The sequence below is a fragment of the Acipenser ruthenus genome, chromosome 27, assembly GCF_902713425.1.
Source record: "Acipenser ruthenus chromosome 27, fAciRut3.2 maternal haplotype, whole genome shotgun sequence".
NCBI lineage: Eukaryota > Metazoa > Chordata > Actinopteri > Acipenseriformes > Acipenseridae > Acipenser > Acipenser ruthenus.
The window spans coordinates 25405080-25693437 of NC_081215.1; the positions used below are offsets into that span (position 1 = coordinate 25405080).

Consider the following 288358-nt stretch of genomic DNA (forward strand, 5'->3'; position numbering starts at 1 on the left):
TACCATAATAAACATTGTAAAAATATATGGGGTATCAGGGCATAAAAACTGCATCTAAAAGAGATTATATATGTATGTATGAAACTACATTCTTTTTAAAACCCTTTGGATTTTACTTTGCTAATTGCCGCAAACAAAATCAGCTAATGAATACAGTATTAGTTTTTTTTTTTTTTTTTGTCTGAGCACGGCTTTTAAATGTTAAGGCAATTCAAAATGTTATGGGACCTGTCATGCAAGTCAACAAATGAACTTCAGAGAATCACGATAAAAGCATAGAAAAGTATAGTGAAGATTAGTTCATCGTGGTACAAAATAGATAACCAGAAAAGCACACTTAACCTATGGGAAATGGACTGTACTGTACATGGAAAGAAAACGTTGTTTTGTTTTTTAGTTATTTTTTTTATACTAAATTTATAGTAAAGAAAAATAATGTTAGTGTTTCTTTTGAGATATCTGTACACTTTATTAATTCTGCCTTTTTTTTTTCCTAAAGATCAGAACTGTTTTAAAGAATGTTTATGTTTTGATGTTCATAGAAAACTTTTACCGTTTATAAAAAAAAAAAAAAAAGCTTTTTCAGCAGAGAAGGTCTATTAGTTTCTTCTCATTTTTAAAGCACTTGAAACACTCCTTAAATCAGTCCTTTGTGGTTTGTGAACAGGGCCCATTATATTTAATGTACAGTAGAGAGCATCATGCAAAAGGATTAATCGCAACTTTTAAACTATCCATACATTGGTCATGCACACAGTACTGGGCCAAAATTAGTTAGATGTTCATAGACAATAAAACATTCAAACCAATATATTAATTCAGTACATTATGTGTCCAGTATAGTGTACACTATGTTCAGAGGTACAATGGAAAAATCAGCCACCTTTAGCTAGAAATGCCTGATTCATTCCTGAGACACAGACTAATTTGATTGGCTGGGTTGTGATGTCACATTTCTTGTCTGATATAGTGCTTCACTATCTCCATCTGACACACACTCAAATCAGGAACTTTCTAAAAAACAAAACACCACAGAACTTCATAGGCCACCTTCGGGCTGACAAAACTCCAGCAGATTTCTATTTACTCTATTAATTAAAGATCAGCTTCTATATTCCTGTGCAGATAGACAAGTGATGTAAAGGGGGAGTCGCTCAAGCCTCTCTTTTTATTTGGAAAGGTTTATTTAAAAAACAAGATCGTCTGCTGAGAAAAAAAGTCTGCATTGAGTTGCATGACATGACTCCCTGAGCTTCGCAGAGACACTAGAACAGCCCCTTAGAGAATATCCGAACTGAGAACGTACTTCATGCGGCAAGCCTATAGAATGGAGGGGTATATCTTAGCACCTGTAAGTATAACTCTTTACTTTTCTGCTTCTTTCAGTAGACACTGAGTGTACTTCTCTGCATCAGCACTGCAGGGACTCCAAAAACTATGACCAGCAATGTGGGTGGAATTCGAAGATGCATGTCAATAAGTTGCAATTGTTTTCTATCAAATATAAATGTACATTGCAAAAAAATAAATCCTTTCTCTTCCCATCTTTACCAAAATATTGGAATGAGTTTCCAAAATGTGAGATATCAGTGTATTTTAAATGTGTCAAACTTTTCCTTCAAATGCTATTTCAGTGCACTACGTTATCTAAATGAATATACTATTCACATACTGTCATTGCACAGTTAAACACAATCTTTCAAATGTTATCTTTTATTATATATGTTTTTAGTGCACTTAATATAGAAATATTTTGTTTTATTATCTGTAGTTCTTTCTTTTATAGAGGGATGTTTGGCATTTAAGTAAGTACTTCTTTGGAAGTAATACACATGTTAATCTGAGGTTTAACATTATGCAAATAGGACTGTTTTGTAATTTTATATAAACACATTTCTAAGTGTAGTTTAGAAGCATGCACATGTTATTATCTACAATGTATTCCATGTTGTACTAAGACTGTTACTCTACTGCAGTTACAGTACAGTAGTTCCAAATATAACATTTTCGTTTTTTAAAAAAAGTATTTCCTATCTATAGAAAGGATATTAATAGCAATTCACTTCTTCTACAACGGGTTGTTTTGAAGTCGTTTCGTCGTTTGAATAAGTTTACAATATAGTTATACAGTTTGCACCTGTTAGCTAAGTTATCAGTGTGCAAAACCAGACTTCATACAGTATTTAATTTGACTCAATTGGATGCATTTAGACAAGAGTTTTTTTCTTTTTTTTACAGCCTGCAGAAGAAATGATTTCGTATGATCCTGAAATTTACAGACAACCCCATGAATATTATCCCTATCTGAGCAGCGACGGAGAAAGCCATGGAGGTAAGCTGCAAAACTGAATATTATATTATTGTAAATATTAGTTTACTACTAAGCTACTTGGCTTCGTCGTCCATGTAAATTAAAATATGTTCTCAATTGGATTTTAAAGAAAGAGATAATTGATTTATTACATTTTTTTTTTTACAATGCCAGACTTATTTTAGAAAAGAAGAATCTAAGAAATAACTTAAAAGGACAATTTTTAACATATATTCAGTCTAAGAATGAATAACAGCTGGGCTATAGCCTAATAATAATAATAATAATAATAATAATAATAATAATAATAATAATAATAACAACGTATCCATGTAATTAAAACGTGCAAATAACTGGTTTTCTAAAAATGTCCATTACTTACAGCAGAAACTGAGGGACATATTCATAGAGAATTATTTTCCATCCTGTTTTTAAAGTTGTTTTTTTTTTAAGCGAAACAAAACATCGAATTAATAAACAAATAGGAGGCTAATTTAAAAGCTCGTGGCAGCACCTTGGTTGTTCCTTTCTAGTTCTGCAAAATTAGTAATTAATATTGACGCACGGTTTTAAAATGAACCACGTTCAGCTTAAATGGTAATACATGAAAAAAAACCAGTCCAGTTAAAAAAATAAAAAATAATAAAATGTTGGCGTTGACAAAGAAAGTACTAATTAAAATACCTGTGCATACTCACATGTATTCCGGAAAGTCTATACGATCAATACAACACTAACTAAAACTATCCAAAACCCGAAACTACTCGAGTGTGCAGAGACACAGAAATTGATAAAGCATACGATAAAACACAAAGTGCTACAACTGCTCTTCCGTTGCATTCACCGATCGGCTCTATATAAAATAAATATTGATTGATTGATTTTAATGGCGTCGTGACAATAAGGCCGATGAATGCATACTTAACCCCAAAACGGCGCAGAGGAAGCGAAGTAAAAGTGTACAACTGCAAGCTAATTATTTTTTCGAAGTAACTGAAAGTATATATATATATTTATTTTTTTTTACAAACTGACACGATGCCACGATGGTTGATAACGGGAAGGAACAGAAAGAAATGTAAAGACAGGGACTTGGAAATACAGAAGATTACTGAACAAAACCAAAACACTCATCACGCACCCGTCAGGAAAAAAAAAGAAATAACTCATTAAAAAAAAAAAAAAAAAGTAAACCGTTGCATGCTGCTAAAGCCGAGAAATACTGTTATAATAATCAGGGCGGGGTCCTTCTTGTGATGCTAATCAGCGGCCTGGATGATGAAACACATTGTTACGGATGGACTGACACGGTGTTGCTGCAATACTTGATAGAAAAAAGAAAAAAAAAGTCAACTGTAACAACGAGAACTTACTTTGGCCACGCTATTGATCTGTTAACTGTATCTATCACTAGTTTTGTGACATATGCTTGGTTTAGCTACCCTTACCAATCTAATGGGCCCTGTTCACAAAACCTAGCCTACTGTAAGTACAGTACTAGTGTACAGGAGTGGGTAGATTGATCATTTTGTATTAAGGTGTATGACTGTTTTATAGTAAATCTATGCAGCAGATTTTAAGCATCTGCTTTAGCCTTTAACTACGTCTATTTGTGAAAAGCCAAAAAATCTAGAACTAAAAAAAGTAAAAAACTGTAATATTATAGGGTTTGGGATTTTCGTTGCTTTTTGTTTTAACCAATAAACAGAAAAAATACAAAAAAGAAAGAAAGAAAGAAAGAAAGAAAGAAAGAAAGAAAGAAAGAAAGAAAGGTGTTTAACTATAAGTACCCAAAGATGCTTCTTGTGCTAACTCAAGCAGTTTACTGCACAGTCTTTAGGTCCCTTGGGGATGGAAACACACTCTACAGTATGCTTTACACATGCCTCATTTATATATATATACTGTGATTGTGTTTTGGCAAGTACCTCTGCAGATAAGTTGTTTTTAAAAATAAACAGTATCTATTTTATTTTTAATTTTTTTGGGCTTTATATCAGGTTTGTGTTCCTCTGACTGTATTACACTGTAATAACAAATGACCTACACGCATGCATGTGTAATCAACAGCTGCTAACACCTGTTCGTAGTGCCACTGTTTTCTAATTGCTGTGTTCTTTACAACGAGATCATGTAAAGAAAGCGTTTTTGGTTTCTGTTGTCTCTGTCTGTGTTGGTAAAGCCTTGGCTCTCTCCCTCTCCCAGATCACTGTTGGGATTACCACCCGCACCACATCCACAGCAGTGACTTCGAGACTTTCCATGAGAATAACTTCACTGAGTTACAGAGCGTCCAGCCTCTGCATCTGCAGCAGCTTCACCGTTACACTGAAATCGACCCCCTGCACACCATTGACCCCTCTCTGGGGGCCACACACGTTGGACTATCCCCACCGGTAAAACACGTTAGCTATAACACCTGCCACTAGGGGCGCTAGGAACCCCTGTCCATGTTTCCAGGTTTAATCAATTGCTATGTTTGGACCGTGTATGAGGTTTAATAAGGTTCAGGGCCTTTTCACATGTGGTTACTTTCTAGAATTCCACACCATTTGAAGCTCAAGCCTATATTACAGAACCTTCTGTGAAGCCAATTCTAAAACAAAAAAATGCTAAAAACTAAAAAGTCAGATGAAGTAGTTTTCACACAGGAAAATGAACAGTTTCCATCTGTCCCCATGCTCTTATTTCAGTCCTGTGTGTCTCAATCATCTTGTGAAAGATGTCCGTGTTGCAATAGGTAGGAACAGTTGTTTAGAGTTGTTCCTTGCAAAATTACAGGAACATTTCAAAGTACAGGTACATTAAGTGCACAGTAGATACACTTTTATCACATCACTTAATACACCCCATTATTTCATGTACATATACATTTCCTAAATACATTGCGTTCACTGGGTTCCTTCCTCCCAATGGCAGAATCGTGTTCTCAGTGCATGTAGTAAATATTAGTCAATTTGCACTCACTTCAGATAGGGCCTGCAAGAGAGAGAGAGAGAATGGTGTAACTATGAAAGGTCCTCTCATACTGAAACTTCCCACAATTCCACCCATGACCCTGCTGGTTGGCTTGCACAATGAATGTTACCTATTTCATACCAGTAGACAAGTGGATCCCAAATGGATTCATCCCTAAAGAGAGCAGACCTGAGACCAAGCTCTCATCTCTTCTTCTTTACAGTCTCTTTAGTGGCTCACCACTATCAAACTGTTCCACTGTGGTCTGAATTTCGTAATTCATTTAAAAATACTCCCAAGTAAGAAGATGCGTACGGTATGTGTCTAAATATCCGGCTGTTAACTCAATGCAAGGGGGCACACAATGCATTCTTTAGCTTACCTTTCAATCTTATTCTCTCTGTCATTTTCTTTACTATACAGAATTAGCACTAACGCTTTTAAACATTATACAAATAAAATATCAAATACAAAAAAACAATTGCACATAGCAAACCAACATCTATTAACATCCTAGAATAAGCAGACTATTTGCAATACAAGCTGTAAGCAGCTGAAGCTACCATACAGTATGTTGTCCAAAGAATATTTGCATTTATTTTATCCGACGCAAAGACAAATGTAGAGTACAGTATATTAGTTATACTGTTTATAGAAGCTAAATATCCTTATAAGGTTTCTGTTGTGCAGTGTCTTTGGTATATGAGCTCTGATACAAAAAAACAAACCATTGGCTATACTGAGCAGTGCTTTACAATGTGTAAAAAAGTACACATTTAAAGTACATCAGATTTTGTATGGTGTTTTGGTGGATGACATCTATAGTAAAGCTATAAATCCTATTCATAATAGAAAATAACTGGTTCCTGCTGTGTGTAATTTCCTATTATGGTTATTATAGGATTCACAATGCAAAATAGAAATGTACCCTCAAAATCTGTCAGAATTTGTAAGTACCATGTGCCAGATAATGTACTTGCTGCCTGAACTTTTGAACCTGTTTTTGTTTAATCACTGACCTTTAAGCAACTTATGCCTGCGGTTCCAATAAAATAACCCCTTTTTGTGCAACATAATCTCCGTTTGGTGTTAACGATGAAGCAATGTTCCCAGCAGAATGGAATGGTCTCAGTCTAGCGCGTGTTCTGTTGTCTGTGCATTGGGGACACAGCATGCTGTGAAGGTGTTGCTGTATTACCCAACTCTGGATCTTTCTGACTGAGTTTCTGTCTGTGTGTGACAGCCCTGAGGGCAGCAGGGGATTCTGCTAACTCATTAACCGCTGGCTTGTGGATTTGTGCCTCTTTACTACCCAGTTTAGCTGTCTGTTATTGGGACCTGCTCCCCTGAGTTTTAGTTCCAGAAGATATCACCTCCCCTCTCCAGGGGCCTTATTAACAAGAATAAAAATAACTTTTGCAGTGTTTATAAACATTCTCAGGTTAAACTGAGAATACACCCCTAACCATCTCGAATACAGGGCACACCTTAAACTGAGAATACACCCCTAACCATCTCGAATACAGGGCACACCTTAAACTGAGAATACACCCCTAACCATCTCGAATACAGGGCACACCTTAAACTGAGAATACATCTCTAACCATCTCGAATACAGGGCACACCTTAAACTGAGAATACACCCCTAACCATCTCGAATACAGGGCACACCTTAAACTGAGAATACATCTCTAACCATCTCGAATACAGGGCACACCTTAAACTGAGAATACACCCCTAACCATCTCGAATACAGGGCACACCTTAAACTGAGAATACACCCCTAACCATCTCGAATACAGGGCACACCTTAAACTGAGAATACATCTCTAACCATCTCTAATACAGGGCACACCTCCTGGTTTCAAGTGCGCTATTTTTTAATGATGTAATTTACCAGATCAAGACTCAAAATGAATGATCTGATAATAATTTTTGTATAGTTATAATTGGTAAGGATTCTTTTTAACACAATGTTATTAGCTGTTATGCTGTATAAGTTTTATTTTACCATGCTATAGAAGTGCTATGACATTAAATAAATTAATAATATACTGTACCTACCCCAAAACAAAGAACAAAAAGCACTTTGATAATATGTGTTTTATTGGTTTAGTACCTTATCCTCCAAATGTTTGCCCAGAATTTCTAGTAATTCGACTTTGTGTGTCTTCAGTTTGTTGCTGGCACCTGGAAACCTGAATGGAAGTTGGTTTCACCAAATATGCAGACTATACCTGAAAATAAAACTCACGGCAAGGTATTGTGTGATTTATTTATTAATGATTTATTTCACTGTCTGTCTGCCTGTCTATTTATAAACATACTCTCCGGTTCGAAAAAGTGCTTTGAAAAAAAGCGGTTTCACAAACTGTAAACTTGATTTGATTAATCTGAACAGACTTTACAGAAACAGTCCTTCACCAAACATTCCTTCAAATAGTCTTTGAAGTGCTGAGAAGAATATAGTCCATACATAGCCACGTTTCCTAAGTGGTAATAACGTCAGCGTGGATTCGAGAATTTAGCTTCGAAGAGATTCGAGGGTGTCAATACTTTTTATAAAGAAATGTTTTTTTTTTTTCACACAATGTGGTATATATATATGACAAGTGCATTAGTTACTGTGCTGATAAATTATGCTAATCACATGTATAAGGCATGCCTTCATGCATGATTTAACACCTCACAGTCCCCTGGTGGGTGAGAATGCATGCCTTATACATGTGAGCAGCATCATTTGATACAAAAGAACATGGAATGAATACAGGTAGCTACATTAAAATGAATAACGAATCTGCTGCCATTATTTTAAAGTGTTACCGTATTTATGAATCATTTAGTTCCCAGCCTCTGTCCGTGGGAATATTGTTCGGACAGTGTTGTCTGATCCGGGTTGCAAAACTGGACTTCAAGAGATGGAAACCCCCATGCATTCTGCTTGCTTCCTCTTTCATACAATCACTTCTCTCCAACTCCTCTTAAGGAGATCATTTTGAGGTTCTTATAAATGACCCGAACTTAAAAGAAAAGTTGGATTTAAAATAAGGAGAGGGGCAGAGAGAGAGAGACATAGATAGTTAGATAGATAAATAGATAGATAGATAGATAGATAGATAGATAGATAGATAGATAGATCTTGTTATATATCTGTATATCTTATTACTAACCTATTAACAAATGTGATTGTTTTGTTAAAGAATCTCAGCTCGGGCGTATCAGTGTAATGGGTTTAAATTTGGGCCGTGCATCAGTTTAAGGAGCTCTATAAAGTATATAAATGTGTTTATAGATGCATTACTGACTGTTTGAACTTGAAAGTGTTGTTACAGACGTTTTTAAAGGCGTACTTTAATAGTTTCAAAACAGCTTACTACATGTTAACTAACAACAGTTAATAAACAAACAAACAAAAAAAGTGCTTATTAAAATGTAGTATGCCCAAACTTCCCACCAGTTCAACGCCTGGTCATGCTGCCTCTCAAAAGCCGCCCCCACACAGTTTTGAGACCATGCAAAGCTGCTGTCTTAACTTCCTCTTTCAAGACGTCTGCGTGGTCTCAAAGGGTCATTCAGGGTATACATCGCTGAATAGTGAAGCAAAGAAACAAACATGTTGCACAAGCGTTATTTTGTATATAGTTTGAGGAGCAAATGGTGTTATAAATAATGAATAACGCATCTCCAAATGTGTTATAAGTGATGCTATAAACCATAGTAGTTGGTTAATAATGATCATACTAGGCAATGCAGTTAGAACATGTAATTAAAGCATTCATTATCAGGTATAGGTACAATTATTTTACAACATGACATGAAGCTTTTCAATTGTACTGTGTCATTAAGGTTATTGTTCATAATTGTCTTTAATAAACCATCCGTAGGTATTATTTTTTAATTTACTGACACAGCATTTCAACAGTTTTAGTGACTGTAAGACACGAGACCCGCTCATTTTTGGTGCCGTTCGGTTGAATGTATTTCTCTTTCCTGTATCGGCGTGTTTTAGGTCCAGTATTTGCAGCGAGTTTTTCCTTTCCAGTCTCCAGCCCAGCGCAGTTCGGATGATGATGACTTGGAGAGACGGAGCCCTCCCTTCGAGGTGTCTGACGGAGAGACAGACCCTGCGGGCAGTATTTCTTATGCTGCCGCTGGAGAATCAGGTGTGTACAGGTGAACAGTTTCAATAACCACGGTCAGACAGAACGGCAGAAGGCTGTAAGTGACGAGTCTCTCCTTGCAGGAAGTAAGAAGAAGATCCGCTTGTTCCAGTTCCTGCTGGACCTGCTGCGCAACGGGGACCTGAAGGACAGCATCTGGTGGGTGGACAAAGAGAAGGGGACCTTCCAGTTCTCCTCCAAACACAAGGAAGTCCTGGCCCACCGCTGGGGGTTGCAGAAGGGCAACCGCAAGAAAATGACCTACCAGAAGATGGCCCGGGCACTCAGAAACTACGGCAAGACCGGCGAGGTGAAGAAAGTGAAGAAAAAGCTGACGTACCAGTTCAGTGGCGAGGTGCTGGGGAGAAGCAATGACAGAAAGATGTACTCACACTGATACAACTTCAGAGCTGAGGGAAAACCCACAGCAAAGCCTTAAAGACTGCAGCCAAAAAAAAACTCTTTCGCTTTCATAGAGTGCATTGAAATATCGAATTTACAGGCACATAAAAACAGAACAAAACAGGTAGTCAATTTGCTAACAGTTTACATTCAGTGTCTCTAATTACTGTTCATTTACATAGTCGTTACTTAATAAGTAAATGTGTACTGACACAGAAGTACAATGTTATTATGCATAGTTACAATGTGCTTAATGTGTAAATGTTTCTGCACAATATATGTAAGTACACAATTGTATCAAAAAAGGGTTAGGGTAATATCGCGCAAAAAATGTCCACATTAAAGACATTGTAACTATGCATTGTAATTGTGTGTAATTACACATGTATTTACTAGGTAGCGACTAGGTAAATACACAGTCGTTAGTGACACTTAATCACTAGACGAGTGCAATGCACTGAAGGAGTTTAGCTTATACATACTGGTGACTGGCTGAGAGGAGCCTTTCTAATTAAAACAAGATGTGCATTGGTTCTGATAATACTGTTAGCTCATTTAGATGTATAGCTTTCCACTGGCAAAACTGTTTGCATTGTACATAGCATGTATGTGGCCATAATCTCAGCTCCAAACCCGCTGCCTCGCGTCCAAAGGAAGCATGTACTGTACAGTTGCTTTCATAGCAATGGCCAATCATGCCGTTTCCATTGCTGTCGGATCTAGAAGGCTATGTCAATTGTGTTCATCAGAGGTCGAACAGACCTTAAACATCTGCACTGCCACGAATGCAATGTTAAAAGACCCCGAGACAGAATGAGTGAAAATGCTTTTTTTTTTAACAGTCAGTTGCAAGCTCTTACACCTGCCAGGACATTGAATTCAAGGGAGATGCTGCATTTTTTTGTACACTTTGATAACTGCACATGCCATACTTTTGCACTGATAAATATCAATCTGGGGATTATCTCACCTTTTCCGATGACGTAAGCATTAAAACCGGGAAAAAAACTCACGAACAGAATTGCAAAAGCAGGAGTGATAAAAGCTCTTCATATTCCCACTGTTGTTATGTTACTTTGATGTTGTTTTATTTCAACTGGGAATGTAGCTTGATTTGCAAACCACTGGACAATTAATACAAACATGAAAGAGAAGTAGTAAATATATTTTAAACCAGCTGAATGTATCCATTAGAAAAAAATATTGTCGACTGTATCAAACAATGCACTGCAATAAAAACGGATTAAATATGTTTTTTTTTTCATACAGTAAAGATCAACGATCGAAAGGCAACACAGAGTAGCGGGAGCTGTTTCAATATGGGGAACTGCACGTTATAAAAAGCAGGAACTGATACAGAAAAACACGGTGCACGTAGAAAGGAGCATTGTTCCTAAAGTCTGGAGCCACACCTCACATGATGCAGCACTTTCTGTGCTCTCGAAATTGAGCTGGCTATATCAAACAATCACAGAGCCCACAGCATTACGTGACATTCTCCTGCATTGTTTGCATTTTGTTAGGCATTTAGGAAAGAATTCTGATACCATTCTGTTATAGGCAATGTCAGTTTTGATCAATTGAATGAAGTCTGGCCTGCGTGAAACGTGTCTAGGCTGCTGTTAACAGCTAGAATATTACACTTTATTTCGTTCTTCAAAACAGGCTAAACATGAGGTATACACAGGGTATAGCTCTTTTGTATATACAAAAATGTAAAATGGCATTAATAATCATGATTTTTTTGTTCTTTTTTTTGGAAATGTAATTTCCATCATTTATTCGTTGCTGTCATGGATGAGCAAATAGATCCAAGTCAGAAATATTTAACGTGATACGTGATACCACTTTGTATTCACAGTCACATGCTTTAGCAATTTCCAATAAACTCAACATTAGACATTAGCGATGAAGGACAATCATATTATACGGTACGTTTCACAATTGGCATCCATTTGCTGAATGAATAAAAATTGGTGGACATATAATATGTGTTAATATAAAATAAATTATTTTTAAATAACTCAAACACCTGGTTTTGAAATATCCTTCTTTGTAAGTTTTTTTTAACACTTTGGTTCAGCTCTAACACAAACACTAACATAAGTGATCTCTCTATTTTAATGGGGACACACTATGCCACAGCTCACCATAATGTATCCAAACACTTCTAAAGCATGATACTTGATTACTACCTATTATTATTATTTGTTTATTTAGCAGACACCTTTATCCAAGGCAACATACAGAGACTAGGGTGTGTGAACTATGCATCAGCTGCAGAGTCACTTACAATTACGTCTCACCCGAAAGACGGAGCATAAGGAGGTTAAGTGACTTGCTCAGGGTCTGTCACAAAGACGGCCAGAGTGGGTTGCGTCAGACCAGAAAGGAATCCAAACAAAGAGACGGTGGTTGTGATGAGCTGAGTGCAATGGCTGCACTCAGCGTTTAATAACAAAATAAAAGGTTTAAACAACGGAATACAAAACAGGACACGGCACTTGACGCCAAAATAAACACACAGACAAAACGACTGACACTTAACAAACGGTGCACGGAGACAAACAAACACGGTGAGTACACACACTTATCTTCACTTTTACGATCTTTAACTTAACTCTCCTCTCTCTCTCTCTCTCCCGTTCTCCTCTTCCGAACACCTAACCCTGACTGACTAAAAATGTGCCTATTTATACTGTTGTGCTGGGATTCAATTACTAATTAATTATTCACTTGAATCCCAGCACGTGAATTAATTCTGTGCAACCCCGTGCTCGCATATTATATTTAACCAGCACGTGAAGTGATTTGTGCTCTCCTCGTGCCTAAATACAAATCTACACTTTTTAAATATACGTGAAACACAGACCCGTTTATATCCCGTGTACTAATCTATACACCAACATTAACATACGCACGCATACATACATACACAGAACACACAAATGCACACAGGGGCGGGGCACTTTGCCACATATACCCCCCCTTGTGCGCAGCACACATGGCCTCAACGGCCACCTCCCCCCTTAAATACCCAGCAGTCCAGGCCAAAGTCTCGGGCTGGGAAGGGAGGCTTCAGTGGGCCCATGGCTGGAAATGCTGTCAGCTCCCCTGCCGGTAGTGGCACGGCTGACAGCATGCTGGTCCCGTCCTGCAGCGAAAAAGCTGCGGGGGCAGGTGGTCCCCCGACCTCCCCCTTCTTCATAGCCGGCAGCTCCCTCCTGTGGGGCTCCGGCCTCAAGAACTCCTGCAGCGAAACTGCTGCTGGGGAAAGTGGTCTCCAGACCTCCTCCCCCTTCTTCGTGGCCGGCAGCTCCCCTTTCTGGGGCTCCGGCCACCGTACTCCCTGCGGAGGTACGGGCAGCAGAGGCAGCTCCTGCTCCTCTGCTCCGGGCGGTGGTGGAGGCAGAGGCAGCTCCAGCTCCTCTGCTCCTGGCGGTGGTGGAGGCAGAGGCAGCTCCAGCTCCTCTGCTCCTGGCGGTGGTGGTGGCGGAGGCAGAGGCAGCTCCTGCTCCTCTGCTCCTGGAGGTGGTGGAGGCAGAGGCAGCTCCTGCTCCTCTGCTCCTTGCGGTGGTGGTGGCGGAGGCAGAGGCAGCTCCTGCTCCTCTGCTCCTTGCGGTGGTGGTGGCAGAGGCAGCTCCTGCTCCTCTGCTCCTGGAGGTGGTGGATCCCTCTGCTGTGGCGGCTGGGCATGTGCGCGCCGTGCTGCCTTCAGCAGCATAGCGAGAGGCTGCTGGGGAACACCAGCATCCTGCCCTTCTCCCCCCCAAAAATTTTCAGGGGGTTGAGCCTGTAACTCCTCCCCTTCTGGCTCTTGGGACTGAACCAGCAGGCATTTTCCCTCTGCTGGTGGCTTGGGTCCCAGGGCTGTGGAAGCCCCGACTTGCCTCCCTTTGGGCTGTGGACGCCCCGACTCCTCCATGTTGGGCTGTGGACGCACCGACTCCCCCCTCTTGGGCTGTGGACGTTCGGGCTCCCCCCACTCGGGCTGTGGACGTTCGGGCTCCCCCCACTCAGGCGTAGGACGTTCGGGCTCCCCCCACTCAGGCGTAGGACGTTCGGGCTCCTCCCACTCAGGCGTAGGACGTTCGGGCTCCTCCCACTCAGGCGTAGGACGTTCGGGCTCCTCCCACTCAGGCGTAGGACGTTCGGGCTCCTCCCACTCAGGCGTAGGACGTTCGGGCTCCTCCCACTCAGGCGTAGGACGTTCGGGCTCCTCCCACTCAGGCGTAGGACGTTCGGGCTCCTCCCACTCAGGCGTAGGACGTTCGGGCTCCTCCCACTCAGGCGTAGGACGTTCGGGCTCCTCCCACTCAGGCGTAGGACGTTCGGGCTCCTCCCACTCAGGCGTAGGACGTTCGGGCTCCTCCCACTCAGGCGTAGGACGTTCGGGCTCCTCCCACTCAGGCGTAGGATGTTCGGGCTCCTTCCGCTTGGGCTGCGGACGCTCAGGCTCCTCCCATTTGGGCTGTGGACGCTCAGGCTCCTCCCATTTGGGCTGTGGAGGCAAAACCAGCAGGCATTCACCCTCTGCTGGTGGAGATGGGGACAGCAGGCATTCACCCTCTGCTGGTGGGCCTGCTACCTGGGCTGCTGTTCCGTTGATGGTTGCCTCCAGGTAGCTGAGGACAAACTCCACACCTTCCTCCAAGGTGTTTGGGGTGTGTTCCTCCTGAAAGGCCTCCCATCTCTCACTGTCCATCATCCACAGGGCCCGGACGACCATGGGCAGAGACTGGGCCTCCAGCCCAGCATTCTCCAGGAACCAGCCCCGCAGTTTGATGGCGTCTTCTGCCATTGATTTTTTGTTTTGTTTTGTTTTTTTCCCCCAAAACAATATTTGTAATTTTTTTTTTTTTTTTTTTTTTTTTTAATCCATACCCCTCCTGGTCTGACGCTTGGAGGCGCGGCTATCCCACGAAGACACCACGTGTCACAAAGACGGCCAGAGTGGGTTGCGTCAGACCAGAAAGGAATCCAAACAAAGAGACGGTGGTTGTGATGAGCTGAGTGCAATGGCTGCACTCAGCGTTTAATAACAAAATAAAAGGTTTAAACAACGGAATACAAAACAGGACACGGCACTTGACGCCAAAATAAACACACAGACAAAACGACTGACACTTAACAAACGGTGCACGGAGACAAACAAACACGGTGAGTACACACACTTATCTTCACTTTTACGATCTTTAACTTAACTCTCCTCTCTCTCTCTCTCTCCCGTTCTCCTCTTCCGAACACCTAACCCTGACTGACTAAAAATGTGCCTATTTATACTGTTGTGCTGGGATTCAATTACTAATTAATTATTCACTTGAATCCCAGCACGTGAATTAATTCTGTGCAACCCCGTGCTCGCATATTATATTTAACCAGCACGTGAAGTGATTTGTGCTCTCCTCGTGCCTAAATACAAATCTACACTTTTTAAATATACGTGAAACACAGACCCGTTTATATCCCGTGTACTAATCTATACACCAACATTAACATACGCACGCATACATACATACACAGAACACACAAATGCACACAGGGGCGGGGCACTTTGCCACAGGGTCACACAGTGATTGAGTGGCTGAGGTGGGATTTGAACCGGGGACCTCATGGTTACAAGCCCTTTGCTTTAACCACTGGACCACACAGCCTCCTATAAGTTGGTATACCTACATGCTAGTATCACACATTTTTGGTTGTTGACATGCCTTATTCAGTGTTTTTTTTAATTTTTATACCGTACCTAATTCTTCAATAAATGAAGTTGATTTACAACCCCTAAACTAGAGTGTTTCAAGAGAACAGAACATCACACTTCAAAATGAGGTAACCCATTAAACATGCCGGAAGGGTCTATGCAGTACCTGCAAATAGGCCACATGCCACTAGAGGTCAGTAGTGACACATGCTTTATATTGTGTGTTGACCTAAAAGAATAGCTTCCTTTGAACAGTGGAATATTGTTGCACATTAATTTCTCTAACTGGGGAGGGGCAGCTATCCTGGCCCCCGGCCCATGGCTTCCCTAAGGTCAGCCTCTCCACTTATCTGTGAGATCCTTTAAAGGCAGGGGTACCTAGAAAGGTGAGGCCAAAGGCCAACGAATGTAGTGTAAAATATGTATAAACTTTAGTCTAAGCTTTAATGGATAATCTGTCATATGAGTTTCCTAACTGAAATGGTGTAAACTAGTCTTCAGATATCTGTAAACTAACTTATAAGGCTATCTGGTATATAGTAATTAATTAGTTCTGCGCTGTGCAGGGAAACACACCTAGATAGAAAAGGCTGCAAATCTAAAAGTACTCTCAGGAACTGTGGATCGGCCCAGTTTGCTAAGTTTTCACATATGAGATATTTTTTAAAAAAATCCTCATTTACTATTGGGACTCTACATGAATAAATAAATATGAAAAAGTTCTAAAAGTCAGTAACAATAGCAATATGTTCATGAAGGACCGATTTCCTCAATTCTCAGAGTGATTTACTCTAATTCGTCATTACCCCCAATTTTTTTCCTAATGGAGAAACATAAAGTTAAAGTTAGCAACCCAGAAATAAACAACTAAGACTTTTAATTCAGGGGCTTGAATGAAGTATTGAGTTGTTTCTTAATTGTTTTTGATGTTTAATGGGTGTTTTTACATTTAGAATATTCAGAGTAAATAGGTTTGAGAATCTAGCCCTTCATTTTTACACACATTCCTATTGGTCAGGTAACTTGCTAGAATGATTAAGCAGCCTGATCACATTTTTTCCAACCCTTCTCCGTATCTCTGTTCAGCAGAATCATTTTTCACACAGCAGACAACTCCAGAAATGACAAACACGTACTGAACACAGAAGTTCTCTTTGTCCCCGACCTCAGTGTATGTAAATATAGACCAGAGTGAAGGTGCAGACTCCAGAAGACAGGCAGGCTTGGTATGGGCCCCCCTTGCAGCCTAGTAACCAGCATACTGCAACACACCACATAACAAAGCTTAGCAAAACCCTCCAGACAGCCAGTCTGGGAGAGAGCTGGGCGAGATATATCTGTGAAGAGGGCAGGCCGGTTTATCCACAGATGCATTCTGGGAAATGTCAATTGGCTGTAAGGTCATTGGAAAGATATGCCAGGTCCCTAACTACCCTATGTGGCTTCACTGTGGACCCCTGTGGAAAGGCAGCAAATCTCCAAATTGACATTTTATTCACTAGAATCATGATACTGTAAAAGGCATTAGCTGAGGCGTTTGCCTACTTGACTAACTGGACCCTATTCACGAAACTTTCACTCCTGTGTTATTTTAAGCGTGTTTCTATATTAACCACCAGTCTAGAACAGTTGCAGGCATTCCAAACAGACATCATGTTCATCACACCAGAATGAGGGGTTTCTTCCAATTGATCTTCTCTGGAAAATGTAGCGTTTTGTTTTTACACCCATTTGTTGTGGCCCTTGGCTCTCTGAATTAGTTGGCAGTTCCTAGAAAGGCGAGGTACGTGCTTGCTGCTTTTTAAGGTTGTCCTAGCTGAGCCAACTGTTAAGATTTCCTGTGGGAATGCTTCCCCAAGTTATCTCTACAGCATTGCACAGTACACAAGAACAGGAGGAACGATCTGGGAATGTGTGAGTGACTTCACTGTAGTCGTGGTCTAAATTTAGGATGAGGATTCTGTCATGTGCATCATGGAGTTGGGTGGGGATTGATGGAATAATCTCTTTTTATTGGTGGAGGGGGATGTTTGGTGTCCCATTGTTGGGGAGGGGGGTCTGCTGTTTCAGCCTCACTCTGGATAAGCGCTCAGCAGATCTTTAAAGGCACTGTTTGTAGTGTCTCAAGTTTGTCTGCTGGGACTCCTATCCAAGGACACTCTCTTCCGAGATGCCAGAACCTGCCAAGAAAGCCGGTAAGGGAATGTACCAGAATTATTATTCGCAAACAATCAAATCTAAATGACGCATATATCATGGTTTTAATGTATATAGAATTGCTACAAAAGAAAGTGTTACAGAATCTATAATGGAAAACAGGTCAAGGAATCTGTAGGTGCTTTATAATGTCATGAGGCCCGGAGGAATTCTAATTTCACTATTAGAATGTATTTATTTATTTACTTATTAATGTGTTTATTTACGTATTTATTCAGTTATTTATTATTGTCATTTTTTCCTAAATCTCAAGAACACATTATACTTGTTCTTTATTTATCCTTCTTATTGTGTGGCAGAGTATATTTCATTCAAAAAGGTTTTGAGGTTCTTTTAGATATTGCTGATCCCATATTTGCCATAATGATCCAGATTTTGAAATGTTCTACATTAATTAACCAGGCTAAACATTCCTCTCCAGGTGTCTGAGCTCATAAAACAAACTGTTAAGCTGCGATGTCATCGTTATTTGGTTAACTAATTTACTCTTCCATAGAAAAAAACATTTTACCTTCCTGATTGATAAAAACAACACCTGACAGTGCCATATGTTAAACAAATGTTATGAACTATTATATTCAAGTGCTTATACACAATAGAATTTCACTTGAATTGAATGTGTATTTTCATGTTCTACATGTATTGTTTCAGCCAGAGGCTGTTTGGCTATTTGGGGATTCTCTGCATGAAGTGACAGGTAGCAGGAGTTAAAAACAAAAATCTGTATAAGCCAAAAACAAAACAAGCAAAGTACCAACAGTCTTATCACAATGGGTTTAATCAACAGCCACACCATCAACAGGGTTTTACTGCACATGCAAGCCTGCCTCTGGAAAGCTTGCCTTCATGAATCTGTTAGCACTTTCCATCCACATTGCAAACTTCCTTTGTTATGCAGATTAACAAATTACACAGTTTTAGATCTCACTGATATTCTGCTCGATTATCAACTAAGCATTGAAATACCAGCGCTAATTCTTTCCACCATTCTGGGCATGCCGCAGCTTCATGGCGTGTGCATTGTGGAAATGGAAATGGTCCGGCATCAGTTTCTGGTAACGTCAGACCAGCTGGCGATGCAGTGCGCTTGCTGATTTGATCGGACAGATGGAAGCTATTTAATTGCTTTCTTGGGCTGCTTTACAAAAAGCAACGGAATCAAGAATGTGTTTATTATTAAGTGCAAGGGGATACTTATTCCAGAGATTCTTTCATGGGCCCGCGTTAAGTGGCATAGCACAAATGTTAGAATTTGCGTCACAGCTGTTGGGTAGCATACCCAGTCACCTTGCAGATCCTTAATCCGCGGGTATTCTCTAGACTCTAGTAGCTTGGAGAAATCTGAAGGTGAATAAACTGAACATCGAGTCCAATTGGCTTATTAGTTGCAACGCTTCTACTGTATTTACACTGTGACACTAGAGCGTTTGACTGAATGGCACCATACAACAGGCCTACAATGCGGGAGCAATGCATCAGTATTATGTCTTTACTCACAGGGCACATAACAATCAAAAGTAAAAAGGTGCTAGTGCGAAGCCCTGCCGTTAACAGTATTACTGACCCTTGCAGGATGGTACAGGTAATGGCACGGCTGCTTGTCCAGGCTCAATCATTTTGTACCTTTTTATGCAAGGTGACAGTATATGTCAATCCATGTAAATATACCAGAAGCTAAATGAGAAATACTAGCTTGGGAAATTGAGGAAAGTGAACCATGTTCATACAGACTGGCAAGTCCCAAGATTGGGCAGATATTAATCTTCTCTTGAATTGTGATCCGTTCAGATGTGACAAGGCAACGGGAGGAAGTTAGTGCCTTTCCTGTATGTTATAGTGTGGCTTAAAAGCTGATATACAGCATACTGAAAATCTGTTAAAATTACCTGAGAAAAACTCATTCAACTTTTAGCGTCCGCCTTCACCAAGAAGCCCAAGAGTTCAGAAGCTGTGGCCGGCGGGACGGTTGTTTTTGAAGCTGAGACTGAGAAGAAGGACACCAAGGTGAAATGGCAACGGGACTCGGCCGACATCGTGGCGAGTGAGAAATACCTGATCACTGCGGACGGAAACAAACACTCTCTAACCATCAACAGCATCAGCAAGGAGGACGACGTCGTCTACTCAGTAATTGCAGGGAGCTCCAAGGTCAAATTTGAACTCAAAGTGAAAGAACAGCAAGGTAGGTCTCAGACCAATCATCACCCAGTCTTTTAAACTTACTGTACGCCACCTTTACCAGTCACCATTATATCATAAAACCACTAAATGTGCAATGATGTATGAAGATAACAGTTCAGAAGCCTTGGCCCCTGTTTCAATACAAGTGTTTATTCTGGAGAGATGACAGATGTACTTGTTGCATGCCGACTCATATCTCGAGGGATGACCTTCATTTTAACATTGAGGCATTCATTACCATTTGTGTCTCTGTTAGGGACGCCGTCATGCAAACTGATAATTATAATACAGGAACGTGATTGGCAAGCTCATGCATTACCTAAAATAAATCACAGAAATACAGTAATTAATATGCACACCTATTTCACTACATGAAAGTAATGGGGGTTTATTGTCAAACATAATAAACTATTAACTGCTGTGTCTGTAAAGGGGCTTGAGGGATTTTAAATAAAGGACTCAAATGTATCTTGTCGTTAACCCTAATACTGTCAGATCTCACACGCTAAACCCTCGTCAGAAAACTGAATTCCGTGCAGTATTATCAGTGCAATATTATTTCTTACCCAATAGGGGGCAGTCTCCCCTCAGAACTCAGTCATTGCCCCACAGAGGTGTCATAGGAGACAATAGAAGAGTTTTCATATAAGATTTTAAACCTCCATCTATGCAGTGGAAATGTTAGATTCCTTATTTTTTTGTTTAACTTCAAATGTCAATATAGTGCATGCCAACAGAAGCAGTGCTGCCAAATGTCTTTTGTTTATTTTATATGAAGGCCAGTTACTTAGGCAGTTTGGATTAGATACACAGATAGGAAACTTAACATGGTACAATTGTGCACACAAGAGCTGAAGGGGCTATTGTAATAAAGCAGTTTGAAGCTTGAAGCCTTGTGTGACTAGCAGTACTGTAATGTAAAGGATACCAGACTGCAGTAAGCACTGAACATGTTTTCCTGTTGTTTCCAGTAGCTCAGACTCGGTATCATAAAGACTGCTCGCAGGGTTTGAGACTGTACCTTGACACCATATCTTTAAATTTGTATTGACATTTTACAGAGAAAACGGAAAATGCGGCTGCCAGCTCCTCTGCCTCTGCTGAAGGACAACCTCAAGCAAGCCACGAGCAAGAAGGTGAGGAGGAGTGAGAATGAGACGACAGCGACATCGTAACATGAAAAGCTTCATCGGGGTGTAAATTCAGGGCTGTTGTAGTACATGTAACACACACGTCCAGCCCTTGCCTCTCCGTTCCATTCAATGGGCTGAGATTCATTGTAGTGGCTATGATAGAATATGAAAGGCTGAGTACATTGCTTTCCACAGCTCCTGCTGAGAGCCAGCAACCAGACACGAGACAGGACCTGACTGGGTTATTCCTGGAGAAGCCCCAGAGTGGAGAGGTGACAATGGGTAAGAGAGAATGAGCTGATATTAACTCTTCACCTAGAGGTGCGCTGTCAGATAAGAAATGCAATGTTTGTATACTTGTTTTAGATCCTTCTGGTTAAAGTCCAGGGCTTGTAACCTGAAGGTCACCAGTTTAAATCCCACCTCTGCCACTGAATGACTCACTGTGTGACCCTGAGCAGGTCACTTAACCTCCTTGTGCTCCATCCTGTTGATGAGATGTTAAATCAATGCCCTATTGCAAGTGACTCTGAATATATTGCGCTTTGTGATGGTGGTCCACTATGAAAGGCGCTATATAAAAATAAAGATATTATTATTATTATTATTATTATTATTATTATTATTATTATTATTATTATTATTATTAATAAATTTTTATTATTTTAATTGAATTTTCAGGTGCCAACATTACTTTCATTGCAAAGGTTGGATCCGCCAACCTAATAAAGAAACCAGCAGTGAAGTGGTTTAAAGGCAAGTGGATGGACCTGGCCAGCAAAGCAGGCAAGCACCTGCAGCTGAAGGAGCTGTACGACAGGAATACCAAGGTGAGAGCAGCCCGCTTCAGAACCGGACTCCATTCCACACTGTGTCAGGAAACATTCAGACATGAACAGGTGCCGGGCAGTGCTCCAGGGGGAGTTTGACCACATGATCAACTGTGGAGCATATAAGGGCTAGAGTTGTTACCTGGTAGCTAATTGGCAGAACAATGGACTGCAGTTCAACCAAGGTTTACATTAAGTGTCTCTGATTACTGTGTATTTGTATAGTAGTTACGTAGTAAATATATGTGTACTTACATATAATTATAATGTTATTATGCATGGTTACAATGTACTTAATGTGCAAATTGTTTTACACAATATAACCCTAATCCCAGCCTTAACTCTTTTCTGATACAATCGTGTACTTACATACACACATTAAGTACATTGTAACTATATACAGTATAATAACATTGTAATTATGTGTAAGTACACATGTATTTACTAAGTAACTACTATGTAAATACACAGTGATTAGACACTTAATGTAAAGTGTTACTGAAATCAAGAACCACTGTGGCACATGTTGAAAGGAAAGGGAGTACGGTCTAGAAAACTGCTACTGATCAACTTATCTGTGGTTGGAAAATATTGGATGAGATTAGAGAGATTGCAATTACTATACCTGGACCCTAAGTGTAGATACTGAGCAAGCATTGACTGTGTTCAACAAAGTGATATATAAAGGTAGGCTTATTATTATTATTATTATTATTATTATTATTATTATTATTATTATTATTATTATTATTACAGAAAAAATGTCACTTTTGTAATGCAAAGAAAGGCATGATAATTTTGCATACGCACAAAACTGCTGCTGTCCAATATCATTCCACAATACAGATGCCTGCAATGGTTCTTTGTAACCGCGCTGAGCTGAACTGAGCTGTGCTGGTCGTTTGCAGGTGTACACCTTTGAGATGCAAATCATTGGAGCCAAGGCCAACTACTCTGGTGCGTACAGATGTGAAGTCTCCTCCAAGGACAAGTTTGACAGCTGCAACTTTGATCTCATTGTGCACGGTATGTCATCCTCCACCACTCAACACCTCTGATTAAATGACTTTTAAAATGTCACATTTACACCGGTTGTGTGGCTCATACTGGAAAATCAGCACAAAAAAAGAGCTTGGCTTGTGAATATTTAATAGATTATGAAAGAGATCCCAAAGACACAGAGGTCAGGAACGTCAGCATTGGGTCAGTTTTAAACTAACTTGAGTCAGCTAACTCACTTGTGCTAAAGAGACAGTGCTGACAAGCCACAAGCCTTCTATTGCATATGAGTGCACGTGCAGTAACTACACAACAGTCACATCGGAGTTACACATTACACTAAGCATGAGGAGAAGAACTGTGTTAAATTCATGTTGCTAATGTATGTGTTCTTATAATTAGGTTCAATGCGTGCTAAATACATGTAGTAAACATTACAAAATACCAAATAAAGTGCATAGAGGGAGATGCATGTACAGTACTTGTATTACAAAGAAACTTTTTGTTACCTAAATTGTGATTTTGAGACTCGTTTTTTTGCAATTCATTTTTGCAGAGGCACATGTAGAAGAAATTGATATCCGTGCAGCTTTCAGACGCACGTAAGTACTGGAGCTTTTCAATTATGAACTTGATTTAAATGTTTAAATTTACATTTGTAACAGTAATACACAATGTCACTGTTATTAGAATGTTTGGAAGTTCATTAATGCTGATATATGCTGTTCCTCTAGAGTTACTGCTCACTGTAGATTACCATTGATTTCAGTTTGAAAATTGAGGAGGGTATACAAAGCTAATTAAAGCACTTCTAGATGGTATAGGTTAATATATCTCTTAAACGTCATTATACGTTTAGAAAAATCTGCTTTCACTTGCTTTAAAATCTTTGATGCAATTACAATTCTTTCCCACCTGGTGGCACTGTGTCCTAAGATAAAAATCCCAATTATAGAATCTATTAGGTAAGACCCCATTAAAATGAAGGTATTAATATGAGCCCCCCTCCCCATTATCAGACGTTATTTTTTTTATTCACATCAGCACTAAAACTAAGTATTGGACTCATCGGTTTAGCGCAAAAAAAGTCTAGTTTCGCAATTGTCTCTAGTACAATGCTGTTCTTTATCAGGATTAATGACTGAATTACATAGAGCGCCGCTGAGCCATTATGGCGCTGTATTGGCATGTCATTCAATGGTACTATAGAAGGTCTCTGAATGCAGCCCAGCCGTAGTCTGCATACAGTAGCTACTGGTAATTGTGCTCAATGCATTCTGGGTCAGCTTCATGTACATGTGTCTGTTGATGTCTGCTGCTTTTGTGTAACAATGAAGTCAGTTTAAACCTTGTCCTGCAATGTAATGATCACTTAATGGAAATGACCGTTCATTAGGAGCCTCATACCGGGAGGTAAACGGAAGAGTACAGCAGGTGGAAGGTAGTAAAACAAACATTTGTTGCAGACTTTTGTCTCCAGGCTTTCTGGCAGGGTGGTCGTGGGATGAGAGATAATAAAAAATAAAAAAAAAAACATAATAAGGAAAAAAAAGTCCTCCTTGTTTATTTGTGCAAATACAATCCATTAACCACCAATACAAAAATGTGTACATGGTCAATTATAGTAATACAACAACATTGGTCGTCTTAAATAAATAATTGGAGATACATAGCAAACTTTTTTCTCTCTCTTGCTCTGCACCACAACCTATCCCTTTAAGAAACAGTGAGACTAGCTGCACAAATTAGAATCTCCCAGAATCCCTTGTGCTAATGATTGACTACAAAGCTACGAATGTTACTGTGCATCGTACTTTTAGTGCAACAGAATTCTGGGCTGGATAAGCGTGATCACCCGTACACTGTGTGTTTTGTTCTGTTTTAGGAATTCATTGAAAACAGGCTTTGTTTTTAATCCCAGTGCTGTAACACTAGCACCAGATTACTGGAACCAAAGGGCATGTGCCAGTGTGGCATAAGATTAAAACAAAAGCCCTCTGTCTCCATTGTCTAGTTCATTTCATGTCTAAATATCTCCCCTCCATTCATTACCCACACCTTTAGCACTGAAAAAATAACCGTATGGAGCTTTCTGGTTATTTTGTTCTTGTTAGAAATTAAGCCAATCAATATATCTCCCTATAGTGACATGTTTGATCACGAACCTTTTTGATCCATCAGGGTCACTTTGTACTTGATCTATTCATTTCATCAAACTAACACCAAGCCTTTGTCTTCATTCACAACATATCTTCCGCTATAATGTATGACAGCCCAATCCCTTTCATACATGTCTTGTACCCTCGGTAATTACTGATAGCTGTGCGGTGGTGTTGATAAAACCTAATACTGACTCCTCAACCAACGTGTGGAAAGAAAACCATAGGAGGCACTGATACAGTATGTGGGTGCATCCTTACAGTATAACCCATACTGTTGTAGTAACTGCAGTGGTCAATATAGAAATAGTTTACCATGCATGGATTATAAAATACACAATTATTAGGCATAATTTAACACCTTTTGTTTGCCTGTTACACACTTTAAGTCTTGCAGTGTAAGCTGTTTGCTTTAAGTTCATAAAATCAGAGACCAACTACAGCATCACTTGCAATTTCTATTCAGATGCCTCTTTGATTGTATATGTGAAATTTAACTCATGTGTTCTGTAGTTTTTTTTGTGCTTTTCAACTTTACTACTGTTTTAACATGTGCGTTTTGAGACAAAAACTTCAGTTCTGTATGCTTTACTGAATCAGCAAAATTAAACAAGAAGATAATTTTGAGAACTTGAACTCTAGTTATTTTATATGGTGAATTTTCTAATAAACAGTATCAAATCTTCAGATCTATCTGAAAGCCGAAAAGTTGTAGGTAATTCTAAACAGCGAGTTATCAGTTTATCAGTGACTTTTCTTTCTTCATTATAGTTGGGTGTCCTGGAAAATCTTGATGCACCATCATTTCAGATTCACCTCATTAAAATGACCTGCAAAAAATATTTTCTGTAAATAAAAAAGAAAGATATGTAGGAAAACCCCACAGGCATTTTCTTTTTTTCTATTAGGTTGGTAACAGGAACCAAGGACAGGTTATCTAAAAAAAAAACATTTTAAATGAAATTGTGGCTTATCAAGTTTTTGCAGGACACCCCTCCTTGAGTAGCCACTTGGCGCAGTCGGAGCTGTAGAGTAGATGAGGGTTCCAAGCAGGGGTTCCAGACCATGCTGATTGGATGACCTGTTCTCATTGTCCTGTACAGTAGCTGTGATGGAGGCGAGGAGGCGGGAGAGCTGGATTTCAGTGCTTTGCTGAGAAAGAGGTACAGTAAACATATTCAACTGACCAAACACTGATCGAGCCATTATTTAATATCGCTGTGCCTTACATATTGTTCAGTATATCTTTCTACCCATGAAGCTGTTTAACAGTAACAGTCTTTAGTTACTTGCTATGGAATAGTGCTGGCATCAGGTCTATAATCAATCAAACTGCAATCATTTTTCAGCTTGAAAATATCAACATTTCATATAATATGGACCTGCACAGTGCATTGAAGTGTATTACTGTACTTGATATATTATATGCATTGGAAAGTTGTATGCTCTTCTAATGCATTTTCCCTTTTGTCCTTTTGCCTCTTTTCCTGTCGTCCTGTTCCTTCACTGATATACGGGTTCCCCCTACCCCAATTCTCAGAGAGTAAGGATCTCAGTGTGTGCAGCTCAAACTAGACTAATGCATGGGACCCGTTGTGCATGGATTGCAGCCATTAACACACTGCTGCTAAATATTGCACTGCAGACATGCATGGCTGCAGGTTGGTACCTCCACCACACACTGCTTGAAGATAAGAAATGGGGAAAGGCTTGGGCAGTAGTTGTCTGAGTGGTGTATGCTTAAAGAGCCACTTGGTACAGCTATGAAATAGCAGAGTTATATTAGCTAATGCCTTCTTCATTTGTTATAATCACTTTGTACGATTTTCTGTTTCAGTCATCACTCCCTGGTGACTTTTAAAAATGTTGAATTTTAAAGCCCCTGCATGGCCTCAATAGAGCCCCAAGAATCATGTCTAACCTCTGGTACACCAGAGTGTGACTGTTAGACTGTCCCTCTGCTGCACTCTAGTGGATGCAATAAATACCACATTTGTTCTATGTGGTATTTGTTACTGATGTATTTTCTACTAGTTATCATACTCTTTTAATAGGAAAGTCAATAGAAACATTACTCCTGGATCAAGGGTCCATTAAAGCTACATATAACTGCAGAACTGTAGTCTTCGGCTCGTTTAATGAATCACACTTGTACGATGGAAAGAAATTACCCGTTGACTCAAGAGAATGAGAATGCTTCCAACTGCTTCATTTCAATAACAATAAAAAATAGAGCCAGAAGGAAATGCGGTGTAGCTGAAAATGAGTCTGCCTCTTGAAATCATGGAATACATTTTTAGTGGCCATGAGAGAATTCTCAGACATTTTAATGTGAGTTAAAACGAACCTTTTTTAAGCTCAAACCACGAGGCAGCACCCACAGCAGACTGTGGCGTTTTATTCCTGTGCTTGTTTGTCTTGGTAAGTACATCCCCTTATTAGAAACGAGTTGTAAATGGAGCTTTATTATTCAAACCCTTCTCACCTTACACACAACTGGGGTCAAATATATGACAGCAGGGCTGCATAAGGTCCTTGAAGTCAGGGGCACTGCTCTTTGCTCCCCCTCTACTCCCAAATGACCTCAGTCCAAGTCTTAATCACTTCATGATTTAATGATACCTGTAAAACCCGGAGGACTCAGAATCTCAAAAACCTGTATTAAAACGTCTTCTCATTTCTAATGCATTTTAAAAGAAAAAAATCCACTTTGCACACATTTCAATATCACCTTTATTTACCAAGCACCCCACAGATTTTGTTTAATATCACTTGTATGTGCACGCTCCAGTAGTAGAAATGTTTACAAACAATCTCGCTAGTTTCTGACATATATAAATATTTGCTGTTTTTGAATGCATTCTGTCCCCCACACATGATAACCCTGAAACCATAAATCTGTATTTGTATATCCTGCTGACTTATTTCATTTGCAAACAGACATTCAAACTCTGACGCTCAGGCTAATGCTCAGCTGAGGTAATGGTACAGCCTTGTTATTCTGACAAGTCTTTACCACACATACTGGCCGCTCAGATATCTCCAATGCACTCTTTCCCCTTGCATTATCACATGAATGTCAAGGTCAAGTACCATTGTAAAAGTGTGAGCTTGAAACAGATTATCTGATGGTCAGGGAGAGCATTTTTATACAAAACAACAAATAAAACCAGCGAGATACAAACAAAAGTCGCCTCTCTTCTTAACAAAACCTGGCTCCCTTGATAGCAGTGCTACATGAGTTCCAGGTGCATCTATTCAACAATTTAGCCTGAGTTGTGGTTGTTCACCCTGTCTCAGCCAAATCAACGAAACAGCCTACAGTCTTTCACCCTGCCACAGCGTTATGTGTGTTTTTGTGTGTGGATCATTTGCCTGCTGTTTTTTTTTTTTTTTAAGATCCTTACTTTAATTGCACTTTATTGATAGCTAAAAGCAGTTACAATGATTTACTTGAGTGTATTTATTGAGGGAGGGGGCAGAATTTGTATTGCTGAGACCTGCTGTAACAGGTTGCTCTTGCAAACAAGATGCAGAACCACAGCAAACTTTTCCAGTGTTTTCATCAATAAAACACTGGACTTCAATGGGTTAATCATAGGCTTCCTTTAATTTAAGATATTAAATTAAAATCGAGAGATCTACAGATACTTTCTTGGCTGATACATGTACGGTTTACAGACAAACACAGTGTATTTTTTTAAGTTTCTGAATCTCAAACGCCTTTTCGTAATGGTGCTTGGCCTCAGGCATTTCTGTTCGACACGCCCTTCCCAACACATTCCGTTTTCCACTCAAAAACCTGGTCCAGGGATGGAAAAAAAGACTCCCAAGTACTTATTGTAGCAGTGTGATCCATTCCTGGTTTTACTGTTGCGTTTAAAAAGACACACCTGAGCTTGTTACCTTTACGCTGTGGCTAATCAAGCTCGTAGTAAAACCTGGAATGGGTGAAACTGCTATGCAATAGGAGTCTTATTTCCATCCCTGTGGTCTACTCTCTATGATGTTTGACAATCAACACACTGTATGTGGACCCACAGGAAGAATATCGAAGAACACAAAACACCTACACTATGAATGACAGTAACTGCCCAACCAGGGGCAGCACCACAAACCCTTTCCTTTCCACTGTAACTGTTAATTGGGTGTACAGAACGTGCAGGTGTTCAGCATCTGCATATGAGTTAGCAAATACCAAATTGTCACATTGTGATCCGTGTTACTCTCCTGGTTACACAGTTGAAATTCAGAATCACAGAAAAGGAATCTGCATTGTATTTTTTCACCAAAGCACTGGGCATGAGTTATTTATTTTTATGAATTTCATCAAACTGTTCTCGACCGTGGTTAAAGAAGCCATCGACTGTCTGGAACTGCTTCAGGAATACATAACATTATTTTATTCACAAAGAAACCCTTTGGTTATCACGCGATTATTGCAGATATTTTTGCAATGCATGAAATATGGATGGAACTTTAGTTTAAGGATCCGCTATAAAGTACTATACATATACACGTGTTAAACAACACCACAGTGTTGTTAACAATATCGATAATATATCAACAGGCCAAAGCAACACACTGTTAGAAGACATGCATTGTAAGAAAATATTTACACTGTAATAAATAGTTATCTCTTATTAATAATCTTTACCGTGTATTAATGGATCATTAAACTAGTGTGGCCAAAATGTAGCTGAAAAAGTACCGTCATGCTTTGCAGCAGTTTGTACATGTTAGAAATTGTATTTTTGTTCTTACTGGATAGTACTCCTAGCAGTGCACTTCTAAGTGATTCATTTTATATTATCATTTGTCAATCTTCCTTATACAGTGATATTTGAAAAATATGCATTGCAAAATGAAAAAGGGAGTTTTTGCTCAATGATAATTGAAAGTCTGACTGGCCGCTGAATATGCAGTAAATTGCAAAGTGGTGCAAAGCATCTGACAGTAGAAGTGCAGTACTGTTTATCCTGCAATGCGATGTGTGCCCTGTGTTAACAAGTTTCGCTTTGCTTTGCCATGGGGGTGACTTTCCGTTTCTGCTGATGCTGTGCATCTTTCTGAGTGCAGCAGTTTTATAAAAGCATCAAATCGGTAAGAAAATGATCAAATCATTCTGTTTCAACAGCGGTTTTAGTTGCATGATTGTTCAGTTTGTTTTTGTTAATTTGCTTAACTCATCTGTCAGTGATCGAGCATGGTGAATTCGTCCGACTGGAACGTGCATTTCTGTGTTTTCTCTTAAATCAGAATAGAAAGCAGAAATTAATGACATTTTTTTTAAGGGAAATATCGTTACTTATTTCTATAAGTGCAAACATTGACATCATGTTAAATATATGTAAATATTTGTAAATATTACAGTGATCATGTGAATCATGGGTAGCAGTGTGGAGTAGTGGTTAGGGCTCTGGACTCTTGACCGGAGGGTCATGGGTTCAATCCCCAGTGGGGGACACTGCTGCTGTACCCTTGAGCAAGGTACTTTACCTAGATTGCTCCAGTCAAAACCCAACTGTAGAAATGGGTAATTGTATGTAAAAAATAATGTGATATCTTGTAACAATTGTAAGTCGCCCTGGATAAGGGCGTCTGCTAAGAAATAAAATAATAATAATAATCATACGTTTGTACCAAGATACAAGTATTATTGAGCAATGTTTAAAAGAAACATCGCAACATCTGTTTGCACAAGAGAAAATGGGCCCAGTTTCCCAGGTCATGTTTAAGTTGATTAGCTGCAAAATGACTGTGGCAATTTGCTGTGTTTTAGTTTTCTGGGCAAGTTAAAAATCTTTTAATCGTTCCATCTGTTTAATGAGCTTAGTTAGCCCGGTCCCTTATCTTGCTCTGTGGAGCTTTCTTGACACATTGCATGTTGTTGCTCCAGGGCCACCCAGGTGAGCAATGAGCCAGAGGTGGACGTGTGGGATATCCTAAAGAAAGCCCCGGCGTCCGAGTACGAGAAGATCGCCTTCCAGTACGGCATCACCGACCTGCGCGGCATGCTGAAGAGACTGAAGAGGATGAAGAAAGAGGAAAAGAAGAGTGAAGGTTTGTGGTCAGGCCGGTCAAGTGCAACCTGTCACAAGAAACTCAGAAACGTCCTTTAAGGATGAGCAGTTGCCCTGGTTATGAAAACAGATCACTCTACGGTGTGCCTTGATAAATCTGGGTGGGATCTATTTTATTGATCTAACGGTGGCCTATTGCTGCCCTACACTATCGCAGACCACTTTTTTGTATTGAATTTCAAATACACAGATACAGCGTATGCACATACTTTTTTTTCAAAAGGAGTCAAGACTTGGAGAAGCACTATTTTTCTGCTATTGCTATCCTTTGGTACTCATCACTGCTGCGTGTATTAAAAACATCGCAGAGAGCAGCAGTAGCCAAAGTGGTTGTCAATATGACTTTCCTAAAGATTTTACTGTACCTTGCAACTGGGCATTTTGAAGTTACAGAACATGTTTCTTCTTATTCTAGCATTCCTTAAGAAGCTTGACCCAGCCTACCAGGTGGACAAAGGTCACAAAATGAAGATTGTGGTTGAGGTGGCCGATCCTGATGGGGAGGTGAAGTGGCTGAAGAATGGGCAGGAAATCCAAATGAGTGGCAGGTACGAGCAAAGCAAGGACATGCATGCAGTACAGAGTACAGATGTATTGCTGCTGTTCATTGAAATAAACGTGCATCAGAGATTGAAAAGAAAGTAAAGGTTTCACACTCACAATAAATCCCTGGTCATTGGGCATAACCTTGGTAGCTGACCTTGTCTGTACTCTTACCTGGCCAACGTGGTCTACCATGCATTAGCACCCTCGAATCAGGTTTCTATCTTCACGTCAAGTCTCAGAGACTATATTCTAAGTATTTGCAGTACATGTTTCTAAAACCTTGTTTGCAAAAAAGTATTCAGTGATGAAAATTATGTGATAAAAATGTCTTTGGAATATTATTGTATGTGGTTTATCATTAGTTTATCGTTTATCAATATTTTTTGCTCCCTTCTGAATTGCTTCTTCTTTTCTTTCATCTCGCGTTCTGACTACCGCGCGGGACTGTTTTGACGTCGCTTGTAGCAAGTAAGTTCATTTGTAATTTACACATGTATACAGTTTTAACAATGCTTTCACTGAGCATGGGGGAAGGTGAACTTAAAAAGGGGATGTTTGGGGACCTTGTACACATGCTCATGTTTTGCGTTCATCTCAAACTGTCTCTCCTGCCCTTTGTTAAACCAGGTACATCTTTGAGAATATTGGAAACAAAAGGATTCTGACCATCAACAACTGCTCTCTGGCCGATGACGCTGCCTACCAGTGTGTCATTGGAGAGGAGAAGTGCTTCACTGAGCTCTTCGTCAAAGGTAGGCTTCAGAGAAGGGAGATCCCAAGGAAAATCATTCTCCAATGGAAGTACTGTCCATTTTGTGAACTATTATTGTACCATATGCAATTACTTAATGCTAAGGCTGCATAACATGCCAAAAAAAATCACTTACCTATGATATAATATTATAATTTGTTTGGCTCTTTTTAAAAGCTGCTATAAGGATTAGTGAGATCATTGTCTTTTTTGGTTCTTGCAATCAAACACAATAAACAGCACTGCATATTTGATGTCAATGATGCGACGGGTAGTCTGTGTTTGCTCCCTCTGTGTGTCTCTAGAGCCCCCGGTACTCATCGTACAATCCCTTGAGGATCAGATGGCGATGAAGGGAGAGAGAGTGGAGTTTGAGTGTGAGGTCTCCGAGGAGGGAGCCCTGGTCAAATGGTGAGTGATTGAAGGGTTAAAGGGCTACTTTATATCATCTACATATTTGATAATATTGAATCTCTTTCCTCTGTTGCTTTTACTTGGGTTTAACATGGGGCCTGCTCCTGAAAAGACTCCTTAAAGCTGGATTTCTATTGCTCGTTTATATTGCTGATATAAGAACATAAGAAATTCTAGAACGAGAAAAGGCCATTCGGCACACCTATGCTATATGACTTGTCCCCATTGACAGACAGGTCAGTAAGAGAGTTTGCAGAGGCACTAATCCCACCTCCTCCAGCAGGTGTCTCTATTAGGCAGAGGGTGGAAGTGATGCCATTTCAAAAGGCTGAAAAAACGTGACCTATAGATGACATGTGAGCAACTTCACTGGCAATATCCACCAAAAAAACAACTACTGTGCTTCATGTAAAGATATTGGTGACGAGCACAGACGTACGTCAATGCCCTGTTTTTACTCGTAACAAGTGAATGGCAGTTTGAAGGTCGTAAGGATCTCTTTACATCTTGTTTAATGTGATCTTTATATGAACATGTGCAAAGCAAACGTGGAAGTGAACGAAGCACACATTGTAAAGTTATCACTGGAGTTGGAGACGACCACAAAAAACATAAGAGTAAAATCTTATGGACAAAAGCATATTGTAATCGTGACAAGTGACAATGTTGTGGTATCACAGAATACCGTGTGGTTACATTTATATACATTATAAATGTTGTTTGTAACAATAGTCATTATTAATTTCAGTATCAAAGAAACAAATAAAATGCTGTTTGACAACACTGTATAGTATTTGTAATTAAGATGTAATTACATAGGAGCACGAATGTGCATGGTTTACTGTTAAGTTTATACTCAACCCTGATGTTAAATAATCAGGAAAAAGCAACAACGCTCTGTAATACCTTCTCAATACATTCACAGAGTCTGTTTAAAAAAGTTTGGAGGGTTGTATGGTAATCCTAGCAACACCACTGTGTCTGTCTGTCTGTCTGTCTATCTGTCTGCCTGTCTGTCTATCTGTCTGTTTGTCTGTCTGTCTCTTGCCCTGCACATTGAATTCCCTCTTTGCCCCCCACTCTTGTCGCTGGCACTCTGGTTTGAGAAGTCAGCACTTATCGCTTGACCTTGTAGGGAAAAGGATGGTGTGGAGCTGACCCGTGAGGAGACGTTCAAGTATCGCTTCAAGAAAGACGGCAGGAAGCACTACCTGATCATCAACGAAGCTACCAAGGAAGACTGCGGCCACTACATGGTCAAGACCAATGGCGGGGAATCCGTAGCTGAGCTCATGGTCCAAGGTGTGTTTCGAAGCACTAATGATATAAGTGCTTACAGCACAGTAACAACAGTAGCAGAGGATTCTGTCTCTGAACCTGCTGGATTCGATAAGCTGAACTGTCAGTAGAGAAGGCAGTTTTGTGCAATTAAAACTTTCAGTCCTGAATTATTGTTGTCAAGCTGAAGAATGGAACACCTTTAATGAGTGTACATGAGGACAGGACAACATTTTTTTTTTACATATATTTGCACACTACCTCAGACTGGGACCTGTGAGCTTCCAACGTGATTTCCGACGGCATGTGCTAAGATAAGACGGGACCTTGAGGTCCCTCCAGGACTGAAAGGCTTAGCTCTAATTCCATATGCGCTACTTCTCTGCTGTTTTCCTTCCTGAAATTCGATCAACGAGTCTCCATCTGGCTGTCAAGGTTATTACTCAAATAAAATGTAAATGCTGCTATACTTAGAAAACATCCACGCTTTGTTTTCTTTGGGTCATACCCAACAAGGTCTTGGCAGAACTCAATAGACCTTGTACTAAAGTGCTCCATCTGTTTCCTTTTTTCCCCTGAAGTTTCACTTCCTGGGTTAACACATTTCTCTTCATAACATAACAGAGAAGCAGGTGTGGGCCAGCTCACTGCTTATAAGCCAGAATTGCAAGGAACAGCAGCTGCACTGTGGAAATAATATTACAACAGAGATAAAACTACAACTAAACCAAAATAAACGAATGCCCTGTCTCCACTGCCTGGCATTCCTGGCTATGGCTGCCCATGGTATCTCATACTCGATGTAGCGAAACTGGCTACAAAGAAAGTGTGTTATGACACATATGACACTCTCTTTATTGTTTTTCTTTAAGCTTTATTGTATTCACCTTTATTGCATGAAGTTATGGATTTCATTGCAGATAACATGGTAGTCCACCAAAGCTTCATGGAAGCTGAGCTGTACACTCTGAAGCACCATCCTAGGGTCCACTACAGTGTTGGGATCTGCATTCTCTCACGGCACTTCTGACACACATTTTGTTCTCCTCTGCCTGACAGAAAAAGACTTGGAAGTGTACCAGAGCATTGCTGACCTGACAGTGAAGGCCAGAGACCAAGCTGTGTTTAAATGCGAGGTCTCCGATGAGAATGTGAAAGGAATCTGGTACAAGAATGGCATGGAGGTGAAAGCCAGCGACAGAGTCCACATCACACACATCGGCAGGTGAGAATTCACAGTGTAACTCCCGAGGCACAGTATCATGCACTGCCATCCCTTACTGTGCCATCCCTCACGCTGTAATCTCTCTTATAAAGGTAGTAAAAGCTTAGCAAAGTGTAAGAAATATAGTAAAAGCACAGTACAGCACGGGTAAGCATTGCAAAAACATAGCGAGGTATGGTGAAGCATGTTAACCCTTTCAGTCCTTGTCTTAGCGTCTTATGTTAACAAAGTTTATTCTTGAGCTCGACACAAATAATTCCGGACTATTGAACATGCATAGTATAACCATGGGAAAACTGCAAAAATACCATTATGACAGAGAATACTAAGATGCTTCAAACACTTTATTTCCTGCAATGATAAAATAGTCATTTCTCTCTAGGAATCATAAATTGACAATTGATGACGTGAAGCCAGAAGATGAAGGCGATTACACTTTTGTCCCCGAAGGATACGCTTTTAATCTCTCTGCCAAACTGAACTTCCTAGGTATTCATCATACATTCCTTCCAACAACACACCCAATATATTTTACCCCAAGAAATAGCCTAATTTCTATTAATGTGGAATGACAGATTGATATCCACTTGAGTGACGTTTGAAACAAGAGAGGCAGATCCCACAGTTAAAGAAAAGTGTGCAATTTTCAAACTGAAAAACTCATGCATTTGGTTTTAAAAGTACATTGTATTGCTCTCAAGAATATATAAAACAATCCAAATATATTTGTTAAGTTTGTTTTTTCCCCCCTCCTACAGAGGTCAAGATTGACTATGTGCCTAGACAAGGTATGTTTTTGTACTCTCTTTTGAATAGTTATTACGCTAGCATTTTCCATTTGTCTTTCAAATTAATCTGAGCCCCAGACCCCTTTCGGTATGTTTTTTGGATTGGTTCTTTGGCTTCATGCACTCCCCCTACTGTAAAACCTTGTTAGTTAATGCATCATGGTGTGTTTCTAGCAGTGAATTTGCGTGATATATTGTTCATGATTCATTGTACTAAATGCAGTAACATGTGTGTGTGATGATTGATTTTGACAGATCCACCCAAAATTCACCTGGACTGTGTTGGCCACACCCCTGAGACCACTATTATTGTGGTGGCTGGAAACAAACTGAGACTGGACGTGCCCATTACTGGAGACCCTGCTCCCACTGTGGTGTGGACCAAAGCTGACAAGGTATTCATCCATCATTCCTAACACATTCCCCAGGATTTATCAGCCTATATACACTACTAACATAGAGATACTTTGAAATAAAGCTAATATATAAGTATCATTCATTTACCTCTAGTACACTATAGTAACGTGACTGCTATTTATTGAGAAATTAAGTTATGCAGTACAAGTTATGTACAGTATACTTACCTAAGAAAAGATTTAGATTTTAAATAAACATTATTACGCTATTAGGTGTCAGTTAAGAAAGAAAGAAAGAAAGAAAGAAAGAAAGAAATGTAACTTGTCTTTTGCGACTGTATATTGTTACTCAAAAAATGTCAATCAGGAGATAATAAGGAAGGATGTCTGGTGTTTTCAACTGGATGTAAAGCTGAGGGAACACAGCGCCACTTTTTCAGGAACAGTAGCTTGAAACCTGGTTCCAGGAGACCTAGTTTGAGGCAACTTGGCTGTATCAGGGCAGCAGTGTGGAGTAGTGGTTAGGACTTTGGACTCTTGACTGGGGGGTTGTGGGTTCAATCCCAGGTGGGGGACATTGCTGCTGTACCCTTGAGCAAGGTACTTTACCTAGATTGCTCCAGTAAAAACCCAACTGTCTAAATGGGTAATTGTATGTAAAAATAATGTGATATCTTGTAACAATTGTAAGTCGCCCTGGATAAGGGCGTCTGCTAAGAAAATAATAATAATAATAATAATAATATCAAACCCCAAGTCTGCCGCCCGGTGTGCCATGTAGTTGCCTGTAACCTAGTCTCCTGAAACCAAGTTCCAAGCCACAAAGTGGGTCTGTGTTTACTCAGCTTAAAAATACACTGGTTAAGAAAGTCGGGTTTCAACAGCTTGGGAAAGACCTGCAGGTAAGTTCATGTCCCATTATATTTTAGAAGCGTATTGTACCATAAAGGGGTTTCTAAGTGAGGAGATTTAAAAAAAAAAAAAAATTTTAGATGAAAACCAAGCTTTTAAAAATATGTCTATAGTTGGGTTTCTTGTTAAGTATAGATATTCTGATATCATCTTGGTTGCCATCCCACTTGGGTGTTATAATCTCATCAGAGCGAATAAACTGGGGAAGATTGGACCTGTTCAATAATTGAATGGGGAACCCCCACCCCAAATGTTCATGCTTAACATGTCAAATGTTCTGAGGTTATGTGCTGAGTAGCAGGCTAAACAGCTAAGCTTTTCCGTCCATTGGTGGTGTTATTACTGCACTGCTTCTACTTTGAGAGTTGTATGATTTTCTTTAGTGAAAGCTTAACCCAACATAGTGCAAACAGCAAGGACGGCAGAGGGTGAGGTTTACACATGAGAAGGACATTGGATTTGTAAAACATTGCTTCCCGAGGTATTTGACAAACTGAGAACCAGAAGCAGCACTAGAAAAAGGATACAGTTCTCAAAGGTGTAAGGTCTGCAGTGTCTGAGCTGTGGAGTTTTTCTTCTCATCCCTGTGTTTGTTTTCCTGTAACTTCTGCTTCTGTTTACTTGTTTTCTCTTTCTTATTTCTTACATTTCTAGCAAGAAAGTCAACATACCCCATAATATCCCCCACGATTGTTTTACACTGTTTACCATTCAGCCCCCAAATATATAAGAATGATATTTAGAAACACATTGATCTTATCCTCTAGACCACTGATCAGGCTATGCCAGTTAGGGAAATAACACTTCACAGCCTGAAGCTCTAGAAGCACTACCAAATGGAGACGATAAATTATTTGAACTCATGGACACACACAAAGTTTGTTCTTCCCCCACCTTGTTGTCCTCCTACCCTGACCCTTGCTCTGTCTGTGAATCTCCTTCTCTACCTTGCTTTGGTGTCGCTGCTTTTTCCTACTGCTTCACAGCTATGCTTTGCTCATGTAGGGTAAAACTAGACCACCGAAGAGCGAGGAATCCTCAGACATGGAGTTCAGTGCTGATTTGATGAAAGATGGCAAAGTAAGTTCATAAATACAGACTCTGCATGCTTATCAGGACTCCAGAACTACAGTAAGAGCCTGAGAGGCCCAGTTCAGCAGCAACAGTTGGTCCTGCGTGTCTCTGTGGTGTAAGAGGTACAGCGATGCTTCTCGGCTGCCTTTTCTGTCTTTCTGCGCTTTGTTTTTTCTTTAAATCGTGAATAGCTTTAAATGTCATTTTAATGTTCTTCATTTTACATTCATTTATTATTAAGTTACAATGTTTGTAATCTGACATTCTGGATTGAAGAAAATCAGTCAGATAGCAGTCCACAGTTCAAAGCTAGTTATAGACTACTTTCATTGGGTTGTCATTTCTGATAGGAGCAGGAGAAATATAAAAGCTTTCAAATGTTATTTGGATAAAGGGAAAAACATTTTGACACAAGGCCTTTTACAGAACGATCTCCATTATGTTTGTTCAGCCTTTGCATATGTAACAGGACGGATGGCTGAGTGTGAAACTGCCACAACACTTTTGCATTTGTGGTTTTAGAGCTTTTAACTTCATCTCACCAACAGGGGGCAGAATCTGTAACTGCATCCCACAACACTGCCCTTTACACATAGCAGCAAAAAATACAAACATTACTTTACATCCAGTGGTGCCAGCGTTATGAAAAATCAGGTACTCCATTACACTGACATTACATTTTAAAATCAACATTTTTTTTTACACACTTTTGGTACTTTGGCAAAAGAAATTTCTTATTTTGATTAAAAAAAAAAGACAAGTGAAAATAATTCTTATTTAAGAGTAGCAAACAAATAAAAAAAAAGTTGCGATTTAAAAATTAAAAATAGGAAACGATGGAGATGGAGACACTACAGACAAGTGGGCATGCCTGTTTGAAAAGTTACAAATCTCTTTAAAAGTACCACACACATACTGTGGAGTTAATGAAGGCTCGGAGTTGTTGTTCCATTTGGAGTTTCTTGTAACTCAGTAGGTTGGCTCCTGGTATGCCTCCTGACTGGAGGGTTCACAGCTCATAAAACTGTTTTCTCTATCTATACCCTCGGAAGTTCCATTGATAGGCATATGGTATGCTTAAATGAAATATTATATCACGCTCCCTGACGTGTGGTATATAGATTGATCGCTCTGCACGTGTTGGACAAACAGGAAACATATTGACCCCATGGCCCTTGAATGAGAGCTTTGCATACCCAGCAAAGGACAGCTCTGAAAATGACCATGAGAGCCGTGGACTTCTTTGTATATACCTGCACATGCTTTAACAAGGTAACAGGTACAGTATGCTTGGCGTGTTTGTGAGTGCTTTTAATATCTTACCCAAAGACAACACGAAAATTCTGGAAAGAATGGGCAGTAGCGTGCCAAGGTAATACAAATGGTTCCTACAGCAGAGTAAGTGCTAATATTTAAAATACATACTGCTTCTGAACCTGCAAGTGCTGCATTAAGATGAAACGGGAGTGATTCAGATGATCTGAATGACTGGCTGCTGACATTGTAAGTGGTATAGATTAGTATCCTATCGACGTTACCTAAATAATATGTGATCCATGGCATTCAATTAAACGCATTTCATCACACTTTTTATAGTAACGTGGTGTTTGAGACATCATTAAAACATGATTAATTTTGAGCGCTCTACAAAAGCAAAACACAGCAAAACGTACTTATAATCTCATGGGGCAGAAAATGGCATCTCATTAAATAAAACCCTAGCGGTGGGTTTCACAATCCCCAATTAGCTCTAGTCTTGGACTGCCTTACCTAAAATAACATCAGTTAGTCCAAGATTAGTGATAATGGGGGGGGTCTGTGAAACCAGCCACAGAAGATGTTCTTTAGCAGCTGAATTTCAGGGAAGAAATAAAGCTCTTCCAGTTAACCAACTGGACAGCAAACTGTATCAGACGCCAAATGCGCGACTTTGACGTGATGAGCGTGGAGATAGGAACTGCCGTGGTGTAGGTCCGGTGTGACTCTTGAACATGCCATGGTGTTGGTCCGGTGTGACTCTTGAACATGCCGTGGTGTTGGTCCGGTGTGACTCTTGCTCCTCATGTTCACTCAGGTGATCTCTGACACAGACGGCCGTGTGCATGTGGAGACCCTGAAGGATCACTGCGTCTTCACTATAGAGGGGGCAGAGAGAGAGGACGAGGGGGTCTACACAGTGGTGGTGAAGAACCCGGCTGGAGAGGATACCGCCGACATTACTGTGAAAGTCGTGGGTGAGTATCTGATGCTCATCTGCTGGCCTGCAGATACTACCTTAAGAAACGTCTTTCGACACAGTGAATTCAGGCTGGGCAGACACACAGGCACATGCACGCACAACGTGTCACATACAGAGCCAAATATTTTATTCTTTTTCATTTTAAATGAAATTGATTATTTAGCAATTAGAGTAAATTACCTACTTTCATTTTTGTTTTCTTTCAATAAAAATGGATTTGTACTTCATAAATCCATTTTCTTTTTTAGAACACATGCTAGAAAGCAAGACTTTGTTTTGTGTTATAAAAATTTGACCGGCCTATAATTATTTGCCTAATGCATAATAGGTGTCTGGCCCAGAAAAATAAAAAAACAAAGGCAGAAAATGAGAAACCTGAAGTCTACACATTTGTATAACCTTTACAGCCATTTGGATTAAACAGTCCCTCAAATAAACCCATTGGTAACATTTATAACAGTCATTTTTTTTAATTGGCAGTACTAACCTGTTCTCTGCATTAGCCATCCTGTGATCTTCGAAAGCAAGCTAACCTAGAGAATCAATTTGCACTAGTGACATGTTCTTCCATAAATAATGAACTGAAAATTGAACTAAATTGCATTGGCATGGCAGGGGCCATCAGCATATTCTGTCCATGTTCAAATCTCTCCTACGCCATGGCCAGCACTGATTCTCTCTAGCACTGTTTTTATAAGGGTCTCTAACCATTGCAAATGACGTGCAGATGACATTCCCAAGTCTATTGTGTTGTCAACCACGTTTGAAATGTCCCCCCTGTACCTTTGATCCTATAATGTGACCCACGCACGCTCTCGTTTTAAAAGCTGCTCACGCTGCACATTTATGGAGAGAATATTATGCAAGCACCTGCCATCTGCTAAATGTCAGGGTATTGTTTTAGTGGGCAGGAGTATTTCAACTCTCCTGACAAGTGGAAGCAATGGGAGGCTATTGAAGGGAGGGTTATACATCCCAATTAAGGACACACATGCAGTGGAGTTCTGCAGTAAATACCATCGCCGAGGTCGGTATGCCCAGCCATGCTGTTCTCTCTAATTATAATTTTTTTTTTTTAATAGGTTCTAATAAATCTTAAAAATGGTACGTGGCTTAGCATATTTAAAAATCGTTACCCCAATTAACCAGATAGACACTTTTTATTAGTGCAGAGAGGAAGTGCTTCACAATCAAAATCTGACAAAAACCTGGAGTGTCTTATATCCCTGTACTGCAGCTCTTCTACTATTTTGAGGGATGTCCGAATTCTAACCGTAATTAACTTAATGGTAATATTCAGAAATGTGCTGATGCAAGGGAGCTTTCTCAATATGAGCAACCATTAACTTTGCACATTGAAGTGCGTACTGACACGCTAGTGTTTTTCTAATTATATATATATATAGAGAGAGAAAGAGAGAGAGAGAGACAGAGAGAGAAAGAGAGAGAGACAGAGAGAGAAAGAGAGAGAGCGAGAGACCTTAGATAGAAATTGGTAGGTTAAAAATAAAAACAGGTGTGTTTTTTATTGCAAATATATTTAGATATTAATGAGAGAGAGAGACAGAGAGAGCACTTGTTTTATTAGTCACTCAGTAGGTTCTGATGACTTTCCAACCAACCAGTGTGAAGTTAAAACCTCATACAGTAATTCCCATGGTGGTGTTATTCTGTATACCGCATGGCTTTCTTTCTACTCCATTGTATCCACGGTGCATTGACTTGTTTTATCCAGATGTCCCCGACCCCCCCCAAGCCCCTAAGATTGTCAGCCTGGGTGAGGACTGGTGCAATGTCCAGTGGGAACCACCCGCGTTCAACGGAGGCCAGCCAATTCTGGGTAAGGACATGGAAATAGAACAGTAAAGCTACCAATTTTAGAGTTCGGAGCATTGCTTCCTTTAACCTACAACTCTGCAGTAATGCAGAGTGCCCATAATTCAACCGTACTCAACCAGCATTATGGGATAAAACTATATGAAACTGAATACTAATGCAGGCGTAAGTCGGTTTGACATAGTGTTCATATATTTACAAGCAGTCATTACGCATCGTACAGCAATAAAAAATGCCCAACATTGAACTGCTGTTTATTGGTGTCACAATGAAGTCAGTTTTGTCAGATGGCATTGTATAGGGTAAGGCTAATTTTATAGGGGGGTGAGAGATGCTCTGACTGACAGACTGAATATCCCTTTCAGGGTACGTACTGGAGAGAAAGAAGAAGAAAAGCTACCGATGGATGAGGCTCAACTTTGACCCCCACAAGGGTCTGACCTATGAGGCGAAGAGGATGATAGAGGGCATGGCTTATGAGATGAGGATCTACGCTGTGAATGCCATCGGCATGTCCCGGCCTAGCGCCCCTTCACAGCCCTTCGTGCCGATCGGTAAGCATGTTAATCCTCATTGCCGCCTCGGAAAAGAGCTCCCATTGGAAGAGGACTTTAATCAAAACATTAGGAGTTTGCAAAGGCAAATGGCACATTTACTGACAAAAGAAAAGAATGATTTTAACCGTGCAATGCGCTAAAAAAAACAAGCTGCACATGTAGTCACAGTTAAGAGCCCTTCATGTCTTATTCTGAGTCTTATTTAAAAAATGTGGTAACATTACCAAGCAATTGTCTCCTTTAGGAAATGTGCTGCAAATTTTGAAGCAACAATGAGCTTTTACAAAGGATATCAGTTAACTCTTCATGGTGGGGGTGGAGGGATTAGGGTGAAGCAGATGGGACATCAGTTATAGATGTCGCCCAAAAGCTGGTCACTTCCACAGGACAGTGCCCTGATGAACCTCTGTCAGTAACACACTTGGGTTTCTCCCGAACGTGATTTATCCCTGTGACACTTTGACTGGAAGTTTAAATGTCATCAAAATATATTATATTCAAGGTTCAAACTGTGCTTATCCTTCACTAAACCAATACTCAAGCCGTTCTTAACTCTTTTAGAACTAAGGGTTTTTCAGTGGGATGCTCCCCTAGGAGTTTTTTTTGTCTGTAGTTGACTCTCTTCCTATAAAAATTCACTAAAAATCTATTTTTTACAGTAGCATCTTGGAAATGGTGTCCTTGTTTTCAAAACACTCTGGGGAACATTATACAAACTTACAAACTTTTCGCTTTTTTTTTCAATACAATATTTATTTTTTTATGTTAAATATTTGTTTTATTATTATGTATTCTGCTTAGAGATACATGCATGACCTTACAATACCTCCTGAAAGTTTTGTTGAAAAATATTGATGTTTGGGCAAATGGACACTACTCTCGATTATTTTCCAAAAAATAAATCTTTATAAATAAAATAATAGTTATTCATTCCGTTATTATCGGTAATAAGGAAGAAAAAAAAACTTACGTGATAAATTTAGTTCATGAAATAGTATCTGCTTATATCCACTTGTTTCTTGATATTTATAAATGTTGTAAAGACATGTATCTGTTAAAACACGAGACAGAATAAATGTTCTAATATAATTATGTCAAATACATCAGATAATAAAAAATAAGTGCGTTCTAGAACCCCATTGATTACTGAATTCTAAAAGAAACGTAGAACAGATATAATAATCCGATGATGCAGTAAGTAAATCAACCTATTTACAGTAAAATACTACATGACATGTGCAAGGTTTCAGTTATCATATACATATTACTGTAAAGTCTGGCATAATATGCATGGATGTTTTTCAATATTTTTGCTTGGTGGTATTCCTGATGATTTGGCTGTTGCTATGTATAGAAGCCGGGCTGCTTTTGGGTTTGAGGTGGAAGCTGTGAGGCACATAGCCAGCTGCTTTACACTGCTCAGTTTTCACCTGCTGTTTTGAAACCCATTGGGTGCAGATATTGAAATATCTGAACCAGCTCCTGTCTAATCCAGCAGTCCGGAGTGTCACAAAGACAGCTGATTAGGAAAGTATCCCTAGCGTTTCTCTCTATAAATAATCACATATGAAGAGGCGGGAGGCTTTGCTAGGTCCAGCTGGAGGTTAGTGACTGTCAGTCTTTGGGACACAAGTCTTGCTGGTGCAGCCTCACTGCATAACCAGATTGTAATATTCAAGAAAGCATTTTACAACAACGATGACGAAACCCAAGCTTCCGAAAACTGCCGAAAAGAAACCCGTGCAGGCAGAAGAACCAGCGGCGGCTGTCCCAAACGAGCCCCCAAAGGAGAAGGAATCAGAACCAGCTGCTGCACAGCCGGAGGAGGCTGCAGGATCAGGAGAGCCCCCTGCTCAGGGAGAGGCCTCCACTCCAGAGGAATCTCCGACAGAACCAGAGAAACCAGCAGAACCGGAACCAGAACCGGAACCGGAACCTGAACCGGAACCGGAACCCATAGGCAGTAGGATTTCCTTTTATGCACTTGTTTGATCTTGAGATGCTGCTCTGTTTAAAGAGGAATAACTTGAACTATCCCAAATAACCAATAAAAATAGTACAGTATATTCATATTATTTACTATATGGGATTCTTTAAAAGCTTTTTGGGTGGATTTATTTAGCTTTGGCGTACGTGCAAAGTTTGTAAATAAAACCGGTTACTGTTTCTGGTAATGCAAAATGTGAATTTGCTTCTAGATGCACTTACATTGTTAGCATAGTTATCGTGTTACAACAAACTCTTATTAAATCTGATCTCTGCTGCAGTGAATCGTGTGCATTACATTGTGAAGAGTTATGCATTATGATCTGGATGTTTAAGTTGCTTTATTTGCAGATTCAGATTGTATGGCATCTTTAGCTTACTCTACATATAGGTATAGAATGCATATTGATTTATCGTGTCTGTTTGTAATAATGCTATAGCGGGCTTTAGCCTAGAACAGTTAGCCGTCTAAAGATAGACACCACATACATTGCCTCCATTGTTCAAATTCACAGAAGCTCATAAGGTTGAGTACAGCCATATAATATTTAAAGTATACCCGGGCCCACATGTACTGGAAATATTAGGAATGTATTTTTTTAAAGATAATATGTAATAGGCTGGCTCTGTATTTTGAATCACTTAGCTTATGTGAATGATTAAATTCCATTATAATGAATACTTCAGCTTTCAGAATACATTTTTACACTTGTGAATGCTGCATATGCAGAATAACCTGCTGTTGCTTGTCTTTCCACATGTGTAACACTTTTGGGCTAGTACTCTAAATACTGTGCTTCTAATGTAAATACAGGATCAAGATGGGATATTACATTGACAGATTATTCTGAACATGCATTTGGAATACTCAAACTCAAAATACCTTACGTGCAAGCATAATGCCAAGCCCTCAACAGTGATGTAAAACCCACACATGGTTTATTCATTAAGATCTTAAGCTGTTGTGCAGTACAGGTGGAGGGCTCTCTCATGACAACATGGACTGTGATTTATGCAGAGGTGTGAAATATACCTGCATGGTTCTCCTTTGGTAAGTCAGAAGCAAACCAAAACAAAAACCAAATCTGGACTTCGTCCCATGTTGGTCACTTGTACCCCTTTCAGGACCTGGGGCCACAAATAATATCTGCATTCAGATTATCTGTAACCTGTCTCGTCTCTGTGGAAACAGACTCCTGCCCCCATAAGGAATAAGTAAGGAAAAGAGGCTCCCAGGGTGCCCCCTGCTGGTCAGCAGTTTGTTACGCAGTCTTCCAAATGAGAGAAAATCAAGTGGTTACTGGAGGGGTCTTCGGTTACCAGCTAAAAATAAATTTTGATCTGCAGGAAAAATAGGACTGGGACCTTGACTCCTAACTATTTGCCGCAATGAGAGATTTTTTAAAATAGCGCCATAATGAGCAGGGCTGCCATGTAAAAACCCTCCAGCCCTGAGGAAACCTCTCTCCTGGTTATGTAAGGCAGAGTACAAATGAACTAAACTGGTTTTGTGCATTAGAGATAGGGTTAGGGTTAGAGTTCTGCTGGTTAGGTTTAGGGTTATGGGGTTTAATCTGTCTTGCACTTAGCTATTGCTTTTTATCAAGCAATACACATTTAAAATCCATTCATTGTTTCAGCAAGATGGTTTAAAACAAGCCTCTGCATTCTGGTGACAATGTCCTCTTTTTCCAGGCAAAATAAAGTCGGTTTCTCCTCTCTGTTCACCTGTGTTTCTCCTTGGCTCCTTAGCTCCCACCAGCGAGCCCCATTGCCTGACTGTTGATGACATTACTGACACCTCCATCTCCCTGAAATGGAGACCTCCGGAGAGGGTCGGAGCAGCAGGGCTGGACGGCTACACTGTCGAGTACTGCAAGGAGGGCAGTAAGTGTTCCAGGCTGAGCACAAACACAACGTAAAGGGTTAGCTGAAAGCCTGGGTCCTCAGAGCAGCCACGGTTCTGGCCCAGTTATTTATAATAATAAATTAGATTTGTTGCTTTTTTATGATCAATATAATATTGCTGCAATGTAATTGGATTACTCTATTTAAATCGCACTTGATCCGTCCAAGTTTGTTAGCTTATAAACCATCTGAAATGTCACCGCCTGTCTGCTATTACACCAATGTCATCTTTATTTTACGACTTGGGTATAAAATGTAATCCTGTATCGCAATTTACACTCTAAGCCATGTTTAGATGTTTTAATATATTTATTTTTATGGATGTTGTTAAGATTTATTGTACTATTCCAAACCAGGCTTGATATTCAGAGCCATGTTTATTCTGTGCTGTATATAGAAAGACTATATAAAGAATAAGAAATAAGTTAAGCAAAGAAGACGTTTAAAAAGACTTCTAGTCGAAACATTTGTCTTTGTTTTTCTTTCAGTATTTTTTCCATGCCAGAATGGCTCCAGTCCTAAGGAGTTTAAATGAGGCAGAGCAAAGACATTTTTTAAAGGAAAAAGCAGGTGGTTTTGTGAGGGTCAGGGTTCATTGCTTTATATTTATGGATGAATCAAAGGTATAAAAATGTATTTAAAACCTTACTGCACTTACCGGGCGCTCCTCTTGCGTGAGTTTTTAACACATGGATGTTTTCGGTGACTCATCCTCACTTTGTGTTTCTCTTCCCTGCCTGCCTCCCTAGCGGATGAGTGGGTGCCTGCCTTCGAGGGCATGACTGAGCGCACCTCCGTCAACATCAAAAACCTCCCGACAGGAGAGAAGATGCAGTTCCGCGTGCGAGCCGTCAACGTGGCTGGAGCGAGCGCCCCGGCGACCCTGACCCAGCCTGTGACAATCCGCGAGATCATGCGTATGTACTGAGCTTTACACAAGTGCAGTAAAAGCAGACACGATGCATAAGTAAGGAATGTAAAAGCCATAAAGGTATGATAAAGCATATTTAAAAACATGGCAAACCATGTTAAACGTACAGATTACAGTGGGGAAGTTTTCCAAGGGTTTAATCACGTTTGCGTAATGTACAGGGTGTATGAATTATTTACTTGATCGCAATGAGAATCCAGTTGAACATCTTTTGTTTTGAGTCATTTACAGCCATGTGAAGCGAATCCCATTCTTCTTTAAAATGTTTGACACCTTCAAAACTGATTTTTAAAGGGATGGTCAAAATTAATTTGGACTTTTAATATAAAGTATTATTGATGGTACTGGTGCTACACTAGACACCTCTTCTGTTCAAGATTAGTCATACTAATGTCATGCAGTCAATTATTTATAAAGTCCTTACACTTTGAAAGCTGATCATGTCAGTCAAGAACAGGACATACACGATTGACAGATTGAAGCTGGTGTCTTTGCTTTTGCCCTGTGAGCTAAGCGTTGAAGATTGACAGGAGAAAAGCAGGTGTTGATAGATGATAGGACAACAAGACCCTGTCTGCGACAAGCAGACTTCAAGCAACTTTGCTTTTGCTGAGGAGACACATAGGAACCAAGTCAGGCAGACAAAAAGAAAAAGCTGGGCTGGGAAGGTACAGAAACATATATCACCTACTGTAAGGGCATACTATTGGCATTGGGAGCTGAACAGGCATTGACAGCTTAAATGCTCATTCCTGCAACTGAAAATTGTGAGGAAGCATATTTCATTTGTGCACTGAAGCCTGTGCAACGCTAATATCCTTCCCATCTCGCTTCCCCACAGTCATCATTGAGGAGTCTTTTCACAAGCTGGAATAGTTAGCAAGCAAATCTAAACAGGCTCATACAGAACACACATAATAGGTAATACGTTATGTTGGAAAACATGGATCGAGAATTGATTAGCAGTTTGCTACGCATGTGGACTGGCAGAGCTATACTGGTGTTCTTTTCTGAAAAGAGACTAATATTGCAGATAGCAGACTGTTTGGTTCAAATTGCATGTACTGCTAACAATTGATAAGAGACCTTGCGTCTACAAGCTTCTTGTCCAACATTGACTGCAAGCTAACAAGATAACAATGCTGTGGACCAGAAGGGGCCAGGCTCTAAGACCTTTGGAATACAAAGCATAAAGGAGCTAAAAGGCTCCCAGGGACTGCCGTTGGACCCAAAGGTTCACAGGGAGAATAAGAGATAATGCCACTGGACTCAAAGGGTCTCAGGCAAAATGGAGAGATAGGAACAAGGAAGATGACAAAAACTAGATGTATGGACCTTTTTGAGGCACCACCAGGGGTCTGAAGAATGCACTGAGTTCAGAGGTCGTCACACTAGACTACACACACAGACACACACACATCACACACTCACACTAAATGAAATATATGGTAACAGGATAATGTGTTGTACCTTTTCTATTGGTTAAGTGTTAGAGAAAGAGGAGGTGGACCATCTATACAGAAGGGTATTTAATGTCATGCAACAATTGTAAGAACGAGTATTCTGTTTGTCCTGTACCTGGGACCAGACTCCCTGCATATTTCAATAAACCTAACAACTGATTGAAGAAAAGGACTCTGCAGTTTCTTGAATCTACTTACTCACCATCCTTTTCTTAAGTTACATCACGTTAAATATGAGAACAAATATTTTAAAAAAAGTTGCCATTAATAACAGAATCACCTGGCACTTGTTATTCCTCGCTTGACCTGAAAAGCAATCTAAGCATGTGTTCTTGTGCAGTTTATTATTTTGTATAAGGCACAAATACTCCATTAGGATCAGTGAACTATATGTCCAAAATCGACGGGGTTTAAAAACAGGTCACAGTTCTCGGTGGGGGATGGAATCCACGGGGGAATAAGAAAGCTGCTGTTCGGCACATTCTCAGTTTGTCAAGTCACTTCTCCCACCTGTTGCTCTGATTCCACAGGGTTCAACGGAACACCAAGGAGCTCGGAATGGGGGAAATGGATACTCAGCTAATTAGTAAAAATTCAGCGACTCACCAGAGCCTGGGCAAGCGTGGACGGGCACACAGCTAGATGACAAACAGAAGCTTCCCACTTTTCATGCTTTTGCCATGAATGTGTTTATTCAAGCTCAGAATGGCTGTCCAGTCCCTAATTAAATGCGGCAGCACTCATTGAAAATTGAAATTGAAAACCCTTTTAGTGGGGGTCCCACTCCCCTGCCTTCAGTTCCACAGGCAGTATCACATGCTTGCTACCCTAATAAAAAGGTTAATCATTTTAGTTTTTATTGCTGAACTATCTGAGACAGCTATATAGATATTAAGCTCATATTCCATACCTATTTTATTTTATCACTAAGACTACACTGACTATAACGATGCCTTTGCTGTTTATACATTGCTGAGTTGTATGCGAAGCACCAAGGACTCTTGTCAGTTTGGCAAAGGTGGCATCACTTATATTTAACAACACATGCAATTAAATTCAAATGTAAGTCCATAGTTCTCTGCTGAATTGTTTAAACTGTAATTTCTGTCTTTGTGTCTTAGAGCGCCCCAAAATCTGGATTCCTCGCAACCTCCGCCAGACTGTGGTTAAAAGAGTAGGCGAGACAATAAACATTGTCCTTCCTTTCCAGGTAAGTTGTCATTCAGTCACGTATGTTATAAAGATCACTATTTGAGATTGTTCAGGATACTTGATATAAGTCATGAATTCTTTTTGAGATGAAGGCGTTAGCTGCAACGTTTATCTTCTTGACGTCTTTTTTGTCAGTAAGTATTAGTGTTTACACTGATGGATCGTCTTGTGGAGACACTGCACACACACATCTCAACATACCGCAGCTCCATAACAGATTGAGATGTCGAAAAATCCACTGAAAGACGTGTAAAAGAAAAATACTAATCCTAGCAGCATATTGTCAGTAGAAGAAAACTGTCAACACACTGGCAATAAAAATGTTCACCTACTATCAATGTCAATTACATAAAGTAATGGTAATCCAGTGGTGTTTTCTACAGGCCATATACAGACATAGGCCAACCCACTGGCAATGTAATGATTAAAGAGGTGGTAATCACTTCGTTTTAAATGTCTTTGAAGTGTCTCCTTCCTTTTTAGCTTATACCCTCAATGTACAAAATCTAGTGTTGTTGAAAGTACTGTATTATATGTTGTCCTGTGCAGAAATTGAATCTTCAGGGATCTGTTGACATGAGTTAGTACTGTATGTGCTTTATATATGGTTTCGTGCTTTCTGCCAGCTATATATAAAGGAGGCCTCACACCCTGAAATAATATCCTTGTAACACATGTAGGGCTGTATTCATTACCGGCACTAGCATCTCTCTTGACTCCTAATGAAATCTCATCTAGAGCTGCTGAAGGGCTGGTATTCATAACAGCCATCAGAAATGACAGATTTACTGCAAAACTACCATCATACGGGACATACCTTCCAAAACATTAGCTTAACATCTTACCAGCAAATGCATGTGCTTTTATATTACTGCCTGTTCCAAGGAAAAGGCTCTAAAAACCCATGAACACTGGAGGCTTTCTGTGATCAAAACTAGATTCAGGACATTGAGGACCGCTGGGAATACATCTGCATAAAACAATGCGATCTGAACTATTGCATTTAGTTTACTAGTAAGTCATTAGTTAATGAGTTCGTTTTGATACTGTCCAGGCCTCACCTGCAAGTAAAGGCTGTATGTCCATGTTTATCAATGCTGGGTGTTGTCAGAAAACAGAGGTATCCAATATACACATATCCTTTTTTATATTATATCTTCAATGCAAATCACTATTAAAAGGGGAAATGGCTAATGTTAAAACTCTAGACCTGTATGACAACATTTTTATTAATGAGTTTTAAAGCCCAAACAAAAGGGGAGGCGTGTGACTTACTGTTTAACTCTAATATTAGTCCCTGATCAGTCAGTTGCTGAAGATAAATCACCAAAGACTATAAAGGACATGCATTTGCTTTAAGGACATTTCAAATGCTGTACCAACTTGGCAGCTATTGGAGAAATCAGCCCTTGCCTCACCATGAGCCCCATTCTTTTGCAGCAATAAAAAAGACAGCACCATGGGGTGACCACAACCCATCAGCGAGTGTCAGGTTCTTAATTTACCACAGCTATTTGAATTGCTGAACTGAAATCTTGCCATGGGTGGCTGACGTGTTTCACAGTGTTTTCAAAGGAACTGTAATCATTGTATGTGGCCTTTCATATATGTATAGGTATATATGCATATTGCATATAATCTGTGTATATGTATATCAGTGGGAGATTCAATTGAAATATCAGTTGGACTTTATGAGCCTCCAGTTGACACTATTCTGTCACACGCCGCAAATACAAAGATGTCTGTGTAAAAATGACACAAGCATTTGGCATTGTATAATATATTATTTCAAACACTCTGTACAGCCCTTTATATCTGCAGGGTCTTTTGTTAGTGATTTGTTAGAAATCAGTTTTTCATTGCGTGAAATGCAGTAACCTGCTGCCTTTTACAGATTAAATAAATGGTCATGACTTAATTAACCCAGATTATTACCCTGCAATTTAAAGGCGGGGTTTGCAAAACAGGTCAACAGTGATGCTGGTGCTGATTTCATTTTATTGTTGAAATCGACCCTCTCCCATTTTAATTGTGACTAAAACTGTCTTACTAGAGAACTGATGCTATACAGTGGATGGAGATCTTCAAATGAACCTTTGAATTGAAAGGGACTGACACAATTAGAGAGATGTACTGTAGGAGCCTGATACGGTGGCAGGAGTGTTTTCTGTGTCTTATTTTCTTTTTTCCACGCAGGGGAAGCCCAGGCCCAAAGTGACTTGGACAAAAGACGGAGAGGCTCTGGACCCCAAACAAGTGGGCGTCCGCAACAGCGACTTCGACACAATCCTCTTCATCCGCCGGTCGGAGCGCAAGGACTCTGGGAAGTACGATGTGGCCGTGCAGATCGAGAACATGGAGGACAAGGCCAGCCTCCACATTCAGGTCGTCGGTGGGTGTTTTCGTATAGAACTGCAGGCTGCTTTGTAGTGCACTCTACTGTATGTGGTAATAGGCCTTTGCTGACACAGGTGGTTCTGGCTATAGTGTCTGCTGCATGACCTGAAAGTATTCAAGCAGTTCGGTTTAGTTCCATTCAGTGTCTGTTATTCTCAGTGATCCTTAAGTTTAATGTGATACTGCACGGTAGGTTACAATATACAGGTATGCTTAGTGCTTGGAACCATCTCGTTTTACTGTGTTTGTAGACTGATTGCAAATATCTATCTATCTATCTATCTATCTATCTATCTATCTATCTATCTATCTATCTATCTATCTATCTATCTCTGCAGAGTTAAAAATGGTTAACAGCAATGACATATAAGCCATGTATAGTTTGCGCGATGATGCTCGTAGAGACAAGGTTGGTCGCACACTCAGAATTCTCTTCTTCTTTTAGACTTGACCGCTGATAATTATATGCGTCTGATTCCTCTTGCATTTAGTTTAAAAACGTTTTATTATTTATTAAAACAAAACATGAAACAGACACAACACAACATGTTTCGACACATTGTGGATGAATATATATATATATATATATATATATATTATTACAGACTCCAATTAGTTTGTCTTGGACTTCCAAAGGTAACATTTAGATTGGGATCCGTGAAAACAGCTGCTATTGCTTTTAATGGTAATGAATTCCCGTAGAGTTGCATTCTGCAAGATGGTTTCTCTCTGGAAAATGTCAAAGCAATATATAACAGGAAAAAAATGGTTAAACATGCACATTTACTGTATAATGTTTTTTTGTTTGTTTGTCTGCTTGATTATTATTATAATTTTTTTTTAGACAAGCCCGGACCACCCCAGAACTTGAAGATCACAGACGTGTGGGGCTTCAACGTGGCTCTGGAATGGAAACCCCCGAAGGACAATGGCAACTGCGAGATTACAGGCTACACCATCCAGAAAGCAGACAAAAAGACAATGGCAAGTACAGTTTAAACCCCAGCCATCTGCAATTAGAATGTACAAACACCGCAGCAGTCCCCTGATAACCTTCCTCTGTGAGGCTGTTCTGCCAAGTCGTTCTAAAGAAAACGTGCTGATCGCATGAAACTCTCTGTCTCAAGGTTTTTAATAGAGGTGTCACTCTGCACAGGCTCTGAATTTATTTTTATCGTTTTGTCGGTGAGGGACAGTATTCTACCTTGTAACCATCCCTATAAAACCCAGAAGTAGTATGGCAACTGAACATTTACGACCATATTTTGAAGCATGGGCAAGGTCAGATTTTCAAACATGTGTAAATCAATTGTAATGGAATAAAGGTAGCAAGAAGCAACCTTTGTTGCTGGAAAAGAGCAGTTAAATCATTGAGAGTTGAGTAGTTTGCCTTTGCTTCACCAAGATATTTTACACAATGAAACGTGAACCCCCAGTGGAATTTTCCACAGTAGCAGAGATTGTTTCATTTCTGTATGCATTCAACTTGAACAATTTGTTTTGGATCATGCAGCTGACATTCTAGCAGAGCCCAGCTGTGCCACACGCACAGCAGAGCACTCCAGGAACATCAGCAGACAACAGCACGCTAATCTTAGCTACTGGCCTTGGGCAGATTTATTATTTGTCTGGATACGTGATTATAATTTTAAGCTTGAAGGTTAGCACCTCGGTGAACTTGCCCATGTTACTGAGTTCAATTTAAACTCAAATATTGGAAACGCTGGTTCGATTATTTTCTGCACAGTGGAATGTCCACCCCTTAGATCCAAGATGATCACAATTGAAAAAGCCATTTGTCAATTTTAAAAAGGACACTTTTGGCTTAGCTATAACTGGGATTTGTCCTCCTGTGCGTGCAAATACACATCTGAATACGCACTGGAAAAATTGTACCACTGCAATGTCAACGTTACAAAACCTAGTAACAAAAACACACACCTTTAACAGTAAAGTAATATAACATATTGTCAAAAAAGTCTACTTATTTTAATGTAACTATTGCCATGTAAATAGCAATGTAATTGTGATGTTCAGTAGCATTTACAGGAAAGCTGATGGCCACTATGTGTGGCAGTAAGAGAAGCCCTTTCCAGTGAAAGGAGGAACGAGTCTGTATTGACGGAGTCTCCTCATATCCTCCAGGAATGGTTCAATGTGTATGAACACTACCGCCGCACCAACTGCGTGGCGTCAGACCTCATCATGGGAAATGAGTACATATTCCGGGTCTTCGCTGTGAACATGTGTGGCCTGAGTGAAGAGCCTTGCACCTCCAAAGACAGCGCCTACATCCAGAAAACAGGTGAGCTTCACAGCTTCTTCTCAAGCCAAACGTACAAAACATACAGCACGATCACAAAGGTGGAGGAGTATCCAGCAGTGTGACAGATTCACACGACAGAGATCAGCATGCTGTAATGACCAGCCATGGAATCGGTTGCCAAGGGAACATTTACCAAGGTAGATAGGAAGTCACACTGAAGAACGCACTAGCCTTCTTGTTTGTCTACTTGACTTAGTTTCTTGTAGTTTTACCTGAGACCAGAAGTTTGTGATGCATCTTATATAACGGTAACCATTCAGTACCCTTGAATGTGACGTGAGTGTAGAAGCACTAGGTTTGCCAGCCTGCGTGGCCGTCTCCTATTAGTTTTTAACAACAGCTCTGAATCTTTGCAGGTATTGTGTACAAGCCACCAACCTACAAAGAACATGACTTTTCTGAAGCACCCAAGTTCACACATCCCCTGGTGAACCGCTCTGTAATATCAGGCTACAACGCCACCCTGAGCTGTGCCCTGAGGGGATGGCCTAAGGTAAAATATACAGTTTTAGTGTGTGAAGATGAAGAGTGAATGGGGGGCTGTATTTAATCTAGCACGTAACCTTTTTTAAGTTAAACCCTTTTACTTTTTTTTTTTTTTTTAATCCACAGCCTAAAGTGGTCTGGTACAAGAACAAAATGGACATCTCGAACGAGCCCAAGTTCCGCATGTTCAGTAAGCAGGGAGTGCTGACCCTGGAGATCAGGAAACCCTGCCCCTTCGACGGGGGCACGTACACCTGCAAGGCTATCAACGACCATGGAGAGGCTGAGGTGGAGTGCAGACTGGAGGTCAGAGGTAAGTAATCCTCACCGCAATAAGAAAACAGGAACATGGGAACGGGAAGAGGCCAGTCCCTCAAGCCTTGTACTCCTTCTAAAGGGGGGGGGGGCTGATTTAATAGGACAGAATCGAATTGTTTTTTAATGCTTCTCATGTCTCAGATGCATCTACTTGTCATATCTCTGAGTAGCAATAGGGAGATATGCAGTAGTACTAAAAAATAAACTGTCTTGTTGAAGTGATTGTCTAGTTGTGTCGCTAGCTTTCTTTTTCTTTTGGTATTACACTGTGGATTTTATAATATGTATGATAAGGGCCTAGTTGGCAAGATGGATTGGGATAATATACAGTATACTGGAGGAAAGGAAGTCATTTATCCTATTGCTTTAGAGCAAGACTGTATTGTTATTACAAGGCCTACTCTTCAGTAACTCATTTCAAAAGCGTGAATATTCCTAGGAAACAGAAAAGAAATGTGAGATTGATAAAAAAAAACAAAAAACAAATAAGCCCCCACATTATCACAATATTCAATTCAGCATGTAAACATTTTAAATGTGTTGCTTTGCTAAGCTTATATCTGTCATTTGCATTGTGATGTATTAACCACACATGGATCATGCTTTCACTGTCTGATTTCAACCTCCAGTCCATGTCAACCCGCTGTCTTTGTGTCTCATTGTCTATAACATCCATCACATTATATTTCTTTTGTTTTCATAGTTCGTCTGTAATTATCTACATCTCATTGAACATTACCCCGAGGTAAGCTCTTCCACATTGTGTAAATGTACAATACATTCATACCCAGGTACGAGAAAGACAGAACTTTAATCATTAAGGAGCAAGATCGTCTAAGTGTCGACCTTTCCCACTACCAATAAAATACTACAATGGCCCTAAGACCTTAGGGTGAACATATGAGTTCCCGTTCACTGGGTCAGTTTGGGTTCTTCAGGGTTTTTAACTGAAAAAGCAGTGCATTCTGGTACTTGTTCATTTTCCCCACAGACAATAGTATTTCTAGATATATGACGGTAATGAACGCTGAATTCGGAATGCACAGGACATTCTAAATTCTGAAACAAGTAAAAGCTGGCGGGGGGGGGGGGACGGGGGGGGGGGGACTTGACAATGCAAATCAATGTGAAGTCCAGTATTAGTTGAATGTTATCTCTCCTCAAGAGGGGCGATGACAGAACTAGACAGTTAATGACTCGCTGTGCCCTGGTCATTCAGCCTCACTTCCCATTGTCTGGTGCCCACACCTGCCAGGTTTATAGCTGCCATGTAGAATGCTCACTGTAAATCACTGGTTTTGTAGCACTTTATAAGTTTATAAAGTACATAACCATTTAACACATTGGTAATAACTGTGTGGGTTTAGCTCTTACATGGTTGAATAGGGTATAGTTATATGGAAATTACCTGTGCTTATAGCATGTTATTACCATACAATTACACAATGGCACATCCTTACCAAGTAAGAGCAGCAATCATTGGTATTGACCCAGTTATTACAATGTAATTGCATGGCTGAATTACATTGTAATGTTATGCCCTGTAACATAAAGTGCTAATTAATGTTTTATACATTGGGATACATCAGCTATAGCAGTATAATATAGCAGGTCCTCCTTTACTCTAGCTGCTTTAAGTTCATTCAGAAGTGCAGCAGACCAGAGAATCAGTTACAGTTTATAATACAATAGTTTTTATGTAACAATTTATTTTATTATTGCATTTCAGCATACGTGGCCAAGGAGGCTTCGCAAGAGAAATGAAGTGTCCCTAATCAGCGCAACTTTTGTATTTAGCGTAATCTTTCACAACATGAACTACTTAACAAACAGATTTTACTGCATTTCAGTCACCTGCCTTCCCACTATTTCTGTGCTTGCTTTGTGTTTGGAAAAACACTGTGTGCCACGCCGAAGAAGATAAGTCAAAATGTGATACTGGAGTTTGTGAAGTTGAAGATGGATTTCTTTCTTATAATTGGTCAATGCATGTGATTGGATTCTGGGTGTATTGTGCAGAGGGAAGAGGTGTATGGTCAGATTGCACAGCTAAGCAGCTAATCTCATTGTGCAAACTATTAGAGAGTTCATTGATTTAAAAAAGCAATAACTCGTGCTGTGTTGTACTGTTCTTGTTTTCTCACTCTCCTTTGGGCACCATGGAATGTATGCATTCTTGTTTATAATTTGAAAATAAAATGTGTTAAATCTTGATTACTAAGAGTTTGTTGTTATTGTGTCTTTCTTCAAAAGAACTGAAATACATGCCTCTAGATATTTGCCAATACTATAGTAGACTGTACACATGCAGTGTAAGTTTGTGTCTTCATAAAAAAAAAAAAAAAAAAAAACTTTTTTATAATCCCAGTATAAACAAAAAATTGAACATTAATTTGGATAGTTGATGAAATGTAGTCACAAAGATTTAGCTATTTTCTTTATACAATTAATAAAAACAAGTAAATAAAAATATGCCACATTTTCGGTTTGCATGAACATTCATTTCTTTGCTCATTCATACAGGGTCCACGCATGCACATGTCCTATTCTGAAGAAGCTCAATAAATGCTCAGCTCCACAGAGCACTTGGGATCTCAGTTCACAGCATTCACTTGGGGTGCTTTGCTCAAAGAGTAACATTACGGGTTACAAGAAGACGACCAGCACTCACTTCACATCTTTAATAAAAAGATGACTTCATTTTTTAAACGGTGATCTATTTGATGTAAACAGCTTATTTAATTTGTAACAGTTCATGTTTTTATTCACTCTACAGAATAAATGTGCATACCTGTAATTATTCCTACATCAATACCAGTATTATCTTTATATTCCTATTTAAATGTGTTCCCTTTATTTCTTGTATAAATGTTGTTTTTTGTTGTGAAATGAGTATTGTAACTGAACCCAGGAAAGGGTTACATTTGAGTCTTGATTTGAGAATGTGGATGGAGAAGACGGTGGGCTTGATTGGTGGTTCAGTTCATTCCTTATTCAGTTTGGTTTTAAATGCTGCAGGGCATGTATACAAGGCTGCACCTCCTAGGATGTATGTTCATATAGAGAGGCTGGGGCTTAGGATGTGGTTTGCTGTCAAAAAGCAGCCAAAATGTAGAATTGTTTATTATTTGGTTTAAAAATCATTGTTTTGCTTTATTTTTGTTTAATAAAAGTAGTCAATAGCATTTTTATTTCAACGGATGCCAGATTCCTGCCTTTTCCACAGGCAGAATAATCATTTTAAACAGAGATGTTACCAAAACATACACCTCGCCCCTTAGCAACCCATACAGATAGCATCCATTGAGAGGTTGCCGTGTAGGGCAAGCAAGTTCCCAGCTGCCTACAAGAACAGCCCAATCTTTAGGGGTTTTCCTTGTTTGATGGACACTCTGAGACCTAACATTCCTAATAACACACAATTTAACCCCCCTGCTGAAAGTTAGTAGGTCCGTAGCCTCTGCTATAGCAGCATGGAACCTGCTATTTAGAATAATTAACAGTAAAAGAGAAACTGTCTGAAGCTGCACAGATACACTGCCAACACAGTCTTAGGATCTGTCCATACTTTGTCCAAAACGCTCAATCAGAATTCTACGGTTAAACGTACCTTTGTAAAAGTTTCCCATGCTTTTCTCCATGGTTATGCATGTACAATAGTTCATGCTTTTTCACCATAGCGCACTATCCTTTACAATGCTTTCCTATGCTTTACCATGCTTTCACTATGCTTTCTTTTACACTTTGATATGCTTTTAGTCAGGTTTCTTTAAAGGCATTGGAGGAAGAAAGACAAGGAGGGCTCCGGACCAGAATTGTGCACCTGATATTCGTTTTTCATTCACTCCCAGATAGCGTTTGTGTTCAGCATATTTGGAACAGAACATCGGTTGAGAACCTTGAAGAGGGGGTCAGCTTCAAGGAGAATGTAGAAAAGCGAGTCTATTGAAATGGCTTTTGGAAGTGGTTTAAGGTTAAGTATTTTAAAAGGTTTGGCATCCTGTTCCCTGTGTGCGTTCCAAGCGGTCCATGCCTGCAATGCCGTCAGACAAGCACAGCTAGAGCAGGTGGTGGCAGACAGCAGGGTGCTGCAGCAGTGTCAGGGTGAGACATAGTTACGACATGGTGTCTACATCTCTGCTACACCCCAGGGACCCCACCCTGGTCACTGACATTTCACTTGGATCTATGTGGAAGGATTGTGGTATGAGGCATGTGTTTGGAATGGCATAAAGTGGGAATAAAGCATTCCATATGAACAGTTTAGGTCTTTCTGTCATTGGCTGCAAGCCTCTACTGTCATGTAGTCCTCGCAAAAACAGCAGCTAGGTAAAGATTATAATCCGTCATGAACAAACATGGGTGATTTTCCCTCATGGGACTCAAACTGCGTTGAAATTATTTTTTAAATCCAGTCCGGGTATGTGAACGTTTACGGATCTTCAGATAAACAATGAGGACAAATGTATTAAAAAAGACAGAAAATACTTGATCACTTTCAAACAGAATATCCATCTCAATGTATTTTAAAGACATTTCATAATTCTGTCCATCTGATTGTTTTCTTTGGTGTGTGTGTGTACTGTAGATACAATCTTAAGATAAAAATCACTATGGATTGAAGGTTCCAGTCCAGTTATACAGTTACATCACAGGTGTGGAGTACTCCACTCAACTTCTTTTCAAGTCCTGCTAGATATCTATGAGACTCCTCACTACTGTCAGACTGTGTGAGGTAGTAGAGATTGTAAAACTTATAACCAGAACAATCCATTGTAAAAAATAAAAAAAAACAGCTTCTTGTCGGTGCCTCTAGAAGACCTTGGGAAGATACTTGCATATGGCATTCAGGATCAAGTGTTTCTATTTAATTGCAAATGAGGTCATCTCTCAAACGACTCCTGGAGTAACTGATCCAGATATGATGTACCCTTCGAAGAATGTTGTACTATCATCAACACCGCTAACCTTCTTGGAGTGTCAGAGACCATATAACCCTGCTGTGAAAGGCCAAGGCATCATGTGCTGTAAAATCATCAAAAAAAATGCATGCTCAGTTCAAAATAAAACTTGCTAACTCTAGAATTTTACAGTGCACTGTGTACTGTTTAGTTGTATCAAGTTCTATATAAAACTGCCTGTTGCACAAATAAAGGATATCGCCGCGCTTATTAAATGATCCTCCATACCCGGGGGTTGCACAACGACAGCATCACAAGCAGACCGGAATCTCAAGCATCACATGAACCAATCTAATATCTTTCTTTTGATCAATAAATACACATACAGTAAATTGCTTCTGGGTTGTATTTTTGCATTTGGTTTCCACACAGGGTTTGCAACGCTGTTTGATAGATGTTCACATTGTTTGGTAATAGTGGCATGGCTTATGAATAAGCAGATTAAGAAAAAGTTACATACATTTACTGTTAATACTCCTGTTGCTTGGTTCTGGCTGTACTCCAGGAAATTCTCACGATGAAAGACATGTTAATGTTTTCTTTATTGATGCAGTTTGAAAAGTCCCGTCAGCAGTGCACGTGTTGCATTTGGCTGGTGGATGTCACACAACAGAAGGGGTGGTCTTGAATGGATGTTAAGTAACTAAGGCTGTAAGCTGAACTGAGCTGTAAATACTCCAGTGCTGACAGCTGTCAGAACTGGACCAGCATAGTGTCATAGCCTTAATAGGTTAGAATAAATGATTAGAAAAGAGGAATTCAGGCTTAAGAAAAATCTGTCTACATATCATATAACACCTGTGCTCTGTTTTAAAGAAGACTATGGTCCTCTTCATGGAACTAAGGAATGTTTTCTTAAATAAACAAATACAATAAAATAAAAAGTCAGAAAATAAAAAAAAACCTATAAATACCTCCAATGTTTTGATTCAAACACATGCTCCCTTGAGAAAGTACAATGTATCGAACAGTTGGGCAACTGGCTCTTTGAGCTAATATATATATATATATATATATATATATATATATATATACACACAGACACACACACACTCACATCAACACTAGTATTCGTATCTCCTCAGATTACATCGCTGCTTCTTCCTAAGGCTGTAGAGGCATCTATTTTGCACAAACATACTTTAAGAGCTGTCGTGTTCAATTTAAAATAACAGTTTGGTGAGTGCTTATAATACCATGTTACACAAAACATTCATTGTCTGTGTATTCCGCATTTTGACTTTTTTCAGCCGCAGCGATACTAGCTTCCTAAGTCCTTGAAACATATTAGCCTTTCTGCTACTCTGTGATCTAACAAGACATGGCCCTGCCATGACCATACAGACACTTTTTCTCTGTTATAGAAATTTAAAAAAGGGGACAACTTTACACTGATTTATCAGACATACCAATGTGGATACTGATAAAACATGCGATCTTTGTTTGTCATCGCACCTTGACCTTCATTGCATGCACAGTGATTGCCTGACTCATGACGTTTGAGTTGCATCTGTCCTGCTCTCCTTCTAATTGGAAGGCTTGTCTTCGAGGGGGGACGCCTGCTAGAGGACATGTTACTCCAGATCCTTCATTAATCAGCCAGTGGATGACACAGTGCAAACAAGCAATCGGCAGGTTGAGCTTTCACAATTTATAGGGAGGGTAGGGTTGCTTTGATTGAAGATGTTTTGAACGGCGCTCCATTAGGACCAGTCTCTGTCAGTACCATTTCAATGAAGAGGCAACTTTATCTTTGTTAGGACCAAAAGCATTTTACCCTTTGCTGTCCACTAAAATGACTTCAACAATTAATCATTTTGTTTGAACTTTTTCTGGCATGAATTCCATGTTCTTGCTTGGCAGAAGTGCTGTATCAAACATGAAAGCATTTGTATTTCCCAATGCTGATTGGTAACTTTTTAGTTTAGTTTAGTTTTGTTTTGTTTTACAAGAGCTACAATTTTGCAAATGATCACTTGTTTTTAGTTTATTAACTTTTAACAACCAGTTTACTGACACATTCATACCTCTTGTGTTAATAGTCAATTCATTTGATCAAAATTACTAAAGACAATCCCAAAGTAGGGGTCTGATATTAGCTGGACAGTTTTAACTGACCCCTTATAAATAAATTACTTTTTATTTACTAACCAGTAACAAAAAAAAATATTATTTGTAGTCAATAACCACACACAAAAAAAACTTGATGCACCAGTATTATATATATACGATTATGAATACAGTGCCGTACATGCCACGACTGGCCTGTCTCTGTGGTTTTGCATTACTCAGAGCTCCACAACTGTCATATGATGGACACAGGAAGGGCATGGGCTGGTTATTAATATAACACAAGGGGTGTAATTAAAGGTATATATATACACTGTATATATATATGGAAGTTTCGCGCATGGTTTTGTGCTGATTGATGTATAAGGTGGGTGAAAGAGCACTTGGGTTATTGGCACCAGTTTTCAAAACGATTTACACCCCTGCAAAAGACAGATGTTTTCGTGTTAATACTGCAGCACACTATTAGAACACAGTTTGAGTTACACTGGCGTGGAAGTTAGAAGCTGCATTTTTGAGAATTTATAAATTGCAAATCCTTGTTGCTTCTGAACCTGAAAAAACAAAAACAATACATCAGCTCGATCTAGAAGTAGTTTTAAAATCAATATTTCATTGCACAGCATCAGAAGCAGTGCTGCTGCATACATTGACTATCCCATGTTACCCCGTTCTGTCCTGGGATATATTTACAGACTCCTTAACATTAAGGCATGTTTACTTGCTTGCTGTGGGATTATTATTTTTTTTTAGAAAAGAATGGAAAAAAAAGATCTGTAAGGATATTTTTAGCTGTGCGCAGTATTCCTTTACCAAGAACAAGGCCCCCTGCTGAGTGAGCCGAAGTGTGCTCTGATAACGTCGTGCCTGCTAATCATATCAGGGTTGAGCTCCAATCAGCAGCAGCTGCAGTCACAGAGGCGCTCTGTGGACAGCAGCGTGGAGTGCATGTGTGCCTCAGATCTGTTCTGCATTTATTCTCGGCTCATTCATAAAAGACACATTGGATTATACTAAGTGTGTCCAAAGTTGTCTCTTCCGCTCCTGATCTTTGTTCAAACCCTGTTCTAAATTGTTAAACCTTCATCCAGACCCTGAAGTAGTTCATTATCTCATGTTACCTGTTAAACCTGGAGTGGAATCGCTCACCAGGACCGGGATTGGACACCTCTGGATTATACTGTGTCACAATTAAACCATGCTACTCCTTGCATACGTCACATTTAGTTTCTCATTCTATAGCTGCCCATTTGTTTGAACTAACGTCAGTGAAATTGCTTAAATAAGGTCTGAATACTGCATTTAGTATACAGCCCATTATTAGGCATGAAACTACAGAATGCATGTTATTTTTAAATCCACTAATTGCTCAACAATCCTGCAATTATTTAAAACCCAAGAGGTGTAGCTTATATTGCAGTTAGCTGGATGTTTCATGAAAAGGGGGCATTTGTTCTCAATAGTCTTTTCTTGGGGAGTTTATTGTTCAAGTCTAAATAAAATGCTGATTTAAAAAAACTGTTATTTTACTGCTGCAGATGTCTGCTCTTGTTCACACTCTTGTGGTAAAATCCACAAAGCTCTGTCACAGAAAGATTTTATCAGCGTTACTTTTTCGGCTCTGCCACACCACAGTACGTGTTTTGAAAGCAGTGAACGATGTGACTACGTGCTGGGTGTCTTAGCGGGCCAGGCTGATACATTTCACATGAAAGATCAATGCATTGCGCAGCCACCTCACTACATGTCTTTGCATCCCTATTACTAGAAGCATTTTAGTGCATCTCAAACTATTTTTGGACAGCAATGTTGAAAGTTTACAGGGACGCAGTCAGTTGCTTTAAAAAAGATCATTCAAATAACACCTTTTGTGTAAGCGTGGCTGTCCCTCAATTAATCACAAAGTGAATCTGTTCTGCAAACACTGCCAACATGCATATCATCTAAAAAAAGCTGCAGTTTCCTGCTGTTAAACAGTTTGATCAGACAAGATATGAAAGACTTTGACAGAGGGTTGCAATAGGCATCAAAGACCAAAGTACTAATGTTTTGCAAAGCAACATAAACTACTGTTATATATTTAACACACTAATGACAGTCTTGCTAATACAAATATAATTACATTATCACTACCTTGGTAATTGCAATTTCATTTATGTTAGGCCAACATTAATGCATCCACTCCCAAACCTAAAATGAGTTCACTATAAACACACATGGAATGTTAATATGAATTGTTTAATATCAGATTAATTAGTGTGTGTGTGTGTGTGTGTGTGTATCTGCTGCTCTGCACTCTCTCAGAAGGGACTTTGCTTTGCCTGGCACTCTGTGCTGCTGACAGGCAGGGGCTGGCTATCAGGGCTGTGTCTCTACCTCACCATGGATAACCAGCACTGAACCCATTATCATGCATCTGGGGGGAGGCTCTCCTCCAGGAATGAGCCAGGTCACAGTGAGGTCATGATCCAGGTCATTACACCCAAGTACCTATTTTTGAACCGTTCATTGTGCTGCTATTTCAACACTAGTCTGTAAGCTTCAGTGGTGCTCGTTTCTAGTTTAGTTCAATTTCTTTTCCTTTCAGAAAAGGTAACTGCTTTTAGGACTGAAATCTTCATGTCTGTATGATAATGTTAAGCTGGGAGGAGGGGGTGGGGGTGAAGGTGACTGTTTTTCCATAGTGATTTAAAATCTTTTGTCAGACAGCAGCTCAACACAATTTCCCCATGATAAGATGTGACTGACCATCAGCCTGGCCTGATAAGTGTCATAGACAGAACCCAGCCAGTGCAATAGCTAGAACAAGAAAAACAGACCTCTGCACCCAACACCTATTCTACTATTATGGCTGACTCTGCCGGAGTGAAATGTAAATGTTAAATGACCTATTTCTCACTTTGTCATTCTCTCTCCCTCATTGACACTTGCTGGGAGTCTGAAAGACTTATCTGAGACTGGCTAATCACAAGAGCTTTATGTTTAGGCTTTGTGCTTCCTCTGTGAAATCAACCACACTTCTGATAGTGCATTAATGTTTCCTTTGTGTTTAAAAACGACTCCAAAAACACACCTCTCTCCGGGTTTCAATAGGGTTAAAGTTACACACTTCTTTTTTTTAACAATTGCTTTAGATATTATACATTGTAGATGTACAGCAGCTGTTTTTTATTTGCCTTCGATTACTCTTAATTGTTCAAGTGGGTGGTGTTTGAACCTGTTTTTATACAGAGTACCACAGGTTTCAATTGGTATTTGGAAGGCATTTTAAACAATGCTGCTGCCGTTCAGTTAAAAAATAATAATAGTAATAAAATGGGACCATTAGCACGTGATACTAAATGCAAGCTCTTCAAATCTGTTACCAGTCTGGCTGAGCATTCATTTTTGGAGCTCACAGTACTGTAGTTGTCGTCGGTTTGAATCCTGTTTCAAAACGTGCTCACACTTCTTAGAGCAATCTGCTATGGTATCTTACCTAACGTATTCTTGTTATAAACCCAAACATGTCTCACTTACAGCTGCTACACCAGGTTTGTAGCCATTAACCTGTGCCTTTGCAATGCTCTTCCATTGAGGAAGCAAGAAATACCGCAGCAGTTAACTCTGATATTCCATACCCATACCAAGTCACTCTTTAATAAAAGGGGTGAGCTGGGGTCTGGTGGCAGCGTCCTCATTAATTAGGCAGGCCTTCGAGACAGACCCAGCAGCATGTTCTCACAACAGATAGTCTATTACCACTGCTAAGTAATCCCATGGCAGATGTGTCAGAAAGCTCATTTGTCTAATAATATCCTTCTATCAGATCGAATGATATTTGTTCCATGTTGTAGCTATACACTATTTTAGAGTCTGACTGCACGCTGGTTTATAATTATAAGCATTACCGGCCAGGCATGCCTCGCCATAAAATTAAACACACTCACTGTGCTTAACCATTTACATTTAATTTAAATGCAGGTTCTTGGGTCTCAATTTAAAGGGGCACAGAAAGGTTGGCTTGGCACATATATTTATATCTTGGCTCAGTCACAACTTTTTAGCAATACTAAAAAGCTGCAATCTATTGTATTGTACAGCGCTTTGCCTTGAACATGTGCATGGTAGTGTTGTTTAAATGCTGTTTATCTCACCCACCCTTTCGGGAGCTATGATTCTATCTTTCCTAACACCCAAGGTTTGTCAGCAAACCGGTTCTCATTGTAAGCAACACAGCTGAATTTCCATTTTGTATGGTGTAACCGCTCCCCCTGGTGGATGACTGCATGCACAGTTCAGTCTTTTAGTTCCTGGATCAAAACACATGCAGTGGGTGTGTTAAGTCAAGGTTTTCCTGGTCCTGGGGGACCCGTGTCTGCTGATTTTCATTCCAACCGAGTTCTCAATGACTTAATTGAACCCTTAATTGAACTATTAATTAGCTTAATTGGACCTTTTTAATTGTTTTAAGCTTTTAAGCAGTTGGGGATTTAAAGTTAACACTACAATTTTATAAGTAACTTGAAAATCTGCAACTTTTTAGGAGCTGAGAACAATTAAAAAGGTCTAATTAAGCACATTATTAGTTCAAATAAGGGTTTGATTAAATAACTGAGAACTCAGCTGGAATGAAAACCAGACGCCACAGGGGTTCCCCAGGACCAGGATTGGGAAACCCTGTGTTCAGTAGCGGCTCAGAGCGTTTCCGCTCACTCGGATCGCAGATGAAATCTCCTCTGTAGGGCTCTGAGCTGCTCCAAGGGAGTGGAACAGCATGCCGTTGAGTGGATCCTTTCACTGAGCTGCTCTGAGCAGCAGGGGACCACAATCTTAAACCAGAACACGTGTGACACACACACACACACACACACACACACACACAGCCTGCTTAGCGTTCTCTTTAATAGCACAACATTAACACAAAGGTTTCAATTCACAAATTCCGGGTTGGACACATGATTTTTTATTCTCACATTCCCAAAGCTGTACATTTTCTATAAATATTCTTAATACTGAAATATTTACACCAGTCATCCCTGTTTTTTTTTTTTTTTTTTCCTTTCTACAGCAGCAAACTCTGGAATGAAAACATTTCCAGTGAAACAGACCACGTCACATATTGTATCTGCATCAATGACAGCAGTAGGAGATGCAACCCTCTCACCCCACCCCTCTCTGTCTGCCCCACCCCTCTCTGTCTGCCCCACCCCTCTCTGTCTGCCCCACCCCTCTCTGTCTGCCCCAGCATTACACATCTATCTTCCTTTAATATTATTCACATTCAGAACATTTAGTATCGAGTCTTGGGGACTCTTTAAAATCGGAAGTAATAACATTGTGCAAGTCTTTAACCTTGAATATGTACTCAGTAGTTAATTTTAAAAATAAACAAGGAAAGTACCCTTATGGCTACATGTATCCACACATAAATACATCTTAAGAACATCATCACAGCACAAACACAACGTCCTGACTTGCAGGTAGCAGGAAAATCTGTTCCACCCTTTAAAAATGGACACATTACAGTAGGAAACTTGTCAGGTCAGCAGTAGCACAGTTTTATCCAAGTATAGATTTCAGGATTTCTAAAATCACAGTTAGTGCTTAATTCTAAGATTTTTATTTATGTATTTATTTCTGTATGTATAACATTTTCTACAGCAGCTTACTTCAGACAAGTGGAAAATAATGCTACAAACTCCTACATCCACAAAGCACTGTATATAAATCAAATCTAGCGGAGCGTGGTAGAATTGAACAGGATTTCCTTTTTTTTACAGTGATAATTTGAAGAGATACATGCCCCGACAGCGAGTAAGTACAGAGATTCACCATTCGTTGGGAGGACTCTTAAGTGCTGTTCTGAAAGCGCTCCTCAGATTTCAAATGTAATAAAACATTTAGAAAGGCATGCAAGGGTGTTTGCAAGCTGGAGGTCATTACTGCAGCTTCCAACTTATTGGTGGATTGACAGCATGAGAGAATAAAGCTCCTTTTACACAAGACTGTCAACACTGTCCCATGGGGAACCTGTGACAGGCCTTTAGAACTCTACTCGCACTGCCCCCTTCAGTTCTGAAGCTGCTGCTTGTTCTCTTCCAGAATGGACTGGAATGAGTTCTCATGCTTTAGAAATATTTCATTAAACCAGTATATAAGGCAATTGATTCTCATTCTAATTAATATATTTTGCTGTATGCATTTTCTTTTCATTATAAACTACATTTAACATTAACCACACAGCCAACATATATTCAGGATTACAGCGATTCTGCACAGTTGAAGTTGTCTATTTCCCCTGCTTTGCTGCTCACAGTAAAATGTTGCTGTGCTGAACAGTCGTTGTGCCCTGGGTTTTGTAGCCAAGCGAGCTTTACTCTGCCGGCGCCACTAACGTCTCGAGTAATACAACGAGAAAGAGAGTGCAAAGCTAAAACCTTAAGATGTCTCGGAAAGGAAAAATCAATAAAGTGCAATGAGGCTCACTTCTAACTGGAAGCTGCGTAGGCATTTTATGCAAAGTGTGCATCGTTTTGAATTGTATTTGTTTATTTATTAACCTAAAAATGAACACATAAATAAAAAGCCTTACCAACCAGCCACAGCCAGTAAAATACATTCAGAATCCCACATAAAACAGTGCTTGGAAATTAAAACAGGAAAACGCACAACAAAATGACCACGAAGGGATTTGCAGCAGTAAAAAGACATACATAATTTAACAAGACAACAACGTTCTGTGCACTAAACATGACACGACATGGTCAGGAATGTGAATGAGAGTCTTCTGTGGTGTACAGTGAGCGAGCAACCCTTCTGCTTGGGGAGGGGAGGCGAGGGGAGACAGGGAGGGGAGGGGAGACAGGAGCTAGCTGGGGATGAGCCTCGGAGACAGTGCCTTTGCTTTGCCCTCTGCTTCCTTCCCTCTCACTGCAGCCATGTAGGAGAAGAGACACAGCACTGAGTAGCAGATCTGGTGGGCCTGTTGCAAAACAGAAGAGCCAGCATTAAGAATCCAAAATCATGGAGCTTTTTCTCCTGCGCTCGGTGAATAGAAGAAAAGCGGACAGGCAAGTTTCATTCAGTTCGGTCAAGTGGTTCTCAAGATAGGGATTTAAATTAGCCAACCAATCAAATTACCCGGAAGCGGGTATAATACGTCCATACCAAGCTCCACCCCAACGGGTTGAGCAATCTCAAGATACAGCTCAGTGTGACATTTACAGGTTATATATATAGGTTACACTTCTCTCCAGAGTCTTGTTCTCTAACCACTGAGCTGCTGCTTAAAGCAGAGGGAAGACAGAGCCACTTTTTCAGGAACAGTGGCTTGGTTCCATTCTCCGCTGGTGTGCCATTCAGTGGCCTGAAACCTAGTCTCCTGCAGTGGATTTGTGTTCCCGCAACTTAAGAGAACAGCATGCAAACAACAGCATGAAACCTTTAGGAACAGAGACAGCTTGGTCCACTCACCATCGGAGTCTTGTACTTGTGGATCACCACTTCTTTAGTTTCAGGAACTAAAACCGGACGGGCGAGAGACAAAACAAACAGTTCAACACAGGAGGAAAAGCCAGTGAAAAGCATGCAGTCAACAGATGGGATGTGCACATAGCATAGGGAATTCAGATCACAAGGAATGCACAGGTCTGATTGAAGTCTAGCACAAGGGAGCTGAGCTTCAGAATCATACACCCCACAATGTAATTTCCAATACATTTCGGGTAGAATTTAAATGTAATTTGTGTCCTTGCAATGTATGAAATATATACGACATATTTATATATTTCACATATCTGATATATTTTACTTTTTAATATCAAAAGTGGCCCAAAATATATATTGAGATACATTTCAGAAATATAAGATTTGATACACATGTATGATTGATATATATATATATATATATATATATATATAGGCAGAACATGCCAGATCTAAGAGCTTCTTTTCATTTCCTATGTAAGTCTTGCACTAGTTGTTAGCGGCACAAACAGGCAGGGTAGTAGATACACTTCGTAAACAGATTCACTATTTTTCTGGAATATCGTCAACAGTCTCCGACAAGGATTGTGACGTCTCAGAGCAAGAAGTGTATGGAGGCACATCACAAGGAGGAATAAATAATTTAGTCTTGGAAGGGCTGCATGCAGTATTTTAAAAAGGGGGACCAAGCAGAAGAAATACATTGAATAAGATGATGAATATCCTAACGCAAGACGAATATTATTCCTTATGTACTGTCTGTGTTGAATCACTGTGACAGGTGCCTGTGCAAGGGTCTACACCTGGGGGGTCCGTCAATACATACCTACTGCATTCCATCTGACTCCCTGACACAGGAACATCAGCACCAGCTTTACAGCTTTTAATAATCCTAGAACATACAGTACTGCACCTCGTTTCAAATGGAGGTTTTAACTACAATTAGCTGGCTTGCATCCATAAGCATTAACCTATCAAAGCATTAAAAAAATGAAAAGGTTTCTCCCTAGATGGACATAACCTACTACTGAGGAGTCTAAATAAACACATACACGTAGGAGGAGATACATCCATTAGTCACAGCTTATTGTGAGCAGGCTAAGGCCAGTCTAGTATTTCTGGTTCATGATCACCGGACTTCTGTGATCTGAATTTGTAAACCGACTACAGTGCACAGAACCCTCTGCTGAAAGCAACAAGGTGAAATGTATGCACTTGCAAAAACAAAAACGTGAAAAAGAAGACAGTGTTTCATGAGCAAAAGCATATCGGTTCAAAATCCCAATAATCCAGGAAGGTGACCAATGTGAGAATGAAACACCGCAATATTGCAAGCCACATCATAATGATAGCAGACAAACAGTTACCATGAAGAAAAAATAATAATAATAATAATAATAATAATAATAATTGAAAGCTGTGTCCTGTAAAATAAGCATATCGACTTTTCATTAGTAAGTGTAAAACATTATAAATCATTCAATGCAGACAACACTCCTTTTACTTACTGGTGATGAGAGCATCATGAAGCCAAGCCAGTAACTTGCAGCTTCCCTCTAGATATAAAAAGCAACTTCTTACCAAGAAACCGGAGGTGGGCAGCTCCGATATTCATTGGGGAGTAGGCAGCTGCTGCTTACTGACAGATTTGATCATTTAAAAGACCATTTGAAGTTGGCTAACTAGAATATGGAAAAGGAATGCTGTCCAGCTGGCAATGGTTTTGAAATGCTACATCTAATGAAAATGGATCAATGGTTCGCAACAGAGATCTGATACGTGGAAGACAGGAAGAGATATGTGACACCACTTTACCTGCAGGAGAATGAAGGTTTTCATAGCAGCGAAGGTGAGGGTACGAATTACAAAAGAAGCACAGAAACACAGCAGTAACTCAAACCAGCACAAGCGGAGCCTGATCGGACTACTGTCATCATCTAGCTGCCTGCAAGAGAGACTCCCATTGCGTAGCAGTGTGAGCCATTCCGGGTTTTATTATGAGCTTAGTTAGCCAGTGTATAGGCAGCAGGTAAAACAGCAAATCCTACAACGACTCAATTTACTAAGCAATAGGAGTTATCTGCGTACATCCCTGTGTAGTCTGACAGATGCACCTGTTTCTCTCACTCGCATGTTTGCTAACAGTATAAACCAGGTGATTTTACGCTGTCAGTGGCCTTCACAGTTACATAAACACCAAATATTACATAAAAAATGCATCTGTCTATTTCTTCGTTATTACAGGGTCCTGCTGTAATACTGTCTATTTTCTCTGTGTATGCAGTTCACAGCTAAGAGAAGATGGATGCTCAATTCCCTGTTTTATCCCCAGCAATGCCCACGTATTTTTGTATGGAAAAGCCATTGGACTATATTGATGCTGTTTCTTCCAGAAATGATAGGTCTATCGATAAATACATAATGCATTGCAAGTGAAAATGTTGGACTTTGAGACTGAACTGTAAGCACAATTTTGTTATGGAAGGTGCTCAATTACTGTAGCAGATAGCTACAGCAATGGCGTAACGCGGTTTAAATCTCTTTACTTAATAGTAACAAACCATCAAGAGTAACTGTCAAGAAATGACTTGGTCTCATGCACCAACAAGACACAATTCACCTGCCTCTCTTTCAACTCATAACTAAGCCTAACTAATCTTTCATTAGATTTAGAGCCAATATCAAGGTTGATGTCAGTAAAACAAGTAGAACAGTATTTTGTTTTTACGCTATGATATCATTTATCTTCCCCACCACAGCAAGAACTTTGTAACCGTGACACTGAAACATTGAGCCCTCATGAGAAACACAACCGGACAGCGATAACGCTTTGAGGGTTAAAAAACGATGACCACCAGAACAAAATACTAATGAAAAGTGAACCGATCCAACATTTTATTTTGATCCCTGCAAAGGACTTGTGGATTTTACTGCACAGAACATCATTTTAAAAATGAATTCTGCTTTTAGAAGGTTTAACATCTTAATGAGCATGTTGCAAAATATCTTGCTTCCAGTTCTTGAAGTCTTGTTTCTATAAATTGCCAAGGCACTTCTTTAGTAAAACTAGTCTAACACCCTGTTCACAATTGGTTCATTTTTAAACTAACCAAACTTGGAAACTAACTCTGGAGGAAAAGTTCCTTTTGTATTCACATACAGTATTCACTCTGAAAGCACACATATACTTCCAAAACGGAACCACACTCTGTTCGAAAGAATCAGCCCAAACTAACCAATGAGACATAAAGCAGGGGCTACTGCACCTCCATGCTGTGCAATGTCTGCTCTGAATCCGAGTTACTGCCGTGTAGCGTACAAACCTAGTATCAAAATAATGTAATTACCAAATTCCTCCAGGACAAAGACTCCTTTGACAGTATTGCACTTTTTAATGTGCTTCAGCTCTATGAAAACCTAAAACAAAAAGGAAAAAAGAAACAGAAAAAAAACATTAGCATAATTCCATAATTCAATATTAAAATCAAGCAAAAATAAAAACAGAATCATAACAGAACATAAAGACTAAAACAGACATCACAATATGCAAACAAATTATCTTTAATGCTCTAGCAAAGAATGCTACAAATCAGGAAAGAACAATTCAAAAAGAAAAAGGATGCATGCCACAAATACAAACTCACAATCCGCCACACAGCTAAAATAAAAACGAAATCAAAAAATCACAGCTAAGAAGCAAAGATAGCAGAAGATCAGTACCTTCCGCTCCTTGCAGGGGGAGAAGCATGGAAGAGAAATGGTTTGGATTAATACTGGACACAGAGAGCACGTACACCCACTGAAGATACTTAGAAACAGTGTATTCTAGTATTGTAGTAGAAGTAGGCTTTTCAGAATGGCATCAGTAATTACAAAAAAAAAAGTATAAAAAATATAAAATAATGATAATAAACAAATATATATTATAAAAAAAGATCCCCAATTTTACACATCTACCACTCCCAAAATGAACCACCCACCTCCATGCATCCTCCACCAGCAATGAGGGCAGGCGATTGGCGCCGCTGTGAGTCTACAGTAACACGTCTCCCGTGCCAATGCACCTTCCCCGACTGCCCAGCAGGTGGCGCCCCTGTGGCTTGGTGAAATAGCTAGGGCTGCGCTCCTGAGCTGAGAGCACGGTGCAGGAAGGTTTGCAAGCATGACTAAATATTGAAGTGTTTATATCCTTTTCCTTTACTGTTTTATGATGTGTTCATTCATGTTGAGTGTGAGTTTTATTGCTCCAGCATTGGAGTACATGTTTCCTTAAATCTGCCTTAAACTTCCTTTTAGCTTGTCTGGAGAACCAAAGGTGCCGGGACTCAACTGACATCACGTGACAATGTGACCGTTCCGCTCTGACAACCCCATCTACTCTCTGTCTATATAAAAAGAGTAGGTTGGGCTGTCAAAGATCACACTGAGGGAGGCTGTTCAGTCCCGGCTCTTCGGATTCAGATTTAAAGAAAAGATTAGAATAACACTGGAGCAAGCACAAAGAATGGCTTGACCAAATCACTGTAAATTATAACGAGATGCTGCCCCTCTGCTGGGGCTTGGGAGCAGACAACACTGCCCAGAACCAGACTGCCAGTACGTTGCAGTGTGGCTCCTGGCCTGGGTGTGATACACATTTCTATTAGCGATTTAAATCATGCGCATTCATTTCCACTTCAAAAGGGCGCTACGAATGTTCAATGGACCATTTTCTGTTCTGCAAAGTTCTGCATCTGTTCTATGAGGCTTCTAAATGAATGTTTGGTAAGTTCCTGTAGCTGACCCGCTGTATTGTAAGACACGGTACAATCCCAAACCTCAAGAGGTACAAGAAAAAGGATCACGCCAGCTCGACCCCTTACTTCAAATCCCCAAGTCATTATTCTATTATTAAGTGGAACGCTCTTGAAACCACCTTTCAAAGGGTATGCTATTTGCCAGGTCCACACAGAGAGATATTCGGGCGGCTCCACAGCTCTTCTACTGCACACACAAGAGCTACCCTGGGACCTGTTTCTCAGTCACACGTGGTTTATGTCTCATCAACCACAAACGGTGGGAACACCTCCCTAGAATCTGGTTCGTTTAACTGGAATGACTCAAAACGACAGTTCCTGTTTGTAGCTACTGAATGAGTAAAGTACACAACACCAAATACCTGCATAAAAACAGTGTTTCCAACATAATACAACACGCTTGAATAGTGCATAACTGCCTGTTCTTGAGCACTGCACACAATTATTAGGAAAGTGGATTAGGCCATTAACTGCATAATACTTGACCAAAGCTCCCTGCTTTTTGCAACAGGAGTAGTTTTGTCTATTACACCTCTTTGGAAAGTGATTTTGAAATCTCTTAAAACCAAATGCTGTTTAAGCTTTGATGCCTTATTTCATGTGTATTCAACTGAAAAACGGTTAGATATTTTGACTTTGCTGTTTCGCAACCTGAACAAGTTTAAGCCCTGTAATGTCTCTGCTACATATTGCAATGTACAGCATTATCTACATGACAACTACAACTAGATCAGACCAACTGGAAAAAAAAAAAAGACACATAACTGTTCACTAGCTTGCAACATTATGTTAACTGTTAAACCATCTGCTCCCTTTTAATCATTTTACACCCCATATACTACATACATTCTAGATATCATTTTCAAAATGTAATACAAATAGCCAGTTTTACCTCCTTCTATCGCTCATTTCACTGCAATACTAGTTACACAAACGGAGTATAGCGACCCCTGCTGGTAAACACTGATCTAGAGGGGCTGTGATGAATCATTTGTGGACTGTTTCACCCATGGTTTACATGTTCCTACTTTCATGTTTTAAAATAACCAAAACTTAGAATACAAGTAATTAGAAGTGAAGTATTATCGAAATGAGCCGTATCCTCACACCCGCCTACCAGCAACACATTGCACACCAACAGCCAGGCTGCTCCATTTCTCAAAAGTCAGGTTAGTGAACAGTCTCATTAACCCTTCTGTTCTGGATCTCCCTCACAAAAAATGAATATTGAACTGTTCAAAACCACCAAGGATGACCTGAAAAGATTACACAATGGCAGGAAAATGTACAAACACCACAGAAGTGGCCTTTAAAGACTGCGATTGAATCCCTTAATTGCTGGGGGGGGGGGGGGGGGTTAAAGCACACAAGCATTTCAGTGCTCCGAGCTCCTGGGAAAAGTCAAACACACACGAGTTATGAACAAAAAGTCTTTGTACTAAACAGGATCACTTCTGAGATTTCACTTAACCAGAATAGTGCACATGAGCACTGAGTCAGAAGACAAATGAATAAGTCACTTACGACAAAAACAAGACATCCACACTTACTGGGAGAACAAGTTGAGGCCCAACAGAAAAAAATATATTATACAGAAACATGTGGTTACTTGTGTAAATCGATTCAGCAAAGAAAAGAGAACACCTAGCAAATGAAACAAAGTTACAACACAACACTGATGTTTCCTCTAAGGTACCGTTAACACATTATTTTGGTAGCGATGCTTTTAAATCACAGAATGTTTTGTTTCTCGTTATATTAACCCCAGCAGGTGTCCAACATATATATATATATGTGCTAGCTCAAAATAACAATATAATCTCATATCTAACCATACGACCCCCTTATAAAATGAGAATCATATCTCAAGGGTTCTATCCTGGTTAAATATCTCAATTTTGAATTTGAACTTTATCACGGATTCTGACATTGTGGTGATCCGAAACTGAAACCACAAACCATTTCAAAATGAGCAACTGCAGAGTTCGCAGAGTTGTGAGAAAAAAAATACTACAATTTGAAGCATTGGAAAGACACTGCCAGGGTTAGCATGTGTTTGTAATATTGCACGGTATTGTTCTGTATTTATTTGTAGCCACCACTCAGAGGAAACAGCCCGCTGACTGTAGAGGAGGCGTCCCATGTAACACAGAAGCATGCCCATGCAACACAGCAAGGCAGACTGGCCCTCCTACCTGACTGTGCATGAACTTGAGGTTGATGCCCTCCAGAGTGACCTGCAGCAGCCCCCCCTCTCCCGTCTTCATGTCCTGCACAGGGAACTCACCGCCCAGCTCAGGCCCTGAGGAGACAAGGGAGCAAGAGAGTGGATATCCCCTTCACTCCCCGCGTGTAGAACTGGACCATGCGACATGTACGTTCCTTATCCATGCATCATTTTTATAATGCATCTGTAATGATTATTTTTCCATTTTTTGTAAGTTTTGGCAGGGCAACTTCTCGTACCCCATAGAGTTCACACAAACTGTTTTAAAATGTCTAAATATTAAAATATAAAATCAGGAGTGATGAAGATATAGCATGAGGTTGTGGGGTACAAATAAAAAAAAAAAATCTAATATATTGCTAGTAAAGTATTATTAAATGCTCTATACTGTCTCCATTTCAAACCCCACAGTACATTTACTCAAACGTGACCCCCCACAATACAAACAGCTATTACAGTACACCGAGATGCAACTCAAAGTATAGTATAGACAAAGACATTAATTTCATGCATTTCTAAAACTGCTGTTTTCAAGAATGCTGAAGACCTTGTGGAAAGTGTACTGCTCTGTACTAATATTTACCAAGGAGGTTCCTAAATACAGAATACTCTGAAACCACTGTGGGTACGGCACAGCCGGGATGGTGGAGAGTATTTCATGCACATGGTTAGAGCTCTTACCTGGTTTAACACACGGTTCTCTTGCAGAGCTCTTACCTGGTTTAATGCTCTGTTGCCTTGCAGCAGCACGCTCCATGCTGTCCTTCACACAGTAATACAGCTCCCGACACTGAGAAAGAGAAGAGCGACAGCTTTAATACTGAAACACTCCAGTGGTTATTAACATTGGAAAACATAGCCCTCAGGAGGCAATGCACATTACACCAGCCTTAAAGTGCGGCACTGAATAGCACTAAAGAACACTTGGGTCTGTACATTACATGCCTCCTACGGTGTCGTCCCACAGTCCCCTTCCACTCTTCTGTATTTAGGGTTATTTTTGCTGTCGGGACCCACCTTCTTTGTATAGAACTTGTTGAGCTGCGTCTCCTGCCCATTCCTCCTCCACAGACACAGCACTTTGGTTTTGGGACAGTAAGTCATGTTGATGAGCTTCTCGTACCACCAGCGCTCGTAAACCGTGCCGATGTTGCTCCTCAGCACGATGCAATCGTCACAAACCTGCAGGGAGACCAGGCGAGACGGTAAGAACATGCAGACCCCCAGCCGCAGGGAAGAGGCTCATACAGAGCAGCACTGGCTGATCTGGAGTGACACAGGTACCAGGAGAGTGTGAACACTCAAGAGCCACATAGCTGAGTTTACATTTAACAATCCTAAATGATATTTGAGGACCTCCTCTACACTCATGTTGGTTTTTACAACACTATTGACTGGTTTCGTAGACCGCAATCGTCACAATTCCTGGCCTATCTAATGTTAACCTTTGACAAGATCGTTTAAGATTTGTGGTTATCAGGGTGTGTGGGAAACCAGTCACAGTTTTAAAAGCCGATTACACTACACACTGTTTACAAAAAGGGTCAAATTACTGTAGGCCTATTGTTTTACATTTTAAAGAAAGTTTGTCTGGTTTCAAGAAAGACAATGCAGTCTGTACCTCCATAAAGAATATGTCTCCTGTGGTATCCGTCCCAGCATGCACCACAAAGGTTTGCTTCTTAATGTGCCGGCTGCCGCTCTGTCTGATTAGGAGCTCCCGACCGTTCTGAACACAACAACACATTTATTAATATGACCGCACCCTCCACCAATCAAACTGTCCCGTTCAATACACAAATAAATCATTTAGGACTGTATCGCCGAGAGAAAAATGACTGATGCAGCAATTTCAGTGATTTACTTCCAAGATGGGCTATAAAAATGACAATTAGCAGTTCGTTACTGTTGAAGGCATTAGCTAAAATATTTACTACTTGATTGTTTTTTTGTTTTTTTTTAATAATTTTTTATATTTAAATGAAGTTTTAGTGTTTAACCCTTTGACAGGTTAAATGAGTAAGTCGTAGCTAAAGTTCTAGATTGTAACCCTAAAGATATATATACACACACACGTGCTGTGTTAAAACATTGTAGAAGTTAAAGGGCTCACCAGCTCTGCTAAGCGATCCAGGGCTTCGTTGACCTCCTGACTGTAAGCAAGACCAATGTGGGATTTTCCCATCAGCCGTCGGACCTTCTTTCTGACGTCATTCTTATTCACCTGGGAACCAGAGTCTGGGTTTAAGGGTTGTGCCCTGACTGAAGTACCACCACGACAATCATAGTCACTGTCCCTCGCTGTACACAATGCTACGAGAAGCACTGTAAACTGCATACAGGACATAACCATCCAACAAACACATTCAATCAGGGGCTTTGTTCCAACCCACTTCTAAGTTGTTTAACTGAACCAATTAAACCTCCACCCAGACCCTGAAGTAGTTCATCATTTCATTTTACCTGTTAAATCTGGAGTGGAATGGCCCTCCAGGACCGTGATTGGACACTCTTGCATTAAATATCTTCTTCATAAACCAAAGAGTCTAACATGTAACATTTTCTCTTTAAACCCCATTGCTCAGCTGCAACCCCTCCTCTGTAAATAATCTCATTCCCACACTTTGGGTAAACAAAACAGTATTCTTCATGTTAGCTGTCTTCCTTTCATTACGTGTAGCCCAGTACAACAGCAGAGACGCCAACCTTCATCATAAGCATGTAGGCAATCATGTTGTGCAAGAGGGTCGCTAACAATTTGTCTTCGTCATCCTCCAAACGCTTACGATCGTGGTCTCCCAATGAAAGATACCTTTGCAAAATAAGGACAACAGGACACTACATCAGCAGAAGTTTGTAAAATAACCTAAAGTGTATAATGAACCAGATTCCTATCTGAGTTGTCTCTCAAGATATTAAACTTTCAGCAAAAATGCTGCTAATGAGTAAAAAGCTTTGGGTATTCTCCCCCTTTGAAAAAGGAAACCGATATGGTTGTAACATTATTTAAACTAACGTTCTGAATGCTTTACGCATGGTAATTAAGGAAAACGTACAGAAATCTTGCCTTTTGAAAATAACGTACATTTCTGAGGGCAAAACAAGGCCATGCAGCTCCTGCAATGCAGTTCTGCTGGCCTGTAAGACCTTGCAATGTAAACAGACCTGCCCCACCATTCAAGTCTGTTAGTTTTTCTCTATAGCTGTGTACGGACAGCAGACGAATGCCATTGCAATGCCCTTCTCTACTTGTGTTAGTAAAGATTTCAGGCATCCATTCAGTAGAAATAAGTTTCTGGAAGACAATACCTGTCAATCATTTCCTGAGGTCCCTGGTCCATGCCCATCCCCTCCCTCTCCAGCATCACCGCGTCCAGGTAAGCATCTTCCCAGAACTGCACCTGATCCCACAGTGTGGAGCGCTCCTTACCTGCAGCGAGTCAACAGACACAGCTCAGACACGCAGGTCTAACCACAGCCTCCCTTACACAGCCTGATGTTCCATGCAAACAAATGATGGAATGCAGTGGAAGTGCTGGGCAATTTTCCCACTGGTGATAGGGTGAAACCCCAAAAGAAAGATATGTTTGGAAGATTCAGAGCAAAGGTTTTGCACATTAAACTATTTCTTCATGATAGCATACAGTTAAATAACTATAATGCAAGCTTTTAAATGACCCTGTACAAAAACAACAATCATAAATGAAAACCCAGTGTTACTAATGTACCTAAGTAAACATACAAGGTATATAATAGGGTCAGAAACCCAAACTTGAACATTCTCATAAGCTGCCTTTGACAGGGCATGCTCTGTCGCAGGTTCCTCAGCGTTGCCAAACAACTGATTGAGCAGGGAGGACCCTGAAGAGCGGCCAACCATTCATAAGAGGCTACGCTGCCGGGAGATGCGTGCGGTGAGACGGGTCAGCAGAGGCGCTGCCCAGCCTAAACCGTCGGAGAGAGGAGCAAACCAGCGAAACTACAAACCAGGAAGTGTGTGCGAACCCTGACAGTCTGTGCAACGAAACGGTTGCTGTGTGAGTAACCAGGACTAGTTATTGTTTGAGATGAGGGTGAGTTTAGGGGATTTTAGGAATCCTCCCAAAGCATACCGAGGGTGTAGCGCATGGACTCTGTAGTGGGACCCTCCTTGTAGTGGGGGTAGTGCTAGCCGTATTGACGGCACCTTTTATTTATTAGCTGTGTTTTCATTGTGACTGTTTTTGTACCTGCTTCGCACCGCACTAGGTTACCACTGTTGGTATCCTAGTGGTGGCACCATTTAACTGCAATCACTGCAATTGCGTTTGAATAAAACCTGTGCGCCTGTGAGGCGTGTCAAAACGCAATGTTCTGTGTCCTGACTTTTAAACCAGTGCTCACCCACACACGTAACACTTCCCCCGGTTGCACTGCTCTGAAAAATTGTTCAAAGACAGAGAACTAGGCCACTTAAAGCACTCCATTTCTATCTAAATAAACTGGAATGAAACTGAAATGATGAGTTCCCCATCAATAAAAAAAATATCTGTAAAAAATCCTTATCAAGAAAAAGTAGAAAAACACAAACTTAAAAAGAGAGTAACGGTACTAACATTTTACTGAAACCATGTCATATTTTTCAAACAAAAACAAAACAGCTGAACTATTAAAACACAAAAAAACCACAAAAACACACACAATTAAAAGTGAAGCCAAACCCCAGGTTTAAAAGCAAAAAAAAAAAAAGTACAAAAAAAAGTGCATGCAACCACACGGCACAGCACACAAACAACACCGGCAAAGCCATAGGCGCCCAGAGGGTGAAGGGTGAAAGGTCATCATTACTCAGAGAGAACGTTTCCATTGCAGCATCCTCCAGCTGATCCCAGACTGAGCTCTTGTCTCTCCCTGAGTGCGATCCAGGCAGAGCAGGCAGGGGGTGAGAGAACAGAGGTCTCAGGTTGTAAGTGAAGCAACAAAGCAGACAGGTTTCATTCTTTAGAGCAGGGATTCCCAACTCCCAACTAAACACATTATTCCATTACCATTGATAATCAGTTTAGAGACAAAGGTGAACACGGTTCAGGTATTGAAACTGCTGACACTGTATATTAAAACACACCCCGTTCAGCACAGATCAAGAGTCTTTTCATTGCTTTCACTGAGTGATGTTTGGTTATGAAAATAAAAGCTATAGGTTTTGCATTAGCCAGTAATTACAAAGTAATTTATCATCAAACAGAAAAATAAATATTTGAGAATGGATAGGCTGAACATGACAAAAAAAAAAAAAAACTTCCCAAGGCCAGAAGAAACTCCTGATCCTTAACATGAGCTGGTGTCTGTGCCAAGTACGCTATGCAGGGATGGCAATATGACTTCCATTAATTAGCAGTTTGATCCATTCCTGGTTTTACTACCATTTTAACAAGACACTATGCACAGAGCAGCAGATATATAGTGGGCTCCAGGTATGGTACATCGCATGTGCTGCAGTATATACTTTTCCCAAGCATACACACGCATGTCTGTGTATAGTTTCTAGTTCTGACAGTGAGCGTTTTGAAGTTACGGCTCATTTCTACTGCAGTCTTGATGATCTGTACATAAGTGGTGGCTGCGGCGCTCCAGAGTGCATGGTCTTACCCAGCAGCCCCTCACACAGGTACACCCTCATGCTGATGTCCTCCTGGGGCACCAGGGCCGATGCCTTCGCAGGGAGGCTCCCCCTGCTGCCCTTCAACCCCGGTGTCAGCATGTGGGTTTTACCCTGCAGAGACGGAGGGGAAATACAAGGGTTAGAGCAACATCGCAGGGCTCCTTCCAAACACAATCACCGGGTCTGATATCCTTCTAGATCTGGAACACTAAATGATTACCGTGATATTGCCGATATTGTATTAGTTCATCTTGATTACTTAGTGAAATATGATTATCGGTAAATCGTGTTTCAGACAGTCATCTGAAGCTAGAAAAGACGAGTGCTTTGTGCTACCAAGAGGTTTTGTATAATTAAACTGAGCAGTGGTAAATCACTTCAATTCAGACAGTGCATGGCTTGAGAAGTATGCTATAAAATCGATAACTGAAGATTATCTTCCAAACCTGCACCCTTCCTAATCCTTAACTCTCAAGAACATGAACTCAAATCATTGGATCTTTCTGACAAAGTGCCAACCAGTTCCATATATCAGTTAACAATCACTGCCTGCCATAAAACCCATACAAAAAAAACAGCTTGCAAAATCAGCACAGCAGTTTTTTAGCCTGTCGAGCGTAATGGTCCCCCATTGGTTACCAGGCAACCATTATCATCACTGGACAGCCCTGACGTGAGCCATTATCATCACTGGACAGCCCTGACGTGAGCCATTATCATCACTGGACAGCCCTGACGTGAGCCATTATCATCACTGGACAGCCCTGACGTGAGCCATTATCATCACTGGACAGCCCTGACGTGAGCCATTATCATCACTGGACAGCCCTGACGTGAGCCATTTTCTGATTCCGTGCCATCAGGGGAAAATCATGTTCCCGTCCGAGATGCCATTACTTTGATGTGAATTCATCAAAGACCATTTAGGATGACAGTGAAGCAGTCAGAGGTACTTCAAATTAATACAATAAATAAAACATAAATAAAAAGTAGCAAAGCACTCAGCTGGCTACTCACGAATATGGAGCTTGTGGCGGAGTTGGTCTCTATCTCGCTGTCTGACAGAGTTCCTCTGGACACAGTTAAGTGGGGCGCGGTTTTCCCTAGGGGTCCGTCCTCTGCGTTGCTGCTCATGTCACTGTCGGCCCCCATGGTCTCCCCTGAGCTGTTGCTCACCTTGGACAAGGAGAGTAGAAAGCAGCGTCAAAAACAGACTTCTACAGCAATGCAGGTGAGCTGGGCAACATTGGGAAAGTGTTGTCTGAAACTGAAACCTATACAAGAACATCTCTGATATGAACTGCACTGTAATAGAACTTACCACTGGAAGGAAAGTGTTCCGGAACAATTACATTTTATTATTATTATATTACATTTTCATGGGTGCAAAAAAAGAAGCACTTGAGTCAACGTTTCAAGTTGTTTATAGCTAGCTCGGGAAATAAGAGCAGGTTCTTTCTGGCTTGCTTTCAGGGTAATACATTTCCCTCTGGTGCAAAACCCTCGTCTATCGTTTTATTTTCTTCTATTTAATATGAATCTCATGTGTCTTGTACTGAGAGTGGTTGAGGCAGCTTCTTCCAGGGTAAAATGATTCATTGTTTTTACACTTGAGAGGAAAACTCAATTGCAACATTGAATTTGTGTTCGTTTGAATGTCTCCCTTCTGCAGAGAGTCCTATTAATTACAAAGGCTGCCAGATGACTGACATTATATATATATATATATATATATATATATATATATATATATATGACACACACACACACACACACACACACACAAAATAATGTAAATTTATTTAGAAGACATAGATTTATGAATGGGTTCAAGTCCACTTTGGTTGCTGGTGAAGTTATTGATAATCGGTGTAATATACACCCCCAGGTCCACTAGGGACAGAACTACCTGTGCTGGGAAGATAACACAAACATGACCGACTTATTCTTGAAATTTTAATGAACTAAAAAGCATGTTCCATCTTGGCCGTGCCCTACCACTGTGCTGGCCTCCGAATCCTGACTGGTGCTCCGTGTCAGTGCTGGCGGCTTGGAGCTGGCGATGGAATCTGTGTCACTCTTCTGTGTGAGGAGAGAGAGAGGCGATCAGTGGTGGCGTGACTTTGCTTTCTCACTAGCAGCAATATTAGTAATCTCAGTGGCAGCAGAGAGACACACCTGAGAGCCTGAAGTGATGCTCAGCCCACTGTCCGCGCTGATCTGAGACTTCTTCTCATCTGTTTCCACCAGGTCAAAGAACTGCTTTACTCCTTCAGTTCCTGCAGGAAGAACAGCGTTACCAAGGAAACCGGGGGCGAGAAAACGAGAATACAGTGTTCCAGGAATGAGTCACATGACCAGCAGCCACTTGAGCATGCACCAAGGAAGATAACCATCATTATTATGTAATCCATTAGACTTGAGAAATGTACTGGACTTTTGATGATGTATCCAAGCCTTAAGGATCAATTCAAGGCTTTTTAAAGAAAATACCCAAAATGCAGGTTTACATTTAAAATATGTTTTGCTTCTATAATATAAATCCTTTGCCATATTGACATCTTTTCACCAAAAATAATATGTTTTTTTTACAACTTACAAAGTTAACAGACTTCCAAAACCAAGGTCTTGTAAATCTATGCTAGAGAAAGGGTTCTATATATTTATCAGAAAAACCTGTCAACCTGTCTGTACTGGTATCTGCTTCTGTCCCTGGTGATCATGTACTTTGTCATTTCTTTAAGAAAACCAAGCTTTCAAAGTTTAGTACAGCTTGTGTCGATTAGAGGGGCCAGTGGGAGTTGATTTGTATTTGTCTTCACACGCACACTGCGATCTACCATCTGCCAACTCCAAACTGTAAAGAACCCAAACTCACAGCTAGCAACCAGCAGCTACTTCTAAACCTGATGCAAGCTGTGTTCAAAGGAGTCCTCGTCCTACATGGATCTCCATGGGCTGGGTCCCCAGGACAACCTTCTACCAAAACCTCGGAGTGCATTTTTAAGCAATATGGCAAGCTCTCCTTTAGCAGCCAGGCTGGACAGATGCTAGGCTTCATATCCCACACAAATCAACCCACAAGCAACTTTAGAATTTGACCACGCAACAAGTGAAATAAGCACAGCTACACAGGGTTTGCATACTGCACTGGACTTACAATTATCCAGGTGACCCTTAAAAAATATAAGCATTGTAATTTAACAATGCAGTGTGCCTGAAATTACAGCAGGACCTTCTCTTTCATTCGTCGGCTCATGTTCCTTCACATTTACCAATGGAGAGCACTTAATGAGGTCTAGAACTGGAACCTGCGCATAGTACAGTAAATGAGAGTGCTATAGTAAACACAGTGATGATTCACACAGACATGTGTAAAGTATGTTAGTGGTACAGTTACTGATAAAACCACTCGAGTCAGGCAAGGGATGCTTGTATTTCATATTTATTAATACTGGCTTTACTGTATTTGGTCGTTTTAGTTAACGATTGCCCAATCCATTTGGTGATTCTTCCTCAGACAGTACAAGTTATTGTTTCAACCTTGCCCTGAGAGGCTTTACTTGCACTGGAAGGTGGTTTAGATTGAAATTCAAACATTGAAATCCGAGTTAAAACAAAACCTGGATCGTTACTTGCTCAAGAACTAGGGTTGGTACGATGTAGTCGATGAAGCATTTAGAAGAATCACCATGCCCTAGCCTTACATACAGCTAAGACAGTTGTCTTACAGCATCCCATTTAAAATGAAATGTAAATGTGAAGAAATAATAGGAGATTTTGTCTGAAACATGAAACACATTCAAGAATTGTAGCACTATATTAAATTTGGGATGGGCATCACCCTAACCAAGCAAAATGCCTTCTAATTCCAATACAAATCGCCCCCTGTATCGATATTTTACTTGATACACGGATTTAGGAACGTACATTTTGTAAAAGGATTTGTCCAGCCTGGCTTTTATCGACTGTGTTCTGCACGAGGAATGTTGATCTGAGAATCCAGCCCTTAGATTGCCATCTCTTCCCAGCAGGGGGTGCTAGTGCTGTGCTAGCGACTGGGTGAGCAACACAGATGGAATGAGAGAGATAGAGAGAGACACACGATGGGCTGTCTGTAAAGACTGTTTAGACTGTCTTCTGAAGACAGCATGGGAAGAATACAAATTCTGCATTCGCTAACCCGGGGGGCGGGGGGGGGGGGGGGGGGGGGGGGGAATGTATATCTTTCAGGCTTGTAGTTTTCCATATACTTAATGAAAAACTGACAAATTGAAAAATGTGACATTTAGAAATCTAACATAAGATATTGTACGACTACTATAGCTTCCGGTAGACACTTGCGATACCATTTTGTAGTTTTGCGTTCATATAGCTTTTTTTTTTTTAGTCCCAAATCATAAAATTCTAGCTGTAGAAGGCTCTTATCGGATCGGGTTATGAATTGCTGTGCCTCTCACTGCTTTATATTAGTAAATATTTGCTCAGCTCACACAGTGGCCAGCACCTAGGGAGGAGTGGGTAGGGGTGGGGTCGAGACTGGAGGGAGGCTCAAAGTTGGCAGTTATGAGAAACCTCAACCTTTTTTTCTTACTCTGTTTTTCCATAGCTTTTTGCTTTCTGATATCCTGGTGCTTGTTCCATAATTCTACCCAAGATGCATTGCAAGCGAGGAGAGAAAGACAGAGACCGTCAGAGAGCTGGTTGGACAGGCAGAAATGTAGGATGGTGAAAAAAAAAAAAGACAGAGATGAAAAATACAACCAGGCAACGAGAATGAAAGACAAAATAAATAAATTAAAAAGCTGCACTTTGTAAAAATGTTCCTTATAAAGCAGTAACAAATGCTTTGCTGAAAATTATTTCAAACATAATTTTAAATTCTCACTACAAAAGGCAGAATGCTTATTACTGGGATTAGAATTAAACAATTAGGCGCATTCAAAACCAATGAATATATTATAATGTACAGAATTAGGAAATAGAACATACTGCATGTTATATGTATTCAACTTCAGCTTTACCTAGTGTCGTCTAAGTTTTACCTTATATAAATGTTAACCAAATGTTACCAAATATACATTAAATACACCATAATCTACCTGAAAATGTTGAGCTATGGTTGCTTAAGTAAGTTGTATACAAAGCATTTTGTAACAATTTGCTGAGTAGCAACCTTAAAAAGTACAACCTTCAAATAAAACGTATGGAGGACAAAATGCCCAGCCTGTCAGCTGTTAGAATGAGTCTCAGCTAAAGCAGTGGAATCATGACGTGATGAGTGTCAAGAAACTTGGAGGTGCTTCAACAGGGCAAAGGCCAACCCCAGCCCGGTGTATACACAGCTCAGACAATGAGCTGCCTGCGCCTGGCTTAGAGCTTCTGTACTGCAAGAATGCTTGAGCCAATGAGCCATGCTGCACCTCTGCTAGGATCAAGAGAAATGTCCTGGAGAAAATTCATCTGAGCCAGGCACAGTGCAGTGCATGGGCTGACTGGACAGCTGTTAAATAACAACACTTCGATTGCATTAAATCAGGCCAGTTAACAAAGGTACCAGGGATTGCCTTCTGCTCTGGATGAGGGATGCTAGCATGCTATACCACCCCTGCCAGAAAACTGCAGTAGCTACTAAGAGTTTCCAGTATTTTGCAAGCTATGTTATTCCCCCTCTAATTATTTATTTTTTTGCCTGCATATTATTGTTTGAGGTTTTGTTGTGTGTGCAAATGTCCTTTACTTGTTTAATCAGTTACTGCAGATTTCACTTGGGGGAAAAAAACAAACATGCGTCTGCTCTTACTTAAACAAATATACAAAAATGTGCTTTAAGATGTTCCCTCGCCTTTCTGGCACGTAAATGAGAATCCTCCTATAACTTTGTAAATAAAATAAATAACTGTGCGAGTCGCCACAGAGACATGTGAAAACCATTCTGTGCAGCATGCCCCTCCTGAAGACGAGTATTCCCTACCAGCACATGCAGGTTGGTACACACCAATAGATGCTACAAAGTTTTCCTCGTTGAGACTCCTCGTGTCAAACTCTTTGGCCCCTTTCCCCCCAGAGGAAGAGACAGGAGGCTGGAGCTTGAGCTTGGGTACCAGCAAGGTGCCGAGGGGCTTAGCTGTCTCCCCTTTGGGAGTTAAACTGTCCTTACTGCCCGGGCTCATCCCTCCTCCATCTGTAGGGCTCCGCTTGCGCTTGTCAATTTCTTGAGAGGAAGAAGAGGGGAGGGGGAGTGAAGGGGAGAGAGAGAGAGAGAGAGAGCGAGAGAGAGAGAGAGAGAGAGGAGAGTTACATGTTGTTGCACTGTTACATAATTAAAAGCTGCTCTCTCTCAGGAAATGGGAAAGGCAGAGAACACACACTTCAGAATGATAATTCTTTGATTTCTAATTACTATAATGCATTTCTATTCTACAAGTGCTATCGACCTGGCTTATGATTATTCCACTTCAGTTTTAAACTGCATACTTTCTCCAACGCGAAAACGCAAATGGCAAAGTTAAATTGTGACATTTACCAAGAAGTCAGCGAGAACTCATTAGGGATTTTATTTATTTATTTTTTTAAATGTATTTTTTAATTAAGGGTTATAGTCAAGGTTCACTGTTCTCAGTAAAAGTTTTAGCACATACAAATGCTGCCACAAGATATGTTCACAACAGCCTCATTTTTAAAGTGGCCCAGAAAAAAGAAACTCAAACAAACTATGTATCCAATAAGTTAACTGGTGAGCGGATTTAATGTCAAGATTGACAAATGTTTCTGAGATCATATTTTCAGTCATAAACCCTCTCCACAAAAACAAACAAAGCACTGTGTTAGCCTGCCAATATATTCTACATGTACAGAAATATAGTGAATGAGTGCATACTGTTTGCACACTGTACAAGCTCACATTGCATTGTGCTATATGCATGATCTCAATATCTACATCATGTATAGTACCTTCCTAAAACCACAACGATTAGAACACATGAATAACATACAATTTACGAGCAACAGAAAGCGAGTCTGCCTGTCAATGCTCACCTGGTTCCTATAGGCTGGTTAACCTCAAAACCTTGTCAAGCCTTAAAGGATCCCAATCGTTCAGAATCAACACAATGGCTCTGTAACCCATTCCAAACCCTCGCCAGTCTCAGTGTTAGCAAGTACCCCCTACCCTCTTGTCCTGGTTTCTGTCTCTGAGCTGCCTGTCCTGGGTTCCTACCTTTGGTGTAGTAGTGAGTGCGGGCGATCTCCAGCAGGCTGAAGACGCTGGCCATGCCCCCGAGCCCTGCGTTGGTGTACGAGTGCTCCAGGCTGGACACCGCACACTTCAGCAGGTCCAGCATCCCCTTGTACACTTTCCGATTGATCTCCTGCAACCACACAGACACACAGATTGGGGATCAATGCCTTTCTTATTCATAACCCTCTGGCACATGCAAAGACACATTTTCTGAATGGAGGAAGATGCAATATAGTCAGAAGCAGTTCAATTACTGTAAAGAGTAGTTTCATGATAAAACACATATTTTGTCCTTTGCACTTTCTGCAAAATAGCATTTATGCATGGATTTGGTTTGGCTTTTCATTCTGCACCTGTTCTTGTGGAATTTCACTGCGTGCCACTCAATGCCTGAAATGAGACAATTGAGCGAAGATCACCCTTGCCATCTGAATAGCTGGTTAAGCGTGGCGGTTCACCCAGGTATAATAGATGTGTAAATTCAGACGCCCTACAGACGCACACAGTCTGGCCACTCACCACATCGTGAATGACCTCCTGCCGAGCGTCCTCCTCTGATTGGATGGCCCGGTTCAGCTTGCTCAGCACGAAGACGCGCAGCTGCTCGTTCTCTAGCAGGCGACGCACTCTCTTCATGTTCAGCCAGCCCACGCCCTGCCCGTCCAGAACGTTCTGGACCACCTCCTTCAGGAACTGCTGGTTCTCACTGTCAGGTAAACAGAACTCAACTGAAAGACCTGTATGTGCTTCATTATCAGGCCCAGCCAGGATCCATATATATGAAATTCAGCACCTGTTTTTTGTTCCCCACAGTTACAGCACAGCAAAGAGTAATAATAAAGCATAATGCAAGCATGGTTAAGCATAGGGAAGCATTGTGCAGAATAGCGAGGTATGGTAAAGCATATTAATAAACATGGAAAAACCGTGGGAAAACTATGGTAAATGCATATCATAACCACGGAAAATATTGGTAAAGCTGCAAGAAAAACACACAAAAGCACAGTGCTAAACTTTTATAAGGGATATTATTAATATTAGTGGTCTCTATTTGTGAAATGTCTTTAAGCAAAGTGAGCCTATCATATTGAACACATTCTGTAAATACAATGCATTATATATATATATATATAACAAAAGGCTAAGACTTATGGGACACGCAGTGTTTTACATACAGCCATTATATATTCTTCTGACCCAGATATATCTGAAATGTACAAGGTGGTTCATAAACAGCACTGCATAGGAATGACAGGACAAGATTAGAATCTAGATCACGAAAGTGCTGTCTTACCTGGTATTGTTTGCTCTGCCCTGTGGAGAGGGAGACTCCTTCTTGATGGTCGGACTGTGTTTTATGACTGAAGATTTCTGGTCGACCAGCGCTCTTCTGTTCCCTGCAAGAGCCACACAACCTGCGTCAGCTATTTTTGCAAGACGTTCTCTACGGTAAAAATTCAAAGGTTTTAAAACTAGTAAAACGTTAAAAATGACACTTCACCACCAAAAAAAAAAAAAAAAAAAAACACATTCTAGCATCACACACTGGCAGAAAACAGGTGCGGGTTAGAAATTTGTGTTGATTAAAAGAAAAATGTCTGTTAAAAAAAAAAAAAAAAAAAAAAATCATGCAGCACCTGTAAAAGAGACAACTATGAAATAATGATAGCATTGTCACGCGAGCACAAAGGGTTAATGGGAGAGCCAGGTAGTGGACATCATGTGACATTTACTGGCCAATGAGAGTGCAGCCTGATGAGGCAGGCATGGATGATGTCGGGAGTTTTTTTTTGTTTGTTTTTTTCACTTGTAACATGCAGCCCATGCAAGAAAAGACCCACCTTCACTGCTCACTGTGCCAGCTTCAGTTATTATCTCCATTATAGTATTTAACCCAAATACTGGGACACAAAATCCACAATTAGTGCAGTAAAATCTCACTGAAGCCATCACAAAATATTGAAAACCAAAATATTATAAAAACAGCAAGCCAGAAAGAAAAGCAAAAAACACACAACAAGCGTACATTGAGCAAAACACATTTCCAGTCAGGTGGATTAGCAACGCATTTCAAATTTGACAGCAGTAAGGACCCAATTACTGTGTTGAACTGAATTTCATATACAGTACTGCAGCTGGGGGTTTTACAAAGCTAATCCAGACATCTGCTGCCCTCGGAATATCAATCTTTTCTATAATCTCTTCTATAAGGCTGTTTCTTCTTCTGTCAAACATAACCCTCATTCTAAATTAATAGTTACAAAGAGTAGATACTGGATATATTTAGATTAACTGTATACGTCTTGTTCAAAGAATGTCATTCAAATAAACCAAAATGTTATTTTCTTATACTGTCAAGGAAATTCTCATTAGAGACACATTTAAAGAAAAAAACATAACAGGCACTAAGAGGCTGATCAGAGCAGCCTGTGGCCAGCTGGACTTTAGGCCTGTATCAAGCACTCGTTTTTAGGGGTAATCCAGGGATAACCACAAATGGAAGGTTGATGCAATCCAGTTTGAGTTGTCAGTGCTGTAAAATGCTCTAAAATCCCTCTAAATAGTGCCGGACTGGAAAACTGTTTACGTGATAAAAAAGTTAAGAATGGCAGCAAACAAAACAATGAAACCTGGCTTGACAACAAGCAAGAGTTAAAAGTAAGACAAAAAATAAGGCAAAATAAAACAAAGGATGATAAAAGCTGCACAAGTTTTCTTCAAATGTGTATGTTAGTTATTGTGTTTTTGGCTGTCCATCCAAAACACTAGTCTAGAATACAGTCTGGTTGGGCAAAAGCACTATAAATCAAGGGAGAATGTTAAAGTGCTCTATAGGGAGGAAGGGTAGGTAGTACATTCTAAGAGGCACAGCATACGAGCACACTAAGAACACTACTAAAACCAGTGGACATACCAGGACTCTCCGCCTCAGCTGAACGATAATGTCACGTCATCTAAAAAGCTGTTATTTCATTTGAACTTGACCTTTAAACAAGGTCGAAGCAGAGCAAGTAAAAAATAAAAAGCCTTTAATACCAACCTTCACCCCCATCCTTTTCTACTTCAACAGTACAGTAATCTTTATTGGGGAAAATGTGTAGCGGAATACAAGAAAAAGGAAAAGAAAAAGAAAAGAGAACACAAAAATAAAATAAAAATAGCCATGTATTGAAATCAAAACAGAACAACAAACTTAAAAAACATGATTTGTGTAGAAAGGCAGCAAAACAGCGTGGCTTGAACACTGAGCTGCAACAAATCTGAAGACACACACAGCAGGGTAAAATCAATATTTTGCAATTACAAGGCGCCAGAAACAAGGCTAACTTGTTATACCGGTACAATATTATTCAATAGAGCAAGGTCCAATAGAAAATACTTGTTTATCTGCCTGGCAGTAAGTTGTCTCAGAGCCAATATCTGATATGAATTGGGTTGAATACACAGGATCTGCTAGTTTAGATAGAATAAAACCCTTAGATAATATGAACCTTACCAGCCTCTGTACTATAACTTACTATATCATTACTGGCAAGGTTGGACTTTTTCAGACAGTTAAGGACCTCTAACACTTTTTTTTTTTTAAAACAATTATTTTGTATTCATTTTTCAATTTTCTCCCAATTTTGGAATGTCCAATTATTATTCAATCTGGCTCACAGCTGCAACCTCTGAACTAACTCGGGAGAGACGAAGACGAGCACTCCGAAACGAGTGCCGTCAGCTGTCTGCTTTTATTCACTCTGCAAGCCCGCTGTGCAGCCATATCCAGAACTTACAGGGGTCGCTGGTGTACGGTGAGCCAAGCCCTCCCCAGCTAACCCCTACCCTGCCAGGGCAGCGCTTGACCAATTGTGCGCCGCCTCCTGGGCACTCCCGTCCACGGTCGGCAGTGGCATAGCCTGGAATCGAACCGGCGATCTCCAGGGCGCATCCTGCGCTCCGGGAAGAGTGCCTTTACTGGAATGCGCCACTTGAGAGCCCCTCTCTAACACTCTTAAGAAATACTAAAACATATTACAAATGTAATGACAAAGTCTTTTTTTTATGACTTCAAAAGATATTAAAAAGAAAGGAGAAAGCAGTATCTAACTTCAATCCAACACATTTCTCACGTGACAGTATATGATTACAGTTTACTCTGTTCAAACAACATCAAACAAAGACCTAAAGCCTTGGATTGCTTTGAAAAAGTCACATGACAAAATGTTAAAAAATAAATAAATAAATAAAGTTTCAGAATGTTTTTGGGGTGGGGCGTGGGGGAGTTTAGGAGATGGTGTATGCATCCCGGTGACAGGCAGGAACAGCAATGTGAAGAAGCACTTGCAAATCAGGGGACCAGGGAGCGGACGGTACCTTTGAGGCTGGGGAAAGGGGTGGTTTTATCCCTCGCTGCCTTTGTGGGCAACGCCAAATTGGAGAGACTGAAGCTGGTACTATGGTTCTTGTACAAGTTACCTTGGGAAGAAACAACAGCACAGAAGGATAGTTTAAGGACTGTACTTTTTCCAATAAACAATACAACCCTTTCATGCATTACATTTTGATATATTTTTCATTGAATTTCGTTTGATTTATACGGGGGAAAAAATGGCATCCTCATATCAGGTCATCTTGCATAAAAGGGTTAACATCTAAATGTATAATTGGTGCTGGATTAGGTCAGCAGTTCAAGCTTTGAACGTTCTTTTACAACATTAAAGCCAGATTTTCAAAGCGTTCACTCCAGTCTTTCACTCCTCTTTGTTAATACGACAGACCTAGAACCAAAGAGCATGGTAAAATCTAACACAAAGTCTTCCAAGCACACTCAAGCTGTTTGCTTCTCATTTGGCAACATTTCTCTGTTCAAACAAACAGGAGTCAATTAAAGAACAGAGCAATGGCTTTGTAAATAAGGCTCACTGCCCTGCAATGCGTTGTGGTGTGTGGGCTGTGTAGACTCACTGGCGAAGGACATGATTCCTCCGAAGCCCTCGTTGCTGGTGTTGGAGATGGTGGAGTTGGGAGAGCTGGCTCGGGAGTCGGAGTCAGCGTCAGAGTCGTTCGGCAGCTTCAGGCTGTTGGGGCGCAGGGGCTTCTGGGATCTGGGGGGTGTGGGGATCATGGAAGAGAATGTCAGAGCTGGATAAACTGTTCTGGGACTTGAATTACAGTTTCACTGTACACTCAACGTTCCAAAGAGAAAGATAGAAGAGTCAAAAAAATAATCAAAACGATCATGGCAGCAACCTCCCCCACCACGGCTACGAATAACTAGATATGTGATCAAATGAATGTGTAAAACAAAAAAGTACATTTAAGGACCGGTTGAATTCATTCACAGTTTGAAATCACGTATAAGAAATCAATTTCACACAGTTACAAGGTTTAATAGCAGTTTCTGAGTACGAGCTTTTGTGATGCGTCTGTTAAGTGTCCATTATGTGATTTTTTCTTTTGTCACAATCGCACAGCTTCTAGCCTAAACTGTGAGCGACGACATCTTTTACACGGCAATACAAACATCATATTTACTTCCGGCCCTCGTTTCCTTGACACTCAAAGGAAGTGCCCCCTGCCCCCACTCGCTTGTTTCCGTTGATGTTCTGGTTGAACCTGGGTGTGTAGCTCTCCTCCTGCTCCCCGGCTGTGTCCTCATCCTCCTCCTCTGTGGGGAAGCCGTACTGCGGTTCGAAGTAGGGGTTGTCGTACTCGCGCTTCTTCACCAGCCCGTCAGCAGGGGGTGCCCCCTCGCCCTCCCGGCGCTCCAGGCTCAGCTTGGGGAACTGCTGCTGCATCCCCATGACTGGGAGGTGGTTCTGGAACCCAGGCCCGGACTTGTCCTCCACGTCTACAGAGTCGGAAGACTCCTAGCAGACAGCAAGCAGCACAGATCAACAAAAATATATAAATGCATCAATCAAAATAAATCAATTACAAAAAAAAAAAAAAAAAAAAAAAAAATCAAGCCAGTTTATTGATAAATGCAATAAATATTGTTCTGATATCTATTCTACGGTATATTTTTTTACCAGGTATTTTTTCAGGTATTTGCTGTTAGCCAAGGATGTGCCTGTAGAAAAGGGGTAATAGTGTATAGGAGAAGTTACTTCTACTAGGTGAGGCACTAAGTGAGGGGGAAGGACTCACATGGTTCACCCCCTGGATGACTGTGCTTGTGCTGGGGCTGGAGCTGGCCGTGGTGCTGGAGCTGGAGTGGGGTTGGATGTTGTTCTCCGGGGAGTTCTCGCTGTCCGGAGCCTGCTCCTCGGGGTCAACCCGATACTCCTGGAAATCCTGAAACTCCACCTCGCTGGCGTCTCCCAGGGCGGCGTGGGTCAGGGAGTCCACATCTGCAACAAACAGGACCCCCTTTCAAACACAGCTACCGAGAGCTGCAAGCCCTGAGCCCTGTCCCGTTTCAGAAAACATTTACCAGTACAAACATACGCCTGAATTATTGAAAAAAAAAATCATAGAGGGGGCAATTAACCAAATAACATAGATGCTTATTTCAATGGGGTTCTTGCATTGCAAACAGTGCCACCAGTGTCTACATTTTGTAACTGATGTTTCTGCGATTTTCATTTGGCGTCAATTAAAAACACAATGCGGTTCACTTTTCTAAATAACTTGGATTAATAGACAGCTGCTTAAAAACAGTATTTCTGGCTTGAAAAATGCTTGTCGTTTGCAACTGAATCGCACTAGTGGTTCAGAAAAACTAGGCCACTGTCAGGTGGGCTTGGATCCTGTCTGGAGAAGCTGGCGGTTGTAATTCAGAGCGTAAATGCTCTGAAAATCTGCCTGTACTTACTGGGGGTGTCCCCTTTGATGTCACACTTCATCAATTCACTGACAAAGTCCCCAAGCGAGGAGTAAGAAGAGCTGGAGTCATCATAGTCGACACTGTCACTCCCACTGTAAAGAAAGCAAACTGTATGAATAAGAGTTAGTCTGCAGGAACTAAACACAGCTCTGCCTGTCCACTCTGAGAGGGTACAGATCCATCTACACACATTGCGCAGCCTGTGAGCTGCGTGTCCACTCTGAGAGGGTACAGATCCATCCACACACATTGCGCAGCCTGTGAGCTGCCTGTTCACTCCAAGCTCACCTGTCATCAGTGGGGTCCGAGTCGTTGTCAGCCTCCCTCTCCAGGGGTGCGTTCATGGCCTCTGCGAGCTGGGAGTTCCCATCATACACGCGATAGTATATGGGATGGAGCTGGTGCGCATACCATTTGGGCTTGTCCCCAATGAGGGATGGGTCGTACACATCTGCAACAAAACAGGTGAACAGCCTGAACAACCACTGAGAATCAATACTATATCTTACTGATTTACAAAGGTGCTCTCTCATGTATAATACAATAACCATTAATACTTTTAGGAACAAAATTGTCAGTTAGTCATCGTGCATGCTAGCCTTGCCCTACTTGCAAGAGGGTGGATAGATAATATGTTCTGAGTGCAACGGTGTGCTTTCCCAATACTCTGTGGCTGTTTTATGCATGGCTAACATCATGTAGTGTTTATAGAAACTTGGCAAGCTGAAATGGCAGGAAAATAACACATCTACTTTAATGCTCTCAACAGTGTAATACTGTAATTGCAAACCTAAAATAAAATAATTTAAAAAGCTGTTAGTTATATTGCTATCTGGTACTGGATTGCAATGCGAGTTTAAAATCCTGAACTGTCCCAACCTGTCCTAGTGTACACAGAGTCATATGGTAACACTAATTGCACAGTATATAGATAGAGCACTGGTTATGGATTCTATCGCTGGCACAGGGCTGGGCAAACGCATTCGCCTAGCAGCCAGACAAAGGGCTGTGTTTAGGGGTGTCTTACTGTTATGGATCCTCTGGAATGCATAGTTAGTGGGATTGAGGGACCACTCTCCGAAGTACTCCACTGCCTGGGTGTGGGACAGCTTCTCTGCGAAGACTGACTGCTTGGGTCTGGAGGCCAGGAAGGAGTTGGCCTGGAAAGCCACGACTGGTCGGGGGAAGAGGCGGAGGGTGCGAGTGTGCATCTGGAACCCCTGGAGCACGTTGGGAGAGTTGAAGAACCTCACCATGGCAATCCTGACAACACACAGAGATAGAGAGATTGAGAGGTTAGACTTGTTTATACAGCCTGACTGACTGACTGACTGACTGAACTGCATATTCCTTGGCAGGCTATCAGACTTGGGATTTGCATACCATGTAAAACAAATATTGATATATTCTAAATAAACCAGTTTTTACTTTCGTTTTACAGGATTATGTACAGGTTAGCTCATGTGCTATAATACACTGCAATAGACACAGCAAGCAGGAGAATGTAGGGGCACTCGTGGAGCAAGGGAGTCAGTTTATAAAGGCTATATGCAAAATCTCACCACCAACTGGTCTGTCAGAAGTCCAGAAGACAATTCCAAGTGCAAGGGGAGCTGTTTGCTATTTAGAAGCACTAGTTAGGAGTCCTGTTTACAGAAATATGATATTCTCCAAAATCAGTGATCCAGTATCAAACTAAATACAGAAATAAATGAGCAAACATCAGGTCATGCCCTTGCCTCGTGGCCACGTCAACGGAGTCCACGTCGTTGCCGTAGATCAGGGGGTTGAAGTCGTTGGAGGGGGTGGAGGCCCCATCGTCCCGGGCTCGGGCAGCGAGGAGTGGCAGGTCCTGCCCCTCGTGGAACTTCTCCAGGTTCAGGATGGGCTGAGTGTTGAGACTCATGCTGGCCAAGGCCTTGGAGAACAGGAGGGATGGGGGGGGTGGGGGGGGGGGTGACATTCAGCATTAGGACATCGCCGCTAATGTTCATTTTACATACATGAAGTCTGGATCACGCTTCAAATCGTGAGACCGGCGCGGAGGGCTGTTTCTAGTCTCTCTAGTAATGCGAACGGTCTGTCTGTTGAGTTCTTCTCAACTCTAGCTGGTCGCAGGAATGAAGTATTAACTAGCCTTGAAACTGTGTCAACCTGTTCCACTAACATTCTACATCATTGTTTCAACCAGGGCCAATAAGAATTACTGTCAGTGTCAAGAAATGGAAACTCACTCCTGCGATCCCCACACATAGTTTTAATTTAGATCCTGGTTGAAACAGTTCCCTCAGTACTCAGAGCTGGGAGCCACAGAATATCTTCCATTCAGTGCATTTAATTAGGAAAGCCCCCCTTCTCCTCTGAGTACTAAAGCCAAGTACTGCAGAATGATTTTGTGATACTATTACTGATTGATAAGCAAAGAGGCGTGACAAATGAGGGAGCTAGTTAAAAAGGCAGATGAGACGAGGTGTAAAAAGAAAAAAAAAACAAAAAAAAACCAACAGCAGACATTTGCATGTGAATGTAAAGGAAGCAACACCCCGCCAACGACAAACAAAATGTCACATTGCGTGCCGCCTCCAGATTTCTATTCCTTTCTAATACTGTAACCCCCTGTAAGAACACAAGAACTCAAGTTGTCTTCAATATTTACTCTCTGTCAACCTCCACCCGCCCAATTTCCAGACAGGTATTTAATACATTTTCACCAACCTGATCCATTATACGTTAATTCATTCCAAGGGAGTGGTTTGATTTACCTCTTGGATAATTACTGCTCTACATGGAAACCCAACTGACTGAGACCATCGCCAAGGTTTATAACCTACAATAAAGATCCGATGGCTTTCAAAGAGCTTAGTGCCCTGGATAAATCCTAAAACAGGTGTATGCAATTCAAGTCTGGAGAAGCCCCCCTACCCTGGCTAATGCTCACTGAATTAAAGAGAAACAGAAGAAACAGGCGGATAAGCTTACTGCTAAAGTTACAACAAAGCAAGCAATCGAGATTTCAATAAGAAATAAGAACCTTGTTCTCGGAAGCGAAGAGCTGCCTTTGCATGAGAGCGGTCATGCTAACCAGACACTGAAGGAGAGAGAAAGATGGAAGATCACATGACAGCACCAGCAGCGGGCCAACCAGAGCAGACAGGTCGGACACATGATCAGACACAGATGGTGGGGAGGGGGAGAGGTCTCTGACTGACGGACAAGGCGAGAGAAACACAAAACAACACAGAACACACAGGAGACACAGCTGCACAGACAAAAGTGGATTGCATAAAAAAAGTACAAGACATTTCACCAGCTTCTTATAGATCCTAAGATGTTGTGCACTGAATGTCCAGCAGGTGGCGATGGTGTATATATACTTATGGTTTAGTCAAGTGTCGAGAGTGGAAGATTAGGAAGAACCCTGGTTTTTAATCTAAGCTCGACAACAGGTGTCTTTATTAAGACAAGCAGTATAGAACTTGTAGGAGAAGAGACATCTGCTCTCTCTATCACAACTCTAGACCTCTATATAGACACATATAGTTCTGGAGACAGCAATTCTTCCTCAGACCAGGTAAGAAATGGCCTCGAACAGAGGAAAAATGGCTGCTTCCTTACATCTAAACTGCAGCAGTACCCAATCCTTCTTTCTCTGCAATGCAATCAATCCCAGCTAGTGCTGCTTCTACAAAGCGCATCAATTTGAACACTTCTGTCTGGTGCTGCTAGATAGGAGCCACAAGCCAATTAGATCACCCCCAGACACTCCAGATTAATGGACCATGAGTACTGCTAGAGTTTACAGTATCGAAACCAAGATGATAAAGAACTAAGAGGGGTTGAGCATCTGAGATGCTGCTTCACAGGGGGACGTTTACATAGAAAACTTAACTAGGTGAAGCACAGGGAGAAACCTGAATACTACTGTGTGTGTGAGAGGTACATCACATGTCTGTCTAGTTAGGGGAGAAGTGCATGTGTTTGTAGTGGAGAAGTTACTGAATACAGCGAAAGGAAGAGCCCAAATCACTGTCAGTAACAGAGTTACCTTTTGAATCTGGGAAAAGCAAAGTGGGGAAAAAAGAAAGAAAAAAGCAGAAGACTTGGAAGTGAGACAAGCATGTTAAATCAAAGTTCTGATAAACAGTAAATCAAGGACATACTGCACAGGGCTCGGTTCACAGAGCCTGCTTAGCCTGGTAGGAGACACTTCTTTATACAGAGGTTATGGAATCGACTACCAAGCAATGTTCCTGATGCAGAATCAGCGAGATACTTTAGACCAGACCCGAGAATCGGAACCGGACTAGCACTAACAGGCTGAATGGTCTCTTTGTTCTTATCAATGCTAATTAGGGTCTGTGAAACCAGTCAACAGTAGCAAACTGTGCTTTACCTGAATTATTACTGATGTATAGAAAACAAGAATTGTGGGTCATGGTATTGCACTAGACACACCTGCATCCACACCAGGAGCTATGCAGGACAGGCTTTGGCAGCAGGTCACCACATTTCTAGCCAGTCAGTCTACTTTGGACTACATCGGAGTGATCACTATAGACACAACAGGTTCTGTGTGTGTAGGTCTGAATGTTCTTCAGTTGTTACTGTTGTTTTTAATTTCTCTCTGTACCTGTTTCAAGTGTTTCTTCAGTTCGGAGGCTTCTGGCTCCGGGAACACTGGCAGGAATTCGGCGTTACTGGGAACGGTCACCTGGAGGCATGGAATAAACACGACCCTTTAAACAAATATGTCTGCATATATACCCTGCTTGCATATTCACTTCTTATTGCCTGAATTTCATTTAACATTCTAGCAACTCCCAACAAGGACCAGCTTGCATCACGCACGGTTACATTTAAAAACAAACCATCGATTTGTGCCATAATCACCAAAAGTTGTTTACCAATGTCTCAATATGGTCAGCTAACCACACTTCGTACTGTATAGAATGCTGAATTACTGTCATATTACATCATTTTCTGATGTAACCCTTTCAGTCCTGCTCATCTTAGTTCCATATGCTGCTCTTAAAGTACTTACAAGACTTTAAAGTCCCATTTACCAAAATATATGTTAAAAAAAAAAAAAGTTCTATCCAGTTCTCATGTATACTCAATAAAAAGCGTTCCTTTTGAAATTATGTAAATAAATTTCACCGTCTTCAGTTTGACAGAAATAACTGACAGGGTGAAAACAATATTGTGTTTCTTTCTGTGTATCTTAAACTGATTAAACTGCTGAGCACACTACTTCCTCGTGTATGGATCTGCTGGCCAAGCAGTCTGACCCTGGAGCGCAGTCTGACCAGCAGCGCAGTAATTATCAGCAGGACTAACCTTGTTAGTGTCAAGGTCCACCAGCCACACATCATCTGGCATCCGGAAATCGGATTTGTACAGGAAGAAACTGGAGGGGACTCCGATGATATAGGGAGTGGGAGCTAAGAGAAGCTGGAAGTAAAGAAAGTGTGCTGGTCAGGGAAACAGAGAAACACCTGGAGAGAGGTTCTTGTCAACTGTGTGCTAACAGTAAATAAACTAATACTGTAGCTAATTCTAGCCTTGTTTCTGATGGTTCCTGTGCACGGCACCTGTTCTGCAGAGGCCATGCAGGTGGGAAGCAGAGGGATCACAGGGAACATGTACTCCAGTGGGTAGATCATTGTGACGAAGGCCATGACGCTCATAGACAGGGCGTTGTAGTCTCGGGACTGAAGCACCACCTGTGTGAAAACAGACAAACAACTTCAACTCCGCTGTAATGAGTGGAAAAGGGAAAACAGGTGCAAGAATTCAAAATGCAAATGACTTTCTCCTTTCAGGATTCCAGTTAAACCAAGTTGAAATCTGCTCCCTGTTGCATAATAAAAAAAATAACTTAGAACAAGCAACATGTAAATGTTTGCGCATGACAATAATTAGCTGTTTGGTTTACTTGTTTACTTTTATATGCTGGTGACTGCAGCACTGCCTGAAGGAATACATTACATATACACTGTTTGTGCTGTAAGTGTTTTAACACACCGCAAAACAGCCCACTTAAAAGGGCAGACTGCTAGTGCAGTCTAGGATAAATAACTCCACTCCTATACTTTCATATAAGACACAGAGACTAGTACTTAAGGTATAGTAGGATTCTTTCTGCAAAGTGACAGTGCCATCCAGAAAACCTTGTGACAGCTGCCATGAAGGATAATTTCTCAAATGAAATGAATATTTCTGAATACTGCTGTGAAAACACATTTATTATGCCGGTTCTCAAAGCAATAGCTCAGAAATTCAAGGAATTATTTACTTTGAGTTACTGTACTTAGAAACGGTATCAGTGTATTGAATTTACTAAGTGTTGACAGAGTTAAGATGACTGCAATCACAGCAGTACTCTTACAGTATCTGGCCACAGGGATGCTCTCTCTGACCTTGTGCTCCAGCAGGATGCAGCATAGGACCTGCAGACATGCGTCAACACCCAGCAGCTCGAGGGGCAGGTGTAGGGGGAAGTCGACCAGCGAGAAGCGGGAGGGGTCAGGGAGGGCGAAGGTCAGGGCTGGCTGCAGCTCGGGGGGCAGCACCTCCACGTCGACGCGCTTCTGCCCGGAGAGGGGCACCGGCGAGCGTAGCAGCCGATACACCCAGGATTCGATCTCCCGCAGGTCCTGCAGCAGCACACTGCTCTTCTCCTCGACAGACAGCGCACCCGTGAACACGCGCCACATCGTGTCCCTGCGAGACAACGTGGAGAGGGGGAGCGAGATCTCAGCTCACTGCACCGAACACAGCACCTTCCAGAATGACTGGACACTCACTCGTACCCAAATACGAAATGGTAAAGGAAACTAAAATTGAACGACACAGTCTTTTCCAACGTCAATGTCGAAAACATTGATAAAAGGCTTCCAGTCGAAATGAATTTCAGTTTCTTCTTATTTCTTAATTTTGGGGTTAAGTTTGGGGTTCACAATGGATAATTCCAGTTATTTAGGAGTATCTTTCCTTTATGTGTCCACCAATCAATGTTACATATGTAAAAAAATATTCTCAAAACACAAACCGCATGTGTATGCACACTGTAGTGCACTGAATTAGCACAAGGTTTTACCAGAGCCACTGCAGAGCTTCTTATGGTTTCCTTTACCATTCAACCTCAACATTGGAATTTAAAAGCGGAAGCGATTTTAGCCATAAGCACCCAAAATAACTTCAAAAGGTCAATGATCAACTGATGTTGAAAATGTACAAAAGAAGGGGGACCACTCCACTGACTCATTACTCTGGGGGGTGGGGGCGGGAGCAGGGGGGAGGGGGGGGTGTCTAATCTGATCAGCTCTCTGAGTAACTAGTACAGTGAGGCCACCTAGATTCAGCATCTGCTTGAAGAAATACAGGCATGACACTTCCTGCCTTCCAGCCTACTGATCCCAGAACCGCAGGAGCAGCTGTGAGGGGGAGGAAGAGGAGGAGGAGGGGGAGGAGGACTGCACAAAGCACACGCTGGGTCATTCTCCATCAATGGGAATGCTTATGGAATTGGAGAATCTCTGTGATGCATGTTCATCACAACTCTCCAAGCTGAGCATTTTACAGCAAACCTTTCATCACCAGTCTTCCACACATCCATCTTATCCAAGCATGACCATCTTCAAAAACGTTTTTTTTTTTTTACTTTATCGTTTGTTGATCACATGTCGTACAGTGGCTTTCTGAAAGCTTTCTGGTAGATTTGCATACTATATAGAGAAAGCTTCTAAACGTACAGTATTTAACCCCTTCACCCCTTTGTAGCTGCAGGAATAGGCTGCTTCTCGTGTACCGGACTCTTTAAGCCAGTGCAGCTAATTCACACTGTCATCAATCTGTGCAGTAGTGCGGTGTAGGTGAAAGAGGTTTTTTTTTGTTTTTTTTTCAGATTGACAACCTTGTAATGATGCTGCCTGGTTCAGGACAGGCTGATCTGCCAATGTCAGCTTCTATTACACTGGGAGTACAAAACGGTCTCAACATTTCACATTTTTAAAAGGCACTGGATTTGAAAATACCAGTAATCTTAATTTGCTCCCTCGATACACAGTGACTATCACAGTGCTGCATGACTTCTACGATACAATGAAAATGATGCACCCCACTAGGTGCCCTCCCAAGCTCCCCATTAATTCGTTTTATTGATCAATTTATAATTTTTCTTTTTTTAAACATGCTACTATAAATAGACTGAACAGATTGAAATATATAAAGCTGGGCTTATAGTGGCTAGGAATCCATGGTGATTGTATCCAGAGATCGCTTCCCATGTTTAACGTCTGTGCCCAGATGGCTCTGAAGGAGGCAATTCAAGGTCCAATATTCAATTTCCAAAACTGAGCTGTCATCCGAAATTACATTTGGGATTCGGTCGGCAAGGGTGTCCTCGGCTCACAGCGCACCAGCGACCCCTGTAGACTGCGGGCCTGCCTGCAAGCAGCCCAGAGCTGCGTGGTCCTCCGACGCTGTAGCTCTGAGGTGGCTGCAGGGCGGGCCTGCAGAGTGAAAAGTTGCAGCGGTGAGACAGACTTAAAATTGGGCATTTCAAATTGGGAAGAAAATGGGGTAAAAAAAAATAAATTGGTGATTCTACTACATGGACTAGGTATGGGGGTAGCAGCAGCTCCTGTTAAGAAACCCAGACATGACAACATTTGACTAATCTGACTAGTAATATTCTCTGCTTTTGACATCGTACTGTACCTACCAACAGGTATGATCTACAGTAATTTGTTTTGCTCGTCCAGTACTGTGTGTATAAATATTACCGGTCTTTCCCCACCTTTGCAATATTGCAAGGATTCATTCACTCAGACTGATAAAGTGGTTCAAAAGCATCGCAGCTCTAATTTCAGCAGCAGAAGAACAAAAAAAAAGACCTTTACCCCAGTCAGGGGGTCTATTACTAAAACCAAACTGACGATTGCACCCCCCGCCCCAGCCCCCTGAGGGTCTTCAGTCACTCTGTGCAGGGCAATGAGGCGTAAAAATGAAAACATCCTGCACCTGATCCCACCGTGAACACACTACAATTTATTACAGACAGGACAGCTTCATCTGCAGGTTCCTGTAAGAGCTCTGACAAAAAAGGAAGGAAAAAAAAATATGCAATCTAACAGGCTCTCTTAATAATAGCCACCGCTTTATAAAAATTAGCATTGGTAGTTAACTAGTCTGGACAAAAAAGGTAGGTGACTACAATGGATTTAATTGTCATTTAAAAAGATAGATATTTTAAGATAAGCGTACCTTGATAATTTCCTTTGTCCTTTCTACAGTAGCACATGGCGCCTCTTTATAAAATGGCAAATGTGAATTTTCAAGTAATGGACACACACACACACACACACACTTATTTCAGTAAACCTAAGAATCTTTTTGAAATAACCACAGCACGTCACACCGATTTCAAAGCATTCTCTTGGCCCATTGTACTGCAGATGCGCTGGAGACACATTCTAAAAGCTTTTCGAGCCTAGATGTGCCGTTTTAGCTGCATTGTGACTGACACTGTAATCTTGAGGGTTCAATAAGCACAAAGCCCTGGGCCAAATGTTTTAACTGTGCTTTCTCAGTCTCTGAGTCAATATATTGTGACTTGTGGAACTTCAGAATAAAAGCTTGCCTTGCATTAGCACACTATTCAAAACCACAGAACAGCACAGTTACAGATGCTGATTTTATTGACTCTGTAGTGTTCGTTTACACACTGTACAGATCGATGTACCATTGGATGATTTTTTCCATTACTGTTTAGGATAAAAATGCCCAGGTGACATCAAACAAACAATGATACTGCAAATCCTCAGGATACACACCACTCTCGATGCAATTCAGCTACTATTAAGTGTTCATTTGCTTTGTTTGTGTGTTCTAGTACCAGGTTCACCACAAGCTGTGCATTCCCCCAAGCAGTCTAACCTGAGATCTCTGTTAACCTGGTGCTTAGCTTGGTTAACAGTGGGAGTGCAACATTGCACAAGCAATGTCAAACCTAACAACCAGTGCCCAAGCTCTCCAGACAGGGGGCCTCTTACCTTTGTACTCCTTTCGGGATGCCCGCTTTCTTGGTCAGCCTCTCGCTGCAGGAGTCGACCATCCTCTTCAGGATGTTGAGACATTCCCGGAAGGTTGAGAAGAAGGGGTACTGGCTCAGAATGCACAGGGAGGTCAGGGTGCTGTTCCGGTTCCTCTGGGCGAGTTTGGCACAGCGTTTGCCCCGAGGTGACTTGTTAACGTCTGGGGTGGAGTCTGCGCTGGTCGGCTGGAGTGAGGAGCCGCTCTCTGAGCTCTCGTTGCCGGTCTCCTCGCTGGAGGCAGCATTAGCGGTGGCTGCGGTGGCTTTGCCCTTCTCCCGGCTCCGGTGGCGCTTCTGGAAGGAGCGGTAGAAGTTGACGCAGATGCCATAGTGCACCACGCCCGAGTCCTTGTCGGTGAGGGTGAAGACGAAGGAGGTGTCGTCCCGCAGGCTCATGCGTTTCTGCCGCACGCTCAGGCATCCCTCTGGCTGGCAGAAGAAGACCACATCGGGGGGCAGCGGGAATTCATGGTGGTCCTCGAGGGGGTAGCGGCGCAGTAGCTCCGGGGTCTGGACAACGCTGTCGCTGCTTGGCTGCCTGCAGAACCCCCCCAGGAGGGAGACGGAGAACAGAGGAAGAACAATAAAGAGGTGGCATCAGTACCTGATTTAAAAATCACAAGACTAGACTAGCTGTGACACTGTAATTTACTGATTGGGCTTTGGGAATATTCGCCCCTCTTATTTTATACATGCTGCAATCGCGACTGCCTGACCGAAAAGGCTCAGGCTGGATCACACAGCAAGCTTTTACTCACCTGACTCCAACTACGATCAGGTAGTCCAGTAATCGAGGACACTCTTTCCTTTTCAGCATTTTCAGACAGCATCCACTAGGTCATCGCAGCTTCGGCAAAACCACAGCTCATTGGCCAGCAGTCGTCCAATCCCTTAAGTGCAGTCTTAACTATGCGGCGTGGCTTGAAACAGGATTGCGCAGTGCATTCTGGGTTCCGGATGAAGGTGTGAGGGTGGGGTGATGGGCTGTCAAACTGTAAACGTCTGAAAGAGATGGAGCGAGTCACAAATATGATATGTAATCAGTTCTTAAGATTATCAACAATCTTTATAAAAAAAAAGACAGCACAACATTAATTGACATAGATGCAGTTTGCTCTCAGTCCGCCGTATGCACTAATGTTTAGGCATGCACAGTTTTAAATGACAACTGCTGTGTCACACAGAACAGTGTACAGAGAAACCTGCATAGCACTATTGTATTATATGGTGGGTAAACCTGGTGCCACTGCTATATATTATCCCATAAAAAGTGTTTCAATCAACTGCCATAAACTGCTGCTGTAAGACTTGCGGATCAATCCCCAGCCAGTAAATTCCCAATCATCTTTTAATACTGAATTATTTTACTACTGTATAAAGGCTACCTAGGTCGATCCTCATTTGCAGGGGTGAAAGCGTGCTCCATTGATCATAGTTCTGTACTTTCCAGTAGTTATTAAACTGAGCTGCACTGCAAGCACGAATCCATTCGGCTTCTACTGCTGGAGCTTTCCAAGGTAGACGCATAATCAATAGCAGACCCCAGTTAATGAAGGCGAAGGACTGCACTATGAAGACTTTATATACGAGGGGGCAGAGGTATTTCTCATGGAATTCAGTCCTCGGGTAATGAAAATATGTATGCAAACAGTGAATGAGAATCAGTATAAAGTGTATTGTAGTGTATTAGCACTGATCACCCAGCCGGTAAATAGGACTGCGGTGCTAATGCAAGTTGGATTTAGTTATGTCCATGAAGGAGTTAAAGCCAGGCAGTATTCAGATCCAGCGTTCACATTAAAATAGACCCAGATAAGAAGCTGTAGATTAGACACACTTACAATAGGCTTCCCAGTCTTTTACTGCACTGTAATACTGAACAAGTCTGAAAATAAACCCTCCCTCCCTCCCTCGTTAAGGTAAGAAGCTCAGCTGACCTGACCAATCCCATTGCCAGGCTGTTGTAATTGGAAACTAGATGTTTTTAGCCAGTCCACTGTCAAGCTGCACTATTATTATTATTATTATTATTATTATTATTATTATTATTATTATTATTATTATTATTATTATTATTATTATTATTAATAATAATAATAATAATAATAATAATAATAATAATAACGAGCTCTGAGTTTGCATTAGCAATGACGCCCATCCGCCAAACTGCAGCCAAAACCAACACCACAGCTAACAAAAAAACCAAAACAAACATTGACACAAGCACATTTTCTATATTGGCTCAAAAGACCAAGATAGCCCAAAGCATCCTGTCACCTGTGACACAGGAAGTGAAATGAATTGGTTTCCTGGAGGTAAACATCATATAGGGGCTGATGAGAACTCTGTTATTAATATAACTTTAGGAAGATGCTACATAAACACAAAGCCTAATTAAACCAGCAACCCTAATCTACATTTCTTACATTAATCCTAAAAAAGGGGCAGATAACAAGTTGTTACCCTGATAAAAGATAATCGCAGGAAAAGCATCACAAAGTGTAATAAAGCCCAGTAAAAGCATGGTAAAGCACAGGCAAGGATTGTAAAGAACAGAGAGCTATGGTAAAGCACATTAATAAACATGGCTAACCAAGGTAAACTATGGTACAAACAAGGGAAAACTGCACACATACCCTTTTATAAGGGGAAGGTTGTTAATGTGGTCTGACATACAAACAGTTACCATGTCACTAGGGTTTGTGTCAGATTTTGAACATTTTATTTACACGTTTCTCATATGAATTCATGGTCTCTACAGCACTCAAGTTAAACCAGCTCTCTTACACAACACAAAGTTATCACAGCAGTGGACTGTTCTGAGATGGGAACATCATTTAAACACGCAGCTGGTAAAATCCAAAGCACACTTTTTCTAAGTGGCCTGCCTTCGTCCTTCAGTTTTCACGGCTCTCTCTGCGTCAGTGTGTGGGCAAATACTGCAGCGTGGACTGTGAGGGGGGATAAAAAGAAACACAACAGGCACGCTTCAAAGGGCGATCATTCGTCACTGAATTCGTCACACGGATATGAAAATAAAAAGCATAGAAATACGACATGACACTTCAATGACTGCTGCTACTGTACCGATGAAAATACACTAGCGTGATCCATTCATAACTAATGCATCATTCTTTGCAATAAGCAGACACTCAAGATCAGACAGCAAGCAACCCCTTGAAAGAGGTACTGGATAATTACAGTACAGTACCAAGTCATTTTCCTAAAGGTATCCCAGTATACAGCATAGTGGCGTCTATATTGTATATAATTACTGTTCACTCAACACCCGCCCCCCGCCCCAATGTAACATGTACAGGAACACACATGAATCATTTGTTGTGCAAATGGCATTAATGACATGCATTCAGTAATATATAAAATTTGCATCTCCCTGCAGCAGGTGGTTTCAGTTACTATGGGCAATATCAGAGATCTTTCACACATTATTGAGGGATATGTTTGGTTGGCAGGTACTTACTTATTCAAGAACGTCCAACTTACTGAGGTTCCAAACGTAACATTGTGTAAACGGATGACTCTGGGCTGCTCTAGAGAACTGCGCATTTCCACCCCCAAATTCCCTGAAAGAATAAGCCTCTGTAATCACAAGTCCCATTTCCCTGCCCTGCTCTTTAATATTCAGTCGTTCTCTTGTATTACTGTGGTCATGTCCCAGTGTCACTAGAGGGGAATTACTCTCTCTCTCTCACCGCATCACATGACCCCTCCCCTCCAGGTAATACCATTCAGCTGTGTCTCCATAGCAACCCAATCTCGTTTCTTCAGACAATAGGCAGCGACAGCTATTTACTCAACGCCAATCCCCTGACCCAAACAAAATAGAAAGAAAAAAAACCACAGAGAACCTCTAATGATGTTACAGACCTACAGGCCAGCTTATATAATCATCTGTTTATCAGCCTATTCATACTGTACTCAAGCGGCCTGCAGTCCAAGCTGCGTGGCACAGGCCTGTCTCCAGTGTTGTGTAACCTCAAAGCGGCCAAAGGAGACTTCAATGAAACGTTTTAGCACAATCTATTTCCACTTTCTAAAATCTGGATGCGATTGCTGCAGTTGTGCTTGTTTGAGCTCAGGCTGGTTAACCGGCCTTGTATAAACAATCCCTTTATCGTACAAATTCTCCTCCATTTCATTGTTTCTACTTGATGGTAGAACTAACCAGCATGCATAGTCTACAGTCACTTAATACCAACAGTTTCTACATGTAAACTCACTCTATGCGGTACTGTTCATGAGCACTCAATAGCAAACAAGTGAACTGAAGGTCAATGCATATGCGCCAAAAGCACATTATTCTATAGTTGTTCCTATTTGACATTTACTGTAGACCAGCATGGCTGTGCAATATTAGAAATGCAATAAAAAAACGTGCTTGACGTCTTTATCGAGTACAGCCTCTGACTGAAGAGCTTCTTGTCTCCTTCACAATAAAATTGTATTTATTAGTGTATATGTACGTATTCGTGTGTATGTATGTATGTATGTATGTATGTATGTATATTAAGCTGATCCAATTATAAGATGTCACCAAAAAAAACTTCTCATACAGTATATGGAAAAGCACATATTATCTTACTCCATAGACCTTAAATGCAGTCATTTTAAAAACAAACCAGTATGAACAAGATGCTGTCTTGAAGGATCTAGAGTAAAAAAATACCTTTCTGTAAATGCTGATCAGGTTTAGCAATGGAACAATGCATTGAAAGAGGAAGAAAGAAACCCAGAAGGGACATAAAATGCTTCAAAAAAAAAAGGGCCAGGCTTAAATAAAGGCTCACAACCAAAATAGCTCTTTCCTGTTATTTGTTCTTCAGGCAGCCATTCAGACTGTGCATGACAATTAGACAAGGCATGACTGCAGATTGCCAGGGATTAAAGAAAGTAATGCATCTTGATTAGGTTATAAATATGCATTGCAGATGAAGACTTTCTGCATTACCTAACGAGTCAAATAAATTAACATGATTTCCTAAATGTCTGCCTCAGTGCACAGTACAGTACAGGAGTCCAAATAAGGGTTCTCTGTTTATCGTTTAAAGAGACACGGGTCTTTCATCGGTGACTCAAGCTAGCAAGGTGGTATGACTTAGAAGAGGATTTGATTCATTTACAGCTGGATTTTATTAGAGCATGTTACAGTGCTAGTAAATCACAGTGGACTACATCACGCACTTATGTGTGGTTCCCCCTAAAAATAAAGTGATTGATGCAATCCATGGGTACAGGTGCAGTAAAATAAAAAAATAAAAAATCGTGAAAATGTTTCTCATTCCACATGGGTCTACTGTAGAGCAGGGGTCTCCAACTCGGGTCCTGGAGAGCTACGGGGGACTCGGGTCCTGGAGAGCCCAGGGGGACTCGGGTCCTGGAGAGCCCAGGGGGACTCGGGTCCTGGAGAGCCCAGGGGGACTCGGGTCCTGGAGAGCCCAGGGGGACTCGGGTCCAGGAGAGCCCAGGGGGACTCGGGTCCTGGAGAGCCCAGGGGGACTCGGGTCCTGGAGAGCCCAGGGGGACTCGGGTTTTCATATCAACCGAGCTCTCAGTTACTTATTGAACCAATTATTGGCTTCATTAATCAAGATTAGCATGTCCCAGAGCTTTAGCCACTGATGATGTAAAGACACCTAGAAAACCTGCAGGATAGGGGCTCTTCAGAAGCAGGGTTGGAGGCCCCTGCTGTAGAGGGATGGAAATAAGACTCACATTGCATAGCAGTTTCACCCATTCCAGGTTTTACTACAGGCCTGATTAGCTCCAGTGTACAGTTAGCAAGCTCAGGTGTGTCTTACTAATCCAACAGTAAAACCAAGAATGAATCAAAACGCTATGCAATGGGAGTCCTATTTGTAGCTGCTGTAGGTACAGTAGATCAACCTCTTACTGTTTTCTCAGATAACAAAGTTGGAGACCTAACTATATTTTAGACTTTCATTTTAACTCCGGAACAGCATGCGGAAATGTGCTACAGATTCTATTTCAGCTCGAAACTGCGACTCTTTCATCTTTTCACACTTCCATTAGGCTGACAGAAGCGTCAGAGGTTTTTAAACGATGCACAGCAGATCCAACTCCACAGATGATAAATGAAATAAAATGTCAAAAACAACAGTTAAGCCTTACAGTAAGTCTTACGTTTCTATTCTAATCATGTCATCTGCAAAATACTCTTTGGGAAATACTTGACTTGAAGAGTGCTATGTATTTCAGAATCACATACAGTAACATGCAAAATACCCAACATACCACAGACACATACATTAGGTAGACAAACAATATATATATATATATATATATATATATATATATATATATATATATATATATATATATATATGGGAGATTATTGTTGTCAACATAATAATAATAATAATAATAATAATAATAATAATAATAATAATAATAATAATAATAATAATAATAATAATAAAGCTCCTAGGTTTGGTTGCTATAGCAGGCATGTCAAGATTTGGATATTACCATAAATCAATTCTTCAGAAGGACAGGACAAATTGCCCAGCAGTTTCGAAATGACTTGGTTTTCATGCAGTGATGAGCGAGTACGACATGTATGACCGGCCCTGGGGAAACATTACCATTTCATCTGAACACCGCCCTGCTAGTGAAATATCAGACGTGTGAACAGCAGCCACCAAATTGGACATGGATATACAGTATGTAGATCAACCCTTGCTTAGATTAAAATAAGCTCCCATGCCGCTTATTTATGTACCTACTTATTAACTTTAAATACAATGAAATGAGTATGTTGCCATAAATGTTGCCATTCTCGGCGACTCTGCTGGGAGCGGAATTCGTTTTTAACTACAGAACAATCCATTCCTCCCCCGGCGGCCCTCTGAACAACCTGAACTGCAATCGGACTTCCTTACAATGCATGTCAGGATTTTTAAAACCGCTGTTTTACTCGAGGAGGATAAACCGGGGCGATCCAAACCCCAGCCCACCAGTCCCTGTTGCCATGGAGAGAAGCTCTCTGCTTTTTATTCTCTTTGATGCAGAGGTGCAGGACCTGTTGGAGAAGGTGGCTTCGGAAATACTGCAGAGTGTTAGATTACATGTTCTGCTTTAACTGTTTCAGTACGATACTAGTTAACCACTGAATCAGACGAATACTTACTAATAGGGCTGTGATGACACTCGCACCCGGAATTGCCTTTAAGAAGTATTTAATGTGTTGATTTCCAAAGAAGAAAAGCTTTTAAAACCCTCAATGTGGAAGTTAATTGCCAATCGATAGGAACTCAGTTGTAAAGGTGAGAGAAATCGAGACATTAACGAATGGGTTTATTCAATACCTGCTGATAAATACTTCTTAAAAGGCAATTACGAGAACGAGTATCCGCACACACCTACTTGCTAATGATATTGTGGTGTGGTACCACCCTTCCCTTAAGACGCTTCAGCTAGCCCAGGGGTGGGCAATTCCGGTCCTGGAGGGCCACTGTCTCTTCTGATTTTTGTGCCAACTGTACCCTAAATTACTTAATTGGACCAATGAAGTGCTTATTAGAAGCTTAATTGGTCGGTTGGAACAAACACCAGGAGGGAAACCAGCCCTCCAGGACCGGAATTGCCCACCCCTGAGTTAATCACTGCTCCTCTCCAATCTACAGACCTGCTCTTGGGATCTTAAATAGTTAACGATCTGGTGATCTGAATGCGAATGAACAAACTCACACTGTGCCGAGAAAAAAAATATTTACACATCATCTTGCATAGTAAGGCTATAACAAAATCACTTCAAAGCAGATGCATTCTCAGCACACTGTACTGACCGAAACAACACACAGTATCATCCCAAAAACCCATTAAAGCAACCCGCCTGATAATAACGGCTCTATCGCGTGAGCAAGCAAGGCTTGACTGAGAAACTGGATCATTTATAGAGCTTTAAAAAACAAAAAAAACAACAACTCTACAACAGAGTTAGTTTGGGAGGGTGGGGGTTGGTCCATTAGGATGTCAACTCAATCCCCATTACAGAACAGTACTGCAATTCACATCCATGAGCCAAACTGAAAGTTACCTAACATATCTATTATAACTAAAAAGCTTCATTTAGCACGCATGTTAAATTTCTAAAGCCTTTAAAGCACTTAAAGGATTTGTCACTGCTGAATTATATAAAATGGCTAATTTGTGTGTGTTTGAGAGAGAGAGAGAGAGCGAGAGAGAGAGAGAGAGAGCTTTCACTTCTTATACTACCATCATCACAAAAAGCACTTACTTTCTTTTTAGCACCTAATATCGGAGAGATCCAAGGTCTAATTCCACCGACTAGGCAACACTCTTGACATGAAAGTTAAGTCAGCACCAAATATCTCAGACACGGCTATAAATACCAGATTAGAGGGACAAAAGAAAAGGTCATCTTGACCTACAGCATGTATATAACAGCTTATCAAAACAAATGAAAACCAAGCAAGCCTTCAACAGCTTCAGTAGTGTGAAAATTTAGCCGAGGGCCTCTGATGTTACGCCGAGCCAAAATCAATTTCCGTAACTGTTCTAAGAGAAACCAAACACTGTCGATAAGCAGTTTCTAAATTTAGTTTGAGCAGATTGCTAAATATTTTATGAACCAACTGATGCTTGCTCATGCCCCAGGCCTTTCATCTGCTGCTCTCAGGGTCCGGTTTTATTTGCTGTTCTTGTGGGACAGTATCATCCACGCCTGGGATGGCAAGAAGGACACCTCGGACAAATAACAAGGTCTGGAAAGAGCCACCGTTAACTAAAAAAAAAAAAAAGAGGTTTGTGAAGAGAAGTGTTCACATGGCTTGCAATGTCATGACTCATCATGCAAATGGACATTCAGTTCAAGTGGACCAAGGCGAAGGGGGTTACTCTATTCCTTACATCAATTCATGTTTTATTTGTATTGGAAAGCTCAGGTGTGCCTTATTAAACTCATAGTAAAACCAGGAATGGATCAAACTCCTATGCAATGGGAGTCTTATTTCCATCCCTGTAAGTCGTCCCCCAGATGGAGAGAAAAGGAGGTCAAATCTCAATATGCACCACTCTTCTTTTCTATCCAAGAGCTCCTGTAACTGTACTACTGTAGCAATAAGCACTGCATGGCTACTTTACTGGGACCTGTCTACCCGACTGGACTGGGCATCGCCCCGGTGTGGGGCATGTTCTCCTCGTATACCGGGGCCATTGCATGACCGCCACATTCCCCGGCTCTCAGTCTGATTGAACAAGTTTGGGATGAACTTGAACCGTGCAATCCCCAGAACAAAACTCTGCCTACCACTCTGCTCAAATGAAATCAACATTAATGGACTTACATAACTTCAGACACCTGCCAGCACCTTGTGGAGTCTATGTGTCGAGGCTGTGGTGAGGTCAAACAGTGCCCAACTTGATATTTGCGTAAAGTAGCCTGGCAGTGTACAGTAAGTGGAATAAGTGACATTACAGCATTGTGTACTGTAGAATCAATCATAGGCCTTAGGAAAGACAGGCCGCAATTAGTCTGCTTGGTAACAGCAGAGTGTTTGGGTTTGGGGTGTGCACACCTAGTACTAGATAGAGATCACATTACTGTCCTCAAGCTACTGAAAGCTACTTGCAGCAGAGGGAGGTTATAAACAACATCTTCCAGCTCTGTTACAGACATTAAAACAATTATACAGGCAACACCGACTCAGTTTCAACCTTCATGGATATGTACATACAAAAATTAAAAACATACATACACACACATAAGCAGTGTAAAATACACCTTTATACTGTATGACAAATTAAATCAGGATTATTTTATGCCCCATCATTCCCTTTTCATAAACCACCTACAATCCCTGCAGGGTTTGTCAGCAAATACCAACCTGGGAATATTATTAAGCAAACACATGTGCAAATTATTCTACCCCTCCAGTGTTGTTTGTTTTATTGATTTATTTTTAATTATTATAAACATAATTTTTTTCCTCCACTACAGTAACTGTTTATGAAATACACAGAACAAAATGCAGTTCTCTGTCTGTTTTCAACTTGTTGGCCACTTACTGTAAGGAACTGTCTTGAAATGATCTTTACAGGCAGGTTTGACTTATTTTATCAGGGTGAGTGCTGACCTTTATATTTTTGGTGATCTTTAATACAGGTTTAAAAGGTTAGGCTCAACAATACATAGTAACCGCACATGTGCCTGTAATTTAGTATGGATAAAAAAACAAATACTCCACTGCATATTAACAATGCTGGCTGATCTGATTACTTTAACAGTAGCTGTTATTAGCACATTCAACAGACACACAGGCGGCCCATGACGTCAATGCAGAACCCCTACATCCACAAAGACCCTCGCCATCAAGGCCTTCAATTACAACCTACTGTATTATCTGGAATCCTTGTCATGAAAGAAGCTTGAGCAAACAAGAGATCGTTCTGAATATTGCATTATAGTGTAGTGTTTCTAAAGAGTGGGGCTTAGTATGGTTTCAGACTAGGTTTCAGGCCACTGCATGGCACAGCAGGAGATACTTGGGGTTTGTTACAGCCAAGCTGCCTCATACTAGGTCTCCCGGTCTCTTGTAACCAGGATTCAAGCCGCTGTTCTTATGAAAATGGCTTTGTGTTCCCTCAACTTTATGTTCCTCATCTCCCAGGTCCTCAGTGCATCACAGAACCTCATATTCAGACTTCAAAAATACATTCCTAAATGAATACCACTATAATCATTTCTAAAGACGAACTATTTTGATTTAGCCCAATTCATAAAGTGTTAATTTTTACAATAAAAAAATAATAATACTATGTACACATAACTGTGTGTTTAAGGATGCACATACTGTTGAAGATATAATATGTACCATGGTGACAGCATATTGACAGATAGCATAATAACCTGAAGTTCCAGTAAAACATGCAAATTTGCTCAGTCGTAGCAACAAAAAAATAAAAAGACGAGCAAACAGTCCTGACACGACTGCACTTCAAAACGATTGAAGTGTCCTGTGGAGCATAGAAAGAAGTACGAATCTGACCCCTCAAAACGAACCAGCAGACAAGCTCTTAAACATGATACTAGATAACCATGTAGCAGTGTAACACCTGATAAAGCAACAGCATGCCAAGTGCCGTACAGCAAGACTCACCGAAATGCTGTCCCCACCCAGGTCTGTCTAATCTTTAGCAATAAAGTAAATGACTCCACTCCCAGCTAGATCCGAGCTGTTAAAACCACCACTCGCCACATCTCTGCTCACACAGAACAGGTTCCCTGGCGAGTGTGTCACTGCAGTGTCTTCACACCCGTTATTATTATTATTATTATTATTATTATTATTATTACTGTATTATTACTGGGAGTCTTTCAAGAAATCCTTACTTTTTGTTTTGTTTTTGTGGATATATGTGTACCGAGTCTACAGCTGCACTGTAATAGCAACTGTAGGTATAATTATGCATGGGGTGGAGGTCAAGAGCACAGAATGTTTACAGGAGTCTGTTTGGAATATCCCAGTGCCAGCGAGCAGTTTAAAACCACTTGGCACACAGCTTTTAGAATGCTGCTGTATGGTCCAGTGGTACGGTCCAGCGGTGTGGTCCAGCGGTTAAAGAAAAGGGCTTGTAACCAGGAGGTGCCCGGTTCAAATCCCACCTCAGCCACTGACTCACTGTGTGACCCTGAGCAAGTCACTTCACCTCCTTGTGCTCCGTCTTTCGGGTGAGACGTAGTTGTAAGTGACTCTGCAGCTCATGCATAGTTCACACACCCTAGTCTCTGTAAGTCGCCTTGGATAAAGGCCTCTGCTAAAATAAACAAATAATAATAATTCTCTCTGCTAAAATAAACAAATAATAATGCCTTCTCAAACAACAAGAACAAAAAGTACTTAGCAGCGATGTCTGACTTCCAACCCACACAGCAGGAAACCCTGGGAGGACATTATGAAAAAGAATACAAGAAATATCCAGCTCCTCAAACAGACTGCTATTAGAAATGAACAGTTCAAAGCAGATGGCCCTTTAAATGCATTCCTGGAATATAATATCAGTTCCACATGCAGGCAGAAAGGGAAATACATATCTCTTGAGTGAAGTCTAAATGAAGCATCAAGCACACATGACACATCGCCTGAGGAGGCTACTGCCTGATTGACAAGCAGATAAAAGAAAGACAGACAAAATGAAGATAGGACAGCAGACTTGCCAATAGGCAGTATCTAGTAAGACAGAATTAACAATGACAGACTGCATCAGAGGAATGCACACAAACTCACCTTTCACTGCAGCACAAGTTCTGTATACCATGTACCTTGCTGTTATGTGCCAGCAAAATAAATAAATAAATAATGGAGTCGTTCATTTTGAGACAGGCATTCATTTTAGATTGGCTTTTGGGGTGTGCTGAATATACACAGTGCGGTAAGTCACGTCACGTGATGTGCTTTCATATGAGCCCACTGTAAGCAGTCATTTAAATGGGGCTATCACAATGCTCCCAAGTGCAGGCCAATTTAATTAAGAATAAATCAGAAAAAACACCCCGATCAGGTCAATGAATTCATTTAGAATGTGTACATACTGTCGAGGGATGATTCATCAGAAAGATTGTATTTTACTTATTAACACTTCACCCAATCTTCTGTCAGCTGCGAGTACACTGTTTAGGTGGACAATTGTACTTAAAGCCAACATCACCAGTTACAGAGAACTCTGGGGACCAGTGGACTGGTGCAGCTACTTCTGTGCTTGTTACTTTAACACCCTGACTTATTCAGTACAGAATGTATACCCACTGCAGCAACTCACCAGCATATCCTGGAGGCTGGCTGCACCTGTGGGCAGGTAAAGTGCTGAAACAGCACAACTGACACGTTGCATTTTTGTTTTTCCTTCCTGAAAATGACACCACTAATTTACCATGGAAGCTTGCCAGATAGGAGCTGGTAAAGTATAGTGTCTTGAGTGTAACAATAGACACACACTCACAATGCGGACAGTACATGCTTTCTGTGTTTCTTTCTTTGGAATTTAAAATATTTAAAGCTTGCAAAACAATGCAGCTCATTCAAAAGCATGTTTTTGTAAACTACGGTCACCTGCAAGCATCATTTTGCCAGAGATGCACAGAGAATTAAAGACCACAGAATGATAAGGTTACATACAATCGCTGGCAACACTCCAGGAAAAAAAAAAAGTCTACAAGGTGACAAAGTTAATTAAATATGGTGCTATTTTGATGCTGCAGGCAGCGCGGGGTACTAGATTATTCTGCATCTGTCCGTCCACCTGCCAGCCGGTTTAATCCAGGCATCCGTCTTGTTCTCTCCTATCTATCTATCTATCTATCTATCACACAGCTCAATGCAATCCCCCGATGAATTGTGCCACTTAGTACAGCAGATGAGGCAGAATACATCAATGGCGTGTTGAATGTCATACACTCTCAGTGCCCTCCAAATTATGCAGGTCATCGCTGTTTTTTTTGTATTAATAATATATTTCTGTTTTGCTGAATGGTGTAACGTTGCAACACACAGAACACAGGTTTACTACAACATATCATGCTGTACAAAACAAAGTACTACCCTAACACATATTCAGCCGTCTCTTGTCACACACACGTATATATATATAAAGAACGAACAACACTAACAAGACAAGACGAAGCAGGATTTTTTGGAAAATGTGACTGCATACGAGCGACATCTCGATGAAACAACTCGAGCTGTGCTGTTATATTTGCTACCTGATCCGGGCAATGCGAATAAAAAGGTGCAATTGCGTATACACAGTATACCGCAAGCGCACTGACATACATTTAACTGGCTTAACAATGAATCTAATCCATCTCCAATATATGCCCCATCCTTCCTGATCCATTCCCGTGTAAGGCGAGCGATCCTGTGACTCTCTCTATTTATTTAGCACAGACCCAATGGTCCTGCACTAGTACATAGTGGTATACACCCCTTAATAACCTAAATAAATTCATCAGGGCTTACCCGTTGCAGCACACAATGATCCCCCGTGGTCAAAAGAAAGAAAGAACAGAAACGTCTGCCTTTCAGAAAGTAAGCAGTGTCGTTTTGATCATGGGTCTCTGCATATATTATTCTGGATGCATTCGCTGCACCCGATTACTCGTCTCATCCTTTCAATAACGCTGCATTACCTGCACCGCCAGCCTCATTTCAATTCAACTGAGCAACTGCAAGGAGTTCCGCATTACTCGCGCAGGGTGGGGGGGAAGGAATCTACCAAATCCACAAGCGAGTGAGCCAGTTAAAATAATAAGGTTTGACTAGGTTTTTATTTTTATTATTAATCTGTACATCAACCCGCAACCTGATTCAATACAGACTTCGACACAGTAAAAAGCGAAATATTTTACAGTACATCCCTAACAAAGCGCAAATTAAATGCTAGAATAAACCATTTAGTCCCCGAAAAAAAAAAACAAAAAAAAAAAACGTGACGGGGTGGATTAGCAGATTGGGTAACTCCAATAACAGGAGAGGTTGAATTCATACCAGGTTACTTCTCTTTTCTAATCCATCTATACAGATTAAGAGTTTTCATAGGACAAAATGGTTCCGGTTTTGAGAGACACCCGCCCCTGGTTGTTCTCGAATGGTACTTTCTATAAAGACAGCTCGCTGTGTTACATTTTCAATTCGCACCGTGGTGTTGAGAATCTTGGTTAACCATTGAGAAGCGAGTCATATATGTATACGCGAGCTTCTCAACACACTGAACTACAGTTCGTTCTCAAAGCCTCAATTGCATCGTTTGAAAATACATACGGGAGATATGGCTCGCCTTTTTTTATGTTTGCACTGCACCAGCAACGTTCATTTATAACTGCACTGATGCATTGAGGCAGAGATGAAGTGCTGTTGAATAATATCCATTATGATTGATCTCAGCCCTTGATGAATGCACCTCACTGAGCTGTGCAGTTACTGTGCATTACTCCTTGGAAAGTAAGAATTTAATTCCAACAACAGCAACATCAATGAGCATTACACAATTACCAAAGCATGTAACAGAGCTATAAAACACATTATATTACTAAAAGGCCACCCATAATCATGGTCACTTTTTATAGGCACAATTTATTTTATTTAGATTAAAAGCTGAAACAGTAAAAGTTATAGATACCCCCCCCCCCCCCCCATGTAAAGCCATATCTTTTTTTTTTTTTTAAATGCAATTATGCTTAATGTATTATACTTTTCTTAAACTATTCTGAACAAATCAATTGTCTTTTAACCCTAAAAGTCTATCTGCAATCCCACAGATCCCACCTCTTCCTCCCACCAGAAAGGGATTGTGACCAGACTGACTGGTGTACAATTTCTTTTTGGTCTTATTTTGGAGAATCATTGGTATTTGTTCTTTTTTGCATGGGGTACGAGTGAACCACAAAAGTATTGTTTTGGGTTAAGCTGAAATGGTGTACCGTTTCAATGAATGAACCCATGCACCCTGGCCAAAAAAAATAGCCTTTTTTAATTAGTTAATTCAGTTTGCATTTTTTAAATCACTGCTGAATCGCTGCTGAATTAGATACAAAACAAACAAACAAAAAACATACTTACAAGTGGTTTAAGATCTTAAAAGATGTTATTGCATTTATGTTTGTGCAAAAAAAAAAATTAGGTAAAGATCGAAATTAAAAGTCCAAAAATGATCTTTTGGCTAGACTTTATTTATTTTTTAAGCATCATTAAACATTATACAGTTAAACAAGCAGAACGTAGAAGGATTGAAGGCGTTTCAAACAAAAATATTAAATATATACTTTTTTCTATTTCAACATCTATTGCAGTTTCACTAAAGAAGTCAGACAAGATATAAATTAATGACAAATGTAGAGAACAACATTAAAACACTACAGGGTTATTTATAGTTTACAGCCTTCTGTGTCTTATTTCCCCTTAGCTTGTGGTATTTCAGTAGTATCTCCAATACAATGTATGCCCATAGGTTTGCACTTTACAAGGGAAAACCTTAAGATATAATCCCCCTCAAGTAGTTGTAACCAGTGCTTTGAAAGCCCCCCCCCCCCCTTTTGGTGTGATACTAGTCTCAAAAGGACTCCTTATTATTTATATCTATTCATATTCCAAAAGTTATTTTTGCGTTGGCTTTGTAATTTGTTACAGCACTACAAAGGCCATTCTGGCTTCCTGTGTTGCAGCTATATGGGTCCCACCTGCACCCCACACTCATGCTATAGGCTTAATGCACTCTACACAAACAGACAACCAAAAATAACTTCTTGTAAATGAACAAGTGTGCTGTAGACAACGAGGGAGACTCATACTACGATAATGAGGGTTTTAAAGCATTGCTTACTACTACAGTACCTTAGGAGTTTCCTGCTGAAACAAAAACACAGGCAGATACTTTCTCTTGTTCCTCCTTGCAGCCAGCTGCAATTGAACTGCAAAGGGTGTACAGGAACTGTCACTCAAACATCTTGCATTATTCTTCTAAGATATGGAAATAAATATCTTGTCATCCTTCAGTGGAACTGTGCCTGAGAAACCTATAATTTTTGCAATTCTTTCCTTGAAATTATAGCAGCTGTAACACAATGTTCAGGACAACCTGAACGAGGAAACATTTGAAAAGACAAGTACTGTACAAACTGTACTGTGGAATATATGCCTATGATTTATAAGAATATATATATGCTGTTTTTCTTCTACTTAGTTGAAGAGAACTAAGAGCAACTTGCAGTTTAGAAGCATACATTTGTGCTCTGATGTATTTCTTCCCTGCACCAGGGGGACAAGTTAATGGTTACACCAGGGGGACAAGTTAATGGTTACACCAGGGTTGGGGTCAATTCCTGTTTTTCAATTACCAATACCATTTCCAATTCCTTTTTTAAAATCAATTCCCAATTCCAATTATGTCAATTTTAGAGACATAATAATTCTTGTGATTGTTCAACTGCCTTCATATGAAGCCAATTTAAATGGACAAACACTGACTTCAGTAATTTGTTGTTTAGAAGAGACAGAGTGGTTTTACTACAGTGGTTTTGAACTGCTATTGCATAACTAACTGCTATTCTGTGCAATTTATTAATGCTAAAAGTTGCCTTGAGGGGAGACATGTGTTTGTCAACTTGTAGAAGTGGCACTAATGAATCACCCCTCTTTGATTTGCAATGTCAGTCTGCGGGCATACTGCTGGCTGGACTGCGGGCCCTATTCGCAGGTTAAATGTGTTTAAAAACATTATCTTACATTAACCATCGTTAAAAAAAACTGAAAACTTGAATTAATGAATCAAAACGGACTTTGAAAATAAACATTCCTTTACCAAGTTCAGTGACTGGAGCCCTGTTTACTAAATATCAGAATCCCCTGGTTAAAACAGACTAAAAAAAGTGCAAGACAACAACAACCCTTCCATATGTTAACACACTGAAGAAAAACAATATTTTGCATTGATAAATGTTGGCCATAGCCCACTGTAACCCGTTGTGTTCAGTGTTCCCTTTTATTTCATTCCTTAGTTTGTTTTTTACATGGAGTTTCACGTTCTTTGATGGCAGACAACACCTGCACAGCTCCTCTTAAGTCCTAGTGCACTGTCGAAGGCAATACCCAACCAAGGAGCCGCAGCTGGTAGGGTTATGTTTTGGGAAGAAGACATGGACTGCAGGTTGGTGTGTAACAAAAAGTGTCCACGCCAACGAACAATAATGTATTCACTCCTACTGAATTCCTAAAAAGCAAATGCTCAGGAAAAATCTTTGGGCAGCGCTCCTAACTTGAACTTGCTGTCCTTCCTCCAACACATTATACAGTGTAGAGCGATCAGAATCCCCAATCGGCACATGATACGAGCAATGGCTTCTTAACGGCTTGCTTAAGCATTCCTAATAAAAGAGCAAGCAGCTTCAAATGCCATTCTGTTTCCTTGTTCCACGTGTCCCTTGTATTTTTATGATGTGTGGTCCTGGGTTCTGTTGCTCCTTCATTTAGTAATCGTAATGTTTTGCTGAATCTACCTTTCCCTGGATTCGAACTTGCCTCCTGCTTGTCTGGATAAACTGCTTAGTACTGAGCAGACCTCGAAAAGGCACTTTTGTTACATGATCTGAGTTGAGTGAGGAAGTCTGTGGAGTACGAGGCAGTTGGAATACCTAAGTATTGGATCAACAGAACCCAAAAGCACTCATCAGGATTGCAAACATCAGAAAAAGGCAAAGGAAAGGTAGGAAATGCAATCAAATGAAATCAAACGACTTGCTCTAAAGAACACCATGTCATTTCTATGACGCAGCCTGGTCTTGTTGGAGCAGCTGCAGACTGGAAAGGATTTTGAATGGCTTTTTTTGGCTTTGTCCTGACAGACTGCACTGAAGCCCAGAAACCCAGGAAGCCTTCCTGTAGCCTCCACCCACACGATTTACCACTGGGTTCCAGCGCCATGTCACCGTATTTCTGTCTCCTGTACGTCTTGAGTGGATACCAGTGGTGAACAAATAAGCAAAACGTCACAATATTGCAGTCTCCTGCAACTTTATTTTTCTTTAGTGTCACAGTAATAGTAAGGAAATACTTGCTCTCAAGCAAAATGGTGCTGGCCTGCTTTTTTCAATGTATTTTATTTATTTATTTACTTTAACAAAAAAAGGCCTGCTTGCACATATGTGTAAGCATGTGTAAATCTATACTGCATTAACAGTCTTTGAAAGGTCTCCATAAGGTTGTACACACTATTAATTCCACAAAGTGTGATGACCTACACAGTCTCTGAATTAGTGTGTGGGTTTTTTGCCTTGACCAGGGCTAACTCATCCAAGAGTTTTTATTTATAAAATAAATACTCTGGAGTAGTGAAAATCCTGCTTGAAAACGAACTCCTCAGAGATAAGCTGTAGTTGCTCAACCCCACAGCTCCCGCTAGAGACAGGTGGCAAGCCCGTGGAACAAGCAGCATGCAATGAAGCGAATCTCCTGTGCCACCACAGGCTCCGAGTGAGAAGGACCAGGAATCAACTCTTTCCTGTCTCTCCGGATCAAGCAACACCTGACTGTGTCTACATCCAATGGTGGAAAACGCAGCAGTGAGGGGTGCGGTACGCAAGGTTAGTATGTATCTGGAACTGGAAGGTGAAGGCAAGGGAATATAAAATAACTGAGTGCAGCCAGAACTGCGATGTCCTTGCTTTGCCTTGCTGTACATGTGCCTGCTTTCTTTGTGTCTGTTGTTACAGTTGTGGTCTGGCTTTGCCCAGGGTTTAAGACAATGTTTCTTGAGATCTGGGGCTATGGAGAGTAACCGCATGGCATCGCACAGCCTCATTCCACTCCAAGGAAACAGAAGAAAAAGAGGCACACCCAGCTGCTGCAGTTCTTGTCAGTTTTCTGGGGGGAGGCTCCAGGGATGCAGTGCGGAGGCAAGGAGGTGCCGTTGGTCATTCGTGGACGTCCCAGATTTCAGACAGGAGAGGCGGCAGCTTCTTGTCCTGGAGCCGCAGAGCGAAGACCTGCTCCGAGTGGACACTGCTGAGGGTGCGAAGGCTCACCAGCTTCATCAACATGCGGGGGAACATCAGGTGATCCTGGGGAGAGAGGGGGAAAGAGATGAGAGTCGAGCTGGAAAGAGGGGCTGGCTAGCAAGACTAAAACTGCCAGTGCTTTTAAAAAGGTAAAAGTCAAGTCGATGGCAGGACTCACATTTGGCCTCTTGATCTTGGTGTAGGAATGAAGTGCATCGACGTACGGCTGCTGCAACCGTTCCACCAAATCGTGGTCTTGCACGTTCGGGCGGTCTGGAAAGAGATTCAAACATATGCTTCAGAAAGGGTGGAAATCAAGAATTCCTGCACATCTTGCACATAATTAAAAATGACTAAATGCACACTGTCGAGTACGGCTGCCTTTCTCTGTTTGAAATGTGGTAGCAGGAAGCCGCAGGAAGCAGCAGCACACTGGAAAGGTTGTACCTGCAGAGAAGATGTTGATTGCGATCAGAAGAGCGAACTCTGCTTCATCTAAATGCAGGTCGTTCATCCCCTTGGAGAACTCAAAGATGGGGTTGATAAACTCCAACTGCAGACCTGAAATACGCAGAGAAAGAGGGTTAAATCGCCAAAATCACTATAAACACTTATAAAAGTTTACCATGGTAATCTAGCTGTGGTTATACTACTCATTTACCCTGGTTAACCATGTTTAACCCTTTGCGGTCCATTTATTCAGCGCGTCTCAGGTCCAATTTATTTTCACACGCGCAGTTTATTTTAGACGTGCTGTTTAAAAGTATTTTTTTCCACAGTAAAACAGGTTTAAAAGGCATTGCATATCAACAGGACACTCAGTACTGCATCTCCAGCCCTGCCCCACCCCTTGTTCGCTATATATTTTTTACATACCTCGTAATAGTAGTACATACCGATAAATCATCTCCTGATCACTCGTTTTATCACCAAACTCCTCAATAATGCGATCCAAGTCATTATTTTATTACTATAACATCTAAACAAAGCTCTGCAAATGTCTGTGATATTCTCTGAGCGCTGGATGCGGAAGCAGCATCTTGTTTGTTTATGTCCGTGTTATCTACGTGGTGTCAGGGTTATCTGTATTCATGAGATACGCCCCTTTTTTTTCAGCTTCTCTCGGCTCCTATCGGTCTCACTCGGCCATGGAATGGTTTTCTCTGCTTTTTCCAAAGAAAAAACGACTAGAGACCTGTTTTTTACGTCTTTTTGATGATGTCGGACAGGGTCCGACATTGGACCACAAAGGGTTAACAAGCTTTACCAAACCTCTCTGAGCTTTTACAATGTTTTCACTATGTTTTATTACACTTTGTTATGATTTTACTATGGGAAACTTTTATAAGGGAAAGCAAGACCAGAGAAGGGAACTAAAAACAAGAAATTTGAGTAAAAAGAAAGTTCTGTCCAGAAGCACGGTACAGATCTGTTTTGAATGAAGGGATTGTAGAATTCTAACACTACTTTGTGACACTTGGGATCAGGCTGCATCCTTCTGTCGAGAAGTTTGACTGAACAGCATCTTAAAACGCACATTTCATGATCGATTTTAAGATCATGAAAACAGTCAATATAACAGAATACAATAAGTCAGACTCGTTATTTGCAGACGGCTTTGTAATGAAGCTCGACAAGGACCTGCTTTTGCAAAGTCTTCCTTGTTGTAGCTGAAGTCCTTGAGGAAGGTGATGCACTCCATGGCTGGGTTGTATCTCCTGGATGATTCCACCAGCATAATCTAGGAATCAAAGAATTACATTACATGGGTGAAGGGAGAAAAAAAAAACATTTAGAAACTAGACTTGCCTATGCTTTCAGCCTCAATGGAGGTCTTGAGCAGCACAATCTGTTCCCTTAAACTCCCTCCTGCGCCCCCCTGTGGTTACCTCGATGGTGGAGGTCTTGAGCAGTGCGATCTGATCCTCGCGGGTGAGCTCCAGGAAGCCAGGCAGCTGCTTGGCGAAGTCCACGATCTCCTGCACAGACATGATGGCCAGCTCTGTGAAGTGAGCAAAGCGCTGCTGCCGCACCTCCCGGTTCAGCGGGTCCTGGCTCTGGGGCCATGGCTGTCAGGGGACAAAAACCAACAGGGCTGCTGAGGGAGGAGGGGGAGGAGGAGGAGGAGGAGGAGGAGGAGGGGGAGGAGGAGGAGGAGGGGGAGGGGGTGTGGGAATAGATTGCGTGTGGCTAAAAAAATATTAATTAAAAAATAGGGTCGCTTTTAAGAATCTAAACAGAGGCAACTCTTAATGCAGCTTCTGTAAAATGAATACACGTGTACTATCAATAACCTTTTTCCACTGTTTTAAAGTAACTCTATTTCGTGATCAGGGATTAGTTAGGTTCAATAAATCACCCCTAGCAGGGTTAATATAAACATGAATCGGAGGGCTGTATTTAAATCTATTACTGCCAGCAAACACATTTTTTCCCCTGGATTGGTTTACATTGCAGTGCATTAAGAGTCAGCCCTTTATTTTCACCCTTGCCCATGTTTGAAGAGCCAAGGAGGTGGGAGGCAGTGTTCATGGTTGGGGTCAATTCCTTTTTTTTAAAAATCCAATTCCAAGTCCTTACTGTAGTTGGGTACAGCAAGTAAGGCTGATACCTCCGGTGGTAGACAGTAGCCCTGTTTCTGCTTACCGTTACTTTGAGGCGGTCAATGAAAGAGCTCTTATTACACTGCTTCTGAACTGCCACCAGCTTCTCGATCATCTCCAACTGCTCAGGTGTGAGCTTCGGTGCTTCTGCCCCTGGAAAGTGATTCTGAGGCAGGGTCGACGTCCTGGCTGTTTCATCTTCCTGCCTCTTCATCTTCTTTAACCGGATCTGCTCTTCCGATAACACGCCTAAACATGGGGGGAAAATAAACAAGCAGGTAAATCAGGCTCACTGGCCACATGTAAAAGACTGAAGCTAGCTTTTAACCCTTTAAGGTACAAGGGACATATCTGTCCCACAAATAAAACTGATGCTAACTTTCTTGTTTTTTTGCAATGAGGTACATGAAACAGGGTTTAACATGTACTGATTGGCACCTGAAAACATCTATGCACCTGAAAACATCTATGGTAGCTTGTTGTTCAACTCGAATAATGATCCAAAGCTGCACATACAGTACAAAGTGAACGCACAGGTAAGGTCTATCGAATTCTTTCATTATCTAAAGTATATAACCGCTTTAATTTTTCTTGAACAGGAAATTCCCCCCTAACTCACACTGCCCCAGCCCGTGTCTCGGGCACTCACACTGCTCCATCATGCCCTCCCCCCAGCCCCTGTGTCTCCGGCACTCCCACTGCTGCATCATGCCCGCCCCCCAGCCCCTGTGTCTCGGGCACTCACACTGCTCCATCATGCCCTCCCCCCAGCCCGTGTCTCCAGCACTCACACTGCTCCAGCATGCCCTCCCCCCAGCCCCTGTGTCTCCGGCACTCACACTGCTCCAGCATGCCCTCCCCCCCGCCCCTGTGTCTCCGGCACTCACACTGCTCCAGCATGCCCTCCCCCCAGCCCCTGTGTCTCGGGCACTCGCACTGCTCCAGTATGCCCTCCACCCAGCCCCTGTGTCTCGGGCACTCACATTGCTGCATCATGCCCTTCCCCCAGCCCGTGTCTCGGGCACTCACACTGCTGCATCATGCCCTTCCACCAGCCCCTGCGTCTCCGGCACTCACATTGCTGCATCATGCCCTCCCCCCAGCCCCTGTGTCTCGGGCACTCACATTGCTGCATCATGCCCTCCCCCCAGCCCCTGTGTCTCGGGCACTCACATTGCTGCATCATGCCCTCCCCCCAGCCCCTGTGTCTCGGGCACTCACATTGCTGCATCATGCCCTCCCCCCAGCCCCTGTGTCTCGGGCACTCACATTGCTGCATCATGCCCTCCCCCCAGCCCCTGTGTCTCGGGCACTCACATTGCTGCATCATGCCCTCCCCCCAGCCCCTGTGTCTCGGGCACTCACATTGCTGCATCATGCCCTCCCCCCAGCCCCTGTGTCTCGGGCACTTACACTGCTGCATCATGCCCTCCCCCAGCCCCTGTGTCTCGGGCACTCACATTGCTGCATCATGCCCTCCCCCCAGCCCCTGTGTCTCGGGCACTCACATTGCTGCATCATGCCCTCCCCCCAGCCCCTGTGTCTCGGGCACTCACACTGCTGCATCATGCCCTCCCCCCAGCCCCTGTGTCTCGGGCACTCACACTGCTGCATCATGCCCTCCCCCCAGCCCCTGTGTCTCCGGCACTCACATTGCTGCATCATGCCCTCCCCCCAGCCCCTGTGTCTCGGGCACTCACACTGCTCCAGCATGCCCGCCTCCCTGCACTTGCGGAGCCGGCACTCCTGGCACTTGCGGCGCATGTACATGTCCATCTCGCACTGGCTGCCGTTCTTGCAGGCGTACTGCGCGCTCTTGATGACGCTGCGGCGGAAGAAGCCCTTGCAGCCCTCACAGCTCAGCACGTTGTAGTGGAAGCCCGAGGCCTTGTCCCCGCACACGCTGCACACCTCGTTCCCCAGCATCTTCGGGGCCGGGCCCTTCTTGCGCTTCACGGGCTGACATCCTGCCGGGGAGATGGGGGACGGGGGACGGGGCAGTACTGTTAACGGGGCAAGAACAGGAGCTGGAGCTCTATTAGAAGCTTATAGATAAGTCTCTAAATGGTTTAAAAGAAAAAAAAGCATGTTTTCCATTATTATGTGGTATTATTATTATTATTATTATTATTCGCAGTAAGTGTGTGTAATTGTTATTTTTAGTCAACAAAGAGCAAAGTCTAAGCTCTTGGAGTGATACTTATAAAAAATACATGTTTTACATTATGAAGTTATTTTATTATTATTATTATTATTATTAGTAGTAGTAGTAGTAGTAGTAGTGGTAGTAGCAGTAGTTGTAGTAGTAGTAGTACCAGTAAGCGTGTATATTTATTTATTTGCTTGTAATCTTTATCCCAAGTAGTCATTACTTTTACTAGGAGTAAGTGCTTATCAGATATTGGGGGTACCTGTGTTAGCAGCCAGGGTGTCGGCAGTCACTTGGTCATTCATCCTGTCAGCAGGGTCCATGGCCAGGGCACAGTTCAGAGGGCTGGCGGAGAGATCCTGCAAGGGGAGGTCAGTACCATGGTCCTGTGCGGGGCCGAGCGCTGTCCCGTTGAATCTGGAGGGGTGGGAGGAGTCATGCCTGCCCTCGATCAGCAGGCTGCTGCTTGAGTCCTCTGTGCTGGAGTCCAGCTGCAGCTCACGGGCTGACACAAACACTTTGCTTTCTCCTGTGAACAACAGAAGCACACTTTGAAAAAAGAAACATATATTTTACCACATGGGGGTGCACTGTTTTTGTCTCAGCCAAAATCCTAAAATGTAGCCCTCCATTTGACCCTGTTGTTTACCAAACACTAGTTAATGCAGCTTTAGAGCCGACTCACAGTCACATGGACCTTCCTGTGAGGAGGGAGCACCAAACACAAGCAGCACTGGGGAAAAGGTCAGCGCCAACACTACAGCTTGAACTGCAAACAGTCTTCCTTACAGTACTGCTGTATCTGATCCTAAAGCTACACTGTGACTCTTGGATGTCATTTCTGTCCCTATGGTAAGTGGGATTTTGTATAGCAGTTTCCATTTGATAACTCACACTTGCCTGGTAAATGTACAGTGGTCTTTGATTATTTGTTTTCTGACTTTTCCACATCAAAGCAATGGTAAAATATAGAAGTGCATTAGTAAAGCCTCTATGCACTATATAGCACATGGAACACTCCCATTTCCCTGGCTGAACTGTGATGGGAAAAAAAGGATTGCTATACAGTCCTTATAAAAGTGCACCGCAGTAAACTATAGTTAAAACAAAGTGTAGTAAAGCACAGGCAAGAATGACACACCACAGGGAACTGTTTTAAAGCAGGGTAAAAAAAATGAACCCTCATTTGCTCCGGTACAGTATAGGCTTTAATAAGGACTGTACCGATATGCTTTATGCTACATGAGCTTCTGGCTGTTCTTAGAGCCACTCAAAACCAAACAAAAACTAACACATGAAGAGTCATGTGAAGCTCCACTGCCATTCATACACAGATCTGAGCTCTACCAACACACTCAACAAAGAGTGAATCAAAAACACAGGGTTTCAAATGAACCACGATAATAAAGAAAACATCTGCAAATGAAGTGAATTTCCTATTCAGAGGATGTGAACAATTCAATAACAGAAACTGGGACCGGAATGTTTTTATAAACCATGGGTTCCCAATGTGTTCTGCCAACAGCACACAGAACACTCTCTCCCAAAGGACGGGTCCCATGAATGGACATCTGTTGTGAATGAGTCCTTAGCAGTCTAAAGGTTGAAGTGCAGAGAGGTGGAAGCAACAACACTGTTGCAGTGTGTTAACAAACACACAAGCTGACCAAAAACAGACATTAGGCAAGAGGCCACCAACGTATTAGCAATCCACAGAGAATCCACTACGACCCCGCTGCCCACTATGCACCACGCACTCTGGATCTGCAGTACCTACATGCAGCCAGTAGATGGCAGCAGAAGTGATGACCCTGGTAACTGGCCCCAGGTGTTTGCAATCTCCTGCAGCTTGTATTTACATTGTAAATTTACCAATGTATTAAACGTTTCACGTGTGAATGGATTTTGCAAATGGAATAAGTCATCATGTACAGTAAAAGTTGCATCTCAGTGTTGTAAGACGGTTTCAGTCACAATGGGCAAGACAGCAGAAGTGATGGATGTTGAAAGACGGCAGATAGTAAAGGCACTTTGTTGGCAGGTGCTTCCGAAAAAACTGGAAGCTGAAAACAAAACATCAGTAACGTGAAAAAACACAGACCTGGTTACAGCATGTATTCCCAGATTCTGTTCCTCTCTAACTTGAATCACAATTGCATCATGTGGCAAAAGGCATAGGATACAGGGTGTACCTTGCACTGCAGTGTGGAAAAGGACAGAACAATGAGCCTTTCAATAACAGGGAACTGGAGGAAAGGGCAGTAGTGCTGTTTGCAAGAGCGATCAACAGACCCCTTGCCCTGCTTCTCGAGGAGCACTGACCCTCACTCACACAGGTCACCCTCAGCCTCACTTCATCACATCTAGCCTCTGGCGGCAAAGCCCCTTTGGGGCTGCTATCTAGAAATCTCTTACTCAGTTCAGCAGGCTATGTTTGGCAGGGGGAAGTGTTTTTCATTGTGTACATCTGTTGTTACCGAGCTGGGTTTGCTCAGTGGAAAATGTTTTGCTCACGTCACCGGTCTTTCCTTTTTGACTTGTGGTTTAAATCCGTCCCCTCTTTCCCTGGCCCCAACACTCTCAGATCCTCCTCCCTTATATACAAGGTATTTAATCACCAATTTTGTAAATAACGAAACAGAAGCAGGTTTGTAGTTTTAAACATTTTGCATCTCAATATAACTCCTTGCTGTTTTCCTTCATCCACAGTCTTTTGTGCACTACTTTACCAGAAAGCAGACACTGCTTGCAGTCCGGTTGGTTTACATTTCTCAGACTGCAGTAGGGACACAAGCTTTGAAAATCCCAGGACAAAAGAAAAAAGGGTGTGTGAACTATGCATCAGCTGCAGAGTCACTTACAACAACGTCTCACCTGAAAGACGGAGCACAAGGAGGTTAAGTGACTTGCTCAGGGTCACACAATGAGACAGTGGCTGAGCCGGGATTTGAACCGGGGACCTCCTGGTTACAAGCCCCTTTCTTTAACCACTGGATCACACAGCCTCCTATAACATGTCTCAGTACACAATTGCAAATACAGCATCTATTCCTAAGAAGGGGATCCAGCATACTGTAGTCAGAAAACCACGGTAAAAGCAAACTGGCTGCTTTTCTCCTTACCATGACCAACATTATTCATACCAGTCGCAGACAATGTGGACATCTTCTACACAGCAGCTTGTCATAACGGAAGCACTTTGCAACCTGGAAGAGACAAAACAGGGAACACAGAAATCCTGCACATGAGTGTCGCTGGTAGTGTAACATACTGTAGAGTGCATATATCTGTGCTATGATCAAGCATTAATACGCCAACCGGTGAGAATTCTGTGACGATGTGACGTCACAGCGGCCAGGCCTATCGGGTCAGTCCCACTTTGGGTCAGGGGTCAGAGTAATGTGAACAGCTGTTGTTAACCCTTTGGCACTCGCATCAGTTCCTCTTTTGCTGTTTTTTGTTTAAAGCAGGGATCAGCAAAAAGGCTCTGGGTTTAGCGACGCTGCGTCTCTCTCACGTACAGCGGAAGGCAGGGATGGCACCCTGCCTTGCATCCGCTGCAGTACTGAAAGTGATGAACGGTGCATTCTGCTTCTGTGCAGGGCACGGTTCACTTCAGGAGGGGAGTCCTTCTGCTTTTTTTACCCCACTCTTCTGCTGATGAATGAAAAGTGCTGTCGCCATCCAGGCGCCGACCAAAAAAATTTAAAAATAACAAGACAGAGGCTAGTTTCTCAACACTGCAAAATTCTAAGATATGCACAAAACGACTTTCAGTAGCCCCGTTACCAAATTAAAGCAGTCATGTAAAGTATCATGAAAAGGTAGGTCCCCATGAGATACACACATGTACAAACGGAAGTGTGACATACAATGCAGTTACAAAAGTACAATTATCTGGTAGTTGACTACGTTTTATTACTGTTAGCGAATTCATGAAAATGGGACCCTGCTTTAATCCATTTGCATCTTTGTATTGGCTAAAAATCAAATACAGCATTTTCAAGTCATTCTTTGCATTTATTTACCAAGTGTAGTACCGGATATTGTGTTTTAAAATACATGTTTACAATAATATTTATTGTGCATTTCCGACCTAGATAATGAATGTTCGTGCACACCAGTTTTCTGGAATTGATACTTTCTTAGCTACAATCAGATGCTGCCTATCCCTGCTTTCATGAGCACTGAATTGTGCACATCCCGCGATCGTACCCGTGGTTCACACAGACGTTACTGGCAGACAAACTCCAAGGTCGTTTGTTTGCTTTTTTACACAACCCTCGCCCCCCTCCCCCCACATATCCCATTGCATTATATCCCACTGCACACACAAAAAAAACTCTCTCTTTATTGATCCAGACAGCACTGTGTGTAGTTGGGAGTCCAAAGGTTTGGGTCATATTTGAATGACTTTATTTTAACCTTCATAGCTTATGTCATTAAGTCCTGAGATCAGCCTAGTTGCCCTTCTCTGTACCTTCTTGAGTGCAATTATGCCATTTTTTTGAAGAGAGGTGACCAAAACTGCACACAGTATTCTAGGTGGGGGTCTAACTAGAGCATTGTATAATTGTATGTGGTCAGTGGAAAATCTTTTTCAAAGGCATGCAGCACATTGCAGCGATATACAGAACTGGAATCCTTATGAGAGTCAATGGCAGAGAGGTTCCATTGGTTATATAATTGAGGATATCCATATTTTTCCAGCCCAACCCCCAGTGCAGCTTTTCCAAACAGCACAATAGGAAATAAACATGCAGCTGACCAGCGACCACAGACAGGATATGCAATGATTCACTAAAGGACAACAAACCAAGGCACAGGAAAGAATGAACAGACAAAGGACTGTATCTTCAAAGCTTCTCCTTCATTCTTTAATTGAAAAGGAGATAAAATCACACTGATGCGACAAATAAAATAATTTAAAAAAACCCTTGAGAGCTTTTAAGAGAACTTGAAATATATAAACTTAGTTGTTTAGTTCTAGTTTTAAAGCTTTAAACCGTAACACAGATAATACAGGTCTTGAGAAAGCGAGAGAGTGAGTGAGTGAGTGAGTGAGTGAGTGAGAGAGAGAGAGAGGTTATTATCGGTCGTTCACACCGCATTCAAACCCCTGCAGGGCCAGATCAGGCTTTTCCCTGTTTGACTGTCACTGGTAAATAGTCACTCCTTATTATTTTGTATATACATAAATACTCTGCTGCACTGCAAGCTTTGACTCTTTATAATAATGCTTTCATTGTTTTTTTTTTCACAGTACAAAACCATTCGAACTGTACAACAGCAATGTTACAAAGCAACTTAAAGCAAGGTTAGATTTTTTTATAATGTTCCATTTGTTGTAAAAACCTTCTGTTTAAAGGCGTGAAGACTTGTAGCAAGAGGTACCGTTAAGTAGCAAAAAAAAAAAAAAAATACAATACTAATTACGTTCAGAATGTGCCCTCTTAAACTGCTGGCACTTGAGGTACATCATCACCTTAAAACAATAAAATACATTAAAAAATAAACAGGAAAGAGAATATGAAACGAGAACAAAAAGGTGAGCTCTCCTGCCTGTCTGTCTGTCTAGACGGATGATCCCGTGAGGATTTTCAGAGTGACAAATCATGCTGATGAATGCCCAGAAGTGATCAATGACCATTTCAAGGAACAAAACAACAAGTTGGTCAGCTATATTAATAATGCATTCACTATTTAGCATAAAGGAACCGCAACAACTGTTACGTGCAGGATCGGCCAACATTTTACAGGATTGCACCACTTATTTGAGGGGTTATCCACTGGCAGAGGGGTCACTCAACCCCAGTGCTGTAATGTAAAGTCCCAGCAGGATACATGACAAGTAAATCAACTCCTTAGTGTCCTGTCAAGTGCATGGGCAAGTTAAATCAGCTTCTTGATCTAAATGTGTATACCAATGGACTGGAACAAACAGTAGCAAAGAAACTGGACTAGCCCAGAGACATTTTCAGGAACAGTAGAAGTGTCAAGTACCGGGCCACTAGATACTTTAGAATACATATCTATTTTGAAGAGATAACCATAGCATTATAAGATACTCCATACTTCTGTGTTTTCAGCATGTTGTTGCAGTGGTTTTGAGGGATAGCCTAATTGGGTATGTACTGAAATATAAAAGTAGATTGTAAATCGCGAATTAACAATAAAACTTGGCTGATGACTTCAACCGAAAGTTACCCTTTCTTTTTGGCTCTTTCCCAAGTCCAACGTTCTGTACAGTTCGCGCCTAGCTTATCTTTCCAACATTACCTTTGTACACAGAATTCGAGTTTTTAAAAAAAGTAAGTTCTACAACTGGGCAGTGTTTTTTTTCAGTTAACTAAAATGAAAATGCCCAAAAAAAAACCAAAATAGTAATAGAGACTGGAAAATGTTTTAAAATTAAATGAACATAAAACATAAATATTCTGAGTTGTGAGAATATTGCTTCACGAAAATGCTATATAAATAGCACAGCCAAGCTGCATGTTTTCTTGCTCAGTTTGGTTTTCTTCTCTCATGGCAGGCAACCGCTCTTCCCTTCACAAAGGTCAAAGACTCCCCTCCAACTTGTGTGATTGATCAGAGCCCCTGGATTTAGCAGCATGTTCTCCTTGTGACTTAAAAGGAACACTCCAGTCTAACCGAGCCATGCAGTTTGGTTGCATCGCTTCTCCTTTAAAAGCACAGAGCTACTGTAGGTTAATACTGTTTTTGTTGTGGCGGGGGTTGGGTGAAAAAAGCTGATCCAATGACAGTAACTTAAGTGATTCCTTCACAGCATTTACTAAAAAGCAAAGTCAATTTGCACATTTCTTTCCCCTACTGAAGACATTCAGCCAATGCAGGAAGAGGAACATCTTTATAAAATAACGTTTAACACTGCCATGTAGCAATTCCTAATGACAGAAAAAAAATATTCCAAATACTAGAGCTAATACATGCACGTGCTATAAACGCATACATATATAACAATAAATTTTGTTTATTTTTTTACTGGATTTCATTTTGCAATCTTGTATTCATATAAAAATCAACATAACAGCTAAAGGAGATTCCCTGACTTCAGTTGTCTTAAATTTAGATTTTCCACAGATCTTTTGTGCATGTAAACAGATTACTCAGATTAAACAGACTGTCGTGGTTGTTTTCACTTTTGTAGGTCCTATCCCGCTACAGTATTTATTTCTGTATTAATATGCACGGATTACCAGGCTCAGTAGCACTCGAGCTGAGCATACTGTACTGAACGGAAAGTGAAGAAACTGTGCTATTCATTTCTGTTTGGCTTCGAGTGTGCCACCATCACGGCTAATAAAAGACTCTTTCTAAACAGAAGCCTAAAGCATCAGAAACAAGCAGTGCCAGCCATGCAGCAGTGCCAGCACATGCGGATCACTTGTGTTAATGAAAGAACCACATGCCATTCCCTCACACTGACACACTCCTGGAAGCCAGAGTTTTTACATGTCTAATATAAAATAAAATAAAAAAGAACCAGCGTCCAGGGGAATTCATTTTATGCTGCCCCTCTCCTAGTAGGTGTCACTGTGGTGCCAACTGTAGAAGTGGCATTTATGTAGAAGGCTACTGATGAATTGGTACCACTTTCGATGGCAGCCCATGAATTGCAATAGCTACAGGTGGCTCTTACTCTGTTAACTTCATGGTAACAAAACAACATCTTGGTATAGACCACTTCCGTGTAATTCACGCTTACTGCACCAGTAATTACCGTGCAAGAGCAGAAAACATTGGCAGTAAAAACCAAATGCTATTCCATGTTCATCTAAAGTGCTACTGTTCAAGTACAGTCCTCCCTACTCTTAAGTGTATGAACATACAGTTAGTTTTCTGTCCCAGCTAATTTATTCTCATTACAAATCTTATACAAAGTGGGGATTTGTGTGCTGATCAAGGTTTAATTGTTAAGAACATTCTGGAAGTTTTGTCACATTTGTATTTATCTGTTTGCAGGAACCGTAAACCGTGCTCAACCTTATGTAAATATTAATTTCAGCAACACCAGTATTTCAGGAATCCAATCCAGTTTGGATAAACGGCACTCCTTACTGATCGTGGTAAAAAAAGTGAATGCCCCCCCACTATAATTTATTAAAGAAGAACTCCAGTGGATGTGGACTGCTACACTGTCATCTGTTTCAACTCAAACACCGTCAGCCAGGGTCCCATGCTACCAGTTCCACTAACTACCATTATAACACTTACCTCACCACAGTGTACAGAGTCAGACAGAGTGGGAATGTACTCTTTAAAGAGCTTTAAAAGGGCTGCACGCTAAATCTCAGTAAATTGTCAACACACACACTTGCTGGCCAAGTCATTTGAAATGCCCACCACAGAGAGTTGGAACACCTTTCCCTCTAGGGTATGGCCCACAAGCATATCACTTGCTGCAAGTCAATAAGAGACTAGGATGTTTTTTTCATTGTAGAAATGAGTCTCTCAATCTAACTCTGTCCTGTATGAACACAATTCAGTGCATTGTTGTTTCATGACACTTTACAGAAGGTCACGGAACAGAACTGAGGTTTTGAGAGGCTGTGACACATTTCTGCCTCATTCTCCTTACTAAATAACATTCTCTGCTGTATTGTGCAGCTCAACAAGCACTTCGCACAAGACTAAGAACCAATACATGGCTGAGTGGACTGAGTAACAAGGACCTGGCAAGCGGTGCCACCTCCAAGCAACTGGTAACAATATTTTAATTCATTGCTGCCTACGATGGCAATCCCTGCTCCTTAGCCTTGTATTTATTTACTCCGTCTAGAAAAGAAAGGGTGACACCAAGACTAGGTTACCCGATCTGCAGCAGGGAAAAACAAACCAGGCTTCTGCCGGACCAGCAAAGTAAAACAAGCTGCTGCTGCTAACTGAGCTAGGCTGAACTGACTCAGACTGAAAGCCACACAGCACCAAACAGCTAATGCAATGCTCTCACAAGCCACGGCAAACAAATAGTGACACCAAAGCAGGTGAATGATTGCTTTCTGTTCCATATCAGAAACACCTGCTGTCCACAAGACTCAGAGAGCACACAAAGAGTGCATACTGTAAGGTTCCAACATAGCAGCGATATCATGGTGATTGTGGTATATTAGACTTCAATGCAACTCCAGGTTGTAATACTGTAAACAGCCTGCCCACTGTACCAGATTTAATGTTAACTATTGCACTGTCACACTAAAATCTGTCACACTAAAATCAGCGCAGTTGGTAATCAGTAGGATGCAACTAAACGCCAACTAAAGTCTGTGCAGGAATATGTCAAGCTGCAAATTTTTGATGATTAGCAGGTTGCAGCTCATGAGTCTTAAGCTCACAATTTGAAATCCTATTTAGACAATCCGGGCAAAGCTCACTGGACGACAAGCTAACATCCACCTCTTGCTTTGTACACCGATTAACAAAATCCTGTAAAGCAACACCAGTTTCTGTGCCTGAACCAAACGTATTTTTGCATTGGGAATAATATACTGGCGTTGTTGTTCGTAACCACTCGGAAGGTTCTGTGTAAATGTAAAGCACAGGGAACAAGCACTCGGTTCTAGAGCAGAATGCAGAATGAAACAGCTGTGTTGCTGCACAGGACACGCAAAACTCCCAGAAAACTGTCCCACCTTGATCCCAGAAAAACTGGATATACACTAACGCAGGAATACTACGTCACGATGCACTGTGACTATAATGGGATATGGAACAAAACAAACAAATGCTTGTTATTGCAATCAGCTACCTCTATTTTCATACTAAACAAGATGTTGAATTTTTTTGCCATTATATATATATATATATATATTATATATATATATATATATATAGTTCCACCATTAAGAAACTAGTATGTGAATATTTATCATATGGAATACACTGGCTCTTGTACATTTTTTCTTACTTGTGCAACTTTGCAGCGGACTTTTCATTTTGTCTTGTTGGTTGTGAGATTTTTTTTTCTTCTTAGAGAAATTGATTGTCTGTTTCCAGTTTAAGTTTGCAAAAAAAAAAAAAAAAAGTCTAAGTAATGGTAAATGTACCTATGTTTGACAACAGGAAAACACCCGTCAGATCGCAACTGATTGCACCGGTACCAAAATCTGACAGTGTACCACTTTTAATATGACAAGGATCACTTTCTGACATTACACTGGTCAAGTTTTTGTACGCGTGCCACATTCTGACGATGTCACTACACCGGTATGTTAAAACACACAGACAGGCACGGCAGTATACTTCTTGTAAGTTCTCAAAGATCAACAGTGGTAAATAAACCTTCAACAGACCGACATGTTTACAAAGCATATCGTACAGTACTGCACAAGCAGTAAAAAATATCATTTTAGCAGCCTGAAATAAACTCGACGTAGTTTTAGAACATCACTTTGCTTTAAATTAAACGCAGTCTGAACTGTAAACACACCAACCCAAACGAAAGCCTAAACACCCTTATTTGCAAAAGAAGAAGAAGAAGAAGAAGAAAAATAATAAATGTCTTGTAACAAGACTACCTGTGTGCTGAGGGATTTCGCAACCAATGAAGCAGGCGAACACGCTGTTATTTTCCAATCATGTGACTCGCGGAAGAAACGTGAAAGGAGGGGAGAACACACGGAAGAGACGACTTTCTGTGTTACTTAAAAAAATATATATATACAAAAACAAATGGTGCACAGATGACGTGATGTCATGTAAAGACGACAGGCAGTGTGTAGCAAGTCACATGTCTTGTGGCGAGGAAGCAGCGCCCCTCTCCTCTGCCTTTGCACTATCACGGAGGGAGGCGTGTGCGTCCGGCAGCGTGCGTGGAAAAGATCGAAGTTGAAATTCAAGGCAGAGACATGTTTTTTTTTTTTTTTAAAAGATGCAGAACTTTACCTGCAAAATTATACAATTCCAAGCTTGCAAACGTACATACATATTGAAAACAACAGTACACTCAGTTAAACACTCTTCTCCGCCACTAAAGCCTGTGTGCATTTTGAGTTTTTTAAAGAAAAATGTACTCCCAACCTGCTTTCCCCACTCGCACAAACACTACAAGGGCACTGTTTTCTTTTACAATCAAATAAAATTGATTGCAGAGTGATTTCCCTGGTTAAAAATGCGACCACCAAACAATCTAACTTTGATCTTTTAAGATATGTTGCAGATTTTGACTTTAAGCAGGATGCAAAAACATTTTGCAATCCACTTCTTAGTTTTGCGCGTTTTAAAACGCCTAGAAGTGTTTATTTTTCAAATTAAAAAGTTATACATATTCTGTTTTTTTTTTTCAGGATAAAAAGGGATATTGTGGTTTTCGTACTTTTAAATGTCTTGTTTCGACTTGTTCAGGACCCTTGACATCGTAACTGGGCAGTGTCCAAAGTCAGCAACGCTCTTCCAGCTTGGCCACCAAGGGGCAAAGGTTGCATTCAAACTGAGTGCAATAAAACCGAGCCGCAAAAAAAATGTGAAAAATAAATCACTTTTTGGATATCCTGATTCTTTCTATTTGCGAAGAAGTCGAATTATGATATGACAAACCCAGAGCCCTACTGTCACATATCAATATATACGTATATTCCTATATTTATGTGGAGAGTGTGCTACAGAAATACACTGGAAAATACATATTTAATAAACTTTTTTTTTTTTTTTTTTTTAACGTAACAGAACTCTGGGCTTGTGCGGTTAAATATGGACAATCAAATGTTAAGTGCATTCTGTACAGTAGCAGACACTACAGTTAATATACAAATATAAAATATCGCTGTGTCCACCAGTGTTGTATAATCAAGCCGTTTACAGATTTGCAAGTTCAAAAATTGTAACATTGTTACAGGTGATCAGAAATTAGAATAATGCAACATCAAAAAAAAAAGTATAAAGCAGTTTTAGCTTTACAATACTAACTTACTGCAATAACTTATTGTTATTTTTTCCCCTCAAACAGGAACACTGCAGCTTAAGGGCCACAGCATTGCTAAACCTAACAAAAACGCAATACATACAGAAAACACGAAACATCTACATCTAAAATACTGCAAAAATACAGGCCTGTAAGCACTCAAATACAGTTTTAAAGTAAACTCTGTGTTCCTATGTCCGCTAGAGGGCATGCTTGCTGCTGCAAAACACAGCTTGCAGGGCTAGCTTTGGCTCGGTTTGTGTGTGTGATTGCACGAATCATACAAACGACTGCAGGTCGCATTTTGTAGTTGGCAAAACATTTTTGTGATCAGTTGTTTTTATTTTCCATCAAAACAGCTTATACAAAAGATCTTGAGAGAATCCGTACAGTTACAAAGAAAGCAAAACAAAACACAACACAACATAAAATGAAATTAACTATATACATTGGTGTATCAGAGCTTAAGATTTAAAATAACAGAAAAAATTGCATTTTTTAAATTTTGTTTTTGTATCATGCCTGCGTCTTGCGCTGCTAAATGCTGTACCGACCGTTTTATTAAAGGTTCACACGTAAGATGTTTACAGGTAAGTCACAAGAAGAAGTTTTTTTTTTTTTTTTTTTTTTTTTGTCGGTTTTAGTTTTAGCCTTGGTTCAATTTTTTTCTTTCTGCACGTGCAATGCTGTTAATTCGATGATAACGACCAATCTGCAAACAGCCAGATTCAGATACAATCATGCATCTAATTTGCAAGGGGTCCCTGTTGTAAACACGATCACTCTTTGCCCTACAGTCATTCATTTGAAGTGCTTGGCAAGTAGGCATAATATAACAAAAAACGAAAGTTGTTATTAGTTGTAGTCGTAGTCCTATTTAATGGCCAATAGGCGGACCACACCAGCTACTGCCCAAAACAAAAGGGGGTGCTAACAAAGCCTGGCCATTAACTAATTTCAAAGAAAAATCGCTCAAAAAGACTGTACATTAAATATTACGAGAACATGGTTTGGGGGGATGGTAGTATCCCGTTTGGTCATTTTATAAGTTTTATCTTGGGTCTGGGATTTTAGTGTTTTGCTTCGTCTTATCCACTATGTTGTTGTAGCACCAGTTGCACAGAAGTTTATCGCCAAATGTTTGTTGTTGTTTTTACTCGTAACAAAATGTTAAGGATTCTCCTTATTGATATAACGCAGCTAATGCGCTGTTAAATTATTGAGATAAAGCGTAACTGGAATGGATCATAATATTGTAGTATTAAGGCATATACTTATATTAGTTCCACATACTTGTTGATTTAAAATCGATTCATTTGTGGTTTGCAGCTGAGTTAAAACACATGCCCTATTTTAAAGTGACCCAGAATTATGGGTCCAGTTGGCAACCCTAGTCCCACATGACCCGTTATTAAAATCAGAACCATTTAAATTGAGCATTATTTTACCCCCTTTTGCAGATTGTGACATTTTACACAGCGCTATAACTATATAATTGAAACATTTCGCAATATATTAGTAATCTGTTAATCTATATTTAAAAAGCAATCCTACCTAAAGCAATATACAGCCATATCAGTTTATCTACCTTAGCCTTGAGCCTGGATACAGTTAAAAGATATGGCACCGCCATATTAAAATTATAGCGCTACAGGCCATAAAACTGTGTTTAATCCAGACCTTGCAAGAAGGTGTATTTCAGTAGTCTTCCCTGTTTTGTCTTTAGCACGCCATTATCTTTCTATATTAAAACATTGGAATCGATTTTTCATTTTTCCTCTGCCTAAACCAGAAGCATACGCAGTGCCTGGAGAAAGTCGTGCGGCGTGGATTCGTCCCCACATCCAGCACCTTTAAATGTCATCTTTTACCATCTTTTTACAAAGTCAGGGTAATTCAGATTAATGGTCTTTTACAATGTATTTACCAAGTTACCTGTTTCTAGAAGTTTTTATTAATATTTCTCACCAGCATTGTTAATGCAGTACACTAGAGGGCGTGCCAGCTCAGTTGTGTAATGATTCCTCCGCCGTCATTAGATATTACGTTTGAACTTGTATGTCTCGTACAGTTTTAGAGAAGAAGTATCAACAACAACATGCGGAAACCGAGAAGAGACGTCGGAAAGGTGAGGGACTGTTGAAAGCGGGAAACGTACACCATTGATGGATAAAAGTGACCTTTGTGAAGCAGTGAATTGCGAAGGGGCAGAAGGGAAAACTAGCTGGAGAGAGGAGAGCCGAGCGGCCATGCCGCCTCCGAGAAAGGTGAATCCGCCATTGCGTTTAAGAAGCGTAGCAGAGCAGCAGTGCTTGTGTTGCTTAGACTCGGTACTACACAAATAAGCGATGTTGTTGTTGTTGTTATGCGGTCTTTGCAGTGTTTGGCGCTTGCATTTCGCTATTTGTATATCAGTACTCCTTTTTTTGTGTGTTTACTGTATATGTTGTGAATCTTCAGCCAGAGAAAACTGCCCTCAGATTACTATGTACAGCTTTTTAGGACCTGAAATAAACAACGCATAAAATAATTTAAAAAAAAATACGCAATGCCAGAAAATATGAGGGGGGTTTTACTCGCTGTTACTAGTCCTTCACTTATTTGTAATTTTAAAACACGGTTCAAGTTTGTATCAGAATTTATTTATACATTACACTAGTAGTCGTAATCGGTTTATTTACATGCGTTACTTCTTGTAGTGTAGTTAATTTGTTTTTTTTTATTTGCGTTTTTATTCAGTTTTCTAAATTCATTTTAAAACATTTATGACAAGAATAACGTAAGAAGGCGTGTTATAAAGAGACAGTTTCACTTTATCTTTTCATTGGCTGACGCGACACGACAAATAGGCCTACAATTTTCATACCGGCGGGAGTCAGTCGAAAAGTAGTTGTTTAATTAACACACAGTTTTACTAACTTTTAAAATGTCTTCTAACCTTAACTCTACACATGTGTTGCCTGCCAAACCTTTCTGACTACATATGTTGTTGCAGAACGAGCGACTGCTGGTACTTTGACATCATTTCGAACTGCGTCACGTTTGTAACATCGAACGTGTAAATACAGAAGTTTAAAATGTCCTCATAAAAAAAAATTTAAAAAAAATGTAACAATTTATTATTGTGATGTAATTTTTAAAATGACAGTTTCAGGTTTTGTTAAGATAGAAAAGGAATATGCTTTTGTTTAAATGCGTCATACATTTGAAAGCACAATTAAGCCTAAAGAGGAGTGTGGTATATTAAACTATCACGCATAGCTACTTGTTGCTGTGCCTGTAGAAGATATGCATGGAAAGCACAACTGTAACCTGCATTTAATGCTACAGATTGTGTTCTTGCCACTGCTTGATGTGTACAGCATGCTCCGTTTTATGCATTTATTTCAAACCTGTTTGTCCTTTCTCGTGATTAATTTACTAGAAAGCATAGCCATCACTTCAAACTCCCAGTTCTACTTTCTGAGGCTGAAGTATTAAAAACACAAGTGCCTATTCACAAAACTTGAACACACGAGTTATTTTAAAGACTCTCTTCGTTTTGATTAACTAAATACAAATTTATAGTGATGTTCTCCACTGTTTAACTGAGAAGCATTCTAGAACCGTTCAGTGATTATCAAAATTGATTCTATTACTAAAGTGATTCTTAAAATAACTGATAAGTTAAAGTTTGTGAAAAGTGCCTTGGGTTGCATTTAAAGTCTTGCCGTTTAAAAAAAATGCACACGTTACCTGTCGAAGATTGCCTTTGTGTGAAGAATATTCTTGTGCTCTATTTGTGGCAGAGTTGCCTGCTGAATTTAAGAGTGCTGTCGCTTTCATTTCTTGTCAGCCTTGCAGACCTTGCTTCAAGTGTCAAAACAATTTAAAAGGCAGCTGTTTTGCCGTTGGGATTTTAAAAGTAAATGTTACCAGGTGTTTAGGAGTTGTATGTTCATGAGATGACATTCGTTGACAGACCAATGCAGATTCTAATGGGGATGTGACTTGTTATAATTACAGCACAGCAAACTGACCCAATGTTAAGCAGCTGGCAGGCATTCTATTCCCATCCTGCACAGGTCCCCAGGAGGTCCGGTCTATTGGAAGGGATGGTACTGTGAGGAAAAGACCAAGCCCCTGCATTCACAGAGGCAGCTAATGATATGACCCAAGCTTTAAACAAGAACAGGGATGTTCTGTAAAACAATTAAGCTACGCACTGCTTTGTCAATATAAATGGGGAATCGTATTCTTGAGGTTGGGTGGGTGTGTAGTGTCCAATATATTCGATATTGAGGTATGGGAACATACCCGGGGCAGTAAAGGGTTAATCTGGAAGTTTAAAATGGAAAGCATTTTACATTATCATGTATTGTAGATGACCTGTACTGTGTTAAGATGGTTTTATGCTGTTTCTGTTAATTCCCTTTTACATTATAACATTGTAGTTCATAATGAAGCAAGTAAGGTGGTCTTCGGAACAAGAGAGAGAAGCCTCCTTACGGCCGTGGTGGGTGGTTTAACAGGCTCTAGTAAGGGTTCTTAGAAAAGGCTCACAATACAACACAACAATCTGATTGCCTTTAATGCTTTCTCTAGGGTTGACTACATAGGAACTTCAGACTGGACAGGATTTGGGGAGTTTAATTGCAGAAAAAGCAAGCAAACTTTAAAAAAAAACATTATAGTTCTAGAACATACGGATAAGTCATGGCTGATCTGGAACCCTGCACTGTGGGAGTACAGCTTCAAGCAACTCACGACTGCCACAAGACTTTCTACTGCCGCCAGACGGGCTGCAAAGCTCTGCGTGAGATGTCACCCAGCAACGCATTGCTGCTGCAGCTCAGGACCGGTATTATGAGCCTCACAGAGAGTGACAGAGTGTGTTTTCACCACGAGAAGGTCTATGTGGACCGCTATGAGGACCTGCAGAAGGCCTGCTGCGATCCCTTCAATACGCACAAGAAAGCAATAAAGAAAGGGCTGAAGCCTCTCGACCTGGATGAAGCCACGTTTCTGAGCGAGAAGTTTGCAAGGCACTTAGTGCCGGGCTGGAAACTGTGTTTCAGGTGTTCACAGCTGCTGACCGGCTACTGCAACCTTGACCCCGACGCAGGACAGAGAAAGACACGCAATAGTGAAGTATGTATACGGAACTCTTTCTTTAAACTCCCACACACACAGATCTGTCATAAGGATGCTTTGCAGTGCTTGCAAGGTTTCAACTAAATAACCAAATAGAAAAAAAAGAAAAAAAACCGCGTCCGACATACCATCAAAGGGGCTGACAATAGTACAGTAATGAGCACACTGTTTAAAAAAAAAAAAAAAAAGTTTATTAATTTGATTGATATGTTTGTAATGCTGTGAGGTTCACCTTTTGATGTTTAGTTTGTCTCTTGTGTTTTGTGTATTCACAGAGGGTCCAATTCTGCTGTAAACGCAGTTGCGCTACAATTTGGGTTTTGGTTGAAATTGGGGAGTGGGCAATGATCAGAATGAAGGTTACAAATCCAGATATATCCGGGCCAAACCTCCTGAGGGCGTCTCCGGTAAATAGAAATCAAATCAATTTCTACAGCTAATGGCAGTTTCACATTTTTAGGGACGGACTGCTAAGGCTTTGAAGTCACTTCAGTTTGCCAACCCAGGGCGCCAGACTGAGTTTGCTGCGGAGCCCGGTCGAAGAGATAAGAGAAGACTGCAGCCCAACAAAACAGCAACCAACGCAGACAGGTAAACTACGTACTCTAGAGCAGGGTTTCCCAAGCATTTTTCTTTTGATAAAGTGTTTTTCCAGTTTTGCTCACTTCCCATGTAAAATGTTGATGTACCCAGACAGGGTTTGGGGTCAATTAATATTCAAAAGAATTCGAATTGGAATAGATTTTCTAGAGACGTAATAATTGTTGTGATTGAGCAACTACTTTCATTTGAAGGCATTTTTAATCGACTGACGGTGACTTCAATTTAAGTAGCTCATTTTCACAGAATACTGCTCATTTTGATCAGTGTTGTGTTCGAATTGATTTGAATTGGAATTGGGAGTTGATTTGAAAAAATGGAATTTGAATTGAAAAACAAGAATTGCCCCGACCCTGGACCCAGAACAGGCTATAAAGAATGTAGGTACAATGGGTGTGCCATGCCCTACATAACATTCTGACTGTAGGGCTGCAAAGTAGCTTAAGATACCCGAGCCGAACGTGTTACAGACCTGCCACTCAGTGAACGTAGCTGCCATGACAAGGTGATGGGGCAGATTGCACTTATCCAATGGCTTTCACGACAGAGTATACCCAAAGTTTCTGTTACAGTAGCAAAGATGTGTTCTTTTTTTCTTTTTTTAGGCAAACGATCGCAAAGAGTAAAGTGTACGACAGCGCAGGCCTGCTGATTTCAAGTGGCTTGGATTTGTGTGACTGTCTGGATGAAGACTGTCTGGGCTGCTTCTACCCCTGTCCCGAATGTGGGTCCCGTAAGTGTGGCGTCGAGTGCCGCTGCGATCGCAAGTGGCTGTACGAACAAGTGGAAATCGAAGGCGGGGAGATTATTCGCAATAAGCACGTGGGCTAGGACTCGGGAGATGCTTGTGCCCTACTGCACTCTGCATTCTCTTATGGTGGACTTGTGTTCGATTTTTAATATAATGTTCATCCCAGTGTTGGTTTGTTTTTTGTTGTAGAAGACAGTGTCCTTGTGCTTTTTGTTTATTCTTTTTTTCTTCTTTCCAGCAGGACAATACCATTTTTAAAAAGACAGCAGGTAGCAACGCAGTCCTTTGAAAAATAAGAAAACAAATTGACTTTTTTGTTATTTGTATTTAAAAATGAGATTCTATTGAATACATTTGATGTCTGAAATGTAGTAAATAGAATTGATCGTTCATTTGAAAATATTGACATGATGCTGTTATATGTATATATAATATACTGCGCGGTCATGGGGCAATACATTGCATACCAAGTAATGTTAAGTGTACAGATTTGTACACTTAACAAATCCATAGCAATGCATCAATGGAAAATGAACATGTGTATTGTTTGCATTATTGTATCTATTTAGAGGAAAATATTGTTAGTTCTGTTATAAATAAAGCTTACTTTTTCTAAACCACCTATATGAAAATGCCTGCTTGATGTGTGTGCTTTTCTGTGTACAGTACATTGAATAAACTAGTTATAAATTACGTGTTTAACTTTTGCAAAGCAAGTCAGACTTGTCAAGGCAACCAGAGTATATAGACCCACAGTTGTCAACATTTGTTAATTCTGAATTTTTCTATACCACACTTTTAATCTGGTGCTGAAAGGGATAAGGGTCAACCCAAATACTTAGCAACTGCATTCCAATCACTATTACAAATACAATGTACGTACAGGGTGGTGTGAGTTACTATACCAGTAATCAGGGGGCACTGTACACCAATGGAACATGGCAGTTGGCAACAGTGCCTTTGGGAAGGTGTTCTGGGCGATACTCTGGATCACACTGAGCACCAATAGACATGCTCTGAAACTGCCAACCAGGCTCCTGCCCCAGGTCAGCTGGTATGAGCCATGTGTCATTTGTTGCCTGTTCACTGCAGGGCTGTCCAAGGGGTATCTCTTGAGCCTTGTGTATTAGCTCCAAAGTATGGCTTTTTAAAAATAAATAAAGGGGGAAGTATCCCATTTAAGACTAGAAAATGATACGGAGACAATTCCCCTGCAATGTATGCACATTGTTCGAAATCCTACCGTTCATTAACCCGGAAGTGTTCACCAGACGGGGGTTACTTGTTTGCCCTTGTGCCGTGCAAGGCTTTTTCACAAAGAAACCCTCGCAGCACATAAACATGCACATTACCCTCCCTTTCCTTCTGAGATAAAATGCAGCCCAGTCTTGCCTGTGGGTTTGTTAGCTTAATGTTTATGTATTAAGTAACTAATAGCATACAAGGTGAAGCTTAACAACACACGCACTCACAGTTACTGACCCGTTCAGCGACCGACGTTGACGTATCTAATGGTAAGAAATATATTTGCATTGTAATTGTGTGTCACCCTGTTCCACATAGCTTGCTAGTTTAATTGCAGAGCAGGTTGAGGCGTATGCTGTGTGAAGGCGCTTTGTGGTAAGTAGGTTTTTTGCAAGTTCCTAATTTTAATACACGGTAACGCATTTTGCCTTTCAAATTAGTCAAATTATTTTCTGTCATGTATGTCCAAAGTTGGAATTGTGTAATGTAGTGTGAATGCTAGGACTTTTGAACAGTGAATATGAATATGTTGTTAGATCTGTTTTTTTTTTTTTGGTTATATTGGTGCAGTACCTGTAATTTTCCAACCCAACAGGTGTCCAATTTACCAAGTATTATTATTATTATTATTATTTATTTCTTAGCAGACGCCCTTATCCAGGGCGACTTACAATTGTTACAACATATCACATTATACATTATTTCACATTATAAAGATATCACATTATTTTTACATACAATTACCCATTTATACAGTTGGGTTATTACTGGAGCAATCTAGGTAAAGCACCTTGCTCAAGGGTACAACAGCAGCATTGAACCCACAGCCCTCCGGTCAAGAGTCCAGAGCCCTAACCACTACTCCACACTGCTGCTCTAAGTAAGCTACAATAACATTACATATATTTTTTTTTTATAGTACTCGTCAAATAAAAATGGGGGAGTGTAAAATAAAAAAATTAATCTCTCTCGTTATGTAATATTTTTGTATTGAATTAAAACTATAGTGTTTTTTTTGTCTTTGTGTTTTATATTATATGTATTATTTTCAACACAGTTCTACGCTAATACATGTGTAATAGTCTTGACGGTTTTTTTGCTGTGTAAACACTACCATCTAGTGGTACAATTTAAAAAGTACATTTAAGAGACATTCCATTTTAACCTATATGCAAAATAAACTGTATATAGATCTGAAATATAATCTTTACACATATACATGGCATATTTAGGTTACGGTTTGTTTTTTGTGTTCATATATATCATTAATGTCATTTTTTTCCTACACTGAAATAAATTACTATGCTTAATGTATTTTCTATACCTGGTAGAGCATGAAACATGGAGAAAAGGGAAGGGTTTGACTACCTAGCGGCACAGCTGGAGAGACTGGGAAGGGACTGGGAGACCCCGTCAGTACCCTGCTGCACCCCAGTGACATCTATGCTCAAAGAATGCACCTCTCTCCCATTAGAGGCTGAGGAATGCACTTATCAGGCTGGAGCAGCCTTCGGTATCGAAAAGCCTGTCGCACACAGGTCAAGCATTTCCTTAAAGTTGCTTGAGGTCTTCCCTGATGGGGAATTCGCTGCTGGGGAAATTGAGCCACTGAGAGGGGTGAAGCCTGCCCGCTTGATCAGGTCCACGTGCCACATGTTCAAATTGAAGGCGGTGGAAACAAGGGAACCTACCGTAGAAAAAACGCCAAGCACCCAGCCTCCTCTCATCCTCCGCTGCAAAACTGGAGCTACACAGCATCACAGGAAAAGAAAGAGGCCAAGCGGGTTTGCTGGCCAGCCAAAGACTGACTCAAGCATTGGCGACAGGACTAAAGCCACTCTCAAAAAGCCGGACATCACACACAGGCGACATATCGCTTTAAAGCTGCCAGAAATTTCTCCAAGTGGAGAATTTCCCACAGAGCAAATCAGGAAGAGAAAATTAGGGAATCCAGCACGCTCTGTCAATCTGTTGTGCCGGATGCAGCCACTGAATACTAAGTCCATGGAAACCAGCAAATCGGAAAGTGGAGGACATTTCCCAGTCAGTCTGCCTGCTGCTCCTCTTCAGCACGAGGAGGGGGTTGCACAGCATCGTGGGAAGGAAAGGACGCCAACTGAGACAGTGGCCCCCCAAAAAACACACAGCAGAACCAGCAAAAGCACAGGGCATGTGTTTTATATTAAACTGCCGGAGTTCCAGCTTAAGGTTGGCACGGTTAATCCATGCGACAGAAAAGCCAGTAAAAGGCAGGGGCAGATCTGGAGCGGAGTCTAAGGGGGCAGGTGTATCTGTCACCAAAGTCCAATATTCACTTGGAGGGAATCTGCTGCAAGATGAGAAAATTAGCAGCACATCACATTGAACGCAGTCAGCCCAAAGCATAGCTGAAGGTTTTAATTCATTTGGAATTTAATTTGGATTTTGTTAGTGTTCATTAGCAGTCTACCATGAGAGAAAGAGTTCTGACTGACCTTGAGAGCAGAACTTGTTTAGAGTTCAGTTGGGTTGTCTCCAGCGCTACAGTAGCGACACCTGCTTGAGACTTGCTAGCAGTCAGGTGAAGGTTTTGATAAGTTCCCCGGCAGAGCTGGGGGCGGAGGATTAGATGTTAACTTCAGATTAGTTAAAGGTTATCCTCATAACTGACACAGAAGAAGACCCAAGGATTAACATTCATTGCCATATTTAAGCTCTGCTCACGACGTCTGGAATATAATCGTTATATACAAATCATGCTTGCAAGAAACAGTTGCTTTTTCAATCACTGAAAAAAAACTTCTCTTTCAAGCAAAATCAGATCCCACTAGTTTATTTGATTCTTTCTATGTGTGTAATGTATATGAATTAATGGTAAACAAGCATGCCGGTGGCATTCAACTATCTATGTAAAAATGTAAGCGAGACGTACAGACGGACAGCTAGACAGACTATTTTGATACCACCAATAATTTGTGCTAAAGCAGGCCCGTAAAAGTTCAAAATGGGCCTCTCTGTTCTCTCCGTTGATGTACACACAGGGTCCACTGTTTCTGTTGGACTGTGTCTTGTTTAACTTGGCTCTCTGACATGTTTTTGGTCAGATATGGTTTACAGCACATACTGAACATTCCCAGTGTGTGTTTGAGCTCAGTCATTTTAGGCGTATTTATTGCAAATATATGTTTTTGGTCAGATATGGTATACAGCCATACCGGACATTCCCAGTGTGTGTTTGAGCTTAGTCATTTTAGGCATATTTATTGCAAATATAGTAAAAATCACATACATTTCATTACAGTTACACATGTAATCAAATTCCATCTGATCCTGCGTACGGATGTCAGCCAATGTGCAGAACACTGTATACTGTATATACCATGGGTCCTGCGTTTTTTATTTGTGAATTTGTTTTTAAGGATATTGATTTCCTCATGTTCTATTGGTATAGCACTAACAAATGCTGGGGGGTCAGATTGCTATGATTTGCAATATCTGCCAGGGTGGCTTGCATTTTGAGACACACACACACACAGTGTGTGTATTATATATTTACTGGTTTCTGTTTATTTAGGCGTTGTTGAAGACTTCAATGTCACATCCTCTTATTTCAGTGTTGTGATGGAACTGAATGAAAAGCCAATACAAACACTTCTAAAAGAATGAAGCTGTTTTGTGGTTTGACTTCTTGAAAATGAAACCTGCATATGAATCCAGCTCTGTTCAGTTGTAAATGCAATTCTAGAAGCTGAGTGGAGACTCTGTATTGAGAGGTAATAGTCATAGATGTGTGATAGAAACAGGGCTGCTTGTATAAGATAGAGCAGAGTGATTGCAAAGAGCAGCAAGACTCAAGGGACAGAACAACAACTCTTAAGATGCCATTTGATGATATTTAATCTTTAATACATATAACAGCATATTGTTTTCAAATTGTTCTCAATGTGCAGTCTAAAAATACTAACAGTACAGATTGAATCCATATTCTTCTCAAAAGATCCTACATATTTCAAATGGGAAGGACTCCCCCAATCACTGCAAGAGCTGTCTAAGGGAAGACATTCCCAGTCAAATGTTGTCATTCTCAACCACCTCAGCTTTCCCATGATTATATTATGCATTTACCATTGCTTACCATGGTTTATCATGCACTACTGTAGTATATAGCACTGTCCAAAACACTCTCTATCTTATAGTAGTATACTACAGAAATCCAGATCCATTGTTTATATCATCAAAAGAGATACTCAGCACATACCATGCAAAAGATATTTGTGATTTCATAAAAAAAGGGACAGTTAACCCCTTTAATTTTCTTAGCGTTGTCAAGCAAAATCATTACGAAACTGGAAACCAGTTTTTGAGCTGATTAATCATAATAGAGTAAAACAAGGGAAAGGTTCTAAACTGCATGACTTTACAATGCAGGGGAAGAGAATTAGAGCACAGTCACACAGTAGAGGGAGGTGTACCAGCAGGGTACTAATCATATAACGGTGCATTTTCCGTTCTAGTCCTCCTGGCTGAAGCAGTCGGAGGGTCCTAGGCTTAGGGTGCCACAGTCAGTGTAGTCCGTGGCACACTGGCCACACTCACAGCTGAGCGCCACGGGGTAGGTGTAAAAAGGGTCCACGTGTTCGGGGCAGTTGGGCAGCTGCACTGTTACGTAGGAGATCTCTTTAAAGGTGCAAACCAGCTGGGTGTAGAGTGATATTGAGCTCTTGTACACATCGGCCTACAGAAATCAAGAAGATAAAGCAGGTGAACATATTTTCAAAAGGTACAGGAGCCACCAGCTTACTGCACATATTTCAACCTGTAGCCCAGTGAGTTTTTGAACTATTTATCCTTAACCTAAGCTTAAGCTTTGGAAAATGAATTAGAATTTGGAATGGGGGAGCAAACAGGTTTCTTTACATTTTAATTAATAATCCCTGTTGCCTTAAAATTAATCAATTACACAACAGAACAGAACATTTGAACCCCCCCTAGCTCATAATTTGTCCAGCTACCAGCTGTGCTTTTAGTTTTACAACAGTGCTAATTACTAGACACATTCCCCCATTGTATGTCCACTGAGAAACCAGTGAGATTTATTTTAATGACCTTGCACAGTAACATTGTAAAACGTAGAAATCTCCATTTTTATGCCCTTCAGTGATTTTAAAGATACCCCACTTCTCCACTTCCCCCGTTATCAGTCCTTGGGAGTCTTTTCAGAAACACGTTTTTTCCCTGGAATAGTTAGTGAGCATGACAAATAATGATCTAAGTAGAAATGAAATATCAGAAACATACAGATTATATAGATTAGTGTGTCAATAACCCTCTGCCCACAGGGGTAAACATTAAGATTAAAAAAGAAGTTGTATTAAAAGGCACTTTTTAGACCATTAAAATAGACCACACAAAAAATTGAATTTTTTTTTCACCAACCAGCGCTCACCTGCGTAAGGCACCTCCCGGCACAGGAGGTGGTGTTGACAGACACACAGTTTCCGCAGCCGTCTTTCTCTATCCCTATCGTGATGTTCTCCAGGGCACAGCTGGCATGACACTGCCCAGCTGCCCAGCACAGCAACACAAAGCAAAACAGAACCAATGCCATGTCTTTATACTGCAAGTACAACAAAAGCTGGTTGTTATCAACTGTGAGACAAATCGCTTATTAATTTAATTATAGTTACTTAAATGTTACTTGTTTATTTATTTGGATTAAAGGAAAGAAAGAAAGAAAGAAAGCAAATGGTAAAAGATAAAGGAATCGGCAGCTGTAAGAGACAGAACTGTCTAAATTAAAATGAGGAAACCTGCAGGGTAGTTGACTTCTGCTGGCTAGGAGATGCTTTACATCCAGCATCTTATCCTTTATAGTATGGGCTCCGGTGTGTGTCACACCTGCGGGATTAAAATAGCACCCATCTGATCAGCGTTAACCAATGGGTGCAGTACATTCCACCATGACGGTAAATCTATTTAGGCTAGACTTGAATCTGCCAACTAAGCCATGAGATGCTATACAGTGCTGGTAAAACGAAGGCAGGATTCCAAAAATGACGCATCTGTCAAGGTCGCTGTTGTGTCTGTACAGCAAGGCAGCCTTGTGCTCCCACGTATCATGCTCACGGACTGGGGAGGGTCATCTCTGTACACGTCTGCTCTGTGTCTTTACTCTTCAAAGCAAGTGTGAAGTCAATGACGCTTAACAGTATAAATCAAACAATAAACAACACAGTGCCTGATATACAAAGCGTGGCGGCTGAGAACAGTACATCTCTGATGGTATTTATTTGTATTTGTGTTATTAATATTTCTGTAAACAACATCGCTTCGCTGAGAAAACCAGAACATTTTCATTTCACCTGAAAATCAAAAGCAAAGCATGGTTAATACTTCAAAACTAAAAATTAGAGCTTACTCAAAATCCACCGTGACTTGTCAAGATAGGAATGTCGGGGCCCTAGTTGCAGGATGGAGCAGTCAATGTATTTGCATCAAAATAGGGACTTGTGTTTTGGACAGATGCAGGTTTGTGGATTAAAAGTAAGTTTTAATGAATAAGATCCCAAAGTATTGGGGTCTATTCCAGTGATGTGCAGTCTTAATACCCCCTGCATTAGACAGACTGCTACAATCACCTACAGTAATGTAGGTGGAGTCATGCCAGAAGACTAACAAATATGCAACATTTTTTCAATTATTCTTCTTGTGATAGGGAGACCTCTAGTGGTAATGTGCTGCAATTGCAAGACCGATCCCTGTAGCGAATCAACCCAGCTTTGAAAGGGTCGCTGCTACTACGTCACTTTTTAGCATCCATTCAATTACAAATGAGAATGTAATGCTTTACTGTATATACTTTCCGAATTGTACAGTTCCCAAAAATGTGACAATCCTTTTGATATGCAAAACAATAGCACGTTTTTAAGTTTTTTTTTCTTTTTTTTATATCATAGTTAATCGAAAAAAAAAGTATCAGATCTTCCGTCTATTTGATTTTCAAAAGATTATTTTATGTCTATTTTGGACATAAGCCACATTTTCTTCTTTGTTAATATACCGGTTCTATGAAAGTGGGATGCAATGCAGAGGGTTTGAGGCGGCAGCTGAGCAGGACAGCTCTATTTCCAGTACAAACATTCAAGCTAGAACAGGAAATACTCCTCTTTCAGCAGGGCACCCCTTTCCAAAAAGCACAAGCTGCCACGGCTGTGCAGCTCCTGCCGCTTTCGAGACGCAAGTTTTCAAATGGGACCATGCAACGTGTCCAATCGTTAGCAGAACAGCCTACTGTAGCACTTGTACAGGGCGCTTTTAAAACCTTGCTATACAAATATTAATGAATGACATTTCCACATATTTAGAATCCCCCGGTGCATGTCTCCATAATTATGGGTCTTCTGATAAAGATCTAAATGGTTATAAATATCATACTGAGAATGTGTATATCAAAGACATATTTACCTTTTGCCAGCACTCATCCATTATAAACAGCGCATTATAACCATCATGAGACATGCATTGTGAACCCGGGGTGCACATTGAACCACTGAAATATTTTATGAGAAACTGTCACGTGGCCTTGTCCTTCTCCCTCCCGCCCGCTGTTCTCCCACCCGCTGTTGTCCCACCCGCTGTTCTCCCACCCAACCCCACACAAGACAAGACAGAGGCGGCCCATTCACAACACCTCTCACGCAGCACATACACCACAGAACAAGCAAGCGAAGCCAACACACACCAAACAGAGCTTCAAGTCGACACAATCACGCTCGCAGTAATACAACACAACACACCCACAAAGCCCTACACAAACTACTATTTACACAATGCCCCCTTCTCGTCCACCCACTGATCCTGGGTGTGGTTTTGTGAGTGGGTTGGGAACCGACTTTGCTTCTGATTGGTCGGTTTCTATCTAGTCACTCGCGACCGGCTGGAAAAATAGAACACAGTTCTATTCCTGCGCAGTCGCACGCTTCGCTTTCAGTCGGTGTAGACGCACGCAGCCATACAAGTCACTTCTAAACGATTCGCTCTCGTTGCTGCTTCTAGTGTAAACCCACCTTTACACCCGAATCGGTTCTAGAAAGCCGTTTACTCTGTTACCATTGACCTCTGAAAAACATTCGTTTATAATAAATATATCGATGTCTTTATCATTTTAAAATCTGCCCATCGATTTTGAAATGTAAGAATACACTTTTAACATTGAGGCTCAATGACTCAAAAGCGGGTCTAATGATGTTGTTGAAGCTGACACCCTGGGATACTTCAAGAAGCAGCTTGATGAGCTACTAACAACCAAACGAGCAAGATCGGCCTCTTCTCCTTTGTAAAATTTCTTACCTTCTAATGTTCTTATGTCACTGCACCAAACCGTATGAGGTTGTTAAGAAGTTTCATTACGTTAAATACAGTACAGATTAATAAACAATGCAACAGATATGGACCAATAAAGGTATAAAGCAGTTACATGAATATGATGACTGCAATTTCCCGTTCTAGCCACTAAGGGATGATATAAGGCAAAGATTCTACATATCGCCACTGCCTTTTAATAACACAAATACAGAATGGGCAATACAGAGAAGAGGACAGTCAGCCAGTGGCTGATATTTAATGTATGGATTACAAAATAATTAACAACAAAACAATACAGTTAAAAAAACCAACAACTACTACCTAAGATTATGTTACCGTTCTACTGTACTGGATGAAGGAAGAATAATAATTATTTAAAATAAAATCCAGCAACATATATATTTGGAGGAAAAGTGATGATTGATCCGGCTGAAGTTGAATATGAACAGCTGCAGTTGTTACGTTGTGTTGAGCGAAATAGCCATTGGCAATCATAATTTTGCTGTGATATAATAGGCAGCCAGCTACACGGATCACGCAGACTTCTGTTTGTTTTTTGGAATGCTCGTCTGTGAGCAACACGGAGGCGGCGGGTGGGGGGCAATCCTTCGTTTGGCACAGTACTTTAACATCGCGTACTACTGCCATGCTCTACCTACTGGGCATAAGACGGGTCCAAAATCCTGAAGAACAGGTGTGTTCATAATACAACAGCAATATCAATCAGAATGGGAGCGCTGTGGCTCACAGCTAAAGGTTCATTCATCTCGCGTTCGTTTCGCTGAAATACTTTTATCACAAACAATAGGAATTCAAATAAAAAAACAGAATAACCTGTGTGATAGTGCGCAATTTAACTACCAAAACTACAACAAGTGCATTCGGAGAGAGAGAGAGAGAGAGAGACAGAGGGATACGCCTGGGTCTTGATTTGCAGTACAAAATAGTAAGTACGGCGATGATGGAATATTTGGGGATGTTGTTTGGGGTTGGGGGTTGGGGGTAATGTAACATTGTTGCATGCATGGATGAAGTCTATCTGTAGTTATAGAAACGAGGACTTAGAGGTATAGTATATATGAAAACATTAATATTGAGTCTGCCAGACAGGATCTCCTGTTGCCTCTACAGTACCTCGCTGTTTAACTACTATATCATTTTTGTATGAGCTAGAAACGAGCTCGATCTATCGGGTATAAGGATTCAATTAAATATATTTACAATGAAATGGATTTCATTATTATGCATTGCATTGCAAATCATTTTAAAAACGTTACTCCCCAACCCACCCCACAATTTATTTTGTTTCTCCTGCAGATTGATGTATTGCGCAAAAGGACCTGAATTTATGTTCTGGGAACAACCGACTGCTGGAACAGGGGATACTACGGCATGCTAGACATTTCAGGATCAAATTTGCTTTGTAAAAAATGTTGACAATTGAAGAATAAGTGATTTTCTATGGAGATGGGAGCCATGCTAATTTGCCAGCTAACGTTATTCAAGCATTTTCCGAATGCAGATGGGTGGCACGGCAGCCGCAAACATTAAGAAAAAAAGATACATGTTATCATATAATTAAATGAAAGAAACAGGAAGAACATGTGCTGGGGACTTTTTTTTTTGGAGAGCAAAATACATCAATTGAACTTTGCAATGGCATGAACTATAATAATAATAATAATAATAATAATAATAATAATAATAATAATAATAATAATAATAATAATAATATAAAAAGTAAAGCAGAACATCACTTCTTCGTAGAAGTAGGAACTTAAACTGGACCACAAAACTGATTAATAATAATAATAATAATAATAATAATAATAATAATAATAATAATAATAATAATAATAATAATAATAATAATACTGTTCTGGGGATTTAGCTGCGGATTGAAACGGCAAGAATGGAGTCTGGCAACAAGGTTGCATTGAGTTCACGCTTCGGTAACAACAGGTGCACCAGGGGTCTGACCATTTGAAGTTAAAAAAAAAAAAACCCTATACTGCTACCTTCAGAAGTCTACACGGTTTGTGATTTTGGTGTTTTCAGGGCTCCCTTACTTTGAATCCTAAAATTAAATCATTTAATAAGCCAAGATGGAGGCTGCTATGGTGAGTGTGGAAAGCGGAGGGTGCAACAGCCACCCGCCTTACGGTTACGCGCAGGCTCGGGCAAGGGAGAGGGAACGGGAGCGCGAACGGGAGCGCCAAGCACACTCCAGAGCTGCCGCCGCCGCTGAAGCTGCTTCGGCAGGAGGAGGAGGAGGAGGAGGCAGCCACCACCATCACCACCACCACCACAACCCGCAGCAACAGCAGCAGAATCAGTCTCGCACCGCCTCCTTGTCCCAAGCCAACAACAGCTGTAGCGATGGGACCGCCTCGTGCCCCTCCTCCGCCTCCGCCTCCCAGCAGCAACACCACCACGAGCCACAACAGCTGCAGCAAGTAGTCAAAGGGAAGAAAAAGCATCGGGGCTCAGAGCAGGACAGGAGAAACAAGCATCGTCAGGGCTACGGAGGGGGCCACTCGGAGTTGGCTCCAACTGGGTCCGAGGAAGAAATTATGAAAGAGCAGGAAGAAGAGGAGGAGGAAGAAGAAGACGAAGAAGAAGAAGAAGCAGTAGAAGAAGTAGTGGGAGAAGTAGTTGAAGGAGGGGAACAGACTGCAGGTGACAAGAAAAAAAGTTTTCTCTGTACCATGGATGATGAAGAGGAGAGGATTTCTCTCAGTGACAGACTATCCCGGCAAGGCTATGACTCTGTCTACAGCGAGTACGAGTGCTGCGAGAGAGTTGTCATCAACGTCTCCGGACTGAAGTTCGAGACGCAGTTGAAAACTTTGACTAGGTTTCCTGACACGCTTTTAGGGGACGCCGAAAAACGAATCAATCACTTCGACCCCCTGAGAAACGAGTACTTCTTTGACAGGAATCGACCCAGCTTTGACGCCATCCTGTACTTTTACCAGTCAGGCGGCAGGTTAAAGAGACCCCCCAGCGTGCCATTTGACATCTTCTCTGAGGAGATCAAGTTTTACGAACTCGGAGAAGATGCAATGCTGAAGTTCAGGGAGGACGAGGGTTTCGTGAAGGAGGAGGAGAAGCCTTTGCCAGAGGACGAGTTCAAACGCCAGGTCTGGCTCCTGTTTGAACACCCAGAAAGCTCAGTGCCTGCTAGAGGAATTGCGATCGTTTCCGTGGTGGTAATCCTGATCTCCATAATCATATTTTGTATGGAAACTTTACCTGTGTTCAGAGAAGACAATGATTACTTAAACAGCGGCGTCAACGGCACAGCCCAAGACAATGGATCCACACCTTTTAACGACCCCTTTTTCATTGTGGAGACTGTGTGCATTATTTGGTTCTCTTTTGAACTGATAGTTCGTTTCTATGCATGCCCCAGCAAAGCTGACTTCTTTAAAACCATTATGAACACTATTGACATTGTATCCATTTTGCCTTATTTTATTACTATTGCCTCGGATCTCGCTCAGCAGCATCAAGGCAACGGGCAACAAGCCATGTCTTTTGCCATTTTGAGGATAATTCGTCTTGTCAGAGTGTTTCGCATATTCAAGCTCTCCAGGCACTCGAAGGGCCTGCAAATCCTTGGACATACCCTCAGGGCCAGTCTCAGGGAGCTTGGTCTGCTGATGTTTTTCCTTTTCATCGGCGTCATCCTGTTTTCCAGCGCGGTCTATTTTGCAGAAGCAGACGAGCCCCGCTCCCAGTTCGGGAGTATCCCGGATGCCTTTTGGTGGGCTGTGGTAACCATGACCACGGTCGGCTATGGCGACATGAAGCCTATAACTGTCGGTGGCAAGATAGTGGGCTCACTGTGTGCCATAGCAGGTGTTTTAACCATTGCTCTACCGGTGCCGGTAATCGTTTCCAACTTTAACTATTTTTACCATAGAGAAACTGACAATGAAGAGCAGTCACCGGTTCAGCAGTCTGCACCCACCTGCCCCTGCTTCCCCACAAACTTCCTAAGGCAATTTAGAGGTTCCTCCTCATCCTCTTCTTTGGGGGACAAATCTGAGTACGTGGAGATGGAGGAGGGAGTGACGGAGTCACTTTGCGCAAAGGAAAAACCGAGTCACAGCAAAGGCAATGGCACAGAGCTGGTCAGGAAACATTGTGTGAATCCTAGCTCAGTACAAACTGACGTGTGATGCGGGTGCAGTTCTCTCGTACTGCATTTGGAGTGATTACCGCTCATGAAATGATAAGCATTGAAGAGACATACACACACACACAAGCCAGCTAGTGGAAATGAACTGCATACGCAATGATGTGCTTTATCGATATTATAAGAACTAATGCGAGGGCAGACATATGAGAGGTCAGTGAATGACTGCAAATAGAAGTTCACGTGAGAGGGCGCAGGACAAGTTTTGTTTTTCATCTTCAAAGCTTCATCCTGAACTTTTCATTATTTACGGTTTTGCACAGTAACTGAACACTTGCATTGACATCCAGCAATTCTGTGTTTTGCGTTTTTAATAGAACTTCAAATTCATACAACTGTGAGTGTAGGTATGGACAGCACTAACAACAGAAAACACTGTCAGAAAATTGATTGAGGCGATTGTCAATACTTGGTCAAAGGATTAGCGCAAGGCACTCTTGCAAACAATAACCGAATGAAATCCGTTGAACATCAAAGAAAACGCTGCTCAATAATAATAATAATAATAATAATAATAATAATAATAATAATAATAATAATAATAATAATAATTGTAAGGCACTTTAAGAAAAGAAAACAAACAAACAAACACATGTTCCTTAACAGTAAAGCGCCTCCTGTCTTGTTAGCAAGCGGATAAAGTTAAAGCACTTAAAGGATACATGTGGAATTATAGCTCCAGTTTTGCTGTTGTTTGATCAGACTCTGCCTTGTTTGCACTATTAAATATGCTGGAGACAGGAATACGTTTTTAAGGCAAATCTTTACTGTAATGCTGTGAAATGTTAGTTAGCAAGACAATCACGCAAGACATCCTCATTCCGTGACGTCTGACTAAAGTCTATTTATACAACATCCAGTAAATACGCACAGCAACACACTGCAGTCATCTGAAATGTTTTAGCCTACTTTTTTTCTTTCTTTTTTTGGTCGCCATCTATATGTTGAATGGCATTTGATAACCTGGGAAGACTAGAGGCTGCTGTCTGCTGCTGCCTAAAGCTGGCAGTTCATAATGATCACATACCCTTTCGGAAATGCAAGCCCCCCGGAACAATGGCCCCTTAAGAGAATATCACTGCGAATGTCCGTCACGTCATTCTGTTGTGTGCAGTTGTTTGTTTTTTTCTGTTGCACTTATCCCCCAAAACCTACCGGGGTGTATAAACATTAACCAAGCCATTTAGTAAAGCCTTCTGGACATGTGCACTGGCGGATTCATGCGTCAATATGAGGGGATAGAATAGAATTATGTTTCTGAGACCACAGCAACTCCATCATACAGTATTTATATTACAAAAAAACAACAACAACAACATTATTTCAGGCGGTCACGCGAGCATGTATTGCTGCTGCAATTAAAACAACACAGTACCACAAACCCTACACACAAGCTGCGTGTCCTGTTCAAGACTGAGATCCTAAAGCGTCCCCCAAGGACTTGTGTCATATAATTCCTTCTGAAGATCATGCGACAGAACCGCACTCCATAGGGATGAGGGAATTGTGCTTCAAGTTCAAAATCATCTCCTCTAGTGCAGAGAATTGCAAATTCCCTTTAAACCATCACAAGTGGAAACCATTTACATTATGGCTACATACGTACCTGGACACTTTACCATCAGAAGAAGAAAAAGAACAATCTGAAAAAAATAAAATTTTATATATATATATATATATATATATATATATATATATATATATATATATATATATATAGTCTTCCCAGAGAGAATCTACGTGTCTGAATGAGGGGGTCTAAAAAGGTAAGTTATTATTATTATTATTATTATTATTATTATTATTATTATTATTATTATTATTATTATTATTATTAGTTTAAACATGTTTTACGTGTAGGGGGGCGCTTCTTTTGCAATGCGTTACGTATGTTTCGCAACAGGTGCAATTGCATTTTACTCCAGGGAAATCGAAGTGATTCACGGAAACTGCCCAATGTAATCAACTTGTTCCAGGATAGAAATATCTAAGTGATCGGCTGTGGATCTTGGCTGAGAAATGCTTGAGGCCGGGAAAGCAGGCTGATTATTTTTAAATAGGCAAATACGTTGCGCTGAGTGTGCGTAAAGGCGGATACGCGTCAGATTGAACTCGCCAGTAAATCAGCTGAGCCTAAAGGCAATATACATTGCTACAGTTGTCACAAATACACGCACACTATAATTATTTTAAACATTCACTGGCTTCAATAGTACAGCCTACATTAACGTGCATTCCTGTGTTTAACGAATGGGTATTATGGCCTTTGTAGCGCTCTTTCAGAAAGATTGTAATGTCATTCACTGTAAGGTAAATCAATAATAATACTAATACATTTGGATTGGATTGTATCTATAATAAGGAAATCAAAGAAAAAACAAATACATGTAATAAGAATGTTATTTAGCAGTTATACAGTTTTAATTGTGGTAATCCAGATAACTAGGCCATTGTTGCTCACATATTTCAATTAATTTTTTAAAATGTATTTTGGTTTTCCTTTTTTTCTGGTTGGGGAGGGGGGAGGTTATGTGTTTTGTGTAGGGATGTGTTAGTCAATTACATATATTGGGAAATATATACATACATACATACATACATACATACATACATACATACAAACGTACATACATAAGAGAATAGTGATTGTAAATATACTTACAACATTCAGATTATGACTTTAAGTTTGTAATTCATCATGTAAGCTGATGTAATGTAATTGTGTCTTCAGCAGCCAATGATACTGAGATACAGTTCTGTACTTTGTCTGCATGACTGGAAGTCTAGACGAAGCCTTTAGTTGTGGTTTTAGAAGTGGAGTGTTGGCAATATTACAAAGGAGACTCAAAAGGTAAGATGGTAATGTGCATCATTAGAGATACTGTATACATATTTTGGGTCATTATCTTTAATGTGAAATTCTCTGGATTTGCGTGTGAAAAGAGACAGAGAGACCTGCCAAGGACAAGCACAAACAGAAAGGGCCTGGATCCGGATATAGTTTACTTAATGGAACCAGCATAAAAAAGGAGACTCCTGCAGCCATTCTTTCTGTAATGATTTCCAAGAAGCTTAAAAAGTATCTGGGTGTGTTTTAATGGTCTACACAGTGGCAGCCCCATCCTTAAACATGTCACCTGATTGCAGCTGAACACTTTCCACTGTATTTCTAATGATTAAGCAATACTGCTAAATCACTCTTAAGCATGCATTTATAACAAAGTACTTGCTATCTGCCACTGTATAAATCAGAGAGACAGAACCCCTTATTATTTAGACAGTGAAGAGGTAACATGACAGAGTTGTTTGTCCTAGGTTACCATGTCCCACTGTGTGGGTGTGTAAAGAGATACTGGGCTGGTTTCACACACCCTGATCAGCACTCTGATTGGAAAACCTTACCTACAGTAATATTCAGTTATCCAAGATTAGTGCCAGTCAGGGTTTGTGAACCTCTAGACTGAGACATGGCTATAACAGAGCTGCTGCTCTGAGTTATCCTAGTACATGGTCTCTTTGATTCGCCTCACTGGTAGCAATACCATTCAAATCCTGCTCATGACTGTTGCTTATAGCTGGATGTAAGGGGTAATTCAACCTTCTTGATAGTAGCTTATCATTTACCTGTGCAGTGTTTCGTTTTCCTGTCTGTATTTTTTAATTTTATATTACTTTAAAAACCCATTTAGTTTATCTGGTGCCTCTTTAAGTCCTATGTGCAGCAAAGGAAGATTACCTTTCAGGGAGAACCCTAATGTCCACTGCACAAGTTAAAGAGATTTCAAGAAAAGTGAAAACAAAGCATTGAAAACGAAACAATGTACAGAGGAATTGTAAGAGACAGGATATTCGTTAGACTAATGATAATCATCTACCCTCCCCCCAATGGTTATTACGCCTTTAAGATCCTGCTTTAAGATGCATTTAGCAGCTTGTGTCACCTAGTGTCACTGTGTGCTGTGCCAAAATACCATTGGAAGTAAATGTAAATGAAACGATGTAACTATAATGCGATATTTGCACTGAACTATCAAGATGCATTTTGTTTAAAAGCACTTGAACTCAGTGTAGTGCCCTCCCATTACAGTCGTGAGATGAGTTGAGGTTAAAAGCTATGGGTCAGGCTTATCTGCAGAGTGCAGGGTGCTCGGTTGCGCTGTGTGTGGTCTCCGGTTAGCATCAACATCTAACAAAAAAGAAGCTTAGCAGACAGAGTCATATGTTTATTTAACTGGAAAAGAAATTTGCTTGCAGAGTTGGTAACCAGCGTTAAAAGAGAATTTAAAATGTCTGAATTGTTTATTCAAGGATACTATTTCCACGACTGAATAATTAATTGTTACATTGAAATACAGAAATGAAAATAAAATGAAATATTTAGTCAGAGAGACAAAAACAACTATATTTAGCTCAGTTAAAATTTGTCTGGCAAATGTAGTGAAAGCATGTGTTTTTTATTATACTGTGAAGGTCACATGATAACTGTGCTTTATTCACAAGATTCTTGGCTTAGCCTGACTAAGTCACTACAACATCAGCTTAACCTTTCAGAAAAACAATCTGACACCTGCCGTATATTCCTGCTCATTCACACAAGGTGTTAACTGTATGAAAGGGACTCAAGACTGCATCGCAGTCGGGAGTGTCGTGGCTTCCCTGTGTAATCTCGGGACTGCCCTTGCACTGCACTGGAGTGGCCATGATGATCTGGGATAGATTACTGTACTGTTGAGACCGTTGTGTCATTTTTATTTGCTAGCATATCTTGAGATTTATTAAGAGGCAAGCATGACCATGTTCGTGTTTGCCAGATCCAGTGTCAAGCATCGTTTATATATGTTAGTGTGCCAAAAAAGAACCTGAAATATCCAAACGTCCTGCATTGTAAGATAATGTCATGGGGGGCAGGGTTGAACTTTGCTCCTGAGATTTCTCTTTGGTAATACAATGCTGTAGTATAGTACAATGCTATACCATGTGTTATGGATATGACCTGCACTGCTATTAACCTGCACTGTTGTAATAAATGCACAGAATAGTGCACCTCAACTTTTAATACCGTGGGTATTATTGTTATTATTATTTATTTCTTAGCAGACGCCCTTATCCAGGGCGACTTACAATCGTAAGCAAATACATTTCAAGTGTTACAATACAAGTTATACAATAAGAGCAAGAAATACAATAACTTATTCAGGGTATTCAGGAAACAATCCAAGCACTGCCCGGGGGGCTGCTGAAGCACATCTGAATAGTATTTTTTTCATTTTGATGTCCTCAAGCGACACATCAGGATACGGTAGGAGCTGAAAGTCCTATCACGGGCAAGCAGCCTAAATAATGTCTCTGCTGATTTGAAGACAGTGTACTCTGTGTTAGTGGGCAGAGGGAGCAGCCACAGAACACAGTAATTTACTTACTGCTCACAAACAGAGAGTCTTTCTTATTTATTATTCTAACTTTTTTTTTTTTTTTGACACAGGAACTTTTTTGTGTGTTTTTCTAAAAATACCAACAGTAATAATTATCACTAACTATAGCCCAGTTTACTTTTGCATTCGTAGGTAATTGGGAGGGCAGGGAGAAATGTGTGCAAAAAGATCCCAGTTTGTTGCCATTGGTAGGGGTGTGTGTGTGTGCACCTCACCCTGCTATAGAAGTGAGGACATTGTTTTATTAGTGAGGCACATTTTTATTTGGGTTGGAGTATAATAAGAGACAATATCTTCACTAAAAGAGTATAGCCTGTGTGTGTGTCTGTGTGTGTCTGCGTGGGTGTGTGTGTCTGCATGCATGTGTGTGTCTGCGTGGGTGTGTGTGTCTGCATGCATGTGTGTGTCTGTGTGTGTCTGCGTGGGTGTGTGTGTCTGCATGCATGTGTGTGTCTGTGTGTGTCTGCGTGGGTGTGTGTGTCTGCATGCATGTGTGTGTCTGTGTGTGTCTGCGTGGGTGTGTGTGTCTGCATGCATGTGTGTGTCTGTGTGTCTGCATGGGTGTGTGTGTCTGCATGCATGTGTGTGTCTGTGTGTCTGCATGCATGTGTGTGTCTGTGTGTCTGCGTGGGTGTGTGTGTCTGCATGCATGTGTGTGTCTGTGTGTGTCTGCGTGGGTGTGTGTGTCTGCATGCATGTGTGTGTCTGTGTGTGTCTGCGTGGGTGTGTGTGTCTGCGTGGGTGTGTGTGTCTGCATGCATGTGTGTGTCTGTGTGTGTCTGCGTGGGTGTGTGTGTCTGCATGCATGTGTGTGTCTGTGTGTGTCTGCGTGGGTGTGTGTGTCTGCATGCATGTGTGTGTCTGTGTGTGTCTGCGTGGATGTGATTTCTTCTTGCTTTACTACACTATTGCATACTTTACTGTACTTTTCTATGCTTTCAGCATAGAAAGTCACGTTTTATTAGTGAAAGTATTAACTTGTACATTACAAAGACAGATAGTGATTTAAAAAAACGAAACAAAAAATTAACCCCATAAATATTTCTTTAACATTCCCCAGGCAATAGTTGAAATGCCATGCAGCCTCTCTTCCCTACCCTGCATTAGCTCTCTTCCCTTAGCAGGGGGGCTGTAACTGGAGCTGAAAACAAAGCCTTTTATTTCTTGTGCTATTTAATATTTTACATCCCTGGCATCTTCATTTATGTCCCACAGAAGGAAAAAAAAGGAAAGAAATTGATCATTTTTCACCCTTCACAGCCTCACATCGTTGACAAATTAATGACTGACATTTATTCGATACAGAGCCAGGAAAGAAAACCTTGTTCATTTTTCATTGTTCTGCACAGCAAATTCGTTTTAGAATTAGGAATCATTTTAAGGTGTTACTTTGTGGTCCTCTGTTGAGAAATGTCAACCTTTTTGTTGGTTTTAAAACATTTTGAAGGCACTTCTGTAACTGCCCTTACAAACGATTACAATAAAAGCATAGCAAAGTGTAATAAAGCACATTCATTGTAAAGAATATCATGATATGGGAAAGCATATTCAAAAAACATGGCAAACCAGGGTAAACTGTGGTAAATGCATAGTAAAACCACAGGAAAAGCATGGTAAAACAGCAAAAACATTGTGGTAAACGTTTAGAAGGGTTTGGGTAATTCACAATCAAAACTGTTTTTTAAAGTGCTGAGAATTAATAGTGGAACATTACCAGTTTTTCATGCTTGGTTTTTACTTGTCAAAGTAAACATATAGGCACGCGTTTGTTCATTGACATTTAGAAGAACAATGCCTCATTTGAAGTAGAGGAAAGTGAGATTAATGTATTCCAAGGAGCTGGCTGAAAATGCCAGGTATAAGGGAAGCTATGGATCTGCTCACCATTTTAGAGGTTAAAATACAAGCTTGTCTTCTTGCATGTTTATTGCTTTGAATAATGTATTGAGATTAACCTTTGAGTCGTAGGGAACTTTTACACAGTCTTGTGCCACCTGTTGGCTAACAGTAATGATGACATTATTTTTTAAAGTCAAAGCTATACATTTTATGCACATCACCAGTTTTTAGTGTCTATAAACATACAACGTTTCTTCTTTTAGGATATACAGAACCAAGCAAGGAATAACAGAGTCGTCGTGGTATATTGGCCATGCATGCCATGCTTTTAATTCTTTTAAATGAAACCCCTAGCATGTTGGGCTCAAGGACACAGTTGGGCTCAGGACTTGTAGGGCACAGTTTCTGTGCTTAGGTTCAGTCTACCAAAACACATTGGAGCATTTCTGGTCTATCTGGAGTTCTTCACCAGGGAGCTCACCTCTGTAGCCTATTCACACTTCTTGCTGATTTTGACACTTTTTGGTTACTGTTTAAATTCGGGTTTGATGAACTGTGTGGCTCCAGACTGTGCTGCTAGAGCGTTATCTACAATCCATTCCAGACTGTGCTGCTAGAGAGTTATCTACAATCCATGTGCTCTGAAATTCATGTCCCTGCTTTTCGTTTTGGTTTGCATTGCATTTCAGTCTTCACTGATAAAACATATGATTTTCTTTTACTCTCAACAGTAACAATAACAACATCTATTATTATTATTTTCCGATATACAGGGTATATATATATATATAGGATGATTAGAAAGTAAGTTTATAGCAGTATTAATACAACCCATATGAAAAATACAATAGGACTGCCAAAGACCTGGTGAGTTTTCCTAACTGTACAACTTCTGAAGTGTACTGCTGGACCTTTGGCAGCACTTTATTCTAATATTTCATAATACATCGTACGAGGTAGGTCTATGCTAGAAGACATTATTACATTTTTAAGCTCATTTTTGTGCTAATTTTTTTGCTGAAAAGGCCTGAGTATCTGCGTTGCCTCATATATTTACAAGTATTGAGAATTCCAGCATTTAATAACTTTTCATATTTTTTACATTCGATTTTTTATAGTTTTGCATTTTTATTAAAAGCATTTTTTTCTTGTATTGCTCCATGTCCCTAAGCAGCAGGGTATTTTTTTTTCCCAGCACAGCCTGCTTTTTAATGTTGTCAGAACTTCCTGTTCTGCAAACTTGGATCCCATAATTTTTCTTTAACTGTTAGTTTTCCATGAAAGTGAAGGATTTGGATATGCCACAAAATCAAGATCCTTATCTTTTTTTTTGTTGTTTGCACAAATTTGAATAAGTGAAGAAAAGAAACACATGGGTGTTTTTAAAAGAAGGAAATCAGCAAAATGACAAGTTTCATGCAGTAGCCTTATAAATAAAAAAAAAAAGAAAAGGCAACTGCAATGAGACAGCTATACAGGTGTAAAGACACGGTCATAGAACCTGAAGGACTGTTTTAAATAATGTTTTGTTAAGGACTGGACTTTTAGTAACACATGTAACAAATAATGAATTTATCTCATTTCTATAAGTTTTCCACAAAGTGTCTTTCTCCATCTTGTCAGAATGCTTTACTTTGGGGCTCCTGAGTGGCACATCCAGTAAAGGTGCTCCACGTGGAGTGCAGGATTTGCCCTATAGTCTGGACGTCACAAGTTCGAGTCCAGGCTATTCCTTTGCTGACCGAGGACGGGAGCTTCAAGGGGGCAGCGCTAAATTGGCCGTGTGCCGCCTGGGGGGAGGGAAGGTTAGGTCGGCCAGGGTGTCCTCAGCTCACCGCGCAACAGCGACCCTTGTAGTCTGGCCGGGCGCCTGCGGGCTTGCCTGTAAGCTGCCCAAGAGCTGCGTTGTCCTCCGACGCTGTAGCTCTCGTGTGACTGCATGGTGAGTCCGCAGTGTGAAAAAAGCGGTCGGCTGACGGCACACGCTTCGGAGGACAGCGTGTGTTCATCTTCGCCCTCCTGAGTCAGCGCAGGGGTGGTAGCGGTGAGTTGAGCCTAAAAATAATTGGCTGGTTCAAATTGGGGAGAAAATAATAAAAATAATTGGCAACGACTAAATTATATATAAAGAAAAAGAATGCTTTACTTTACGATGATGTCTGAGCTGCCTATAGAAAATAGTTCTGGTGCGTTCTGGCTCCACTACACCAGTGGGGCTGTGCCATTCTGTCTGTTGTACTGCGTGTTCAATAAGTATATTGAAAATAATTTGATTGGAGTGAGTTTAGCAAAATGGAACACATGCAAACAAGTTCTGCGGCACAACCAAAATCCTTCCTCCTTATAATACCTCTGCTGGTTAGGTCTTGCTCATTTGAATTTAGCTGGAGTTTCAGAGACTGGTGTAATATTGAGGAGCATTTTGCGTCTCTCAAACGACATCACGTGCCGTGCATTTGTCATCTTCAATAGCAGTTTCTGCTCTGCCTTGCTTGTTAATTCTGAGAATAATGTGGTTTAGGTTTAAAGCAATCAGCTGGATTACCGCTGATCTATTCAACAACGCACACAACCATTTTTTTTCTCTCAGCTTTGTCATGCAGATGCGCTCTCTCTTGGCACAGTTCCCTCTCTTTATCATGCCTGTGGAATAAATGAAATACTGGTTATTGTGCTTGTTTTCCATCAATAAATTATCTTCCAAAATGAGTGGAGAATCTGTTTCGGAATTTGTTATTATTAATTTGTTAAATAATTGACTATCTGTCATTCTGCTTGACCTTAAAGCAGAAGCTGTTACTTACTACTCAAGAGAATATTTGGAGATCGTTACTCTTTTATACAGTTTTACAGCTGAAAAAAAATAACTTGATTACATCCTGCTGTTAGTGGTTGGCCTCCAAGCTGTTCGCTTTAGCCAGAGTAACTTTGAATACTCTCTGTACAGATAGTGACAATATTTGGCTAGAGTTGTGTTTTGTTGCACAATACATAGCGGTTAAGCATCCAAGTAGACCAGTACTGTAGTTAAGCACTGTGCTTTTGAGGAAGGCTGTGAATTTGAGCGCCATAAGACATGCTAGTAGCACTTTATTTCAATGGGACACTATGTAGCATTCATGACACATTCTTAAAGGATACATGTGTGAAGTGCATCCTTCATAATCACCTTGAACACACACAGTAACATGCAAATAAGTCTTCATAACCTTCATAACCTTGTTACATTTGTTACCAAACAAACTGCAAATTCAAGTGCATGTACTCACACCCAAGTGCATGTGAGTCACACCCATTGACATTTTGACTGTAACTATTGAGATCTGTTAAATAATATAAATGTGTCGAATTATAGTAGAAACATTTTATGAACACTTATTTGCATGTGAAGGGTTATGTAACCTTATGTAACCTTATGTAATAATGAATGTACATATTTATGGGGATGGAGCCACATTTGCTGCTTTAGTAGATAGTGTTGGATAGCATTGAATGCTTTTATTTTATTTTACCTTGCACACAGTGCCTGTCGGTGGCCGAATGCTGTAATTGTAGCAAGGATCTTAAAGGCAAAGTAAAATCCAATTTTTGTTGAGTATTATTACCGTCTCATTGGCTTATTCACTTAACACATTTATGTAAAAATATAGTCATGTTTGGTATTATTTCTCTTTTGCTGTCTTGTTTGAAATTTGATTAACAGTGCGGTATCACAATAATCAATAAATAACCTGGTTAAAAAACCAACAAACCAAATATAAGCAAACCCAAAACTCACATCTAATATCCAGCACGTGGTAGGAAAGGAAATGATTTTACAAAAATCAGAAATTATTTTTTAACGGGTTGGTGTTCAGTCTGGATTGCTCAGTCTTCTGTAAAATGTCTGTTTTACCCTTGAATTGATTAAATATTGCTGGCTTTTTCTGTTTATTTCTAATTGAATATGACTATTTTCAATGGATGTCACTAGTTAGGCTACTGCTGGATCCATAATTCGTACCTCACAGAACCAGCTATAAATGGGGTTCATTCCCCCCCTCCCCCCCCTTCTATTTTAACCTGCGCTCCCCTGACTGTATGACTCACCTGGCACACCTTCGGACTGTATGACTCACCTGGCACACCTTCAGAGTAGCTTCTTGCTCCTTTCATTCCCTTAACATTCATTGATTCCTGTCCTGCTCCATAACAGCCCCTGATGGTAAGGTGCTGCAGTGCCTGCGTGGGCTGCTTCCTGCTTGTGAGTTACAGTGGCTGAGCGCTGTGATCATCTTCCAGTCTCTCCTTCCTTCCCATGAGGGAGCAGTCAGCAGGGAGCTGAAATAAAGAAGAAGCCCCCTTGCTGTGTACAGTCAAGATCTGGAGACTTGAAGCAGCCTCAGACAGCTGATTGAGAATCACTGGTTGATAGACGTACAGAACTTTATTGTATGGCCCATGTGCTGTAGACTCCCACTAATCCAGACCGACGACCCCGCGCACCGCCAGCGAGCGTCTTAACCATAATGCAAAAGAACCGGGCTTGTCTGTGTTCGTGATTATAGAGATTAACCTCTTCTCTTCTAACTCATGGGACAGGACAGAATCCGTATTGGCAGCGTATTACACAACACTGCCTGTTACACATGCTAACTGCAGCCGTAGGTTTAATCCTGGGTTTGATGAAATATTGAGAAAGTATCGTACACAAGACAAAGATGAGACAAGGCATTTTTAGTATGGGACAGGTTAGAATCATCATTCAAAACAAGCCACAGTTTTGAGGGTGGTGCCTACTGGTTCAGATTAATGAGAACCCGTCTGTACAATGCAGTTTTAACATGTTAGAAAGCAAAAAAATAACACAAAGCAATAACAATATAATAAATGAACTCCAAAGTCAACAGATGACTAAATCAAAATAAAGTTGTGTTTTTTGCCTCCCTGTGACTGCAGTACAATATAATTCAGTTATGCAAATTCTTCCTAGCGCCACAGGTCATTTGTATCCACCACGATACACAGTATGCAAAGAGATGAATAATCTTTAAATGTATTTATATTTTGAACAAAGGACTGTTTTTAATCTTGGTTATCTACGGACAAAAGATACTGATCTTGTGAACAGCAGACGCTGGGAGCTGTATAAATTCAATATGAATGATTTAGTCATTTTCACATGAGCTGAAGCAAGCGTGTTCAACAGTGCAGTGCAGTACAGCAGCTACCTGCAGTGATCTCCCTGAGGTGACTATTATCACATGATTTCAAAATATAAACCTGTCTTGGCAGAATCAACAGAGACCTGCAAACAATGAAGGCTTGCTTACAGAATGCGAATTGCTTCACTTGCAAAGAAATAAATTACTCACAAAAATACATTGTGCAACATATAAAAACCGAACAACTCTTTCCTTTCATCCTTCTGGTTTTTAATGACCTAATCCTATTAATCAGTACTGTTGTCTAAAATTAGCCAAAAATGGTTGCAGGTTACCTATGCATTTTACCATGCTTTTTGCATGCTTCTTCTGTGCATTTACCGTAGTTAAACACATTTTACCATGCTTTCATCATGCTGGACTATATCTTGTTGTTTCTAAACACGTTCATTTTCCATTCTGCATTTATAAACTTCTGCCAAGTCATAGCAAAGACCCTGTAATTCCCAGTGTATGCTGGTGTCCTTTTGGTAATAAATCAGACTGGAGCTTTTGCAACCAAAAAGGTGCTCCAAATTGTACTTACAGATTCCGCAGGTGCATGTGGTCAGTAATCTTTTCCACTCTTAAAGAATTCAGATCTTTCCAGTGAAAAATGAACTGTATGTTTTCAGCCTGGAATCAGCAACACTAATGGCATAATTTAGTGTGTTAGGCAGCTAATCAACTAGCCTGTATCTTTCCAATATTATGTTGCTATGGGCAAGCTGCTGCGATCCATAAAAAATTAAATGTTATGGTAATTTGTTTATTTTTTTAAAATGTATATATAGATATATATATATTGAAGTAAGGCTTAAGGGTTTATGCCACAACACTAGTAAATGTGTTGGCATTCTGTGGGCAAACCCTTTGTTTACAATATCTACGTGCTGTACTTGTTTACAGATCTCCAGCACTGAGGGTCGCTGAATCACTCGACAGTAAAAGTGCTTTCCTCAGATCACACAGGGATCATTCGGACGCATGTGAAACTTGAGCTGTGGCACAGTGTACAGCCAGAGGGCACAAATACTAGACTGGAACAATGTACGTACCCTGCCTCAAAGAAGTACATACGTTTAGAAGGAAGCACTGCAAACTATTAGATATACGGGATCTGCTATGGCTGATAAAGTCATTCCACACTGTTATACAATTGCAAGTAAAAAAGTCAGTTTTACTTCAAAGTGCCATGTTACTTAATGATCTGGGTGCTGGATATTATTGGATATTATTACAGCACTGCAGAATGCCCCGGATTGCATCAGCCTCCTAACCGTGGGTATTGCAGGATCTAAATATCTAGATAATACTTTGTGTTTATATACTTATACTTATACTTGTATATGCCTTTGCAGAGTATCATATACCTCTTATACAATAAGCTCTGACATTTAACGCTACAGCGATCAACTAGCACGACTGTATGGCAAGATTGCATGTTATATGAAATATTTCAGCCTTGCAAGTGGGTGTTGAAATCAGTATTAAAAGTGTTTAAAAGTATGCCAAGACGTGGGCATATACAATGCCTATCTCTGCAAAACCTTAACAAGCCTGAAGCTTGAAGCAGAGTTCAGTATTATATGGGCTTTTTTTTGTATTTGTGTGTGTGTGTGCGTGCGTGCATGTACTGTATAAGGCAAATAAACTGTTCCAAACTGGCATCTCCGTGAAGTGTTTCCAATCCATGCCTGCGAATACTGTAGGAACCCAGTGCATGGGCATGTTGGATTGCAGCACACAAGAAAGGTGTTTAGTTTGAATGTATACCTGTTTCAGTTTACTTCACCACTGAATGTTTCAGCCAATCACTAAACTAATGACAGAAAGAATGAATGTGGTGGCTGCACAATGCATTTACCAAACTTTAGTTTGCTATGGTTTTTAATATGATCTACTGTACCTCTCTGTGGTTTATCAAGCTTGCCTATGTATACAATGCTTTCACAACACTTCAGTGCACTTTGCAATAATTTTACCATAGGAAAACTCCTATAAGAGGCAGGCAGTTACCGGCACACAAATACAAACTTAGATCTGGTGAACTGAGCTGTCTTTTAGCCTCCATTGTGTCCCCTGACAGCCTGTTGTTATTATGCAACTGTGCGCTGCTTTTCCTGCTGTGAAGTGGGGGTGGGGAGGCTCTTTTACCCTGAGGGGGGTTCTAGGCAAGGGTTCCATTCATGTAAATACAGCAAACGTGAAACAGCACAGGCTAGAGGCAGATGCTTCCCCAGTGTTTCATTTTATAAGAAAATGTATCTAAAAATAAACAGCAGCCCGAAGGAGCCACTGGCTTGCGATTGTGCTTCGGGGTTTGGCTCTCTGTGTCTCGTGAATCGGATGCTTTTAATTCAGTGTGACTTCATGTCATTGTAGTAATTTGATTTAAAGTGCACCGTGCCAATGGATTCGGAGTGGTAAACCCTTTGTCAGTTGAGATCAAAATTATACAGTACTGTCTGGGCCAGTGTTTTATCACAAATGCCACATCTGATTTACAGTTGCTAACGCTACAAAATAAAAGCAGTTTATATAAATGTGTTATCAGCTGTGTGGCTGAAAGAAATGTGATAAACTCTTACTCTGCAGAAAAACAAAAATAAATCTGATACAAAAGCATGCATCTGTGTGACGGGGCGTAAGGAGTGAGCTATAAATAGTAATCTGATGTCATTTGCAGCCTGACCTATAAAGGGTAGACCTTTATGTTTAGAGGTTTTCTTGAAGATTGGATAGCTTGTCATGCTAATTTGTTCAGCCTCAGGTTGTGCACCAAAGCAAATTGGATTCACACACAAACCGATATCTACAGGGCCTGCTTAGCGAGCGCTGGGAAAGAAGAATGATGTATTTATTCAAATGCGCTACAGCACTTACAACTCAGATCTGCCAAACAAACTCACTTCTACTGAGCTGGTATCTGTCTTTCCTCAATTCCTCGATCAGCGTTGCTGGGTTAGAAGAGGGCAAGCAGGTCATCAAACAGTGTTAATCTGAGCAGCCTAGTTGATCAACTGCTTTGTGGACTAGGTGGACTGTACCTGCTAGTACCAAGGGTATTGTTGCTTTGCTAACACTCCGTCTAATGAAGGATGAGTCCCCAGTGATGGTGCTTGTGTAAGGAGGGGAAAGGGGAGGGGGAGTGTTCTGATATGAAGGATGAGTCCCCAGGTATGGGAGTTGATGGTGCTTGTGTAGGGAGGTGAAAGGGGAGGGGGAGTGTTCTGATATGAAGGATGAGTCCCCAGGTATGGGAGTTGATGGTGCTTGCGTAAGGAGGGGAAAGGGGAGGGGGAGTGTTCTGATATGAAGGATGAGTCCCCAGGTATGGGAGTTGATGGTGCTTGTGTAGGGAGGTGGAAGGGGAGGGGAGAGTCAGCATTGTTTTTCTATGGCACAGATTGCTATGTTTAGGTCAGCCCCTAGGATGATGGTAAATATTGATGGAGATATGGGTAGTGGAGAAAATTGTGATTTCAATACTGTCATCAAGAATCCCTGTAGTTTTGGTGACATGAACAGAATCAACTTTGATCTCTCTGGGTTTATAGTGTCACCAGAACACCTTGATACAATTACAGCCTTGTTATGCACAGTTGGGTGTACTTTATTCTTTATACTTATCAGTAATAGTGTTTGCAGATAGTCTCTGAAGCCCAGAGCATAACCTAAAAGCTCCTCCAGACAATAGGGATGCTTCTTCTTCCTGGGAATGAAATGCCATGTAATAGATGAGGATATTCTTATAGCTATTTACATATCCTGATTACACAAGACACGACCCATTTAATTAGTGCAGTAAGAGCTGCCTGTATTGCAATACATCCATTCTATTCCATGCAACAGGACAAGGTATGTCAGTAGAATTACTTCACATCGATTACAGGTAAATTCCAGTTACTATGCTGAATTTCATAAAGCTGGATGTGTTACACTGTACCCACAGTGTATTTAGTAAACATATGTATCCTGTTTGTCTCATAAAGGAGTATTGTTTTGTATGAGGACGGATTCGGTACTGCTGTTGTTTTTCTTCCAGCTGCTGGTGTGTGGTGTGTTGAAGAGATGCTTAATCAGCAGTTCAGTAGGGTGGTACCATGTGCTGATCTGTGATGGTAGACCTGTGGGAAGTTAATTGGCCCCAATGCACCGTGCAGTATCATCCTATTCAAATAGAACAAATAGCATGATTTCAGCACCGCCCACAAAACAAACAGCTTCTAATAATAATAATAATAATAATAATAATAATAATAATAATAATACTAATAATAATAATAATAATAATAATAATAATAATAATAATAATAATCAGGGGTTAATTTGTGCCAAATCGCACAAGTTCCCAGATCTGCTACCTTTTTAAGAATAACAGTTTTCAACTTATTTTTGTTGCAAAAAATAAATCTGTGTACATAACATTTACAATAAAAACCAGACTTTTCTGTTCCATGAATTGAATAACAGAAGTGCTCTGTAAAGATATGTTTTAGGATGTGACACCTAGGAGTAAGAAAATTGCTAGTTTCTTTCACAACCCAAACAGGGAAACAGTAAAGTTTACAGGTGTCGTAAATACTACGGCTGTGAACTCCTGTAGTTTATATAGAAGAGGAGGAATTTCCTGGAAAGCAGCTGTCGGCGTGTTGTCTTATTAATATAATTGTTTTCTGGCTCTTGTTATTTGTTCAGTATAATAAATGTTGCATACCTTGCATGCCCCTTGTAATTTAAGAAATGTATGTATGTATGTATGTCTGTATGTATGTATGTATGTATGTATGTATGTATGTATGTATGTATGTAGGCATAAGCTGTGTACCTGATGTTTTTAAGCATTAAAAAATTTGAAATACGGTTAGCAATCTTGCTGCACAGCTTGTCTGCCTCCCCTAAAACTTCCATTAACAACTACATCTCCCAGAATACAATGTCTTCAGTTACTAGGAAACTGTATACAAGAAAAAACAACCTAACAAACATTGTCCAATCTCTGGCTAGCCCTGTTGTCTTTGCAGCCAATCACAGTATGAATAAGAAAAATTCGAAGCTACACAGGTTGAAGCGTAAACACCCCAGTCCAGCTACAAATCCAACTGGAACCATCGTCAGAGGCAAAAAAAGGTGCCTATAATATTAAACAAACTGTTTTATAACTTATTTATGCATTTTCTTATTGTATTTATCTGTATTGCTTTATATTGAAGTTTTAACATGTTCACTGAGTTTAAGAATTTAATGTTAAAATATAAGTAACATACTTAATTTGCGGAGTCAGTGTGATACCTCGAAGAAATGCGCTGAGCCGATAAAGAACCTTGTAGAACACACGCGTGGTTGTACAGTACTGTAGTTCAAAGTAACATTGCAGTTAAAATGAATTATTATTTTTAATGCTTCCTTACCCCATTACCATTAAAGATTGTACAGTATTTATCGAGATTATGCAGGACTTCAATTTAATGTTGCATTTTGCCCCCTGAAATGTATGTATGTACTGTATGTGTGCATGTATGTATGTATGTATGTATGCATGTATGTATGTAGGTGTGATGCATGGTACTGAACACATTCATGAGAGGCATGATCTATATTTATGTAACCAGATGGGATGTGCTTTGTAGATTTATTTAAGTTATACCTCGCCCACTGAGGGGGGGGAGCTGTTTTGTACACTGATATTGTTGGGTTATAGCAGTAAACTGCACTGCTACTGAAGCTTAGGTGAAAAAGAAATATAAAGGCCACCATATCGTATGGATTTGAATTGTAATAAACTCTTAGAATGATCTTCAATTTCTTTGATGGAATGCTTATAGAGGTTTTATCATTAAACGTGAATGTTTTTGTATTTATCATGTATTTATCATGATAAATACATGATAAATACAATTCAATATGATTCAATCCTGTTTTTATTTTTAACTCCACAGGAACACTGCTGGACTTCAGTCCAGGATTTGCATTGGAAACCAACCTCCGTCAACATGGCAGGAATGGACTTCTGGCTTTCAGGCATTGAGGACACAGCAATGCACATGCCTTAAAGAAAAAAAACAACTATGTATATCAGCTGAGTGTAATAAACCCAGGGGCTAATCCTGGGTATTTAAATTCTGAAACCAAGGGATTGATTTGATCAATGTATAGCATGCTGGGATACACCCCTCCTGGATTTCTAAACAACCTACTTTCAGTGTTTTAAAAAAAACATAAATAGTTTGGTGATGCAATCCAGGGTGATTTTTCAGTAAACTGATCCAGTAAAAAAATCCAGCTGTGGCTTAACCCGACATGGTGGAGATTAATCAAATCAACCCCTATGCTGATCAAGTATGGTACAAATCTCAGTATCACTTTACATGAAGTGCCTCTAATTACTGTGTATTTACATAGCAGTTACTTAGGAAATACATGTGGACTTAAACATAATTACAATGTTATTGTGCATACTTACAATGTACTTATTGTGTAAATCTTTTTGCATGATATAACCCTAACCCTTTTCTGATACAATTGTGTACCTGTATATAACGTGCAAAAAGATTTACACATTAATTACATTGTAACTGTGCAGAATAACATTGTAATCATGTGTAAGTACACGTGTATTTACTAAGTAACTATAGTGTAAATACACAGTAATTAGAGACACTCAATGTAAAGTGTTACCCACATATCAATATTTTCATATTACAGATGAAAAATGGTTTAACTGGCATTTTTGTAACACCAAGCATACAATTAAAGGATAACTAAATGGCATTAAATCATTCTTTTTTAACCAAATGCTGAACTTTTAAAGCAACTTGTTTTCACTCGTTGTGGAGACCTGTGTCATTGTGCGTTTCTGCCCACATTCCTTGCTGTTCAAGAAGTTACACAGTTACAGTACTTAAATCTCATCTTCGCCAGGTTTAGCAAAATTTGTGTTCCTGTCTCTCATCATTTAAAATGTTATTGTATATATAAATGTTATAGCTATATTTTCTATACTGTTTTTTTTGGTTAGTAAGGTGTTAAATGTTTAGTGCATATTTGCCTTGGAAGTCAAATTAATATCAAGGTATTGTAAAATGTATTGAAACAATGAAAAAGAGGATATTTAAGTTAATGTTGTAAAGTATAAGTAAGTGTAAAAATGACAAATCACTGACAATAGCAAAAACCATCAGTTGCAATGGCTTTGTTTACCTTAACTTATTGTAATCAATACGTAGAATACAGTTATTATGAGAGGTTGGTATAAATGCAGCTGATGTTTCCAAAAGGAAAACAAGAAGACTTAGGCTAGACATCCCAAACTATACAGTGTTGTACCCCAAGACTCGTTGTAATATTGCTGTCAAACTCCTGTCGATTTTTTTTTATAGAACACTAAAATGCTTTGTCTGGATTTGTGGTTATCAGTGAATTGCATGATGCATTATTTTTACACTTGCCTCTTTATCAAAGATATGTAAATATGTTATTTATTTGGGTGCTACCATGGTTGGTATTTTTTGGGACCCCTTCATGTTTTTTTTTGTAAATAAATATACGTCTCATGGAATTTCTACATCTCATATCCTCAAAGGCAGCAATATAAGAAAGGTCGGCTTATGGAATTATGTGCAATGAAAAAAATAAAAATAAAAATATATATATATAAAACGTCCCTGGGGGTATTTGTCTTTATTTATGATTTTTTTTAAAGTTTATTTGCAATACAGAAGAAAGCTAACACATAAGCACGATCACTTCAGATGATAACAAACTTCAGATGGTTTAATTTATTATTCATTATTAATTTCCCTTCGATCTCTGCTAGTATAACTGACCCAAGTTTACACAATCTTCACAGGGTAGCATCTTGAACATAGACATTTCTTATCGTTGTATAAATTACATTTTAAAAAATGACAACAGATTTTCAAATTTAAAGATATATTTACTCAGCTGGATCTTCATTTTTAAAAGAATCACCAGGGATTGGTAGCTGTGACCTGACTTAGACACGGCAGGTGGACTTCAGTGATTTATTGACCAGGATTGGGATTCAGGCAGGACAGCGGGGAGCACACTATTGCTTTTCTTGGAAAGAGGGACACTATTTGGTTCACATCTCATCCAAAGGGCAGCACCTTTTAGGGCACAGTGGCTCTGTACATGCTGGTTATCTTAGCTCCAGCCCCAGAGAACAGTGCTCCATACTGAAAAGAACACACCTTGCAGGTCACCCATTCAAGTTCTGACCAGGAACCCAAGATCGCCTCTTGGAAATTGGTGTAAGAAATCATGTTAAATATTCTTTATATTTGCATGTTGTGCCTGGAGGACAAGTTCAATGCTCCACATAGTGGTTGATCAAAATACCGCCTTCTTTTAACCTTTATTTTTCCCACATGTGCTGCATTGTAAACATCGCTGAATCAATACAAATTTGATGGTAAAGGGTCTATACAAGTTTATAATCCTTTGGGTTAACTACATTGTAATAACACGGATTACACAGATTGTTACACATATAGTAACAGCATGCTTAATTACAATTTATTTTTGCTAGCTTTTCTTGCAGTTATATAGTATTCGCATAAGTGGTTGTGTATTTACAATGCGACTGCTATGTAATGACACATGCTATTACAGTGTAATTACAGCACAGTTCATTAAACTTCATGTAAAGTGTTACCACTTATTTTTGTAAACAAGTTTTACTCACCATTGGTTCACCTGTGTTATTTTAATCAGCAAATATTAGAATGTAAATGAGATATCAACTGTTGAGTCTCACAAAATTTTAATCACCAAGCTGTGGTATATTTCTGCTAGGAGATGGGTTAATCTAATGAGATGCTCAATTTCATATTTTGCAGGCCCTCTGTATGGTTTGATACCTGATCCTCCTAAATCTTTCATGGCTAAAGAACACTTTAATATTTAAAATGAGAGCTGTGTCAAGTAATTTCTAAACTATGAGGCGTGTGCCAGTCGAACAGACACTTCTCAACAATGGCCAGTAGATCACTTGAACCCAGATCCTTCTTCAAGGGGCTATGCTAAGCAGTGTAGCATAAACTGGAGAGCAGCAGCTTCTGTAGCATCAGGATACAGCCTTCCCGTGAGATTTCACAAACTTAGCAGTGTTTGGATGTGTGTTAGGGACATTCACCCTATCTCCTCTTGGCTAATACTCAACCAATACCCCAGCGTGGAGTGAAGACGGTGTTGAGCTATCGGAGGTGCTGCCTTTTGAATGCGAGGTTTAAGGAAAAAAAGTTTTCAACCACCTGTCTGGTAAGACCACGATTGTCAAAAGCAGGTGTAACAGGGCGGGTGCTGGGTGTGAACGGGCGACCATGCGCAACGATAACAAGCATCTCAATCACTAATACACAAGAGCCAGGCTCCTCTGTAGGTGTGGTTATATGAATTTTTAACCTCATCTCACCAACGGGGGTCAGAATCTGTAATGGCAGTGCAACACAAAGCACTATCAGTTAAAGTTAAAAGGGGTAAAAGCTGACTTGTAAGTAATTTAGCATATTACATTCTGATAGGCTTTCAATCATTATCTCCTTGGGTTGACATTGAATTGGTGAAGGGTTCAAGGGAATAACACCCAGTCTTACAAAGCCAAATAAAACATGATTGAGTTATATTAGGTACGTATTTAATTAACCATGTCGGTCTCTTCACAGTTTCGTTTACTAAAGCGTTTGATCCACGGCCGAGTACAGACTGTAAAGCTAGCTACCGGGCTTATTAATTTAGGAAAAAAAAAACACTTTGGGGAATTGTATTAGGCTTATCTGGGATCTGCGGTGAAACTGTAGAGTGCATTAAAGTTCCTTTATAACATACTTGGTTTATGCACAACTCTCTCCCCTAAGAATAGGTTTCATGCTCGTAACTCAAGACTATCAGCAAACGATATGCCAACTCCCATTGCACTTCAGCCAGGCTAAGCTGTTTTTCTTGCCAAGGATCCTGTGTACCCCGCAACATTGTCTCTAGTTGGTTCAATGAAATGTGATGCCCTGCCAACTAAAGTGTAAGCTAGTAGGTGTGTGGTATCCACATGGAAAGTAAGGAACACTATATCTAAGCCTCCCTGCTATCTACACCGCCGGTCCCCTACTAGGGTTGTAATCCCTGTGTGGTTACAAACAGAATGCACAGTATGATATACAAAGCCAGAGTTGATGCCAGCTTGGGCTCTGGCTCGCACTGTCGTTAGCTGATTAGAATGGATTTGTAATTGAAGGGAAGAGCATTTAGTAATAGCTGTCCCGTCACGTAATGAACACATACTGTAAAATGGGCTCATGCTTTGGTATGGGATGCTTTCTGTGAAAATGTGGCTTGTTTGAGTATGAGCGTCTCCCACTGGCTGAAGATAGGTGCAGGTGGATGACATCAGGGCTCAGTTATACATTTTATTTCTATAACAACATCATAAGCTGTTATTGAAAAATTGATAAAAGCCTAAATCAAATTTCAAATAGATTTTTTTAACAGCATACAAGCACCTACATTATCTTATGTATAAGCGCATCTCACCTACGTAAGACCATGCTGCTGTTTATATGGTGTACTTTAACCATTGATTAAATTACAAGAAAAGATACAAGCACAGAAATGCCTTCAATAGAATACATACAGTACAGTACTAACATTGCCTTTCATACAGCAGTAGGCAATGGACATGTCATGTATATGGATGGTTTACCACTAAAAGAGACATTGGGATGATATAAGAAGGGGGAAAGAGGGACAATGCATGATTTGGGAAAACTGATCTTTGAAGAGTTACATTGAAAAATATTTTCAAGCGGTGAGCTCCCACTCTGAGCATTGTCGATTTTCAGCTTTGAAACAATGCAGTGATGCACCTGTCTTCCCCTGAATTATACTGCCTAGTATTGATGATCATGTATCTGCCTCTCTGTGTTCCTTTTCAAAGCAGTCTAATGCACAACACAGCACAATCTTTTTGTTCTTGAATGTGCCAGTCCTGACAAGCTCTTTGTTTTTACGTGGTGTGTCAGGTGAGACAGACATTAATGTATTGTGCACACAAAAGGGCTGAAGCTCTCTCTGCCCATTCCTCCTTTGTGCATCTTTAAAGAATGTTTTTCTCCTTGAAGAAAGCCAAATGGTGCTAAATGTCGCATGGAAGTAAATGGCTTTGTGGGTTCTCCACCCGAATGTATTTATATTCTTGGCATTTAAATGAAGTACACTTTCTATCTTTGCATTTGCAGCTCTTTTTGTTTTATCCGATACATTCTTAAATTTAAGCAAAGTGAAAATACATTGCCTTATAATGTTTCTGCAATTCTATGTAAAAGAATGATAGGGAGTAATATTTTCCACTGTATTAAGTCACCTGGACCTGAGAACCCAATGTGCTAGTGGTTATCAGCCCTCCCTAGACATACATACATTTATGAACCATGGCTTCCCACCTTATCTACCCTGGAGATAAAGTCATTTGTGTGTGTGTGTGTGTGTGTGTGTGTGTGTGTATGAAGACTGCCAATAACCCTTATAAAAGTTTCCCACAGTATTTTTACACTGTAGTTTTGCAGCTTTCCCATGCTTTTCCCATGGTTATATAATGCATTTCCAATAGATTACCCTGATTTGCCATGTTTATTAATATGCTTTGCCATATCTTGCTATTCTTTACAACGCTTACCTATGCTTTACCATGCTTTCACTAAGCCTTATTACACTATTCTGTGCTTTTACAATGGTAAAGCGTTATAAGGGAAGGACATCCAAATGATTCTTCAGATCCAACAAAGCCTTACCATGTTTATTTCTCCTGAAACAGCTGCAGGAAATTTTAAGCGTTATAGCATGTAGGTGATTGAAGGCTCTTGTGACAGTCTGAACCTTTGTGCTATCCTTTTGTTGCTGCAGAGTGGTTACTGGGCTTCTGTTTAGTAAAAGCCTGTTGCTGTTGACTCAGCAGAGCTGAGGCAGGAGAACAATTGCTGATGGAAAGTCATGCTGTGGGCTCTTTGCAAAAGTCACAGGCTTTAAGTGCCTTTGTGGAACAGGAACATGTGCCACATAACACACAAGTGGTTGCGCTTCACAAATATCTGCTTTTCTTAATGTCTTTTTGAGGAATTCAAAAGTTAATATTGATTTCATAAACCACAATGCAATTTGTTTTTGGATTTACAAGGTCCTGATTTGGTCTTCCAGAAACAGTAACACTGTGCATGAAGTGTCTCTAATTGCTGATCCAGTGTGCTTTTTGTTTTACTATACAGAAGATTTGGGCAAACCATTACAAACACCTGCCAGAACATTGTCAATATAATGCACCCATGGGAACAGTATTTATTTGGACTGAACGAACACGCCATACTTGTCTAGACCCTTGCTCCACATAATCCAGCCAATGACACTGTGTGGCCCAAGTGATAGCATATATATGTCCATACAAGGCTGGGGAATGAAGCCCACACAGTACAGAGGAGGTTATTGCAGTACCACACTGATCTGACACAAGCTAATAAAAGTGAGCCTCTTATCAGTATCAGTGGATAAATCTGGCGCTGCATCATGTGTGATCAAGGCTCTGGCTTAACAGATTTGTTGAGAGGGAGAACTGGAAGCACCGCATACAGATTTGCAGCGCTTTTCCTGATAAGCGAATAGAATACCCTCAGCATTAAGAATCGCTTAGCAATACTGAGCAGACACAGCATAGGAGTTCGTTTTGAAGGGTTTTTGCTTTTGCTATAAGTTTAAAGTGGTGCAAACTGGAACAAAACTGAAGGTCTTTGAGAGACAATTATACTGGTCAGTAGGCATAATTAAATATATATCAATGCAGACTTTCCTGGTGTTTGAATTAAAAAAAAAAAAAAAAAAAAAAACAGTGAACGCTGCAGCCCAGTCAACAGTGCATCGGGAATGATTTACAGAAGCAATGAGAGAGTGATAATTATAGACTGAGAGATTGCCTAAACAATGTGTGCTTGCAGTGGGGTATGTGTGGTACTTTGCATTGACTGCATTCTGTGAATGAAGTGAGCATGCTGATCAGTTATGCCGGTGGGTTCTGGTAGCGAACTGTTCGCACCTTGACATCATTATTGTTGATACAGAATGACTAACATTAACAGATCGGGCTCAGATTTCAGAAAGAGCTTTTTTTTTTGTTACTTATATGGATTGGACATGAAAATACCACATGCAACATGTAGCGTACACTTTTGGGACACCCCCGCATACAAATGCTTAATTTATTATGCAAAGGCCATCTGTATTCTGTAATATATAAAAGCTGCATCTCCCTGTTGTCAGTTTTAGTCACAACAAATGGGACATGCTCAAACAAGATGATATTTTGGGTACATAGTACTGTAGCTGCATAATAAATACATGTCCACTAATTACAATGTTCTTATGCATAGTTAGTTACAATATACTTAATGTAAGTGCACAATTGTATCAGAAAAGGGTTAGGGTTAGGGGAGTTAGGTTTAGAGTTAGGGTTAAGATTAGGGTTATATCATGCAAACAATGTAATCACATTACATGCATTGTAACAATGCATAATAACATTGTAATTATATGTAAGTACACTGTATATACTAAATAATTACCAATACTAATATACAGTAATTAGAAACACTTACTGTAAATTGATAATGAACAAACTTGACTGCAGATTTACAGGCCCGACTTCCCTAAAAAAATTGTCAAATGTGTGTGTGTGTGCGTGTGTGTGTGCGTGCGTGCGCGTGCAAGTGTGTGTGTGTGTGTGTGTGTGTGTGTGTGTGTAAATACAGTATGATGAAACCCTGACAGAATGTATGTACAGTAATGATAAAAGCTTATATACAGTAACGCATACATAAGCATGCTGTGCATTCAGCACTGTGGTTTGCAATGTACCAAAATCCTCCAGTGTTCAGGAAGGTTGAGTCTATACACACACATTTGAAAAGTGCTTTAAATTAGTCTTTAAAAAAAAGAACTGGGAAACTGTCTGATCCTAAAAGGATTAAAAAGGCTTAACTAACACTTCGGCAGCCTGTATCAGCTGCATACCAATTCGCTCATCAAAGAGACCAAAAGTACATTTTGAATATATTTAAGAGACCCAATTTGAGAAGCGCAATAAAACCAACAGAGACAACTGCAAATAGGCTTTTTTTTGTAATCAGCATGAAAAAAACAAAACAAAACCACAACCACAACATAAAAAAAGAAAGGTTTCATATTTTAGCTGTACGAAGTAGAATTTCAATTAAAACACATTTGTGATGGAACAGTCTCTTCTAATTAAATGATTTCTTGAAGAGTGTTTTGAGATTTCCATTTTTTTTATGTGACTCATTATTTACAACCGCAGAGATTGTCTATAAAACAGTTTTTATTTTATTGATTTTTTTTCTTTCCAGGAGTCGGCACTAAAAATATCCCAACCTTTGTTTTAAGGCTGAGTGGATAAATTATAATATTCTAATAAAAACAGCAGATTGGCTTCCTGCAAAAGCAAAGCATTCAGCAATATAAAATTCATATTATATTCACTGAAGAGCTCACACAAAGTATGGTGGACTGTTCCATATTAAGACAAGAAAAAACAACAAGACATATGAATGACTATGTAAATGTCTAAACCTTTTGTCCTGGGTTGTTTGATGTTTCTCTCTTAACCTGTTCACCATATCTACATAATGCACAGTTAACGTGAAAAACGTCTCATGAGAATACGCATTTCAACACGCGTTAATCCTGCCTTACTTAGGTGGTGCACATTGAGCTGTAAATGTCCTAAAATGTAGGTTTCGTGAGCGACAGTAGACTCAAAACAACATAAAAATACACAGCGTTCCCAAGAGCGCGTGCAAAGAAAACAAAGACCATGCTTTTCAGAATATCTGTAAGCCATACAACAGGACAGACAGAGTAGACGTTACTTATTTTTGTATATCAGATGTCAATAATGGAGTTCAGATTTTGTCCACATTTTGGAAAGAAGACAGCTAATTCCAGTGGAATATGCATGAGAGACCAGTGTCTTAGACACAGTAGGTAGGGAGCCACCAGATAGCTACAGTGCAACGAGGGACCATTGAGAGCCATGCCAGTTTGTGGTAATAGTTTGTGGAGCTGTTCATAAATTGTTTGTGGAGCTATTCATTAAAGCAATGTCTTCAGGCAGATGTATTTCAGGTGTATTCACATGCCTTACAGTGTCACATCACAGAGAAGGGAAGCCCAGGCAGGGAGCAGTAATATGTTGCTGTCTTGCTCACGTACAAAGCATTGTCATATATCTCTTGACTGTAGTTACCGTACAGCTTTTGACTGCTGTGTTCCTCTTTTTGCTGGATCTGTTTGGGACCTATTTGGGATATATGGGATAGAGTATTTGCACAAGCCTGTCAGTCACACTGATAGAAGTGGCATTTAAAAAGGCACAACGTCACATCATGGCACAAATATATTAAGACCCTGGTAATATATATTATCAGAACAGCACTGCAGATTTATTTTTCATTTAAAGACTTTTGTAACACAGTAATAACACTGTAAATTACACATATGGGTGTACAGTAATGTACAATGCTTAATTACAAAATAAAAAAAAATGCCGGGGTCTAATTATTATGCACGGCAATTACGGTGTAATTACTGTGTAATAACACTGTGTAATTAAGTGTAGTTGTAGAGACAGTGTAGTGTTCATTTTTCTGCTTTGAAGTGTATGAATAAAAACAGACATTGAAAACAAAAAGTGATTCATTAAAGTTAAAGCTTTATGTAAATGGGATTATATTTTTTTGACCCTGCAACTATGTGAAATATATTCTGGATTTATTTATGGCAAATACATTTTGGCAAGGTAGTGCATTTCAAAGTGGCCAAATGACTAAAAAGTAACTGACTGAAGTGTAGACTAGAGGAAATTGTCTATTAGTACAGGATGAGATTGAAATCTGGGCTTCCTTGAGCAGAACGCCACTGTTAGATAGAGACACACCAATTACCTATGATCTCAGACAGCGGGCTACTGATCCATGAAGGACACTGTCAGATTAAGGGACTTCTTTCTCAATAGGCATCTTAACACATGAGTCCATCCAATTTGAGTCTTTAAAATTTTTTAATCACAGCTCTACAACTGCGGACCTTGGGGACTTTTCTCTCGGTGGCTGCAGATCAGAGCTGTATCATAGTCGCAGGGCAGTTGATCTAAACTACTGTGCAGTCCACTAATGTTAAACTGCATTTACAATTACATTCAATTGAAATTTCAGTCAGCATGCACTGCAGTTATTGTGAAGGTAAATTGCTGTTACAGGACAATAATACTACATGCCGTGGTTATTTAGCCTGCTCAACTAGAATATCACAGTTGTCCTAGCTAATGTTTTATTCTTGTTTACAACTATTGTCTTTGTATGTCATTTTATGTTTCAGTCAATAAACACAAAAGTTTAAAGCTGCCCCCTGTGGTCTCAACGCGTCTTCTCTCAAAGTACAGCAGAGTATAACCATTAAGCAGTGGCACTGCAACACTCTGCCCCGAGTAGGTGCAAAATACCAGCAAGAAATACAAGTTTGCACCAACGTGGCATTTCTTACATCCAGCAGGGGTGTAGCAGGGTGGGGCAGGTTCACTGTTACAGTCTGGTGTGCCAGCTGAACTCAGAGAGAAGGCATGTTTGGGAGCTGTATGGTGGACACAGGTGTGCTTTACATTTTTTCAGTTTTAAAAAGTTACCTGGACCGAAACAGAAAAGGAGATACAATGTGATTCTTAACAGCAAGACGAATACATGAAGGTGTCTGACAAATAAATAAATAAATAAATAAATAATAATGCCGGTATCAAGTTGCTCTTTAAGCACAGCTTTCTTGTCCTTGTCCTTGAATAACATCATTGTCGTTACACAGGAAATGCACTGAGGGTTAGCCAAAAGCTGGATGGGTCAACTTGTAATATAAAGCTTTGCGTATACAATAAAATAGGCACATGTTAGAGATAGTTAGTATTAATAGCACTGTCACCAGCTCTGTTGTACTGCGGATGTCAGTCTAGTTATGTATTGTCCTTCAAAAGCCTCCAGCTTGTGACTTGTGTCTTTATATTTTTATTTAACAAAACATCTGCTGTAACAGAGACAGACCCATTGCTTTCAACAATCCTTTTCAGTGGACCATGTGACATGAAAAAGCTAATCCATGACTCTTTATAAACCAGACCTGTCAAATCCTTCATACCTCTTTTGTGTACTGTAATGAGATAAGAAAACAGACACGTCACTTTTTTAGGAGTGGCATGTTTTCAACATTCCTTTTTAGTGAACCATTTAAACCAGAAACGCTACCATAATGCTCTTAAAACCACAATACAATCCTGCAAGTGCTACAGCAAATCATATGCAAGAAGCTGAAAACACCCACAACTTCAAAACCATGGAATCGTAGGTCTAAGGTGATACTTATAAGGAGCTAATTTACTCATTTACACTTTTGAAACTTAATCTGCTTCACTGCTTGTTTTTTAAAAGTTTTAGCTCAGAAGAGAATTCCAATAATTCCTTAAATAATAATAATAATAATAATAATAATAATAATAATAATAATAATAATAATAATAATAATATCTGTCTTAGTGCTGGGGCCTCTATACCACTTACCACACAGACAAGTCCAGACAATAATAATGAATAATAATTGTTACTATAGGTATTCTATTACGGCACCTGGAAATGTGTGTAGTGTACTTAGAGGTCACATGACACTTAATTTCACTTATCCCAGCGGGTGAGAGACTTGTTGCCGTTGGATACCCACCTAAGGCTCCAATGAGACCTGACGATAAACAATGTATCATATGGCCAGGTAATGTGGCATTTATAGTCAGAGGCTTCCTGCTAAATCCAGTTTCATTATCTTGAAGACAATAAATAACTGAGATGATTCTGTGCAAAACTGCATTGTTCTTTTTATTAACGTTACTCTGTCTGTTACTTTATTATTGTAGTTTATTAACATACACTTGCCTATTGATTTTCTCTTATTCACTTCATTTCATATGTTGCTGCACGTGCGTCTTAACAAGTAATACTTATTTATTTATTGATTCATATTGTGTCTGGTGGCTCACGCCGTCTTAAAGAAGACTTTGGCTAAGAGGACACTTGGCTTGCTTCCCGAGGGGAGTTCTCTTAGCTGGAGATAACTGTAGCTGCATGCGCATTATATTTGTAATGTGAATGGTTACAGGCAATAAACTTCAAGTGCAGTGTAAAGTAAAGAGTGACCTACTGGTTTTAAAATGGACTGTGTTGTCATGCTGTTTACAAGCTTATTTCATTTATATGCTGTTTTAATGAATTTCAAGGAAATGCTTATACAGTTATGTGATTGTGTCATGGTGCTTAGTAAGTTTGCATTTTTGTCACCTCCCTGGCTAATAGCCATAAAAAACAAACAAAAAACAAAGTCTATCTAAAACCTCTCAATAGCCAGCCAGTCCTCCCAGAGACAATTCACTTTAACTTGGTGTGTAGGCTGATTCAACCCCTGAACTGGATCAAATCCACAGGCATCCACAAAGCAAATGAGACATACAATATGGTAGCAAAAGGAACACAAACTGTTGGGTTGCTTGACAGGGACATTCCTGTATTAACAGTTGGCTTTAGTGCAAAACAAGCAAAAAGAAAAAAAAAACAATGCATAACTTTTGATTAGTTAAAGTCAGAGGTTTCCAGAGAATGCTGAAAAGCTGGAATACGGAATAGCCAGGGGCACCCTTGCATTCATTTTGAGCTCTTGACAAGAAAATGATCAAACCCACAGTGCTTTCTCAGCCACGATTCCCAGGGCCAAGGAACAGGAAATGCCAACGGCGCACAATAAATTAGGCTGGGACTTGAGATTGATGGGCTCCAGGTCGATGTTGTTCAAAGGAGCTTAATGCCTTCAAGCCACTGTATCAGTTACTGTGTTTTGGAAAAAATGGTCAAACGACACTCCTTATGGTCCATCATTGAGTAACAGATCATCACATCTGTTGATTTTATCAGAGTTTGCCCCTAATCTCTAAAACCTACTGTAGAAAGCCAGTCAGGCTTTACCAATCTAAGGATCATAAGCAGGTTAGAGTGGTGAAAGCTGTGCACGACTCCTATTCCTAACGTGGATCAGCTTTAGGGTTTAATCAGCAGCCTCTGTGGTATACAATAGGAAATAAAACTTTTGAGTATTAGGTTTCTTAGACTCGTCAGGTCCATTGCTACAGTGGTGTATATTCTAGAACAGGCTGAGAGGGGAAAAGTATCTGTTTCCTGCTTGTCTTGTGACCCAGTCGCTCAGTAGGGAGTCAGAAACGTGTTTGTGAAATGCTTTGGTGCACCAAAGGTATTCAACAGACCCTTAATTATTCATTGGACTTTTAAATCAATGCTAGAAAACACTGTCTTCTTATTTCCCAAGTCCACAAAGAGCTTGTGTGAGTCTCGAAATTGGAGAAGCTTGTTTTGTGAAATACCCCACTGCTATACCCCTGTCGTGAAACACAAATAGCCAGCATTGCTTTTTTGCGTAATCTGAAACTACGCAATAAATTATTTTTAGTGCTTCTCTGCAGTAAATTACCCTGGGATACAAAGTTATGATTTAAGAAAAAAAAAAACAAGGCTAGACCATGCTATTGATCAAGGTGGAGGAATCAATCCACCCAGGGTTCAATAGCAAGGAGTGAACCATTTGTTTATTTAAAATACAGTGCGTTTTAAGGCAGTGCTTCAGTGGTTTAGACACATCAGTAGGTTACATGGGAATAAGAATCAATGAACACATTTGTCACTACATACAGTGTATTAATGAAACTTATTCGATATAATCTTCTTTGTTATGGAAAAAGAAGACACTTCAGTTACTCTTTTATTTGGCTAATACATATGTAATAATGCGTTTACAAAGGTTGTTCAAATCATTATAGTGTCATACAGTATTAAGTATCACATGCATGAGAAATATATAGTTTGTCACAGGCTAGTTTATCAGCTCTTATGCAATGGAGCATCTGGCTTGCTGATGACCACCAATAACCACAAACTGGACCACACTCTTACTGGTTTCTTTCAGGGTTATGAACTGACTGTGTTTTCTTAAACCATCATAACTGCAATAGTTCTTGGACTGTCTTTGAAATTGAATTAGCATTACTAGCTGAACATCTGTCTAGCTGAAAGACTGTGCTGCTAATAACTGGAAGTTATACAGTTCGATTTCTGTTACATTATTTACCATTTCAATCAACTATTTCAAAAAGAAAATCTGTTGTTTGCTGGGAAGAAACGAGACAGACACAAATAGTAGTTTGACCATGTTCACTGTGAAAGTACAAGTTAGTCCAATTAGCCCATTATCTCGGACCCTGGACGATGACTTCTCCTCTGTGTGGCCCTATCTATAAAAACACCTGATTACAACCCCAGACCTAATCCTCCTTCACATCTGGCTGGCACAGATGTTAGTTCCAAATTACTTCTAATTATAACATTGACCTCAGCTACAGTTTCAAGGCTTATGAAAGACATGCATTTTTCCACCTTCAGTGTTTTGCTATGATGCTACGATGCAGGTAAAGTGTGATAGTCCATCTGGAGCTCTTGGTTGGTCTCAAGCTCATTTAAGGCAAGGTTGATTAAGGAGCATAGTTCATGATCAAATGCAAACTAATTCCTCATTTGCAAAAGAAACAACAATGAGCATGCAAATCATGCAGAGTTTCATTGATCACCCAGAAAGTGACTGTACTGACCTCTGAGCCTTAGCCATCACAAATTAGCTGCAATTTGATTTCTTTGTTTTTAATGAGGAATTTCATCTGGACTGGTGGTGGACTGTGAACTTTAGAATAATGGGTTTAGATATGTTATTATAATTATTTATTTCTTAGCAGACACCCTTATCCAGGGCGACTTACAATTGTTACAAGATATCACATTATTTTTACATACAATTACCCATTTATACAGTTGGGTTTTTACTGGAGCAATCTAGGTAAAGTATCTTGCTCAAGGGTACAGCAGCAGTGTCCCCCACCTGGGATTGAACCCACGACCCTCCGGTCAAGAGTCCAGAGCCCTAACCACTACTCCACGCTGCTGCCCCTGTTATGTATATGTCATGCATGGTTTAATAATATATTAACATATATTTCAGGTATAAGGTAGTGCAATCCTGTTTGGTCTGAGAAATACATGGCTAGACCCTTTTTATCTCACATGTTCGCTGACATCTATCCCAGCTGTATTCGGCGAGTATGCAAGCCCATATCATGTAACATTAGCTACAGCAAACACATTGTAGCCCTTTGCATTAACTGGCACCCTGGAGCTTAATGAACACCAGCGCAGATGGGCAAAAGGAAAGGGAGAAAGTAAAACAAATCAAGATCAGTGGAAATCTTTAGGCACAGACCAGGGAAACGAAAACCCTTCTTGCAGTGCCTGATTGAGCGTGAGCCAGGAATCTATAAAACTACATATTTTTATTTTTTATTATGTCTAAACTAGAACATTGGAAGGGCTATATGTTTCATGTGTTAATAGGAAAGCAATTACAAAGCTCAGTTTTTTTTTTTATCAGCTTTCCACAGATTTCAATAAACTTGTTATGGAACGTACTTAACTGTAGCGGCTCCATTCTTGTGATTTCATTTGCGGTTGGAGGGGAGGGGCTAGAGAGCTTGGCAACTTTTCCCATGATCCTGACTGCATGAGCGCTGTGTTCTTTTTAGGGGAGCAGTATCGTAGCTAATGATTAAGCCCTGTCTCTCTCTTTGACTAACCCGACTTGTACCAGCCGGTCCTGAATGATTGTAATGGGGCTTAATAAGTGAAATTAAAGGCAAGTGTACTGGACATATGCAATAAGGCCCGACAGGGTGTTCGTATACGTCGAATATATGTGCGGCATATTGGGACGTTGTGCGGCACAAGATTGTGTTATTGCTCATTTATAATCCAAGTCAAACAGTGTATTTGAAAAATAAAGCAGAAGTAATTTTTAGGGCAAAGAATGTTTATATATATATATATATATATATATATATATATATATATATATATATATATATATATTTATATATATTTACTCCAATAAAGGGACGACAAAAGTAACTGTTGTTTCAGCAGAACGGGATTAAAAAAAAGAAGAAAAAATAATGACATCTCAGATATTAGTAATTTTTCAAGGTCTGTGTCGGAGAGGGGTGGATAATGTGCAGAAGTTTCTTTTTGTGTTTTTCTGTAGCATTTACAAACCGCTAAAAATACATTATTTGAAGTGACAAAGTCGGGGTGAGTTAGTGTAAAGACAGTTAGTGTGATGCAGCGCAGTGATTTCAAATATGTGACAAAGCTAACTGTCCATATCCATCCAATATACGCAGCTGGAACCTTGTTCGACCAATCACATTGCTTGCTTCACGTTCCATTGCCAGCTCTGGATTATAATATGAGATATACAACATTACCATGGTAAAAAACCATAAGAAAACAACCTAGACTAACAGCAGCAAAGCCTTTTAATCTTTTTACCACTCTATAAAATCTGCTACTCTATGTCCAGTATAAATAATTAACCAGGTAATACGAGAAAATCACACTCAACTTGAAAGGGGAATGTTGTCAGTTTAAAATAACCATGGACTACTTTAGCCTGGTCAGCCTGTACCTGTATAGCAGTGTCCTCTTGGTAACCTGACAGTAGATACTCCTAGAGGCATGCAGTCCCCTGTATCACCTGAAAGGTTAGTCCTCACACTTTTACCTTGATTAGATGGAGAAAGCTATTGTGTTATTGTTGCAAGAAGGTCATGGTGTTGATCCGTGTAACAATTTTTTTTTTTTTTTTTTTGTTCCTGGGTAGTAAGTGTTATTTCCTAATTGCTTATGCCTCAAAAGTATAGAAAATGGCTATTATTCCCCACAAACTTTGCTTTTGTGACCAGGACAGTGATATTTTGAAATTTACCTATTTTCCAGAACATTCCAGATAGATTCAGTGCTGAGTAAACTTGGAGTGACTTCTAGAACTTTCTAGAACTTTCCAGTAATATAAATAGTAGTATAAATACAGGGGCCTTAAGCCCACCAGTTCAGTTTAGTTCCAGCTGCCTAAGTGGATACATATCTGCATTTTTCTGAGATGGCATCAAGAGGCTGCAAGCATCCGGCAGACGCATTTTGCTATGTCTGCGTCCAATTTATCAAGACAAGAGCGAAAAAGTACTCCGTGGAAGCATCTGCTAAGATGTGTGAGGCCTACAAGGCATATTTCGGCATGCCTGTCAGGGATCAAGACAAACCCTGTGCACCTCATTTCACCTGCGAGCACTGCAAAAAAACTCTGGAAGGTAAGATGGACAATTGTTGCTCGGAATTTTATGTTATAAAATTTTTTAAAATTGTAAAAGTTTTTAATTTTAAAATGTTTTACAATTTTCAATGCTCATCTTGATAAATTCAAGGAGAACATGGGAGCGTACTCGGAGGAGCAAGGCGAGCGCTTCCACCAGGATATACTGGACTTTGAACGCCGCTACCAAGGACAGTATAACGAGAACATGATGGGAGACTACATTTGGGGGCTGATTCGTGAAAGTGATTTACAGTATAATCGTAAATCTCGAAAAACTACTCGCTTCTAAATCTTTTGTAGTCATTTTTGTATTACTTTAGTATAAATACATGTTAATTTGGATTCATATGTTGTTTTTTTCTGACTTTATGTGAATGAAAAGACACAAATTCGCCCGTTTTCTCATTGGAAATAGGTAAATTTCAAAATATCACTGTCCTGGTCCTGGTGTTAAGCAAATACACTTACTACCCAGGAACAAAAATTGTGTTACATAGTGATTACCCTACAAGAGACATAAAACAGGATCATCTAATGAAAAAGTATCCGAAAGCACAATCACATTTCAGCACAATAAAAAAAAAAAAAAAAAAGCTCATGTCTTTTGAAATAGGCCGTGTCAACATGGCACTGCTGGCTTGGAGATTGACGATCTTGGAGGCATCAATTGATTGTTAACAAACCCATGATTAAAGGAAATCTTGTAGGGGATTGTATTATTACTGATATAATCTATTAACAGCCTACTCTGAGCAACTATTTTGATCTTCTGTCATCTTATATCCAAGTATTGTTCAGAAATCAGCTTCCTCAGTCAAACATTTAGAGATGAGAACCCATCTAATTTGATTTTTTTTGTAATAATCATCCAGCAGAGCTTAGAGTATACCTTGATGCTTTCTGAGACCACAGTGTTTTTCTTTCCCATGCAACTCTTTGGTCCTCTTCCAGCAAATTCACATTCCTCAAATTAGGAGTTTGCGATCCGAAGTGGTCTGTTCCCACTTCCCAGCCTCATGACACAGCTATGAGTGGGACAAAGAAGCACACAGCATCAAACTGTAACTTCTGTCTTGTTTCCATTTACTGTATTGACATAAATAATGTGTGGTGGGATTTCATTTAATTATACCGGTAACAGTAAAATGAAACATAAAGACCCCTAAATGGTTTTCTATTTCTTTGATGTCAAAGAATAGGCCATTCAGAGGTGAAGGCGTTCGACAGCTAAGATCCAGTTCACATTACTGGGCTGGCCCCGGGCCGCCTCAGGGCTGCCTCCGATTTAGGTCTGCAACCCCGTTCACATTTGCGGTTTTAGGTGCCTTTGCGCGTTCACATATGTGACTGAAAAGCAGGCCTAAAATGTGGTGAATTGCTTTTTTTAATGGCATGATAGCCTGCTCTCAGAATGGAATAGCTACCGGGATATACACTAATCCTTGATTTGTAGCAGATGTTTCTTATTAATATATCTTTTGTCAATGCAGCACAGTAGCAGTTTTATGGTATATATATAAAAAAAAACATATTATTGACTATTTTGACTTAATGTTATGGTGTGTAACGGGGTGACGATCCGAGCTTACCCCCCACCCACAATCACATTATTCTCTCAAGAACACAGAGGTATTTAGAACGCAGGAAACAGCAACTTGCTAGTGTTGACAGATTGCAAATGACTACCAGGTTGTACATACAATGACTGACATTCACAAGACAAGCTCACAACTGACCACCTAATACTAATACGCCTGCTCCCGCCTAAGGAAAGACACGGCATTAAATACTGTTAAATACATGACATATGTTTCTTCTCATTTATACATATTTGTTTAACCTGCATGAATACTGTCTTTGTTTATTACAGTGAGGGTCTCACCCTCACGTGGCAAATCAACGATCTTAATATTTTTGGGATGAGAACAGTATTTTATGTGTGTGTAAAAGTAAGCAGCTAAAAGAAATGATGGGCATTTTAATGTAAAGACGCACACTTCTGTAACTATGTATATCGTTGCGTGCAAAATAAACAGTGTTAGCTGAATATGCCAAGTCGCCAGCATTATTATCATTATTGAGATCCACAGTCCTGTAGTTTTTATATTTATCACCTAGTTAGCAAATAACAGGAAGAAAAGCTAATTGTGACAAATTAAACAAAATTATGAATGCACTACAGCTCGTGTATTATGTGAAAGAAACAACCTGAACTTTAACCCACTAGATTTTTTTTTTATTTAATATTTTTATAATTAAAGTTGTATGATGTAGAAATAATTACCATTCAATACTGATCCACTTCCATCTTGGCTAGCACAGCATTCAACTTTCTATTTACCTTTTACGTCGGGTCAGAGTACGAGAGTGTCTACTGAGATACGGACCCACATTGGTCATGTGATACGAAAAGGCCGGTCCTGGTCTGCTTTGTGTTCATACATATTAAAAGGCTGGTCCAGGACTGCTTTGTGTTCATACATCTGAAAATGCTGGTCCAGGTCTGCTTTGTGTTCATACATATGAAAAGGCTGGTCCAGGTCTCGGATTGCAGGCCCTGGGCCACATCGAAATGACTGCCTATATCTGGGCCGGCCCTGAGCTGCCTCTTCTTGGCTGCTTAAGAACATAATTTGGCTGCTTAAGAACATAATGTGACCGCATCAGAGACAGAATCTGTTTGCATCTCACTAACTTAATAACCATATGCCTAGTTCTAACTGTTTTATTTCCATGTTATTGAAGGTTTTTTTTTAAACTAAATGACAGCAGCCATTAGAAACACAGCTCTGATCCTGAGCCCTCTGTTTAAATAGCAGTAGATTGTACTGCTGTTGATACACACTTAATCCATGTGCAGGTTTGAACTGACTGCAATACATGTAATCCTACACTAAATTTAATACCAGGACCTTTTGTTTTCCCTGTTTGATGACAATGACAAGGCTGGCATAGCTGCCAACCAATATGGGAACTGTGAACAGACAGCCTGTCTCTCTCATTTGTCCTTAGATGTCCCCTGAATAATTCGGTGAGGTTTGGGATTTGGGCTTCGACTTCAAGCACGCGTCTACTGAACAAGTAAGTTAACGTTTAGAATTCAGCTCAGCGCTCAGTACTTGTATTCCTACTCCATTGAGTATCTTTCATATTGCCCTTTAACCCAAAGGTGCTGTCTTTGGCAGTCAAGTAAATGGAAAATGCAACAAAACTGCACATAAATATGCTCCATGACGTCGATTTCTTAGAAGGGTTCTGTAGTGCCTTTCACAGTGGCTTTTCACCACATGGGTAGACTTTTTCAAATTCCTCAGTTGGCTGCAGTACAGCAAATACTAAATAGTGCTGTGAATAATAATTGCTCACCAAATGACGTCAATCCCCAGATGGATATACTCTGGGGACAGAGTGAGAGGAAAAGGGAAAGCTAGAAATCGACTTTTAACGTGTCTGCAAAATTCTGATTCCTGAAACAATAATGCGCTTAGTTATTGACCATACACTCTCTGCTTTTCAGAAATGGATAAACAGATGACTTAAAGGCATTTTTCATGTAATATCCACTATATAACGTTAATGTCTGCTTTCAACTTAAAATGACAAATGTATTTTCTTCAGAAAGAACAGGCGCCAAAGGATGAGTAACCAGATTGTAAGGATCACAGAGGACTCTGTTGCTGAAAACCCTCCTTTTGAGCAGGTCCAAAGCCAAAGGCAAATATGCAGTACACTTCTGAGGCAGCACGCTGTGAAAACTATTTTGTTCCACTCTAAAATATGTTCCTTTGGCTTTGTAGAAGTGATGTTGCATCAAGCACCCTCTGTCATCAGTTTCACGGGTGCACACAACAATTCATGGTGGATGGCCTTTGTTTCAGTTAGTCAACCCGTAGGAGCAGTGCTGAAAGATCACATGGCTTTAGGTCCACAGTATGCACATTGTTTCCATAACAGGCTGCCAGTCACTGCAGATAATAAAGTTGTAAGACAGCGTGCAATATTTGCCAAATCTTTGTATGCATGCTGTGCGGCATCATAGGGACTCAAGTGCCAGAATACACCTGGGAATAGCAGCTAGCTGGTAATATATAAATTGTAATATTTTGTAGGATTTAAAATGAACACGGACGGAACAGATGTCTACACCTGGGGTGACAGAATCAAAGGAAACAGAGAGAGCTTTCAGTAGTGAGCTGTGAGAATGAATGTTTTCTTTGGGAGGAGTGGGGCAGGAATTAGGGCAATTAATGTTTTTTTGCTGGCGAAATACATCTGATTGCTAACGCCATCCAAAAAACGCACTAAAGCATGGGGAAAAGAAGCTCGGGCTGAGAGATGCTGACTGTATTTAATTTGAGCTCCCTAATAGGATTTGCTTATTTCTTCTCTTATTATGGCTGGGTCTGCTTCCCCAGGAAAAGGGTAACTGCTATTTATAGAGGTTTCTCGCGTGCTAAGAAGCAATAATGGGTGACGAAAATAAATGGTTTCCATCCAGAGGCTGGTTCAGTGTAATCATACAGCAGCAGACAGGAACACATATTGCTAGACGTTGTGACAGGCTACAGATCCAGTCAATTTGCTTGGTTTCAGCTGTCAGCTTAGAAAGTACTGTAAGCTGAAATCTCAAGGTGTTTCATAGGCTGTCAAAAAGGCCAGAATGTTTGTTAGCTGTCAGTATGGAAATGAGCAATATAATTAAAAAAAAACAGCTTGTTAATTATCTTTAATTCAAGCACTGTGAAGAGAAAACATTTTGTAAATAAAGTAAAGAATTGCAAGCTGTTTCTGACAGCCTTTGCAGAGATAGATGGTTTTGACATAAAAAAAACTCCTTTAATAGCCTTTAAATATCCCCCTTGCATACGTATGGGTCAGGTGTTTACAAACAGTAGCAGCTAAGGTTACCAATTCTCCTCAGGTCAAAAACTCACACTTATACATATGCACATATGCCCCTACCTCAACAATAACTCTGAAACCTAACCCCAACCCTAACCCTAACCCCAACCCCAACCCTAACTCCAACCCTAACCCTAACCCCAATCCCAACCCTAACACACTTTTTTTCATATATACTGATATTGACTATAGAGATGTTCAGTAGGCTACTGTTTGTCTTCTAGGACTTATCTTGAAAAGTTAGACAGGTTCTGCAATAATGTCAAACAAAAGCATTTTTTTTGCGTGTTGAATTAAAAGTATTATATAAATGACAACAAAGTATTTGATATATTTGCACAGAACTCCGCATTCCAAGTGCATTCCACATGCGGAATGTCAGCTAAAAGCAATGCTGATTGGTCAGCTCCCAGCTGACATTCCGATTGATTTGGCTGTGACTACCTTGAAACACAGGTAGGTCAGACTAATAGGGCGTTCAATCTCTCATTACTCGAGAGAAGCTGCAGGTAGCCAGAAGCTAGTTTTTTGTGTGCAGAAACCAACCACAACAGTATACGTTTGCTTTATAATTTGTATATATAAAGTTACATACATAGCCGGAATACGTGCAAATGTGGAATGAAAGCATACAATATGAATTGGATTGGTAGTCAACATAGAGGCATGCCTGCATACATCCATACAGACATTGGACTTCACCTGAATGCTGATACTTTTAAACATGTGTTTCTCCTCTTCCCTGGGGGAATACAGCTTTTATTTTTAAACCACCCTGCAGCCGTTCCTGTTATGAAATCAGCTGAAACCAAAAGCTCAATAGGAACAGTTAAACTTAATTAAGCACTCCATTAGGAGGTGAGATACCTTTGAATTGCATTGACCCTGGAGAGCAGGCTCCTGTGAGTCTCTGTTATATAGTGCTGCTGCCTGATGATCTATTCCTGGAAAATCAAAGGAGAGCGCTTCCAACATCCTCGCTGCGTTAATTCTGCTTAAGAGAAACCCACATTTAGCAGGCCTGGCCCCTAACTGCATTTGACTACTGGTACCTGTGCACACTTGACAACTGAAGCTGAGCTTGGATAAGATCAGCACTTTATTGATATTTTGTAACATTTAGGTACACATTAACCTCAGGCAGTCAGTTTAATTTTCTATGTTTGAAAGAGGAATAAAAAAAAAAAAGTGTTGCTGTTTTATATTTTAGGCACGGTGAATTCTGTGCTAATATGTGCTTAATATAAATTTACTGCCTAATTATGTATATGTTTTATTATTTCGAATTGCTAAAATAAACTTTTATTTTTCTTGTGACAAGACTCAATGGTTTATATTTGGAAAAGTTTTGTACAGAAACTTTTTTATGTAGCTCAAACCCCAGTGGACCAAATGATGGTGGAAAGAGGCAAGGTGAAATCCTAGCAGTTTAACTCACATATTGCCCGCTATAGGTGAGATATGTTGTATATTCCAATAAAGAAAAATAAATGAACTCCCAGGGATAGCCCTATACCATTACAAGTGGTTAATACCACCTAATCTACTCAGAGGGTATAGGGTATCCATTTAATGCTACAAAGGCTCTGTTCCCTGTATTGTTTAGCAATTTTTGAAAAGTCATTCCATAAGTAAAATAACCCACTTGATGTGCAGCACCTGAGTGGTGTGTATACATGTGCGTAACTCCGATTTCTAATAGGATAGTGCTTCACGTGCCATCCCCTTTCAGTACTGTGTAGTGTGCTGTGTCTGTAATGGGATACTACAGTCTGTGCTGGGCTGCACGCTGGAAGAGAATATTGACTGAAAATATGAACCCTGTTTTGTTGTTTTTTTGCTTTTTTCTCTGGCTCAAGATAAACGTGTGTGCCCCAGCGAAAGCTAGTTCTAGTATGCTAGCCATGGCTTCTGGAATAAATAGCATTGGAAAAGTCAGGTTCGATTTCATATGCAGCCTTGAAGTTAATGGCCTGCAACTACAAGAAGAGCAAAACAAGTCAAGACAAATTCATTTCCAAAAACGTGGCACCCAGCCAGAGCAATGCTTAAAGCCACCTAATGCATTTACAGTATTGGAAAACTGAAACGTTTGTGGGGTCTCAAGTTTTTTTCCACCACATTTTAAAGAAAATAGTTTTTGATGATAATACTAAGCAAATTTGAAACAGTGGGTTATCAAGTTATCAGCCCCTTCGATTTGTATTGAAGTTTTAAGGTTACAAGTTTTGGTAGGCGCAAAAACAATCCTGCGCTCAGATGTACCGAATTTAGTTTTGTTTCCTTGGAGGACGTTGAGGATGGAGAAGTCAGTTCCATCTGCCTGTCAACATTTAGGGCCCCATGTGACTCCAGTGACTGATCTGATGAAAGCACTACCATTTGGAGTGCATAGTGACTTTCAGTCTTGCTATCAGTTCCAAAAACTGGTCTATTTTCCAAAAAAGGGGTTACTTTCCAAAACAGAGGCTATCAATTCCAAAATGGGGCTAATTTCCAAAAACTGGGCTACTTTCCAAAACAGAGGCTATCGAGTCCAAAAACAGGGCGACTTTACAAAAAATAAGTTTTGTATACAGCTAAACAAGCACTTGTGATATTAGCAATGAATTGCACAGTTCGATCAAACATTCCTAAATCTTAAATTACCTCCTTTTTGTTCTGACTTTTAACATTCTTAATTACTTTTTGATTAAACTGATTAAGGCAAGGAAAACGAGATGTCTCTGATACTGTAGTACCATTAAGAACTCTTTAATTAAGTATTTATCACTAAGGCAGATGCTCAGTAATTTACTTTAATTAAACCTTAATCACAACAAGATGGAAAATGCACTCTCAATGAATTCTTAATTGAATAGCCTTGTTCATTAATTTAGAAAGGTGATCAACAGCGATCAATTAATAATTCATTTTACCATCGTGGAGACAGGTGATACTAAATAAATATGAAATAACTCCTAACCGATATGAGATAAATTCTATGCAGCAGCTTAAGGTGAGCCTCATGTATACTACAGCTAGGAGACACAGTGAAGGAAGTATTACAAATATTAGGTACTGGAATTTCGATAGGATGCAATTTTCCCCTGCTGTTGCAAACCCCAGCTATTATTTTAAAAAGATGTTTGTGTAGGCTTCAGAAACTTTCCTAGCAGGGCAAAGCCTCCACATGAACAGTATTTTTTTTTTGAAAAGGTTTAGACATCTTTAAAAAAAAAAAAAAGAAAAAAAAAAAGAAAGTGCCTGTTTTAAACCAGTGTTTCTGTTTAGGTTAACTAATCTCCTGATTCGCTGGCTGTCTTGGTCATTAAGCTGATAATGATATTACTGTATGTTGTGCTAACCACAGTAATGGCAGTAGTGGCAGACGGCCATATGGAGAGACAGCTTTTTCAGTGCCTGGGGGCTTTCATTAGCGCTGGATTGGAAAACACGGTTTCAAAAAGCCTGTCTGAGAAGGCAGAGGAAATCAGAGGCAAAAAAGAAAAAAAGAAAGCAATTTAATTTCCAAAATCACAAAAAGCTTATTTTTAGACTTGACACATTGCTGTGTTGTTCGCCTACACCCTCACCCCCAATGCGACTGTATGAGAACATTGCTGAAGTCAAACATGTTTTAGCTGAAAATATTAATCATGATGCTAAAAAAAACCAAAACAACATTTGTTATTAAATAAACAAACATACACATTGCATTGTGTTTTTTATGCATTTTCATATTTGCATTTCTATTACGATATTCAAGTGTGTAATCACAGATATTCCATTGCATGTTTAGGAATAGCTGTAGGTATCCTGAACACCCACATGTGAAATCAATATGTGTTCCCTGCCAAGTAGGATTAAAAGGACTGTTTTTCATGTGTTGTAAGGATAAAGCATGACTTATTTCATTTAGTCAAACACGATGCTATAATCAAACTTCCTGTCATTACACTTCCTTCTTATTGTCCTTGTAATATCCATATTAAATGTAATATTGCATGGGATACTTAAAATGAGGGGGCATTTCCAATACACCCTAATAAGTTGAAAGTCTTTGCCATTGTCACCATACTTATCTGTTATATCTATATCTGTTTGTTTTATTGAATTATGCACTGATCATGTCTGTCAGTCACATTTACTGTAGTATACTGCAATTAAAAAGTGGTAAAAAAAGGAAGACATGGAAACACACTAACTGCAATATGCAACCATGGGGAATGCATAGAGAATCTATGCAATGCTTGTGTACCAAGCTGCATAATTGTAGACAGACTAGTGAGGACTGTATTCAGTGGCAAGGTTGAAACGCAAGTGGTAGATAATCAAATAACCTGCACCGGAATATCATCCCACAACACTTTGCATGTTCTGATGTACAATTTCAATAGTTTTCTTGCCTCTTGTGTGTTTCTCTGTGATGTGTGGGCAAGGTGACTGAACTGCTCGCTGACTCCCTCTTGTGGATGGCCCTCGAAAGACAAGGTAGAGTGGAGACATTGCAGGTGAAGGAGAAGACTGCAGGCTCTGGGCTGTCTATTTGGCAGCTTTCATTACAACTACAGCAAGATATATGAAGGGGAATGTAGTGCCCTCCCACTTCTGCAAAAAAAAAAAAAAGCGTGGTTTTCTTTCGTGATCTACCGAAGAGCTGACTTGAGACCCAAAACATTGCTCTGTTATGTAAGTCACAGAAAAATGAGCTTAGCTTTACATTAAGTGTCTATAATTTCATGTGTGGTTGCATAGTAATTGCAGTGTCACTACAAGCAACGTTAGGAAATGCCAGAATGTATCATTTTGTCATTTACGCATGGCATGTTGTTGCATTGTCACCACACAAACCTATGTATAATTACTGATTTATTACAGTGTAGTTAGACTATTCATGTAAAGTGTTACTGGAAAATGTAAATGTGCTTTTAGGATTTCACATAGAATATGTTTATTACAGTTGGGTCACACAGATATATACAACCCTTCATTCTTTAATGGTTATCTGATTGGTGACTGCAAATCTTCCCCTATTAGCCACTCTGAGCACATACTGTGTGTTCGTAATAAGAGGCATGTCTGTCGGTTGATTTGCAGTTCAGCGTCTCGCCTGATTTATTGGATATTAATTAATGTATTATTCAGGAAGAAAAACGTTTTTAATTACAGTAAAACTTTTTCTTTTCCCTGGTACTTTCCTAGTGCTGGGGGTCTTTAGAAAACGATTGCGTTTTCATTTTCATTATCAATCACAAAGCTGACATATACTAAGTCCATATGCTTTGAGGGACTGAGGTAAAAAGATTGGCCTGAACCAAACGGAGATAAATGTGCAAATGCTCTCATGAAAGACAATATGACCAGCGTATTCCTTTATGGATTACTTGTTTAGGCTGGTAATTGACACCTCTGATAGCCCTCAATAATGACGTTATATTTATTTGATATTATACTGTATATTCCATAGGCAGAGAAAGATGCACAAGCACCCACACACTTGCAAATATATACACATGTATACATCTCTGTTGTCAGATGTAGTATTCAACAAACACGGTGCTAGATTTCTATTATCTAGTCCAGTTCCCAGCTCTAGCTCTCTGCACTGTTCCAGCATAGGATTTTTTTTCTAATCAATTGGTTTAATGGACCCCTAGCCTGGAACAGATCTTGAAGCCTAGATCATGGAAGCTCTATCAAGTCAGGGTTAGGGATAGGGTTAGGGTTAGAGTTAGGGATAGGGTTAGGGATAGGGTTAGGGATAGGGTTATATCATGCAGAAAATCTACACATTAAGTACATTGTAACTATGCATAATAACACTGCAATTATGTTTAAGTACACATGTATTTACTAAGTAACTACTATGTAAATACACAGTAATTAGAGACACTTAATGTAAAGTGTTGCCCAAGTCAGTATCTGCCACATATTGCAAGATTATCATATGCTGAAGTGCCATAAAGTTCCTTTTCATAGCTTGTGTCCTGGATATAAGCCACGGTTTGAGCTATGATGCTTAACAACATGAACACACACTATGGGTTAAATTCTTCTGCCACCCATGCATGGTATGGCATAGCAGTGATTCCATCCTCACAGAAATAAAACTCTGTGGTTTCCTCCTCCCACGGCAAACAGCTTTAAATGAAAATATATTTTATGAAACTATTTCAAAAACAAAGCTCATGTTTTTACTGTCTTGTTGCAGGGATGAAGTGGTATTAAAAAAAAATGTGAAACAAAAAAGAACACACAAATCATCAGGTATGGTTTCTTTTGTCAAGAGTAGAATGTGGCCGGACTGCATCACCAGAGGAGTGTGTGGTAGCATTATTTTTAGCCTGAGCTGCTGTATGCAGAATAACTTTTTTTCAAACTGGAAAAAAAGTTTAAAACTGCATGTGGAAAAAGTTTAACACTTGTGGATAGCAAAAATGACAACACCTTTGTAATAAAACTATTGCTTAATGATGTATTAGTGTGAATAGGGGAGACATATATTCAAGCAGTATTGTTGGAATGATATAAGATGTAATTATTTTACGATGAATTATTCAATTTCCAACTACAGCCAATAAATAAAAAGGATTGGGAAAAAGCCCTTGGGATACATCAAAATGCGATCTGAGTTTTCTCATTCTGGACACAGTGATTTATACTTTTATTTTTTCACAGAATACCGCTTTTCTGCTTTGATTTGCACTTTCACAGAAACTTTTACCAGGCCTATATTTTACACTATGGGCAAACCGCAGGCAAGTTGCCCATCCCATAATAAACATACAACGTGAGCAATTAGCTTGCTGTGGAACTGTGTTAAAAGTCCCAGTTATAAGATGTACATAATTGGCTGTGCATAATAACATTGTCATTATGTGATGTTTAAGCACACATGTATTTACTATGTAACTACTATGTAATTATACAGTAATCAGAGATGTGTAATGTAAAGTGTTACCATGATATGTTAAACGAGTCTTAACAGATCCATCTATCTTTAAAAAAATAGAGGCTACAGTGCAGGGCTTGAAATGTTGATATATTATAATCAAATTGGCCTTGGAAATGAAACAAAAACATAGAAACCCAGCAAACAGTAGAGTGAAGAAGAGACAAAAAGACGTTTCTCTTTAATTTACGTTGGGCTTTAACTGCGCAGTGACTAAGAGTTAGTGTAATTGCAGTATATGATGGCAGATTAGATACATGAGATAACGTCTTGTGGGTTTTATAAAGGAAAAACACAGTTATTTATAATCACGGAATTTACAACAGCAGAAGGGAATTCCACTAACGGTAGTAAAAACCATAGGAAACAACTACTGGTGCTCTATTCTGTGATTTTCACAGGTAGCACTGGGATTACTGAAGCAGTAGATTAGTAGCCATGCTGATTAAACACAGCCTTGTATGCTCCCTTTAACACAGATGTCAATCTAACAACTTTGCACCTCGTTTAAGTGGAAAGTTAAGGCTCATAACATGCCCACTAGGTGAGTAATGCAGCTGACACACACAGTGCAGGAGTGAAAGCAGCATTCTGACTCAGATGAGAGAGGAGGGGTATGTCACCCAGCACTGGTGGATTTTTATAGTCAGGGTTTTGGGGCGTTGGTGACTCAGTCAGTGGAATTTAGCCCATGGATATTTTCTGTCATCCTTCCTGTCACTCTTTAGCTCTGAGGTCATCTTAAATTTACCATGTGCTTTATTGCATCAGGACCAGTCTGTTTCCAATAATGCACGTCGTCTCCTTTAGAATGACTGGAAGAAATCATACATTACCATAAGCCTCTTTTACACTGGCACTCCTACCTGGGTCCGGATCCAGGTCCTGGCTAACCAGGTCACAATCCCGCGTAGTATGAAACCATGTACCTGAGTCCCAGCGACCCTCAGGATGTGGGTTGACACGCTTTGACCCGGGTTGAGCGAGACAAAATGCTTGACGGCCGTCGTGAGCCGACACAATAACAAACAGCCACGTCCGCGTGAAGGTTCCACTTCCGCAAGGAACATTTCTGTTTATTCTGTTTAGCCATTTTTTTGTTGACTGAGACACACCATGAGCCAGACTGCAGCAGGGTTGTAGAAACATTTGCTCTAATCAACATTTGGGCCGACGGTTCAATCCAGAGAAGCTTGGATGGAAGCGTCTGTAACAACCTGCTTCCGGGGCATTGATACACTCATTGTGTACTTGCTTCTGTCACCCAGGTCAACCCTGCTTTATCAAATGCAGCGTGAAATCACATAACCGACCCGCATGACACCGGGTCCTGACCCGGGTAGGTTCCAACTCGGGTAGAGCATGCCAGTGTGAAAGGGGCTATATAGAACCCACATGACACCGGGTCCTGACCCGGATTGTTTCTGTCCCTGGTAGAGCATGCCAGTGTGAAAGGGAATATAGATAATCCATACTCCACAGTAATACTGAAAAAAAGTTAGAATTCTTTGACAAACTTTTTTAGTGATACAACAACACATTTTCATCACAATGAGAACAAAAATAGTGTGTTCTTGATTTTGCATGATCTGGACATTAATTTGCCTATAGCTTAAAAACATAAAGCCTAGAAATACAGAAAAGCAAACAGACTTTTATGAGTAAAAACAATGTCAAGAATACACCTTATTTTCAAGCCCTGGTTGTGTGAATTCATTATAGAACTACACATTAAGTTACTCTGCTACTAATTTCTTGGCCAGCGCTGTCAGTCCTTTTCAGATCACTCTCAGTTTCAGACGCAGTTCTCACAAGCTACCCAACACAGGAGCTATGGCAGCACTGCACACCCACTGAGCACAAGCAATGACTCACAAACCTGCTTTTTTAGGCAGGGAAGAGAGTTGTCAGATTCTTTCGTTTAAATGTTTAATGTATTGAGGACATCCCAGTCCTAGATGTCACATTGCATTAGAGCTAGTTAGTTCACACGGACCATTTAGAGAGGGGTCTAAAATAAGTACAGTATTGAGATTCGGTTTTCAAAATGAACTAACTCTTCCCATTTAGAGTACTCTTGTGTCATCTGTGTTAAGTGTTCTATCCTAAGATAGATACATTCATGGGTTAGAACTATAGGAGTCCTGATGTCACTTTTATACTTCCAGTGTTCCTTTATTTATTTTTCAGAACACATGATCATAACCGGAACATAAGCTGAACCAATCTGAACCTTAAAGCGCGGGTACCTTTATTTATATCAGCTTCAGCAGCCAATCCCTATTAAGGCTTGCTCTCAACCTAGATTTCTATTGCCTAACTCAAATGCAAATCAGTAAGTCAAAAGAGAAATGCAAATGATTTAGTGGTGTCTAATAGACCACATTAAGTCCTGCTGGTGCACCAGCGTAACCGTTATCCTGTCCCCGTGGAACACTGTCACTAGAGGATGGAAAAAACACACCAGTAAGAAATACCACATAGGGCAAATATGGTCCTGTATTTCAGGAACAATGGCTTGAACCCTGGTTACCGGGAGACCTAGTCTGAGGCAACTTTGCTGTATCTAACGCCCAGTCTCCCCTGGTGTGCCATGCAGTGGCCTGAAACCTAGTCTTCTGAAACAAAGTTCTAAACCACAAAGGGGGCGGTAAAGGGGAGGTGTCTGTTGTCTCTGTACACTCCAGCAGGTGATAAATGAACAACAAATTATTTTTCTTGATCTCGTTAGCACGCGTTTTGATTAACTAATTCCCCTTTTGTAGTCGTTGAGAAAATAAGTGATGTCCGTGACCTGCGACAGTTACGCTTTTCAACGAGAAATATGTTCATTAACGACCTCATCAACTCAATTTCAAAGCATTATCGGATTGATTTTATTAACAAATTCTGTTTGAAAATGTATTCTCACATTCATTATGGAGGTGGCATCAGTATCCAGTGCATCACTGTTCTCATTCCAGATGTAAGGGTACGGAATACAGCTTGAATTCTGATCTCGTCTCATCTCAGAAGGGGCACATTAGAAAGCCCTAAGGAAGATTATAGTGTGATGTACTGCTGTTACAGATCCTGAGGTTAATAGCGTAGCCTATATATATACAGTATATATATATATAGTGCTATCTATTTGATAGTCATGAGGACCATTTTTATCTGCCAGTTATCTCCAGCTATGCTGTATATCCCCATTTTCAATTTGTTTTGAGCACGGCTGTTAGTCAAAGTAATGGTGTTTGAGCCCCGAATGGAACTCTGCAGGGCAGCAAATGGAGTTACAGCTGAAAATTGATATTCTGTCACGCACCTCTGCGTGTCTGACAAGGGTAGCAAATTGCATTGAGGCTGCAGGAAATTTCAGACGTGGTCGATGGGGAACAAACATTTTAAGTTTCAAAACTGTTTATTGTATATTATGCACATGTTATTGATTCGTCGAGTGCAAAAGGCTACGGTAACATCTGTGACCCCAAGAGTATCTACAGACCAAGTTTTACTGGTTCTTTATTGGTGTACTGTCTTCAGTCTCGGTTGGGAATATGCAGCTTCGTTCATGTTTTAAAATATTTTTTCCAGACCTGTTTCTTTGGGTTCAAACCATTTTGTTTCTCTATGTTACTGAACAGTGATTGGACTGTGAATTACCAGTTTTGCTCAAGGCTTCTTGTTAAAATGGTAAACTCATCAGTCTGAAAGCAAGATCATTTTAATTAAAATTTGGTTTTGCTACTTTTTGAAGAGTGGCAATATGTAATGGCAATATGTAATATTTTAAACCACATCTTCCGTTCTTTCTTTCATTCTTTCTGTTTTCGTCGTCTGCACCTTTGCTCTGGTTAATGTTAAGTTTGTTCAGTGTTCTGTTTGGAATTGCTCCAGGTCATGAGCAAAAACACTGGGGTTTATGTTCAAAAATGAACAGTGTCCCAGAAGACCTGTAAAGCATTACAATGTCCTGCTTTATTTATTATTTCTTGTCAAGCTGGACTGTACAGTTCATTATAGTTTGATAAAGCTTGTTGTAAAATAATGACTATTTTATTTGTACATGCATTTCCTTGGCTGAAGTTGACTGTTCACAATAATAACGTCTGCATTAACCAGTTTATCTGGACCACACTTATACCAAGTCTATGATTACATTATAATTATGGCAGCGCTACCCTTAAAGCAGATTTTAAACCAGAACAAATAAAATGAACATCAGCTACCTTTATCGCATCTTTACTGTTTAAAAGCGATCATGAAACAGTCGTGACATTTTAATTCTGATACAATCCGAGGGTAAATATCTGGTTGAGACAACTTGCTTCTCTTCCCCGGGAGACTTCCCTGCACACATGAGCACTGTGAAGATGGAAATCCCATTCAATCCAAAACCATCATGATAAACATTCCTTTTGTAGTGATTCCACTCCCTGAGAGACAGCCAGGAAGGCATGCCCTGAGCTTGGCCACTCTTAGAAAACAGTATCAGGTCAGATTAACTATTTACTCCAGAGAAAAGTTTGCACATAAATAACTGTTAATATTTACAGAATTAGCAACAAAAAAGTACCTGTTTAGGTAGATTACCCATCTGTTTACATTTTTGTTTCCCTTAGCCACTGTGGGGCTCAGAGGAGACATTCATAACCTCCTATTGCTGCAAGCTGGCAGAGGCAAGCCTTTAGGTCAGTTGCAGGGCTTTATAGTCAAATGCAAGGAAAAGTATCTAATGCACGTTGAACAGACACAGCTGGATTAGAATTAGTATAATGTTGACCAGGACTGTGGGACACTGCAGTTTATGAAAAACAACATACAGAGCAGGTTTATTTGTCTGTTCTGCAGGGAACATGGCTGTGGCAAGCTGTCAAACCACCAGGCAAACGTGTGCTTTGTAAAGTCAGGGGATTCCAGCCTGGCGCCACTTTCTTTCTTGCCTGGATCTCCAGTTATTGGAGGCAGGGTGTTAGGAATAAAGCCTGGTCTTTGTAGAGCCGCCAAGGGAATTGCTTGCTCCCCCAAGCCCCCCATTGCCACTGCACAGTTTGTTGGTGTTAAGTATCACTGACGTCAAAAAGTCTCATAAAGTTTATTCTATTAACAACATTCTGGGAAGTGGCACATTGCTTTCTCCGAAAAGGGTCCCGTTCTATTAGCAGAGATTAATATAATCCTAATCACGCTTGTAGTTTTCAGAGACAGGGAAAGGGGCAATATCACCTGTCAAGGATGCCTCACGAGTTAAGGACCTCTCTGTTGCCCATCCTCTGTTTACTGCAGCATTACTAATGTTTTAATCTGTGAGGCTACATTGTGAACCGTGTCTGTTGCCTCCTCATGCATCCTCTTTGCTGACATGGATTATATGAGCATTTCCCGCAGCTGGCCCAGTTGACAAGTCTGTAGGAATTTATTTTGTACACACTACTGACATTCTTCAGTTGTAATATTAATGCCTATAGCCGCGACAGTCATTTTTAGGGCCTTCATTAAAAAAATAACACTGGGGACCTTATGTGCTTATCGTGTCTGTGTGCCTGTCTGTCTGTCTGTCTGTCACACTCCATGTGGTGAACATGTTAACTGTCCTGATTTTGAACCACTCTTCATCACATTTCTATCATACACACCTAGCCTCCGGTAGACGTTTCAGATGGCTCTGTGTTTATTACACGGTTATGAGGCCCCTCTCTCTGTGTGTGCACAGGTTTCTATTTTCACTCACATGATGAGGAAGAGTACATACTCCAGAGTGTGATGCCTATACAGGACAATGGCATGCATTGCCTGTACAATTTATGGAACTGTTTTGTTATGTTTACAGGCTTTAAGTTGGGGTAAGACAGAAAGGTACCACATGTGCTACAGTTTATAGAGCTAAATGGCACTTTATAATAAATAAACCTGAGTAGATTGAGTAAGATGTTAAATAAGACACTTATCAGGGCTGGAATTCCTGACATGTCCTTCAGAGTGCATATCCAATAACAAACAGAAAACAAACTGTAGTTCAAATTCAATTCCATGCATGCCTCCCTTACGTTGTGCAGTGTAGATGACGAGCATTGTTTAAAGGGTGTTTATGTGGATCAGGTGACGATGCCAAGGGACTGAATGCTTAGCCTCTGTGTTTTCAACCTCCATGAGCACTGTATTCCGAATCCTTTGTGGTCGTTTCAAGAGCTCCATCCCAGTTATTAAACAACCATCTTTAACCCAGAAGACACTGCTGAGGTGAAATGATCCAGGAAGTGCAACAGATTTCCTGAGAATGAGACACGGAAACTGCTAACTTTCTTTAACCTAATGTAGTACCAGATAGAGTATCATGTTTTAAAATGAAAATGCATGCTTGCTATAACTTGTGTTTCTTTCAAAATTGCCCATTTGAGACCAGATTGTCAGATTTGTGGAGCTTTTTCAATGATAAATCTCACAGCTGTTGCATGTGGCATATGGATCAGGATATGCTCCACTAGTTTGACGCAGTGAGTCACGGACCTGTCTGCATTTCAACCAGAAACAACAATCTAAATGTGCTCTGCATGGTTTATGCCGATGCATTTCCATTTTAAAAGACTACTTTTTTTATTTTATTTTTTTTACCGGCATTTTGCTATGCATGTTTATTATTTTTGACCTTATAGCTGTGACTTTTTCAGTGTACCTGACTCACTTGCAAACATCAACCTTCCATTATTATCCCTTAAGGAAGGAGAGTTAAGAGCCATGGAATGATCTCACTATTGTGGTTCCTGGGGTAGATCCATCATCTATTTGTCAGAACACTTTGGATGATAAAGGAGGTTTCATTGGTGGTTAATGAAGAGAAAATTGGAAGCAATAGGTTCTAAGGGTATGTTTGGAATTTTATCTAATGAAAAAAGATTAGAAGTCACTGGGGCCCTTCATATGAGTGCAATTGACACCAGGAACTACATGAGTGCTTTGACCCCAAGAAATACATGAATGCAATTGATCCCAATAACTAAAGACTCTACAGTGTATGCACTTAATATGTTAATCTATTTGCATGATATAACCCTAACCCTAACCCTAACTCTAACTCTATACCTAACCCTAACCCTATTCTGAAACAATTGTATACTTACATATTTTGTGCCAAAAGGTTTACATATTAAGTACATTGTAACTATGCATTATAACATTGTAATCATGTGTATGTACACAGTAATCAGAGACACCAAATGTAAAGCGTTACCCGACATGTTATGTTAATGTGGTACATGACGTAAGCACACTGCCCCTCTCCCTGGGTATTCTTGCATGATGGTCCAACTCTGAATGAAATATTATTTTCAGATACTGTAAAAAGCTACCTCATGTACCTGTATTTTTTTCCCTCGGGCTTCTTGGCAGAGTGTGCCCATCTAATTCCTAATGCTGTGTGACCCTGTTCAGCTGTCACTGCCAGCTCAGAAACATGCTTGTGAGTGGCTGGGGACAGCTGCTCTCCAACTGTATACACAAGGGAGGCTGATCCTCAGCTTCAAAGTCATCCTGGAGCTTTTGTGAAATCTAGCAGCTGCTTCTTACTATGAGGACACTTCGAATGTAGCTCCTGTGAAGAGAGCATTGATAGAAGAAAGGTGGTGAGGTGGAAGCTGCATGGACAACACACACACACATACAAAAAAAACAGAATTGATTGCCTTGTATTGTAAACAGTTTAGTTACCGAAGCAACCTATATTCATGGATCCCCAGCCTATGAAGCTGTACAACATGTGGGTATTTTAACATACACATATGCCTTCATTCAGTATAGCACACACTCTTTAGGAGAGAGCTATAGAATACATGTTTGTTATATACGAGGTGGACAGTATATACAGGTTCCCTATATTCCCACCAGTCTCTTCACACACATTGAAAATCCATAACCTAATTTATGGCCCCAGCTCTGAAGGGGATATAGCATACTAGGGTGTATTTTAGTATCCATAATTTTGATGTTATACTGTACAAGGGATGTCACCCAAGTCTGCCATGCTCTCACCAGCTCATTTCAGCACGCAGGTACGGCAGAACACTACGTCATGGAATTGCATTTTGTCACAATTTTTCCTATGTGTTGTTGTTAGCGATAAAAGCTATTGTTGTGGAAGTGTATTGTTAGTTTTGCACGAGACGGGGAGAGATTCCACTCATGTTGGGTACAGAAGAAGGTCAAAGCATTGCAAACCTCAGAACCAGGAAAGATGCATGGAGTTTGAAACACATCTCTGGGTTGCGGGGTTAAAGGGGTTAAAAGAAAAAAAAGCGTGCCGTTCTGTAAAGCCATTGAAATTATTTCAAGATTATAGTGTGCATCTGCCAGTGTGTGAGTAAGAATGTGTAAGAATGACCTGCTTTGTTCACCGAACAGGTTGGGATATAAAATGAACGTGACTATGTACTTAATAATGCTCAATAATAACACACTGTGTTTTAACAGGGTTTTTTTGTACATTTTACTTATCCTGCATTTGTTAACTCCTAAATACACAGTGCAAGGTCCTTCCCCAGCTGCTATACTGGCGCAAAGGACAAAGACAGCCGGAGGTGCTTGTTTTCCAAAGCCTCGTGATTGGAACTCCACTCCACGGATTTCGGGATCCCCAGTTTTACACCAGGTAGCGGACTGGCAGAATGGAGGCTCACAAGCTCTTTTACACTCCACACCTTCTTACAGAGCATAGCATTGTACATGTGTCTAACCCAAAAAACACCACTGCAGACCTAATACATTGTTAACGAGCAGTGGCTCAATCTGGAGATGAGATCATTAAAACAGGCCCTGTTGTCAATAGTTGTTTTAGGGTCATACCACTAGCGCTTTATTGAACTGAACAGAGCGAGAGCGAGAGCGAGAGCGAGAGAGAGAGAGAGAGAGAGAGAGAGAGAGAGAGAGAGAGAGAGAGAGAGAGGAGAGAGAGAGAGAGAGAGAGAGAGAGAGAGAGAGAGAGAGAGAGAGAGAGAGAGAGAGAGAGAGAGAGAAAGCACCGATAATAAAAAAAATAAAAAACTGGTAATAAAAAACTTCCTCTCCCACAGAACCAATGGCACTTGACACTTCTTTGGTCTCCAAAGTTTTAGACAAACTGACGACATATCCAGAATAAACTGAGCAATTATGGGGAAATGGTGGGTTTATCTATCATAATACCTACATTTATCTCGACTTTCTGAATTATATGGTGCTGCTGCAATAGCAATATTAATACCTCATTTTTTTTCTTTCTTTCTTCCAAACGCAATTGCATGCTATTACATGACATGAAAGAAAAGTCAAGCACATTATCTGCAGTAACCTCTTTTCTCACCCGCATAGCTGACTCTCACACAGCAGTTACAATTGAAATAGCAGGCTTACCAATCCATTACAAGCAATGTATGAGGGTAACTGGCACCTAGCTAATGCATTTAACAATGGCTGAGGCTGTATTTTATTTCATGGTTATCACGGATGTCACAATTTCCGTGAAATGTACCCATTGACGTGTAATACGTAGTTCCCTGTGAAAATTCCCATTTCCAAAACAATAGTTTAAATGGACATATTTTGTTTCCACATCAACAATACATAGGCTGCAGGGAGTTAGGAGAGGTAATGAAGTATGGCAAATAAGGCTGACCTTTAACCCTTTCACCCCTGGAGCTACTTTCTAATGCATACCCTGTCATCAATCTTTCCACAACTTGGTGCTGAAGGTAGATGGTTTTGTTGATGGATGGCTCTTGTCGCTGTTGTCAAAAACCATTGGTGGTGATGAGGTTGAAAGGGTTAATTGACAGTCCCTGCTGGATTCTAATGGGGGAAAGCCCACAAAAAAGAGGTTAGTTGTACATGATGGTTTCTGTCTGTTGACCTTGGAGGCATGCAGAGACTGCATGGATCTCCGCTGTCCTCCTCATTATAACAGTGCATTGTAATTTTGAGACCATACACAGTTACTAAGCTGTGCCTGGTGAAGCAGCTGTCAGCCAGGCTTGGTCATTCCCGCAGAACACAAGCCAGTGTTTGGCAAGAGCGGAACAGCTAAATTATTTAGCTGTAAATTAAAAAAAAATCTTTTAAGCTGCAAGTACAGTACAGGTTCCAGGAACTGAATCATCAGAACGCTGAGCACCAGCCAGTCCCCAAGCGAGCCAGCACAGTAGAAAATGGCCAGATGGTTTGCATGAGTGCTTACATACCACTACCTGCATGGGTCAGTATTTCCCCGAACAGAAGTTCATGAGCTAACTCTGCAAAACCCGTTGCAACTTGTCAACTTAGGGTGAAAACACCTTTGAAACTTTGAAAATAAAATAAAATAATAAAACACAGTATTTGAGATATAGCAATCCTAGCCCTTATAATCATATATCACTTTTTAAACAGGAAATAACAAGAAAATGTAATTTGAGAATACTTTGTTCTTTAATGAATGAGCCTGTACCGTTTACAGTAGCATGCAGTCACACAGAAAGGAGAACATGAAAGGTAACAAGACTGAGAGATGAAGATGGGAGGGGGGTTGAACAGAAAAAGATACAGACAGAATGGGAAAGACTAGTGAATTGGTGGCGGAACCCATTTTCTTATGACAGGTTTATCAATACCTTTTCTGTGATCGAATGAATGGATACATTAGATACAGAACCAGTAGGTACATTTGATGGACTGGTAGATTTCTGTGTGTGTGAGGAAGGAGGATGGAAATGCTATCAGTGGAAAGACAACATGATAAAGGATCTTTGATGTTGTGGGAGATTTCAGTGACATGAGATTCGCTGAGGTTATCTTCCCTATCACTCCCATGATTTATAATTACAGTACAGCAGCCATTGGAATGACTCAGTTACCCATTGCTTAAGAACATTATAAATGCCTTTGCACGCCTTAATTATAGTGAATCTCACTGCTGTTTCAACACAGTGAAAAGAAAAGAACTGGTGCTGTCAGCGGGTGGCGTGCTGTTCTCGCATGTTCCTGGCTTTCATTTGTTAGGAAATTGGATTTGTGTTCTTTGCCCCAAATGCTCAGAGTCTGTATTAGTTAATGCATTTATTTAGGTTCCATTTCATTTCAAAAGAGATCCTATTGAGTTTGGGGACATTGATGTGGGTTATTGGGGTCCAAACACCGCACAGTAGAATATTTAACCCTAATAATACTAAAATGTGACCTCACGAAAGCATAAGCATTGGTAAATATTGTGTTTTTGAAAACCTTTAACTTGGAATCTTTGTTTTTTTTTAAACACTGTAGGATTCTCTTTTTGCATGATATAAACCTAACTCTATCCCTAACCTTAATCCTAATCCTGACACTTTTCTGATACAATTGTGTACTTACACATATATCGTGCAATAAGATGTACACATTAAGTACACTGTAACTCTGCATAATAACACTGCGATTATGTGTAAGTACACATGTATTTACTTAGTAACTACTATGTAAATGCACAGGAATTAGAGACACTTCATGTAAAGCATTACCCTCAAAATGTATCACAGCAGACTAGGGGGTTTGGAGAAGTTAGGGCAATGCTGGATTCCGTGGCTATGTGAGTTGATTTTAAGCGCACTGTAACGCTACTGCTGACACTGATGAATGAGCTGCTCCTGTTTGTGTCCGGGTTTCCGTTGTCTCTTGAGGTGAAAGGTAAAAGCTAACCATCCAAAATGTGCATCTAAATAAGCCTGCATGCCCACCTCAGGCTTAAATGTAACCACAAACGGAAACATTGTATTAATGTCTGTGTTCAAGAGGGTCCAGACAGCATTTGAATATTAATGAGATTAGCATGTCATCCATTTGGCATTCAACCCTTCGATCTCCGCTCTATGAAAAGGCTGAGAAACACGATTCCTGTTTGCAAGTAGCCTTGCCATGAGAACAGAAATGTTTAAAACGTATTTATTGATTTATTTTCCTTTTATAATTGTTTGTTAAGGGGTGACTCTGAAAAAGCACTAACGAGTGCTGCAAACTATCTGGCTTCCTTGGACTTTCGATTTTAAATGCCTGCTCCCAATGACACTATATATATAGGGATAACGGTTGCAGTGTTCATTACATGTCAGAAGAGCTATAAAAAGCAAATAAGTTTGCATTCCATGCGGCTTGTTTGTGTGTGTTTAACCAGGTTACACACACGTGACACCAAAGCTCCTTATAACCTAGGGACCCTGTGGCACAGTTAGCAACTGTAACCATGATGCACAGAGTAAGGCATGGTTTGGCATAAACACAGATGTGCTGCCTCCAGGCAGGCAGACATTGCTATCCATGCTCTGTGGAAACCTAAGGTGGGGGTTGGGTTTCTTTATCTTCAGTACTGTCTATGACTTTCATAAAAAATGCATACCTATTACAGACATGACAAAAGCCCATTTCGTTTTTTCCTAGAACACTATTTACTAAGAGGGCACTTATTGAATCCAGCAGAGTTTATTCGATACATCAGTTCCCCATCCACCTTCATGACATTGGACTGCTCTGAAATTCAACATTGTTTCCCCTACCATTGCAACGACTGTGTAATGAGATTACACCAAGAACAGTCCTCACAGGGAATTTACACTTCACTGAAGCAGCGCTGCCTGGGAGAGCAAGGTTGTTAAATGTCTTGCCGTAGGAAAGGGTCAGGGTGGGATCATTGTGACTGCAGTTCTCATCAGTATAACAGTGCAGGGAGCGGGTGTGTCAGGTGAATTGACTCAATACAGGCTCAAATCTATTATTTTACGGGCTGAGCAATGCTTGCTGAAAATAGTGACTTCATGACAAAAAAATATCACAACAGCAGCCAGCGCGGATACACAGTAAAGCAGTTATTCTGCATTTCTGTACGTGCGTCACACTGTACAGAGCAAACTATGGCAGCTTGGCTTTCCTGATCATTCATGAAAAACAGAGTTCCAATGCATGGATTTCTGAAGCCATGGTGTGCAGCCTCCTGGTTTGGACACAGAAGATCGCCACGGGCAACCACGTCAAGTGGAAGGTCACGTCAGGCTCGATTCTAACCCCTCCTCTTCTCCTCCAGTGCTCTTAAGAGTTGAATACAGATAAAGAAGTCTGTCAGATGTGTTTCTCCGCAAATTCCAAAAATCTGTCATTTTGAGAGTTCCAAGTACTCAAATACCGTAAAAACAGCAGCACCCACAGGAATCCTACTGAGCGCTGCACTGAGAGTGTAGGTCGGTAAATCAATATATATATATATATATATATATATATATATATATATATATATATATATATATATATATATATATATATGTATGTGTAGGCTTACTTGTACAGCGGATTAGCCTTTCACATCTAAGCATATGTTTGAAATTCATCTAAAGTCACAGGTTAAAGTAGCTCAGCTTAATCCTTGCAGAACCACTCCACAGTTCAGCATAAGGCAAATATGAGTTTCTATTTGTGAGAGACTTTGAATGGCAGGCTAGGGGACATTAAGGTCAGGATTGCTTTAGTTTGTAGAGCTTGACAGCCATTGCTTTTTGCTCTGACTGGTTCCTACCTATCAGAAAACTGACATCCAATCTTGAAACAAAAAAGAAAAAAAACATTGACGGTGAGATTGGAGGTAGCGGAAACAGAACATGCAGTAATAGGACATTCTAAATTGGGGAGAAACGCTGGGGGTAAAATGATTGGACACTAAAAATGTAATAAATAAATAAATCAGTAACACTTTAAAATAATGGCTGCAAATTCATCATGAATTCTGGCTGAATACCAACAGGAATAACACCTGAATATCTTCTGCACATCCTCTTGAGTTCTGAAGTAATTCATTTTGAATTCAGCCCTGTTAATTCATGTGGATTTAATTACCCGTATTAATTCCATGTTCTTTGTAACACATGATGTTGATCACATGTATAAGGCATGTATTCATACCCTCTTACTTACCCACCAGAGTATTGTGTGAAGTGTTAACTCATGCACAAATGCATGATATTCCTGAGCTCTTCTGTCAAAGTGAATTATGCATTTGCGGAAATTATTTAAAAGTGTTATCAATAAATCAATAAAGAAAATATCAAATGCACACCTAAAATAATTTCGCTTTCCAATGGTTTGGACCTAGATTTTGACCTGTAGTTGTTGCATTTACCCCTTTGCACATGTCCAGGGTTCTTAGACAGGTAGCGTGTAATCCAAGCCACACAGCTTGTGACAGATTCTGAACTGGGCCCTGCTGATGAGTCCTGATAGAGCTACAATGCTGCCTGCATGGGGAGCTCCTGGAGGCTTGCTGTGCATCTGTGTACAGCTGTCAGTCATAAAAAAAAATCAAATGTGTAACAACTGGTATATTTTACATGCATGCATGACTTCATTCTGCAAAAATCACCCATTCATTTCGAATGTGCACTTCATTGCTAAATGTTAATGTTATTAATGTTGTAAATAAGCAGCAAAATGAAGGCAACCTTTATTTTCTTATCCCTAGAAAGCCAGCGTTCAGATTGTTGGAGGCATTTTACAATTTGTGGCTCTGTGTTCCTTTTCTCTTACTATTTTTAATGAATTGCACATGTGGCCTGTTAAAGGCATCAATTAAATTAGACAATCACTATTTTTACCATTTTCCAGGATTTTCAGTTCCAGTGGTTTGATTTCATATGCACAACAAATCAAAACAGAAGCAATGGGGTGTTCTAATACATTTGCACACCACTGTGTGTGTGTGTGTCTGTATATATATATATATATATATATATATATAATTTTGTTTTATTTCTGTGCTTGTACAGCCCACACTAGCCTAATAACTGCAAGGGTTTTTATGATGAGAAATGTGTAGGAGGGATACATGCTCATTAATAACAGTAAAGCTTATAATTGAAAACGCATACAGTTCGCCATAAAGCACCCTTATATTTTTTCTGCTCCATTGCCCTATTGATAAACTGGAATTATGGGTGAAATATTGTCAGTATAAATGTCCTAGTTTGATGACTCTAATAGGTTTTGTCAGGGACAGTTACTCCCCACTCTATCCTCCACAGATATACTGCATACAGTCCCATCTCATTTTAACTTTGTGTGTTGATCTCCTAACACTATACAGACTAGAAGGCAGAGTCATTGTTTTCCTATGTTCACATATGCAGTGCTGTATGCTTAGTAACTGCTGCCTGTCTGCAGCATATTATTCTTTGGTAAATGAAAAGCGCATCAGCTATAAATCTTCTATTCACAGACACTGATAGATGACAAAATGAAAAGTCACAACACAATGGCATTAAGAGATAATGCACAATGATAACCACAGCTCGGTGCTCTTTCGATTTGGTATTTGCAGCAATGGTAAAGCATTAAAAATGCATGGACTATTCTACTGTGAAATCAGGTAAGCAATAATCCAAAGGGGGACTACATTTGGGGGCTGATTCGTGAAAGTGATTTACAGTATAATCGTAAATCTCGAAAATCTACTCGCTTCTAAATCTTTTGTAGTCATTTTTGTATTACTTTAGTATAAATACATGTTAATTTGGATTCATATGTTGTTTTTTTCTGACTTTATGTGAACGAAAAGACACAAATTCACCCGTTTTCTCATTGGAAATAGGTAAATTTCAAAATATCACTGTCCTGGTCACAAAAGCAAAGTTTGTGGGGAATAATAGCCATTTTCTATACTTTTGAGGCATAAGCAATTAGGAAATAACACTTACTACCCAGGAACAAAAATTGTGTTATATAGTGTAGTAATTAATTCTGATATACTCATGACTTTTTTTTCTTTTTTTACTGTTTCCCAGTAGAGTGTGGCTGCTTCTCATTCTCACTGTAAAGAGGCTGCAACCCAACGTAAGTTTTCACAGGCATCTACACAAAGCTACACCATACATGGGAGGGGAGAATGATGCAGTGTGTGAGCTGTGCAAAAGTTATGTTGCATTTTTCTACTCTGATGCATTATGAGCATCAACAATTTACTCAAAGCCTCCACTAGTGGTTTCTACTATTATAACAACCTTGACTTGCATAAAGAAGGAAAAACATTGAGTGAAATAGCTTGCATCACTCGATTAGCAAGGTGTGGTATCTGAAGCATAATCAACAAGTACAGAGAAACATCATCTGTAATTGACAAACAAGGCTTTGAGTAAATTGTTGATGCTCATAATATATATATATATATATATATATAATGGCGCTTGTTTTAGAAAATTAACTTAAGGTAATAATGCATTACAATTGGCAATCTAAATTACTGGGAGTTTCTTGAGTCTCACCGGGAGACGGAAAATCAAGTTCTATATCGGGAGACTTGGCAGGTCTGAGAAGATGATTTTAAAGCGATCAGACCCTTTGCTACAGGTTAGAGGAAACATTTCTACACACACTGTACTTTTAATTTATGGGTGGGTGATGATTGTACTGCCGGGGCTTTTTTGGGATCAGTACATTTTGGATCAGTAGCCTACAAGAGTAAAAGCAATTCAGATCCTAGATAGAATAATAGAAACGCTGCTTTATTGTAAGATGGGACTTAGCTTCACTAAAGGAAGAAATTGTATTACCTCTCTCTCTCTCTCTCAATACAAAAACAGTAATGCAATGAAGTCTGAGACCATTCAACTGCAGCATTTATAATGCTTCCTGGACTATGGTATCATATACACCAGACTGAGTCCAGGCATACATATAGAAGTCTATTTTATATCTATATACTGTGCATGTATAAACTGCTAACGTGCACTGGATAACACACATTAACTATGGTGAATTTGTTTGAAGCAGCCTATTACAAATCCACTCCTTTCGTTTCTCTAGTAAACTACTTGAATGTTTGTAAGGTGACAAAGAGGCATTATACAGGCAGGCGTAGTCCCGGCCATGTAATGGCACAGTATTACAGGGCAGGTTACTCTGTTAATGCATTCCTGTCAGTGCCACAGCCCCCACATCCTCCTGTGTGTGTAATGCTTCAAGCGGTCTTCATGTTTGATGTCAGTAATGCTAACAGCCTGACCTTCACAAAGTGGACATGTTAATGTTGCCTAAAGGTTTGTTTACAGCATAATAATGCAGATGAAAGATTAGTCAATATGGTAGGGGAAGGATATGCACAGTATTATTATTATTATTACTGATTATATAAGCAATGTGGTGTTGAGCTAGCTGAAGGGCACAGCATTGTAACATTTGCAAACAAGGTGAGGTTCAACAAAACCAGCACTCGCACACACAGAGTCCTCACCATCCCATAATAATCACACAAGATCTGAAACCAGCACTCGCTCACACAGAGAGTCCTCACCATCCCATAATAATCACACAAGACCTGAAACCAGCACTCGCTCACACAGAGAGTCCTCACCATCCCATAATAATCACACAGGACCTGAAACCAGCACTCGTTCACACAGAGAGTCCTCACCATTCCATAATAATCACACAGGACCTGAAACCTGCACTCGCTCACACAGTCCTCACCATTCCATAATAATCACACAGGACCTGAAATCAGCACTCGCTCACACAGAGAGTCCTCACCATCGCATGATAATCACACAGGACGTCTACAGGAGTCTACGTGTGTATGATACAAGTTTGGTGAAGTGATGCAAAATCCAAGGTCGTTGTTCTCATGCTCACCATGTAGAATGTGACAGACAGACATGTTTTGTACAAAGACCCTAAATTGATAAAGAAATACAAATTAACTATCCACATTACAAATATAAGATTGGTACAAGGTGGTGATCTCTGCAACAAGCAGCAGACGGTGGATTTGTACAGGTGGTTATGTGATCAGGTGGTTATGTGAAAAACAATGTTGTCTCCAGTTCAGTCAGACAAAAAAAAAAAAAAAAAAAAGTTGGCACCTTATGCCACCTGCTGGTCATTTTAGTGCAGCAGCTGAAGAAAACCTAACATGAAGTGCCAGGCTTTGCTTTTGATGCAGGTTAGGATGGGAAACTTTACGGCTGGGTTTAGTTTTAAGAACACCACACAATGAGCCAGTAAGGACTATACACTTTGTTTTATTGCAAATTGCTGTGGTGTTCCCATAGTATAGCACACCAGCGAGTTTCACAGACCCTGATTAGCACTAATGCTGGACAATATAACGTTACCTTAGGCAAAGTAGTGTAAGATTAGTGCTGAGTAGAAACATGTTTCATTTAGTGCCTTCCTCAATGTAGTGATTAAATAAAGGCATGAGCCAACACATTGAAACGTTTTACTTTAGATGTATGGTTGTTTTTGAAACTGTTATAAGCCTTAATAAATTATCTCTTGTTGATGCAAGTGTTTGCTTGTTTGTCCGAGAAGCGCAGTATTTTTAGCAAAGCACATGCTTCTCTGTCTCATCATGTAAAATTCATGATTTTATTCAAAGCAGTTTTACATAGATCTTTTATTTGGAGAACAGGGTGACAGAAGGGCATGTTTGAAAATGAAATAAGGCAACGATTTAAATAAATGTCTCCTGCAATGCCAAGGGAGGTAGCGTGCGTCTGCCTTTAAATAACAACTCATTTCCATTTCTGACACTTGGAATAATTTCTCTTCATTTCTGGTTCAGGTTGTTTTGACAGTATTTTGTTCCCTTTGCAAATCATTTCAATGTAAGTTTGTATACACTCCTAAAATGAGTATGGCAATAATAATTATTTGATCTTGCAATGGTTTTACTTTTGTTTTAAAGGACCTGTCCATTGTGTGTGGCTATTTCTGTTTCTATTACATAGACATTTATGTTAAAATTCATACATAACTACATAATTATCAGTGCATATAAACTGTTACCTACCGTACCCAATAAAAGTATTGCAATCACGTTTACATACAGATCATTTTAGGGTTTGTTTCCCAAATATAATAAATTAGACAAATAAAAGCAGTAATTATACCTGCCTGTCTCTACTGTATATTTACATAGTAGTTACTTAGTAAATACATGTGTGCTTACACATAATTACAATGTTATTATGCAGAGTTACAATATACTTAATGTGTACATCTTTTTGCCTAATCCTTTTAACAAACTGTGTTTAAATCTGACTAGATTGTGCCAAATACTGTATTCTAGCAATTAATTTTATTGCATCACAATGTCTAATCAATTTATACCTTTGCCTGCTGTCATTTGAAATTTCTCAGGAAACAAAATGTTCACATTTTCAAAAAATAAATAATTGAAAGATGATACATTTTTCATACGTGGTCCAGTGTTTTAAGAAAAGGGCTTGTAACCAGAAGGTCCCTGGTTCAAATCCCGGCTCAGCCACTGACTCATTGTGTGACCCTGAGGAAATCACTTAACATCCTTGTGCTCCGTCTTTCGGGTGAGACGTAGTTGTAAGTGACTCTGCAGCTGATGCATAGTTCACACACCCTAGCCTCTGTAAGTCGCCTTGGATAAAGGTTTCTGCTAAATAAATAAACAAATAATAATAATAATACTAGTTTCAGTGGTTCTGTTGCTTGGGTCCAAAATACCCCTGCTGCAGTGACAGTGTCAAAAGGCAAACTGTTACTGAAACAGCATTTAGTTTTTTTGATTTTTTTTTGTGGTCAGATTCACCTCCCCCCTGGAAAGGTGACCAGCGCAGATTATCAGATTTACAGAGCTGATTTTGCAAAAGCCCTGGGCACCTTTCAGGCCACAGGCTTATGTTTACAATCCCTGACCACCTTGTGAAAGAGAACAGCATTACCTGGAGACCAGCTGAAGCTAAACTACTCACATTCAATTTAGTGATGGCAGCAGTGTGGAGTAGTGGTTAGGGCTCTGGACTCCTGACCGGAGGGTCGTGGGTTCAATTCCAGGTGGGGGACACTGCTGCTGTACCCTTGAGCAAGGTACTTTACCTAGATTGCTCCAGTAAAAACCCGACTGTATAAATGGGTAATTGTATGTAAAATAATGTGATATCTTGTAACAATTGTAAGTCGCCCTGGATAAGGGTGTCTGCTAAGGAATAAATAATAATACACCAGTTTACTCGCTACCCACAGAAGGTATCACCCATCACTGAGACTTGAACAATAGTCAAGATGGCACTGTCAAAAGACACACACTTATTTACAATATCTAATATTTGAGTTAGATTCTCAACGTTCTTTACTACAAAACATCATGAACACGTTTTTTGTTTAGTTTCTTTCAGAAAGGAAAAACACACCCAATAAAGAAATGAAACTTTAAATTTAAGGGCTTGTTAGTAGTCTTAAAAGTTAATTCCAATTTATTTGTTACTGGTGTTTTCTCCTGTTATGAAAATAAGTGCTAACTTTGAGAATCTGAGTTTTAGTGCACAATGCACAAGTACCCTAAACAAAGATTACTGTGGTAAATATTTTTGGGTTTAGCATAAAACAAAAAAACACATTTTCAGGTTAGATTTCAATATGCCCTGTGTGACATATTGCAAATCCGACTTCGCCCTTGAACAACCTTGATGAGAGCATGCCTGTGGCCGGTTCCCTTTGGTCTGTGCACTGCGTCACACAGCGGTTTTGTCTGTTAACTTCAGTTTGGAAGTGGCAATGTCTGGAGGCTATTTCCGTTCTAGTTGTGTAAAACTGACATCTGCTTGTTCCCCTCCTTTAGCTGGGAGCCTGATGAAGCAAACTTGTGTTTTATAATAACGGAACGGCAGCTTGCAGTTGCAAAACATAGTCAAAGGATATCTTAAGGATAAGGATGCTTTTAATTTATTGCAGTTTGCTGTGCTTTTACTATGGTACACTTTTATTAGTCCAGGTAATTATTCGTTACACTGTAACCATATATCTATGCAAATCAATACTGATTCCTTAAAATGTTCTGCCAGCATCTCATCAGAAAGCGTTGCATTGCCATTGGAAATAAAATAAAATAAATTCAGTGCAATGGCGTCTGACACACAGAATCAAGTGGGTGATGTTGTGGCCTTTGCCTTGTGTAGACAGGCATGTTGTGAGCCTAGGTGGAGTTTCAAAACGTATTGGCTGCTGGCTGTAACTACCCTCCAGCAGTTGAAGATAATGGGCACCCAAGGGATGAAGGCAGATGGACGGTTGCCATAGAGCCCATAGCTACATCACAGAAATAATAAAAGACTGTAAAACTCAGTGCTGGAACAGAAGGGTATACCTTGTTTTAGAAAAGGAGAATAAAACTGTGCCCTTTTCTTGAGAGCTGAACTTTTTCTTAAATGCAGCAGAACTGAGCCAACTCACCTCCAAGGGTATACTTGCTCTTATAGTTGAAAGAAGGAACAGCCAGCACATCCAGTGTGAGTGTAAATATGCTGTATAAAGCAACAGGGGAACTGATGGTTTCCTTAGGACATTCTACATGTGAATTACCTAGACCAGTAGTCCTGCTTGGTGACTCTGGTGTCAGCTAAATCTTCACTACTTTACTGTATGAGGTCATTCATTCAATTATAAACTTAGGGAAAACTTTGAGAAAATCAAGTAGACAAATGTTTAATAACTATTTTAAGAAGCTATGCCTTTTTTCACCCAGTCGCGTATTGTTTCACTTCGAAAGTGATACTCTGATGAAGACATCCCCATCTGTGGAATCAGTCAGTGTTTTGGTACAAATTATACTTGGAAGCAAAGAGAGCGTGAGCTTATCTTCAAACTTGGAATTTTGGAGCCTCTTGGAATGAACATTCTATTATGACATCATCTCAACATCATCCTCAGAATTTCTGAAAATCAACAAGTTTACTGCACTGTGTTACTTTTCTTTCTGCACAAGGGCTTTTGCCTGAAACGACCTGAAATAAATGATTTTTTTAATCATTTAAAAAACTTTTTAAACTTTTTGTGTATTATTATTTGTTTATTTAGCAGACGCCTTTATCCAAGGCGACTTACAGAGACTAGGGTGTGTGAACTATGCATCAGCTGTAAAGTCACTTACAATTCACTTACAATTATGTCTCACCTGAAAGACGGAGCACAAGGAGGTTAAGTGACTTGCTCAGGGTCACACAATGAGTCAGTGGCTGAGGTGGGATTTGAACTGGGGACCTCCTGGTTACAAGCCCTTTTCTTTAACCACTGGACCACACATTTGAGAATTATTTACTGTAGCGAATGGAAGTTTTATGGAATATTGTCATCAGCTACAGCTTATCAGCATTCCCTAGTGTTTTAACTACAGTAGCTGTTTACCCATTTTCTTTTCATTTGGAACTAGGAGCCAGCATGCCATTGTACTCCCATATTTGAGTAACTCTCGGAGCAATCTGTTTATAGAGTAAAGCCGGTTCTCAAAAGTAACCAGTGTGTGTGACACTGGTACAGCATTTACCTGTTAAGGAATTGTTTCTTGGATGAGTGACGTCTGGAAACAAAATAAAGCTTTGATGTACGTGATTCACAGCTATGTGGCTCTGTGCCAGTTATGTCATGTTTAGGTTTGCTTATCAGGGTGCTCATTCCTTGTAAATGCATACGAATAGCTGTCTGTGAATGATACACTTTATAAGGTTAGGAAAAAGCTCAAGCAACACAAACAGCAGTCACATAAACACGCTTGGTGCAAACTTAACTTTGGATGTGTTTTCTTTTCCAGTACACCGCATCCTTAAACGTCTGCTGTACCCAGCCCAGGATCTTTTTTTGTCTGTTCTAGCTTCCTTGGAAACACACATATACAGGCCAATGTAGTGTTTTATAAATACGGAGAAATTAGGAGAAAAAACAAATATTTTCCAAAGAGCATTGAACCAGAGGTTTCTATAACCTTAAATACGTCATTCGAAAGCTGCCCTTTGTCTATTTCAGTATACTGAAGTCTTCTCCCGCCAGTCAAAGCTGCAGACGACAGAATAGTCACCTTGGAATTAGCATAGTGAGAAAATATATGGAACCCTTCTGCAGAATTGAAATTGCCCTGCCCCACCCATGTTGAAGAGAAGGCACGCAGTATGCCCAAACTGACGGGCGGATTGGCATGCTGAAGTCAAGTAGGTTTAACTGGGACAAAGACACTTAGATTAACATAACAGTAGCCTGTGTGATTGCAATTCAAAAACCTTCACTCAGTAAAGAAGCCTGGACATACGTGCAGTACCATCTATAACAGGGGTGGCCTATCCTGGCCCTTCCAGTCTGGGTCTGTTCCAACCCTGTTTGAAATTAGTTAATTGAGCCTATTAAAGCTGCAACGCAGATCTGCCACGTGCAGAAAAGGTAATACACTTCTAGCTGGAAGTGCTCATTACTGGCAACACAACCATCCTGATCACTGACCTGCTCTCTGACACCACACTGAGGCTTTGGCTAAGTTCTACCCCACAGTGGCAGATCTGACCACTTACAGGTAATGAGTTCAGAACAGAATGACAGAGAGTTAGCACATTGTTTCAGTAATATGATATTTTCCAGTAGTCTGCCTTATGTAAAGAATAACCAATTACATCCCAGACCCATTCATAATGTATTCCCAATAAAATGTACCAGGGTTTACAGTAAGTTTAGACTGTACTTTAGTTGCTTCTGCTGTAACAGCTGCTGATAGTTACTTAACAGACTTTGAGGACTGCTTTTTAGAACAATATTCTACAGCATTTTATAGATATAGTGCCCCTTCACGGTTTTAACACCTTATCTTTGAAGACCACATTGAAAATATCAACTCGGTAGGTGTCTCAAGTACCCCACACCTTTTATTTAATTAATATTTTTGTCTGGTGATGATCATTGATGAAGCTGCTATATACTGTTTAACATCTCAGAAGTGGCCAGTTTCTTACGTGCACTGGAAAACAATGCATGTTTAAAACAAACATTTATTTCCCATACAGTAGCTGACACAAAATCTCCAGAGCAGCCCAGACTGGGCCTGTGTTTTTATTAGTTATGGAAATAGTAAGCCTGGGGCTTATCTTTGTCTCTGCCGGAAAGAATAGGGAGAACAATAGGGATACAACTATAATACAAGCGCAATACCCTTATTACAACACAAAGTCTTTATTAATGTCCTCATTTTTACAGAAATGGAGAGCCGCTCATGTCGGTTGTTTACCACGGCAGGCACATTTGGCTGTGGTCAATTAGCACCAGCTTTTCTCTTCAATTTCATTGCGGCTTTATTTATTTGGTGAGGCTGGATTATTGATAGTTCTCACAATCAACACAAAAGAACCTGGTTTGAGCACCTACAGTAATCAAATGAGACAAAGTTCAATACAATTTGAAACCGAAGCGCATGTCTGAGAGAGGAGAATAAATAATTTAGGCTCTGCTCAAAGCGCTCGTGTTTCACAAACAAAAGGCGCTCGCTATGTATTGGGAAATTATGTAGTTTAACATTTCAGCAGGTATGCCAATGGGGAGTCTGTCTGTGCTACAAGCTGGTAGTCAGGTTACCAGGTGTCCATCCTCTCCCCCCGGCTGTGTTAAAACACTGTAAAAATACTAATCACTGGCAGCATTTAATTAAGTTTTGTAATGGAATAATTGCAATATGACGGTTGCTGTGAAGAAATTATTTTGATTGGATGCATTATTTTTCATCTAAATTAGCAGGAATCTTATTAGTCAGGTTACTGGCGTACCAGAACATAGTATGGTAACAAAATACCCCTTACAGGACCATTGTTCCATTATAATAAAAGAGCATTAACCTTTATGGAGCAGAGCAGAAACATTAGTTGTACCAGCAACACAATGGATGAACAGACATTGAACAGTAATTCCATGGTAATGCAATGATTAATATAGTACCGCTGTGGCACCATTTTACCACTGGATCATATGGTACCATTTTGCCACTGTCCCGTAAAAGGCGCCTCTTTAAAATGCAATGCTTTTCAGGTGAGATTACCCCCATCAAAAATGCATTGAAAAAGAGAGAGATAGAGAAAATGTATGCATTTAAATTTATGATATCAAATGAACTGACGGATATTGGTTTCCAATGATAGCAAATGAAAGTTCAGCTTGAGTCACAGAGCAGTATATATATATATATATATATATATATATATATATATAGGGTTTACCAAATCCTTTGTTTACTTGACAGAGGGACCCATATTTTTTACCTTGGAAAAGGCTTTTTTGGATAACATAAAAATAAGGCAATGAGCAGAATATACATTTTTATACCGATTTACTTAACAAATCATCAATGATGAATCGAAAGAGAACTAGATACACAGTTGCATGATTGTGTATCTACTAACCCTCCTCTTTTTCCAAGCTAAATGTGAATTCAATTGGGCCTGTAGTTACTTATAGTTTCACCCCAGGTTTCCAGTTACTTCGTGTTGTGGATGAGGAGGATGCATTAAGAAACCCTACACTGCGTTATCATGTGACCATAGGAGATTCCATAACGCTTTAGTGTTGGTTATCTGGGTCAAAGTTCCCATCACTATTCATATGCTTTCATTTCAACCCCTAAAGATGTATTACATTACTACACACTAAGTATTATGAGCCTCAAACTGAACCACTTCATTCATTCAATACTGACCAATACATTCATTCAAAACCCCAATGTAAAAAAACCGTATATGTATTTACCCATATCTTGAAAATATAGTATATCTGTGATTTTAAACAAACTTGAAATCCAAGAAAAAGTTACTTTTTATATATATAATTTTAATGAGGACATCATCAAAAAGCTGTTCCAACGGAGCAAATCTCTTGATTCTTATCCCGAGGGTCTAAACTTTAAGACAAAACTGGCCTGCTGAGTATAGCAGACTGGATCCGGTCCGTCCCAATTCAGGGTGTTTGGATCCCAGGTTCTTAAATGAGTAAAAGATCAGTGGACATTGTGAATGTCTGCAGCCAAATGATCCCACTTCAACAACATGTTTTAATTAGACCGATAGCTGTAAGGTAAAGTATACTGTGAAACTTTCCCATTGAGTGCCTACTATCAGGCATCCATCAAAGTGGCTGGGACACAGAGATGCAACTGCAAACATTACAGAACACTTGGATTTAATTTGCCTAACAGATTAGTCATGTGACCTATGGCTCATTTACATAAGTGCATGAAACAGCTTGTGTTTCTAAATTGCTGTCCCCTCTAAACGATCCTGCATATGTCTTAATAAGGTACTGAAATATGTTAGATCCATTTTTTTTGTTTTACAATGATCAGGGAAAAAAAAAAGAATGACATTGTGCATTATTATACTCCAGCGAAACATGTGCTCTGAGAGCCTTTAGTCCCTGCGGAAGAGATAACTAATTCAATTAGGTGGTTATCAGGTATGAACAGAACACAGTCACACCGCCTTATCGCCTGTCTCCAGAACAGCAGAGTGGTGATTGCTTTGAGACCACTTCAGGGAAGATGCAAGCGACAGTGCCCATTGATCACAATTACGGCTGTGAAATTGACTGTGTTGTAAATAGTTAGCACCCCCTCCCTAATGCTTAGTTAAAAACCTGTGTACACCCGTATGTTGTTTCTTGTGACCTGTCATTATGTGTGCATGGATTTTATCAAACGAGGGTCTCCGCTTGAGGCCTGCCTGCTCCTTCTGTGCTCACTGAACAAAACCACTTCTCTCTGTCTGTCTCTCTCTGTCTCGCTCTCTCGCTCTCTCCCTCTCTCTGATTAGCCCAGTGCTGGAGTCAGTCTCGGTGGTTTAACCCATGATATACTGTCAGTTCTATCTGTCCCAATGAAGCACCTAAGGAAACTAAAGAGAGGTGAGACTGACTAGAGGCACGATAGAAATTCTTGAATATATGGTGCTCTTGCTGGCTTAAGTCTTAAGCTCTGTATTTGAATGGTCTCAGCTGGGCCTTCTTTCTAACTCTGTGCTGACTGGGTCTCACTCAGTCATAGTAAATTGTTTGGTGGTTTTGAGATGTGGACTAACGGCACTTGCCAAAAATGTGATTGTAACACTGCAGAGCCTTAACATTTAGTTAAAATAATCAGCATGAGTGACGTTTAGTGGATTTTCCACTGACTACAAAGCATGGTTTGTACTGTAAAACCTGTAGGTTGTTCATATAGAAATGAAGGATTTTACATGATGCAATGGTAATTACCAACAATTAATCTTTTTTTTTTTTTTCCTGGAATAAAATCTTGTAATAATTCCATGTAAATAGTGACTCCCAACACGAATATCCACTTACCAGGGGTAGTGTTTTTTTTTTCTTCAGCAATATCACAAAATACATTTTTTTTATTCTCTTGATCAGTTTTAAAATACAATTTTTAAGTCAAGAGCGAATTACTTCCTGATCAAATTCTGTTTCCATGGCTGCCGAGAGAAAGCGCTCCTTTTTTTTTTATTTTATTATTTGACAGACTTGATGTGAGTTAGTCTAAAACATTTTCAATCGCACGCTGCTGTGGTGCTCCAGTCTGAAACGAAACCCCGGGGAAGTCATTTAGACTGCAAGCAAAGCAACTGAAGAAAGGCTTTAGATGCGTGTGACGGCTACAATGTGGACTAGTTATGCTTCCTCCTGTCAGTGAACTCAACAGTAATATTTCTAGAGTCATGTGTTTACCGATCAACATTTTGCATTCCATCTAATGCGTGCAAACCTCAATCCTGCGGGACTCAAGTGTTTTTCCATTGCTTCGCCGACTGTAGCCTCGTTCTCACAAGGGCCTTGTTGTTTTGTTTTTCAGCTTTTAATTTGACTAAGTGCAGTCAAACGGTTATTTTTCATTGTTTTCATTTATTGCACTAAAAAAAAACACACAAAAAACCCCGAAATAATAAATCAGATGCAATAATGACGGTACTTTCAATTCTATTGTATGTGCTTATAACGCGGTGGTTTTGTTTGGGTTCACGAGCAAAGTAATTGTGTTGGGACTGACATCTTGTGGACAGGCTAGGTAATGCAAGAGTCTATAGGTGCTATATTGCAAAATGTAAAATATAGGGCTAGGGTTAGAGATAGGAATACGTGGTATAGCCTGTGTGATCGTATAGGGGCATTTTTAGATGCAGTGTTCTTTTATTTTTTGTCTGTATCTAACCCTATCTGCAGCACAGCAATGCAGGGGTGACTGATATAAAATAATATATATATATATATATATATATATATATATATATATATATATATATATATATATATATATATATATATATATATATATAATTATTATTATTATTATTATCATCATTATTATTATTAGCAGATGCCCTAAGAAATAAATATAAATGTTACAATACAAGTAATACAATAAGAGCAAGAAATACAATAACTTTTGTTCAAGCAAAGTACAAGTGTGACAAACCACAATTCAGTAATACAGCAGATAATAGTGATAGTTACATCAGGATATGATTAAATACAAAATACTACAGGTTAAACACTTGGTAGATTACAGTATTCTGAAGTACAGGATTAAATGCAGTAAAATAGGGGGCAGATAAGAGCAAAATAAAGCACATTTAAATGAAGGGTGATAGTGTCCCAGGATACAAACAGAGGAGTTCTACAGGTGCTGTTTGAAGAGGTGAGTCTTAAGGAGGCACCGGAATGTGGTCAGGAACTGGGCAGTCCTGACATCTGTAGGAAGGTCATTCCACCACTGCAGAGCAAGGGTGGAGAAGGAGGGGGCTCTGGAGGCAGGGGAGCGTAGCGGAGGTAGAGCCAGTCTTCTAGTGCAGGCGGAGCGGAGCGGTCGAGTGGGGGTGTAGGGAGAGATGAGGGTCTGGAGGTAGCTGGGTGCAGTCTGGTCAAGGCATCTGTAGGTTAGTACAAGAGTCTTGAACTGGATGCGAGCGGTGATCAGGAGCCAGTGGAGTGAGCGGAGTAGTGGAGTAGCGTGGGCAAAGCGAGGCAGAGAGAACACCAGGCGGGCAGCAGAGTTCTGGATGGATACAAGCCCTTTGCTTTAACCACTGGACCACACAGCCTCATTGCCCACCTTTGATCACTCTGGAGTCTCCTGCAGGCAGCTGACATTTCCTGATCCAGTTTAGATGTTTGCAGAACAAGCAGCTGTATTGCTCATCACGAATGCAGCCTTTTACCAGCGCTAACCTTGGTGCAGTGTGACGCATTGTTGCCTGTTGTCTTATTACACACTGGCCAGGTCTTCTGGCAGAAAGCAGGGACAAGTTCCCTTGACAACTGCTTCAGAGAAGAAAAAAAAGACGTGTCTAACATTGTGTTAATGGTGTTGAATTTGCATATGTTGCATATGTTTCCCCATTGTCCAATATGCGACATGTGTATCATTTCGCTGTACATTACTGTACATGCGTTTTATATTTATTTATTTATTTATTTATTTATTCATTTAAATAAAAGTCATTGTTGTGTCGATGCAAACTGTAAAAGCAACTCATTCAATTTACTGATCCCTGGTCTTTTATACACAGTCATGTAGTTTTTCCTGCTGACGCTAGGGGGCATTGGTGGCACATATGTTGTTCAGTGAATATATCATTTCTGCAATTATTTTTTAATACAATTTTAAACGCTAATTAAGCTAATTTGCATCTAGTTTTCGTATTTATAACTTATTCCTTTAGGGGCACTGCAATGAGGAAATAATGATAGTCTATAAAAAGACAGAGGGGAAAACAAGTTATCCTTTAGACATCACAAAAAAATAACTCCTTGAAATCTTATAGATTCAATCAAAAACTACCATTTCTTGTGTGAAAAGTACGCTTTTTTATTTTAAGTGCACATATTACAAACCTATATTAAAACATATAATAATAATAATAATAATAATAATAATAATAATAATAATAATAATAATAATAATAGAGGTCCAGGAGTTTTATTTTGATTTGTGAGAAGCAAGATGAAAAAAGGATGATGGTATGCCATTAAGCTTTGGATTTCACATTCTGAAAATCCTGCCGAAGTACAAAAAAAAAAAGAAAAAAAAGAAAAAGGGTGAAGGTTGCGCAGACCTGTGACCTTGAGAGTCCTAAATCAATATATCATTATGAGAGGATCACACTGGGAGACCTTTGACATTATCAGAAATCTGTGTACACGTGTCTGTGTGTGTCTTTTAATGATTAAAATGCGCTATACAAATGAAACAAATAAATAAATAAATAAATAAATATACAGCTATGGCCAAATGTTTTGTATCACCTGGCATTCTTGGATTGAGACATAATTTAAAAACTATATGAAAAGAATTTAGGTAGTTTTATTTAACATCATGTAATCAAAGAAACTACAAAATGATATCGCAAAAGTCCACCAGAAGCCAAAATAGTAGTACAGTATTTCATGTTAGATTTTGAAATGTCATTTTTCAAATGTTGTCAGTTTTTCATTAAGTATATGTGGAAAACTACAAAGCGGTATGTAATTCAATATGTTAACATTATGCAACAGGTTTCATTCAACTTTATGAAGCAAAATTAGTTAATAATATAGTGTGATGCAAAACTTTTGGCCATAGCTGTGTGTGTGTGTATATACACACACACACACACACACACACACACACAGACACACACACAGACACACACACAGACACACACAGACACACACACACACACAGACACACACACACACACACACACACACACACACACACACACACACACACACCTGGCTATTTTTAAATTCTGTATAAGTGGCGCATGTAGGGCGTTAGCCCTCCTCCCCAACTTTGGTTTCTAAACTTCATTTATAACAGAGGCCGAGGTGTGATTATGAGCTCTTGCTCAGGACCTGCTAATCATTACTATTTAGGCTAACTAGAAGCCTTGTCTTGTCCCTGCCCCAGTGCACGTTTTGAAACGAGAGTAATGCAATATTTAGCAGAAAGTTACAATTCCAAAGTGCAGCTTAACAGTTAAAGAATATCGTTTGTTTGTTTCACCATTAGCAGTGGCCAACTGCTCCACAATATTTACAAATGAGCAATTATTCCAAATCTACTGCAGTATGTATTCTCATTGTCTAGATACAGGGGTCTCCAACCCTGGTCCTGGAGAGCTGCGGGGGCTGCGGGTTTTCATATCAGCCAAGCTCTCACTTACTTAGTGAAACAATTATTGGCTTCATTAATCAAGATTAGCATGTTCCAGAGCTTTAGCCACTGATGATGTAAAGACACCTAGAAAACTGACATAAGGGGAATGTAATACTTTTTATATATATATATATATATATATATATATATATAGAGAGAGAGAGAGAGAGAGAGAGAGAGAGAGAGAGAGAGAGAGAGAGAGAGAGAGAGAGAGAGAGAGAGAGAGAGAGATGATGTTCTTTACTCATTGTTTTTTAATAGATTTTTTCCCCCTTTATGGTTGTTACTGCTATTATAAAATCAATTCTGAAGGATAGATGAACCTGAAGCTGCCATGGCAACTTGTCCATCTGCCCACACAGCAGGACACAGTAGACAGGAACTCAGCAACAACAGCACAGAAAAAGGTGCAGCCTTGTGCCTATCCGGAAGGGAATGTTGCAAAGTAAATGTACAGCTCTAATTGTATAATGAATTAATTATAATCAGACAGCAGATGTTGCTCTTTCTGAGAGAATGATTAACTTTATTTTAATTGTTCTGATACAGTCTTGGTTTGGAAATATAATTACTTGACTTTGTTTGCACTTTAAAAAAAAATAAAAAATAACAAACCGGCACTGTCTATAATGACATATCGGGAGAGCTTTAATTTAATTGTGGCGGGTGACGTAAGGAAAGTTTAGGAAGAAATAGCAAGCCTTAATCAAGACTTGTTGTTCCTCTGCTTTAACTGTCTGGGGGGTTTTAACAGCAGTATTTCTAATTATTTAAAAGATCTGCACTATGTACACTATTTTTGGTACAACTTGAGGCTTGATATAGATACATGGTAAAGTGCATGTCTGTGCTTTTGCTTTGTAGGAACAAGTATCAGTTACAGAACTTAAAATATTATTATTGATTTTGTTCATCTGTAAAGTTAGAAAAACAAAGCATGTGCTTCTTTGCTGGGCCTTTATCTTTCACACAGGACGCTGCAGAGCTGTCTGGTACTCTTTCCACAAGAGGGCAGTGTCGCTCAAGCTTCACGGCCGCTCCAACAGCGTTCCGAGCTGCCTGCAGTCAGTAACAGATTTGTGGCGTTAAAGAGTTTTATTGTCTGAAAAAGTTTCAGGAAAACAACTTTTGAAATAATGCATGAATGAATGAAGCAGAGAAGGGGCCTCATTAGTTACGATGTGAAAGCATGCACAATAATAGACAATGGGGCCCAACTCTGCCGCAAAACCGCGAGACACAACACACAACACACTGGGGAGATACTATAAATAGCAGCGGTCAGTTTAGCCTTGCCACTCACAGGACGAGTCAATAGTGTCATTGAGGTCTAATTGCTTCATTAGGAGGCCATGCGTGTTGGACGAGATGCTAATTGTTTAATCTGCGGTGAGGCCAAATGCGTCTAGAAACAGATTCAGTATTGAGATGCCTCATCCAAAATGATTGCTTTGAACAGAGTTCAGACAAATTAGGTGGCGAGGATCTGTCTTTTAAAAATGAGAAGCTCTTTGCAAATACACTCACGCACGCATGCACACACACACACACACACACACACACACACACACACACACACACACACACACAAACATGCTTGCATTTCTATATTTGTGGGGACTTCTCATTGACTCTCACTATATTTTTATTTACTATTTCTAACTCCAGCCAGACAAAACCTCACACAGGGTGAAAGTCGACAACAAACTAAAAATGTGGGCACTTTTTTTTTTTTTAAGGAATATTTGGTTATTATATTTGATAGTAATACCTGCCCCCCCCCCCCCACACACAGACACACACACACACTCACAGTCAGTCTCACACACACACAGACACACACACACACTCACAGTCAGTCTCACACACACACAGACACACACACACACTCACAGTCAGTCTCACACACACACAGACACACACACACACACTCACAGTCAGTCTCTCTCACATACACACACATACTCACACACACACACATACACACACACACGCTTCCAGAGAAAATATCAAGAAAGCCCCTCTTGTCATTTAGGCAAATGGCTGCTGCTGCCAGTGGCATTCCGCAAACGTCAGCCAAGTCTAATTGAAAACTACAGGACGCAGGTTCCCTTACATGAATTATACACTTAGACCTGACGTTACAGACCATTATGAGACATGAAAACCCTGAAGCAACACTAGCAAAACCGTTAGCCCATTAGCAGAGCACAGCATTACAAGCAATCACAGCACAGTGGCTTTGGAACAAATCCTGCATGTTGGGACAGCAAGGTCATTACATTTAGGGAGCAGACATACATAACTGACCACACCATCCTGATAAACTGCTGTAGTGTTGACTAATATTACAGCAGCATAATTCATATTTTGTGTTGAGTTGAAAAAACCTGTCAGCATTAATATAGGGTTAAATAGTGATGTTATTTAGATCTGCCTCTGTTAAGATGCACCCAGTACTGTCTTGTCTATGAATATATTCTTAATTTTAGCCCCTTTTGACACAACAAAGAATGCAGTGAACTAAATAGTTGTATTTAATACGCCAAACCATTCCCATTGTCTGCAGTATTTGTCAAAGGCATTTAGTTGCTGACATTAAAAGCAGTTTACTTTCCAATAACAGGTCTTTCCTTTTAATTGATTCAGCACAGCTTAAAATGAGATTCTACTTACCCAAGTAATATTACTTTTTGTGTGGGTGGAATTGTATAGTGGCTTGGAAGTGCAAAGCAATTGGAGTTGAAATATAAGACTTTAGCATGCCTGTGCACTGAGAGACAAACAGATTCTTCACTAACACAAATCTTACGAAATATAGTCAAATATAATAGCTTGAACTAGTATAGCTTTTTGGCTTAAGGCAAAAAGAAAAAAAAAAAAGTTAATTACATTTCAGTAAAATTTGGTATTCAGATATATACAGATTTTGTTCTTTGAATAAAAACAAACATTTCTAGTTGGCAAAACAAATGTGTTTTGCATTTTCAATGGTTGTTGCACTGCTGCCACAAATAGGAATGTCACTGTCTCTCTGAAATGTGACATTTTCACAGCGTTTAAAACTCTCCAGTTGATGTCATTCACAGGATGATTAAAAGTGTTATAACCTGGTGGCGATGGTCAACGCACAATCCTCCCAATATACCAGCGTGAAGGTTTCATTTATCTGAGCGAGAGATTACAAGGGGGGGGGGGGGGGGGGGGGAGAATGAGATGCTAATGCTCTCGTTAATGTCACCAAGCAGAACCTTATACAGTCTGTCCTCCAGAAACACAATCCTGCAACCACACTGGGGCACCAGCTTTCTGAACTGTGGTGTCTGAACCCTTTCTTTCTTTCTTTCTTTCTTTCTTTCTTTCTTGACAGGGCATATAATTCACAACTATTGGTGTTAATCAGCAACCAATTCCCTAATCGAATATTGGACAGGATAATACATGACGCATTGAGAACACTTTGTGATTCAAAAGCAAGAAGCAGCCCTTCAAATACAACTAAAACATGCATGTGCATATTATTATACAGAACGATATAACATTTTGTGCATGGAGGCAGAACCATTAGCAGAGCACAGCATAACCAGCAAAGGCAAGACAGTAACTAGGGAACAAATACTGCACGGTGGTCCTGGTCCAGTAGCACACTGGTTCTGACATGGTGCCATGGTACTGCAATCGATTACCAGTTTGTATTAGTCCTTTCTAACCCTATACCACTGAAATGTGAGGGGGCATTCATTGTTTGGGCTAATTTTGTTTCGAACTGAGTGCGGGTTGGTTCGTTTTGGAAGCATATGTGAACGCTCCAAAAGAACTCGGTCCCTTTCAGAGCTGGTCTCAGTTTGGACAAAAAGGGCTGATTTTGGTTAGATTGTTTCAGTGCAATGTGAAACCACAGAAGTCAGTTCAGAAAAATGTTGAAGTAAACCTGCAAACAGAACCGAGTCCTTTTGAAGTGAACTGAGTTCTTTTGCACGAAGGTGTATGCTGTGTGGGAATACAAAAGGAACTGCATTCTTTTCCTCCAGAGTTAGTTTCCAAGTGAACTCAGTTCAGTTGGTTCAGAAACTAACCAAATGAGAATTAATTTAACACATGTTCATATAATTGGGATAAAGTGGCCATAGCTAATGGTAAGCAGAATTGGAAGCCGTTTATAATATATTTAAAGAAAAGAAAACAAGAAAAAAAAACTTGCTAGTTTTTTTGACAGCATGATAATGTGTCAGTGGTTTCTTTCTTGTAATTAGACTATTAATATGCAGTTATTTTAGAGATGAGTCACAGATCGCAGGTATTTGAAAGAGGTGACTTGTTCAATCATTATAACCCCTGGTTGTTAATTTGAGCATCAGTAACATTTCACTGAAACACTTCAAAATTCAAACACAATATAGTGCTTTAATATGCATGTAGGGTTTTATAGATTAATGACCAGAATGCAGAGCCCAGCTACAGCAAGATACATTATTTTGAGTTAAGTTTTGCAATGAATAAGCAACAGGCAGAAGGCTTTATTCCAGTTATATATTAATATGGATAAAGAAGGAACAGATATAGGTGTTAGTACAGTAGGTTCAAAGACAGGTGGTTGCTGTTTATTGGTAATTCTGAATGGACCCAAGCTTATTTCTTGTTAATAATCAACACCTTTTTATAGACGTTTTAGGAATGGATCAAGAACCTTGAAGGAAAAATCAGCTTTTTTTTGTCATCAATATTTACCTACCGCTGTGAAAGTATTCATTAACATCTCAGGCTTGCTGTAGCATGTCCTGGGAGAGAAGAGGCAGGTCTGCTCTCTGTCATAGCTGTCCATTCTCCCACAGCCACTACCTGACATGAGCCACCCATCTAGACGGCAGCTGCACTCTGGGGCAGGTACTGCACTATAGAGTTTTTTTTTTTTTTTGATCCGCCAAACAGATTTATTGACAGCATAGGAATGAGAAAAAGGAGAGCAACAAAAAAGCATCTGGTATACATTTCAAGGGGGAATAAAAATATATACATTTTGTATATATTTAAAAATAATTCAATTGTATAGGGATCCGTAAGCCTTGCGGTGCACTGTTTGGTAAATAGATCTTCATTTTCTTTTTTTTTCCCCCAGAAACCTTTTAATTACGTAGTGCAAAAGATAACCGTCTGTTTTCTTTTTTCCATGTTTGACTACACGGTCGTTATGTATATACCATTCACAATGACAGTGTCAGTGTAATTTGCTGTTGGCGGCCAGCCAGCCAGAAAGAAAACAGTGAGCTGTGAACACAATACCTTTAAGAAGTGATTCTAAAACTAGGAATCTGGCCAGGTTTAACCTCAGAAAGCTGGTAAATTAATTGTCAACAAGACCACAATGGCATTCCACAGGGTTGTGTTTTTTGTTTTCAAGAAATTAAAAAAATTCTACAATGTGCGCTTTCCCCTGAGCTCGATTATTTAGACTGGAGAACAAGAGGACTGTATCCTTAGATATACATGCGTATGAGTGTGTCGTGCATGTTTCCTGCCACTGAAAGCAAAGAAACATTAAACGTTATTATTGTAATTTCTTTTAGTCCTCTAGAAAGAACATAATCACATAATTATATATTTAGAACATTTGAGGTGATAGGGTTAGATCATTGACCCACACTCATAAGAAGGCATTGAAACACAAAAACTCTTGCAAGCCCCAATCTTTGCTAAAAGCACAACGATGCCAGTTACTAGTTGCACTTAACTACTGTCCTGGTACATATCACTACCACAGTGTGTCAATTGAGGGGCCCTTTATCTTCATGCAACTTCTTATTAGGGTTTATTAAGAATAATATTGAAGTTTCACAGCAGAACACAACCAGTAAGTCAGATGCTTTGTAATGTTATTTTATGGCCACAAACAATTGTAAGATAAGATAATGACTATATCAGTTACGCTCATTCCCCATGGCAACATGAAGAAAGAGTGCAGAATTATTGCATTTACCGTGCAATTCCACACTGTTGAATAATGTTGAATCTTAAATACTGATTGTCAACACGCTAGGCTAAACAATGCAAACATTGTGGAGTGTGCAGCAGTGTGGAGTAGTGGTTAAGGCTCTGGACTCCTAGCCGGAGGGTCGTGGGTTCAAACCCAGGTGGGGGACACTACTGCTGTACACTTGAGTAAGGTACTTTACCTAGATTGCTCCAGTAAAACCCCAACTGTATAAATGGGTAATTGTATGTAAAAAGAATGTGATATCTTGTAACAATTGTAAGTCGCCCTGGATAAGGGCGTCTGCTAAGAAATAAATAATAATACAACAGCGTACTAAAAAAGGTCTTTAGGGATTTTACAAACTGGTTTTGTTTTTTTTTTACCCAGCTTTTTGGCCTTATCCACATCCTGTGTGAGTATGTCCACTATTTCCGCAAAGCCTCATTTATGTACTCTGTGAAACACTATATTCATAAAATAAATAAATAAATATATATATATATATATATATATATATATATATATATATATATATATATATATATATATAAGCATTGACTGGATTTACACAAACATGACCATATCTCAAGATTGGAAGGCTTAAAGTCTTTCTTTTTTTATGGACCTTTTCTGGGCTTGCGTTAATCAACTAACTATCATGTCAGCTTCATAAATACCCCCCGCTGTTATATAGATTGCTACATTGAAGAGGGATTTGTGAATGATGTCTTCTGTGTGGGTGGACTGGGGGCTTAAAATAAAGATGAACTGGCTCAGTAAACTGCCAACAGGGCAGTAAGTTGTTTTTGGGATCCAAAGGGTTCTGTTTGTTTAACTGTTTGAAAAATATGACAGACTTGAGAAAGTTAAAGTTAGAAAGTTTATAAAGAGTTTTTTTTTTTATTATTTTTAACTGCAGAAGAACATTAACTGGCAGCCACGATGCAACACATTCATAATTAATCGAAATCCATTGCAAAGATGTTCAGTCTGGCCTGAACCTGTCTAATAAGGCTTGTATTTTGTGAATATCACCACCTGTCAATGATGTCAATGTTTGTCTTTCTCTGGGAAGATGTAGTACAGTACTTTCTGGCAGCATCCTTGGTCAAAAAACATAGCCTACCTTCACAATGACCTGTCCATTGAACAGAAGAATAGACCCTATTAACTGGGTCTTCACATTATGAACTTAACTCTCCCGGCCAGTAGTGTCCACTGTACCGCGGTGAGGAGAAATGGTGCCGATTTTTGCCTAAAAAAAATAAAAATAGTCAGCTTTAACATACCTTTGTCAAGGGAAAGTGTGTTTGAAAACCAACAGTGGAGGTACTTATAGGCATTTGATGCTATATATTTTTTTTGTAACAACCAAATAACTCATCACAAATGTCAGTCAGTAAGAAACAGAAAGATAACAAACCTGGGTTATTGTGCTATCAACGCTCCCAATCTGGATGAAAAACCATGGTATGTGTCTTTTTTTCTTCTAATATTTTCAATGAGAAATATGGCCATTTGACAGCCTGGTGTTTTGAAAAGAAACAGCTGCATTATTATACATATCACTGTGGAATTACACTGTGAAATTCCTGCATAATACAAAGAACACTGAAAGGTGTGTGTGGGGTGGGGGGGCTAAAAATAATTACTTTAGCATTCTAACTGACGGGATGCTGGCAGAAATCTATTAAAAGCAATTAGCAGAAAAACTAAATAAGATTGTCTAACTGAATGTATAATCTAATTATACAAGCTAACATTAAGGGTGGGAGATTACATTGAGCTTTAGCCTTTATAAATGTTACTGGTGGGCTGAAGATCATTGATCACCCACTTGTAAGTGTAGCTGTGCTTAATTAGAAACAAAAAACAACCCAAAAAAAAAAAAAAAAGATAAAAGAACTTTGCATGCGATTTTTTTAAAGGAGCAGGATTTGTTGAACTCTGGTAAGAGACGGGGGAAAAGTTTCTCTTAGCAGTTACTAATTGCCATCACTGAAGAAACTTTTAAATATAGTACCAGTCGTTCCCACAGCTCTTTTAAAAATACTGTACTAATCATTTAATAGTAATAATAATAATAATAATAATAATAATAATAATAATAATTATTATTATTATTATTATTATTATTATTATTATTATTATTATTATTTACTGCTTCATCTTAGTAACACCTCTTGCTTTCAACGGTAGTTAAATAACAGTTTACATAAATTGGGGAATTGGGGTCTAAAAAATGGTGTAATTCTCACCTGTCAGACAAAAAGGTATAGGATCTGGGAAAGTTTTGACAGTGATCCAATCCAATTGCTTACCTTCACCCCCCCCCCCCCCCCCCCCCCCAACATCTGATCCACGTGTTACTAAGACTTCTGTACTATCGTTTACAGCTTTGAAAGTTGCAGAGGTGCAACACAAATGTCTTCTTTCACTTTTACTTCTTGAGGGCTGTTTATCACGACACAACATGAGTCATGGCAAATGCCAGCAACAATTTCTAAATTAAACATTTAAGCAATCATCTATCTAATTTAATTCATTTCATTATAAGCCTAATTCATTTATTTTATTGTATTCTTCTTTTTTTTTTTTAACTTATCATAGGTGTGCCGTTTTAGGCCTGGAGCACAGTTTGTTTCTGGGTGCAGTGATATTGTCAGTTTTCCAGCAACTACTCAGAATTTATATTGCAAAAATGATCTGCTCCCTTCGGTAGGGTCTAACAAGCATTGAGTTTCGAGATTCATGATCATGCTTGAAGATTACGATTTTAAATGGGTTGCAAGATTAGCTCAGTGTGCGACCAATAAAGTGTGATTTCTTTTTTTCCTCTCCTCCTGCAATATTAATTTGCAATCTGATTTTTAATCTGTTGTAGTGGCATTGCAAAGGTACCAGGGACAGATGCTGTTGCTGATTGCATTCAGCCAATTACCCTGTGGAGAGTGAGGAATACTTCTATTGAAACAATGCTACCACCAGCATTGCCACACACTGTTGTCATTCCTGCTCGCTGTTATTGTGTAGTAATATACAGGTTCTGTGACAGGTCCTCTATTATCAGCCCACTCACTGTGCTTTCTGAAGCCATGCAACGAGAAATGAGTTAAGATACCCACATAAAATTGTCATTATTGAACTCCTGGTAGGAAAGCTACAGATGCTGCTGTCCTTTGGGTTGTACCAATTAGTCCCGGACCATTTACTTGTGAAAACAGATAAAACAATCTGTTAACGATCTTGTTAAGAAGGGAGACACAAAACGTAAAATCAAAGCCTTTTCAGTTAATTAATGTAAAGTTTGCTTAACTGAAATTCATTATCGCAGAAGCCAAAACTGCGTGTTGAATTGTGAAGAGCAATTCAGAATAATAGTACACAGAAACGTTTCTGTCTGGCTTCACAGATCACGATTAGCACTAATGTGAGGAAAAGCATCCTTCTGTTTGAATCCGTACATGCATGCAGGATATTACGGGTTTACGCATATATGTGGTTATTACTCTAGAATGTTTCAGAGGCTTATACTGCTAAAAGCAAGTCTACGTAAAGCTTATCCCTGTCAGTAATTCAGCTAAACTGTAATAGTGTATAAAGTGACACAGTGATTTCCTATTGATTTCACACATCGTTCATTATAAAATCTTTCTCCTAAATTCGTCAATCTGAAAATATCATAAAATAAGCAAGGCTAGTTCACACCTGTCTGCACTGTGCATGCTACACCTCCTTTTCCTCTTTCCTGACTTCTTCTTTCAAATATAAATCAACAAAAACTTCCCTTAGAATCACATTATGTTGCAGTGTATTGAGAAAATATTGAGACGCTGGAAAGTCCTGCTGACAGAGCAAGTAATATTACTATAGCGTGTGGTAACACAGTGGAATGCTGGGATAACCTTTTTTCGCAGATCGGTAGTGCTAGTTGCATGCTATTGAATTGGAGGGCAAAAGGGCCATTGCACACTTGAAGAGATGGTCACACTCCATTAGGAAGCTGATCCGTAAAACAAGCAGTGTAATTACCTTTTACTTACAGCAGGACATCTCAATCAGGAAAGTACTGGGAAAATCTGCTGAATCAGATGTCAGGGACTAGGCTTTCCTTCATTTATCTTTGTACATGTCACAGAGTTGGCTACCTCTTATAATTTTACACAAAGTGCTGTCTTTGTATTTCGGGGCCTGCGATGCCATGAACAGTTTCCAGTTTCCCGCTGGGGTTTAGCAGTAAGATAAGGAGATGTATGTATTGTGAACGAGACGACACTCTCATCAAGTGTAGTTTCTACTGATGGGTTCTGATGGTGAGCATTATGAATTATGTTTATAGTAACAGCAGCAGCTGTTTTTCAACCAGCCAAGTTCCTGTCTTTTAAACGCAAACTCGCTTAATATCGCAGTCATTTCCATGTATCAGAGTCTCCTAATTTCTGAACAGAATAAAAATGTGAGATTTTTCATGAAGACATTAATAAAGACTTCTTGCAGAAATATTTATCGATAAGCTTTTAGTGCTTTACTTTTTTTTTTTTAGTAGTTCTATTCACCGTATTGAAAACCACAGGGTCTCCTTGTGTCTGTATTGCTTTTCTCCGTGTCCCAGGTAGATGAAGTACTTGATTTTAGGATTTGGATGTAGGTTCCCTTAGAACAAATACCTGGAGTAGAATAGCCCTCTTTACCCTAGGGAACATTATTTAGAATAAAACAGAAACTGACTGTTGGAATTGGAAGAAAATAATTGAATTTGGGTATATATAAAAAAAAATTCTTACCAAAAAATACAAACTACATTTTTACTAGGAGTTTAGTAGGATTTGTTTACATTACATTATGCGAAATGTGTTTATATCTGGAAATTAATTATGGGTGGTTAATTTGGTGTGGGGACAGAATTGAATTGTCGAAAATTAAGTGTGGGAAGAATCGTTTCTTGAAAAATCTTAGGATAATGTTCTTTGGCTCGTTCTTTATTGCCTTGTAATTATAAAATATTATAGTAGGAGGATCAAGCAGGATGTTTGTTGTGTGAAAATACCTTCACAGATTGTATTAGAAGCTGAACTAAGACATTGGTTTCATTTGTGTAAAAAAGCAGTAAGCAGGGACATGCGTTTCTTTTTAAGTTATTTTAATATCCCTTGTTCAGCTGGAAGTCTTGTCAAAATTGGAACTTTTATAATTTGAATTATTATTAATAAGAATAAGAATTGAGACATTCAGACTGAAACGAACTTTGTGCTTACACACAGAGTGCAAAAAGATTTACACATTAAGTACATTGTAACAATGCATAATAACATTGTAATTATGTGTAAGTACAAATGTATTTATTAGGTAACTGCTATGTAAATACACAGTAATTAGAGACACAATGCTTTAAAGGTGTAATAGAATTAGTTATATCTAATTGTACTGTGCAGCATCTAATTCTATAGTGATAGCAATGTTATCAGCTGCTTATGCAGGCCTCTATTTGCTCTAATGTTGGACAATCTAATGATATCGTAAGGTACGTAAGTAAGGTCTTAATCGTGTCTTGTGAAACCAGCCATTGAAAACCACAGAATATAATTCAATCGTGTTTGTCCCTGTATGTTTTCTTGTCCTCCCCTGACGGCTTGATACGCCAGCGGGCTGAGCTGGAAATGGAACTGGATAGCCAGGAGGATGGGGCAAGCTGCCTCTCTCCAGTCTTTCCCATAAAACACTGATCCACAATCATTTACATTTCACCAAGACAGCCTGTCTGCAACGTTTGCCTCCGGGGACTATAATGAAGTTTGACTGATTCCAAACCAGCATGCTCTTCCAGACCGCAGGGTCTCTAAAAGAGTTAAAATTATTTGTTTCAGTGAAAGTAGGAGGAGATTAGATGTGCGCAAGCAAAAGTGAAAAGTCGAATGTGTGACTCATCTATTGACAGATGGAATGAGAATAACAGAAACGAACAGTCAACAAAAGGGTGGGGGGTGGGGGGTGGGGGGGGGTTGGGGGTGGGGGGAAGGCAAGCAGGTCGTGTGTGTGCGTCGTGTGTGTGAAGTATTTTTACAGCTAAAATATATATTTTTCTATACTTAGCTTTGATACCTATGAAGTGCAAAAACAAAAAATTAGGAAAGGAAGGTAAGTGGTGTAGAATGTATACTTCAGTCGCCAAGTGACTTTTTGGTTCTGCCTATTTTCCATGCCTTGCTTCTCCAGGTTTCCCTGGAGAACAAACTAAGAATATCAAACCCTGGGTGTTCTTCCTAGAACATGCCATGGACAACCTATATCACTAATACTTGAAACTCTTTGAGATGTATTGAGCTGTGGACTATGCTTTAGTAAAACTGTCAGTTTATCATGGATTGGGTCATTAAGATTAAGCCATTGGTTCGTTTTTCAATATTTCCAAATCGTATTCACCTAAATATATCATTACGTTGACAGATGCCTGTCAATAGGGCAGCAGTGTGGAGTAGTGGTTAGAGTTCTCGTGGGTCGTGGGTTCAATCCCAGGTGGGGACACTGCTGCTGTATCCTTGAGCAAGGTACTTTACCTAGATTGCTCCAGTAAAAACCCAACTGTATAAATGGGTAATTGTATGTGAAAATAATGTGATATCTTGTAAGTTGCCCTGGATAAGGGTGTCTGCTAAGAAACAAATAATAATAATAATCCATTTGTCTGTATTTCCACACCACCCACAGTTTGTGATGTCACGCATATCGACTGACAAAGAAATTAGATATTTTAATCCATGATTTTCCTCTAAGACAAACAAATGTGAAAAAAGTGACATTTTTTAAAATAGATATACAAAAATATGTATCGTCATGCAATTGTTAAACTGTTTAACTTTCATTTTCATTAAAGAAAGCTGGGAAGTATCCAGCAAGAACAGTTCACATTAACTACCTTTAACACTCAGATAAATGTAGCAATTAAATGGCAAGTCCCCAGCTAGTGCTGTTCAACACCTGCGTTTTCCACTGTGAAGCTGACGACACTGCTAAGCAAAACAGAAAATTAGATACAATTGCAATAATGTTGAATAACACATAGCTCAAATAAAATAAAACTTTTAAGTACGTCAATTTCATGATGAGACAGATCATTTATGGGAATTGGAAATGTGGGTTTGAAGCAGAAAAAAAAGAGTGTCTGGGTTTGTGTGCAAGAGAGAGACACAGACAGAGAGAAATAAGAAAGCAAAACACGCAGCTACATAATATGCTTACTTGATTTAAAATATCAGAATAACAATCTAAAGACGCAGGATTATTTTTACTCCTCATCCTGCCTCATACTAATTAATAATTTCTCAGAAAATCTGTCGCTAATGCTTATGTGGGCTCCAAGCACGTCACAGAGTGACTATAACGCAGATATCCTTGTCAACACCGAAAGCTGTAGGCTTTTCCCACGTCCCTCTGGGAGTTGTTGTTTTTTATAGAATAGCTTTCCTCGTAAATAAATGAGAGAGGAAAGAGAGACCGATCGAAGATGGTGATAATGAAGAAGAAAAGAAAACCACACAGTTTGTTGATACGGAATATGCTCCGACAAAACAAAAATAAAAAAATAATCGTCTAATTTAATGACATGGGTTTATATTTCCTTGAAGATCTATGGTTATGAAAAATGCAAAATCACCACGTGTCCCCTTATTAAAAAAAAAACAAAAAACACCATGCAGCTGTAAATAATTAAGAATCCCTCCGACACATGTCAGCTCATTCAGAGACATTCTGCTTACCTGATTAATTTATTTATATCTTTATTAGTTCTCACCAGCTGCTGACGTGGGAGCAAGACTGTGTTCAGCTAATAAAAATCTTTCCTTTTTAACCTTTGCTTCTGCAGCCTTCTGTGGGAGTAATTCGATTTCTCACCTAGCTTTGCAGAAGGAAGTTTCTGTGAGCAGATGAGCCGAGGGCTATGGGATTTCTCTCAGCGTAATATCACTATGGCTGTTGTTGTGGCTTCTTGTAGGGGGGTGGGTTTATTGAGTCGTTTCCCTTTTGAGCAAATGTTTCTTGACCTTTTTTTTTCAATTCAGTGGGGGTCTCATTCAATTGATCTAAATACTGCCTTTAAAATGGGATAAATCTGGCATTTTTCTTACTTTTTAAGACAAACATACACAGATGTATTGTTTTTTGCTTCTTTTAATGATTGGTAATTGAACAGACTCCATTATGTACATGAACGTGAGAATCAGGTGGGCAGTTGATTACCATTGACACCTGTACTGAAGGACTGCCATACTTTACCAGGTTAGTCAGTCCAAGATTATTGCTTATCAGGGTCTGCTAACCAGTCAACCAGTTTTTTTTTGTTTTTTTTTATGGAAAGGACTGCAGCAAAAATGTATACTTATTATACAAGAATTATGCAACGATCCTGTATTTAGCTAACAGGCAGAATAAACCTTTTTTGTTTTTCTTATTGTTTATTTCTTAGCAGACACCCTTATCCAGGGCAACCTACAATTGTTACAAGATATCACATTATTTTTACATACAATTACCCATTTATACAGTTGTTTTGTTGTTTTACTGGAGCAATCTAGGTAAAGTACCTTGGTAAAGTACCTTGCTCAAGGGTACAGCAGCAGTGCCCTCCACCTGGGATTGCCCTTAGTCACTGATATACATCTGTCAGCTTTGAAATGGTGGCTAGTCAATTTTTCTGTATTGGTAGGTATGCGACAAAAGTGTGTATCACCAGCCATGGTGTAACATAGCAGCATGATGCTCATAAAAATATGTGCATTAAGAATAATTTCTCATTGGAAGGTGTCTGTCATACACAATAGGACCATATGCCACTGTAAAATGAGAAGCTTAATTACAAATGCAAATACAAGTCCCTGGCGAGGTGCTTGCTAGGCACATGTCATTCCAATCCAAGTTATTACAGTAAATCGCTCACTCAAAATATATTCAAATAACCACCAACATTATTGTAATTAGGAATCCAATTCAACTAGTACCCCAATGCTAGCCAGTACTCTGGAGGCTTAGCCACAGTCTAGTTCCATTTTAAATCTGCATCATATTATTACAGAGAGCAATATAGCTGAAAGGGTTGGCTTTTTCTTAGTTTCTGGGGGGATTAACTAATATCAAACTAACCCTCTATTGATGCTGTAAAAATGTCTTTCAGTGGTTCATTCAGCTGGTCAGAGCTAGGAATACAATATGCTCCTAAACACATGCTTTAGACATCCACTGAATCATATCCATGCGTTAGACATCCACCCAATCATATCCATGCTTTAGACATACTGTACACCCAATCATATCCATGCTACACATCACAAGGTAACCTCTCTCGAGTAAATGGCTGGGGTGCAACATCTGGAAATGTCTTCAGGCTTCCACTGCCCATTTATGTTACACAGTTTGCTGCCTAATCCTGAATGCTTGCCAAAAGAAACCAAGCTCGCTGGTTTCAAGAAAACGTATCCAGTGTGACCCCCCAATTAGCCAAGATCAATAGCTATCAAGACCCTGCTAATCACCATTGATCTTTTAGTGGGAATGGTATTGTGCAGGGAATTGCAATAACTCACTAAATCAGTCTGTAAAACTCAATCTCATCTTGTCTCAATATCAGAGTAGGATTGCCGCAGACTACAATCTGCAATCCAGTTTGCACATATTACACAACATGGCATAAGAAGTGAGCTGCAGCATCAGCCAAACCTTCTGCTTCACCAGCGTATTAATCAGTTTTGCACCATTTGGAATGAAGGGATTTTGAAAATTGTGTAAGAAATCCAACTATGTGCCATACCTGAAACCAAACTAAACTAGGATCTGTTTCTTTATCAAATAATATTGGTAGGAGAGGCAGATCATGCTATTGTGAAACTTGAGATAGCATGGCTGTAGCATTGCAGGGCACTACTGCTGGAAAATATATCATGAATTATTTCTGGCAAATCATCTATACTTTTATGGAAGAATCAAGAACATGGGTTTAGCCTCTTTCACGTGTTGCTTAGTGTAGAAAGTGGGCTTTAGGACCTTCCAGTTTCCACTGTGCAAACTGGCAGGTCCATCAACCTTAAATTTGGTATGGTTCAGGGTTTCAGCCTTGTGCACACCCTATAAGTATGAATGTATACTGTACATGTTTGTGGTTCAAAACTTAGATTCAGCACAATGCAGTACTTTAGAATGCCCCCTTTTTCTCTCTCCTGTATCCCTACCATTGACCGGTGTTTATATGTATTAGGTGGGGTTGGTTGAATTACAACAAATGACAATTTACTGACGTCAGAGGAGTGTCGAATTCTCACCAGTTTTCTCATTCAAGCCACTTGCAGTGACAAGTTAATGACTGCAGAAGTCCCCTAAGGCAGTGCTTTTTATTTATTTATTTGTCAGCTCACCTAGTTTATGTCCAGGGCAGGCAAACATGTCCTAAGAGGCCTGTACCACACAGTCGATTTTTACGTAGTTAGTTGAGCCGCACTGCTGTGAGTCACAATTAACCCTCGACTGAATTTCGTTTCTACCTTGTAGCCCTTGGACCTTGCCAAAAGTTTAGCATCACCTAGAATTTTAGCATTGAGACATAATAAAAAATAAAAACAAACTATACAAACATAATTTAGATCTTTTATTTAACATCATGTATTCAAAGAAACTACAAAATTACATTGCAAAAGTGTACCGGAAGCCATAATAGTAGAACAGTATTTTATGTCACACTTTTCATTTTCTGCTGGTTTATTGTAAAGTATATGGAAAACTACAAAGCGGTAAGTAATTCAGTATGTTAACGTAACATTATTCAGTAGGTTTCATTTGACTTTATGAAGCAAAATTAGTTAATTCTATAGGGTGATGCAAAACCTTTGGCCATAGCTGTACAAAAAGCGATTTTAACAGAGAAAAAAATAATAATTTCAGAGGAATAAAAGATTTGTAACCCTATTAAACTTACAGTGGCTTTTGAGTATATCATTGAGTGCTGAAATTTATGAGAGAGTTCATTTGATGACTAAAAGCCTTAGACTTCATATCTCCTGAGTAAAATGAGCAAAAACCAAAAGCACGAGTATCGTAATCTATTCTGTAATTTTATGTTTTTCTTGGTATTTTCAAAAGTTTTGACAATGTTGCGTAGTTAGAATTCTAGAAGTTGGCAAAATTCTACCTTTGTAATTACATCCATCTACGTGACCTTGCCTATTTTTAACAACATTTAATGGTAGCCAATCAAAGCATTTTGTTTTGTTTAGGTGATCATTAATGCCTCTAGCAAATGAACTTCAAGGCCAGATTTTAATTATAACAAATACATAGTTTTAGAATTAATTCAGAATCTGCTGGAGCTTTTGAAACCATCAAAAAGGATTTGATAAAAGTGTTTCTGTTGTCACAAAAGGTACGATTGAAGAGACAGACATTATTAAAAGCGCAGTTACAATGCTTCTAATTTGTATGACTAAGATGACAATGAGAGCTGGGCTGCCATACAGTCACTTGTCTGCTACAAATACACACTGGGATCGGTTCATGTAAATTATTAACATCATTTGGAAAAGTTCAACAATGAATAAATCCACTCAAAATGACTCCTTATTAAAGCTTTACCAGCGTATAAAAAACAAAACAGGAACCTTGAACACATAAAATCCATAAATGGTTCCTTGGAGGCCTAGGTGACTTAAGCCCTTGAGATGACTACTAAAGGTATGAGGATTAGCAAACATGAATATGATCAATAGAACTGGCTGCTACAGAGTAAGCATGTGTTTAGTCATGGGCCTGAAACTTGAGCTTGTTCACGCTGAAATGTTTCATCTAAGATAACCCATTCTACCACTAGGCTGCACTGATCTCTAACTATTGAAAATATCTACTTTTTTTCTACCTGCTAAACTTTGCTGGAAAACAACAACACCCATAGCTACAAAAGTTATCAAAAGTGTGTTTGAGATTGCAAAATAGGTAAGATGCTGCATACTTGTAGCAAATTTGCATAAACCATAAACTAGGGGCAATGGCTAATATATATATATTACCAACAAGGGCAGTTGTGTGCCACACAAGCCAAAGAAAGAAAAGTACTCTACAAATACTAATATTCTTGCTTTGGTCCATCTTTATTTTGCTTCTTTTCCCCGAAATCCTGTTTTCCCTTTTGTCTGTGTTTTCCTTGCTCGGTAGAATGCACATTTAATTTTCCATCCTAAGTGGGCAATGGCTTGTCAAGTCCCAAGTGATACAACTGCATGCAATTTCAGACCTGTCTCCTGTGTATACGAGAGTGTTGAACCACATTAATAATTACAACACAAAGTATTCGATAACCTATGGAGCACTGTAACTTACTCTAGATATCAAATATATACACATTCCACTACTTATTCTGCTTAGACAAATTGATATTAAACAAGTGTGATCACATACTTTTTACATAATGTTCGCCATAATCTCTGTAGCAAATCCCTTCAAAGCTTTGTTCTTTGCATGTCCTTATCCAATGGATTGTGCGGGTTTAGTCTCCAGTGAAGTTTATCCTTTCTTATAGTTCTGCAATGCTCAATAAATAATTAGCTGTCAGAGAATATTTCATTGGTTTACATCAACTTACACCAGGCTAACACTGCTCAAAGTAGTTGGATTTATTTTTTTCTAGATGCTCTTTTTTCTTCCCTAAAGGCATATATATATATATATATATATATATATATATATATATATCTTTAAAAAAAATCTGCACCTTGGAGATTAAATCATTAAGTCTTGCAGACATCTACAACTGTAGCAGTGCTAATTAGACATAATAGGGTGCCAGTTTGTATGTATTTTTTTTTTTGAAGATACACAGACCCTAAATATAGCAACAGATATTGCATTGATCACACAGAAGCGTCATTAAATCTCCCGGGACTGGTTAGGCGTCAGTATGTGCGTTTTGGCTCAGTCCACCTTTCACCTTTTTTGAGGGGGTGTTTTTTTAAAGCAAGTTTTTTTTCCTTTTCTTTCTGAAACTTGCTGTGAGCCGCAATGCAAGCAAGCAAATGGAATCTGCCAGCTGGTAGCTAAATAATGTTTGGCTACATGCAAGAACATTCAGGAGCTTTCAACATACAGGGGCCAGTCATAACAGAAATGATCACTTAGAATGGAATAGTACTTCTAATAATAATTTAAATAATAACACCAATACTAACAATATTAATACTACTACAGCTAATACAAATTATAAAATTAAACTTTTTTTTGGTGGCCTCATTACCTTAAGCTTGTCTTTTTCACCTAGTGAGGCACTGTAAATTGCCTCTGCCTTGCTTTCTTTCATTAAAGTAACATTTCAGCATTATAACAAGGGAAGTGCACCCTATTTTTGTGTTACTTCGCATGTCGGTTTTGTAAGACACGCTACTTTTGTTACACTATCTGCATTTTCATTGCATTATTAACTATGTTGGTTTAGTTTACATTACAGACACCTGGAAGGGCCTGGAGGATAGAGCTTGTCACGAGGGGATGATTCTGATGTGTATCCCTGTACCGGCTCTCATGAATTGTACCACATATAGAGCACTGTAGTGTGCAGGACATACATGCTCTTTAGTTTACTTGGTTATGCGGAAGTCACTGTTATATAGATGCAGATGGATATATCTGGTAACCACTGATTAAAATCACAGTGTCAGTATCAGAATATGCATCATCTCTTACATTATTTTGTTGTATCTATAAAAAAAGATTGAAAGTAAAAGCCAGGATCCTAGCGGCTCTGACATGTATTATGCATGACATCAAAGTGATGGATCTTTTTTTTTATTTTATTTTTTACAAAGCTTATCTCACTATTGCCAGTGAATGTTTTTTTCTTTTTCTTGTTTTTTTTTTTTTTTTTTTTTAGCAGCTTCCATAAAGTTAGAAGCTAGAATAATGATGTCTCATTCCTAACCGCATACAGGATAGCACTTGAGTGGAAATATTTTACTGCAGGTACTGCAAGTGCTGTGTGGCAAAGTGTAGCAATGCGTGAGTAAATTGTGGTACGGTGAGCAAATGAAATGAATAAGCATGCATCTCGATGTAAGCTCTTGAGCCATTCTGGCTGCAAATGCAGTTTGGTATGATGAAAATGTACAATTGATTTGACTTGGCTGCTTGATCCATAGCCACAACAAGCACCGCAAAACCCCACATTTAAACAATAGCTAATTATATATAACTGACCATCACTCTGTTCAAGCTTTCAGTTGCCTTAGCTATTGAAGCATCTAAAAACTATAAAACAGTCCTCTCCTCTGGGTATATATCCCCTTCTTGCTCTCTGTTCTGGGGTGAGTGCCTCTTGAAGTCCTGACTATAAAGGGACTCGGACAAGCCTGGTGGAGAGGGCTGCTGTATAGTTTTACACATTCAGAAAATCAACAGCAGAAATACAAGGCAAGTAGGGAAAAGGGCACAGAAGTTACTTAAGGGTAAGGAAAATGGAGTGTCAGTTTATGCAATGATACACTTGCTAACTGGTTCCCAGGTATTGTACAGTACATGCACCTGAAAACAAATCAATGTGCATTCAAGGTTACCCTTTCTCCGTATCCCAGCTGTCTGCATCAAGAACGGCCCACACAATGGCAGTGCATTTATCACAGAGGCATCCATGCATGAAGCATTGGCCCAACTGCCTTTGCAAGTTATCACAGCGTTGATAAGAACAAGGAACAAATGAGTTCTAGAGCCCGGAGGTGCACTCTTGCACTGGAGCTGGCAGCCTTTAGTGGTTAAGGAGAAAAGCCATAAATAACTACTTTCACGGCTTTCTTTCTTCAAGGTAATCTCTCATACTCCCAGAGTACCTTGTCGGGGAGCTATCTGAAGCTTGCAGCCCAGTTATGAGGCCTGAGCACTGTCAAAGGCACTGGTAATGACAAAGCAAACAAAAGGAGTAAGTCGGTGAGGGGGAGTCTCAAGCCTCAAGCAGCTCTGACAAGGAGTGTCAGTGTGTCAGCTGCCGAGTGACCTGCCTGACATCCTTTCTGGCTGTGTGGTGTGACTTTTTCCTTTCCTACATGTTCAGTGTCTCTACCTCCACGCCACATGTGTTGTTTTTTTTAAGTTTTACCTTCCATTTCATGGTCGATGCAATATATTGGCAATATTATAACAGCATCCCCTTATCTTTCTCTTTTAATTTCACATTGTTCACATTGCTCAGTTCATACAGGGGCTGCAGATGGACCAATCTGTCAAGCCTGTCTCACCTAATCTGTACAGCTCAGTAATAATGTCCCTCTGTGCCTCTGCCCTCTGCGCTGCAAGGGTTACTTGCTGTGCAGGAGGTTGACTTGTATATTCACATCGCTGACAAAAGTGCTGCAACTTTTTGGATATATTTAAACTTCTGATTGTCTTACTTATGGCTGGTAAAGTGATTAACTGTTAAGGAACATCTGACCCTCAGATGATACCACCTTACTTGATAGACTCAGGCACAGGTTGAGCAAGTACAGTACAGGCGTCTGCAATGACCAGAGCCCTCAGAATACAAGATAGTCTATTGGCAATGTAAAAATGTATTGAGTGTAATAAAACATTTAAACACACTGTAGGATTTAAATTAGAAATGGCAGCAACAGCAACAGTTATAAGATGAAAGCACTTAAAGAAACAGATGTTTAGAAATATGCAACAAACAAGCAGCAATGCATCTATAGATGTAATATAAAGGATGTTATAGACTGCAGCAACACAGTGTTATAAGAACATGTTACTTAAGCATTCAAAAGAAGCCTAGTAATTACTTTATAACATGACCACTTTACATTTATGTATACTGTGTTAGTTCAAGAACGCACACTACTGTAATAAAGCCAGAACATTAAGAAATGAAAATGCAATGAGATATAAACATACACATTGTGAAACCTGCACCACCCACAATATTAAATGCAAATTGGGCATTTAAAGATGATAATAAAAAATATGTCAGCAAACTATACACGCCTAACAGTAATCACAAAATAAAGAAAATAACACTGAAGAGAAAATACTGATCAATAAAAATGCTTTTTATCTTTGAAAACCCCTATAACAATAAGCATGTTTTTCTTATTTTCGAAAATAACCTTTACAAGAGCAGCACATAATGCAATTTTTTCTTTCTGTTGCAATATATATATATATAAAATAATAGAAAACTGGTCTTTCTCCTTTAACATCAAAGGGTAAGAAAGGTAGGCTTCGTCCTCAAGGTTATTCAATTGCCACTACGGATCTGTGGATAGTGCATTTTTATACCTCTAAAATCCCAGGGATCACGACTGATGCTCTGTTTTGACGTCATTCCTAGGAAAGTCATCGCTTCTTTGATTCAACAGTATGAAAGAAGAAGGGGAAAAAATCAGCCAGGAGACTGCAATAAAATGCTTTGCAGCTGCCTTTCTGTAGTGAGTGTACTGTATCCCCCCGCTCCCCCCCAGGACCCCAGCAGTGTGTCAGACGCAGAATCTGGGCTCATCCAAACAGCATTCCCGTAATGGGGCTCAGGTCAAATATTTTTGGGGAAATAAATTATAGATTTCTCCAAAATAGTGGACACTTGACATCTTAGCAATGATTTCTACTTTTAGTTATATTCATGTGCAAAAGAAAAAAATAAATAATAATAAAAAAATAATACTAATAAAACAAAATAAAGCAGTTTCATGAATCTGTCTCTCTCTCAGGCACCAGAATTTGGCTACATCACAACTGTACTGTATGGTTGTTGTTTTTTTGGTATGATTATGCATCTTGGAACTATTGGACAGATTCTTTAAAGAGTAAGTAGCGGGGTTCTGAAAAAAATATAGAGTTACATGTCCCCACATGTTGCTACAACTGTTTAAATATCGTACCTGAACCTTTTCTTTTCATTGTTAACAACCTGACAACTTTTTACACTTATAACTTTGAAGTCTCTCTCCAAGCTCTTTTCAAAATGGCTGCTCTAGTGTACAGGGGTTTGAGATCTTACCTGTTTGACATTGTGGGCAATAATCCTTATACTATCAGTGCACTAGAGCGGACATTTTGAAAAGAGCTTTGAAACAGACTTTAAAGTTATAAGTGTAAAAAGTTGTCAGGATGTTAACAATGAGAAGAAAAAAAATACAGGTATGTTATTTAAACAGTTGTAGCAAAACGTGGTGATGTGTAATGCTATATTTTTCGGAACCCCGCTACTTATTCTTTAAGATACCAGAATGGAAATCTGCAGTCTCTGAGCTCAGCAGTGCAATAGTGCCCCTGGGGGAGAGTCACTGTTGGGTCCTGCCATCTGTCACCAAGAGAGGTCTTCACAGCAACACTAACAATAAAGTGTTTCTCCTACCGCTCCCCTTCGCCCATGGCAATACAAAAAAGGATTTCACTATAAATCATTTATGTAGATACAGACCAAAATACTAAAGGTCTATTCCAGCCAAGCCCACTCAGACCCGCAGTACTCATTTATTATACTGTGCACAGCAGTAATACGTTTTACTGTCATCTGTAATTGATAAATAAAAGAAAATGTAAATGTGTTTTAAAAATAAGCAAGCAAAATGTTTGCCGATTTGGGTGTTGTTGTTTGAAGCAACTACAAAAATGCCTTGAAATTTGACCTTGATACATTTATATAATGGGTTCCACAATTATACAATGCCCGCCAACTTATAACTAGATGGTTATGCCTGATGCATATAGACACTTAAAATATAATCAACCTGCAAAGTCAATCCTGGTGAAGTGATAGAAAGAAATCTTAACTCCATCACAACGGAAATTCACACAGCTGTGGAGGGGAGAATCTGTCCAGAACTATAGATGCTCGAAAATTCTGAAGAAGTACTCAAAGTTCTGACCCAGTGCTTGCTTATCTCCCATTGATAATTTCAGGTACAGGTACAGTAAGATACTGCTTGAACGCATGATGATTTGTTTTACAATACAGACTACACAGCAAGGAAAATATGCATCCCACTTGTTTTCCAGATGTATTACAGTAGGAGACGGGAATTGTAATCTAACTGTCAGAAATGTAACTGTCAGCATTGTGTGGGCGCAAAGTTTGTGCACTAAATATCATAAACATTTCATATTCCCTTTCTTGTAAGACTGCTGATCAGTCACATTTCCTACTGCATTGACTTGTCCGTATACCCACTAGGATTGTTCTTGAAGTTCTTTCATTTCTATGCTAAGGGAATCCCTCATTTCATTTTTCATATACTAAATATGTAATTTGATCCCTTCCCTCTCTCTCTCTCCTTGTACCTCTCTCTGTTTCTATCTCTCTCTCACTCTCATGCGCTGATTTTGAGAAGTCAGCTCTAACCCTCCCACACATGCTCATCATTTTATCCTGATGAGATCCGTTATTAAAATACACAATACGAAGACCTAACATCCTTATTCTGTTTACCAGGGGTACTTTTTGCTTTATAAATATGAAGTTTAATATACAGTTTTACTTCAATGAACCCACCCACTCAGTTTACCTCATACTTTTTTTTTTTTTTTTTTGCACAAGAATATGGTTTTGAAAGAAGCAAAACAACTCACAAGAGAATTATGAAGTGAACTGATTAAAAAGTTTAGCTATGCCAGGCAATTATTTTATCCATACCATCACCTTTAACCTTCTGTATTGTGGGGAAACTGAGAAGTGGGTGTGTTTTTTTTTTAATCCTTGGTGAATGAAAAGGTGAGCCAAATTTAGGAACACATGTAAATTTAAGAGCACAAAGAAGGCTAAATAAATATTGTAAGCACACTTAGGAACACTGTGGCTCAGCACACCTGCAAGGTGGGAGGATGTCTCCAACTCAACCAACCCAGGATACAGAGGTACAAGTAACGGATAAAGTGGGGTACATTTAACCTTGTGTAGGAGAGAGGTGCACTCATTTATCTTCCTTACAGGCTTTCTATTCATTCCTACAAGCAACTTTAAAAGGATAATCTCAAGGGCTCCATGGGTGTTCTATAGTTATGGATAAAATTGCTCATGGATTGGAACACCATTGATATGCAAGGAATTAGTGTCCTGCAGATGAACACATAATCACATCTGGGCTACTTTAACCATTGGATGCCAACCACTGATTTAGATGGCTTGCTAAGCCATTGCTTGACCGTAGGTAGACTGCTGTTGCCTTTTATTTAATAAGCATGTATTGTGCCGAATATATATATAAGCACTGCAACATACTTAGCAGATGGGGCTGTTTCGATTTCTTGTTTTTAGTGCCTGTAAAGCCCTGCCTTAACACTGATGCACTGGCTGATTCTGGTCCAGAGAAATAGTGGCCCCTTACTGAGCCAAATGCAACAAGTACCTTGCTCAAGAGTACAGCAGCAGTGTCCTCCACCGGGGATTGAACCCATGACCCTCCGGTCAAGAGTCCAGAGCCCTAACCACTACTCCATACTGCTAACAATAGAGGTTGATTGCATTCCCTGTATCTGCCATCCAATGTTTAAGCTATTTTAATGGAAACAAAGCTGTCCTTTACTTAGAACTGGCACCGTTTGTTCACTGTAGTCTCTGTATTCCCATCAGTAATACTTGGGATTCTAGTAAAATAATACAGAGCTGATTGCTCCTTTTGGAAGAGTTTGTTGTGAATTTCCCAACTGCATCCAAACTTGTGAGTGTGTGGCACTGCCCTGTATATACTATAGGGATAGACATGTTGTTGTACATCAGTATGCACTTGATTTAATTTTTAAACGTCTGCTGCAACGACGGCACACAAATAGTTTCCTATTTGGTAACATCTCGCATTGGGGAAAGTGGATATAAATCACATTTCATGGTTTAAAATGAACCACAGTTGTTGCCCAAAAAGAGGCATAGAAATTGTGTTGTAAGGCTTTTTCTTCATCTCATACCGATGATGCGTGTGTGTTTCTTTTTTTTTGTCTGGAGGAAGTCTCATGAGTCATCACTGGAAAGCATTTTTTCGAATTTAAACATGTATTTAACACAAACAAATGTGAAGTGTTTATACATCACAATGAAGCAGCGTCTTTGTTGTCACTGTACTCTGTGTGAGAGAAAAAACAAAACAATGACAGAGTTAAACTGAACTTAATCTCGATCCCTGCCAAGAGAAGATATTTCATTTTGAGATATAAGTGTTTAGAAGGTGAATGAACATCCTTATTTTACGGACAGAAAAAAAAAATCATTATTAAGCCTGGGCCAAATCTTTTTAATTAAAAAAAAAAAAAAAGTTGCTTGAAGATTCGAGGCTGGAGAAAATAAATTTTGAGGAGGCAGTGTGGTCCAGTGGTTAAAGTCCAGAGCTTGTAACCAGAAGATCACTGGTTCAAATACCACCTCTGACTCATTGTGTGACCCTGACCAAGTCACTTAACCTCCTTGTGCTCCATCCTGCGGATGAGATGTTAAATCAATGTCCTATTGTAAGTGACTCTGCATATAATGCACAGTTTACAGCCTTCCTCTATAAAGCGCTTAGTGATGGTGGTCCACTATGAAAGGTGCTATATAAAAATAAAGACATTATAATGATAATTACTAGGCTTTTGTTCTGGAGCAACGTTGGCTACTTTTGATACATCCACTGTATACCAATATCTAAATAAAGTGAAACATAAATTAATAAGACTACTCAAGACAGGGATATTTCTATGCTCAGAGAATACAAATTTCAGGCATTGTGCTCTGCATTATTCACACTATATTATTTCAGAGGTAATGCTGCAGTCCTGCAGCGATGCTTGTTAATGCATTGCAGTAACATGTGTTAATTGTTTATTGATTGTTTGTTATGTGTTTATTGTGAAAATGCATTAAAAAATGTATCTAGAAGAGTGAGTGTAAAGACCGGTGATATTCTGTATCTAAATTGCTATAAATGATATGGCACGTTTAGGAGAGGTACTCCAATGACTTCTCTGAGCTGATCGTTGCTGATTGGTGCAAACTTGCACTCGAGCATTTTGCTTAGCATTTGGTCCTAAAAATACTGTAGTGCTTTTCCTTTTTTTATTCTTGCACCTCTGGGAAGTTACAAAATGAATAAATAACTCTGTTATCTGTTTGCAAACTTTCAGAACCATGTACGTTTATGTCAGGCTAAGGCTACACATTTGTCATTATTTAGAGGGACTTGATAGTTTCCCCTTTACAGACGAGCACTGCATTATTTGTTCACACGAAAGGACAATTTAGCCCTATGAATTATACAGATATCATGGGAGGGGGAGATGAGTCAGTGGAAACAATTTAATAAAGTGGGAATGGCTTTGAGGTAAACCAATCACAGGCGGAAACATTTCTTGTCAGATATGCTGCATATCTTGAACAATTCTCTGTCTAATAAGAAATTTAATTCAATCGCTTACAGTTGAAGCCAGCAGGTGTATTTCATGCTCATGTAACTGTCCTTGAGAAGTCTTTGCTGTCTTATACAGACTGTTGCTTTTAAGCTTAAAAAGCAAAATAATAATATTTTAATGGTAACTCTTTACAGCAAGAGGAGGCGGGGTTGGGGTCTGGGGTCTGTTTTTTTTTTTATAGATTTTTTGCATTCACCTCCTTTTTCCATTTGATGCTTGGCTGGAGCCATGCCAATATTGGCAATAAAGCACAGTAGAAACTCAATATGATGCGGTTGATGCCATGAATGGGGTTAGTTTGTAGGTAAAAGAGGGACGGGTTGGCTGACAGATCCTGAGCAATATAAACATTACAAATAAATGACACACGACGAGTCCTCTGTTTTCCCCCATGACTGGCTCCATGAATAACCTCATGGTATGTTGCTATGCTCCTCCCAATAGATGATGATGACCAGAACATCAGCCAAAAAAGCAGGTACCAGCAACTTCCTGATTCAAGTCAGGAGGATAACAACAGACAGGGACAGGGAAGTATGTCGTGTTAAACGAGATGCATTGCATTGTTTTGTTGTTGCTTGTGCTGCTGTGTTTTAATAACAATCAGAACACTTCAGTGTAGATAAGTACGTAAAGTGGCATGTCTAATCTTGGAGCCATGTCAAATTCCCATTGTTACTACTCTAATAAATCAATCATATTACAGGGATTTATTCAGTAGAATTCTTTCCAATAATTGCTCACTAAATGTTAATTCCTTCTCCAAATAGTAATGCAATAAAAAGGATTAGTGTTCTGTATCCAGCAATGCCAGTGAGGAGCACGGTATAAAATTACCTTTATTGTTAAACAAGCCTTAGAGGGTGTTGCTGGGGAAAGGAATCTGAATGACTCATCACTGCTGTGAAGCGCAGAATTGCAGTATTAAAGGAAATAAATAATTGAGACTGAAAGGGCATTACATTTAAGTGAAGAAATGAGGCATGCAAGCATCAGACAATCTGCTCTGTAAGAAATACATGATTTAGCATATACAATAATTAAACAAATATATTTTATATTATGTTAAAGAAAATTCTCTCAGTACTGAAACTAATTTGCAAAAAAAAAAAAAAACTATTAACTATAAATAACTTACAAGCATGTGACTGTAATTTCTCTTATATGTGAATCAGATGACTTACTAAAGAAGTAGTGTTGTGTTATGAATTATTTTATTCATTCATAACTAAATAAAACCCACTAAATAAAAGAGCACAGGATAATTAGATACAGACAGGGTGTAACAAGTATATTAGCTACTGTGTCCACAGAACAACTCATAAAGAGAAAGTATGTATATATACAGTTGTAGTCAAAAGTTTACATACCCCAATGGAAATTTTGAATTTCCAGTCATTTCTCAAAAACAAATAATTATAGAAAAAATCTTTTGTAGCAAAAGTTTTGGAAAAAATCCTGAAATAACTAATTGTAGACATCGGTTTCTTGTAACTTTTTTTTTCCCCTCATCCACAAAAAAAAGCAAAACTTTTGCTACAAAAGATTTTTCCTAAAATTCTTTGTTTTCAAGAAATTTCTAGAAATTATAAATTTCCATTGGGGTATATAAACTTTTGACTACGACTGTATAAAAAATGAATAATAATATTTAAATGCTGGCTCTCATTTTTAGGCAATGTGCCAATGTCTATTGGTTTGAAGACAGTGATCACAGAAGTTGGAACATTTAATCTTATGTATAGTTGCTCTGCCCAGTTTAGCTTTGGTTGCTGTTGTCATTTGGGTGCTGTGCTGGAGTGATTAACTCTAAAGTAGGGCTACTGAAGGTCAGAGAGACTATTACAACAGCGTGACAAAAAGGGTTGTGAATTGTTCAATTGTTTTAGTTCTCTGTGCCTGGAGACTTTCATTTTCTGAGAGGAACTGACCAAACCTAATAAAAAAATGATGTATTCTTTAAACCACTTAACCCATTAAGTACCAAATACATTTTTCTTTGAAAAACATCAGAACACAAGCTGGAATTTGTAATTTGATACATTACATTAGGCTTAACTTTTGCAGTTAACAAAATTAGAGTAAGCTATCATAGCAATATAGTTAAAGAGAACATGTGAATAAACAGGCACAGCAGATAGATGCCAGTTAAAAACGCTCCAGAAAATGACAAAGTAGCAAGTGAGGACAATGGCACTTAATGGGTTAAGAAAGTCCTTTATTTTATGCATTAAAAAAAAAACTTTCTTTATGATTTGTATCTCTTGCATTAGGAACCCTTTATTAATTATCAGTGGATACTGGATTAGCCCTTTAGTGGCTGCAATACTGTAAACAATTGCAAGCGTGTTTATGACGACCCTCCCAAAATTGCCACATGTCCTTTTCTAGGGTCACGCTAGAGGAAAATTGCACTTTAAAGCTTTGCTGTAGGGCCCAGACAGTAACGCAGGTGTTGAAAACGTGACTGTGGCAACTTGTTTGGCTTGCGCGCTTAGACTGTATCTGGACAAAGTGAAACATGAATTAATGGGACTACTCAAGACAGGTGCCTTCGTTTAAAGAAATCTATTTCTGTGCTCAGAGAATACTACAGTACTTGCAGGCATTGTGCTCTGTGTTAATCTCGCTATATTGTTTGCTGTCTTAAGTAGTTAGGCTGTGTGAATGGGGGAATAGACCTCAAACATCAGGGCAGCAGTGTGGAGTAGTGGTTAGGGCTTTGGACTCCTGACTGGAGAGTTGTGGGTTCAATCCCCGGTGGGAGACACTGCTGCTGTACCCTTGAGCAAGGTACTTTACCTAGATTACTCCAGTAAAAACCCAACTGTATAAATGGGGAATTATATGTAAAAATAATGTGATATCTTGTAACAATTATAAGTTGCCCTGGCTAAGGGCGTCTGCTAAGAAATAAATAATAAAAAGTTCCATTCTTAATTTATTCTCAAAAAGATCTCGAAACACAGCAAGCATGTTTTTATTTTTATGAATGAATTATGTTAATTCAGATCAAAAGCACCTATTAATATATCAGAGACAAGAACATGATCAAGCGATAATTACGCATGGTTCTGACTTCCTGAGAGCATAATTTAGCACGTACCTACTGTAAATAGAAACACTGTTGACACTCCTCCATTGGCTTTGGTATAAATAGTATAATTCATTCAATGTTAGTTTAAAAATACCACCAACATTAGACTAATAAAGTCTATCCATCTGTATTTATTTTACACGTTTTAATTAAAATTGTCAGAACAGTGGGAGCAGTGTGTGGTTAGGATTCTGTTTTAACCTTTTGCTACTTTTTTTATTGACACATTTGGAACAGTGTGTTCTGATAATGACAGATATTTTAGCTAGAGCCTTCTTTAAGACAAGTCTCAGAATAAGGTTATACCATGTAACGTTAATGTACACACCGTTTTATACAAAGGGTTACTGAACAAACTCTAGTAGTTAAGACAAAGCACTTTACTTACCACACTTACTGTATGGTATGTGTGCACTGTACTCCTGTAAAACCCATTTCAACGTCATCAGGAGTTTTTGGGATATTTGTATGTATATATCCTGGGTCATAAATAAAAAAGGGAATAAGCTGAACAGATTTCAGTAGATATTTAGGACCAGTTAACCTCATCACTCGGGTGTACCCGTTGTACACGTGCTTGAGGGCCATTTAAAGGCCAAAGAGGTGTTTGTGATGACTGAAACAGACTGAAGATGACATATACGAAGTGACTCTAAACCAGAAGAAGGACACATTAGTGAAGATATCTCAGACCTGTACCTTGATGCTCTTTTAAGTATCCCAGAGAAGAAGCTATGCAAACATTCTCATTAAATGCACTTGGTTCAGGTGACAGATTTGCCACTGCATTGCAAGGAAGCTCGCAGATCATAGACTTTGGTTGTTGCCGTTGGCCCTTATAGAGCACCCTGTTAGCAGGAAAACATAAGGGGTTGACACAAAAATATTTACCAGTAATTGCACCTGTCACATCAATAATAAGAAGCCTTAATTGGAGGTGTTACTTGAGGTTGAGTTATTGCTATCCTGAGCTATTTCAAGCCACAATCATGGAAAGATCTTTGTAATCTTGGCTTGTATAGCAGTGAGGAATCTAGAGCTGTATTCATTAGACTTTAGTTTGCCGGTAAATGCATTGAAGCTGCAAGATAAGCATTTCCTGCCACGCTGATGCTTCATGAATACAACCCCTGATTATCTTCGGATCTTCAATTGAAAATTGGTTCAAATGATAAAACCGCTAGGCTAAAAATCAAATCCAGTTGGCAGCTCTTTGTTGCCGATCACTTCCAAACAGTGATATTTGAATACTCTAGTTTGTGTTAATACAGTTTGGAGAAGAAGGACCTTTATGTCTGCTGTTCCTTTTTCAACTGCATCGAACACTAAGCCTTGATCCATTATTATAAGTCTAATCTGATAAAGCACAAAAAATTGACATTTTATCAGTTGAATACACTGCACGTTAGCCAGGGTTACTGTAAATTATATTTCTCTCTGCCTGTTGCTAGTGCTAAATTACTTACTCTCTATCTGCTTTTGTCAGATGTAATGTAGTTACACAGGCAGGCTATTATTGGTTGCAGTTACTGTCAGAGCAATTATATCCATTCAGACAGTTTACAGTGGCTGAAGTATAGACCAGGGGAAGCTCAGCTCATCTCTGTTTGGTGCCCCACCTGCTTTTGTAACACGCCATAGAGCAGGGGGTTCAACAGAGTTGAAAGGTCACCGCGTCACATGATTTCCAAGAAACAAGGCTAAATGCAAGGTCTCCAACTAAGCTCAAAGCCAGTCAGCTGCAGAAATAAAACATAAAATACTAGAAACAACTGTGGACAACTTGGCATGAACACCATGAAAGGAAAAAACGGTGAACATACAATATTATAATATTCTTTTTTCATAGCGAAGTTTTTTAATGAGTGAATAATGACACTGGACACTTTGTACTGCGTGAATTACTGGATTATACTGCAATCTGTTGCATTAATAGTGCAGCCTATGTTTCGTAAAGGGTAGTCTCCTGTATATTCAATAAATGAATACAGTATGTATTGTGAATTCCATTAAACCCAAAGCAGCGGTAATAAAACTTGCACAAAAGATGCTTTGCAGCCTGCAAAGCAATAAACTAGATATACTCTCAATCATTTTTTTACTAAAAGGCGAACCGCACCACTGGCTATACAGTAAGAAGCGGTTTCCAGGAAGAAAGCAGTTTTATTAGTTTAAAGTATATTCCTAAATTGTCTGAAATCCCTGTGGCACAGAGAGTTGTTATACTTAATTTCCCTTGCTCTCTCATGAAAAGTGGATTGGCCAACTATCAATAAACACCAATTATGATACATGCTATAATTTTATTATATAAAAAAATATGTAATATATATTTTGCACCATGAAAGACAGGAATAAAAGATTCAAAATGAAAAAAGCTGTTGTGCTTTTTAAGTAAGATATGACAAAGTATGTCTTTATCTTATTCAGTGTTTCATTTCTGGTTTTGCAACATGCAAACACCACTATAGTTTGATGCGCCAGGGAGGCAAAATAAGCTGATCCCTGGAGCCAGCATTACACTTCAGCCATTAACACCAGACAGAAGGATATCTACATCATCATATGGAAGGAAACGTAAATGGATGGAGACACATATGGATCACATTAGTTTACTGTAAAGCTACGTCTTAGTTGGTGCTTATCTTGGCGAGAGCCGAGTTCAATTCAGCTTTAAGTTTTAACATCTACTCTCGTGTAATGGAAATCATGAACAACATAAAATCCACATTAATAAATGATTACATTTGTATATTAACTTTACATGATACTAACTCTTTTTACAATGAGATAAGCTGATATGATGGGCTATAGGTTGCTGCATGTGACGGATGCTGTGTCAATTATTGCCGTTGGTGTATCATATGACTCATGGGTCACATCCAATCAGAGAGATGAATGGAACTCTCAAATTACTACATACGGGATGTCAATCAGACTGAACCTTAAGCTCATAGAGATGGCACAGCTTGGTGGTCCAGTGGTTAAAGGGGCTTGATACCAGGAGGTTCTTGGTTCAAATCCTGGTTCAGCCACCGACTTGCTGTGTTGACTCTGAGTAAGTCACTTAACCTCCTTGTGCTCTGTCCTACAGATGAGATGTAAAACTGAGGTCCTATTGTAAGTGACTTTGCAGCAGCAGCAGCAGTTGTTGATGAAGCACAGTTTACTCCCTAGTCTCTGCAAATCGCTTTGGATAAAAGCGTCTGACTAATTAACAATAATTAAAGCTATAGATGAGGAAGGTTTCTCTCGAGGTATATCTCTTTTTGTCTGTATTAAGTTATGTACAGATGCCTAAGAAAGCATTTTCTCTTTCACTGAAATCCTTCTTTTTCTTTCTTTGGAATCTTGCTGGATTAGTTTGTATGCGATCCAGCTGACTGCACAGTCAATATGTTTCACATTAACGCACTTTAAAAAAACAATGCATGCTATTATAAGAGGATCTCTTCTTTCATAGCACATTGCATTGGCAGTTTGCATTTGCTGTGTAATGTTGTTTATTTTTGGAAAAAAAATACCATATTAATAGTCATATCTTTGCACATTTTTCTCTTTATTAAATCCACTGTTGGATGTGTTCACCCGCAACCGGTAATTTGCCAGTGTCCATTTAGTGGTTCATCTACAGTGGGTATACTGGTTTAACTGGTGTGAGGGTTATTGTCTGTTTTAACCAGGGAGTGTGGTTCTTGGGACCAGGATCTTTGGGATACTTGTTATTGTCTGTGCTTTCACATTTAAATGCCAGTCATTTCTAGAGCAGTGTAAAAAGAAGTAAAAAGAGGAAAGTTTATGCAATTGCAACCACCACAAAATCAATTGATTGTGTTTTATTCAAGCACTGGGGTCCTGGGGTCTGTGAGTGACATCACAAGACTGTTGCATGGCTGTGCAAATCTAATGTTCTTTACCTTGTTTGTTGAAGCTGGCCACAGTCTGTTGTTTGACTCATCTAAAACTGTAATGCTAAGCTGTCACTGTCTCTTCTGATCACAGGTCAACACTATTACCAGTAATCATTTGCAAAACATTTGGCACAGTTTTAATAAATCAATCTTAAAGACAAGCCAAGGAGGTGATTCATGTTTTGTTGTCCTACGTTAATTGCAGATTTCTCCAACGCCATCAGAGACTCAAGTCATCCCATTCATCTGGGGGCGGCTTTTGACTTATTAGATGGTCCTAAAGGTCTACGAAAAACAGACCAGAGCATGATTAGATTTGCAAAACATTCAGAAGACATAAATCTCGTTTTTTGCATCACCTCTGTGTTTAGATTATCCCATTTGTTTTTAATGAAAGCTAATAAACATCACTTTTTGTCCCTTTTGATAAACTTTCCAACGCTTCTAGATAATATGGTTTGAAGTTTTTATTTAAAAACGTATTCAGTTTTAAAAAATACTCATTTTTAAATACTAATAGCAGTAATATTATTGGCTGTATTGAGTGCATATGACAAATGCTACTGTTCAGTATGCACCTGTATCCATGGATCACCATAAAACAATTCAATCAGTTAGAACAATGAAAATGTGATGAAAAGTGTGCTGATGTAATATATTGCTGAAAAGGGAAAACGAGATAGGGAAGATTATATTTCAGTTGCTGTGCTTCCTTCAGGAAACTACCTGGGAAACACCAGAAAATAATGTATTTTATCTCCTCCACACTTTAAAAAACAGATACAGCATACTACTGGGGAGTTCTAGAAATGAGGAATAATTATAGCTGGGCAGTAGTCTAACTGAATATTAGCTGTTGTCAGTAATTACAGTATGATGTATTTCTTGTTTTGAATGAATACAATGTGATTATAGGGTGCACAGTTTTAAATCATTTTCTGTTCCACAAATAGCCATTCCTTTCAATCAGAGCATTGTTGCAGGAGGGAGCAGGATCTGGATACGCTATGATGATCAAATGCCAAATTCTTTTTCTCCTAACAAACGCTCTTGAGAAATGGTCTTTGTATATTTGACATATTGCTGGGATACGCATAACACAGGGTACAGCAAAGCAATGCGTTTCCTTTAAACCACTGCTGGGTGACCCTTTAATGATGGATAAAGTCAAATGTCAGTGTCAAACAGACACTGCTAATCTACTTGGAGTCACAGGCAGGACAAGATAAAAACATGATCTGCTTTTTTTTTTATTATTATTCTTTTTATCTCCAGATTCTGAAGTCTTCTTGAATGATTTTTTTTTTCAATTAAGGATATACAGGTAATAAAATTATGCAACTGATACTGTTCACTTGCCACCAGTTATACTAGTCATCAACATACGTCCTGCCCCCAAAAATTTAAAGGTACAAATTTTTGCACTTGTTTGAATAACCACGTGAGGTTAAACTTTCTCAACAACATTGAAGAAAACAACTCCTAACTGTACGTGATGAGAAGAGCATTAACTACTTTCTGATACGATTTAGGATGTAAGGCTAGTGAACGTGGAGAAAGGCATGTTGTGACTTGCGGCTTCTAAATAAATAGCAGTAACATGTATCTAATGCTCTCAATTAGGCAGTACATGTTTATGAGTACATTTGTATCATCAGTTTCAGCTTGAGAACAGGAGTTTTACCAAAATCCTGCCCTGTTTGTGTCTCATATACGCAATTCAAGCTCCTGAAGGGAAGAAAAGTGCATTTATATTTCCAGGCCTTTGTAGTTGGAACTGATTGTCGGGGAAATTACTCAGAAGCTGAACAAGATTGGAACTGCTATCGCAAAACAGATGCACTGTTGTAAGCACAAAGGAAAAAACAAATACATCGAGAAATTCATTTTGAGTGGAGCAGTTACGTGTGAAGCACCCTGGTGCTGTGATCTTTGGTGGTGGGGGTTTGATTGAAGTTTATACTTGTCATTGGCAGGAGAGGAGGTGGGTGACGCAGACACACACACACACACACAAAACCTCAAACATACTCTGTTAGCAGAATCTAAAGAGTATTGGTGACAATTTAGCTTTTCAAATGAAGCCGAGGCAGAGACAATAGAGCCACAGTGTAGGCTGCATCATCTCTAGGTCTATCAATTGAGTACAAACGGAGAATGCTTATATTCAGAAGGCAGCAGTAGCTACTGAGTAACTTAAAACTAGCCTGTAATAAGTTAGAACAAGGTGACATAATTAACATGTGCCTCAGACCAGGCGGAGAATGAGATGTGTCTTAACAGTATTATTTCCTAGCATTATTTCTGCTTTAGGAAATGTATTTAAGCCAATAGTAATAATAAAAAAAGCGTCCATGTTTAATTATCCAATAATTACGTAATTTAAGTATTTTGTTATTTGTAACACATGCATTAAATTTCACTGTTAACTCATCTGAACAGGATAGGTTACTTACTGGTTGGAAAACATATGGTAAATCATGTTTGTAGCCTATTTGTTGCTCTAAGAAAATGTCAGGCTTCAGTGTACTTGTGTGGACTGTATCAAGGGGAGGGAGATATCTTGACCATGATCCAGAAGAGTGAGAAAACCCTGCAGTTTTGTTTACAATCTGATGTTCATCTTGCCAGCGCTTGTGGCAGTATGTATGATCTCCAATTTTACAGGACCAACCCCATTAACCCGATCAGCTATCTCCTGCCATATTTTTTCAGCCACAGAACCTTGTATTTCCAAACATACATGCATGTATTCTTTTAATACAGCGAGTTACTGGGGAGCGAATGTAGGTTTTCTTAGCCTCTCACTCGTGTCCAGCACCTTTTAGTACAGTCCCTTGCTATAGAGACACTGTTACGCCATACATTGTATTATGCCTGATACATCTTCGATCATAACCAATTTAGTTATGATGCTAGAATTGCATTATCCAAAGAGACCCATTGAAAAAAAAAAGTACTGTTATACTGACTGGATGAAAATAAACCCAACAACAGATACAAGTAGCCTACTAAGTCACTAAAATTAAGAACACGTTCCACTCATGGAGAGAGAGGGGCATCACCAACCTTAAACAACTCTTTAAAAAACGGTAACCTTCTTTCATTCAATCAACTGAGATTTGCGTTTTTCCAATATTTCCAAATAAGACAGGTCTTGAGAGCCAAACTCAATATGCAATCAGCACCCCTGCTGCCCTTCCTCCTAGTTACTGGAATGTTAAATATAATGGAATTAGTATCTAAAATGTATAAACTATTAAGAGCAGTGTGTGGTGATGTTTGTATTCCAGTAGGTACATGGAAGAGAGACTTACACATCAGTGACAGTATTGAATTCTGGAAAGAAATCTGCAGACCTTCTCACATCTCAATTCTAAAATCCAACTTATTCAATACAAGGTACTACACAGCACTCACTACACCAGAAGGAGACTATATCTAATGGGACTTTCTGAGCCTGAGACATGTCTATACTGTCAAGATAGGGTACCCGACAACTACTTCCATGCACTCTGCTCATGCCACAAAATTCTGGATGATCTATCTTCCATTATGGGCCTTAACAACCCAGTTTCCTGGCATTATGTCTAATTGGTGATCTCTCTGCCCTCGAGCTTTCCTCCCATCAGTCAAAATTCCTGCTTCTTTCTCTTACAATAGCACTGGAAGAGCAGGACTAATGCCTCACTGCCACATTGGCTTAATCTAATGACTGAACATGCAACCCTCGAAAGACTCAAAACTACAGGATAAAACCTCTGAATTCGATCTTGTCTGGAACCAATTTTTAGAATAATGAATACGGATGCCTTATTCATTTAGAATCCCAAAATATTTCCAGCTCTTAGTAATGTATGTGACCCAGCGGAATGCTTTCTTTCTTTCTGTATACAGTATGTGCTTTTCACAATATGTTTGTTTTTGTTTTTTCGTATATCTAATAAGGGCTTCATTCATGAAGCAATATCTTGCTGTGGAGGTACGATAAGCGCATATTACTCTGGCTCAAACCTTTCTGAAATGAGACCAAAAAAAAATTAAAAATAAAACATGATTAAAAGAGGGCATATGAACATACTCTACACTGTCAACAAACTGTGATCGATCGGCTGGAAAAGGAAGTAGCTTTCAGAAATACTGCTGGACTCCACTGGTTCGAAATGCAAGATGTGCACTACCATATTCTGAATTTGTCTTTAATTGCTTTTTGCAAGAAAAGAAAGTTTGACTCACGCCAAAAGAAGTAGTAGGTAGGCTATGTGTTACTTGTAGCTCCCATTCACTACCACAGTTTTCTATGTACATTTAATAATTATTGAGTTCTGCAAAATGTGTGGAGTATATGTAAGGTACTGTATAGTATCATAACGTGTTAATGTGGTATCATGATCTGTTTTGTGTACTAAGTAGGCTACAGTAAAATAAAATGTGCTAAAATCGTTTAGTTTCAATTTAACATTATGTTTTTTTTTTTTTGCATTGTACAGTCCAAAACTGGACAGGTGTTTCAGCATAAAATATAGAATAAGTACAAACACATGTAGTACCAAATAGCAGAACCAGTTCCAGTGGCATATCTGCACATTGCTGTACAGCACCAATAATTCCAACATGCAGCTTATTGAAGGGAAGTGCTAAACAAACACAAACAATAACATGTACAAAATGTTATAATGTGGTTTGTTTATTGATAGATATATTGACATGTGTATGCTACCAGTTAAAATATTCCTTGCTCGGCTTTGTAAATGTAGTGCTGGATGCTAGAGAATGTTTTTCACGTTTTGTCATCAGACGTTGCTGAGCTCAATTACCACAGCAAAACCAGCTGCTACGAGACTTTCAGAAAACAAACACTCGCTATAGCAGGGCAATGCTTGGTGCTGATAGGTTGAAACAATAATCACCCACCCTCACATGGCAATGCTTAGTGCTAATTGATTGAAACACTGCTTAAACGACTTACTGCTGATTTATGACAATATTACAGGCAGTAGATCAACCATACACTGTTCCTACCATCATTTTTTTAATGGCTGGAAATTACAGCCATCTTTTATGTATATGGTCTTTAATGTAAAGGGTTACCAAATAATCATGCATGCTAAAAGCCATACACCCAAATAAGTGTAATACATTTCATTTGGGGGACACAAACACAAGAGCTAATATAATAGAAAAAGAACCATTTCAGTATGCTCTATCAGTATCTCATTTCACTAGCAGGGCCTATGGTTTAAGGCAGTTACGGATGAAAAGCAGAGAAATAGCAATATTCAATAAGCTACACATCTCATTAAGTACTGTAACTGAAACATAACACTCAAATTACTCAACATAATTGTCACAGCTGCCTGCAGTCTTGATAGCAGCTCCAAAAGAACTATTTAAGTACTAGTGACGTCATTGGAGCATGGAAGGGAACATGCAGAATAGCAATAATGCAATCTCATTTTAGTCATTGCACATTAGCATTTGCATTGGGATTTGCATTATATCATCCACAATGGTACAATACCCCTGTGTTCATTGAAATATACATACTTTGAGATAATGACTACCCTGCATGACATCACAAAATGCATATTAATGTAATCCATTCTGCATGGTGATGTTCAATTAGTCCAAACCAAAGGCAAGTCAATCGGTATGCTTCCTCTACAAATATGTACATTTGACCTTCACAAGAAGAATGAAAAGTGAAACATGAAAACGCCTTTTCAGGAACAGTGGCTTGAAACCTGCTTCCAGGAGACCAGGAGACCCAGTTTGAGGCAACTGCTGTATCAAAGTGCAGGCCTCCCGTGGTGTGTGATGCAGTGGCCTGAAACCTACTCCTGAAAGTCCCAGACCACAATGGCTTCATGCTTCCTCTGCTTTGGAGAGGAATAATTGTATGTCTTAAAAAATGTTAATAAAAAAACATGTGACCAAAGGAGGGATATGCACTGTGTCCTTATCAAAGGGAAGGTTTGCTTGTGTTGTTTGAAAATTTAAGAGAGCACATTTTAACTTCGACTGAGGGGGAAACACTAAGCAAAACCAAAGCAAACAACAAACGGAAAAAAAAAAATCAAAACCACACGTTTGTCACAATTTTAGTGACACGCACCACAATGACCTCTCAGGGATGAAGACTTCAAACACAATTAAATTAAAGATAGTGAACAAAACATAACTGTGAAACTGCTGCAGTCACCCGAATCTCCCGCATTGGTCTCTTAAACACAGCTTCTGCTTAAACAGTGAAAAATGGCTTCACTGCCAAGCCCGTCTTCAAGGAAATTGTTTCACATATTTAGAAATCCGGCTTGAAATGTTATTACTCTCAGCGCCTCTGTGATCGCTGCAGCTTATAAAATAATAATAATAATAATAAAAAAAAATTAAATATGATAATAGGGTTAGTACGTAAATGAGGAGGAGAAATCACAAATATATGAGTCATTAAAAGCAATCATCCTCTTTGAGAAGAAGCGCAATAAAACTGGATTATTTTTTTTTTTCTTCTCTGTTGTTTCAAGTGTTAATAACATGTGTGGGAGGAACAGCATGAGGTTTATATCTATATCTATATCTATAGCTATAGCTATCTCTCTCTCTCTCTCCATATATATATGTGATTATAGATTAGTATATGTATGTATATTTTTTCCTAATTTTACACACCAAAATATATGGCAGTTCAAGCTGCTGTGTGCAGTAAGCCTCAGCTAGGTGCATGTCCATTGGAAAGCTGTCAGAGTTTGGTACAGATTTTCCAGCAGCAGCAGTAACTTTAAATTAAGTCATCTTTATATATATATATATATATATATATATATATATATAAACATACTTTTAAATGCAATATGCATTCTGATTAAGGTTGCATTGTTAAGCTATGAATAGTTGTTAAGCTTTAAGGGTGGTATTCCAAAAATAAAAGAAGAAGCTTTAGACTGGCATGCTACATTAAGACATCTCTGTTAAGCGGTAACTTAAGACATGCTTGTCAGCCTTGGCAATGTCCTTTGACGCTGCTTACCCTTGGATATTAGAGCTACCATTGATGTAATTGATCATAAGATTCTACTGGAGCCCCTGTTATCTCAAGTTGCTCCCCTGGCCTCAGCCCATTGCTGGTTCCATTCTTGTCCCTTGTCGCTACCTCTGATTTGTTACAATTGGTGACTGTTCCTCTTCAGTCAACGAGGACAGCTTAGAAGAAGAAACTAAGGGCTTGGTTCCTCAGTCTTATTCTATTCACATTCATCATGTTAACCTTGGAATGGATTATCGGACTTCTATTTTTTACACTGTTGACACCCACATGTTTTAGTTCTGTAAACACTCCCACAAACGGTGTCTTTGTTCTCTAACTACCTAAATTTAACACATACAACCCCACTGGACAGCTATGTATTAATATAAACGATTCTGTTAGACACGCAATAGTCGCTTCAAAAAAATACTTTAACACTCTAATTACAATCAATCTGATTTACCCAGACCCATCCTACACATTTTAGAGCAGGAATGGGCAACCATGGCCCTTCCTTCACAAGTTTTTGTTCCAACTATGTTCTTAATTGTTTAATGAAACCTCCAGCCAGACCATAAAGCAGTTAACTACTTCATTTAGTGTGATTTGTCTCAGCAATACAAGTCATTTGCATTTACCATCCATACAATAGCCCAGAGCAATTGGCACACCAGTATCTTTCATTGCTCTCTACAGATTACTGCATCCGCACTCTAAAAGCACTCTACCCACCACTGATACTGTATTGAAAGTGGATATTCAGTAGTTGTAGTTAAAGATTAATGTGGGTGTTATTTTACAGTTTTTGTAGGTGACATTTCATTACAATTGACCATGTTTGGAATGAACACTCACCATTACAATCCTCTGCCTCCCTCTCTACACCAATTGAATGTTTTGTCAATGCTGTGATCAGGATAAATGATGGGCCGACCCTATATCAGGTACACAGAAAAGTGTATTTTCCAGTTCTATGTTTTGGTCCCTGTTGACGTGGAGAAGCAGAGCTTTTGAAAAACAAGCAGTATTGCGTGCCTTCAGCAAAAAGCTTTCACATTACATTATGTGGCACCATTACTGATTTGGGCGGTTTGACGAATCAATGCTGGCTTGTTGTAACCATTCAATGTATGTAGAAAATGATCCTATTATCACCCAGATTCCTGTTTTTTGTAAATTGCAGTGGGCTTCCTCAGGCCATGTCTGGGGCATGAGAAGCCTTAATGTTGGTTCAGTGCGGGCACTAGATGCAGTGCTCCAGTCCTTTGATTACGTCATCTGAAGTTAATTTGTCTGAAAAGGAAATCAGTGTGATCCGACTAGAGTAGAAAGGGACCAAGTATGGGTCTATTAAGCCAAATCTCAAGTGACAAACAATACTGAATTTGAGGGTATTTATGCGAAACCCATTGGCTTTAACAAAGGCTTTCAAATCCATTTAGTACTGGAGTGCATCCAGATAGCTTTAACCCACTGTACCACAGTGGGTATGTGTTTGATCTGAACAGTGTCAGATTTCAATATTACATATAAAACCAAACAAATCATTTAAATCAATTGAATAGATCCCCTGTGGCAATGGGGGTTAAAGGTATGAGGAATAACTGTAATCTTTTGTGCCCGTTTTGTGGTACTTGTAAAATCTGGTTAAAGTTATAAGAACAAAGTATAAAAACAATTTCAGCACCTTAAAAACTTTAACACACACACACACACACACACACACACACACACACACACACACACACACACACACACACACATTTATATGTACAGTTAGTGTCTGAGTTTGAGCTGTTCTCAGTGAATGTAGACTGGCATATCCTGTATTGTTCTGAGTAAAGGATAACACAGTAACAATGATATATTTCAAGTGTTCCCAACAAAGCAACAGAACAGTCACATGCACGCTCCCACAATAAAAAATACAAATGTTTGGCAGTTTATCCTTTAATCTGAGGCTTTGGGGTTTAAAGTAATTTAATAAAGATTTAGCATGCGGCTGGAATGGTTGGTGACTCATAGGTCAGAAGTGGGAGGTAGGTGAGAGAAAGGACGTTCTAAAATGGTTAGGGCTTTAATAAAACTCAGTGCTAGTTTTCCTCTGTTATTGTAATTCACAGTCAATGCAGAAGCATCCCACAATTCATGTCGTCGTGCCTTTCAGTGTGTCTCTCACTAACACCTTGGTTGTATTGAGCGTTGTATTGACCCTTCGTGGAAAATTCAAGAATTAGACTTAGAATCTTTAACAACAGTCTTTCCACATCTTATCATGTGGGTTCTCCTTACTTAAAGGTATTGTAACAGTTGTTTCCCATCCACAACAGCTTCTGCACTGTCTGTGCCTGAGCACTAATAATATTTTCAATGCCCCCCCCCCCCCCCCTTTCTTGTGCGGTTTCCTTTATACTCGCGATTTCATTTTTAAATATTTAAATGCAAGCGATAGTAAAGAAACTGATGTTGCTTTCTGGTGCCTAATCCTAATCATAATCCTAATCCTAATCCTAATCATAATCCTAATCCTAATCCTAATCCTAATCCTAATCTTGTTTTGTAGATGAGATGTAATCTGGCCTAGCTGGTCTAACTGCAATATCAATTGTTGCTTTTAATTCAGACCACCATATTGTACACAAGAAGCCTTCTGTATAGTGTCCCTTCAAGTAAATCTAAGAATGAAGGAATTGTACAATAATCCGGTCAGTTACTGGAAAATGATCAAGTGGCAGAGCTTTAAATGGCATGACATCAATTAAGGGACAGGGAGTGGATCTGAAAACTTAATGGAAACAAGAACAAAAAGGGTCAGAAAAGCCAGCAGAGTACTGTGGAAGAAGTATACTGTAATATAAAGGCGATGCACTGATTGCACATTTGGGTGGGTCTGATGGGGGAGCATTTAGGACTTGAATATATGGATTTCCACTTCCAGTACTTCTCCTGCTTCATTTTACTAGTTGACAGGGGATCTTCTCGCTCAGCTGATGCTAATGACTTCTTGTATAGTATATGTTTTTACACTGCATTCCAATAAACTCTATTCCATTTATTAACTTACTTAAAAAAAAGTCAAAACTTGCATTTAAATTTACAGTAATCTACTTTTTTTTATGTTTGTCTTCAGAGATCATCCCCTACACATTGCACAACATCCTCTACCCCATAACACGAGTTTTTGGAACGGCTAAACTGAAGAAAATAAGTGGGAATTGTAAGTGAGGTTTAGAAAACTATACACATTGCATAGTGCCATAGCTTTAATCAACTGCAATTGTACGATTAAAAAAAAAAAAAAAAAAAAAAAATTCCATTGCGATTTCTAAAGTGTGCATACTGTGTCAGGACACAGCTGGTAGAGATAACCCTAAAATAACAACCAGCATCACAAATAAAACCCCTTCCCCTTCAACCAGAAACATGTGTCTGCAGCATCTTCTGAGGACTAGGAGGCACACCTACACAAATTAAATTCCAACCTGCAAAGCTTAAGTGGGTGTGTAAAATACAAGCTTGCTTGTGAAAGTGACATTTACTGAAACTGGTGTCGCCTGTTTGCTGAAATGATATCATCCCTCTTGGCGTAAAACCTATGGCTGAATTACCGATCATCTGGGTACATTGCGCACGGTCCTGTGCTTATTTACACAGCTGAATTTGCATTCGGCAGCATTCAATAACATTCGATATAACAGGTTACAGCCACTGAGACGCTATACATAGTAACTTTCAAGCTTAAAAATGACAGCCGCCGCACCAGAAATAATAACTTTTTTTTTTAGGATTTCATTCACCGTCTGGAAGTGCCACTGGGGAAATTATAGGTATCTATGATCTTACTCGGGCAGCTGCTGTCGGAAACATAGCAGGTACTTGAGATCACATTTATTCAGGCACTGGCTGAACTCTTTGGTCCTTCAGATTATTACACTTGGTGTGTCAATTCTTGTCTCCAGGTAGAGGTTTGTCAAGGAGCCCACGCAAAGGAAAAACATCCTCAAGTGAATTGCTTTAGAAAGCCTGGTGTGGTACAGCTGAACAAAGAGTAGACATCTTTAGGCTTGGCTTGTTTTGTTTTTGTTTTGTTTTGCCATGCAGTCCATACAGATGTTGGCATTTTAGCATTCAGATGGGAATTGAGGCTTTTATTTATCAAAAACTTTATAGCAGACTGGGTCTGTTTAATGAACGAAACAATGGCAGCACTTTTAACCTCCACCCCAACATTTTCAAAACTGTTTTTCTCCCAAAAAAGTCTTTGTTCAGTGGTTCCAGTAACACTTTACATGGTGTTTCTAATTACTGTGCATTTACATAGTAGTTACTTAGCAAATACATGGTCCGAATGGCCTCCTCTCGTTTGTTTCTTATGTTCTT

The 288358-nt window shown here is 39.8% G+C and overlaps 7 protein-coding genes and 1 long non-coding RNA gene across 52 annotated transcripts; 5 read left to right on the forward strand and 3 right to left on the reverse strand.

The window, feature by feature from the left end:
- The first annotated feature begins 1007 nt into the window (after window positions 1-1007).
- LOC117432402 (transcription factor PU.1-like) lies at window positions 1008-11083 on the forward strand. Its single transcript, XM_034054289.3, has 6 exons — window positions 1008-1351; window positions 2239-2332; window positions 4517-4707; window positions 7446-7529; window positions 9279-9432; window positions 9513-11083. The coding sequence occupies exons 1-6, from the start codon at window positions 1310-1312 to the stop codon at window positions 9824-9826; spliced, it is 879 nt and encodes a 292-aa protein (XP_033910180.1). The 5' UTR covers window positions 1008-1309; the 3' UTR covers window positions 9827-11083.
- A 6498-nt stretch (window positions 11084-17581) lies between these two features.
- LOC117432349 (myosin-binding protein C, cardiac-type-like) lies at window positions 17582-58351 on the forward strand. The gene is made up of 32 exons (XM_034905047.2): window positions 17582-17727; window positions 19662-19931; window positions 20992-21066; window positions 21259-21345; window positions 21745-21893; window positions 22802-22919; window positions 23449-23494; window positions 24289-24333; window positions 26155-26214; window positions 30951-31114; window positions 31550-31682; window positions 32146-32148; window positions 32308-32432; window positions 32737-32842; window positions 33981-34147; window positions 35183-35348; window positions 35731-35837; window positions 36107-36136; window positions 36392-36531; window positions 38410-38484; window positions 40553-40712; window positions 42453-42557; window positions 42919-43107; window positions 46849-46983; window positions 47754-47921; window positions 50520-50608; window positions 52807-53002; window positions 53852-53991; window positions 55153-55312; window positions 55690-55826; window positions 55946-56132; window positions 57867-58351. The coding sequence occupies exons 1-32, from the start codon at window positions 17703-17705 to the stop codon at window positions 57899-57901; spliced, it is 3792 nt and encodes a 1263-aa protein (XP_034760938.2). The 5' UTR covers window positions 17582-17702; the 3' UTR covers window positions 57902-58351.
- Window positions 58352-69681: 11330 nt separating this feature from the next.
- LOC117432368 (MAP kinase-activating death domain protein-like) lies at window positions 69682-121822 on the reverse strand. 37 transcript variants are annotated; one of them, XM_059002692.1, is made up of 38 exons: window positions 110931-111019; window positions 110237-110400; window positions 108208-108451; window positions 107409-107987; window positions 103773-104076; window positions 102945-103076; window positions 102691-102804; window positions 101984-102064; window positions 100385-100441; window positions 99093-99271; window positions 98381-98616; window positions 97642-97804; window positions 97342-97445; window positions 96675-96877; window positions 96060-96394; window positions 95490-95629; window positions 94899-95000; window positions 92381-92440; window positions 91834-91936; window positions 91059-91245; window positions 90519-90669; window positions 89274-89513; window positions 87894-87947; window positions 85478-85578; window positions 85298-85381; window positions 84317-84475; window positions 83287-83410; window positions 82486-82548; window positions 80968-81088; window positions 80365-80470; window positions 79772-79882; window positions 79280-79387; window positions 78676-78840; window positions 78376-78448; window positions 77627-77733; window positions 73983-74052; window positions 70624-70670; window positions 69682-70132 (listed from the first exon to the last, which is right to left on the reverse strand). In XM_059002692.1, the coding sequence occupies exons 3-38, from the start codon at window positions 108264-108266 to the stop codon at window positions 70019-70021; spliced, it is 5136 nt and encodes a 1711-aa protein (XP_058858675.1). In that variant the 5' UTR covers window positions 108267-108451; window positions 110237-110400; window positions 110931-111019; the 3' UTR covers window positions 69682-70018. The 37 variants fall into 37 exon arrangements, with proteins under 37 accessions (XP_058858675.1, XP_058858678.1, XP_058858676.1 ...); XM_059002695.1 differs by lacking the exons at window positions 110237-110400; window positions 110931-111019 and adding an exon at window positions 121465-121822 and having other exon boundaries at window positions 85301-85381; window positions 89298-89513; XM_059002693.1 differs by lacking the exons at window positions 110237-110400; window positions 110931-111019 and adding an exon at window positions 121465-121822 and having other exon boundaries at window positions 85301-85381.
- Window positions 121823-123152: 1330 nt separating this feature from the next.
- LOC117432029 (oxysterols receptor LXR-alpha) lies at window positions 123153-147529 on the reverse strand. 5 transcript variants are annotated; one of them, XM_034053420.3, is made up of 10 exons: window positions 142283-142569; window positions 134867-134950; window positions 132007-132273; window positions 131296-131598; window positions 129639-129844; window positions 128882-129061; window positions 128634-128733; window positions 127440-127553; window positions 127171-127265; window positions 123153-127055 (listed from the first exon to the last, which is right to left on the reverse strand). In XM_034053420.3, the coding sequence occupies exons 2-10, from the start codon at window positions 134907-134909 to the stop codon at window positions 126909-126911; spliced, it is 1455 nt and encodes a 484-aa protein (XP_033909311.3). In that variant the 5' UTR covers window positions 134910-134950; window positions 142283-142569; the 3' UTR covers window positions 123153-126908. The 5 variants fall into 5 exon arrangements, with proteins under 5 accessions (XP_033909311.3, XP_033909312.3, XP_033909314.1 ...); XM_034053421.3 differs by having other exon boundaries at window positions 131296-131562; window positions 142283-142567; XM_034053423.3 differs by lacking the exons at window positions 134867-134950; window positions 142283-142569 and adding an exon at window positions 147400-147529.
- Window positions 145677-150768, forward strand: LOC117432030 (ARL14 effector protein-like). Of its 4 annotated transcripts, XM_059001836.1 has the most exons (5): window positions 145677-145931; window positions 147670-147847; window positions 148249-148794; window positions 149258-149388; window positions 150003-150768. In XM_059001836.1, exons 3-5 carry the CDS (start codon window positions 148360-148362, stop codon window positions 150226-150228), a joined length of 792 nt encoding a protein of 263 aa, XP_058857819.1. In that variant the 5' UTR covers window positions 145677-145931; window positions 147670-147847; window positions 148249-148359; the 3' UTR covers window positions 150229-150768. The 4 variants fall into 4 exon arrangements, with proteins under 4 accessions (XP_058857819.1, XP_033909316.1, XP_033909318.1 ...); XM_034053425.3 differs by lacking the exon at window positions 147670-147847; XM_034053427.3 differs by lacking the exon at window positions 147670-147847 and having other exon boundaries at window positions 145689-145792.
- A 4505-nt stretch (window positions 150769-155273) lies between these two features.
- On the reverse strand, window positions 155274-158961 carry LOC117432424 (gonadotropin subunit beta-1). Of its 2 annotated transcripts, XM_059002558.1 has the most exons (4): window positions 158837-158961; window positions 157183-157270; window positions 156819-156989; window positions 155274-156107 (listed from the first exon to the last, which is right to left on the reverse strand). In XM_059002558.1, exons 3-4 carry the CDS (start codon window positions 156978-156980, stop codon window positions 155883-155885), a joined length of 387 nt encoding a protein of 128 aa, XP_058858541.1. In that variant the 5' UTR covers window positions 156981-156989; window positions 157183-157270; window positions 158837-158961; the 3' UTR covers window positions 155274-155882. The 2 variants fall into 2 exon arrangements, with proteins under 2 accessions (XP_058858541.1, XP_033910239.2); XM_034054348.3 differs by lacking the exon at window positions 157183-157270 and having other exon boundaries at window positions 155275-156107.
- A 2687-nt stretch (window positions 158962-161648) lies between these two features.
- LOC117432120 (potassium voltage-gated channel subfamily A member 1-like) lies at window positions 161649-165583 on the forward strand. Its single transcript, XM_034053623.3, has one exon. The coding sequence runs from the start codon at window positions 161842-161844 to the stop codon at window positions 163921-163923; it is 2082 nt and encodes a 693-aa protein (XP_033909514.3). The 5' UTR covers window positions 161649-161841; the 3' UTR covers window positions 163924-165583.
- Window positions 165584-173305: 7722 nt separating this feature from the next.
- On the forward strand, window positions 173306-184060 carry LOC131701853 (uncharacterized). The gene is made up of 2 exons (XR_009309064.1): window positions 173306-181527; window positions 182337-184060. It is a non-coding gene; the product is annotated as an uncharacterized LOC131701853 (long non-coding RNA).
- The last annotated feature ends 104298 nt before the right edge of the window (window positions 184061-288358 follow it).

Coding starts and splice junctions, on each gene's coding strand:
- LOC117432402 (XM_034054289.3), top strand. CDS start 1,310: ATGCGGCAAGCCTATAGAATGGAGGGGTATATCTTAGCACCT. Junction 4,708..7,445: donor ACGTTGGACTATCCCCACCG/GTAAAACACGTT, acceptor GTGTGTCTTCAG/TTTGTTGCTGGCACCTGGAA. Junction 7,530..9,278: donor AAAATAAAACTCACGGCAAG/GTATTGTGTGAT, acceptor GGCGTGTTTTAG/GTCCAGTATTTGCAGCGAGT.
- LOC117432349 (XM_034905047.2), top strand. CDS start 17,703: ATGCCAGAACCTGCCAAGAAAGCCG. Junction 35,349..35,730: donor CACATCACACACATCGGCAG/GTGAGAATTCAC, acceptor ATTTCTCTCTAG/GAATCATAAATTGACAATTG. Junction 53,992..55,152: donor AAGCAGACAAAAAGACAATG/GCAAGTACAGTT, acceptor CATATCCTCCAG/GAATGGTTCAATGTGTATGA.
- LOC117432368 (XM_059002691.1), bottom strand. CDS start 108,266: ATGCTGAAAAGGAAAGAGTGTCCTCGATTACTGGACTACCTGATCGTA. Junction 83,411..84,316: donor CCGCCACAAGCTCCATATTC/GTGAGTAGCCAG, acceptor CCGTCTCTGCAG/GGTAAAACCCACATGCTGAC. Junction 80,471..80,967: donor CCTCAGGAAATGATTGACAG/GTATTGTCTTCC, acceptor TATTTTGCAAAG/GTATCTTTCATTGGGAGACC.
- LOC117432029 (XM_034053420.3), bottom strand. CDS start 134,909: ATGTCCACATTGTCTGCGACTGGTATGAATAATGTTGGTCATG. Junction 132,274..134,866: donor TATGAATAATGTTGGTCATG/GTAAGGAGAAAA, acceptor TGTTGTTCACAG/GAGAAAGCAAAGTGTTTGTG. Junction 127,554..128,633: donor GGAAGACTTTGCAAAAGCAG/GTCCTTGTCGAG, acceptor TGCGTATTTCAG/GTCTGCAGTTGGAGTTTATC.
- LOC117432030 (XM_059001836.1), top strand. CDS start 148,360: ATGGCTGATCTGGAACCCTGCACTGTGGGAGTACAGCTTCAAGCAACT. Junction 148,795..149,257: donor GAAAGACACGCAATAGTGAA/GTATGTATACGG, acceptor TCACATTTTTAG/GGACGGACTGCTAAGGCTTT. Junction 149,389..150,002: donor ACAGCAACCAACGCAGACAG/GTAAACTACGTA, acceptor TTCTTTTTTTAG/GCAAACGATCGCAAAGAGTA.
- LOC117432424 (XM_034054348.3), bottom strand. CDS start 158,914: ATGTGCACCCCGGGTTCACAATGCATGTCTCATGATGGTTATAATGCG. Junction 156,990..158,836: donor TGGATGAGTGCTGGCAAAAG/GTAAATATGTCT, acceptor TTGTACTTGCAG/TATAAAGACATGGCATTGGT. Junction 156,108..156,818: donor CCGGGAGGTGCCTTACGCAG/GTGAGCGCTGGT, acceptor TGATTTCTGTAG/GCCGATGTGTACAAGAGCTC.
- LOC117432120 (XM_034053623.3), top strand. CDS start 161,842: ATGGAGGCTGCTATGGTGAGTGTGGAAAGCGGAGGGTGCAACAGCCAC.